At 45.4% G+C, this 288,358-nt stretch overlaps 1 pseudogene; it reads left to right on the plus strand.

Moving 5' to 3' along the window:
* Window positions 1-5,446: 5,446 nt before the first annotated feature.
* LOC140619021 (immunoglobulin lambda variable 1-47-like) lies at window positions 5,447-217,812 on the plus strand (annotated as a pseudogene).
* Window positions 217,813-288,358: the final 70,546 nt, after the last annotated feature.

Here is a 288,358-nt window from a genome sequence, read left to right on the forward strand (position 1 = left end):
TACTTCTCTCACTGCACAGGTACAGACAGGCGTCACATACCAGGTCCCAGTTCTTAGGCTCCATCAGCCCCTCTGGCTCAGCTACTGGGAAGTTTTCTCTGGTCTTTGCTCCATTACCCATCAGTGTCTGTGTTTGCAGGTCCCTGTCCCAACCTTTGCTGACCCAGCGCCCTCCCTCTCTGCATCTCCTGGAACAACAGTTAGACTCATCTGCACCCAGAGCAGTGGCCCCAGTGTTGGCAGCTACTACAAACACTGGTTCCAGCAGAAGCCACCGTGCCCTCCCCGGTACCTCCTGTACTACTACTCAGACTCAGATGAGCACCAGGGCTCTGGGGACCGCAGCCACTTCTCCTGATCCAAGGATGCCTCAGGAAAGGCAGGGCTCCCTCATCTCTGGGCTACAGCCTGAGGACTAGACTGACCTTCACTGTCTAATCAGAAACAATAATGCTTCTCACAGTGACAGTGGCAAATGAGGACATGGGACAAAATCCTTCATCTCTTCAGATTCTTCTTTCATGAAGATTTATACTTGTAAAATAAGTTGTATATATATATTGCGTACTTACAAGTGCCACCTGGTTCATAATGGGTTTATTCTCAATTATCTCATCAGTGTCTCTATGTCCTTAGAAAAAACATAAAACGAAAATAAAACAAAACACTTATATGTTGTAACATTCATGTTACCTGGGTTTCCAAATGTCATAAAACCGGATTCTCTGCTGGTAAATGTTTTTCTTCTGAAATGAGGACAAAGAGCCTTTCTTTGACTTTATCCCCCTCAGAGGTCTTAGACTATCTAAGCAGAGGGTGCCGTCCTCCCCAGCATGGATTCAGCACCTCCAGGGCTCAGAGCAGAGCCTTCCCTTCCCTCCCAGGCTCCAGTGCTCAGAAGTGGTCAAGGTTCACTGTGTCTTAGGCCTGAGCACTAGGATCTGGGATGTTGTGTGAGGACACAGGCCCTGGGAAATTCCATTCTCAGAGCTGGATGGGATCATTTGATCAGCACCTGAGGCTTCCATTGTGCAATTGAAGAGAAGGGTTCAGTCAAAGAGGGAATTTGGGACCATGAACCATTTTATGGAATATGAGATTTGGGGGATGTTGCACCATTACTGGGAAAATGCTCAGCGTGCATCAGTGAATTTGGGTGATGTGGGTGTGTGAATGAGCATCTGCTATAGCTGCCAACAGGTTAATGGAGACTCTTGTGAGTGGGTGTCCTTAGCCCAAAAGCACTGACTCTGTCTCCCTCTTTCCTTAGTCCCATTGTAGCTTTTCCATAATCCAGGGATGTGAGGGCTGTGGACGTCAAGAGTAAGAACTCTTCCATGTGTACATGTGTCCCTCCCCTAGGGAACCTCTTGATGAGCCCATATCCAAGGTCCCCTTCTCTTGCACGAGAACAGTAGAAACACAGAGGTTACCCTGGCATTGGTACCACAGCTCCCAGGCAGAGATCCGACATTGTGACCCAGAACAGCATTGAATGACCAGCCAGGGGTGCAAGTCTGATTTTCCAGGTATGGGTGTGTTGACAAAAACACCCTCGACCACCTTGGGCTGCCACCTGAGAAGAGATTGGTCATCATTGCTGTTGAGCAGCATACTACCATTATCACACAGAGAACTTCTGTTTCCTGGGGACGTGTGTTAACGTCTATCCTCCACGTCTTATTCCATCACTCCCCTGTCCCTGCCTGTGACCAACAGAGGCTCAGAATCGGGCTACAAATGCTTTGTATCTTGCAAGAAAGAGAATGATTGATAGTTCAGACTTTTTAAAGTGTAAAATGTTAATGAAAATACCTCCTTTTGAACATATTCATCTCCCAATGAAAAACTAGTTATGTGGATTTCAGAACCGATATGACCCCACTGTTGCTGGGCTGCAATGAGAAGAAGGCCAGTTGTGTGACGCAGAAGAATCATGTGGCCTCTGCCCAGGCCCTGCCTATCCCCTGGTGCATTCCTAAGAATTTAGTAGAATTCCCTGAGTCCTGGAATCTTGGTGATATTGATTTTCTCTCTTTCTTTTCATATTGGAGCTTTGCAAGCTCCAGAATTCATGGGTGCTGGGTCATGTTTTCCCAGTGAGCAGATGCGAAAAGACCCCTTACAAAAATGTACACAGAAAAAAAAATGTACACAGAGAACTACTGCACATGTGTAAAGATTTCCCACATGATGTTTCACTGGAGGATTACACACTGAAGCAGTGAGGTAGCACCAGACTCCCATAAACATGACGAAAATTCAATACAACATCAACATCAGATGGTGCCCAGGAAGTGGGGCAGCAGGAACACTCCTTCACTGCTGGGGGTGGATACCAAATGCCCCAGCCACTTTGGAACATGCCTGGGCAGTTTCTTGCAGAGCTAAACAAAATCTTAGAGATATAATACAAAATCCATGCTCTTAGGTAATTCTATAAATGAATTACTTGTGTTCACCCAAAATATGTCCCTAAATATTTATTCCTATTTTATTGATGATTGCCAAGCCAACAAATATGTCCTGCAAATGGTGAATGGGTAAAGATATTCTAGTATGTCCATACATGGAATGTTATTCAACAATTCAAAGACATAAATTTTCAGGGCAGAGGAAGACATTGGGGAGATTTCCATGTATATTTCTAAGTAAAAGAAGCCAATCTGAAGAGACTAGATCAGTGAGCATGGAGGAATGGGGGAAAGGACCCCTGGACACCAGATCAGCCCAAGGTCCACATGTCTCTTGCAACCACCAGAGAGCAGTGGTGCTCCCTTGTACATCCCCTGGGAGTGCCTGTCTCTGGGCATTTTGCAGGTGCTCCTGTGTCACTTCTGGGTGAAGCCCTACCCCCGACTCCTATATTCTCTTATGCTAAGCTGGAGCCCTAACTAAAGTCAAAGGAGGAGCTTGTATAACCTTAGGAAAGAGGAAAGTTTGCATGAGAAACCTCCCCCAAAATGTGAGTATCAGGAGAGCACAGAGAATGGGGTGGTAGGCCCAGGCTTGGACGTGAGGCTCAGGATCCAGGTCTGTGTGTCTCTGCCCTGTTCCTCACATCCCTCCCTCACTGCATAGGTAATTTCCAGATACCTTGGGCGACAATATAAAACCATCTGGAGATCCACTGGGTCAAATAACAAAGTCTCCATTTCTAGGATTTTGCTCTAAGTCCTTCTTATGGGATACAGTGGATCGAGACAGATGAGATAAATGGACAGATTTATGTCACCCAACAAAACCTGGACTTCGGATTGTTGCAAGGTCTCCTCTCAAATTATTCGTCACCACCAGAAACAAATTCCCCTCCAGGAAATGATCTTTCAGACACATGCCTTTTATTTCTAGGATCAGCTCCAGGGAGAACCATCCATCAGAAGTCACAAGTAGAAAAGGGGGCAAAGTGTCCTCCTCTCTCTCTTCTCTGTACAATATCCTTGGCTCTGCAGTTTCTCAATTTCTCTGTGCTTCCAGAGTTCAGAGTAACCCTGTGCTCACCCACCATCCTCAAGGTCACAATTTCTGGAATGCAGATTCCCAGTCACCAGGAATCACCAGCAACATCCTGTATAACTGGGTTCCTGTCAGCAGGGCAGCCAGGACATGCCCTGAACACCTGATCTCCTGGGACAAGGCTGATTCTCAGGAATCCCAAAGGCATCTCTGTCCCTATGGGCAGATCATCCCCTGACCATCCCTGGGCTCCAGTCAGCACCTGAGGCAATCAGTACATTGATTCTGGGAGCCCAGCATCAGTACTATTCCCACGGTTCTCAGAGTCCATGGTGACGTGGAACACACACTCCCAGTACTCACAGGACTGGACTCTCACACACTGAGTCACTCCCGTGACACCTCCAAAGAGGCTGGACTTCTATGGAGAAAACTTCTTTCCCAGCTCTGGACCACATGGTCTCATCTCCATGTGTCCACCACTCACATGTGGGACCTTTGACAGAAACTTTGGGTGCAGCTGCCCTTGGGTATTAGAAATCCCTTCTTGTAGTCACGGGTGGCTGAATGACCAAGAAATCTGTCCTGAACATGCTGGGTACCAGGCAGAGGGACTACAGCTGTGTCCACCCCAGAGTCAAGTCTGACCTCAGATTGCTCTGCCCTGGAAGCTCTGTGTGTCTTTGGTGATTCGGTGGCTGACATGGCTCTGAACTTTGTAGGCATAGGCTCTCCTTGAGCTTCCTTAGCCATCACTTTGGACTTTCCTGATATAGAATAAAACTCATAATACTAAACCTACGACCAAAAATAGAAAGTCGATTTCATAAAAAGTCTGTTGATTCCTTTCAACCAAGAACAGAAGGCCATCTTTTACAATTGTTTTTGCATCCAATTTCTTGGCCAGAGTTTCTATCCATATTCCCTCTCACTAAGCACAGATCTGGGACAGGTGTATTGTGTTTCCACCTGCAGCCTCACATTGACTTTGTCACTGAGTTTAAATAAATCTTACTGTGAGGAACATTGTGTAAAAAGGCCACATCCATTTTAAATGCACAGTTGACTAACTGGTGACTCACACATCACTCTGTCCCTTGGTCTCTGTCAGAGCAACTTCAGCAGTCACTCCTGTCTTACAAGAACTTCCAGCATCTTTATCCCTCTGCTCTGATGTCAGCGACACTCGCAACCTCATGAGGCTGGGCTCCTGCAGTCTTGTGACCATGTGCTGGGAAGAGAGTCCCTAGGAGGGAATCCCTGCCAACAGTGTGTGGGAAACTATTGTGACAACCAAGTGTAAGTAGGGACAGGTGACGAAGATTCTCAGTATATTATCTACTAGGAATGAATTCAAGAGCTTCTACCCAAAACGTGGCCAGATTTCTCCCTGTCTCTTCATTGATGTACAAACCTCCGAGGAAGGAATCCTCTAGAACTCAGGGAGGAGTCACATAACAGGAGAGAACACAGCATCTTGCACAGAAGGTTCCAAATGTGCATAGGGACCCGTCAATGCTCTGGACTTGATCCTGATCCAAGAAGAGTTTGTATAGAGATACCACCTCAGTTCTGAGGGAAAAACACCCAAGAAGCTATGGACACATATCCATGAGAAATCTAAGTGAAGCAGAAAGTTTTTCCTCTGGAAATGGGAGGTTACATAAGGGGACTCCTGTCCTGGCCCTAAAGCAGTGGACAGAGCAGTGGGGAGGCACCCATTGTTTTAGATGGGCTCTGATCATCAAGTCACACAATAGTGTATCTGGGATTGGACACCAGGGGGTGATGGGGTCCGTTTATGAAGACTCAGGGTGATTATAACTTGGACCTGCCACCAGGCACTGCTTGTGCCCTCTGCTGAGGGCTCACACCTGGGACCTCCCTACCTCAGGTTTCTACACAGCCCCTCTCCTCCCCTGCCCACACCCTTCACATCCCCAGGCAGAGGGACTTGACCCAGGGCCACTGAGGGACCAGACAACTGGGGTCTCATTTGCATGGAAGGGCCCCTCCCTCTCCCGGAGGATGAAGAGGGGAAGGGAGAGATGAGGGGAGGCTCTGCTCAGCTGTGGGACCACAGAAGGCAGGATCAGTGAAGACCTCCACCATGGCCTGGTCCCCTCTGCTCCTCACCCTCCTTGCTCACTTCACAGGTGAATGGATGTGGAGACCGTGAAGGGGGCCTGGGAGGATGTGTGCCGTCCTGCATCCTTCTCTTGTCTCCAGGACCCAGCATCACCCTCTCTGTGTCTCTCCCCCTTGCAGCGTCCTGGGCCCAGTCTGTGCTGACTCAACCGGCCTCTGTGTCTGGGTCCCTGGGCCAGAGAGTCACCATCTCTTGCACTGGAAGCAGCTCCAACGTTGGTTATAGCAGTTATGTGGGCTGGTACAAGCAGCTCCCAGGAATAGGCCCCAGAACCATCATCTATAATACCAATACTCGACCCTCTGGGGTTCCTGATTGATTCTCTGGCTCCAAATCAGGCAGCACAGCCACCCTGACCATCTCTGGACTCCAGGCTGAGGACGAGGCTGATTATTACTGCTCTTCCTATGACAGCAGTCTCAATGCTCACACGGTGCTCCAGGCCTGTGGAGAAGTGAGACAAAAACCTACTTACCCATAGGCAAAGTGTGTGAGCACCCCAGCAGCTGCCTGCTTAGGCTCCCCCTGGGTTTCTGCTTATTCTTCAGTTAATGCTTGTGTCCAGGTGCATCTTGGGGTGCCTCCTGGGAATGGAGTCTCCTTCATCGTCTCTGACCTCAGAGTCACTCAGATTAGCCCCATTTGTACACAACGAGTCTTAAACAATACTGAAAATTTTTTCCTCATGAGCTGGGACAGTTTCTTCTAGACTAGTGAACATTCACCTATTATCTACTGATGTTTCAGTAAATGAAACACTCATAAGTCACGAAGCTATCATGGTCCTTCAGCCCCTTTCCTGCTCTGCAGATGCACATGTAAGCGCTCTGTGCAGCTGGGACCATTATTCCCTTAGCTTCAACCAGATGACTAGTTCTCATTATTTGATGTTGTATTGAACACATAAATCAATGCCATACTGAAAATTATATAAAGTAAAAAAAATCTTTCTAGAGAAAAATCCTGATGTGCTTCTTTATGGAAATTTTTTTCATATTCACCTCAGGTGAAAGCAATAAATATCTGCACACTAATTCTTAGACCAGCTTTTTATTAAATGATCAGACTTGAGGTAAGAAAACCATCCTCCATCATTATGAATATTTATAAAGGGTGATATTAATCAGCATTTAAAGGAAATAAGTTTTGAAGTTCAAAAATATGCATGAGTATTAACTGCACATTTTTTTATTTTTTTATTTTTTATTCATGAGAGAGAGAGAGAGAGAGACGCAGAGACACAGGCAGAGGGAGAAGCAGGCTCTGTGCAGGGAGGTCAGCATGGGACTCAATCCCGGGACTCCAGGATCATGCCTTGGGCCGAAGGCAGGTGCTAAACTGCTGAGCCTCCTGGGGATCCTCTAAAGGAACATTTCATAGGGTAGAAGAACATACCACAGGCTACATTCCACATCACTGGAATTCATTGTGTTTTGGAAGAGACAGGAATCTAGAGGTGGTAAAGAGGCCAGGGATTGACAGCAGGTGGAGGAAGGAGGAGGGTGAGTGTGTGAGTGACTATTTTTATGGTGATGTCACTCTCCTCCACGGCACTGTGACCACGGCCATACCACACTGCTGTGCTGTCACAGCTCAGTGAACTGTACCCCAGAGCAACAGCACCTTTGTTCAGGCAGAGAATGTTATCTAGGTTTCTGGGGGCTGTGATGGGGCACAGGGTGACATCATCCCATCCACTGATCCAAGGAGGTGTGACACTGTGTGAGAGTGGGGAGCTGTGACCAGAATGCAGTGCTCCTCCCCAGGGGGATGAAGGGATGAGCGAGACCCCCAGCTCTGCCTCCCTGTGGCTGGGGACCTGGGGTGTGCAGGTGTGTGCGAAAGTTGGGGTTCATCTCCATCCCCACTTCTTCATGACACCTGATGTCCAGGCACTACAGCCTGACCTTGGACATTCAGCTTGTTCTCCTCCGTGACTCCTCCTCCCCCTGGGGTTTGAAGGTCTGCAAACATCTCTCCCAACACACACTCACTGTCCTCAATCCTCCCTGAAAATTCCCTTGCGGGACATGAAGAGGGGCAGGTCTCAACTCATTGGACACACGGCTCACCCCTGGGGACTCGCAGCAGATGGGAGGACTCACTACCCCACATGCTCCAGGGACGCTGCAGGGAAAGCCCCTGGAGCCAGCCTGGTTTGAGGGATCAGGCCTGCAGGACTCCTGTCCCCCATCTTGCACTAGGGGAGGGGATCCAGTGTCCCAACTCAGGTTCCTGCCCCCCTACACGACCACACCCACCCCGAGGTCTGCTCACCATGCCTGCACACCCTGTCTAGGTCCCTCCTCCTTGCAGGGTCGTGGGCCCAGTCTGTGCTGACTCAGCCACTGTTAGGGCCTGGGGCCCTGGCCAGAGGGTCACCCTCTCCTGCCCTGGCAGAGTCCCAGTATTGGTGATTATGGTGTGAAATGGTACAAGCAGCTTGCAAGGACAGACCCCAGACTCCTCATCTATGGCAATAGCAATTGATCCTCGGATCCCCAATCAATTTTCTGGCTCTGGTTTTGGCATCACTGGCTCCTTGACCACCTACGGGCTCCAGACTGAAAAATGGGCTGATTACTAGTGCTTCTCCAGTGATCCAGCCCTGTGGGGCTGTTAGAGAAAAACCTGCTATTCCCACAGCAGTGGGGCTCCCTATGCTGCCCAGACTTCCTGGCCAAGTCAGCTGTTTCCTTTCTCTTTGGCTGAAATCCAGATCTGAGGCTCACCGCAGAGAATTTTGCATACAGTTATGTCCCCATTGGCTTAAAATCTATCTACCAACCCTGTCCTTGGCACCAACATACAGGGAATTTTATCAAAATGAATTGACATTCCTGGTGCCAGGGACTATCTAGACAGTGGACAAAGTCCAGGATGTAAAGGAAGAACCAGGGGCACAGAATTCAACTGCATCTGAGTCAAGAACATCAGGAATGTCTAATATGTTAGACATCCTGAGACCGAAAGCTCCCATGAATAGGCCCCCAAATTCTCATCTACTATGGTGGTTAGACCCTTGGAGCACCTGGTCAACAGCAACTCTGGCTCTCTGGCCATCTGTGGGCTGAGAACAGAGGATGAAGGGCCCCCCACTATAGCTCCTGTGCCAGCATCTCAGGGCTCATGAAGATCCCCTGGCTTGTCATAACTGAGATCAGAACCCTTTTTTCATCTGCCAGAATGGGTCTCCAGGTGTTGGCGAGACTCATCCTCTGTCTTCTGCTTCTGATGCTCTTGGTACTGCCACCATCACATCTTTCTAAGGACACCATGTGGGAATGAGGTCTCCTCCTTCCCTCACTTCCCCCAGAACTCATAGCAGCCCCTACCTAGACAAGGGGTCTCAGAAGACACAGAAGGGCTATGTCTCCCATCTGGTTGGGACATAGAATCTCTTTGACTTCAATTCAGAGACAAGGGAGTGGTAAGCCCACTGTGTTCATCTCTCACCTGACATCTGAGGAATCTGGGGTTCCTATGCTTGGTCATTTACCTATTTGTTCAAGTTTCAATGCTATGCTATCCTCCCATTAGTCTTCAGGGGAATGCCTATTTTTTGTATTTCTGCTTCTTATGCTCCTGCTACTGATGCCATGTACCAACGTCCATCCAGGGGAACCACATGCAAAAGAAGCTCCTCCTGTCCCTTCTGTCCTCAAAGCTACTCATAGCAGCTCATTTGTAGACAAAGACGCTTCATGAAAACAAAAATTTCTTGTCTTTATCAGCTGGGGAATACTTACTTCTATGCTGATTTATATTCATTTTTTTCTTTTTGATTTGAATTAAATGAAAGAAATTATTTTGCACTTGAAAATATCATGGGACCTCAGCGGTACCCATGAAGTGCTTGAAGACTAAGTCAGCCCTTATTTTATCTGATATTATTATCTACATGAGTATAACTGGCATTGACCAGTTTCTAATCTAGGGGTGTTTTCAAAATAGATGTCAGTGTAAAATTAAATAAATACATCCAAAACATTTGCCATAGGGAAACCTCCATGTGAATAATTACAGCAGATTCATTCACAATCACTAAAAACTGCAAGTGCCTAGAAATCCACATGTGGATATTAATTCCAAGTTTGTATCTAATCACCCAAAGCTGGGACCCACTAAGATGTTACCCAGGAAGAGGCCCACGTATAAAACATGATATGTTCATTGTAGGATCACAGTTTAATCACATTTTAGAAGAGGCAAATCTTCCAAGAGAAGGCAGACAACTGCCATCCCTGGGGTCTACGGAGGAAAAGGGGTTGAACGTGTGGACAGTCATCTTCTTATGGCAGGCCCGTCAGACCACTACATTTATCCTTCTGCGATTTTTAAATTTTCAAGCATAAGTCCGGACAGCGAGTCTTCTTTAGTAAGAATGGTGTCACCCACAGTGACAATGATATTTTAGTGGAATTCATGTTTTCCCTTCCCTCTGAGTCCCGGGCCTGTTCACAACATCCCCTCACCTACCACAGCTGCCTTTCCTGCCTGGCATGTTTCCAAACCAAATCCACGGGACTTCCTGCATTGGAAACCGAGACTAGCAGCTCTGAAGAGGGCAGGAATGTCTGCAGAAAGCAGCCCTGGGCTCTGGCTTCAAGGCAGGAGCCCTTCCAGGTCGAGTGGACACATTTCCTGCCATCAGGGGGCAGTATGGGTTTGGGAGGTTCAAGATCCTGAGGGATGCTGGCAATGTCCCCACAGGCCTGTGAGGGTCAGGATCCTGCTCAGATCTGTCAGGTGTGTGATCTGATGACATCTGTGATCAGTTATATCTGCTGCCCTAGCTGGAGCACAGGGACAGTGAGAAAGAACCACTCTGCCTGCAGAGTGTCCACAGTCACACTTGCCACCTCTGGGGTTCCACATCAGGGCCTGTCTGGAGAGGCACAGAGAAGGGGGTCTCCTCTGTGACCAGAAATGTCTCCTCTCCTTGAGGAGGGCAACTCTCCGCATGAAGAGCTAGTTGTATGGAGTTAGTCCATGGAAGAACTGAGCCTTCATGGGGCAGAACTGGGTCTTCTGTTTCCCTTCTCACCCCAGAGCCAAGGATGGGGACTGGACCAAGGGAGGCACATCGTAAGTGTCTGTTGAGTCTGAGCTGAAGGACTCTTCCATGGAAGATGAGATCTGGGACAGGGCGTTGGGCAGACTCCAGGATAGTGGATTCAGGGGCTTCATTCCGTGGTGGGACACAGAGGGGCAGGAGTCCTGGGGGGACACCTGAGAAATCAGAAGTGGGACCTGAGGACTTTCAAGCACTTGCAGGTGAGCTCCATAAACAGGCTTTGGTGCAGGCACCTGGGGAGGCCATGTCTGCATGTGAGAGTTAAAGTCCGTGTGCAGCCATGAGGGAGAAGCACAGGCTGCGAATCTGAGAGAACTGAGTTCTCAGTCTGCACCTCCACTCTTGTTAAATACCAACCTTGGAGGAAGCAGATGGGTAGGAAGGTGCCAGCCCATCTCAACACTGTGCTGAGGGTATAAGACCTGGGGTCCAAGGCTTGGGTGGGGCCTGAAGGACCAAGAGCTGGTGTCTCCACCATGGACTGGATCCTGTCTCCCTTCTCATGTAGTCACAGGTCAAGTGAGGAGAGTGGTAACTGTCTCCCAAGAACCAGCATCTTCCAGGCCTTACCCCTGTACCATCCCTTCCAGCGGTTTATCACCTGCCTCTTAACTGGAGCCCTAATAAGAAATTATTTCCTTTTAAGATATTGTTTATTTATTTGTGAGAGAGATGAAGAGAAGGGAGGCTGCATAGCAGAATCCTTGCTCAGTGGGGAGCCAAACACAGGACTCCATCCCAGTACATCAGGATAATAACTTGAGCTGAAAGATAATTAACCAACTGAGCCACCCAGGAACCCCCTAATTATAAATTCCTAAGTACAGATTAAAAATGAGTAAATTGGGGATCTCTGGGTGGCTCAGCAGTTTAGCGCCTGCCTTCGGCCAAGGGAGAGATCCTGGAGTCCTGGGATCAAGTCCTGCATCAGGCTCCCTGCATGGAGCCTGCTTCTCCCTCTGCCTGTGTCTCTGCCTCTGTGTGTGTGTGTGTGTGTGTGTGTGTGTGTGTGTCATGAATAAATAAATAACATCTTTAATAAAGAAATTAAAAATAAATAAAATGAGAAGTTTGTAGACAGGACACAGGACGAACTCTGCATTGCCAGTTGCTGGGGAATATTGTAAAAATTTGTAATCACAGACTGATCCAGAAGCTGGACTCAGGCACTCTGAGGCTATTCAACTCTGTCCTTGTCTGAGAATGGTGGGTTCTGCCTAACTTAGCTGCTCCCAGAGTTCACTCCAAGAATGTATCCTTGACATAGTGATGTGGTGTTGATGTGGTGTACACAGGCCTCAACATAGTAAAGGCATCTTCATAAACATAAGACTTGGTGGATGTGTGTGAGGATCTATTTGTCTTGCTGCTGACCAACACAAGCCTTGTATGCAGTCCTCCTTTGCTTATTAGTCATCCGCTGACCTGGAGTAGCCTTTCTCATTCTCCTGTCTCTGTTCCCTGTGAGGACAGGAGCCCATTTCTGCTTATACCTGGGAAGCTAGAGCATTGGAAACACACACCAGGTGAGCAGGGCTGGACACCTGTACTCAGGCACCTGGAATGGAGCAGGAACATGTGAAGGCCGAGGGCAAGCTGCAGAGAGAGCATGGAGGAGGTCATTGTTGATGTTCTGTAGGAGGTGAGGGGTTCTAAGCAGTCAGTGGGCTCCAGATACCCAGGATGATCACTGGTCGGGTAATACCAACCACGTGGAGATGTTTCTCTGTGACTGTCTTTGCTGTGTGTCCCACATTTGAATTTTTTCCTTCTGTGTATATGTGTTATTATGGTATCCACAAAGCTCAAAACCTAGCCTGACACCAAGGACGAATTCAACACCAGTTTCTTGAATGAATGTGGGAATTCACTGGAATAGGATTCCCATGAAGAGGAATAGATCACTTGATGGGATGAGCACTGGGTGTTATACTATATGTTGGCAAATCGAACTTCAATTTTAAAAAAAGAGGAATAGATCTAAGGCAAAGACAGTGACGTCTGCTTGTGGAACATTTCATATTTGGAGGGCTGAATTGATCAAAGAGGAGTTGGGAACTAAGCACTTGATATTAGGACAGAACAAGAGAAAAACACAGACTTCATTCTTGGTGAAGGTGATAGTCCCATGGACTGGATTCAGTGGGTTCCTGCAGGGAAGAAGAAAGGACATGATTAGCCTCCAGTTACTGGTTGAAGAAACCAGAGGGAGCAGCTGGATCATAGAACATATTCTGAGCACAGAAGACAATATCCTTGGGCAAATGAACTACAACACACAGGTCAGGTGTATGACCATCTGCTAACAATTCACCAAACCAAGTACCAGGAAAATTGTCATTTGCCTACATAAGCATGGACTTGGTAAAAACACACCATAGGATCAAGAAATTGTAATATTTACCTCCTCATCCAAAATTCCTTGGCAAGCCCCCATGGTGGCAATTCTATCGAATAATGTTGGTGCAGGAGTTCAGTGTTCACAGAAAAGAAGTTTCTTCACATGGGGGAGGCAAAGATAGAGGCCCAGATATAAATGTCTGAGAATTGATTCCTCTACTTCTCTCTATTTTTTGACAGTGTGGAATGCTGTAGACGTAGAATCTGCAAAATGACATACATCATGCTTCTGTCATGGTAGCTATTAGATCAGTCTTTCCTTAAGATTTTATTTATTCATGAGAGACACAGTGAGCGAGACAGAGACATAGGGAGAGAGAGAAGCAGGCTCCCTGTGGGGAGGCCCATGTTGGACTCGATCCCAAGACCCCAGGATCACCCCCTGAGCCAAAGACAGACGCTCAACTGCTGAGGCATCCCAGGCAATCAATCTTTCTCTTATGACAACACAAAGTAGGGCAACGCAACGCAATTTATGGCACAGTAGGTAAAAACTCTTATCTGGAAGCAAAACTGATGGAAAACTAACAATGAACGTTTAACCAAAATCACAGACCAATGAAGTGGTTGAAAGTGTGTAGAGTCTTCTCTAGGGTGAAAATAGTTGCCGTTGATGTACATTCCTGAACCTCCTGAGATTGGAACACCTCTAGAGAGTGAGATACAAAAGAATCAGGTACAATATACTGGAATTGCCGTATCTAGAAATCAGATCAGAAACGTGAGAATAGACAGGGACCTGGCAAGTTGCAGAAACCAGCTGGACTCAGGTCTTTGGGCCAGGGTGAGTGTGTGCTCTGCAACCAGCAGGGGGTGCGGTGGGACTGCCCTGTGGTCCCTACTCCACTGCTTACTGAGGACCATTGACACTAAGGAGCCTGGACCTAGGGGCTGGGCCCTGTGCTCCCTGCTGGGGACTCAGGCCTGGCAGAGATTTCTGAGGGATGTCCAGTGTATAATCCTCTACAATGCACACGACAGCTTCTACCCACAGCCTGGAAAAAGTGCTCCCTCGTCCTCAATGCTGAAGGAACTTCTGGGAGAAGAGGACTCTCCAAACAGAGAGGAGTCAGGTAAGAGGAAAGAAATCAGCCTCCTGCACAGAACTGGCCATGTGTCAATGTGGACTCATCACTGCTCTGGACGTGATCCTCATCTATGTGGTTCTACAAGAGACATCACTTCAGTCCTGTCCCATGAACAGCCCAGGGATCTGTGGACAGACTCAGTATGTAGAGCATGAATAGAGTAAAAATGAGTCCTGTAGGGATGGGAGGCCACATAAGAGGACACCAGCCCTGGCCCTAAGGAAGATGACAGTGGACAGTGTAGTGAGGAGGCAGGAGTTCTCTCTAATGGACTTGTGTCACCATGTCGTACAATACTGCGCCTAGGCCTGGACCCAGGGAGCACCCTTCACATGTTTTGAGGGATAGTTGATCAGAGCAGAAAACTTGCTACCCGCTACTGCCTGTGTCAGGGCTCTTAGCTGGGACCTCTGCAACCCTGTCCCATGCAGCCCCTCCCAGCCCTACCACCTTAGGATCTTCAGACAGAGGGGTAGTGTCTTATTTGCATGGAAGGCCCCTCCCTCTCTCAGAGGATGAATAGGACAAGGGAGAGATTAGAGGAGGTCTGCTCAGCTGTGGGTCCCCAGAAGGCAGGATCAATTAGTGATGTCCTCTGACATGGCCTGGTACCCTCTCCTCCTCACCCTCCTCACTCACTGCACAGGTGACTGGATATGGGGAAAGGGGAAGGGATCCTGGGAGGGCACATGGGCTCTGATTTTTCCCCTTTTCTACAGAAAAGAGCATCACCCTCTCTGTCTCTCCCCCTTGCAGCGTCCTGGGCCCAATCTGTGCTGACTCAGCCGGCCTCAGTGTCGGTGTCCCTGGGCCAGAGAGTCACCATCTCCTGCTCTGGAAGGACAAACAACATCGGTAGGTTTGGTGCGAGCTGGTACCAACAGCTCCCAGGAAAGGCCCCTAAACTCCTCGTGGACAGTGATGGGGATCGACCGTCAGGGGTCCCTGACCGATTTTCTGGCTCCAAGTCTGGCAACTCAGCCACCCTGACCATCAGTGGGCTCCAGGCTGAGGACGAGGCTGATTATTACTGCCAGTCCTTTGATCCCACGCTTGGTGCTCACACAGTGCTCCGGGCCCGGGGGGAAGTGAGGCACAAACCTGTCATCCCCACTGTGACGGGGCTGCCGGTGCAGTTCTGAAAGTTTGGCCAAGTCAGTGCTTCTTTGTTTGTTTGATATAAACAGGCGTCTGAGACTCCCCTCAAGGAATTTATCTATAATTCTTTCCACATTCTCTTAAACTTCTCCTTGAAGCCTGTCCTTGAGATCAAGATATTGTGATTTTCTTACATTGAGCACAGATTCTTGGGTGCCAAGGTCAGCTGCCCTGAGGACAGAGTCCATGACATGTCAGGGCAGAATCAGAGACCCTGAATCCAGCTCTGTCTGAGTCAGGACACATCAGGAGTGTCCAATATGTGTCCTGCTACCAACAGATCCATGAATGGGCAGCCAAATCCTCATGTATTATGATGGCTAGACCCTCTGTGGACCCTGGTCCATTTTCTGGCTCCATTTCTGGCAGCTCTGGCTCTCTGGCTATTGCTGGGCTGAGCCAGGAGAATGAGGTCATGTTTCACTGCCCCTCCTGTGACAGCATTTCAAGGCTCACATAGAATCTCAGGTCTTTGAGAACGGAGACCACTACCCCTTTGTCATCTGCTGGGAGGGGGAGGCCCCAGCAGCTGCTCAGGCTCAGTGTGTGGCTCCTGTGTCTGCTATTCCTGTTGCCAACACGGGTCCAGCTCCATGCAGGGCCACCACCTGGGTCTCAGTGCTACTCCTTCCCTTGTGACCCCAAAGACATTCACTGTAGCATCTTCCTAGAAAAAGGGCCTCAAAGAAAAAAAAAGGCCTCAAAGGACACAGAAATGTCATCTCCCCCATCAGGTTGTGATACAGGGTCTCTTTCTACTGAAATACATGGACTGGGGGTGGCAGGACCAGGGTGCTCACCTCGCACCTGACCTCTGAGGAATCCAGGATCTCCATCCTTGGTCATTTAGCTATTTCTGGAAATTTCCAGAACCGTGGAATCCTCTGACTCATCTTCAATATGAATGCCTGTTCTTTTTGCTCATTGGGTGATTGTTTCTGTCACTGATGCACCAATTCCAGAGTATCTATATCTGAATCATACATTTGGATCTTCTGACATAACTCCCTTTCCATTCCCATCAATGCTGAAGCCTAACCAGGAATTTTTCCTTGTTCACTTGCATTGTCTGATAATTGAAGAAAGATGTTGAGTTTATTTATTTATTATTTAAAGATTTTACTGATTTATTCATGAGAGACACAGAAAGAGATAGAAGCAGAGATACAGGCAGAGGGAGAAGCAGGTTCCATGCATGGAGCCCAATGTGGGACTCTATCCCGGGATTTCAGGATCATGCCCTGGGCCCAAGGCAGGCGCTAAACTGCCGAGACACCCAGGGTTCCCCAATATGTTGAGTTTAATGGTATTTAGGTCACATTTGCACATTCCTGAAATGGTAGAAATGTCTTCCCACCACCCCCCCATTAGCTACTTTCCTCGGTGTGAGACTGAGTTCTATGTCTGTGTAAGAAAGCGAGTCGTCATTGTAAAATTTCTCTGTTTCTATTCATGTGGTTTTTATGAGGACTTTGCTTTCACATTAGTCAAAATTTCTTTCAAGGTCTAGTGAGATCACGTAATTTTACTATGTTAATTTATTATTATGACTGTTCTAAGAGCAATTATCTTTATGAAAACCCACTCCATATCTATAATAATCCACAATGGTTATAGGGTCTGAATATATTAGTCTGATAACACAATCTCACTGCTCATAATTTATTTAGAACATTTGAATCAGTATTTCTTTTTTTCAGTTCACAATATTCCGCAATCTTTCTTTTTCTGTATTTATGTGTCATTTGTATGTATCCCTATTGTCTTTATTTCCATAAGTTTAAAATTTCCATTGTTTTCAATGTTTTAAATATATATATATGTGTGTGTGTGTGTGTGTATGTATATATATGTGTGTGTATATGTGTGTGTATATATATATATACATATATATGACTTATTTATTTTTAAAGAGACAGGGAAAGGGAGAGAATGAATTGGGGAGCGGCAGGGGGAGAGGGAGTGAGGGAATCTCTAGCAGACTCCACCCCTGAGTGCTGAATCTAACGTGGTGGGACTCGATCCCATGACACTGAGGTCATGACCTGAGATAAAATCAAGAATCAGGGATCCCTGGGTGGCGCAGCGGTTTGGCGCCTGCCTTTGGCCCAGGGCACGATCCTGGAGACCCAGGATCGAATCCCACATCAGGCTCCCGGTGCATGGAGCCTGTTTCTCCCTCTGCCTATGTCTCTGACTCTCTCTCTCTCTCTCTGTGACTATCATAAATAAATAAAAATTTAAAAAAAAATTTAAAAAAAATCAAGAATCAGACACTCAAGCTCTTTCCTGGCTGGAATCACGGAGGGTGCAGAACAGAAGAAAAAGAGGGTTCCTCCTCTGCCAGAAACACTTAAGAAAAAGCAAAGGAATTTTGCAGAGTTGAAGATCAAGTGTCTGAGAAAAAAGTTTGCCCCAAAGATGCTTTGAAAGGCAAGGAGGAAGCTTATCTATGAAAAGGCTAAACATTACCGCAAGGACTCCAGGCAGATGTACAGAACTGAGATTCGAATGGCGAGGATGGTGAGAAAACCTGGCACCTGCTCTTCTTCTTAATAAAGTGTACCGTTATTTATTATTAACCCAAATTTTTCATTCTTTATTTTTGTCCACATTTCATTACTTATTTCCATATTTGAGTATCATACATTTTCATTTAAAAGTTTTCAAGAAGTTATCTTATTCTGTCACTGAAAAACCTGACTGTGAAGCACCTTTTTGAGAAATACAGGTCACGATTGTTGGGACACCAGGGGGCTCTGGGCAGCTGACAAGAAAGAAGGACTGATGCTAAACTTCTTCACACGTGAGAGGGGCCTGAGCCTGCTCCAGTGGGACTGGGACCAATGACTCCACCCATTTGAGGCTCTCCTGTGCTGTGACTCTATAACCCTCTGGTTATAGAAACTAGATGGTGGCTTTCCCTCAACCCATATGGAAACTTACATCATCTCTTTCTTCTTCCTGTGACAAAGCCATTACCAGTCCAGAATGATGTACAGAACAGTCATGGGGAATAAGACCCCATATGTCATGAGTGACTCCACTCCCAAGAGCAAAAGGAAAGAAGGAGCAAGACTGTCCCCAGGTGTCATGGTGGTGCCCAAGATGCTGTGCTGTCATATTTCTTTCATTGTTCATTGCCTAATTGCGACCTAAAATGCACATGAGAACACCACCTGCTACCTCATTGTAGCTCAGAGTGCAGATCCTGCCCTTACAGGAGTGGTGCCCACCATGCCTCCCGCCCCCCCCCATGTGGGATTCCAGAACTCCCACCTGTTTCTACTCTGCACACATGAGCACCAAGAGTACAAAATCAGCATGATTAAGGTCCCTGTACAAGTGACCAAATATCAGAGAGGGCAACTGAGAACAGGACCCTTGTGATGGGAAGAAGAACTGGGGCCTCCTGAGAGAAGTGAGGAGGAGCTCCCTCAAATTGGAAGACTACGGTGATTTGCAGATGACAAGTTGTTAAGTTCACAGTTGCTTCTCTGACCTGACAGTAGCCTGAGTTGTGAAAGGATCAATCTTCTCCCAGGTTCTCTGTATCCATCCAGCTTCCTCATGCCCTTAGCCATTCACTCCATCACATTCTGCAGGTTTCTCAGACAGCTCTCCTGTGGGGGGGGGCGGCGGCTCTGTGCCCGGGAACCTGCAATAATCCAGGCATAAGAGGTCCATTCCCTTTGCCTTCAACGGTCCTCCCTCACTCTGCACTTTTTGCTTAACCTCCTCTCTTGGGCATCTTCAAACTTATGAGCTCCTGTCCCTCTGTTATTGACTTGGTTCCTCAAACACTAATCACCTCCATTTTCAGAGGACAGGGTGGAAATCTCCCCTTCATCTAGGATTCCATGAATAACTCCTCTCTTACTCTTTAACAGGCCCAGAGAGATCCTTCCCCTGCACCACGTTTTTCTATGACAGAATTTCATAATTCTGTCTCCAACCTCTCCTTCTTATGCTTGCCTTTGTCTAAGACCAGAAGCAGAGATGGGCAAACATGTGGAGTCGATGTATGGGAATAGGCCACTACCTCATATGGATAAGATGCATCTTCTCAAGGGAACCTTAGTTTTGTTGAAGGTCCATATACATTCCCCAGAATCCTCATTCAAATCCTTCCTCACTTGGAGAGTTCAGAGGCGGGGCAGACCCACACATCTCAGGGGAGGACTGCTGGTCTTTGACAACCTCCTTCCCTAAGGACTCACTTAGATGGTCCCCATCCTCCTCAACATGAATTACCCTTATTTTCACAATCTGACCTTTTGTTATTCAAATATCATATCCCACCAATACCTATGTGGTTTAGATATTTACATACAGTACGGATACTACCACATATTTGAAAATTATGTACTTTATGAATATATGGCTCTTGCTCTAGAGACACAATACTGAATAATTTCTGTAACTTCTTGATTTGTAATGGAAAAAGTTTCAGCAGAGGAACATATGAATCAATAAAATAAGGTATAATTATCTGGGATATAATTTATAACCAGAAACTTGTTGGTTACTAACTGCACGATTCCAGCGTAAATAGAAAAAAAGATGCTTCACTGGAGTCAAATATGCTTTCTTCCCCTCCACCTTCAAATAATCCAACAGTCCTAGGTGTGTGTCAAATCCTGAGGGGTATTCCATAGATATCATTGTTCTCAGAGAAGGGGAATCATGGTCCATTGAGGAAATGGGGGAGATGTTAGAGGCTGGAGGAGGAAGTCGGAGCTGGGGAGCCAGCAGAGAAAGGCTGCTTGTAGCGAGGTTGATGTCCTCTCCGAGGGACCAGATCTTGAGGAACCAAAGTGCTAGAAGCATATCTCTCCTCTCCGTCCTGCCAAAATCACTAGGTGAGGAACAAAGAGTGAAGCTCCTTCCTCACCCGACCTATTTCTCCTTCATCTGCATCAGAGAACTATTGGTCCTTGTGAAATACATGTTTCACAAATGATTACATAGGTTCTGGAAAACATATATCTGGTGTTTCTCAACCTGGAAAAGAAGTGCTTTAGGGTTTTCTATTTTCCCTGTAAGAGGTGGAGACACCACCCATTCTATTTTGTCATCTACTTTCTCCTGTGCATACAATCAATCATGTGAGATTGCTTATTTTAAGGTCACAGATGCAAAGCTTCCTACGCATATTCTTTCCTGTTTCACTTCTTGTTCCCACTCTTCCAAAATAGGGAACAAATTCTATCATCAACCCTCAATGGGACCTATCTAGTATCTTCTACAGGAGTTCAAGTGGTAATGCCCAATAACAATCAGGTAGTTCTGTCTATATCAAAAATGAAGAAGCCCAAAAAACATACTAATAAACTATTCTATTTAGGATAGCATCAAAAAGAATAAAACATTTAGGAAGGAATATAACTAGTAGGAAAAATAAAACGTGTGAACTGAAAACTACAAAGATTGCCAAAAAATAAACAGTTTGAGGACACGGTGGGAATGGATTGGATGACTTAAATATAGTGAAGCTACAACCATCACCATCCAAATACATCTCCAAACTCGGTGCCATCCTGCCTTTTGGGCACTGCCCCCGGTTTAACTCCTCAATGTCTACTGTTCATCCCCTCTTGATAGGAATCATCATGCTGAGTAAGTAATAGAATGAGCCTTAAAAATACTAAGTGTATCAGACAAACAAACAAATTAGAATTTCTGGCTAACATTCAAGGGAAAATTTGAACTCACACAAGTCAGTAGGAGTGGAAGACACATTTCCCCTGATGTCATTATAATGTAATAGCAAATGTAGGCTGAAAAGCCTTATCACTGAGAGCTATGCCCTGACAGGAAAATATATAGGCAACAACAACAACAAAACAACAGCAACGTTCAAGTGAAAGAAGAATTCACATAGAATTATTACAAGGTGTGAACCACCTTGGTACCCTGAGTATCTCATGACCCTTACTTGTTTCAGGATGATGATAGACTGATAAGGACCTCAGGCACCTGGAAGAAGCAAACTCAACGTCAGATAATTTTGAAATATCTGGTAATATGAGCACAATGCAATACATCAGGTATTTAATATCTGGAGGCCATTAGTGATTTGAGGAAAAGTCTCAGGGCCAAAGGCGACAAGGGGCACCTCCTGATTCTCCTGTCCTGGGCAGTGACGTTAAAATGTCACTTGCATAAAATGTCAGTTGCATAGTCTGCACACCATCCCAGGAGTGTTGAGTGGTGTCAAAAGGATGGTGGGCTAAGCATGTTAGCGCAGCAGGGGGCGCTGTCACATGGGTCCTGGGAGAACAGACTTCTGGGCCAGACATCTAAGAAAATACATAAATTCTTGCAAAGGAGCAGGCAGTGTCCTCAGTGAAGTGTGATTGTGCTGCACAGATGTCCCTGGAGTCTCATGATTTCTCAGCTCTGACTCACTTTCTCCTGTCACATTTCATCCTCAATCCCCATGAAGTCCTTTTCAGAGATGATGTTCAGGCAGGGGGAGATATCCCATAACTGGGCAAACTTGCACATTAAAAAAAAATCACTAGTATTGCTACCTGGGTCTAGGGGGAGAAACCCTTGAGGAGGGGAGGATAGGAATGTCAACAGTGAGTCCTCAGGGAGCAGAGTGCTGGGGCTTCTCTGCCTTGTCCTGATTCTTCCCTTTACCCCCTCCCTCATCAACTGGAGTTCCTTTCAGTGATGAGGGAAAAGATGCAGAGGGGGGTCATTTGTATTTCCTTGCTCCCATTATTTGCACAGGATGGTCATCACACCAGTCTTCCTGTTGCATCATAGATTCAAGCTCTTCTTCAGGGGGCTAAATTGGAATATGCTATACTGTCATCCGTGGTAACTGATTTTCACTTAGAGAAAAATATATTCATACTTGCATCTAATTTGTAATCAATATATATACATATTATATATTTGAAATTATTTTTCAAAAAGTATATAAGCATTAAACACATATATTAAGGGATGGCTGGCTCAGCAGTTAACGGTCTGCCATCGGCTCCAGGTGAGATCCTGGAGTCCTGGGATCGAGTCCCACATTAGGCTGTATGGAGCTGCTTCTGTCTCTTTCTATGTCTCTGCATCCCTCTCTCTGTTTCTCTCATGAATAAATGAATAAAATCTTAAAAAATAAACACATATGTTAAATATATAATAAATTATTTTAAAGACTATTATTAGTGCAGAAGAGAGAGAATGTGTGGGGAAGGGCAGAGGCAGAGGAGAGTGAAATGTTAGCAGATTTCAAGCTGAACAGGTGGCTGTGAAAAGTTCAGGTGAGCTGAACAGGGCTAGATTTCAGGTCCCTGAGATCACGACCAGAGCCAAAACCAAGAGTGGGATGATTAACCAACTGAGCCACCAGGGCACCCAAAAGGAAATGCATTTTACTTGCCTCTTTATTATCTAATGCCTATGATGATTATCAAAAGAAAAATGTGAGTCAATGCTTGTTAGCAAAAAAAGACAATCAGATACAGGGGGACTCACACAACAGCAACAATGAAGAACCCAGTAACACACAAGGTAATGAGGGAAACCTATGCAGAAGTGTAATGACCTGTGGACTTATGGGATTCTCTGGGGATCTGTAACCTTTAACACTGAATTTAGATGGCCCTATATTGATAATCACCCCACCGCTGGTGGAGAACAACTCAGTGCCAGGTTATGCTGAAATCGCTGTACAGGTGACAAGTAGTTGTGGGAAATTGAGATCGAACCTTCTTAGTTCTGTCCTCAATCCATTGGGCCTGAACAAAACGGCTTGTTGTTTGGAAGCTAGTTTGCAACATGTATGGAATCAGGCTGTGTGGTCTCCAGGCCTCCAGATGGGATCGTCATAAGGACTTTTACTACCAACCCTGGTGTCACTCCAGAGCAGAGTTATTTCTTCTTCACCAAGCCATTAGAAACACTGGCATATTTGGCTAACTTCATAGGCAAAGATTATAGCAGCAGAACACAGACAGTTGGGATTTCAGAAACACCGGAACCAATGGAGAGCAGGTGGTGCCATGACTGGTATGGAACAACATCTAGTATGACCTGCCTGACTGGAAAATGTGATGTTAAATGTCTCTAAGAGATGTGTCCCATTTCCCCTTAATAGTGACAAATATAAAACCTAACAGGGAAGATCAATAAACCAGAAAGAGAATGCATTTCAGATAAATTGCCAAACTTCTGGAGAGTTGAGCAGTCATAAATACACAAATACAAATCTATATAAGAAGGAAAGAAATAAAGGAAAGAGAGAGAGAAAAAAAAGGAAGAAAAGGGAAGGAAGAAAGACGCTATACGATGAACTTCTCAAACAAAGCACTAGAAAAAAAAACTCAATAAAAAGTAAGTTAGAGACATTACCAGATATTTCACAGAAGGAGATAGGCAGATGGGATATAAACCTGTGATATTCTGTTCCAATAAATATATCTTTAGGGATAAGCAAATGCAAACATGAATGAGCTACCATTGCACACATATCAGAATGGCCAAAATCCAATAGACTGGCATCAGATAGATTATGTACAGAAAAAGAATCATTTAAAATAGCACCAAGGGGCACCGTCCCCCACCCGTATGCACAATGATATGTCATGTTAATATGACTCATCTTCCCAATGATGCACTAAGAATATCAATTCACTTCTGTGCTATTCTTCTTCCAAATTCATAACTTTAGTGTAATCATGAGAAAACATTAGATAGTGGCAGCCCCAGTGGCTCAGCGGTTTAGCACCTGCTTTCAGCCCAGAGCCTGATCTGGAGTCCCAGGATCGAGTTCTGGGATCGAGTCCCACATCGGGGTCCCTGCATGGAGCCTGCTTCACCCTCTGCTTGTGTCTCTGTGTCTCTCTCTCTCTTTGTGTCTCTCATGAATAAATAAGTAAAACCTTGAAAAAGAAAAGAAAACATCAGATAAACCCATATTATGGGACATTTTACAAAATACCACACCAGCTGTCTCCAAATAACCAAAATCAAGAACAGTGAAAGACTGAAAACTCATACATTGCAGGATTTTAGTATGTCCTGATGAATAGATGCAATGTTGTTAGTTGGATTGATTGCAGGGAAAACAGTGTTAAAATAAGTATGTAAGTAAATAAATAAATACAAAAACTTTGAAATCTAGATAAAGTCTGCAATTTTGCAAGATGATCAGAACACTGGCAAGTACTTGTTTTTATAAATGATTCATAACAACACAAAAGGTTACCATTTGGAAAAGCTGGGTGAAACGAAGAGATCTCTATCCCATATTTGCAATTTTCCTGTAAATATAAAATTATTACAGAACAAAATTTCTACACAAAATGCATAAGGCAAAGTAATAAAAATGTCTTCCCTCACTCTTCTACACTTAAGAACAGAAAGCCAGACATTTGTGCTATACTGGTTTCCAGCCAGCCTTTAAAACTTCTCACATTGAATTCTTGGTTATGCAATGTATTGACTATTTATTACCCTGTAAAGAGTAATATAAAAATAATAATCATGTTCTTTGTCTTTTATTTACACAGCTTGAGAGTCAAAATAAATCATCTGCATAGCAGCTCAGCAGGATCCCAACCATCCTAGCCCTGGAAGAAAGCATTCAGAGCAGGCAACATGAGGATCCTAGTTCTGGACAGTAAGAAGTGCTCCCACTCATGCAGGTCCTCTCTCTTACAACTGAAATGTCCTGACACACGACAACAAACAAGTATGGAAGTCTTTTGAAGGTAGAAAAAGGAAGAATGAAGACTTCAAACAAATTGAGGAAAACACAACAGTACGTACCCTGGTTCCTTTTCTTGTATTAGGTCCCCCACATGAGAGATAAGATCCTGAAGATTCCTCCAAGGAAGAAACATTCAAAGGCTGAGATCCAGAAAATCAAACCAGAAAACACTAAAAGTCCAAAAGCACCAACTCCTATGCAGAGGATATGGAGATAAGTTGGCCTGAGTGGAGGAAATATTTGGACAAACCTGCCCACCACTTGCACACACTAATGAATCCCCAAACTGTGCCCTCATGTAGGGTTCACATTATTGCTCAACAGAGACATGGTGTCTATATCCTCCTGGCAGAAGCAGGCAGTGTCCCAATACCCACCCGCCATGGTGTCAGCTAGTCAGGAGATAGCTGAGCCTCCATCACATGGGAACATCAACAATTCTGGGCAAGGCAGGCCTAGTGGACTAGTTTGCACTCCAGTTTTTCCCACCTATGATTTTGGCAGTCCTGGGTAGCTCATCTGAACCCCATTGCTCAGCAGAGAGAATGAATGCAGTGGTACAAGGCAAAGCTGGTTTGTTGTCATATACCCAATGTTGGTGACTGTCTGAACCCTGGGGAACTGAGACTGGGCTCTCCCTTGCATTAAAATACTGAATTTTGATGCAGGAGGCAAGGGAGCTGGCACTGCATTTGACCCTCCGCTCCCTGGTGTCAGTGAGGACAAGGAATGCAGTGGGGAGCAGAAGATCCACTCTCTGAAGGAAAGCAGCTCCATTCAGTCTTGTGCATCCCACCAGGTGTTGACTGGGCTCAGCAAAGAGCTTGTCCCACACCCCCACCTGATGGGAGCTGGGAGGTGGCAATCCCTGCCCCACCTTCTCCAGCAGTTAGTAAGTAGCAGAATGGTAAGCATTTTCACTTGAGCCACCTGGAAGCTGACATGAACACCCTTGCCCTGCTGCTGCACCTCAGCAGGAGGATCATTTGTTTGAAGAAAAATAACTGAGGACCAAGTATCTCATTATATAATGGCCATAATATCCAGGATCCAATAAAAAATTATGACATGTCAAGAACCGGGAAAATAAAATTCTGAATGAGAAAGGAAAATTGATTGCCACCAACACTGAGATCACTCAGATGCTGTAATTATTGGACAGGTAGTTTTAGGCAACTACATAAAATCCATGTAGTGTAAAATTACAAACACTCTTCAAACCAATGGAAAAAATACAAATGCAGAAATTAAAGAGAAATCATCAATACAAACCAAATGGAAGTTTTAGAACTGAAAAAGATAACAGAAGTCATCGAAAAAAAGGAAACTCTCAAGAGTAGGTAACACTTCTTATTTGTTTGTTTTCTGGCTTATTTGTTGAAATAAAAAATGGGCTCCATTCCCTCTGCACAGTTCCCACCATCTTGACTGATCTCCTGAGGCTATCAACAGGGGGCGCTGTGCACCTGCTCAGAGCTGGCCAGGCCTGAAACCCACTGAAATGGTTCCACCTGCCTGGGCCCTGCATTGGTGCTCACTGCCAGAGGGTGAGATGACAGCAGCTGTTTCCTCCCAGGGGACAAACCCATAGCTTTCACCCACCCCAGAAATCCTCCCTGGATGGAAGCTACTAGCTGGGCTGAGGATCCAGAATCAGACAGCACTGTGGGCTCCAATTTGCCCAATATAACAGCAAGCATGCCCTTCATCCCTGGAGCTGAGAAGGAGATAAAGGAATCATCCCAAATACAAATCAAAAGGAAACTGAGATATGACCTCACACCAGTCGTAACAGCTAACAGAAACAACAGGAAACAGGAGGTGTGGGCAAAGATGCAGAGAAAGGGGAACCCTCTTGCACTGTTGATGGGTGTGGAAACTTGTGTAGCTCCTTTGGAAAACAGTTTTGAGGCCACTCAAAACGTTAAAAATAGAAATACTCTGATTCAGCAATTACCCTTCTAGGTATTTACCCAAAGAATACAAAAATGCTAATTTAAAGGGATACATGCACCCTGAGGTTCATAGTAGCATTTCCAACAATACCCAAATTATAGCGTGAGCCCAAATGATAAATGAAAAGGAATATATAGAGATGATGGACTATAGAGATGATGGACTATAATATATATTATAGTCCATCATCTCTATACATGATGGACTATTACTCAGCCATAAAAAAGAATGAAATATTATCATTTACAAAGACGCGTTGGAGCTAAAGAGTATAATGTTAAGTGAAATAAGTCAATAGAGAAATACAAATATATAATTTCTCTCATGTAGAATTTAAGAAATGAAACAAAATATCATAGGGGAAAAAGTGAGGAAAACAAGAAACAAACCTTTAAATCTAGAGAACTGACTAATGCTTACTAAATGGAAGGTGGGTGGAGGGATGGGTTACAAAGGTGGTGGGGCTTCACGAGTGCACTTGTGATGAGCACGGGCTCATTTATTTAAGTCTTGAATTACGAAGTTGTACTCCTATTACACATTGTGTTCGATATTTGGAACATAAAGAAAAACTTAAACAAAAAAGAGACATCCAAGAAACCAGGGCCAGTTTTAAGGCCAGGGAATCTGTGGAAATTCCATACCATGATCTTGACTCCTTTCCTTCTCCTCCCCCTCCTCAGCCACTTCCCCAATTCATGGAGATTTGAGAGGGATCCTTAGGAGGGATCCATCTGCCTTTCTTCTCCATTCCTAAAGGGGTCTATTTTCATTTCAGGGACCAATTCTCAGGTCATGGTGACTCAGGAGCCTTTATGGCCATGTCCCCAGGAGGAACAGTCACTTTCAACAATGCCTCCAGCACAGGACACTATCCATACTGGATCCAGGAAAAGATTGGCCAAGTCTAGGCCATATATTTATAATAAAAACAACAAATACTGATTTCTCAGACTCCCTTCTTGGGAGCAAACCTGACGTGACCATCTCCTAGTGCCCAGCCTGAGGCCGAGACTGAGTACCCCTGGGGCTGCACTACAGTGGTGTTGGGTCCAGTGAGAGACCCAGATGAGGAAGGGACACATACACTTTGTTTCATCCAGTGTGGATACAAATATCATGTGATTACTGACATCTCATGGCCAAACACCTGAACCCAGAGCACTATAAATGTAGACTGGCCATGGGGAGATGGGCATTGGGAAGCGTCTGGATTGATTTCCATCCCTGTGTGAGTCCTAACATTGAATAAATGTATGAGTGACTCAGGAGGCATTAGTTCACAAAAAGACAAATTCAGGTATTTTGTATTACAAAATGTCTGTAGGATCAGGACTATAGATTGAGGCTAAATACATTTCCTCTAGAAAAAAAAGGAACATTAAAAGCCTTCCTTTACATATAAAAAATTAATAATGGAAAAACCCTCATTTTGTATTTTCTTAATGTTCACTTTATTGGGTTGTATTTCAGTGCAATGCAACTGCATTGCATATTTAAAAATAGTAATAATAATCTTAAAGAAAAAAAAGGGGGGGGAAGCATGCTTGGCTTAGCAGTTGAACTCCTGAGTTCGGCCCTGAGCTTGATCCTGGATTCCCTGAATGGAGTCCCATGTCAGGCTCTCTGCATGGAGCCTGTTTTTCCCAGAGCCTGTGCCCCTGCCTCTCTCTGTGTGTCTCCTTTGAATGAATAAATATAAACTTATAAACTTTAAATAAATAAATAAATAAATAAATAAATAAATAAATAAACCATAGTGATTATTATAAGCCTTTTTGGAAAGGATTCATCTTTCTTAATATCCTCATTTAAATTCTATCCTACTAAAGAATATATGTTGTAATTGTAGACCTCAGGATTTAAGAATGTGACCTTATATGGAAAAGGGTGCTGCAGATGTAATTAGTACAGATGTGGCGATGAAGGGGGTGGGGTGACCTCCTAATTCAATGGATTCCTGTGCTTGTAACATGACAGTCAGATGGAGACAAGGAGGGATCCGTGGGAGGGTGGAGACAGAGATTGTGGTTCTGCAGCTGCAGACAGGGAACCCCAAAAATTGTCCTCAAATTTCTTACAGTTATGGAGAGGCAAGAAGGACTCCTCTACAGGTTCCAATCAGATCATGGCCCCTCTCTACAGACTGTGGAGGTGTGTATGAATGGCAGAAATGCCTTTTTATTGTTTTAAGTCACTGATTTTGTGTTGCTTTATTATGGCAGCCCTAGAAATATAATATAATCTAAAAATCAATTTATAGATCTAGGAAATGTCACTAATAAGTGGATTACAACTAAACAATGAAGTTATTTCCCAATTATAAAATTGGAAGATATTAAGTTTGACTATCCACTGAAATTGTCTGCTGAAAAGGGAAATCTCATACTGTGATGATGAGAGTATGAATTAGTAAATCAATTTTGGAACATAAATTTTAAATACTTTTTTAATATTAAATATATATATATATATATGAACTGCATCAGTGTTACAAATTTTTGAAATCAATTCTAATGAAAATTAACTAGCTAATACACTCCAAGGTAAATATACAGGTACATCTAATTAAGACATGTTAAAATAACAAATAAATGAAACTAACTTGAATATTTCTCTGTGGAAAAGTCGTGAAATTATGGTAAATTTACCTATGAATAAATGATGAACTATGAATCAAAATGGGAGCATTCTAATGCTTGTCAAGAATCCGACTGCTTGTCAAAAATCAGTGATTAGGGGATCCCTAGGTGGCACAGCAGGTTAGTACCTGCCTTCAGCCCAGGACTTGATCCTGGAGTCCTGGGATCCAGTCCCACATCAGGCCCCCTGCTGGAGCCTGCTTCTCCTGCTGCCTGTGTGTCTACCTCTCTCTCTGTTTCTTTCTCATGAATAAATAAATGAAATCTTTAAAAAATATTTTTAAAAATTCGGTGATTATGTTTTTTGAGGAGCAATGGAACTACAGAAAAAAACAAGATTATGTTATGTAATATATATGTGTTGTGTATGTGAGTGTATGGGTGGGATTGTGTGTATATAAAATACTAGAGCAAATCTAAGACAGTATTATCAGTTATCCCTTCAGGAAGTAAGTGGCAGCAAAACTGAGGGTGCATTGGTATCATATTAATTCATGAAAAAGATTTTATTAATTTATTTGGGATAATGAGCGAGTGAGAGAGGAGGAGCAGGGATAGGATCAGAGGGAGAGGGAGAAGCAGACTCCCTACTGAGCAAGGAGCCCAAAGCAGGGCTCTATCCTGGATTTCTGGGATCATGATCTGAGCTGAAGGCAGACACTTAACCTACTGAGCCAACCAGGCTCTTCATATAAATTTTATAGACCATTTAGAGCAATGTTATTTAGTATCAACCTTTGTACTGAGCAAAATTACACAAGTAGACCAAAAACATCTTAAACGTATCAACAAGTCCTTACAAAATAATTGTTGTAAGGGTCATATCCAAGAATAAATGAGAAGCCACAGAAGTAACCAAGGACCAAGGACATGTCATCCCTGAATGCATGATACTCTCATTGCAAGGACCGAGATAAAAGCCAAGACATGCACATGAGGGCTGGTGAACCTAACAGGAGATCCTGCCAATACCAACAAAAACCAAGTAAGTCAGCTTATAAGGGTAACCCAAGTAGAAATATTACCCAGGTTGAACCAATGGGCTTCTCTAGAGACTTTAAATCTTGAGCTCACCTCAAGTGCCTTAAATCCTAATAATGACGCCACGGACAAGGCCTGTGCAAACTCCAGTGTCAGGAAATCATGAAACATACTGAGACATAAATATTCCAGTTAGCTGTCTAAATGACAGCATTGATCCCCGGAAAAATGAATGGCTCAATCCCACAGAGCTGACCTGCTCATTCTACTGTCCTGGGTGGTGACATCAGAGGTCCAACTGCAAAGGTCAGAGGCCCTTTCAGGGGGGCTGGGAAGGTTGATACAAGCTGGGGGACATGGTGTCTGAGGCCAGCAGGGGGCACGAGTGGGCTGCTCCTGGGAGTCAGGGTCTGGGTCAGGAAGACCAGGAACATCTATCATTAGCCCCTGCACCCTAGAACAAGCAGGGTCCTCCCTGTGGGTGACTTTCCTGCACCTATGGCCTTGGAGCCACAAGCGCTCTCAGCTCTGAGTCACACAGGCCTCGTAATTCGTCCTCTACTACATCATGGAGTAGCCTGTCCACATATGAATTTAATGGAATGATAGGTGGACAGGACAATCATACAATACAATCATCAGCAGAACACAAAGGGAATGGAGTTCAAGATGCTCCATGAGCACCACCTGTTCACACAATGTCATGCTCATTTCTGATAAAGAGACATCCCTGTTCAGCTCCCTGGGGACTAATGCAACAAGGTTCATGGTTAACTGAGAGGAGACCACTGCCCCTACCTCTGTCACAGGGGCTCTGAGATTCCCAGTGTCCTCACAGCTGGAAGAGGCACTGCTAAGACCCTCCAAGACAGAAGAGGGAATGTCACTGGGGAGGGAAGAAAATGTTCCAGGGAAGGGTTAGATTTGAGGTGAAGTAGATATGAGACCAGGGGGTGAGAACACGTCCATCTCCTCATTCAGCTCTCTGGCTTTCCAGAGAAGAAGCTTGGGACAGAGGTCACTAGAGGCAGTATGGCGGTCATTTGCTGAAAGATGTCCTCCTGACACTGGGGTGTCTCAGGCCACCCTGCAGTCACTTATGCGTTTGAGGTACCAGAGTCTGCTCATTTCAAAGTCTTCCAGAGGACATGCTGGTGACTCTAGGGCAGAGAGAGAGAGGAAGCTGATTTGCATGAAGTGCTTTCTTAACCTCATAGGACAGGAGACATGAAAAGGTCCAGGGACACCCCATTCTATCCCAGGAGCCTGAGGAAGCTGCAATCTGTGAGGGTCCTCACCATGGCTTGGACGGTGCTTCTTCTTGTGCTCCTTGCCTATGACTCAGGTCAGGGAAAAGACTTTGCATCTGTGGGGAGCACATAAAACAGGGACTCATGTGACCCTTGTCTCCCATATCATCACCTTTCTCTCCTTTTGATTTTAGGAGCAGATTCTCAGACTGTGGTAACCCAGGAGCCATCATTCTCAGTGTCTCCAGGAGGGACAGTCACACTCACATGTGGCCTCAGCTCTGGGTCAGTCTCTACAAGTAATTACCCTGACTGGTACCAGCAGACCCAAGGCCGGGCTCCTCGCATGATTATCTATAGCACAAGCAGCCGCCCCTCTGGGGTCCCTAATCGCTTCTCTGGATCCATCTCTGGGAACAAAGCCGCCCTCAGCATCACAGGAGCCCAGCCTGAGGACGAGGCTGACTATTACTGTTCCTTGTATATGGGTAGTTACACTGACACAGTGATTTAAATCTATGGGGAAGTGCAGCCAAAACCTCCTCATTGGCTCAGAAAGGCTCAGCTTTAAAGGCAGGAGAGAAAGTGAGATGTGAAAGAGTCAACACCACCATGGGAAGTGAAGCTCCCTGGTCCCATTCTCCTGTTCAGTGGTTCATGGCAATAACCCTATTTATCTCTCCCAGGGTGTGTCCATCTCTCCAATGTGACCTTCCAAGACTGTGCTTTCTTCCTCCCTCTCTGCCTAAAATGTTGAGGAGTGGGGCTTCCCTTCCATTTTACGTAAACCAGTACTGAGACCCAATCTACAGTTTCAATATGGTCTATTAAACATAGAGCCTTGGTAGATCGCATTTTATTCACTAATTAGATGATGAGGACCAAATTAATGTTTTCATCATGTGGAGCTTGATAAAGCTGTAATCCTCCATGTTATACCTCTAAATTTGAAACCACTGTCAGTGTTCATAGATGTATATTTAACAAGCATTCCAAGAGATTTTTATGGAAGTTAGTGTTACGAAGCATCCATTATTGTATTAATATGAAATTAGTTCTGAAAATATCCCCTTAAATGCAGAGAGTAACATCTTCTAACATAATCATTCCCACATCCCACTAACGATACAACCACTGAAAAACAGATGCAAAGTTGCAATTCGTTTGTGGTCACAACAGTCTGCATTGGAGCGGTGCATGCTGTGACATGAAGAAGTGAAGGACCATACGTGACCAATAGATGTGAATGTGTAATTAGGCCTGGAGACTGTACGATTTGAGCATCATGGTTCCTGATGACCGTGGGCTCTCAGGGAAATATCAAGAGACCTATGATAGTGTAATTATTACCTGTTTCATGGCTCCTTCTAAATAATTTTTGCAACACTTTCCATTATACTTGAATGGTTTCTATTTATTTTGCTTCATAATACATTATATATATTAAATATTAATAAAATCTCATTTGTAATAAAATTAATATTTTAGTTCTTTTTACATCAACAATGATATTAGAGGCACATGGGTGGCTCAGTTGGTTAAGCATCTGTCTTCATTTTTTTAAAAAGGTTTTATTTATTTATTCATGAGAGAGACAGAGAGAGAGAGAGAGAGAGATGCAGAGACGCAGGCAGAGGCAGAAGAAGGCTCCATGAAGGGAGCATGATGTGGGACTCGATCCCGAGACCCCTGGATCATGTCGTGGGCCAAAGGCAGGTGCTAAACTACTGAGCCACCCAGGGATCCCCAAGCATCTGTCTTTAGCTTAGATCATGATCTTGGTGTTCTGCGATTGAGCCCCCCATCGGGCTCCCTGCTCAGCTTTGAGCCTGCTTCTCCCTTGGCTTCAGCCTGCCTCTCCTCCTAATTGTGTGCACTCTCTGAGGTCAGAGATCACTCTGTCAAATACGTAATTAAAATATTTAAAATCAAAATAAAAAATAAACAATGATATTAAACGTCAAGGAAAACTACAGCCAGATAAAGCGGAGCCATGGAAATAATTTATGCACTGTAAATTATGTTTAAGGAATGAGGAGTTGCTTCGTTTAACTCATCTGGCCAGCACTTGCACCAAGTTATGTGTTCATATCTGCTGTTGACATCCTCGTCACAAAGATAACTCCAGGTACAAAGGCTTCTCTAGATAATTCCTTCAAACATTTAAGGAAGAAATAATGAGAATACTACAGACAAGCAGGGAGGAATGAACAACATTGAGTATACATATAAAGCTTATGTTCCTCATTTATTATACCCAGACTCAATTTTCAAAATAAAATGAAGTCGTTGTTCAGATTCTTCTTCCATGACAATTTAAAATGTGTCAAATAAGTTGTATATATAACGTGTACTAACAAGTGACACCGGATTCATCATGAGTCTATTCTCCATTATCTCTTCAGTGTTTCTATGTCCTAAGAAATAGCAAAACAAAATAAAAACAAAAAAAGGTTGTAAGGACTCATGTTCCCTGGCTTTCCAAATGTCATAAAACCAGAGTCTGTGCTGCTAAGTGTTTTTCTTCTGAAATGAGGACAATGAACCTTTCTTTGACTTTATCCCCCTCAGATCCTGACCATCTCAGCAGGGGGCCCTCCTCCCCAGCATGGATTCAGCACCTCCAGGGCACAGAGCAGGGCCCTCCCTTCCCTCCCAGGCTCCAGTGCTCAGGAGTGGCCAAGGTTCACTGCGTCTTAGGCCTGAGCACTAGGATTTGGGATGTTGTGTGAGGACACAGACCCTGGGAAATTTCATTCTCAGAGCTGGATGGGATCCTTTTCTCAGCACCTGAGACTTCAGTTGTGCAGTTGAAGAGAAGGATTCAGTCAAAGAGGGAATTTGAGGCCTTTGGCCATGAACCCTTTTATGTGATATGAGATTTGGGGGAAGTTGCACCGTTAATGAGAAGATGCTCAGCATGCATCAGGGAATTTGGGTGATGTGGGTGAACAGATGTGATCAGATATGAACAGATGTGAACAGACCTCTTACCACAAATGTACACAGAGAACTATTGCACCTGTGTAAAGATTTCCCACATAATATGTCACTGGGGGATTACACACTGAAACAGTGAGGTAGCACCAGACTCCCATCAGCATGGCTAAAATTCAATACCACGTCAACATCAGATGGTGCCCAGGATGTGGGGCAGCAGGAACTCTCCTTCACTGCTGGGGGGAATGCCAAATGCCCTAGCCACTTTGGAACATGCCTGGGCAGTTTCTTGCAGAGCTAAACAAAATCTTTTTTTTTTTTTATTTTTTATTTTTTTTTTTAGAGCTAAACAAAATCTTAATGATACAATACAAAATTCATGCTCCTAGGTAATTCTATAAATGAATTACTTATGTTCACCCAAAATATGTCCCTAAATGTTTATTCCTGTTTTGTTGATGATTGTCAACACTAGAAATCAACAAATATGTCCTGCAAATGGTGGATGGGTAAAGAAATTCCAGTATGTCCCTACATGGAATGTGATTCAACAATTCAAAGACATAAATTTTCAGGGCAGAGGAAGACATGGGTGAGACTTCCATGTATATTTCTCAGTAAACGAAAGCAATCTGAAGAGACTAAAACAGTGAGCATTGAGGAATGGTGGACAGGAGCCCTGGGCTCCAGCTCAGCCCAAGGTCCACATGTCTCTTGCAACCACCAGAGAGCAGTGGTGCTCCCTTGTACATCCCCTGGGAGTGTCTGTCTCTGGGCCTTTTGCAGGTGCTCCTGTGTCACTCCTGGGTGAAGCCCTACCCCAGACTCCTATATTCTCTTTTGCTCAGCTGGAGCCTGGCTTAAGTCAAGGAAAGAGCTTGCAAAACCTTAGGAAAAAAGAAAGTTTGCATGAGAAACCTCCCCCAAAAACGTGAGTATCAGAGGAGCACAAAAAATGGGTTGTAGGCTCAGGCTTGGATGTGGGGCTCAGGATCCAGAGTTGGGCGGTCTCTACCCTGTTCCTCACGATCCTCCCTCACTGCATAGGTAATTTCCACATACCCTGGGCAACAAAGCAATACCCCCTGGAGATCCACTGGGTCGAATAACAAAGTCTCCATTACTAGTATTTTGCTCTAAATCCTTCTCATGAAGTCAAACTCTCCCTCTTCACTGATGACATGATACTCTACATAGAACACCCAAAAGCCTCCACCCCAAGATTGCTAGAACTCATACAGCAAATTGGAAGCATTGCAGGACACAAAATCAATGCCCAGAAATCAGTGGCATTGCTATACACTAACAATGAGACTGAAGAAAGAGAAATTAAGGAGTCAATCCCATTTACAATTGCACCCAAAGGCATAAGATACCTAGGAATAAACCTAACCAAAGAGGTAAAGGATCTATACCCTCAAAACTATAGAACACTTCTGAAAGAAATTGAGGAAGACACAAAGAGATGGAAAAATATTCCATGCTCATGGATTGGCAGAATTAATAGTGTGAAAATGTCAATGCTACCCAGGGCAATTTACACGTTTAATGCAATCCCTATCAAAATACCATGGACTTTCTTCAGAGAGTTAGAACAAATTATTGTAAGATTTGTGTGGAATCAGAAAAGACCCCGAATAGCCAGGGGAATTTTAAAAAAGAAAACCATAGCTGGGGGCATCACAATGCCAGATTTGAGGTTGTACTACAAAGCTGTGGTCATCAAGACAGTGTGGTACTGGCACAAAACAGACACATAGATAAATGGAATAGAATAGAGAACCCAGAAGTGGACCCTGAACTTTATGGTGAACTAATATTCGATAAAGGAGGAAAGACTATCCATTGGAAGAAAGACAGTTTCTTCAATAAATGGTGCTGGGAAAATTGGACATCCACATGCAGAAGAATGAAACTAGACCACTCTCTTTCACCATACACAAAGATAAACTCAAAATGGATGAAAGATCTAACAAGATTCCATCAAAATCCTAGAGGAGAACACAGGCAGCACCGTTTTTGAACTTGGCCACAGTAGCTTCTTGCAAGATACATCCATGAAAGCAAAAGAAACAAAAGCAAAAATGAACTATTGGGACTTCATCAAGATAAGAAGCTTTTGCACAGCAAAATAAACAGTCAACAAAACTAAAAGACAACCTACAGAATGGGAGAAGATATTTGCAAATGACGTGTCTGATAAAGGGCTGATAAAAGTTTCCAAGATCTATTAAGAACTTATTAACCTCAACACCAAAGAAACGAACAATCCAATCATGAAATGGGCAAAAGACATGAAGAGAAATCTCACAGAGGAAGACATAGACATGGCCAACATGCACATGAGAAAATGCTCTGCATCACTTGCCATCAGGGAACTACAAATCAAAACCACAATGAGATACCACCTCACACCAATGAGAATGGGGAAAACTAACAAGGCAGGAAACCACAAATGTTGGAGAGGATGCGGAGAAAAGGGAACTCTCTTACACTGTTGGTGGGAATGTGAACTGGTGCAGCCACTCTGGAAAACTTTGTGGAGGTTCCTCAAAGAGTTAAAAGTAGACCTGCCCTACGACCTAGAAATTGCACTGTTGGGGATTTACCCCCAGAGATACAGATGCAATGAAACGCCGGGACACCTGCACCCCGATGTTTCTAGCAGCAATGTCCACAATAGCCAAACTGTGGAAGGAGCCTTGGTGTCTATCAAAAGATGAATGGATAAAGAAGCTGTGGTTTATGTATACAATGGAATATACCTTGGCCATTATAAACAACAAATACCCATCATTTGCTTCAACGTGGATGGAACTGGGTTTTTTAAAAATTTTTATTTATTTATGATAGTCACACACACACAGAGAGAGAGAGAGAGGGGCTGAGACACAGGCAGAGGGAGAAGCTGGCTCTGTGCACCGAGAGCCCGACGTGGGATTCGATCCCGGTTCTCCAGGATCACGCCCTGGGCCAAAGGCAGGCGCTAAACCGCTGCACCACCCGGGATCCCTTTTTTTTAATTTTTATTTATCCAGGAACTGGAGGGTTTTATGCGGAGTGAAGTAAGTCAATCAGAGGACAAACATATGTTCTCATTCATTTGGGGAATATAAATAATAGTGAAAGGGAATATAAGGGAAGGGAGAAGAAATGTGTGGGAAATATCAGAAAGGGAGACAGAACATAAAGACTCCGAACTCTGGAAATGATCTAGGTGTGGTGGAAGGGGTGGAGGGCGGGGGTTGGGGGTGAATGTGTGACGGGCACTGAGGGGAGCACTTCACGGGATGAGCACTGGGTTTTATTCTGTGTGTTTACAAATTGAACACCAATAAAAAATTTTATTATAAAAAATAAATCCTTCTCATGGCATTCACTGGATCAGGGACAGATGAGATAAACAGATAGATTTACATCACCCAACAAGACCTGGACTTCGGATTGTTGCAAGATCTCCTCTCATGTGAGTCCTCACTGCCAGAACAAAATCCCCCTCCAGGAAATGATCTTTCAGACATTTGCCTTTTATTTCTAGAACCAGCTCCATGGAGAACCAAACATCAGAAATCCCATGTAGAACAGGAGACAAAGTGGCCTCTTCTCTCTCTTCCCTGTACAGTATCCTTGGCCCTGCAGTTTCTGGATTTCTGTGTGCTTCCAGAATTCAGATGATATGAGCTTGTGCCCACCCACCATCCTCAAGGTCACAATCTCTGGGATGCAGAATCCCAGTACCAGGAAACACCAACATCCTGTATGATTCGGGTCCTGTCAGCGGGGCAGCCAGGAGGTGCCCTGAACACCTGCTCTCCTGGAAGAAGGCTGATTCTCAGGAATCCCAATGGCATCTCTCTCCCTATGAGCAGATCATCCCCTGACCATCCCTGGGCTCAGTCAGCACCTGTGGCTGATCAGTATATTGATTTTGGGAGTCCAGCATCAGTCCTATTCTCACGGTTCTCAGAGTCCATGGTGACGTGGAACACACCCTCCGAGTACTCTCAGGGAGGGTACTGTCACTCTGTGAGTCACCCCCCTGACACTTCTAAAGAGGCTGGACCTCTGTGGAACCCTTCTTTCCCAACTCAGGACCACATGGTCTCCCTTATCTCCACGTCTCCACCACACACATGTGGGACCTTTGACAAAAACTTTGGGGTGCAGCTGGCCTTGGTATTGGAAATCCCTTCTTTTAGTTATGGGTGGCTGGATGAGCAAGAAATCTGTCTTGAACATGCTGGATACCAGGCAGAGGGACTACAGCTGTGTCCACCCCAGAGTCAAGTCTGACCTCAGATTGCTCTGCCCTGGAAGCTCTATGTGTGTGTGGTGCCCCATGGCTGACATGGCTCTGAAATTTGTAGGCATAGGCTCTTTTTGAGTTTCCTTAGCCATCACTTTGGACTTCTCTGCTTGTAGAAAAAAACACACAATATTAAACTTATGACCAAAAATGAGAAAGATGATTTTATAAAAATGTTGTAGACTCCTTTTCAAGCAAGAACAGAAGGCCTTCCTTTACAGTTGTTGTTGCATCCAATTGCTTAACCAGACTTTTCGTCCATATTCTCTCTGCACTAAGCACAGATCTGGGAAAGGTGCATAGTGATTCCACCTGCAGCCTCACAATGACTTTGTCACTGAGTTTAAATCAATCTCCCTCGCAAGCATTTTGTGTGAAGGAGCCCACATCCTTTTTAAATGCCCAGTTGACTGAGGGGCGACTCACACATCACTCTGTCCCTTGGTCTCTGTCAGAGCAACTTCAGCAGTCACACCTGTCTGACAAGAACTTCCAGCATCTTTGCCCCCTGTGCTCTGATGTCAGCGACACTCGCAACCTCATGAGGCTGGGCTCCTGCAGTCTTGTGACCATGTGCTGGGAAGAGTCCCTAGGAGGGAGTCCCTGCCCACTGTATGTGAGAAACTATGGTGACAACCAATTGCAAGTAGAGACAGATGACAAAGATTCTCAGTATATTATCTACTAGGAATGAATTCATGGGCTTCTACCCAAAACGTGGACAGATTTCTCCCTGTCTCCTCATTGATGTACAAACCTCCGAGGAAGGAATCGTCTAGAACTCAGGGAGGAGTCACATAACAGGAGAGAACACAGCATCTCACACGGAAGGTTCCAAATGTCCATAGAGACCCGTCACTGCTCTGGACTTGATCCTATCCAAGAGGACTTTCTAAAGAGACACCACCTCAGTCCTGACTCAAGAATTCCCAAGGGGCTATGAACACATTTCCCCATGAGGAGTCTAGGTAAAGCAGAAAGTTTGTCCTCAAGTTATGGGAGGTTACATAAGGGGACTCCTGACCTGGCCCTAAAGCAGTGGACAGAGCAGGGGGGAGGCACCCTTTGTTTCAGATGGGCTCCGATCACCAAGTCACACAATAGTGTATCTGGGATTGGACACCAGGGAGTGATGGCATCCATTTCTGAAGAGTCAAGGATGATTATACCTGGGACCTGCCACCAGGAAATGCCTGTGCCCTCTGCTCAAGGCTCACAGCTGGGACCTCCCTACCTCAGGTTTCTACACAGCCCTTCCCCTCCCCTGCCCACAGCCTTCACATCCTTAGGCTGAGGGACCTGACCCAAGGCCAGGGAGGGGTCAGAGAGCTGGGGTCTCATTTGCATGGGAGGGCCCCTCCCTCTCTCAGAGGATGAAGAAGGGAAGGGAGAGATGAGGGGAGGCTCTGCTCAGTTGTGGGACCACAGTAGGCAGGATCAAGAATGATCTCCACCATGGGCTGGTCCCCTCTCCTCCTCACCCTCCTCGCTCACTGCACAGGTGACTGGATATGGCGACAGTGGAAGGGGCCCTGGGAGGACGTGTGCCGTCCTGCATCTTTCTCTTGTCTCCAGACCCCAGCATCACCCTCTCTGTGTCTCTCCCCCTTGCAGGGTCCTGGGCCCAGTCTGTGCTGACTCAGCCTCCCTCAGTGTCTGGGTCCCTGGTCCAGAGGGTCACCGTCTCCTGCACTGGAAGCTGCTCCAACATCGGTAGATATAGTGTGAGCTGGCTCCAGCAGCTCCCGGGAACAGGCCCCAGAACCATCATCTATTATGATCGTAGCCGACCCTCAGGGGTTCCCGATCGATTCTCTGGCTCCAAGTCAGGCAGCACAGCCACCCTGACCATCTCTGGGCTCCAGGCTGAGGACGAGGCTGATTATTACTGCTCATCCTTTGACAGCAGTCTCCAAGGTCACACGGTGCTCCAGGCCTGTGGGGGAAGTGAGACAAAAACCCACTTACCCATCTGCAAAGTGAGGGAACACCCCAGAAGCTGCCTGCTTAGGCTCCCGCTGGGTTTCTGCTTAAGCTTGGCCTGATGCTCTGATTCAAGGTCCATCCTCAGAACCAACCTGGGATTGGAGACTCCTTTATCGTCTCTGACCTCAAAGTCACTCAGAGTAGCCACATTTGTACAGAGTCTCAAAGGATACAGATAGTTTTGTCCTCATGAGCTGGGACAGTTTCCTCTAGACCCATAACCATTAACTTATCTTCTTCTGATTTTTCAGTAAATGAAACACTCATAAGTCATGAAGCTGTCATGGTCCATCAGCCCTGTCCTTGCTCTGCTGATGCACATGTCAGCACTCTGTGCAGCTGGGATCATTATCCCCTAACTTCAACCAGATGACTAGTTCTCATTATTTGATGTTTGCATGGGACACATAAATTAATGTCACACTCAAAATTATGAATGGTAAAAAATAGCTTTCTAGAGAAAAAGCCCAATGTGCTTGATTAAGGAAATTTTTTTTTCATATTCTCCAGAGAGGAAAGCAATAAAAAATCTGCAGATTGATTTTTTTATACCACCTATAAAATGACCTGAAAGAGGTAAGAAAAACATCTTCCAACATGATGGATATACATAGAGGGTGATATTAGTCAATATTTAAAGGAAATATCAGAAAGGGAGACAGAACGGGAAGACTCCTCAATCTGGGAAATGAACTAGGGATGGTGGAAGGGGAGGAGGGCAGGGGGTGGGGGTGAATGGGTGACGGGCACTGAGGGGGGCACTTGACGGGATGAGCACTGGGTGTTATGGTATATGTTGGCAAATCGAACTCCAGTAAGTCTGGGCCCCAAGACCCCCCATCTGCTATCAGCCCCAGACCCCCAGAGTTCAGGAGGGTCCCCCAGGCCTCTGCCCAAGAGGACACCAGGTAGAGGATGGGGTGTGGAGCAGTGACCAGAATTATGTCCTCCTCCTCCCATGGTCTGAACGAATGAGAGCGAGCCCCCAGCTCTGCCTCCCTGTGGCTGGAGTCCTGGGGATGTGCAGGTGGTGGGAGAGGTTGGGGTTTTTCTCCATCCCCACTTCTTCATGATGCCTAATATCCTGGGCACTGCAGTCTGACCTTGGACATTCAGCTCATGCTCCTCCATGACTCCTCTTCCCCACTGGGGTGTTAAGGTTTGCAAATACCCGCCCCCCAACATATGCTCACTGTCTTTAACCCTCCATGAACAATCCCATGGGGACACCGAGAGGGGCTGGTCTCACGTCATCGACATCCAGCTCACACCTGGAGATCTAGAACAGTGAGTAGGACTCACAGGCCCACAAGCTGCAGGCACCTTGCAGGGATGGCGCCCAGAGCCAGCCTGGACTGAGGGATGCTGCCTGCAGGTCTCCTGTCCCTGTCCGGTACCCAGAGAGGGGGCCCAGGGTTCTGTCCTAGGCCCCTGTCCCCCTGATATGGCCACACCCACCCCAGGGCCTTACTCTCCAGGCCTGCACACCAGCCTCCTGCTGTGGGCCCTGCTCCTGCCACTCAAGGTCAGGGTTCAATAATGCTGAGCCAGGAAATCAGTGTTTGTGCTCCTTTCCCAGATCTTCTACTTCATGCACAGAGAAGCCTCTCCTTACCTGAGGTTCTCCTGCAGTGACACCAGCACCCTCTCATGGGCTCGTCATAGCAGAGACCTCTGTACTCACCATCCTCTTCCCCCTTCTCACCTCACCTTCCTCCTGGGAGCACAGTCGCTGACATCCCTGCCTGCTGTGTTCTTGCCTCAGTTGCTCTGCCCCAATCACGTGGTTTCTTCAGTCCTTCCCTGTTCTGTGTCCCCACCCATCTCAGGGTGACATTGTCAGCAGATGATTTTCTCACCTGTGAAATCACCACGTCCCTTCATGGTTTGAGCATCTTCATGCCCTGTTCTCATTTTCTCTTCTGTGTGCAGAACACGGTCACTCCTCTCTCAAAACAGACATGAGTACCTTCCCTTGAGGAGTTCCTAAATGTCTCAGAGGGTGGGATGATTTCACCCTTTCATATGGTTTATGGTTTATATAAATTCTTATACCCACAGGAGTGCTTCTTTATGGATGACTCTTCCCTCCATGGGGGAGCTCTCAGATCACAGACACTGTTTCCATGTTCTTTACATCAGGCCTCACAGGCTGCTCCACACAGTCCTTCAGGTCACTGATGAGTGCTGGTGACAGAGCTCTGGATATAAACTTCAGGACATGAGAACCTTGAGAGGGACATGTAACCCACAGGGCATACGTGCATCCCCTATCCCCTGGGCCCTGCAGGGGTCCCTCCATGCTGGGAGAGCCCCTGTGGCCTCAGGGTTGGGCAAAGGCTGAGCTGCCCTCTGTGCCCCTGGTGATACCCAGCACCCTGGTGCCCTCAGGGCCTGGCAGAAGCTCCTGGGCAGGGTCTTCTGGGGGTTCCCAATGCTGCACACATCACCCCCTCCTGAGTCCTGGTGCCCTGAGCTTCTCTGTCCTGTCCTTTCCTTCCCTCCTCCCTCATAGACAAGGGGTTCCTTACAGGGATGCATAGCAAAGATGCAGCGGTGGGGGAAGCATTTACACTACTTGGTTCCCATGATCATTGTGTATTTGGTCATCACCCTGTTCCTTCTGTCACCTTAAGGCCTCCAGCTTTCTTTTCAGGACCCCTCGGACTAAGCCCTCAGGCTTGTGGTTAATGTAGCACTCACATCCTTCCATTGGGGGAGGGAAGGCTTCCCTCAGTCCTGGTTGTCTGCGAATGTCTCCACACCTTGTACAAATCATATATGGTCTTTAGGTGACATGGAAAAAACAGACCCACCACCAGTTTTCCACCTGTTTTTCCAATTGACCTCACCTGTGTCTCTCCAGGCATTCCAGACTCTGTGGCATCGCCCTCCATCCACCTGATACTCTGGACCATCCCTCCCTCTCCCACAGCCTGGAGTCCAGTCAGTCAGCTCCCACTGTCCCACCTGGGGACACAAGCCCCTGCACCCTTCCCCATTGCCTTGGCTGTCACGATTCTCCAGCCCCTCCCTCCTCCTAAGGACCCTTCTAGGTCTCCCTGTCCCACATTCTGTACTAGGATGTCCACTGAAGCTAATTCTCTGATGAGCACCCCTGAGGACAGGCACAGCTGGGATGAAAAAATATTACAGTAAATGGAGGTGAAGGAAGTCACAGAATGGCCCTGCACTGGTCCCTGCTTGAAGACCAGGCCCTGCTCTGTCCCCAAAACCCTGGCAGCTTCATCAGACTGTTCTGTGTCCTGTCAACCCTGCTCAGGAAGTGCCCAGCATTCCCACCCTCTGTGTCCTCCTCTGTGAAGATATGTGTCCCCCCCCCAACAGCTCCTCCTCACACTCAACACATGGAGCCAACCCACCTCTCCTGGACTCTGTCCGCAGGGACAGAGACCCTCTGCTCTGTGTTCCCTGTGTCTTGTCCTCATCTCCACAGCAGTTCCTGTTCTCCTGGAAGAGGACTGCACAGATCCCTCCCGCTAGAACCCAGGCCATGGAGGAATCCTGATTAGAGACAACACTCCAGGACCTCTACCAATCCCTGGAGGGTTACTCTCACATGATGGGAGCACAGGAGTCAGAGAAGCATAAGAGGAGGCTTGCCTGGGGTGGGAAAGAAGGGGAGTTGCCCAGAGACCAGCAGGGGGAAGTAGGATGGAGTCTGGGGGTTTCTGCAGGACAGGGGTCCCAGTTATGCAATCCCTCCTCTGACACAGTCCTGGGGCTGGGTACCTTGCTTTTAGTGGCAACTAAATAGTCATGTCCTCTCTGAACTGGGATGGGTACTTGGACTTGGGCCGGTGTGGGTCCCAGCAGCTACTTCCTCCAGGCCCACCAGGGGGAAGCTAGTGCATCATCAATCCTCCCTGTCACAGGACCACAGAACAGTAAGTGCACAGGAGGGAGAGGCAGGGGTGATCATATTTGCATGAGCAGCCCCTCCTCTGTGAGGCCCTGGGACAGGGGATAAGACAAGGCAGGGGCAGCCCAGCCCCAGCTCTGTGGCCTAAGAAGGGGCTGTGCCCCCATGGCCTGGATCCCTGTCCTTGTGCTCCTCTGTCACTGCACAGGAAGGGACAGGCACCAGTGGTAGAGGGGGGACCCCAGCCTGAGTCAGATCCCTGTGGCTCATCTCCTCAACCATATGCACCCTGTCTCTTGTCTTCATTGTGACGTGTGTGTGTCTTCAGGTTCCCTGTCCCAGCCTGTGATGACCCAGCTGTCCTCCCTCTCTGCATCCCTGGAAACAACAACCAGACTCACCTGCACCCTGAGCAATGGCTTCAGAAATGACAGCTGTGTAATAAGTTGGTTCCAGCAGAAGTCAGGGAGCCCTCCCTGGTGTCTCCTGTACTATTACTCGGACTCAAGTACACATTTGGGTTCTGAGGTTCCCAGCTGCTTCTCTGGATCCAAGACAAGGCCACACCCACACTGAGTAGACCCATCCCCGGGTGGGTCTAGAGCTCCAGCCCCACTGGAGGCTGATGCACAATTGCAGCCACAATGTCCTGAAAATAGAAAGAGCAAGAGAACCCAGGGCTTCAGGGAGGGATGTCTGTTCCCCCAACAATTTGAACAGCTGAGATCAGATGAACTGAGCTTTAAGAAGGGGACATTCTTGAATAGGTATTGCACACAGGAAGTTTGACGTCCCCCTGCCTCAGGACTAGCCAGAACAGGAGTGAATGTAAGGTCCCTGCATCCCATTCCATTGAGGCTGCTGAAGAGAGCAGAGTGGCATCAGCAGGAGGACAGTGCAGGAGTTTCTAGCAAGCTTATTCTTCCAGAAACATCAATTTAAAGTAGATCCACAAGGCAAATTCTTCCAAGAGAGCTGAGGATTCCAGTGAGCTGTTTCAGCCCCTGGGTGAAATGAGACAGAAGGCAAGGTGCTTTGAAGGGGGAAGGGAAGAGTTTCACATGGTGCCTGTGAGCTCTGCCCAGACCGGGGGCCCAGCTCAGAGGTAATCCCTTCCCCTGGAGGCAGGGTGAATTGTGCCCCTGACCTTACTGGAGACCAGAGCCTCTGCCAGCACCCAAGCCAGGCCACCTCCCATGGCTTCCAGGTCCTATATGTCCTAGGTCCTGGCCCACTACTGTTCCTTGCCAGCTTTGGGGGCCTCCAAAACCCTTGTGACCCCAGGGTGCCCAACTTTATCCAGAGCCCCAGGACACATCTGTTCCTTTGTGACCTCAGCCTTTCTGTTTCCCCAGATCAAACAACCTAAGAGAAGGGAGGCCCCTCAGACCTAGAATCTCGACTATGATTGTCATCAACCTCCATGCAAGGGTAGCTGCATGTACCCAGGGGCCAGAAGCTCCACATGAGATGCAGGATCCCACCACTCCAGGAACAGCCCAAGCCCTGTGGTTCCAGGTGCCAAGAGGCTCCTGTACGTCCAATCTCCTGGCCCACCTTCGTTTCAGGCTGACTCCAAGGACCTAGCCTGCAGACTGATTCCTCTTGACACAGACACCAACTGAACTCTTACCAGGCCAGAACTTACCAACCTAGACACAAGACCACTCCCCCACTGTGGTCCCCAAACCTGGTCACCCCTGTAGATGCTGAATCTCGGCCCACTCCCATGGTGCCAGTACCCAGGCCCATTCCTCCAGAAGGTGGAAATGGACATGATGGGCTTCCAGGTACCAAGTAAGGAAACCACAGGGAGAAGGTGGGAGAGGGCAAATTCTGAGCATGAGACAAGTTCTTTGAGCAAATAAAGCGCAGAGAATGAGTAATCTGGGTGATTATTCATGTTACCCTCAAGAATATATAGGTTCACCATTTGTAAGAAAATGTTACCTATTGAGGTACCTATTGATAGCCCAGAATATGAGCATTAATTTATAATCTCCACGTTTCAACACAATCCTACTAAAGTCTCCACTGTAAAATATGTGAAACCAAATGAGTTTTGTCCAAAAAATAAAAGAATCTGTACGGGGAAAAATTAATGATGGAATCAATGAATGAGGGTCTCAATATGTCCCTACAGTGTAGACTATATTCTAATACAATGTGGCCTGATGGGAGCCACTGTACTGTGCATCTGTGAACACATTGTGCTTCTCGGATTTGTCATTGATACAACAAATATGTTGGTACAAAATGAACAACGGGTAGTAGAAGGGAAGGTGGGCGGGGGAAATGGGGTGACTGAGTGACGGGCAATGAGGGAGGAACTTGATGGATGAGCACTGGGTGTCATACAATATGTTGGCAAATCAAATTCCAATAAAAATACACAAAAATAAACAAAAACGGGAGGTTAAAACACAAATACATTTCTGTGAAACATGTGGAACTCATGCTTTTAAGGCCCAAAAGATGGAACCCATTCTGAGAGTCAGACCTGGCCATGCCAATGGAGAGGGAACTGGTGAGCCCTGGAAACCAGCTGGGCTCTCAGGGCTTTGGGTGTTACTGAGGTATGTGCCCTGTGACCAGGAGGGGGCGCTGAGGGACTGCCCTGTGGTCCTACAGGGCTGCTCAGTGAGGACCCTTCACCCAGGGTGCCTGGGCCTGAGAACTGGGTTCTGAGCTCCCTGATGGGGACTCAGCATCTGTGGCCCCTCTGGCCTGGCAGTCTCCCCTGGGGACCTGTGTGTAGTCTCAGCAGGTGCTTCCCCCCAGGGCTGTCCCCAGGGCTGAAGCCACAGCCACAGCACCTTTGTACAGGCAGAGAAGGTCATCTAGGAGTCTGGGATCCATGACGGAGCTGACAGGGTGACATCATCCCAACCACTGCTCAAGGAGGTGTGACCCCCTGTCCTTGAAAGGGGGAGGACAGGAAGGAAGGGACCTGAGGGAGTTTGAACAGGCAGTTAGAAAAGGGAGCAAAGAAACTTCACATGAGCCCTTAGTCCAGATGTCAGAGTGTGTCCGCAGGGCGGGGGGGTGGTGGTCAGGCATTGTGATGTGTCAGAGCCGCGCCTGGAATTGAACCATGACCTCCGTGGTCATAGAGGGTGGGAGCCAGCGTTGTCCCTTCAGGAACAGAAGGTCTTGTGTAGTGAGGGTCTCAGCCTCTCTATAACCAATGTCAAGGTCGGATCTGCCCTTGTGGATCTGGTGATGACTGCAGGAGGTCCTTCAGCTGCAACACAGGAAACTTTGAAAAATAGAGCTTGGTCTTCTATAAACCTGTAATTATAGCACACACCTGGGGCCACAGACAGAGGAGATCGTAGAGACAGAGCGAACCTGTGGCCTCCCCACCAGGAGTGTGGATAGAGGCTCTGCTGACAGAGAAGGAGCTGGGGTGAGACACAGAGACAGAGAGAGACCAGGCTTCAGGGACCCATAGTGGAGTCCATGGGGGCAGCATCCCTGATGTCCTTGTCCATGTGCTCCCTGCCCTGGGGATCGTGCTGACCCTGAGCCTCACTCTTATCCTGGAGAAGCAGTGGAGCAGTGGAGACAGTTGGAGACAGTCCCCAGGGAGGAGCCACAGCAGGGGACTCTGAGCCATTTGGGTTCATGAGGTGCAGCCTCAGGAAGGCTGGGTGTGACTTGGTTATGGCCTGTCTTCCATGCAGAAGGGGTCAGGACCCAGAGCACTGGAGGCAGGGGACTCTGCTCTGGGTTCCTGTCCCCTCATCAGTCAGGGGGTACCCAGGCTGGGGCAGCAGGGGACTGGGGCTCTTCACCTGGGGTCCATGGGGTGCTGGCCCTAGAAGGCAGCTCCTGTGTGTGTCTAGGTCCAGGGCCCACCTACTGTCAGATCCAGGCCCCCACAGCTCAGGAGGATCCTCCAGGGTCCCTCCATGACCAAAATCAGGGAGAGGAATTTGGGGCGGAATTGTTGACCAGGATATATTCTCCTCCTCCCGGGTGCGGAAGGGCTGAGAGAGCCCCCAGCTCTGCTTCCCTGTGCCTGAGGTCCTGGGGATGTGCAGGTGGGTGCAGAGGTTGGGGTTCGTCTCCACCCCCACTTCATCGTGCCCACTGTCCCTGGTACTGCAGCCTGACCTTGGACATTCAGCTCATGCTCCTCCCTGAATTCTCCTCCCCCTGGGGTGTGAAGGTCTGCAAACATCCCCCTTACAAATGCTCACTCCCTACAGCTTTGCCTGCACATTCCCGTGGGGTTCCAGGGACACTGCCTCCAGGACTCCTGTCCCCCTGCTGCACCGGGGAGGAGGCTCTGGGTCTGTCCCAGGCTACTGTCCCCCCTTCCTGGTCACACCCACCCTGGGGCCTGCTCACCAGGCCTGCACACCAGCCTCGGGCCATGGGCCCTGCTCCTGCTGCTCAAGGTCTGGGGCCCCCATTTCTGAGCTAGGAATTCAGTGTTTGTGCTCCTTCCCCAGATCTTCTACTCTTTCATGCACAGAGAAGCCTCTCCCTACCTGAGTCTCCCCTGCACTGATAGCAGCACCCTCTCAGGGGCCTGTCATAGTAGAGACCCTGGTTCACACAATCTACTTCCCCCTTATCTCCCTGCCTTCCTCCTGCTGCACAGGCCTGAGAGGTCCCTGGGAGCACAGCTGCTTGCATCCCACCTGCTATGCCCTGCCTCAATTGCTCTGCCCTGACAACTTGGTATCTTCAGTCCTACCTTGTCCTCTCTGCCCTCCCATCCAGGGAGGAGATCCCCAAATGAGGGGATCTCATCGGGAGGTGACCCAAATGTCACCTGGTGCTGGTGCTTCTGTGAAATCACTGCCTTCCATCCTGGTTTGAGGATCCTTATGCCCTGCTTTGATTTTCTCTTCTATGACTCTTTGTGCAGGACACGGTTACTCCTCTCTTGAGATGAACTTGAAAGACCCTCCTCTGAGGACCTCCCGAAATGTCCCACAGGTGGGATAGGCTCAGTCTTTTGCATGACTTTTATTTTGTAGACATTCCCACAGTCACAGGGGTGATTATAGCTAGATGACTCTTCCCTCCATGTGGGAAGCTCTCAACCACAGACAGTGTATCCATGTTCCTTGCATCAGACCCCACAGGCTGCTTCACACAGTATTTCGGGTCACAGGTGTGGATGTTAACCTCAGGACCCTGAGGACCCTGAGTGGGACATGTAACCAGCAGGCGGCACTGTGCATCTCCTGGGCCCTGCAGGGGGACCCTCCCAGCTGGGGGAGGCCCCTGGACCTCAGGGCTGGGCAGAGGCTAAGACCCCAGCAGCCTGGAGCCCTCACTGCCTGGAAGAGGCTCCTGGGCAGTGTCCTGTGGGGGTTCCCACAGCTGATCTCTCCACCCATCCCAGTTTCCCACTCTGAGCAGAGCCTGTTCAGCCTTCTTGTCCTCAGGTCCTACCTCTGATCCTGAATCACTAATCAAGTAGAGTCTGAGAGTCGGGCAGAAGGTGCAAAGTTGCATAAAAAGCACTTTCATTTCTCTGGGTCAGCAGTGAGATATGACACTCCTGGGAAGGCCAGTCCCACTGTGGTGGCAGGGTCTTCAGCAACATGGGGTAGATACCTGTCCTCCTCCTGTTCCTGTCTCTTTGGTCAGGTAGAGACAAAATCTGACTTCTGGGGGAGATTCCAAGATGTTAACAGCCCCCACGACTGAGAACCTTCTGGCAAAAATGCTCTATCACTCATGCATGTCCGTGTTTGTAGGTACCCTGTCCCAGCCTCTGCTACCCAGCCACCCCCTTCTCTGTGTCTCCAGGTACTAAAGCCAGACTCACCTGTACCCTGAGAAACACGAAAAGAGAGGTAGGACACAGGAAGAGGGAGAAGCAGTGTCCCTGCAGGGAGCACGATGTGGGACTGGATCCAAGGGCCCAAGGATCATGCCCTGAGACAAAGGCAGATGCTCATCCACCGAGCCACTCAGGAATCCCAACAAAAACTTTAAAAACAAAAATCTTGGATTTCCTCATCTTGTCTCTCCTTTACTACACACACTATATGTTTCACATATCATACTATTGTCTTTTTTTAAAATAATAAAGTTATTTTTTATTGGTGTTAAATTTACCAACATACAAAATAACACCCAGTGCTCATCCCGTCAAGTGCCCCCCTCAGGGCCCGTCACCCATTTACCCCCACCCCTGCCCTCTTCCCCTTCCACCACCCCTAGTTCGTTTCCCATAGTTAGGAGTCTTTATGTTCTGTCTCCCTTTCTGATATTTCCCACACATTTCTTCTCCCTTTATGTATACAATGGAATATTACTCAGCCATTAGAAATGACAAATACCCACCATTTGCTTCATACTATTGTCTTAAATCCTACATTTTTTAGGTTTTGTTTTGTTTTCTCTTTTTTTCTTCTTTTCTCCAAAACCAGCAATTCTGTGGGATGTGGTACCTACTGGGTGTTCTACAATGTATGTCAATGCAACACTTAATTTCTCTGTCCAGAGATTGTGTCACATGCACAGGATCAGAGCTCAGTCCCTGGACACGGCTACGTTCTTTGATTCCAACAGGAAGGAATAGCTTACCTTCTGTCCAACTTGGGTAGTAATCAGGAGTTCTCATGATTCCCTCTTCAGATTTGATTAACTTCGTAGAGCAGCTCACAGAACTCTGGGAAACTCTTTCTTCTGTTTGCCAGTCCATTAAAGGACCTGATAAATGAGATAGGTGAACAGCCAGGTGGAGAGACACCTAGGGCTAAATCTGGGAGTGACTTATGTGTAGTAGCTTCTCTACCTGCGAAGTTGGGATGTATCACGCTCCTGGAATGGATGTGCCTACCCTCTTGGATCTCATTCCCTCTTTCTCAAGGATGAGGCTACACAGGTGTATGGTGTATTTTCCCAGCCTCAGACCAGGGCTTGATTTCTCTAGGGACCAGCCCCATCTCTCTAGGGAGCCACCCAGGAGCCCATACAGAGTCCCTTCATTCAAACAAAGATGCTCCCAGTGCTCTTGGCACTTAAGAATTGATGATGGTTTCAGGAGCCAGGAACCAGCGGTAGTCTTGACTGTAATTTCTAAGATCTCACAATAAGATGTCTCAATTGAAAATGACGCCAAGACAGTCAGGCTCATACCCACATCTCATGCCATAAAATCTGACTCTTGTGTGACTGAGGACACAACCATAGCCCGTATGTTAACAACCACCTTGATCACAGACAGCATTTCAAAGTCTAAAATAGCTGTCCATGCTCCTTATTGTTAACTGTTTGAAGAAATGAATAAATGGCGGGAGAAGGGACACATCCCAGTATAGAGCTTTCAAGTAACAGGTGCATGCAGTTAGCACTGTGGGATGTTAGGAATAATCTCCCCTCATAAAGTGTGGACAAAGTCCCCAAATCAAGAGGAGTCTGAAAAAGTGTCACAGTGAGAGATGCTTAAAGAGACTTCAGAACTAAACGTTGCAAAGAATCCTGAACTGGATCTGAGAAAATCAAAGAGAGATAAGGAAAGCATGTCTACGAGAAACATGTTTACTACTGCATTATCTTCTGAAGATATTGGATTCTTACTGAAGATCCTGGATTCCTTACGAAAGTTCCAACAAGGGATGCCTGGGTGGCTCAGCAGATGAGTGTCTGGCTTCGGCTCAGGGTGTGCTCTTGCAGTCCCAGGACCCAGTCCCACATCAGGATCCCTGCATGGAGCCTCCTTCTCCCTCTGCCTGTGTCTCTGACTCTCTCTCTCTCTCTCTCTCTCTCCCTCTGACTTTTATAAATAAATGAAATCTTAGGGGATCCCTGGGTGGCGCAGCGGTTTGGCGCCTGCCTTTGGCCCAGGGCGCGATCCTGGAGACCCGGGATCGAATCCCACGTCGGGCTCCCGGTGCATGGAGCCTGCTTCTCCCTCTGCCTATGTCTCTGCCTCTCTCTCTCTCTCTCTCTCTGTGACTATCATAAATAAATAAGAATTAAAAAATAAAATCTTTAAAAAAAATAAATGAAATCTTAGAAGAAAGAAAGTTCCAACATGAAATCTGGGGATACTCCCTGAGTTCATACAGGTATATTTGCATGTGACTTTGAGGAAATGCAAATTTCTGTTCAGGCATAACCAAATAGTCAAAATATCTGTGTAGGAATTTAAAATAAATACTGGTCTTGCCAGGATATAGAAAATACCTAATGAGAAATTAAGGTGGGGATATAACAAAAGGAGCAAATGATAAAACCTGGCACAAAATCCCAACAAAAAATATATGACACAGTTATGCACAAACACCCACTTTACTCAGAGAAACCTATGACTATAGAGAAAAAAGATATTATTCACTAGTAAATGTTGAGTCTATATGATTAAATCACTTTCTTATATCACAAAGTCTATCTGAATCTAAGGATGTGCTCTATTACATATCTTGCAAATTTTTACCAAACTGTGATCTTTGAATCATGGAGCATTTTCAATCCTAGAATATGTTCATTTTATTCCGATGTCCTGAAGAACCCTTACAGGACATTCAAACAGGGTAACTAACAAAAGCCAGTAAACTGTCCCCTGGAAAGTGGCATCCAGCATGGCCCTATGTGTCCTTCAGCTTTTTCTAGAATCTCATGTGGGAGTCACCAGCCTTTCAGTTGTTATGCTGAAGGTTAAACACAAATGTGTCATTTATTTTACCCAATGATAATAGGGTTTTTCTTAATAATAAATTTATTTTTTTATTGGTGATCAATATGCCACCATACAGAATAATACCCAGTGCTCATCCTGTCAAGTGCCCCCCTCAGTGCCCGTCACCCATTCACCCCACCCCCCGCCCTCCTCCCCTTCCACCACCCCTAGTTCGTTTCCCAGAGTTCGGAGTCTTTATGTTCGGTCTCCCTTTCTGATATTTCCCACACATTTCTTCTCCCTTCCCTTGTATTCCCTTTCACTATTATTTATATTCCCCAAATGAATGAGAACATGTAATGTTTGTCCTTCTCCGATTGTCTTACTTCACTCAGCATAATATCCTCCAGTTCCATCCATGTTGAAGCAAATGGTGAGTATTTGTCGTTTCTAATGGCTGAGTAATATTCCATTGTATACATAAACCACAGCTTCTTTATCCCTTCATCTTTCATTGGACACTGAGGCTCCATCAATTGAAGAGACTGTCTTTCTTCCAGTGGATAGTCCTTCCTCCTTTATCGCATATTAGTTGACCATAAAGTTCAGGGTCCACTTCTGGGTTCTCTATTCTGTTCCATTGATCTATGTGTCTGCTTTTGTGCCAGTACCACACTGTCTTGATGACCACAGCTTTGTAGTACAACCTGAAATCTGGCATTGTGATGCCCCCAGCTATGGTTTTCTTTTGTAAAATTCCCCTGGAGATTCGGGGTCTTTTCTGATTCCACACAAATCTTAAAATAATTTGTTCTAACTCTCTGAAGAAAGTCCATGTTATTTTGATAGGGATTGCATTAAACGTGTATATTGCCCTGGGTAACATAGACACTTTCACAATATTAATTCTGCCAATCCATGAGCATGGAATATTTTTCCATCTCTTTGTGTCTTCCTCAATTTCTTTCAGAAGTGTTCTATAGTTTTTAGGGTATAGATCCTTTACTTCTTTGGTTAGGTTTATTCCTAGATATCTTATGCTTTTGCATGCAAATGTAAATGGGATTGACTCCTTAATTTCTCTTTCTTCAGTCTCATTTAGTGTCTAGAAATGCCATTGATTTCTGGGCATTCATTTTGTATCCTGCCACGCTACCAAATTGCTGTATGAGTTCTAGCAATCTTGGGGTGGAGGCTTTTGGGTTTTCTATGTAGAGTATCATGTCATTGGCGAAGAGGGAGAGTTTGACTTCTTCTTTGCCAATTTGAATGCCTTTAATGTCCCTTTGTTGTCTGATTGCTGAGGCTAGGACTTCAAGTACTATGTTGAATAGCAGTGGTGAGAGTGGACATCCCTGTCTTGTTCCTGATCTTAGGGGAAAGGCTCTCAGTGCTTCCCCATTGAGAATTATATTTGCTGTGGGCTTTTCATCAATGGCTTTTAAGATGTTGTGGAATGTTCCCTTTATCCCTACACTCTGAAGAGTTTTGATCAGGAATGAATGCTGTATTTTGTCAAATGCTTTCTCTGCATCTAATGAGAGGATCATATGGTTCTTGGTTTTTCTCTTGCCTATATGATGAATCACAATTTGTTCCTTTTAAATTTGTTTGTTGCCGTTCAATTTGCCAACATATAGCATAACACCCAGTGCTCATCCCGCCAAGTGTCCCCCTCAATGCCCATCACCCAGTCACCCATACTCCCTCCCAAATCCCCTTCCACTACCCCTTGTTCATTTCCCAGAGTTAGGCATCTCTCATGTTTTGTCACCCTCGCTAATAATTTCACTCATTGTCTCGCCTTTCCCTTTATTCCCTTTCACTAAGTTTTATATTGCCCAAATGAATAAGACCATATAATATTTGTTCTTTTCCAATTGACTTATTGACATCAAATTGTAATAAAAATTCTGTAATTTGGATTACAATTCGATGTCAGAAAGCCAATTCAGAAGCACAATTATAAAACTATTGGTGGCTCTGGAAAAAAAAGCATAAAGGATTCAAGAGACTACATGACTGCAGAATTTTGATCTAATCAGGCCGAAATTAAAAATCAATTAAATAAGATGCAATCCAAACTAGAGGTCCTAATGACAAGGGTTAACGACGTAGAAGAATGAGTGAGTGACATAGAAGACAAGTTGATGGCAAGGAAGGAAGCTGAGAAAAAAAAAAGACAAAACAATTAAAAGATCGTGAGGAAAGGTTAAGTGAAATAAATGACAGCCTTAGAAAGAAAACTCTACGTTTAATTGGGGATCCAGGGGGCGATGAAAAGGATAGAGGAGCAGAAGGTGTCTTTGAACAAAACGTATCTGAGAACTTCCCTAACATTGTGAGGGAAACAGGCATTCAGATCCAGGAGATAGAAAGATTCCACCCTAATATCATAAAAATAAAATCAAAATTCAACACCTCAAAATTCAATAGGGAAACCTGCAAATTGCAAAGGTAACGGGAAAATCCTTAAAGCAGCAAGAGACAAGAAATCCCTAACCTTTATGGGGAGAAGTACTAGGTTAAGAGGAGATATCTCCAAAGACCTATCAGGCCAGAAAGGGCTGGTAGGATATATTCAGGGTCCTAAATGAGAAGAACATGCAGCCAAGAATACTCTATCAAGCAAGGCTCTCATTCAGATTAGAAGGAGAGATAAAGAGCCTCCAAAATAGGCAGAAATTTAAAGAATATGTGACCACCAAACCAGCTCTGTAAGAAATATTAAAGGGGACACTGAAAAAGAAAGAGGAAGTTCAAGGAAACGATCCACAAAAACAGGGACTGAAGAGGTATGATGACACTAAATTCATACCTTTCAATAGTAACTCTGAACGTGAATGGGCTTAATGACCCCATCAAAAGGCTCAGGGTTTCAGACTGGAAAAAAAAAGCAAGACCCATCTATTTTCTGTCTACAAGACACTCATTGTAGACATAAAGACACCTGCAGCCTAAAAATAAAAGGTTGGAGAACCATTTACCAATCAAATGATCCTCAAAAGAAAGCCATCTTTATAGCAGATAAATTAAAGTTTATCCCAAAGACTGTAGTTACAGATGAAGAGGGACACGATATCATACTTAAGGAATCTATCCAACAAGAGGACCTAACAATCATGAATATTTATGCCCGAATGTGGGAGCAGCCAAGGATATCAATCAATTCATAACCAAAGTTAAGACATACTTAGATAATAAATCACTTATACTTGGTGACTTGAACACAACGCTTTCTATTATCGACAGATCTACTAAGCACAACATCTCCAAAGAAACAAGAGCTTTAAATGATACACTGGACCAGATGGACTTCACAGATATTTACAGAACTTTACATCCAAACGCAACTGAATACACATTCTTCTCAAGTGCACATGGAACGTTCTCCAGAATAGACCACATAATAGGTCATAAATCAGATCTTAACCAATACCAAACATTGAGAACGTCCCCTGCATATTTTCAGACAATAATGCTTTGAAACTAGAACAAAATCACAAGACGTTTGAAAGGATTTCAAACATGTGGAGGTTAAGGGCCATCCTGCTACAAGAAGAAAGGGTCAACCAGGAAATTAGGGAAGAATTAAAAACATTCATGGAAACTGATGAGAATGAAGATACAACCATTCAATATCTTTGGGATACAGCAAAAGCAGTCCTGAGGGGGAAATACAACGGAATACAATCATCCATTCAAAAACTGGAAAGAACTCAAATGCAAAAGCTAACCCTGAACCTAAAGAAGCTGGAGAAAAAACAGCAGATAGATCCTACATCCAGAAGAAGGGGAGAATTAATAAAGATTATAGCAGAACTCAATGAAATACAGACCAGAACTGTGGAATGGATTAACATAACCAGGAGTTGGTTCCTTGAAAGAATTAATAAGATAGATAAACCATTAGTCAGGCTTATTACAAAGAAGAGAGAAAACACTCAAATTAATAAAATCATGAATGAGAAAGGAGAGATCACACCAATACCAAGGAAATACAAACAATTTTAAAAAGTTATTGTGAGCAGCTATATACCAATGAATTAGGCAATCTAGAAGAAATGGATGCATTTCTAGAAAACCACAGACTACCAATAATGGAACAGGAAGAAATAGAAAATGTGAACAGGCCGAGAACCTGGGAGGAAATTGAAGCAGTCATTAAAAACCTCCCAAGACACAAAAGTCCAGGGCCAGATGGCTTCCCAGGGGAATTCTATCAAACGTTTAAAGAAGAAAATATACCTATTCTACTAAAGCTGTTTGGAAAGACAGAAAGAGATGCAATACTTCCAAAGTCGTTCTATGAGGCCAGCATCACCTGAATTCCAAAACCAGACAAAGACCCACCAACAAGAAGAATTATAGACCAATATCCCTGATGAACATGGATGCAAAAATTCTCAACAAGATATTAGCCAATAGGATACAACAATACATTAAGAAAATTATTCACCATGAACTTGGTCACGGTAGCTTCTTGAAAGAAACATCCATGAAGGCAAGATAAACAGAAGCAAAATGAACTATTGGGGCTTCATCAAGATAAGAAGCTTCTGTACAGCAAAAGAAACAATCAACAAAACTAAAAGACAACCTACAGAATGGGAGAAGATATTTGCAAATGACGTATCAGATAAAGGGCTAGTATCCAAGATCTATAAAGAACTTAGTAAACTCAACAGCAAAGAGACAAACAATCCGACCATGAAATGGGAAAAAGACATGAACAGAAATCTCACAGAGGAAGACATAGACATGGCCAACAAGCACATGAGAAAATGCTCCGCATCACTGACCATCAGGGAAATACAAATCAAAACCACAATGAGATACCACCTCACACCAGTGAGAATGGGGAAAATTAACAAGGCAGGAAAACACAAATGTTGGAGAGGATGCAGAGAAAAGTGAACACTCTTACACTGTTGGTAGGAATGTGAACTGGTGCAGCCACTCTAGAAAACTGTGTGGAGAGAAAGAGAGAAAATCATTATCACCAAATACAAGAACTCAGGGAATTCTCACTAAATCCCTAGGATGGTACCAGTGGACAGGCAGGGCTGAGCAGTGTGCCAACTGGTTCTCTTGGGTCACACATGTTGCACAACTCCCCTTCTTCTCATTCCAACATGGCAATAGTGTGAGCCATATCGTTTCTGAAATCCATGTAACTATTTTTTCATTGGGAGATGAATATCTTTAAAAGGAGGTATTTTCATTGACCTTTTAAATTTAAAAAAGTCTGGAATTTAAATTTAAACAATTCTGTTTCTAGTGAGTAACAAAGCATTCAAAGCTAGATTCTGAGCCTGTGTTGCTTAAAGGCAGGAACAGGTGAGTGATGGAATAAGAGGTGAATAGTAGGGCAGCCCAGGTGGCTCAGTGGTTTAGCGCCACCTTTAGTCCAGGGCGAGACCCTGGAGACCCGGAATCCAGGCACATGTTTGTCTCTCTGCATGCAGCCTGCTTCTCCCCTCTGCCTGTGTCTCTCCTCTCTCGCTGCGTGTCTCTCATGAGTAAATATATAGAAGAAAATAAAAGATGTGAAGAGTAGATGTTATCACATGTCCCTGGGAAACAGGAAACAGAAATTATCTGGGTGATATTGATTGTATGCAGCTCTATAGCAATGATGATCAATCTCTCCCCAGGCTGCAGCCCAAGGTGGTCAAAGACGTTTTTGTCAACACACCTGGGCCTGGAAAATTAGGTTTGAATCCCTGGCTGGTCTCTCAATGCTGTTCTGGGTCACAATGTAGGATCTCTGCCTGAGAGGTGTGGTAACATTGCCATGGTAACCCCTGTGTTTCTACTGCTCTTGTGAAAGAGAAGATGACCTTGGATCTGGGGTCATCAAGAGATTCCTTAGGGCAGTGACACATGTACACATGGGAGAGTTCTTACTCTTGATATTCACATCCCCTACAGCCCTGGATTATGGAAAAGCTCCAATGGGGACTAAGGGAAGAGGGAGACAGAGTCAGTACCTGTGGGCTCAGGACACCCACTCACAGGAGTCTCCATCAACCTGGTGGCAGCTTAGCAAAGGCTCATTCATGCACCCACATCAAACAACTTCACTGAGCCAGGCTGAGCATTTTCCCAGTAATGGTGCAACATCCCCCAAATCTCATAGCCCATAAAATGGTTCATGGCCATAAGCCCCCAATTCCTGCTTTGACGGACCCCCTTCTCCTCAAGTGCACAACCCAAGCCTCAGGTGTTGAGCGAGGGATCCCATCCAGCTCTGAGAATGGAATTGCCTACGACCTGTGTCCTCACACAACATCCCACATCCCAGTGTTCAGGCCTAAGACACAGTGAGCCTTGGTCACTTCTGAGCACTGGAGCCTGTGAGGGAAGGGTAGGCTCTGTTCTGAGCCCTGGAGGTGCTGAATCCATGCTGGGAAGGACTGAACCCCCTATTTAGATGGTCCTGGACCTCTGAGGGGGATAAAGTCAAGAAAAGGCTCATTGTCCTCATTTCAGGAGAAAAAAGCTTCGCAGCACAGACTCTGGTTTTATAACATTTGGAAACCCAGGTAGCATGACTGTTACCACATTGAAGTGTTTTGTTTTATTATTGTTTTCTTATTTCTGAGGACATATAGAACTTGAAGAGATAATTGAGAATAGGTTCATTATGAACCAGGTGGTACTTTTAAGTACATGTTAGATATACCACTTATTTTACATGTTATAAATTTTCATGGAAGAAGCATCTGGGTATAATAAATGAGGAAAATAAGCTTTATAATGTATACTCAAAGTTCAGAAGCATCTGAACAGATGAAGAATTTTGTCCCATGTCCCAAATTGCCAGTGTCACTGTGAGAAGCATTATTGTTTCTGATTAGACAGTGAAGGTCAGTCTAGTCCTCAGGCTGCAGCCCAGAGATGAGGGAGCTCTGCCTTGGCTGAGGCATCCTTGGATCAGGAGAAGCAGCTAGGGATCCCAGAGCCCTGGTGCTCATCTGAGCCTGAGTAGTACAGGAGATACCGGGGATTGCTCCATGGCTTCTCCTGGAACCAGTATATGTAGTAGCTGCCAACACTGGAGCCACTGCTCAGGGTACAGGTGAGTCTGACTGTTGTTCCAAAGATGCAGAAAGGGAGGGTGACTGGGTCTATACAGGCTGGGACAAGGACCTGCAAACACAGACACTGATGGGTAATGGATCAGAGACCAAGGTAAAGCTTCCCAGCATCTGAGCCTGAGGGGCTGATGGAGCCTAGGAACTGTGACCTGGCATGTGAGGCCTGTTTGTCTGTACCTGTGCACTGAGAGAAGTATATCAGGAGACAGGAGTACAGGTGATGATGACCATCCCCACACCAGGTGGGCTGCCCCAGACCTTTTTTTTGTCCTCCACTCTTTTCTACAAGAGGGGTATCCATGCAAATTAAGTCCATTTAGTGATTTCCCAGCCCTTCTCTGAGTCCTGGTGCTGGAGCTCAGCTCACACCACACGGTGGAGGTTGGGATTTGCATCACCTCTGGGGAGAGCCCTGGAGGATGCACATGCTGAGACCACATACAAGTGTCTGCTTAGGGGACTCCTCCAGGCCTGAGAGGACACAGCTGCTGAGCACCAACAAGGAGCACAGGGCCCAATACACAGAGTGAAGGGTCCTCTCTGAGCAGCTATGTAGGGATCACAGGCCCATACCTCCCCTTACTGGTCACAGGCACCCAGCCCACCTTGGACTAAAGACCTGGAACCCCAGGGGCTTTCACCAGCTTACCAGGTCCATGTCTATTGACAGTCCCATGTCTGATCTCTAGATACCATGATTCGTACACAATGCACACAATTACTCTGCTTCCTCATTCTCTGAAGTGATGCTTCTGTATGGAAAAGACAAACATGTACACAAATGACCCATTCAGGTGTCACCAGAGAAGTTACCACAAGGTGAAAGTAAGGTATGTATCCTGTCAAGCATCACCAATCAGAGGACAGTGGAGCTGGTTTGAGGGGCTTGTAGCGGATCATGAGGGATTTCTGGAGTTGCATACTGTCCAGGAAGTAAGCTCCGTGGCTTATTGCCAAGACAGCAGGTCAGCAATGATTTTAAAGTTCAAATGATGCTGTTACAATCTGTTCGGGATCAGATATGACCGAATGATTTGTGAAAAGCAAACAGCTTTGTCTGGTGGAACATTTACTGGTGAATATTAGACATAGCTCTTTAGGTTTGGAAGTGAGACATATCTCGTAAATTCATGGTTTCTGTGCATTTGTGTTTTCCAATTCCTTTCAGGTTATTTGTTGCTTCACACTCTGTTCATATTGTACCCAATTGTTTTCTTTCTTCTTTTAAATTTCTTTTTATTGGAGTTCAATTTGCCAACATATAGCAATAACACCCATTGCTCATCTCATCAAGTGTACCCAATTATTTTCACTTGTAGTTTCATGCCCTTTGCTTTCCTTCAATTAGAATATGAATGTGAAGTTTTATCGTTGTTTCCACATGCCTGGGATAGGCGTGCAGAAATCATGTTCTCAATGGGCCCCAAACAACTTTGGTATATGTGCAAATAGTCACAAAATCTCTAGACTCATAAGGACCTGAGGCAAAAGATATATGACCATGATCACCCTCTTCCCTCAGACAACTTTAGGATGAATGTTTCAGATGAGTCATGATGCATTTATTTAGATGGCCATATCTTTTAATTTATTCTCTTATAAAATGTATTACATTTACTGTTTTCCTGTTTTTAAGATTTCATTTATTTATTCATGAGAGATACACTGAAAGAGAGAGAGGCAGAGACACAGGCAGAGGGAGAAGCAGGCTCCATGCAGGGAGCCCGACGTGGGACTCGATCCTGGGTCTCCAGGATCACTCCCTGGGCTGAAGGCGGTGGTAAACTGCTGAGCCACCCGGGTTGCCCTTATTTTCTTTTATATCTTTATAAAAGATTTATTTATTTATTTATTTGAGAGAGAGAATTGGGATAGTAAGAGAGAGACAGATCGGGAAGGGTGAAGCAGGCTCTCTCCTGAGCAGGATATCTGACAAGTTGATTGATTTTATTTTATTTTATTTTATTTTATTTTATTTTATTTTATTTTTAAATTTTTATTTATTTATGATAGTCACACACAGAGAGAGCGAGGCAGAGACACAGGCAGAGGGAGAAGCAGGCTCCATGCACCGGGAGCCAGACGTGGGATTCGATCCCGGGTCTCCAGATCGCGCCCTGGGCCAAGGGCAGGCGCCAAACTGCTGTGCCACCCAGGGATCCCAGTTGATTGGTTTTAAATGTTACACAAATTAAATGTCTAAAATGACCACCCTTAATAATCTGTCACTTTGCATTTGCAAATATTTCATTATATTTCTGTTCCTATCTTCATGAAACTTATGGATTTTTAATATCTTTTATTTTGAAATTTGAGTCTGGGTATAATAAATGAGGAAAATAAGCTTTATAATGTATACTCAAAGTTGTTCATTCCTCCCTGCTTCTCTGTAGTATTCTTATTATTTCCTCCTTAAATGTTTGAAGGGATTCTCTAGAGAAGCCTTTGAACCTGCAGTTATCTTTGTGGCAAGGATGTCAGCAGCAGACATGAACAAATAACTTGGTATAAGTACTGGTGAGTATGAGTTAAACAAAATGATTCCTCATTCCTTAAACATAATCTACAATGCATAAATTATGTCCGTGGCTCCACTTTATTTGATTGTAATTTTCATTTACCTTTAATATCATTGTTCCTTTTGTTTTTTATTTTAAAAATTTTATTTATGTATTTGACAGAGTGATCTCTGACTTTAGAGAGTGCACACAATCAAGAGGAGAGCCAGGCATAGGCCAAGGGAGAAGCAGGCTCACAGCTGAGCAGGGAGCCGGATGTGGGGCTCAATCCCAGGACACCAAGATCATGATCTGAGCTGAAGACAGATGCTTAACCAAATGACCCACCCAGGTCATTGTTGATGACCTATATAATTGTTGATGTAAAAAGAACTAAAATACTAATTTTATTACAATGAGATTATTTTAGTAATATTTAATAAATATAATGTATTTTAAAGCAAAATAAACAGAAGCCATCCAAGTATAATGTCAAGTGTTGCACAACATTATTTAGAAGGAGCCATCTGACATATAATAATTACACTATCCTATGTCTCTTGATATTTCCCTGAGAGCCCACAGTCATCAGGAACCATGATGCTCAAATCGTACAGTCTCCAGGCTGAGTAACACATTGACATCTACTGGTCACGTGTTGTCCCTCACCTCTTCATGTCACAGCATGCACTGCTCCAAAGCAGGCTGTTGTGACCACAAATGGATTGCAATTTTGAATCTGTTTCTCAGTGTTCTTGGATCGTTAGTGGGACGTGGGAATGATTAAGTTAGAAGGGGATATTTTCAGAACTAATTTAAGGGGATATTTTCAGAACTAATTTAAGGGGATATTTTCAGAACTAATTTCATATTAATACAATAACAGATGCTTCTTAACACTAACTTGCATACGAGTATCTTGGAATGCTTGTTAAATATACATCTATGAACAATGAGAATGGTTTCTGATTTAGAATTATAACATGGAGAATTATAGTTTTATCAAGCTCCACATGATGAAAATATTAATTTGATCCTCATCAAATTAGTGAATAAAATGAGATCTACCAAGCCTCTATGTTTAATAGACCATATTAAAAACTGTCGATTAAAAAAAAAGAAAACCGTCGATTGAGGCTCAGTATTTGTTTATGTATAATGAAAAGGAAGCCCCACTCCTCAACATTTTAGACAGAGAGGGAGCAAGGAAGCACAGTCTTGGAAGGTCACATTGGAGAGATGGACACACCCTGGGAGAGAGAAATGGGGTTCATTTAATGAACCACTGAACAGGAGAATGGGGTCAGGGAGCTTCACTTCCCATGGTGGTGTTGACTCTTTCCCCATCTCACTTTCTCTCCTGCCTTTAAAGCTGAGCTTTTCTGAGCCCATGAGGAGGTTTTGGTTGCACCTCCCCATAGATTTAAATCACTGTGTAAATGTACTACCCATACGCAGTGAACAATAATAGTCTCATCCTCAGGCTGGGCTCCTGTGATGGTGAGGGCGACTTTGTTCCCAGAGATGGATCCAGAGAAGCGATCAGGGACCCCAGAGGGGCGGCTGCTTGTGCTGTAGATAAGCATGCAAGGAGCCTGGCCTTGGGTCTGCTGGTACCAGCTGGGGTAGTTACTTGTAGAGACTGACCCAGAGCTGAGGCCACATGTGAATGTGACTGTCCCTCCTGGAGACACTGAGAGTGACGGATCCTGGGTGACCACAGTCTGAGAATCTGCTCCTAAAATCAAGAGGAGAGAAAGGTGTTGAAATGGGAGACAAGGGTCACATGAGTCCCTGTTTTAAGTGTTCCCCACAGATGTAAAGTCTTTTACCTGACCTGAGCCATAGGCAAGGAGCCCAAGAAGAAACACTGTCCAGGCCATGGTGGGACAGACTACAGCCTCCTTAGACTCCTGGGATGGAATGGGGTGTCCCTGGACCTTTTCATGTCTCCTGTCCTATGAGGTTAAGAAAGCACTTCATGCAAATCAGCTTTCTCTCTCTCCCTGCCTGAGAGTCACCAGCATGTCCCCTAGGAGACTTTGAAATGAGCAGAAACTGGGACTTCACACACACAAGTGACTGCAGGGTGTCCTGAGACACTGGGTGTCAGGAGGACATCTTTCAGCAAATGACCACCATACTGTCTCTAGAGACCTCTGTCCCAAGGTTCTTCTCTGAAAAGCCTGAGAGCTGAATGAGGAGATGGATGTGTTCTCACCTCCTGGCCCCACATCTACCTCACCTCAAACCTAACCCTTCCCTGGAACATTTTCTTCCCTCCCCAGTGACATTCCTTCTTCTGTCCTTGGAGGGTCATAGTAGTGCCCCTTCCAACAGTAAGGACACTGGAAATCTCAGAGCCCCTGTGACAGAGGTAGGGGCAGTGGTCTCCTCTCAGTTAATCATAAACCCGGTCTGCAGTAGTCCCCGGGGAGCTGAACAGGGATGTCTCTTTATCAGAAATGAGGATGACATTGTGTGAATAGGTGATGCTCATGGATCATTTTGAACGCCATTCCCCTTTGTGTTCTGCTGATGATTGATTGTATTGTATGATTGTCCTGTCCATCTATCATTCCATGAAATCATGTCTGGACAGGTTACTCCATGCTGTAGTAGAGGACAAATTATGAGGCCTGTGTGATTCAGAGCTGAGAGCTCTTGTGGCTCCAAGGCCATAAGTTCAGGAAAGTCACCCACAGTGAGGTGGCCACTTGCTTCCTCTAATGTGCAGGAGCCAGTCAGATTTTCCTGGTCTTCCTCACCCAGACCCTGACTCCCAGGAGCAGCCCAGTTGCGCCCCCTGCTTGCCTCAGACACCATGTCCCCCAGCCTGAATTAACCTTCCCAGACCTCCTAGAAGGGCCTCTGACCTTTGCAGGTGGACCTCTGATGTCACCACCCAGGACAGTACAATGAGCAGGTCAGCTCTGTGGGGTTGAGCCATTCATTTTTGCAGGGCATCGATTCCCTCAATTGGACAGCTTACTGGAATATTTATGTCTCAGTATGTTTCAGGTTTTCTGGACACTGGAGTTTGCATCTGCCTTGTCCCTGGTATCATTACTGGGAGTTAATGCACTTGAAGTAAGCTCAAGATTTAAAGTCTCTAGAGAAGCCCATTGGTTCAACCTTGGTAATAATTCTCTTTGGGTTACCCTTATAGGCTGACTTACTTGGTTATTGCTGTTGTTGTCAGGGTCTCCTGCTAGGTTCACCAGCCTCCATGATGCATGTCTTGGCTTTGATCTCTGTCTTTGCAACAAGAATATCATGCTTTGAGGGATGACATGTACTTTTTCCTTTGGTTACTTCTGTGGGTTCTCATTTATTCCTGGATATTACCTTTACATGATTTATTTTATAATGACTTGTTGATACGTTTAAGATATTTTTGGTCTACTTCTGTAATTTGCTCAGTACAAAGGTTGATATAAAATTACATTGTTCTTGGGCAGCCTGCGTGGCTCAGTGATTTAGTGCCGCCTTCAGCCCAGGGCATGATCCTGGAGTCCCGGGATCCAGTCCCATGTCGGTCTCCCTGCATGGATCCTGCTTCTCCCTCTTTCTGTCTGCCTCTCTCTCTCTCTCTCTCTCTGTGTGTGTGTCTCTCTTTTTTAGAGAGATAAAATCTTTAATAAATAAATAAGCAAAATTAAATAAATAAATAAATAAATAAATAAATAAATAAATAAATAAATAAATAACATTGCTGTAAATGGACTATAAAATTGAAATTAGGAGCTGGGTGGCTCAGTTGGTTAAGTGTCTGCTTTCTGTTCAGATTATGATCTCAGAAATCCAGGACAGAGCCTTTCACTGGGCTCTTTGCTCAGTAGGGAGTCTGCTTCTCCCTCTCCCTCTTATCATCTCACTGCTCATACTCTCTTACTGACTCATTATCATAAATAAATAAATAAATAAATAAATAAATAAATAAATAAATAAAAAATAAATATCCTTTACAAAAATTAATGTGATACCAGTGCACCCTTAGTTCCACTGCCACTTACTTCCTGAAGGGATGACTGATAAGAGTCTCGAAGATGTGCTCTCGTAATATATATAGACACACTCCCACACATACACACACAGTATATATTACATAACATAATTTTGTTTTTGCTGTAGTTCCATTGCTCCTTATACAACATAATCACTGAATTTTTTAAAATATATTTTATTTTACTTTTTATTTTTTTTACTTTAATGTTTATTGATGTTCAATTTGCCAACATATAGAATAACACCCAGTGCTCAACCCATCAAGTGCCCCCCTCATAAAATAAAAAATAAAAATAAAATAAACTATATTTTTAAAGATTTCATTTATTTATTCATGAGAGAGAAACAGAGAGAGAGGCAGGGACACAGGCAGAGGGAGAAGCAGGCTTGAGCAGGGATCCTGAAGTGGGAATCGATCCTGGGACCCCAGGATCATGTCCTGAGCCGAAGGCAGGCGCTAAACTGCTGAGCCACACAGGGGTCCCCTAATCACTGATTTTTGACAAGCATTAGGATGCTTAAAAAGAATTAGGATGCTCTCCTTTTGATTCATAGTTCCTCATTAATTCATAGGATAATTTACCATAATTTCACGACTTTTCCACAGAAGAATATTCATTTTGGTTTCAATTATTTGTTATTGTAACATGTCTTAATTAGATGTACCTGTACATTTATCTTGGAGTATATTAGCTAGATAATTTTCTTAAGAATTAATTTCAAAAATTTGTAACACTGATGCAGGTCATATATATATTTAATATTTGATAAGCATTTAAGATTTATGTTCCAAAATTGATTGACCAATTTATACTCTCATCATCAAAGTATGAGATTTCCTATTTCAGCAGACAATTTCAGTGGATAAACTCAGAAATAATTTCATTGTTCAGTTGTAATCCACTTATTAGTGACATTTCCTAGATCTATGTATTGGTTCTTAGATACACTTTTTTTTCCCTAGGGCTGCCATAATAAAGCACCACAGAATCGGTGACTTAAAAAAAATAAGAGTGCATTTCTGCTGTTCGTACACAACTCCACAGTCTGTAGGGAGTGGCCATGATCTGTTTGGAACCTGCAGAGGAGTCCTTCTTGCCTCTCCATAACTGTAAGAAATTTGAAGACAATTTTTGGGGTTCCCTGTCTGCAGCTGCAGAACCACAATCTCTGTCTCCACCCTCCCACGGATGCCTCCTTGACTCCATCTGACTGTCATGTTACAAGCACAAGAATCAATTGAATTAGGAGGTCACCCCACCCCCTTCATCACCGCATCTGGACCAGTTATAACTGCAGCTCCCCTTTTCCATAGAAGGTCATATCCTAAAGTCCCGAGATCTACAATTTCAACATATGTTCTTTGGTAGGATACAGTTTAAATGAGGATATTAGGAAAGAATAATTTTTTTCCAAAAAAGGCCTATAATTATCACTATTTATTTATTTATTTATTTATTTATTTATTTATTTATTTATTTTAAAGTTTTTATTTATTCATTCAAGAAAGTCACACAGAGAGAGGCAGGGACACAGGCAGAGGGAGAAACAGGCTCCATGTAGGGAGCCCGACATGGGAATTGATCCCATGAGTTGCTGCTTTTGGAGTTTTCGTGTTTTTTGGTTTGATTTTCTGGATCTCAGACTCTGGATTATTCTTGGTTGGAGGAACCTACAGCATCTTGTCTTACCTGTGGGGGACATCATACAAGAAAAAGAACCAGGGTATGCACTGTTGTGTTTCCCTCAATTTGTTTGAACTCTTCCTTCTTCCTTCTTCTACCTCCTGATGTCTTTCTATGCTTGTTTGTTGTCATGCGTTAGGACATTTCAGATGTAAGAGAGAGGACCTGGATGAATGGGAGCACTTCCTACTGTCCAGAACTGGGGATCCTCATGGTGTCTGCTCTGAATGCTTTCTTCCAGTGCTAGGTTGGTGGGATCCTGCTAAGCTGCTGCAATGGAGATGATTTATCTTGATTCTCAAGCTGTGTAATTAAAAGACAAAGAACGTGATTATTATTTTTACATTATTCTATACAGGGTAATAAAAAGTAAATACATTCCATAACCAAGAATCAATGTGAGACGTTTTACAGGCCGGCAGGAAACGAGCATAACACAAATGTCTGGCTTTCTGTTCTTAAATGCAGAAGAGTGGAAAGAAGAAATTTTGATTCCTTCTTTTCCTTATTGTTTGTGTGTAGAATTTTTTTCTGCAATAATTTCATACTTAGAGAAATAAATGCAAGTATAAGATAAATATCTCTATATTTCACCTAGCTTTTTCTAATGTAACATTTGTGTTCCTATGATATGTTTATAAAAACAAGTACTTGCCAGTGGTCTGACCATCTTGTGAAATTGCAGAATTTATCTAGATTTCAAAGTTATTTATTTATTTATTTATTTATTTACTTACTTATTTTAACACAGTTTTGCCTGAAATCAATCCAAGTAACAACATTGCATCTATTCATCAGGACATATTAAAATCCTCCAATGTAGAAGTTTTCAGTCTTTCTCTGCTCTTGATTTTGGGAATTTGGAAACAGTTGGTATGCTATTTTTTTAAATGTCCCAGGATATGGGTTTATCTCATGTTTTCTTATAATTATGTTAACATTATGGATTTGGGGGAAAATAACAAAAGATGAATTGATGTTCTTAATACCTCATAGGGAAGATGTGTCATACTAACATGACGTATCATTGAGCATATGGATGGGGATAGTCCAAATTTGCTGATTCCTTTCTGTTCATAATCTATCTGATGCCAGTCTACTGGATTTTGGCCATTCTGATAGGTGTGCAATGGTAGCTCATTCACGTTTGCATTTGTTTTTCCCTAATGATATGTAATATGTAACAGAATATCACACGTTTAAATTCCATCTGCCTATCTCCTTCTGTGAAATATCTGGTAACATCTTTATTCTAATAAATTTATTTTTTATTGGTGTTCAATTTGTCAACATACAGAATAACACCCAGTGCTCATCGAGTCAAGTACCCACCTCAGTGGTAATGTCTTTAACTTACTTTTTATTCAGGTTTTTTTTTCCTTGTACTTTGTTTGAGAAGTTCATTGTATAGCTTTTTACCTTCTTTCTTTCCTTTTTTCTTTCTTCCTTTTCTTTATGTACCTCTATTTGTATCCTTCCTTTTTTTCCTTCTTATATATATATATTTGTATTTTTCTATTTTTTTTAAATTACTGCTCAACTCTGACGAAGTTTGGCAATTTATCTGAAATACATTCTATTTCTGGTCTATTGATTTTCTCTTAGGTTTTATTTTTGTCATTACTAAGGGGAAATGGGACACATCTTCTCTTAGAGACATTTAACATCACATTTGCCAGTCAGCCAGATGATACTAAATGTGTTATCATACCAGTCATGGCACCAGCTGCTCTCCATTGGCTCCTGTGTTCCTAAAACCCCAAGTGTCTGAGTTCTGCTGCTATAATCTTTGCCTATGAAGTTAGCCAAATATACCAGTGTTTCTAATGACTTGGCGAAGAGGAAATAACTCTGCTCTGGAGTGACACCAGGGTTGGTAGTAAAAGTCCTTATGACGATCCCATCTGGAGGCCTAGAGAACAAACAGCCTGAATCCATACATGTTGCAAACTAGCTTCCAAACAACAAGCCGTTTTATTCAGGTCCAGTGGATTGAGGATAGAACTAAGGAAGTTTGGTCTCAATTCCCCACATCTACTTGTCACCTCTACAGGGATTTCAGCATAACCTGGCACTGAGTTGTTCTCTGCCAGTGCACAGGGTGATTACTAAACTAGGGCCATCTAAATCCATTGTTAAAGGTGGCATGTCCCCAGAGTATCCCATAATTCCACAACTCATTACAGTTCTGCATAGGTTTCCCTTATTACCTTGTGTGTTACTGTGTTCTTCGCTCTGCTGTTTTTATATGAGTCCCCCTGTATCTGTCATTTATTGCTCACAAGTATTGATTTAAATTTTATTGTGGGAATCATCATAGGCATTAGGATAATGAAGAGGCTAGTTAAAATGTATTTCCTATGGGGTGCCCGGGCAGTTCAGTTGTTTAGTTTTCCCACTCTTGGTTTTGGCTCTGGTCATGATCTCGGGGACCTGAAACCTAGCCCTGTTCTCAGCTATCTGTTCAGCTTGGAATCTGCTAAAATTTCTCGCTCCTTTCCCTCTGCCCTTCCCGACACATTCTCTCTCTCTTCTTTGAATTATTATCTTTAAAAATAATATATTATATATTTAACATATATATTTAATGTTTACATATTATATGAAATATAATTACAAATATATTATCTTTATATATATAGATTACAAATTAGATGCAAATATGAATACCTTATTTCTTGAAGTGAAAATCAGTTACCAAGGATGAAAGAATAGCATATTCTAGTTTAGCCCCCTGAAGAAAAGCTTGAATCTGTAAGGCAACAGGAAGACTGGGGTGATGACCATCCTGTGCAAATGATGGGAGCAAGGGAATACAAATGACCTCCCTCTGCATCTGCATCCTTTCCCTCATCACTGAAAGGAGCTCCTTTTGATGAGGGAGGAGGTAAAGGGAAGAATCAAGACAGGACAGTGAAGCCCCAGTACTCTGCTCCCTGAGGACTCACTGATAGCATTCCTATCCTCCACTCCTCAAGGGTCTCTCACCTTAGACCCAGGTAGCAGGTAGCAATACTGGTGATTTTTTTTAAAGTGCAAATTTGCCCAGATATGGGATTGTCTCCTCCTGCCTGAATATCAGTTCTGAAAATGACTCCATGGGGATTGAGGGTGAAATGTGACTGGAGAAAGTGAGTCAGAACTGAGAACTCATGAGACTCCAGGGACTCCTGTGAAGCACAACACATTTCACTGAGAACACTGCCTGCTCAGTTTTCAAGAATTTGTGTATTTTCTTAAATGTCTGTCCTCACAGGACCCATGCGACAGCGCTCCCTGTTGCTCTAACATGCTTAGCCCACCATCCCCTCTGACACCACCCAACACACCTGGCATGGTGTCCAGACTGTGCAACTGGATGATTTTAAGGTCACTGCCCAGGACAGGAGAAAGAAGAGGTGCCCCCTGTCGCCTTTGGCCCTGACACTTATTCTCAAATCACTAATGGCCTCCAGACATTAAATACATGATGTATTGCATGTGCTCATATTACCAGATATTTCAGAATTATCTGACATTGAGTTGCTTCTTCCAGGTGCCTGAGGTCATTACCAGTCTATCAACATCTTGAAACAAGTAAGGGCAAAAAAAAAGGTAAGGGCACTGAGTGGGGCACTTGATGGGATGAGCATGGGGTGTTATGCTATATGTTGGCAAATTGAACTCCAATTAAAAGAAATATATAAAAAATAAATAAAAAAATTGAAGTAAAAAAAAGAGAAAGAAACAAGTAAGGGTCATAAGGTTCTCAGGGTACCAAGGTGGTTCACTCAGGAGACAGGACCTGAGTCCTATGGCCAACTGATTCCCATGTCATGCAGGGTGAGGTGGTGTCAGGATGCCAGAAGGCAGTTGAGGCTTTTTTCTTAGAGCTCATGCTGGATCAGAGCTGGGAACACCACCTGGCCCTGACTGTGGCCTCTTCTCAGGTCTCACAGCTGGGACCTCCCTAACCACACCCCAGCCCCACATAGCCCCTCCCCTGTCCATCCCCCTGAAATCCTCAGGCAGAGGGACCTGAGACAGGGCCAGGGAAGTGTCAGAGAGCTGAGGTCTCATTTGCATAGGATGGCCCCTTCCTATCTCAGAGGAACAAGAGGAGAAGGGAGAGATGAGGGGAGGCTCTGCACAGCTGAGGGGCCACTGAAGATAGGATCAGTGATGACCTCCATCATGGGCTGGTCCCCTCTCCTCCTCATCCTCCTCGCTCACTGCACAGGTGACTGAATGTGGGACAAGGGGAGGGGCCCAGGGAGGACATGTGGGGTCCAGACTCCAGCATCACCCTATTTCTCTCCTTCTTGCAGGGTCCTGGGACCAGTCTGTGCTGACTCAGCCGGCCTCAGTGTCTGGGTCCCTGGGTCAGAGGGTCACCATCTCCTGCACTGGAAGCAGCTCCAACATCGGTGAATATTATGTGAGTTGGCTCCAGCAGCTCCCGGGAACACGCCCCAGAACCGTCATCTATAGTAGTAGTAACCGACCCTCAGGGGTCCCCGATCGATTCTCTGGCTCCAAGTCAGGTAGCACAGCCACCCTGACTATCTCTGGGCTCCAGGCTGAAGACGAGGCTGGTTATTACTGTACTACGTGGGACAGCAGTCTCAATGCTGGCACAGTGCGCCAGGCCTTTGGAGAGTGAGACAAAAACCTACTTACCACCTGCAAAGTGAGTGAGCGCCCCAGCAGCTGCCTGCTTAGGCTCCCCCTGGGTTTCTGCTGATTCTTCAGTTGATGCCCTGAGCCCAGGTGCATCTTGGGGACCTCCTGGCAATGGCACTTGCGTCATCACCTCTGACCTCAGAGTCACTTAGAGTAGCCCATTGTGCACAGAGGGTGTCAAAGGATAGAGAAAATTTTGTACTCGGGATCAGGGACAGGTTCTTTTTGGCTAGTGAACATTCACTTATCATCTTCTGGTTTTTCAGTAAAAGAAATAATCTTACGTCGTGAAGCTATCATGGTCCTTCAGCCCCATCCTTGTTCTGCTGATGCACATGTCAGCTCTTTTTGCAGCTGGGATTATAATTGCCTTAGCTTCAACCAGAGGACAAGTTATTATTATTTGATGATTGCATGGAACACATAAATCAATGCCACACTCAGAAATATAAAAGGTAAAAAAAAAAAACTTTCGAGAAAAATCCCCACGTGAATGTTTATGGAAACTTTATTCATAATCAATACAATTCAAAGGAATAAAAAATTTGCACACTTTTTTATACCATATTTTTATAAAATGACCAGACTTGGGATCCCTGGGTGGCACAGTGGTTTGGCACCTGCCTTTGGCCCAGGGCGCGATCCTGGAGACCCGGGATCGGATCCCATGTCAGGCTCCCGGTGCATGGAGCCTGCTTCTCCCTCTGCCTGTGTCTCTGCGCCTCTCTCTCTCTGTGACTATCATAAATAAATAAAAAAAATTAAAAAAATTTAAAAAAATAAAATAAAATGACCAGACTTGAATTAAGGAAGATTTACTCCAACCTGATGAATAGTCGTAGAGGGTGATATTAGTCAACATTTAATGAAATAAGTTCTTAAGTTCAAAAACATGCATGAATATTAACTGCACATCTATTCAGGATGAATAACATATAAAAGGCTAAATTCCACATCATGGGAATTTCATTGTGTTTTGGAAGAGGCAGGAATCTAGAGGTGGTAATGAGGCCAGGGATTGACAGAAGGTGGAGGAAGGAGGAAGGTGAATGTGTCAGGTGACTGTATTCGTGGTGATGTCACTCTCCTACACGGCACTGTGATGGTGGCCACACCACACTGCTGTGTTGTCGCAGCTCAGTAAACTGTACCCCAGAGCGACAGCACCCTCGTACAGGCAGTGAATGTCTTCTGGGAGTCTGGGGTCCATGACGGAGCTCACGGGGGAATATCATCCCATCCACTTCCCCAATGAGGTGTGACCCTAGGTCCTACAGCTACAACACGAGATAGTTTGAAAACTAAAGGTTGATTATTTATAAACCTGTAAATTATAGCACACACCTGGGGCCACAGACAGAGGTCATCGGAGAGACAGAGCGAGCCTGTGGCCCCCCACCAGGAGTGTGGACAGAGGCTCAACTGATAGAGAAGGAGCTCCGATGACAGACAGAGACAGAGACAGAGAGAGAACCAGGCCTCGAGGACCCACCTTGGAGTCCATGGGGGCAGCACCCCTGATGTCTTTGTCCACGTGCTCCCTGCCCTGGGGATGTTCCTGACCCTGAGCCTCACTCTGATCCTGGAGAAGCAGTGGAGCAGGGAGGACAGTTGGAGACAGTCCTAAGGGAGGAGCCAAAGCAGGGGATTCTGAGCCATTTGGGGTCATGAGGTGCAGCCTCCGGAAGGCTGGGTGTGACCTGGGTGTGGCCTGTCCTCCATGCACAAGGGGTGGGGACCCACAGCACTGGAGGCAGAGGGCTCTGCTCTGGAATCCTCTTCCCTCATCTCAGTCAGTGTGGACCAGGAATGGGGCGGCAGGGGACTGGGAGCCTGTCCCTGGGGTCCATGGGGTTCTGGCAGCTGGGAAGGCAGCCCCTGCCTGAGTCTGGGCCCACGTCCCACCTGCTGTCAGCCCCAGATCTCCTGAGCTCAGAGGGGTCCTCCCAGGCCCTTCCCATTACAGGCACCAGGAGAGGAACTGGGAGTGGGGAGCAGTGACCAAGATAATATTCTCCTCCCTCTGGGGACTGAAAGGTTGAGAAATAGCCCCCAGCGCTGCCTCCCTGTGGCTGGGATCCTGGGGATGTTCAGCTCAAGCAGAGGTTGGGGTTTTTCTCCATCCCCACTTCTCCATGATGCCCATGTCCTGGGCACTGCAGCCTGACCTTGGACATTCAGCTCATGCTCCTCCATGACTCCTCGTCCCCCTAGGTTGTGAAGGTCTGCAAACTCCCCAACACATGGTCACTGGCCTCAGCCCTCCTGGAACATTTTTATGGGGGAGACGAAGAGGGTCATGTGTCACATCATTGACAACTGGCTCACCCCTAGGGCCCTGGAGCAGAAGGGAGGACTAACATCGCCACACACTGCAGGGACGCTGCAAGGAAGGCCCCCGGAGCCAGCCTGGACTGAGGGTCGCTGCCTCCTGGATTCCTTTCCCCTGTCCTGCACCCAGGGAAGGGGTCCAAGGTACCATCCTAGACTCCTATCCCCCTACACGGATACATACACCCCAGGGCCTGCTCACCAGGCTTGCACACCTGGCTCAGGCTGTGGGCACTGATCCTGATGCTCAAGGTCAGGGTCTCCCGTTTCTGAGCTAGGAATTCAGTGTTTGTGCTCCTTCGCCAGATCTTCTACTCCTTCATGCACAGAGAAGCCTCTCCCTACTTGAGGATCCCCTGCAGCAATAGCAGCACCATCTCAGGGGCTCCTCATAGCAGAGACCCCAGTTCACACAGTCCTCTTCCCGCTTCTCTCCCGCCTTCTCCTGGGACCACAGCCACCAGCATCCCCTCCTGCTGTGCTCCTGCTTCAGGTGCTCTGCCCTGACAACTGGGTATCTTCAGTCCTGCCCTGTTCTGTCCCCCCTCCTATCCCCAGGCCACAGGTTCACCAGGTGGTGATGCTTCTGTAAAATCACCGCTTCACATCTTGATTTAAAAAATCTTTATGCATTGTTTTAATATTTTAATATTTTCTTCGATGACTCTTTGTGCAGAACACCGCCACTCCTCTCCTGACATGAATATGAAAGGCCCTCCTCTGAGGAGCTCCCTAAAAGTCCCTGGAGTTAGGATAGGCTCAGTCTTTTGCATGAGTTAGCTTTAGCTGCGGGCAGGCAGAGGAGGAGGGAAGGAGGCTCAAGCAGACTCTGGGCTCAGTGCAGAGCTCTGTGCAGGGCTTTAGCTCACTATCCTGGGATTATGACATCAGCAAAAACAAGAGTTGATGCTCTACAACCTGCACCTCATAGATGCACCCCTTACTCCATTCTATTTAATATGAAAGTAGAATTACATTTAGATCTTTCATCCATTTTGAATTTATCTTTGTGTATGGTGAAAGAGAGTGGTCTAGTTTCATTCTTCTGCATGTGGATGTCCAATTTTCCCAGCACCATTTATTGAAGAGACTGTCTTTCTTCCAATGGATAGTCTTTCCTCCTTTATCGAATATTAGTTGGCCATAAAGTTCAGGATCCACTTCTGGATTCTCTATTCTGTTCCATTGATCTATCTGTCTGTTTTTGTGCCATTACCACACTGTCTTGATGACCACAGCTTTGTAGTACTACCTGAAATCTGGCATTGTGATGCCCCCAGCTATGGTTTTCTTTTTAAAATTCCCTTGGCTATTCGGGGTCTTTTCTGATTCCACACAAATCTTAAAATAATTTGTTCTAACTCTCTGAAGAAAGTCCATGGTATTTTGGTAGGGATGGCATTAAACGTGTAAATTGCCCTGGGTAGCATTGACATTTTCACAATCTTAATTCTGCCAATCCATGTGCATGGAATATTTTTCCATCTCTTTGTGTCTTCCTCAATTTCTTTCAGAAGTGTTTTATACTTTTTAGCGTATAGATCCTTTACCTCTTTGGTGAGGTTTATTCCTAGGTATCTTATGCTTTTGGGTGCAATTGTAAATGGGATTGACTCCTTAATTTCTTTTTCTTCAGTCTCATTGTTAGTGCATAGAAATGCCATTTATTTATGGGTATTGATTTTGTATCCTGCCACGCTACCAAATTGCTGTATGAGTTCTAGCAATCTTGGGGTGGAGGCTTTTCGGTTTTCTATGTAGAGTATCATGTCATCGGCAAAGAGGGAGAGTTTGACTTCTTCTTTGCCAATTTGAATGCCTTTAATGCCTTTAACACCCTTTTTGAACTTGGCCACAGTAAGTTCTTGCAAGATACATCCACGAAGGCAAAAGAAACAAAAGCAAAAATGAACTATTGTGACTTCATCAAGATAAGAAGCTTTAGCACAGCAAAGGATACAATCAACAAAACTAAAAGACAACCTACAGAATGGGAGAAGATATTTGCAAATGACGTATCAGATATAGGGCTAGTTTCCAAGATCTATTAAGAACTTCTTATCTCAACAGCAAAAAAACAAACAATCCAATCATGAAATGGGCAAAAGACATGAAGAGAAATCTCACAGAGGAAGACATAGACATGGCCAACATGCACATGAGAAAATGCTCTGCATCACTTGCCATCAGGGAACTACAAATCAAAACCACAATGAGATACCACCTCACACCAGTGAGAATGGAGAAAATTAACAAGGCAGGAAACCACAAATGGAGAGGATGCGGAGAAAAGGGAACCCTCTTACACTGTTGGTGGGAATGTGAACTGGTGCAGCCCCTCTGGAAAACTGTGCGAAGGTTCCTCAAAGAGTTAAAAATAGACCTGCCCTACGACCTAGAAATTGCACTGTTGGGGATTTACCCCAAAGATTCAGATGCAATGAAATGCCGGGACACCTGCACCCCGATGTTTATAGCAGCAATGCCCACAATAGCCAAACTGTGGAAGGAGCCTCGGTGTCCATCGAAAGATGAATGGATAAAGAAGATGTGGTTTATGTATACAATGGAATATTCCTCAGCCATTAGAAACGACAAATACCCACCATTTGCTTCAATGTGGATGGAACTCAGGGTATTATGCTGAGTGAAGTAAGTCAATCGGAGAAGGACAAACAGTGTATGTTCTCATTCATTTGGGGAATATAAATAATAGTGAAAGGGAATATAGGGGAAGAGAGAAGAAATGTGTTGGAAATATCAGAAAGGGAGACAGAACGTAAAGACTCCTAACTCTGGGAATCAAACTGGGGATGGTGGAAGGGGAGGAGGACGGGGGGTGGGGGTGAGTGGGTGACGGGCACTGAGGGGGGACACTTGATGGGATGAGCACTGGGTGTTATTCTGTATGTTGGTAAATTGAACACCAATAAAAATTATTTTATTAAAAAAAGAAAGTAAAATTATTATATTTCCTGAAAAAGATGTGTTTATCTACTTTTAGGTATTTGCACATGAGATGTAATGATTTTTACCTACTTTAGAATTATCCGATGCCCTCACTCATGGGGAATCCTGGAGGAATCCATAGACAAATGTTTGCCTGCATATTTTAAGATAAGTCATTATTTTTCTTTTGCTCCAGATTTTCATTCTGAAAAATTCTGTGGACACTACATCCACCACAGAAACATTTTCTCCCATAGATACCATCCCAGGCTGTAGTGTTTTTTCACACACACAGACACAAAACTCTCAGCAGTATGTTTTCTTACTCCTGGTAGACACCAGGGGAACTCAGGGGACTTGGGGTGAGGCTGGGTTGTGGGGTAAGAAGGAGGAGGTTGGGTCTCACCCCTGCTCTGCGCTCCACAACACCTGGATACCCTGGAGATGTAGGTGTCGTGTCTGCAGAGATAAGGAATGGACAGATTTCTTGTCACTTGACAAGTCCTAGACTCCTGATTCAGTGGATTGTTAACATGTTTGCTCTCACAGCAATTCTCTTGGCTAACATAATCATTTCAGATAAAAAATCTTTGAGATGCTTACCTGTAAATGTAAGTTCAAGACCTTGGATATTTAGAAGACCATCTCCATGGAGAACCATCCCTCAGCATGTTTCAAAGTTTTTAGAGGGAGAAGGGTCACATACCCTCATTCTTCATCTCTCTCTCTCTCTCTCTCTCTCTCTCTCTCTCTCTCTTCTCTCTCTCTCTCCCTCATGGAAAGTCTTGTGTCCCAACAAAGGGCCACAGAACCTGTGAGCTCAGGTGCATCATTCCCCTCAGCACCAACTCTCCTCTAATCACATGTGGGATGTTTGACAGAATCTTCTGGGTCCAGGGGGATTTGGGCAGGAGAAATCCATGGGTGTAGTCATGGGGTTTAACGACTAATGTTCTATCCTGAACATGCTGGACACAAGTTTCAGAGACTCGAGCTGTGCCCAACCCAGAGAGTGGTCTGTCCCCAAATGTCCCTTTGTCCAAGAAGCTCTGTCTGTTTGGTAATTTCTTCCCCATGTCCTCAGTGCTGGGTGGAACTCATGGGTAGATAACTCTGGAAATCAGAGAAGCCTCATGAGAGGAAAGTCCCAGCATTCTGAATAGCAGGGACCATGTGTCCATGGGTATGTGTCATGCTCTGGACTGGACCCTGAACTCTAAGAAGAATTTGTATAAGAGATACCACCTTAGCCCTGACCAGGAGTGGTCAAGGGAGTTATGGACAAATTCTCTCTGAAGATTCTCAGTGGAGCAAATAGTGAGCCCTGAAGTAATGTGAGCTGGCATACGGGGACTGGACTAGCCCTAATGTGGCCCTAATGCATGGAACACTGGGCAAAGAGTTGGGGAAGCAGGAGATGTAGGCCCTGGTTACCTTGTCACACACTAGTGCCTCTGGGTCTGGACACCAGGGCGCATTCTGGTTCCATTTCTGAAGTGTCAGGGTGATCAGAGTTAGGACCTGCCAACTGGCACTGCTTGTGCCCTCTGCTCAGAGATCACAGCTGGGACCTCCCTACCCCCTGGCCTTACACAGCCCCTCCCTTGCCCATGCCCCTGTCATCTCAGGCAGAGGGACCTGACCCAAGGCCAGGTGGGTGTCAGAAAGCTGGAGTCTCATTTGCACGGATGGGCCTTCCCTCCCAGAGAAGATGAAGAAGGGAAGAGAGAGATGAGAGGAGGCTCTGCTCACCTGTGGGACCACTGAAGGCAGAGTCAGTGATGACCTCCACCATGGCCTGGTCCCCTCTCCTCTTCAGCCTCCTAGCTCACTGCACAGGTGACTGAATGTGGGGATGGGGGAAGGGACCCTGGGAGGACATGTGAGTTTCTGCTGCCTCTTCTTGATTCCAAACCCCAGCATCATCCTCTCTGTGTCTCTCCCTCTTGTAGGGTCCTGGGCCCAGGCTGTGCTGACTCAGCTGCCCTCAGTGTCTGCAGCCCTGGGACAGAGGGTCACCATCTGCACTGGAAGCAGCACCAACATCGGCAGTGGTTATTATACACTATGGTACCAGTAGCTGCAGGAAAGTCCCCTAAAACTATCATCTATGGTAATAGCAATCGACCCTTGAGGGTCCTGGATTGATTCTCTGGCTCCAAGTATGGCAATTCAGCCACGCTGACCATCACTGGGCTCCAGGCTGACGACGAGGATGATTATTACTGCCAGTCCTCTGATGACAACCTCGATGGTCACACAGTGCTCTGGGCCTGGGAGGAAGTGAGACACAAACATGCTCTCTCCCCGGAAATGAGTTTTGCTTTGCAGCACCCACTATTTGGCTAAGTCAGCTTCCCCCTTTGTTTGGTGTAAACTGCAGTCTGTGGTCAACCTGACGGAGCTTTGGCTCCAAAATGATCCTGATTCTCTTCAATTCAGCCTCTCCTCCCTGTCCAGGGCTCGAACACATTCTATGGTTTTCTTGTATTGAAGAAAAATTCCTTGGTGCCGAGAGCATGATGGCCTGTGTACAGAATCTATCAATGAAGAAAGAAAGGCAAGAAAAATAAAGATTAAATTAAATGTCCTTACAGCCTGCAACCCACTGTTAGAGACCTGACATATGAACAGATTGAGTTGCTCAAGGAACTCATGGCTGCCTTAGTGCCTTAATGTTTATCTTTGTTAAAGATTGAGAATAGGGGATCCCTGGGTGGTGCAGCGGTTTAGTGCCTGCCTTTGGCCCAGGGCGCAATCCTGGAGACCCGGGATCGAATCCCACGTCAGGCTCCCGGTGCATGGAGCCTGTTTCTCCCTCTGCCTATGTCTCTGCCTCTCTCTCTCTCTCTCTCTCTGTGTGTGTGACTATCATAAATAAATAAAAAAATTTAAAAAAAAAAGATTGAGAATAACCTCACCTTAACGGCAGCTAGATCATGAAGGTCCTGAAAGCCTTGCTTCCAAATTCCTTAGAGTTTTACACTATCCCTGACCTCCACTTATTAAAAAGCATATCATCAGTCCCTCTGCACAATCCCAGTGCAGCTTTCTGCCCACAGTTCCTGTTCCTGCTATAATAAAATCACCTCTCCAACATTATATATCTTGAGAATTTGTTCTTGACCATTGGGATCGGCAATCCTGTATCACTGTGACAAGTCAGGACAGAACAGGAGACACAGAGTCCACCTGCGTCTGACTGAGGATGGAGCACTGTCCTTATAGTGTGCATTCACACCACCTACTGAACACCTAGTATGTGCCCCATGTGAGCCTATGGATGTGGGACACTAGTGGACATGGAAGAGTCCACACGATCAAGGAGTTGACAGTTTCTGGGGAAAGAGAGAGGACACAGAATAAACATATAATAAAAATGGGAAAGCTTGTCCCTGGATACTGAGGAGGGATGAGCGTGGTGGGGTGGAGCTGGGACATTGGAGGTGTACCCAGGGAACCCCAGAATTTGATGTCCCACAATGACATCCCAGTCCTGCCCAGAGAGTGATGGAGCAGGGTATGAGCAGTAGGGGGGATGTGGCAGGGGTGTGGACTCTGTCCCAGTGAGACTAGGAGTTCTGAACAAGGGGATGATGATGAGGAAAGTCAGAGTCCTCATGACATAGAGGAATCCAGGACAGGGATGAGAGTTGGAAGGAGGGGAAGGAGGTGGGGTTCTTGGAACAGTGTGGGGAGGGGCCTCCACCAGCTAGGACAGTGTGAGAACCCATTTCTGATGCAGCATGATGTCTACCTCATGTTTCCAGGATATAGGATCAGCCCCTGATCCAGGGGACTGTTGATCCGGAGTCCTTGGGATGCACATCCCTGCTTACTCTTGACTGACCTCTGATGAAACGTCACCAGTGCCTGTTGCTGTGGAGTTAAGTATTTCCTGTGCTCTTCAGGTGCCTTCTTTTCATAAGAATCTAATTCTTATTAAAGAATTAATAAAGAATTAATAAGATGTAATTTGGCAGATTAGCAGGAGAAAATCAAGTTTCATATCCTACATAGTGGGTATCCACACAGACGTGTAGAATTCCAAAGACAGTCAGGCACCATGACACTTATGTGAGTGAAGGAGAAGGGCAAGGGTCTGATGACCAAAGAAGAGAAAGTGCATTAGGGAGAAGGTGAGAGGAGTTGTTTGGAAAAGAGAGGTTGTCCTGCTCTGTAGATACATATCTTAGGTAAAGAGGGAGCCTGGTAATAGCTCTCTTCCTGGTACAAGCTGGAAGTTTTGGGGGATTATAGAGCTTTTCCTAAATCTGCTGAGTTTCATTTGTTTAAAGTAAAAATAATATTCATGCCAATGGGATCCAAGCTCAGGCAGCCCATCTTTAGCCAGTTGCCTCCCTTCTCTGACATTTCCCAAAGATACATGTGTTAAAACTTGTGCTAGCAGATTGTTCAGTTTTTTGACTCTCTCTTGACCATAGGCCAGTTTATTTAAACCCATTTCAGGAGGGGTTGATGGGGGTACATTCTAAAAGTAAGGCTTGTGGTTTAAGAAATCAGGTATTAAACAGGAGACAGTTGTATGGGAAAAAAAGGATGGTAAATGATTGAATGAAATTGTAAGTAGTTGCTGAGTTCTGAGGTCAACCAGTGGAGAAGATTTCTTGATGTCAAGCTCATGTCATCTTCAGGTAGAGCGACAGAAGGCCGTGACAATCTGACAGACTTTCCTGGTTTGTAGTTCAAATATGTCTGGTGATCTCTGTCCCAGAGAGCCACTGGCATGAAGACCACCTCTACCTGAGCCGCTGTGGTGACTTCTCTGAAGGTCTATCATTGGATTCACAGTTACCTTTCAGGACTTCAGGATATAGGGCAGTTTGAATGCACTTCCAAAGGTGGGAGAAAAAACAACATGCTAGTTTTCAGACTTGTAGCCAGAGATTTTAGGAAGCTAGAGAAAATCAGGATCAAGTTCAGGTTATAATGAACAGGAATCGACTCAAGTATTTACTCAGATGTGTCATTGAAATATATGTTTTCTCAACAACCAGCCTCATTTCTACTAAATATAGTTGCAGCAAGCATGGCTCTTGTTAAAATGTGATTTGCTGCAACTTTTGTGAAAAACCTCTGGACGAAATACTTAACAGCTCCCCCAGTATAGAAGCTAAGCCAAAACTTGTGCCAAGCCTTATCATCAGACTTAGCCTGCAACATGCATACACTTGGGTGCACTGTCTGTTCTTGAGGTACCCAAATATCCCAAGGTTCCTGCCCTGCTAGGACATGACCTCCTGACTAGCCTGGTAAAGCTGTTGCAAACTCTGTAAGAAGGTGGTAGGATGATCTTTCCAAGAGGTTTTACTGGATCTGTAAAGCCAACCTTAGTTCCCTAAATCTGACTGGTCATATCTGATTATGTGTGTATAGATGTATACAGATGCATATATCTCATTCAAATATGATATTCTACCCCTTGTTCGTTTCCCGGAGTTAGGAGTCTCTCCTGTTTTGTCACCGTCTCTAATTTTTCCCACTCATTTTATCTCCTTTTCCGCTAAGGGATAGTGGAAGGAGAGATGGGGTGACTGGGTGATGGGCACTGAGGGGAGCACTTGACGGGATGAGCACTGGGTTGTTTAGTATATGTTGGCAATTTGAACTCCAATAAAATATATATATTTATAAATATATTATAAATAAAAGAAAATTTATATATATAAAACCAGTATGGCATTCTAGTCAACATCTGGGTAATATAATCGATGTTTCCAGTTATATCTTCTTATAAAAAAACAGAATCTTAAAACCTTGTGCTATTGTCATAAAAGTATAAGAGTGCTCAATGACAGATTGTGAGTTTTGCAAGGATCAGGTATGGAGAAAAGTTAAATAGTTTCTTTTCTTTTTTTTTAAGATTTTGTTTATTTATTCGAGAGAGAGAGAGAGAGAGAGAGGAGAGAGGCAGAGACACAGGGAGAGGGAGAAGCAGGCTCCATGCAGGGACCCGACTTGGGACTCCATCCTGAGTCTCCAGGATCATGCCCCAGGCTGCAGGAAGTGTTAAACAGATGAGCCACCTGGGGCTGCCCAATTAGTTTCTTTTGTTCAGGAGTGAAGCAGAGGTCACTGTCCCACAGGGGGAAGGTGCTGAGGACCTGCTCTCAGAGCCAGTGTAAACCAGAAAGGGTTTGGGTTCCTCATCTGGGGTAAGGAGTGCAGGGCCTGGCTTCCTTTGAGTCAGCACTGGGGGGTTCACCACTGATTTGTGTTCTCTGATGTGGTTAGGATCTCTCCTGGCCTGGTAGAGACTGTCAGGGCCCCATTCTCTTTGTCCTGTTAAAATCCTCAACTACTGATTGGTTTTTTGTTGTTTGTTTTTTTGTTTTGTATTTCTTTTTAAATCTTAGGTAGATCTCCAAGATGTGTGCTGGTAAAGGAGAGACTAGGACAGAGATCCCAGAATATATCTGGGGACTAAAATGACTTCTCTTGTGTCAGGAAAGCTATATCTCTCACTGTGTTTTTTCTTTCTTTCTTTCTTTCTTTCTTTCTTTCTTTCTTTCTTTCTTTCTTTCTTTCTTTCTTCTTTCTTTCTTCTTTCTTTCTTCTCTCTCTCTCTCTCTCTCTCTCTTTCTTTCTTTCTTTTTTTGACATATTGGACACCCTGTAGCTTTATCTGCTCAGACTTCGTCCCACTGATGGGTCACCTGGGTACCATAGACCCTCATGAACAGAGTGCATCAGCATGGTCCCTCCAAGATGAGCAGCACAGCCAAGACAGCTCTCCCCAAGGACGGCCTGCATCACCCTAGAGCCAGCGGGGGACAGGGTTTCTGTCTGCCTCTTCCAACTTTGGGAGGGGCTCCTGGGCCCTGGGATCTCCACACCCAGTTTCCAATCCTTGTGCTCACCAGCGGCTCCAGACCTTCCCAGGAGGAAAGGATTCCTCTGACCTGGGAAGCCTTAGGGATGCCTGAGACAGGTTCTAGGGGTGGCTCAGGGCTCCCTTCAAGGTGAGGGAGGCTGGCTGATTACTGTGACTCCCCAGTTAATTAAAGATGAACTATATTTCATACCCTGTGAGAGAGAACAGTGATGTGACAGGATGCACCACAGGGGACACAGTGACCTCTAGAGCACTCTGGTCAGCCTGCATCAGTATGTCCTCTCAGAGGTACAAGACAGCCCAGAGGAAGCTCCTGCCTGACTCATGTAGGATCACTCAGGACCCCAGGGGGCCCTGCTCTATCACCTTCATGCCTGTGAGGACTCTTGGGGACTTGGGTGATTCTGTCTCCAGTCAATTGATCCCTCCATTCTGCTCTGCCTGCAGATCCCACCCCCGGATCTGCCCCACAGGAAAGTCAATAAGACGCTGGTGTCTGGGAAAGGCCTGGGGCAATGTGTCCAGGTGGCTACCCTCAGGGACCCTTGTTCTAAGTATGACTTCCCATTGTGCTCTTGATGAAAAAGGCAGTAAGTGCCTGAGTCCTTTCTCTGCCATCATTTCAGTAGTTATTTCTTACTGGACTTTTGCGTTTATGTCACTACTTTATAGTTATCTATGGAAATAGATACTGTTTGTGTTTTTAGCTTTCCCCATTCCTTCGTTTTTCTTTGTATGAATATCATTCCTCATCTCAAAATTTGATAGATGTGAAATTACCTACTGTTTTCTAAAGTGTCAGGGATGCCTTAGTTTAATTGGAAGATCATGAGTATGATTGTTTTTCTCTGATATGAGTTTAGGCTCTCAAACATGAAGAGAAAGGAAAGAAGAACATGCATGGTTTATCAAACCAACAATTTACAAGTAGTTGCAAAATGAATGGCAGGCATTTTGGTATCTAACACTTGGGCAAACAGAGCTCTGAGTCTCATATTCCCCTGCTCCTGGAGACTCCTTATGCTCCTGCAAGTCCTCCTTCTCCAGGTTCCTTCCCCAGCCTTCCAGGACCCTCTGATCCTCAGCAGAGCACAATGGGAAATTGAGTTCAAAATGGTCCATGAGGCTCACTTGTTCACAGAGTGTTGGGTTCATTTCTGATAAAGAGACATCCTTGGTCAGCTCGCCCTGGACTACTGCAGACATGGCCCCTTATTAATGAAGAGCGGAGCACCATCGTTACATCTGTCACATGAACTCTGAGATTCCCAGTGTCCTTATGGCTGGAGGAGTGACTGCTAGGATCCTCCAAAGACACAAGGAGCAATGTCCCTGGGGAGGGAAGAAAATGTCCCAGAGAGGGATTAGAGTTGAGGTGATTTAGAGGCTGGGCCAGGAGTTGGAGAATGTATCCATCTCCTCATACAGCTGTCAGGATTCTCAGCGAGGAACTTTGGGATGGACGTCACCAGGGTCATAGGTACGTGATTTGGTGAAAGATGTCTTCCTGCCAGTCTGTGTCCCAGGTCACCCTGCAGACATTTGTGTGTGTGAGTTCTCAGCATGTCCCTTTCAAGATCTCCCAGGTGACTTGCAGGTTACTGTGGGACAGGGAGAGAGAGGAAGCTGATTTGCATAAAGCACTTGCTTATTCTCATAGGTGTGGAGTCATGAAAAGGTCCTGGGACACCCTTCTCCAGCTGAAGAGCCTGTGAAGCCCACCTCCAGTGAGAGTCCCCACAATGGCCTGGACGGTGCTTCTTCTTGGGCTCCTTGCTTATGGCTCAGATCAGGGAAATGGGCTCTGCATCTGTTCAGGGCACAGAGAAACAGGGATTCATGTGACCCTTGTCTCCCATAATAGCAGCTTTCTCTCTTTTTGGCTTTAGGTGTTGATTCTCATATTTTGGTGACTCAGGAGCCATCACTGTCAGTGTCTCCATGAGGGACAGTCACACTCACTTGTGGCCTCAGCTCTGGGTCAGTCACTACAAGTAACTACCCCAGGTATACCAGCAGAACCCAGGCAAGGCTCCTAGCACAGTTATCTACAACAAAAACAGCTGTCCCTCTGGGGTCCATGGTCGATTCTCTGGGTCCATCTCTGGAAGCAAAGCCGCCTTCACAATCACAGGAGCCCAGCCTGAGGACGAGGCTGACTACTACTCTGTTACAGAACATGTCAGTGGGAGCAGCTTCACTTACCCACAACATCTCAGATAAGGAGGAAGTGAGACAAAAACCCCTGGGTCCTTTTATCTGGTCCTCTTCATTGAGAAGCTTCTGTGGAGCTTACAGTCAGGATCAGATCTGGTGTTGACCAGCAGGCTCTTACCATGGAGAAGGTCCACAGGGAGTTACCAGTGATGGCAGGGTCACTTGTTGCCTATCCTGGGACCTGCAGCTGTCAAGTTCCGGAATAATTCTTTTTCCTTCCTTGTTCCTGCCCTGAGGCCCTCATGAGAGGATCTGAGTTGTGTGTTTCACACAGAATAAAAGGTGGCTTTGACGTCCAGTCCCCTAGATCTGTCAGCCATGAGGTTTGCACATGCACATTTACACGTGTCTGAGGACATTTGAAAGTGCTATGTACTGGAGGTTCCTTATGAGGCTCCAGGCCAGCTGTCACCTCACAGCCAAAAGAGGGCTGGACTGACATGTGGCCACAGCCTTGGCTCTCACCTTACAGGGGATTTATCCATGTGCATGAAGGGGGTTGAAACATTGCACTTACTTTCTGTCTCCTCCCTAGAATAAAACAGCAGCACCCATCCTGGTGTGCAATGGGTTTCTCTTCACTGAATTACTCCATTCAGTTCATTTCATAGTTGAAAGTCGACTGCACTTATCGTTGTAGAAATAATTATGATTAGAAGTTTTCTGTATGTTAGTAAATTGAACACCAATAAAAAATAAATTAAAAAAAAAGAAGTTTTCAAGTTTTGAGGATCCCTGGATGGCTCAGTGATTTAGCATTGCCTTCAGCCTGGGGCGTGATTCTGAGGTCCAAGATTGAGTCCTGCATTAGATTCCCTGAATGGAGCCTGCTTCTCTCTCTCAGTCTCTCTCTTTCTCTCTCTCTCTCTCTCATGAATAAATATTAAAATATTTTTTTAAAAAAGTTTTCAAGTATTATTCCATTCATGGCATAGTTCACATTTCCTATTTCGTAAAATGCCCATAGATAAAAATTCTAAATTCTACTACAATTGATTGATTGAGAACTGACAATACATATGGTCATAATTAGGAGCCACACAATGTGTACATCCATCTCTACTTGTCTTTTCAGATAGTCATTAATGGACACATTTCTAGTTTGCACTGGGAAGTGAGACTGGATGTCTGGGTCCTTTGTGATGAAACGGGGAGCTCACTGGTCACTGCTGTGACCCCTCCTGCCATGTTCTTGCTGACAGGAGGCTTCCCATGAGCTGGGTCGCCCTGGGTGTGAGCTCTACTTCAGGGACAACCAAAGGCCTTTGCAGCCTCTGAGCAGGGCTCTAATGGTTAGGTTTTAGTTCCAGATGTTCATGTGCTTCCTTCCCTGCATCCTCCTTCCTAGGCCACCCTGTGGAGAACAGGAGGAGAGAGACCCTTAGTCCATTTAAGAGACCCCTCCTCATGGACTGAAGCTGTTGGACTTCCCCAGGGGTGGAGTGTGGATGTGTCTGAGGAGCCCCTGCTCAGGGATGTTAGTGGCAGTGAGGGAGACTGGGCAGGGGGGTTCCAGCAGATCTGTAGATCTCAGGGTTTGCTGCATGATGTCCTGTACATGTCCCACCTCCATATCACTACTTTCTGTACTAGTCACAGGCAAAGGGCAGCTGGGGACCCTCTACCTCTCTCCTCATATGTTGAGTGTCTTGTCAAGGAAGGGTCTAATCCTAATACATACAGCAGGCCCTGATCCACCAGCACTCACACCTCCCTAGGCTGGTCCTTTCCACACCTCCTGATATGAATCTGGAGATTGCGAATGTAAGTACTTCTCTGGGTCAGTGGTGGCTGGGGCTCCATGGCCAGTTCCTATCATGACACAGCCCCTCTCTGTCCTCAGCGGTTCCCTGGACATATGTAGTAAATCCTTCATCTCTCAGGAAGAGTCCAGGGCCCCCTATGCATGACTGCAAAGGAGATGCAAGGAGAACAGTTAGGGTCTTTACCCTCACATCCTTTAGGGACACAGAAGGTCAAAGCTGAGGCAGCAAAGAGATAAAATACCTTTATGAGATTCAGCAGGTTCTCTACCCATCATTTCCAGTGCTCTGGTCCCTCACTCTGAAAGCCATTAGAAAAAATGGGTGAAATGTATGTTAGGGGCAGCCCAGGTGGCTCAGTGGTTTAGAGTTCCCTTCAGCCAAGGGACTGATCCTGGAGACCCGGGATCGAGTCTCACATCAGGTTTCGTGCATGGGGCCTGCTTCTTCCTCTGCCTGTGTCTCTGCCTCTCTCTCATTCTCTGCTTCTCTCATAAATAAATAAATAAATAAATAAATAAATAAATAAATAAATAAAATCTTAAAAAAAAGAAATGTATGTTAGACATCTCTAACACATTTTTGCCTTTTTTCTGTATATAAATAAAAAGTTCAACACACAAAAACATACGGAAAGTGGGAATAAAAATATATCCTCTTCCATCCCCTGCATTTAAGAACACAAAGCTGGACATTTGTACTATAATGGGTCCATCTGGCTTGTGAAACTTTTTGCATTGAAGTTTTGGTTATGTGCTGTCTATAGTTTTTATTATTCTCTAAAGAATAATGGAAAAGATACTCAAATTACTTGTCTTTTACTTTAACAGCTTGAGAGTCAAGATAAATCACCTCCATCGAATCATCTCAGCAGGGTCCTCACCATCCTAGCACTGCAGTGAAGCAATCAGAGAAGGCACCATGAGGATCCGTACTTCTGGACAATAGGACGTGCTCCCATTCAATCAGGTCTGATCTTACAACTGAAATGTCCTGACACACTACAACAGACAAGTATAGGAAGACTTCTGAAGGTTGATTGAAGAAGGAAGACTTCAAACCAATTGAGGAAAACACAGCACGGCAGGGAGAACCTGGGGTTCCTTCTCTTGTATTATGTCTCCCACATGTAAGATACGAGGCTGTAAGTTTCTCCAACCAAGAACTATCCAGAGGCTGAGAGCCATAAAATCAAGCCAAAAACCACCCAATCTCCAAAAGCACCAACTCTCATGGTCAGAGGATATTGAGATAAGTTGGCCTAAGGGGAGGAAATATTTGGAAAAACCTGCCCACTGCTTGCACACACTAATGAATCCCCCAACTGTGTCCTCATGCAGGGTTCACTTTATTGCTCAGCAGAGTCATGGTGTCCATAACCTCCTGGCAGAAGCAGGGAATTTCCTTTTGCCCACTTGCCATGGTGTCAGCTACTCAGTAGATGGCTTCGCCTCTATCCCATGAGAACATCAACAATTCTGGGCAAGGCAGGGCTAATTGGCTACTTTGTGCTCCAGTTCTTCCCAACCATAATTTTGGCATGTCCATGATCCCTGGGTGGCTCTGGGGTTTAGCGCTTGCCTTCAGCCCAGGGCGTGATCCTGAATTCCTGGGTTCGAGTCCCACATTGGGCTCCCTGCATGCAGCCTGCTTCTCCGTCTGTATTTGTGCCTCTCTTTCTCTCTCTCTGTCTCATGAATAAATAAGAAAAATCTTTTTTAAATTGGCCTTGATCCCCTGGTAGGATTAGAGCTGAGACTAGTTGTGTGCAGTCTCTCAGTGATGAGGCACATGGAATAAGGGAAGCAGATGTGAAGAGGCACTGAGCCATGCATCAGATGTCCCAGCCTGGGTAGAGCCCCCGAGGTCCCAGTGCTGTTTCCCTGACACCCTGTGGGAGAAAACAGTGATGTGACAGGACACACCACAGGGGACACAGTGATCTCTAGAGCTCCCTGGTCAGCCTGCATCAGTATGTTCTCTCAGAGGTATAAGACAGCCCAGAGGAAGCTTCTGCCTGACTCATGTAGGATCCCTCAGGACCCACGGGGGCGCTGCTCTATCACCTTCCTGCCTGAAAGGACTCCTGGGAACTTGTGTGATTCTGCCTCCAGTCTATCAATCCCTCCATTCTACTCTGGCTGCAGATCCCCACCCAGGTCTGCCCCACAGGGAACTCAATAGGAAGCTGGTGTCTGGAGAAGGCCTGGGGCAATGTGTCCAGGTGGACACCCTCAGGGTCCGTTGCTTGAACTATGAATTCCAATTGTGCTCTTGATGAAATAGGCAGTAAGTGCCTGAGTCCTTTGTCTGCCATCATTTCATTTCTTATTTCTTTCCTTGTTTATGTCACTATATAGTTATCTATGGAAAAAGATATTGTGTTTTCAGCTTTCCTCATTCTTCTATTCTCTTGAGTATAGATACTGCTCCTCATCTCAAAACCCAATCGTAATGAAATTACTTATTCTTTCTAAAATGTCAGGGATGTGTTCGTTTAATAGGCTAATCAGGATTATGACTATTTTTCTTAGATATGAGTTCTGAATCTTAAACATGAAGAGAAATGGGAAAGAACATTCAGGATTTATCAAACGAACCATTTACAAGTAAATCCAAAATGAATGCCAGTCAATATGGTATCTCACCCTGGGAAAAACATGAGGTCTATGCCTCATCTTCCCCTGTTCCTGGAGAATCCTTATGCTCCTGGCAGTCCTCCTTCTCCAGGTTCCTTCCCAGCTTTCCAGAGCCATCTGATCCTCAACAGAACACAAAGGAAAATGGTGTTCAAAATCCTCCATGAGGTTCACTTGTTCCCACAGTGTTGTGTTCATTTCTGATAAAGAGACATCCTTGGACGGCACCCCCTGGACTCCTTGTAAACACGGTCCATGATTAATGAAGAGGAGAGCACCATCGCTACAGCTGTCACATGGACTCTGAGATTCCCAGTGTCATCATGGATGGAGGAGTGACTCCTAGGATCCCTCAAGGAGACAAGAAATAATGTACCTGGGGAGAGAAGAATATGTCACCCTGAGGGTTTAGAGTTGAGGTGATTTAGAAACAGGGCCAGGAGTTGGAATACATATCCATCTCCTCATACAGATCTCAGGATTCTCTGAAAGGAACTTTGGGATGGAGGTCACCAGGGTCATAGGAATGTGATTTGGTGAAAGAGGTCTTCCTGACACTCAGTGTCCCAGTCATCATGCTATCATTGGTGTGTGTGAGGTCCCAGCATCTGCTCCTTTCAAGATCTCCCAGATTATATGCGAGTTACCCTGGGCCAGGGGAAAGAGGAAGCTGATTTGTGTGAAGCACTTGCTTATTCTCTTAGGTGTGGAGTCAAGAAATGGCCCAGGGACACCCTACTCCAGCCAAAGAGCCTGTGAGACCACATCCTGTGAGGGTCCCCACCATGGTCTGGATGGTGCTTCTTCTTGGGCTCCTTGCTTATGGCTCAGGGAAATGGACTCTGCATCCTTGAAGAGCACACAAAATCAAGGTCTCAGGGTGACCCTTATCTCTCATAACAACACCTTTCTCTCTTTTGTTTTAGGAGCAGATTCTCAGACTGTGGTGACCCAGGAGTCATCAGTCTCAGTGTCTCCAGGAGGAACAGTCACACTCACTTGTGGCCTCAGCTCTGGGTCACTGACTACAAGTAACTACACCAGCTGGTACCAGCAGACCCAAGGCCAGTCTCCTCGCATGCTTGTCTATGACACAAGCAGCTGTCCCTCTGAGGTTCCTGATCACTTCTCTGGATCCATTTCTGGGAACAAAGCCGCCCTCACCATCACAGGAGCCCAGCCTGAGGACGAGGCTGACTACTACTGTGGCATGCATGATGTCAGTGGGAGCAGCTAAAATTACCCACAGCATCTCAGATAAAGAGGTAGCCAGACAAAAGCCCCTGGGCCCTTGTCTCCAGCCCTCATCATCGAGAAGCTTCTGTTGAGCTTAAAGTCAGGTGTATGACAGTGATAAGATACAGCTAAGCACAGTGACAGAGGCAGATGAGGTGGGGGGCATAGTCCTGGGGCCATCATTCCCGAGCAGGGACACATGCCCTAAGGTAGTGTACCCTTTACTGGTGACCGCAGTAGAGCATAATCCCTGGGGATGCTGGCATGAAATGGTGCCTCCCTGTAACGCTTTCTTTTCTTAGTCTTGATACCAATGGATTCTCGAAAATGCTAGACAAAATGTTTATTAATACGAATTAATCTTAACATCACTAAAACTTTTTCCCTCATAAAACATTTAGAGCACAGATGAAATCCATACAGGTGAGAGCACACACCATGATACTATGTTTTAGGAAATATTACATTTATATATTCCATTTTTAAAAAGATTTTATTTATTTATTCACAAGAGACACACACAGAGAGAGAAGGGCAGAGACACAGGCAGAGGGAGAAGCAGGCTCCACACAGGGAACCCACTGGGGGACTCGATCCCGGGACTCCAGGATCACACCCTGGGTTGAAGGAAGGCACTAAACCCTGCCACCCAGAGATCCCCAATATTTTCCATTTTTAAGAATTTGGTTTTCACTAACCTCTACATACAACTGAGATCAATAATCCTACGCTCCACTGACTGAGCCAGCAAGGAGCCCCTATAGATGCATATTTTCTTCTTTTATTAAAGATTTTTTTATTTATTCATGAGAGACATAGAGCAAGTGGCAGAGACATAGGCAGAAGGAGAAGAGCCTCACTGCAGGGACCCCAATGTGAGACTCCATCCCAGGACTCCAGGATCATGCCCTCAGCCAATGGCAGATGTTCAAACTCTGAGCCACCTAGGCACTCTAATTTAAAAAATGTATTTTTTTAAATTCAATTTTTCAACATATAACCCCCGTGCTCATCCCATCAATACCTTCCTTACTACCTGTCACCCTTTCCCCCATCCCCCCACCCTCCTCCTCTTCCGCAACCCTTTGTTTGTTTCCCAGAAGTAGGAGTCTCTCATGGTTGTTGTTTCTAATTTTCCCCTACTCAGTTTTCTTCCTTTCTGTTATATTCTGTTTCACTATTTCTTATATTCCACATATGAGTGAAACCCTATGACTATTGTCTTTATCCGATTGACTTATTTCTCTCAGCATAATACCTTCCAGTTCCATTTCCTTTCTGATGGCTGAGTAATACTCCTTTGTGTGTGTGTGTGTGTATACAGTATATATATATATATATATATATAGATATAGATATAGATATAGATATACACACACACACACACACATATATCTCACATCTTGTTTATCCATTCATCTGTCAAAGGACATGGTGGCTCCTTCTGCAGTTGGCTATTGTAGACAGTGCTGCTGTGAACATTGAGGTGCAGGTGTCCCGTCAATTCACTACAACTGGAGAAGATGGCGAAGGAGTACCTTCCTCAACTCACATGGTGCCACCAACTTACCTGGATAACTTTCAAAACATCCTGAACACCTACGAATCCACCTGAGATTTAAAGAAAGAAGAGCTGGAACACAACAGAGAAGAGGGTTTCCACTTCTAACAAGGTAGGAAGGCAGAAAAATAAAATAAAAAAGAATCAAGTGGGGGAGGGGCACCACGAGGAGCTGGGCTAAAGTGGGGCAGCAAAAGACACGGGCAGGAAAGCCCAGCCCTGGATAGTGGGAACTTTAAAATCTGCACCAGATTCTTCCTGGACATTAAAGCGCTTAAGAGGAAATTGGGCAAGATCGCAGGAGGGGCAGTGGAACCTCCAGTCTCCCGGGGTCACTAACAGTGGAAGCGCACCCAGGGAAAGCGAACCCCAGACTGTGTGTCTGTCTTCGTAAAGGGCTGGGACATGCCCTGCAGGACCCTGGGGAGAATCTGGTCGGTCAGGTGGGGGGCTCTGGATGGAGGGGGCTGTGCCCTGGGGCCTTCAGGGGCCACACCCCAGGATCACGATTCCAGCAGTGCAGGACCCGGATCCCAGTGCACCAGGGGGGCACAGCCCAGGATCCCACGTCTCCCACTGGGCAGGCGGAGGCAGGGGAGTGGCCAGGACAGTGAGAATTTTCCTGTGGCTGGGCGCCCCCAAGCTGTGCAGATCAGGGCACTCACGCCTCCCTGGGAGCATCCAGGCCCCTGCAGACTGGGAGATGGTGGTAGTTACTGCAGGAGCTGACTCCAGGGATGGGGAGCTGGCCGCCACCAGTGCTGATGTCCTCCTGGTGTCACGCTGTGCCTGGGACAGAGCAGGGCCACCAGGGACCAGAGGTGTCACAGGGTAAACAGGGTGGGGGCAGCTCCCCCAGGTGCACACACCTGAGAATCAGCACAGCAGGCGCTTCCCCCAAAAAATACACTGGAAGTACAGAGGAAGAGCAAATTCTTGACCAAGCAGCACTGCAAAGCTCCAGGGGAAGACAAGGGATTTATAGTATATAGAACTAGAGGCCCCGTTTCCTTTTCCTTTTTAAATTTTTTCCCTTTTTCTATTACAACTCGTTTTAATATCAGACTAAAAATTTCCAATAAGTCTTCTCTATTCCCATCTTAATTACAATATTTTACCACCTCTTCATTTTTAAATTTATTCTTTTTTGAGTTTCATATTTCTACGATTACATGTGTTAGATATATTATTCACTTCCCAATTCCTTCCAACACACTCAATTTAATTTTGGGAGATATATCTCTCAAAACATGAGTTTTGCTTTGTGTTTTTTGTTTTGTCTGCCTTATTTTGTTCTACAATGGTGGAAGTTAATACCTTCTAAAACATCACCAGCATGCACCCAGAACCAAGTGGAATACTGTGCAGGTTCATTCTGTGAGATTATATTCTCTCTTCATTCCCATTCTGCCACCCTTTTATCTCGTTTATATTTTGGTGGTCAATATTTGGCTTTCTAAAAGTATTTCTGGTTTATATAAATTTGGGACCGAGCATCTTCTAACATCAGAACTTAACACTCAGAACCAAGGGGATCATACTCTAGGACCCCTCAGGTAGACTACATTCTCCCTCCACTACGACTCCTTCACCACCATCTCCCAGTCCCTCCCCTGTTTTATCTTTTTCTTCTCTTTTTTTTCTGTTTTTTTTCTCTCTCTTTCCTCTTTAGTTTTTTTTAATCTTTGTTTTTTTCCTTCTTATTTGGGATTTTTGGCCTTTAATTTTTCTACTACTTTGTTTTAAAATTTGTTTTGCACTTTAGTGGTCCTTTTGTTTTATTTTGTCCTGATCTTTGTTTTCCTTTTCTGGTCTCTGACCTTGTCAGAATCATCTAGGGTGAAATTTACTTAGGTCATGGTTGATAGTCTTGACTTAGCCCACTCATGCAGCCATTCTGCACTGTACAAAATGACTATAAGGAAGAGTCACAAGAAAAGAAAGAATCAAAAATAGTGCTCTCTGCCACAGTGTTCCAGAATTTTGATTACAATTTGATGTCAGAAAGCCAATTCAAAAGCACAAATATAAAGCTACTGGTGACTCTGGAAAAAAGCATAAAGGATTCCAGAGATTTCATGACTACAGCATTTAGATCTAATCAGGCCGAAATTAAAAATAAATTAAATGAGATACAATCCAAACTGGATGTACTAACAACTAGTGCTAATGAGGTGGAAGAAAGAGTGAGCAACATAGAAGACAAGTTTATGGTAAGGAAGGAAGCTGAGGAAAAAAGAGAAAAGCAATTAAAAGACCATGAGGAAAACTTAAGGGAAACAAATGATAGCCTTGGAAGGAAATATCCATGAATAATTGGAATTCAGAAAATGCCAAAAGGGATGAAGGGCCAGAAAGTATATTTGAACAAATCATGGCTGAGAACTTCCCTAATCTGGAGAGGGAAACAGGCATTCAGATCCAGTAGATCTAGGGATTCCTCCCCAAATCAATAAAAAGTGTTCAACACCTTGACATTTAATAGTGAAACTTGAAAATTCCAAAGATAAAGAGAAAATATTTAAAGCAATGAGAGACAAGAGATTCTTAACCTTTATGGGGAGAAATATCATATTAACAGCAGACCTCTCCACAGAGACCTAGCAGGCTAGAAAGAGCTGGTGTGATATATTCAGAGTACTAAATGAGAAAAACATGTAGTCTAGAATAATTTATCCAGCAAGGTTGTCATTCAGAATAGAAAGAGAGATAAAGAGCTTCCAAGATAGGCAGAAACTGGAAGAATATGTGACCATCAAATGGCTCTGCAGGAAATGCTAAGGGAGACCCTTGTTAAAGAAAGAGGGAGCCCAAAGAAATAATCCACAAAAACAGGACCTGAAAAGGTATTATAAAGACACTAAATTCACATCTTTTAATAGTAAATTCTGATCATGAATAGGCTAAACGATTCCATGAAAAGATGCAGGGTATCAGACTGGATAAAAAAGCAAGATACTTCTATTTGCTGTCTATAAGAGACGCATTTTACACCTAAGGACACCTCCAGCCTGAAAATAAAAGGTTGGAAAACCACTCACCATTCAAATGGTCTTCAAAAGTAAGCTGGGGGAGCAATCCTAATATCAGATAAATTAAAGTTTATCCCAAAGACTGTAGTAAGAAATGACTATCTCATACTTAAAGGGTCTATGAAACAAAGAGACCTTAGAATCATGAATATTTATGCCCCTAATGTGGAAGCTACCAGCTATATCAATCAATTAATAATCCAAGTAAAGAGTTACTTAGATAATAATATACTAATAGTAGGAGGCTTCAACAGGGCACTTTCTGCAAAAGACAGATTTTATAGGCATATCACCAAAGAAACAAGGGCCTTAAACTATACACTGGGCCAGATAGATTTCACAGATGTTCACTGAACTTTGCATCCGAAGGCAACTGAATACACACTCTTCTCAAGTGCACATGGAACTTCCTCCAGAATAGACCACATACTGGGTCATATCAGGTCTCAACAGAGACCAAATGATAGGGATTGTCTTTGGCATATTTTCAGACCACAACGCTTTGAATCCAGAACTCAGTCACAAGAAGAAATTTGGAAGAAACTCAAACTTGTGGAGATAAGGATAATCCTACTAAAAGAGGAAGGGGTCAACCAGGAAATTAGAGAAGAATGAAAAATATTCATTGAAACTAATGAAAATGAAGATACAACTGTTCAAAATCTTTTGGAAACAGCAAAAGCAGTCGTGAGAGAGAAATACATCGCAATACAAGCATCCATCAAAAAAATTGGAAAGAGGAGGAGCAAGATAGCAGAAGAGTAGGGTCTCCAAATCACCTGTCTCCACCAAATTACCTAGAAAACCTTCAAATTATCCTGAAAATCTATGAATTCGGCCTGAGAATTAAAGAGAGACCAGCTGGAATGCTACAGTGAGAAGAGCACGTGCTTCTCTTGAGGTAGGAAGACGGGGAAAAAGAAATAAAGAAACAAAGGCCTCCAAGGGGGAGGGGCCCTGCGAGGAGCCAGGCTGAGGCCGGGGCGAGTGTCCCCAGGACAGGAGAGCCCCGTCCCGGAGACGCAGGAGGAGCAGGACCCAGAAGGGCGAGGATGCCCTCGGGCTCCCCGGGACAGTAACACAGCAACTGCGCGCCGGGAGAGTGCGCCGAGCTCCCTAAGGGCTGCAGCGCGCACGGCCGGGACCCGGAGCAGCTTGGAGGGGCTCGGGCAGAGGAAGAGGCTCCGTGCGGAGGGTCTGCGCGGTTCCAGGAGCAGCTCGGGGGGGACTTGGGGGCGGCTCCGCGGAGGGGGCTGCGGGGCGGGAGCAGCTCGGAGAGGCTCGGGCGGCGGCTCCGCGGAGGGGGTTGTGCGGCCCGGGAGCGTGAATCCAACAGGGCAGGCTCCGGAGCACAGGGCGCCGGGACACAGCCCAGGATCCGGCCTCCCCCGGGACAGGCAGAGGCCGGGAGGGCCCAGGACAGCAAGGACGCTCCTGCCCCAGGTGAGCAGATCAGCGGCCCCGCCCCAGAGCCTCCAGGCCCTGCAGACGGAGACCTCCGGAGTTCCTGCAGGGGCTGAATCCAGGTTTCCAAAGCGGCCCCGCCACTAGGGCTATTGCTCCTGCGGCCTCACGGGGTAAACAACCCCCACCAGACAGCACCAGGCAGGGGCAGAGCAGCTCTCCCAACTGCTAACACCTGAAAATCAGCACAGCAGGCCCCTCCCCCAGAAGACCAGCTAGACTGACTGACAACTTCCAGGGGAAGCCAAGGGACTTAAAAGTACACAGAATCAGAAGATACTCCCCAGTGGTTCTTTATTTTATTTTATTTTATTTTTTTTGCTTTTTGATTTGTTTCCTTCCCCCACCCCCCTTTTTTCTCCTTTCTTTCTTTTTCTTTTTTTTTCGTTTTTTTCTTCTTCCTTTTTTTTCTCTTTCTCTTTTCTTTCCTTCTTTCTCTCCTCTCTTTTTCTCCTTTTCCCAATACAACTTGCTTTTGGCCACTCTGCACTGAGCAAAATGACTAGAAGGAAAACCTCACCTCAAAAGAAAGAATCAGAAACAGTCCTCTCTCCCACAGAGTTACAAAATCTGGATTACAATTCAATGTCAGAAAGCCAATTCAGAAGCACTATTATACAGCTACTGGTGGCTCTAGAAAAAAGCATAAAGGACTCAAGAGACTTCATGACTGCAGAATTTAGAGCTAATCAGGCAGAAATTAGAAATCAATTGAATGAGATGCAATCCAAACTAGAAGTCCTAATGACGAGGGTTAATGAGGTGGAAGAACGAGTGAGTGACATAGAAGACAAGTTGATAGCAAAGAGGGAAACTGAGGAAAAAAGAGACAAACAATTAAAAGACCATGAAGATAGATTAAGGGAAATAAATGACAGCCTGAGAAAGAAAAACCTACGTTTAATTGGGGTTCCCGAGGGTGCCGAAAGGGCCAGAGGGCCAGAATATGTATTTGAACAAATTCTACCTGAAAACTTTCCTAATCTGGGAAGGGAAACAGGCATTCAGATCCAGGAAATAGAGAGATCCCCCCCTAAAATCAATAAAAACCGTTCAACACCTCAACATTTAATAGTAAAGATTGCAAATTCCAAAGATAAAGAGAAGATCCTTAAAGCAGTAAGAGACAAGAAATCCCTGACTTTTATGGGAAGGAGTATTAGGGTAACAGCAGACCTCTCCACAGAGACCTGGCAGGCCAGAAAGGGCTGGCAGGATATATTCAGGGTCCTAAATGAGAAGAACATGCAACCAAGAATCCTTTATCCAGCAAGGCTCTCATTCAAAATGGAAGGAGAGATAAAGAGCTTCCAAGACAGGCAGCAACTAAAAGAATATGTGACCTCCAAACCAGCTCTGCAAGAAATTTTAAGGGAGACTCTTAAAATTCCCCTTTAAGAAGAAGTTCAGTGGAACATTCCACAAAAACAAGGACTGAATATTATCATGATGACACTAAATTCATATCTCTCAATAGTAACTCTGAATGTGAACGGGCTTAAGGACCCCATCAAAAGGCGCAGGGTTTCAGACTGGATAAAAAAGCAGGACCCATCTATTTGCTGTCTACAAGAGACTCATTTTAGACAGAAGGACACCTACAGCCTGAAAACAAAAGGTTGGAGAACCATTTACCATTTGAATGGTCCTCAAAAGAAAGCAGGGGTAGCCATCCTTATATCAGATAAACTAAAACTTACCCCAAAAACTGTAGTGAGAGATGAAGAGGGACACTATCTCATACTTAAAGGATCTATTCAACAAGAGGACTTAACAATCCTCAATATATATACCCCGAATGTGGGAGCTGCCAAATATATAAATCAATTATTAACCAAAGTGAAGAAATACTTAGATAATAATACACTTATACTTGGTGACTTCAATCTAGCTCTTTCTATACTCGATCGGTCTTCTAAGCACAACATCTCCAAAGAAATGAGAGCTTTAAATGATACACTGGACCAGATGGATTTCACAGATATCTACAGAACTTTACATCCAAACTCAACTGAATACACATTCTTCTCAAGCGCAAAGAAGTTTCTTTCTCCACCTTCTCCTTCTTATACTTGCCTTTGTCTAAGACCAGAAGTAGAGACGGGCAAACATGTGGAGTAGATGTATGGGAATAGGCCTCATATAGCAAAGATGTATCTTTGTAAGGGAACCTTAGTTTTGTTGAAGGTCCATCTATCTTCTCAAGAATCCTCATTCAGATCCTTCCTCACTTGGAGAGTTCAGAGGTGGGGCAGACCCACACATCTCAGGGGAGGACTTCTGGTCTTTGGCAACCTCCTTCCTTACAAAATCACTTAGATGGTCCCCATCCTCCGCAACCTGAATTACCCTTATTTTCACAATCTGACCTTTTTGTTATTCATTGTTATTCATATTCATGTCATATCCCATCTATAACTATGTATTTTAGATATTTATATACAGTTCAGATACTACCAAATACATGAAAATTATGTACCTTATGAATATCTGGCCCTCTCTATAGAGACTCAATACTGCATAATTTCTGCAACTTCTTGATTTGTAATGGAAAATGTTTCAGCGGAGGAACATATGAATAAAAAAAATAAGGTATAACTATCCAGGAAATAATTTATAAATAGAAACTTATAGGTTACTAACTGCATGATTCCAGCATAAATAGAAAAAAGATGCCTAACTGGAGTGAAATATGCTTTTTTTCTTTACCTTCAAATAATCCAACAGTCGGAGGTGTGTAGCAAAGCTTGAGGGGTATTCCCCAGATGTCACTGTTCTCAGAAAAGGGGAATCATAGTCCAGTGAGGAGATGGGGGAGATGTTAGAGGCTGAAGGAAGGAGTGGGAGCTGGGAAACCAGCCGAGAAAGGCTGCTTGTAGGGAGGTCGGTGTCCTCTCCCAGGGTCCTGATCCTGAGGAAGCAAAGAGCTGGAAGCATATTTCTCTTCTCGATCCAGTCACATTCACTGGATCAGGTACACAGAGGGCATCTCCTTCTTCACCCTACCTATTAATCCTTCATCTGTATCAATCAGAGGATTCTTGGTCCTTGTAAAATACATGTTTCACAATTGATTCCATAGGTTCTGGAAAACACAAATCAGGTGTATCTCAACCTGGAAAAGAAGAAAAGCTTTAGGGTTTTCTATTTTCCCCATAAGAGGTGGAGGGAGCACCCATTCTATTTAGTCATCTATTTTCTCCTATGCATACAGTCAATCATATGAAATTGCTTGTTTTAAGGTCATGGATGCAGAACGCCCTCTCATATTCTTCCCTGCTTCGTTACTTATTCCTACTCTTCTGAAATAGGGAACAAACTATATCATCAACCCTTAATGGGATTTATCTAGTATCTCCTACAAGAGTTCAAGTGGTAATAACCTATACAATCAGGTAGTTTTGTCTATATCAAAAATGAAGAAGTGCAAAAAAGATAGTAATAAACAATTCCATTTAGGGTAGCATCAAAAAGAGTAAAACATTTTGGAGCGAATATAACCAGCAGGAAAAAAAAGAAATCTTGTAAACTGAAACTATAAAGATTGCCAAAAATTAAACAGATTTAAATAAGTGAAAGGAATGGATGCTGTATTTTGTCAAGATCTATAAAGAATGTATTAAACTCAGCAGCAAAGAAAGAAACAATCTAATCATGGAATGGGCAAAACACATGAACAGAAATCTCACAGAAGAAGACAGACATGGCCAACACGCACAACAGAAAATGCTCCGCATCAATGGCCATCAGGGAAATACAAATCAAAACCACAATGAGATACCACCTCACACCAGTGAGAATGGGGAAAATTAACAAGGCAGGAAACAACAAATGTTGGAGAGTATGTGGAGAAATGGTAACACTCTTGCAATGTTGGTGGGAATGTGAACTGGTGCAGCCACTCTGGAAAGCTGTGTGGTGGTTCTTCAAAGTGTTAAAAATAGATCTGCCCTACGACCCAGTATTGCACTGCTGGAGATTTACCCCAAAGATACAGATGCAGTGAAATCCCAGGACACATGCACCCCGATGTTTCTAGCAGCAATGTCCACAGTAGCCAAACTGTGGAAGGAGCCTCGGTGTCCATCGAGAGATGAATGGATAAAGAAGATGTGGTCTATGTATGCAATGGAATATTCTTCAGCCATTAGAAACGACAAATACCCATCATTTGCTTCGACAGGGATGGAACTGGAGAGTATTATGCTGAGTGAAATAAGTCAATTGGGAAAGGACAAACATTATATGGTCTCACTCTTTTGGGGAATATAAAAAATAGTGGAAGGGAATAAAGGGGAAAGGAGAAAAAAATGAGTGGGTAATATCAGAGAGGGAGAGAGAACACGAAAGACTCCTAAGTCTGGGAAACGAACTAGGGGTGGTAGAAAGGGAGGTGGGCAGTGGGTGGGGGTGACTGGGTGATGGGCATTGAGGGGGGCACTTGATGGGATGAGCACTGGGTGTTATTATATATGTTGGTGAGTTGGACACCAATAAAAAATAATAAATAAATAAATAAATAAGTAAATAAATAAATAAATAATACGTGGGAGGACACAGTGACAATGGACTGGATGTCTTAATATAGTGCACCTACAAACACCACCATCCAAATACATCTCCACACTCGGTACCATCCTGTTATTGGGCACTGCCCCCGGTTTAACCCCTCAATGTGTACTGTTCATCCCCTCTTATTCCCTGTTAGGCAACTTGTTGGACAACAGCTGTTCATTGGACTCAGATCTTAGACCCACAATTCCAGTGAATTCCATGGACATCTGAACAAAACATCTAGGCTAGTTTCCAGTGTACATAGAGTGCAGGACCACGAGGGTTTGAGTGCAGGGGAGGTCAAAGAACCCCTCAGAAGTGAGGAGTGGTCCATTTAGAGTAATGTTCTCTTGATAGGAATCATCATGCTGAGTAAATTACAGAATGAGCCTAAAAAATACGAAGTATATGAGAAAGACAAACAAATTAGAATTTCTGGCTAACATTCATGGGAAAATTTGAACTCAGAAAAGTCAGTAGAAGTGGAAGACACATTTCACCTGGTGACATTATATGGTCATAAAATATAGGTTGAAAAGCCTTAGCACTGAGAGCTATGCCCTTCCAGAAAAATATATAGGCAACATCAACAACAAAAAAAACACAACAACAACAATATTCAGATGAAAGAACATGAGAGACATCTAACTCTGGGAAACAAACAAGGGGTAGTGGAAAGGGAGGTGGGCAGGGGGTTGCGGTGACTGGGTAACTGGCACTGAGGGGGAAACTTGATGGGATGAGCACTTGGCATTATTGTATATGCCGGCAAATTGAACTCCCTTAAAAAGTATATACAAAAAAAGATTATATTTTAAATTTTAAAAAAGAAGAATTCATATAGAATTATTACAAAGTGTGAACCAAGCAGCTCAGAGGGGCTCCGGCGGTGGCTCCGCGGAGGGGGCTGCACCACCAGGAACACAAATCCAACAGCGCAGGCCCCGGAGCAGAGGGCACTGGGACACAGCCCAGGATCTGGACACCCCCGGGAAAGGCAGATGCCGGGAGGGCCCAGGACAGCAAGGACGCTCCTGCCCCGAGCTGAGCAGATCAGCGGCCCCGCCCCTGGAGCCTCCAGGCCCTGCAGACGGAGTAGTTCCTGCAGAGCTGAATCCAGGTTTCCAGAGCTACAGCAGCCACTAGGGTTGTTCCTCCAGGGACCTCATGGGGTAAACAACCCACACTGAGCCCTGCACCAGGCAGGGGGCAGAGCAGCTTCCCCAAGTGCTTACACCTGAAAATCAGCACAACAGGCCCCTCCCCCAGAAGACCAGCTAGACGGACAAGTTCCAAGGGAATTCAAGGGACTTACAGTAAACAGAATCAGAAGATACTCCCCCATGTTTTTTTTTTATTGTTGTTGTTGTTGTTGTTTTGTTTTGTTTCGTTTTGTTTTGCTTTTTGATTTGTTTCCTTCGCCCACCTTTTTTTTCCTTTCTTTCTTTTTCTTTCTCTTTTTCTTCTTTTCTTTTTTCTTTTCTCTTCCTTTTTTCTTTTTTCTCTTTCTCTTTTCTTTCCTTCTTTCTCTCCTCTCTTTTTTTCCTTTTCCCAATACAACTCGCTTTTGGTCACTCTGCATTAAGCAAAATGACTAGAAGGAAAACCTCACCTCAAAAGAAAGAATCAGAAACAGTCCTCTCTCCCACAGAGTTACAAAATCTGGATTACAATTCAATGTCAGAAAGCCAATTCAGAAGCACTATTATACAGCTACTGGTGGCTCTAGGAAAGAGCATGAAGGCCTCAAGAGACTTCATGACTGCAGAATTTAGAGCTAATCAGGCAGAAATTAAAAGTCAATTGAATGAGATGCAATCCAAACTGCAAGTTCTAACGATGAGGGTTAACGAGGTGGAAGAACGAGTGAGTGACATAGAAGATAAGTTGATGGCAAAGGGGGAAACTAAGGAAAAAATAGACAAACAATTAAAAGACCATGAAGATAGATTAAGGGAAATAAACGACAGCCAGAGGAAGAAAAACCTACGTTTAATTGGGGTTCCCGAGGGCGCCGAAAGGGACAGAGGGCCAGAATATGTATTTGAACAAATTCTAGCTGAAAACTTTCCTAATCTGGGAAGGGAAACAGGCACTCATATCCAGGAAATTGAGAGATCCCCCCTAAAATCAATAAAAACCATTCAACACCTCAACATCTAATAGTTAAGCTTGCAAATTCCAAAGATAAAGAGAAGATCCTTAAAGCAGCAAGAGACAAGAAATCCCTGAACTTTATGGGGAGGAGTATGAGGGTAACAGCAAGACCTCTCCACAGAGACCTGGCAGGCCAGGAAGGGCTGGCAGGATATATTCAGGGTCCTAAATGAGAAGAACAAGCAACCAAGAATACTTTCTCCATCAAAGCTCTCATTCAAAATGGAAGGAGAGATAAAGAGCTTCCAAGAAAGGCAGGAACTGAAAGAATATGTGAACTCCAAACCAGCTCTGCAAGAACTTTTAAGGAGGACTCTTAAAATTCCCCTTTTAGAAGAAGTTCAGTGGAACAATCCACAAAAACAAGGACTGAATAGATTTCATGATGACACTAAACTCATTTCTCTCAATAGTAACTCTGAACGTGAACGGGCTTAATGACCCCATCAAAAGGCGCAGGGTTTCAGACTGAATTAAAAAGCAGGATCCATCTATTTGCTGTCTACAAGAGACTTACATTAGACAGAAGGACAGCTACAGCCTGAAAATAAAAGGTTGGAGAACAATTTACCATTCAAATGGTCCTCAAAAGAAAGCAGGGGTTGCCATCCTTATAATAGTTAAACTAAAATTTACCCCGAAGACTGTAGTGTAGTGAGAGATGAAGAGGGACACTATCTCATACTTAAAGGATCTAACCAACAAGAGGATTTAACAATCCTCAATATATATGTCCCGAATGTGGGAGCTGCCAAATATTTAAACCAATTAATAACCAAAGCGAAGAAATACTTAAATAATAATACGCTTATACTTGGTGACTTCAATCTAGCTCTTTCTACCCTCGATCGGTCTTCTAAGCACAACATCCCCAAAGAAACAAGAGATTTAAATGATACACTGGACTAGATGGATTTCACAGATATCTAGAGAACTTTACATCCAAACTCAACTGAATACACATTCTTCTCAATTGCACATGGAACTTTCTCCAGAATAGACCACATATTGGGTCACAAATCGGGTCTGAACCGATACCAAAAGATTGGGATCGTCCCTGCATATTCTCAGACCATAATGCCTTGAAATTAGAACTAAATCACAACAAGAAGTTTGGAAGGACTTCAAACACGTGGAGGTTAAGGACCATCCTGCTAAAAGATGAAAGGGTCAACCAGGAAGTTAAGGAAGTATTAAAAAGATTCAGGGAAACTAATGAGAATGAAGATACAACCGTTCAAAATCTTTGGGATGCAGCAAAAGCAGCCCTAAGGGGGAAATACATCGCAATACAAGCATCCATTCAAAAACTGGAAAGAACTCAAATACAAAAGCTAACTTTACACATAAAGGAGCTAGAGAAAAAACAGCAGATGGACCCTACGCACAGAAGAAGAAGAGAGTTAATTAAAATTTGAGCCGAACTCAATGAAATCAAGACCAGAAGAACTGTGGAACAGATCAACAGAACCAGGAGTTGGTTCTTTGAAAGAATTAATAAGATAGATAAAGCATTAGCCAGTCTTATTAAAAAGAAGAGAGAGAAGACTCAAATTAATAAAATCATGAATGAGAAAGGAGAGATCACTACCAACACCAAGGAAATAGAAATAATTTTAAAAAAATATTATGAACACATATACGCCAATAAATTAGGCAATCTAGAAGAAATGGACGCATTCCTGCAAAGCCACAAACTACCAAACCTGGAACAGGAAGAAATAGAAAACCTGAACAGGCCAATAACCAGGGAGGAAATTGAAGCAGTCATCAAAAACCTCCCAAGACACAAGAGTCCAGGGCCAGATTTCTTCCTAGGGGAATTCTATGAAACGTTTAAATAAGAAATCATACCTATACTGCTAAAGCTGTTTGGAAAGATAGAAAGAGATGGAGTACTTCCAAATTCGTTCTATGAGGCCAGCATCACGTTAACTCCAAACCAGACAAAGACCCCATCAAAAAGGAGAATTGCAGACCAATATTCCAGATGAACATGGATGCAAAAATTCTCAACAAGATACTAGCAAATAGGATCCAACAACACATTAAGAAAATTATTCACCACGACCAAGTAGAATTTATCCCCGGGACACAAGGCTGGTTCAACACTCATAAAACAATCAATGTGATTCATCATATCAGCAAGAGAAAAACCAAGAACCATATGATCCTCTCATTAGATTCAGAGAAAGTATTTGACAAATAAAGCATCCATTCCTGATCAAAACTCTTCAGAGTGTAGGGATAGACGGAACTTTCCTCGACATCTTAAAAGCCATCTACAAAAAGCCCACAGCAAGTATCATTCTCAATGGGGAAGCACTGGGAGCCTTTCACAGAAGATCAGGAACAAGACAGGGATGTCCACTCTCACCACTGCTGTTCAACATAATACTGGAAGTCCTAGCCTCAGCAATCAGACAACAAAAAGACAGTAAAGACATTCAAATTGGCAAAGAAGAAGTCAAACTCTCCCTCTTCACTGATGTCATCATACTCTACATAGAAAACCCAGAAGCCTCCACCCCAAGATTGCTAGAACTGATACAGCAATTTGGTAGTGTGGCAGGATACAAAATCAATGCCCAGAAATAAATGACATTTCTATGCACTAACAATGAGTCTGAAGAAAGAGAAATTAAGGAGTCAATCCCATTTACAATTGCACCCAAAAGCATAAGATACCTAGGAATAAACCTCACCAAAGAGGTAAAGGATCTATACCCTCAAAACTATAGAACACTTCTGAAAGAAATTGAGGAAGACACAAAGAGATGGAAAAATATTCCATGCTCATGGGTTGGCCGAATTAATATTGTGAAAATGTCAATGTTACCCAGGGCAATATACACGTTTAATGCCATCCCTATCAAAATGCCATGGACTTTCTTCAGAGAGTTAGAACAAATTCTTTTAAGATTTGTGTGGAATGAGAAAAGACCCCGAATAGCCAGGGGAATTTTAAAAAAGAAAACCATAGCTGGGGGCATCACAATGCCAAATTTCAGGTTGTACTACAAAGCTGTGGTCATCAAGACAGTGTGGTACTGGCACAAAAACAGACACATAGATCAATGGAACAGAATAGAGAACCCAGAAGTGGACCCTGAACTTTATGGTCAACTAATATTCGATAAAGGAGGAAAGACTATCCACTGGAAGGAAGACAGTCTCTTCAATAAATGGTGCTGGGAAAATTGGACATCCACATGCAGAAGAATGAAACTAGACCACTCTCTTTCACCATACACAAAGATAAACTCAAAATGGATGAAAGATCTAAATGTGAGACAAGATTCCATCAAAATCCTAGAGGAAAACACAGGCAACACCCTTTTTGTACTCAGCCACAGTAACTTATTGCAAGATACATCCACGAAGGCAAAAGAAACAAAAGCAAAAATGAACTATTGGGACTTCATCAAGATAAGAAGCTTTTGCACAGCAAAGGATACAGTCAACAAAACTAAAAGACAACCTACAGAATGGGAGAAGATATTTGCAAAAGATGTATCACATAAAGGGCTAGTTTCCAAGATCTATAGAGAACTTATTGTACTCAACAGCAAAGAAACAAACAATCCAATCATGAAGTGGGCATAAGACATGAAGAGGAATCTCACAGAGGAAGACATAGACATGCACAGGAGAAAATGCTCTGCATCACTTGCCATCAGGGAAATACAAATCAAAACCACAATGATATACCACCTCACACCAGTGCGAATGGGGCAAATTAACAAGACAGGAAACAACAAATGTTGGAGAGGAAGTGGAGAAAAGGGAACCCTCTTACACTGTTGGTGGGAATGTGAACTGGTGCAGCCACTCTGGAAAACTGTGTGGAGGTTCCTCAAACAGTTAAAAATAGACCTGCCCTATGACCCAGCAATTGCACTGTTGGGGATCTACCCCAAAGATTCAGATGCAATGAAATGTGGGGACACCTGCACCCCGATGTTTCTAGCAGCAATGTCCACAATAGCCAAACTGTGGAAGGAGCCTCGGTGTCCATTGAAAGATGATTGTATAAAGAAAATGTGGTTTATGTATACAATGGACTATTACTCAGCCATTAGAAACGACAAATACCCACCATTTGCTTCAATGTGGATGGAACTGGAGGGTATTTTTTTTAAGATTTTATTTATTTATTCATGGAGACACACACACACACACAGAGAGAGAGAGAGAGAGAGAGAGTAGAGGCAGAGACACAGCAGAGGGAGAAGCAGGTTCCATGCAGGGAGCCTGATGTGGGACTTGATCCTAGGTCTCCAGGATCACACCCCGGGCTGCAAGCAGCGCTAAACCACTGAGCCACCAGGGCTGCCTGAAACTGGAGGGTATTATGCTGACTGAAGTAAGTCAATCTGAGAAGGATAAACAGTGTATGTTCTCATTCGTTTGGGGAATATAAATAATAGTGAAAGGGAATATAATGAAGGGAGAAGAAATGTGTGGGAAATATCAGAAAAGGAGACAGAACAAAAAGACTCCTAACTCTGGGAAACGAACTAGGGGTGATGGTACGGGAGGAGGGTGGAGGGTGGGGGTAAATGGGTGATGGGCACTGAGGGGGGCACTTGACTGGATGAGCACTGGGTGTTTTTCTGTATGTTGGTAAATTGAACACCAATAAAAAATAAATTGATTATTAAAAAATAATAATCACGTTCTTTGTCTTTTAATTACACAGCTTGAGAGTCAAGATAAATCACCTCCATCGTAGCACCTCAGCAGGATCCCCGCCATCCTAGCCCTGGAAGAAAGCATTCAGTGCAGGCACCATGGGGTTCCCGAGTTCTGGACAGTAAGAAGTGCTCCCACTCACGCAGGTCCTCTCTTACAACTGAAATGTCCTGACACACGACAATAAACAAGCATAAGAAGACATCATAAGGTAGGAGAAGGAAGAAGGAAGAGTTCAAACAAATTGAGGGAAACACAGCAGTGCATACCCTGGTTCTTTTTCCTGTATGATGTCCCCCACAGGTAAGACAAGATACTGTAGGTTCCTCCAACCAAGAATCATCCAGAGCCTGAGATCCAGAAAATAAAACCAAAAAACACCAAAACGCCAAAAGCAGCAACTCCTCTTGTCAGAAGATATAGAGAGAAGTTGGCCTGAGATGAGGCAATATTTGAACAAACCTGCCCACCACTTGCACACACTAATGAATCCCCAAACTGTGCCCTCATGAAGTGTTCACATTATTGCTCAGTAGAGACCTGGTGTCCATATCCTCCTGGCAGAAGCAGGCAGTGCCCCAATACCCAGCAGCCATGTTGTCAGCTACTCAGTAGGTAACTGAGCCTCCATCGCATGGGAACATCAACAATTCTGGGCAAGGCAGGCCTAGTTGACTAGTTTGCATTCCAATTTTTCCCACTCATGATTTTAGCATCTTCTGGGGAGCTCATCTGAACCCCATTCCTCAGCAGGGAAAATGAATGCCGTGGTACATGGCAGAGCTGATATGCAGTCATGCACCCATTGCTGATGACCATCTGAACATTTCAGAAGTGAGCCTGGACTCTCCCTGGGCCTAAAAACACTGAATTATGATGCAGGATGCAAGGAAGCTGGACCTGCCTTTCACCTCTCCACTCCCTGGTGTCAGTGAGGAGAGGAAAGCAATGGGGAGCAGTGCATCCATTTCCTGAAGGAAAGCAGCTCAATTCAGTCCTGTGCATCCCACCTTGAGGTTGGCAGGGCCCAGTAAGGAGCATGTCCCACACCCCCACCTGATGGCAGCTGGGAAGTGGCAATCACTGCCCCACCTTCTCCAGCAGAGAGTAAGCAGCAGAGTGGTAAACATTTACACTTGAGCCACCTGGAAGCGACACGAACACCCATAACTTGCTACTGCACCTCAGCGGGAGGATCACTTGTTTGAGGAAAAATAACTACGGACCAAGCATCTCATTATATAATAGCCATAATATCCAGGATCCAATAAAAAAATATGACATGTCAAAAACCAGGAAAATAAAATCCTGAATGAGAAAGGATAATCGACTGACACCAACACTGAGATCAGTCATATGCTGTAATTATTGGAAAGGTAGTTTCAGGCAACTATCATAAAATCCATGTGATGTAAAATTACAAACATTCTTCAAACAAATGGAAAAAATAGAAATGCTGAAATTTAAGAGAAATCATCAAAACAAACCAAATGGAAGTTTTAGAACTGAAAAAGATAGAAGTCATCGAAAAAAAAGAAACTCTCCAGAGGGACTCAAGAGTAGGTAACACTCCTTATTTGTTTGTTTTCTGGCTTATTTGTTGAAACCAAAAATGGGCTCCATTCCTTCTGCACAGTTCCCACCACCTTGACTGATATGCTGAGGCTGCCAGCAGGGGGCGCTGTGCACCTGCTCAGAGCTGGCCAGGCCTGAAACCAACTGAAATGTTTCCACCTGATTTGGGGCCTGTAGCTGTCTCTTCCCAGGGGACAAACTCATAGCTCTCACCCATCTTTGAACTCCTTCTTGGATGGAAGGTTCTAACTGGGCTGAGGATCCAGTATCAGATGGCATTGTGCACTCCTATTTGCATAATATACCACCACGCATGCCCTTCATCCCTGGAGCCGAGGAAGAGATAAAAGAAACGTCCCAAATACAAATCAAAACGAAACTGAGATATGACTTCACATCAGTCATAACAGCTAATGGACACAACATAGGAAATAGCAGGTGTGGGCAAAGCTGCTGAGAAAGGGGAACCCTCTTGCACTGTTGGGTGTGCAAAGTTGTGTAGCTCCTTTGGAAAACAGTTTGGAGGATACTCAAAAAGTTAAAAATAGAAATACTCTAGGATTCAGCAATTACCCTCCTAGGTAATTACCCAAAGAATACAATATTACTAATTCAATGGGATACATGCTCCTCGAGGCTCATACTAGCATTGTCAACAATACTCAAATTATAGAATCAGCCCAACTGATAAATTGTTTTTTTGATAAATTGTTAAAGATGTTTTATATATTAATATATAATATAATATATATTAGATATATGATGGAATATTACTTAGTCATAAGAAAGAATGAAATATTATCATTTGCAATGATGTGGATGGAGCTAGAGTATAATGCTAAGTGAAATAAGTCCATAAGGCAATGACAAATATATGATTTCAGTCATGTAGAATTTAAGAAATGAAACAAAGTATCATAGGGAAAAAAGAGAGGAAAACCAAGAAACAGACCTTTAACTCTTAAGAACTAACTAATGCTTACCAAAAGGGAGATGGGTGGAGGGATGGGTTTAATGGGTGATGGAAATTAAGAAGTGCACTTGTGATGAGCATTGGCTCATTTATATAAGTCTTGAATTACTAAGTTGTACTCTTATTATACTGTGTGTTAGCTAATTGGAATATAAAGAAAAACTTAAATAAAAGAGACATCCTAGAGATCAGACCCAGATGTAAGGCCAGAGATCCTGTTAAAATTCCACACCATGACCTGGATTTCTCTTCTCCCTCTCCTCACCCACTCTCCCAGATCATGGAGATTTCTGAGGCATCCTTAGAAGAGATCCCTCTGCCTTTCTTCTTCATCCCTAACATGTGTCTATTTTCATTTCAGGGACCAGTTCTCAGACTGTGGTGGCATAGGAGCCTTCATGGCCATATCCCCAGGAGGGACAGTCACTCTCACCTATCCCTCCAGCACAGGACACTATCTATACTGGATCTAGTAGCATACTGGCCAAGTCTAGGTCATTTATTTATAATAAAAACAATAAATACTCATAGACCTCCACCCATTTCTCAGGCTCCCATCTTGGGGGCAAATCTGACTGGATTGTCCCCTAGTGCCCAGCCTGAGGATGAGGCTGAGTACCGCTGGGGCTACACTATGGTGGTGTGGGCATAGTGAGAGACCCAGAGGAGGAAGGGACATATAAACTTTGTTTCATCAAGTGTGGATACAAATATCATGTGATTACTGACATCTCATGGCCAAACACCTGAGCCCAAAGCACTGTAAATGCAGACCAGCCATGGAAAGATGGGCATGGGAAGGGTCTTGGTTGATTTCCATCCCTCTGTGAGTCCTAACACGGAGTAAGTGTATGAATAACTTAGGAGGCATTAGTTCACAAAAAGCCAAATTCAGGTATTTTGTATTACAAAATTTCTGTTGTATCAGAATTATAGATTGAGGCTAAATACATTTCCTACAGTATAAAAGGAGCATTACCAATACTACTTTACAGCTTAAAAAGAAAAATGGAATTTTCATTTTGTATTTTCTTGATGTTTATTAGGTTTCATTTCAGTGCAATGCAACCATGTTGCATATTAAAAAATAGTAACAATCATAAGCCTTTTTGGAAAGGATTCTTCTTTCCTAATATCCTAATTTAAATTGTATCTACCAGAGAACATATGTTGAAATTGTAGAGCTCAGGACTTATGAGAGTGACCTTATTTGGGAATGGGGTGCTGCAGATGTAATTAGTACAGATGAGGCGATGATGCTGTGGGGTGGCCTCCTAATTCAATTGACTGGTGTGCTTGTAGCAAGACAGTCAGATGGAGACAAGGAGGGCTCCATGGGAGGGTGGAGGCAGAGACTGAGGTTCTGCAGCTGCAAACAGTGAATCCTAAAAATTGTCCTCAAGTTTCTCACAGTTACAGAGAGGCAAGAAGGATTCCTCTGCAGGTTCCAGACAGAACACGTCCAGGCCCTACAAACTGTGGGGCTGTGTATGAACAGCAGAAATGCCTTTCTATTGCATTTAGCCACCTGGTTTGTGGCGCTTTGTTATGGATGCCCTAGAAAAATAATAAATCTAAAATCAATATATAGGTCTGGAAAATGTCACTAATAAATGGAGTGTGACTGAACAATGAAATTATTTCTCAATGATAAAATTGGAAGATATTAAGTTTGATTTTATCCACTGTAATATGTCTGCTGAAATAGGAACTCTCATACTTTTATGGTGAGAATATAAATTGATAAACCAATTTTGGAGCATAAATTTTAAATTCTTATCAAATATTAAATATATATATGGTTTGCATCAGCATTACATTTTTAGAAAACAAGTCTAATGAAATTTTTTTAAGTGTAATGAAAATTATCTAGCTAATACACTCCAAGATAAATATACAGGTACATCTAGTTAAGACGTGTTACATAACAAATAATTGAAACCAACATGAATATTTCTTTGTGGAAAAATGATGAAATTATGGTAAATTATCCTATGGAATAATGATGAATTATGAATCAAAATGAAAGACATAAGCTTGTCAAATATCACTGAATATGTTTTATATGGAAAAATGGAACTACACAAAAAAAACCCAAGACTATGTTATGTAAAATATATGTGTTGTGTATGTGCGTTTATGTGTGGGAGTGTGTGTATATAAATTACTAGAGCACATCCTTGAGAGTGTTATCAGTTATCCCTTCAGGAAGTAGGTGACAGTGGTACTGAGGAGTGGGTTGGTATAATATTAATTTCTGTACAGGATTTTATTTATTTGAGAGAATGAGTGAGTGAGAAAGCAGGAGCAGGGAGAGGATCAGAAGGAGAGGAGTCACAGACCACCTACTGAGCAGGGAACTGGATGCAGGGTTCCTTCCATCCCTGGACTCTGGCATCTTGACCTGAGCTGAAGGCAGACACTTAACCAACTGAGTCACCCAGGCTCCCCAAACCAATTTTATAGACCATTTATAGCAGTGTTATTTAATATCAACATTTGTACTGAGCAAAATTATAAAAGTAGACCAAAAATATCTTAAATGCATCAGACAGTTGTTACAAAATAATTGCTGTAAGGGTAATATCCAAGAATAATTGAGAACCCATACTAGTAATCAATGACAAAAGACTTGTTGTCCCCAAAGGTATGATATTCTCATAGCAAAGACAGAGATAAAAAGCCAAGACCTGCACCATGGAGGTTGGTGAACCTATCAGGAGACTCTGACAACAGCAAAAATAACCAAATAAGTCAGCTTATAAGGGTAACCCAAGTAGAATTATTATCAAGGTTGAATCAATGGGCTTCTCTAGAGAACTTTAAATCTTTCACTTTCACTTTCAGAACGCTTCTGAAAGAAATGGAGGAAGACACAAAGAGATGGAAAAATATTCCATGTTCATGGATTGGAAGAATTAATGTCGTGAAAATGTCAATGTTACCCAGGGCAATTTACACATTGCCACCTGGGCTGCCCATCGTTCACTATTTCTTATATTTCACTTGTTCACAGAGTGTTGGGTTCCTTTCTGATAAAGAGACATCCTCAGTTGGCACTCCCTGGACTACTTGTAGACACTATCCATGATTAACTAAGAGGAGACCACCATCCTTACATCTGTCACATGGACTCTGAGATTCCCAGTGTCCTCATGGATGGAGGAGTGGCTGCTAAGATCCTCCAAGGAAACAAGGGGCAATGTCCCTGGGGAGGGAAGGAAATGTTCCAGAGAGTGATTAGAGTTGAGGTGTTTTAGAGGCTGGGCCAGGAGTTGGAGAATGTATCCATCTCCGCATACATCTCTCAGGATTCTCAGCGAGGAACTTTGGGATGGAGGTCACAGGGTCATAGGTAGGTGATCTAATGAAAGATGTCTTCCTGATAATCAGTGCCCCAGGCCACCCTGCAGACGTTTGTGTGTGATGTCCCAGCATCTGCCCCTTTCAAGATCTCCCATGACTTGCTCGTGACCATGGGGGAGGGATAGAGAGGAAGCTGATTTCCATAAAGCACTTGCTTATTATCATAGGTCTGGAGTCAAGAAAAGGCCCAGGGACACCCTACTCAAGCCAAAGAGCTTGTGGAGTCCACCTCCAGTGAGGGTCCCCACCATGGCCTGGATGGTGCTTTTTCTTGGGCTACTTGCTCATGGCTCAGGTCAGGGAAATGGACTCTGCATCTGTTGGGGGAACATAAAAGCAGGGACTCATGTAACCCTTGTCTCCCATAACTATACCTTTCCTCTTCTTGGTTTTAGGAGCAGATTCTCAGATTGTGGTGACCCAGGAGGCATCGTTGTCAGTGTCTCCAGGAGGGATAGTCACACTCACTTGTGGCCTCAGCTCTGGGTCAGTCACTACAAGTAACTACCCCAACTGGTTCCAGCAGACCCCAGGGCGGGCTCCTTGCAGATTATCTATGACACAAAAAGCCACCTCTCTGGGGTCCCTGATCTCTTCTCTTGATCCATCTCTGGGAACAAAGCCGCCCTCACCATCACAGGAGCCCAGTCTGAGGACGAGGCTGACTATTACTGTTTTACACGACATGGCAGTGGGAGCAGCTACACTTACCCACAGCATCTCAGATAAGGAAGAAGTGACACAAAAACCCCTGGGACCTTGTATCTTGTCCTTGTCATTGAGAAGCTTCTGTGGAGCTTACAGTCAGGTGCATGACAGTGATGCTAAGCACAGTGATAGAGACAGATGAGTGGGTGGGCCACAGTGCTGGGACCATAGCTCCCAAGCAGGGACAATGCACTAAGGTTGTTAATCCCATTACTGGTGACAGCAGTAGAGCATATGCCCCCGGGATACTGGCTTGAAATTGTGCCTCCCTGTAACCCTTTCCTTTATTAAAGACAATATCCAGGGACCCTCTAAACTGTTAGACAAAATGTTTATTAATACTAATAAATCTTCACATCACTAATACTTTTTTGCTCATAAAACATGTAGAATAGTAGATGAAGTCCATACAGATGACAGCACACACCATCATGCTATGTTTTAGGAAACATTACATTTATATTTATATTTTCCTTTTTTTAAGATTTTATTTTTCTGGAATGACTACATCCAGCATGGGGCTCAAACCTACAACCAATATCAAGAATCCCACCCTCCAGTGAGTGAGCCAACAAGGAGCCCCTATAGATGCATATTTATTATTCTAAGGGATTTTATTTATTTATTCATGAGTGATACATAGAGAAAGGCAGAGACATAGGCAGAGGGAGAAGCAGGCTCACTGTGGGGAGCCTGATGTGGGGCTCGATCCCGGGACTGCAGGATCATGCCTTGAGCCAAAGGCAGACACTTAAACTATGGACCACCTATGCGTGTTTCAACACAAAAATGATTTTATGTATTTATCTGAAAGAGAGAGATGGGATGAGATAGGGGGAGCTGAGGGACAGGGACAAGCGGACTCCTTGCTGAATAGGCAGCCCAATGCAAGGCTGGATATCAGGACCCCAGCATCACAACTTAAGCCGAAGGCAGATCATTAACCACCTGAGCCACCCAGGCATCACAATTATTAAAAATAACTTTTTAAACTCAATTTGTCAACATACACCACCAACATATATCACCAACACTTCCTTCAATGCCGTCCTTAGTGCCCATCACCCCGTCAGCCCATCCCCCACCCTCCTTCCCTTCTGCAACCCTGTTCCCTTCTGCAACCCTGTTTGTTTCCCAGAGTCAGGAGTCTCTTATGTTTTGTCTTCCTCTCAAACTTTCCCCCACTCAGTTTTCCTCTTTTCCTTTATAGTCCTGTTTGCTATTTCCTTTTTTAAATAAAGATTTTATTTATTTATTCATGAGATACACAGAGAGAGAAGCAGAGACACAGGCAGAGGGAGAAGCAGGCTCCATGCAGGGAGCCCAACATGGGACTCGATCCTGGGACTCCAGGATCATGCCCTGGGCCAAAGGCGATGCTAAACCACTAAGCCACCCAGGGATCCCTGGGAACTTTAAATCTTGAGCTTGACTCAAGCTCATTATGTCCTAGTAATGAAACCTGGGACAAGGCAGATGCAACTCCACTGTCAGGGAATCCTGAAACACACTGTGACATATATATTTCAGTTAGCTGTCTAACTGAGAGCATTGATGCCCTGGAAAAATGAATGGCTCAACCCCACAGAGCTGACCTGCTCATTCTACTGCTCTGGGTGTGACCAGAAGGGTCCAAATGCAAATGACAGAGACCCTTCCAGGAGGGCTGGGGTGTGTGATATGGGCTGGGGGTGCACGGAGTCTGAGGCCAGCAGTGGGCGCTGCTGGGCTGCTCCTGAGAGCTCAGGGTCTGGGCAAGGAAGACCAGGAACATCTATCACTGGCCCCTGCACACTAGAGCAAGCAGGGTCCTCAATGTGGGTGACTTTCCTGCACCTGCAACCCTGGAGCCACAAGAGCTCTCAGCTCTGAATCACACAGGCCCCATATTTGCTCTTCCACCGCACCATGGAGTACCCTGTCCAGACATGATTTTCGTGGAAGGTAGATGGACAGGACAATCATACAATAAATATATATTTGTTTCATGAACTCGAACTGCAATGTTCCCTGGGGAAAGTATAGGACTCTTCAGGGAAGCGACTGTCCCAATGCCAACAATCAGATCACAGCAGGCAGAGCTCAGTGGCTTCTCTACCATGACCTGGATCCTCTCTTCACCTCCCCACTGATTGAACACGGAATTTCCCCTAGGGGAAAGAGAAAGGGTCGGGACAGGAGAGGAACTGGCTCTGCTTCTTGCTCCTGTCATCTGGGTACAGGTGGTGGTCATCAATTCTTTTGTCAACATCTGACCTATCTTCCAGGGTCCTGGGTCCTTCCTGGGTCCAGAACCAATTAGACTGGTTCTGTCACCCACAGTGTTTAAGTCTTTGTTGAAAAAAATGGTTTAAAATATATATTAAAACAAAATTCATGTATTCTAAACTTATTTTATCATTCTAGCAAATCACGGGAGGAAGCACAACCCAACAGAAGTGTATCAGATTTAAATTGCAGGGAGATATCATCACAGAATTGACTCAAAATCTGAGATACTAGAATTCATTTGATACAGGATAAAATTGGCCTTGATCACCAGGGAGGATTGGGGCTGAGACTAGTTGTGTGCAGTCTCTCAGTGATGAGGCACACGGAATGAGGGGAGCAGATATGAAGAGGCACTGGACCATGCATCAGATGCCCCATCCTGGGTAGAGCCCCCGAGCTCCCAGTGCTGGCTTCCTGACACCCTGTGGGAGAGAACAGTGATGTGACAGTATGCACCACAGGGGACACAGTGATCTCTAGAGCGTCCTGGTCAGCCTGCATCAGTATGTCCTCTCAGAGGTACAAGCACTGCCCAGAGGAAGCTCCCCCAACTCATGAAGGATCACTCAAGACCCACAAAGGGACCCTGCTCTATCACCTTCGAGCCTGAGAGGACTCCTGGGGACTTGGGTGATTCTGTCTCCAGTCTATCAATCCCTCCATTCTGTTCTGGCTGCAGATCCCACACAGGTAAGCCCCACGGAAAAGTGAATAGGACCCTGGTGTCTGGGGAAGCCCTGGGGCAATGTGTCCAGGTGGACACCTTCAGGGACCCTTGCTGATAACTATGTCTTCCAAATGTGCTCATGATGAAATATGCAGTAAGTACCTGAGTCCTTTATCTTCCATCATTTAGTTCTCTCTTAACTGTCTTTCTCATTTCTGCCAATACCTTAGAGTTACTTACTTACAGAAATAGATATTATTTGTGTTTTCAGCCTTCCAATTCTTTTTTTACTCTTGAGTATGAATATTGCTCCTCATCCCAAAATTTGATAGATATGAAATTACCTATCATTCTCTAAAGGTCAAGGATGCGTTCATTTAATAGGAAAATCATTTAGTATGAGTAATTTTTCTCTGATATGAGTTCGGGCTTTCAAACATGAAGAGAAAGAAAAATAATCCTGTAGTGTTTATCACAACAGCAATTGACAAGTAATTCCAAAATGAATGCCAGTCATTTTTGTATCTCACACTGGGACAAACATGAGTCCTTTGCCTCATCTTCCCCTATTCCTGGAGACTCTTTACCCTCCTGCCAGTCCTCCTTCCTTCCAATCCCTTCTCCAGCCTTCCAGGACCCTTTGATCCTCAGCAGAACACAAAAGGAAATGGAGTTCAAAATGCTCCCTGAGGTTCACTTGTTCACGGTGTTCTGTTCATTTCTGATAAAGAGACATCACCGGTCAGCTCTCCCTGCACTACTGCAGACAGGGTCCATGATTAACTAAGAGGAGGCCACCATCCCTACACCCTCTGAGATACCCAGTGTCCTCACTGCTGGAGGAGTGGCTGCTAAGATCCTCCAAGGAGACAAGAAGGAATGTCACTGGGGAGGGAAGAAAATTTTCCAGGGATATGTTAGATTTGAGGTGAACTAGATGTAGGGCCAGGAGGTGAAGAACACATGCCATCTCCTCATACAGCTTTCAGGTTTCTCCGAGAGCAACCCTGGGACAGACGTCCCTAGGATCATAGGGAGGTGATTTGGTGAAAGAAGTTTTCCTTATACTCAGTGTCCCAGGTCACCCTGCAGTCATTGTTGTCTGTGAGTCCTTAGCGTCTGCCTCTTTCAAGATTGCCCAGGGGAATATGTGGATGACTCTGGGGCAGGGAGAGAGAGGAAGTTGATTTGCATGAAGCGTCTTTTCCTTCTAATGGGTCTGAAGGCATAAAAAGGACCCAGGACACCCCTCTCCAGCCCAGGAGCCTGAGCAGGCTGCATTTTATGAAGGTCCCCACCATGGTCTGGAGGTTACTTCTTCTTGAGCTCCTTGCTTATGGATCAGGTCAGAGAAAAGGATTCTGCATCTGTGAGGGCACATAAGAACAGGGACTCATGTGACCCTTGTCTCCATAACAACACCTTTCTCTCCTCTTGATTTTAGGAGTTGATTCTCAGACTGTGGTAACCCAGGAGCCATCACTCTCAATGTCTCCAGGAGGGACAGTCACACTCACTTGTGGCCTCAGCTCTGGGTCAGTCTCTACAGGTAACAAACCTGGCTGGTACCAGCACACCCCAGGCCAGGCTCCTCGCAGGATTATCTATGACACAAGCAGCCGCCCTTCTGGGGTCCCTGATCGCTTCTCTGGATCCATCTCTGAGAACAAAGCTGCCCTCACCACCACAGAAGCCCAGCCTGAGGATGAGGCTGACTACCACTGTTCGCTGTATATGAGTGGTGGTGCTTACACAGTGATTTAAATCTATGGGGAAGTGCAACCAAAACCTCCTCATGGCCTCACCCTTAGAGGCAGGAGAGAAAGTGAGGTGGGGAAAGAGTCAACATCACCATAGGAAGTGAAGCTCCTGGGTGCCACTCTGTTCATTGCTTAGTGGCAATCAACTCCATTCCATCTCTGCAAGGTGTGTTCATTTCTCCAATGTACCTTCCAAGACTGTGCCTCCTTGCACCCTTTCTGCCTAAAATGTTCAGGAGTGCAGTTTCCCTTCCGTTATCCATAAACCAATACTGACACTCAATCTACTGTTATCTATGAGGACTATTAATAAACTATAAATAAAGCATTGGTAGATCTCACTTTATTCGCTAATTTGATTGTGAAGACTGAATTAAGATTTTCATAATGTGAAGCCTAATAAACCTGCAACCTCCCATCCTATACTTCTACATCTGAAACCAGTATTGGTGTTCATAGATGTATGTTTTAATAAGCATCCCAAGAGATATGCATGAAAGTGAGTGTTTAAGAAGCATCTATTATTTTATTAACATAAAATTATTCCTGAAAATATCCCTTTAAATGCAAAGAGAGTAACATCTTCGGACTCAATCATTCCCCAAATGGCACTAAAGATCCAAGAACACTGAGAAACTGACTCAAAATCGCAATCTACTGGTGTCACAACAGCCTGCAGTGGAGCAGTGCATGCCCAGGAGATATAGAATTGAGGGACAATACATGACCAATGGATTTGTAATTCAGCCTGCAGACTGTACAATCTCAGCATTATGGTTCCTGACTACCATTGGTTTCCAAGGAAATATCTAGAGACAAAGGATAGCATGATATTTTATATATGATTTGTTTGTACCTCTAAGGTTGTGCAAGACCTGACATTATACATGGGTAGTTTCTATTATTTTTTGCCTCAAAACGCATTATCTTTATTAAATATTGATATACTAACTTAACTTGGAAAATTGAATTAGCAGTTAATTTTACATCAACAGTCATATTAAATGTAAAGGAAAATTACAGGCAAATAAGACATATCTGCAGCCATAATTGATACATTGTAGATTTTGTACAAGGAATGAGGAAACACTTCATGTATTTCATGTTTGCTAGAACTTACACTGAAATTCTTCATCACTCTCCTTGACATCATTCCCACAAACAACTTCAGGCCAGTCGGCTTCACTAGAGAATTCTATCAAGCATTTAATAGGGAATCATGAGAATACTAAGAGAAGAAGGATGAATTAGAATGTATTATAAACCTAGTTTTCCTCTTTTATTCTAAATTTAAGATTTTTTTAAATAAGAAAATTAAAAATCCATGTGCTTCATAAGCATAGGAAACAAAATATAACAACATATTTACATTCAATCTAACAACGTACCAAAAGTGGTCATTTAAAACACTTAATATTTGCATAACATTTTATTTTTTTATTGGAGTTCAATTTGCCAACATACAACATAACACCCAGTGCACATCCCGTCAAATGCCCCCTCAGTGCCCATCACCCAGTCACCCCAAAACCCACCCACCTCCCTTTACACTACCCCTTGTTCATTTCCCAGAGTTAGGAGTCTCTCATGTTCTGTCTCCCTCTCTGATATTTCCCACTCATTTTCTCTCCTTTCCCTTTATTCCCTTTCACTATTTTTTATATTCCCAAAAAGAATGAGACCATATAATGTTTGCCTTCTCCGATGGACTTATTTCACTCAGCACAATACCCTCCAGGTCCCTCCACGTCGAAGCAAATAGTGGGTATTTGTCGTTTCTAATGGCTGAGTAATATTCCATTGTATACACACCACAGCTTCTTTATCCAATCATCTTTCGATAGACACTGAGGTTCCTTCCACAGATTGGTTATTGTGGACATTGCTGCTAGAACATCGGGGGTGCAGGTGTCCTGGCGTTTCCCTGCATCTGCATCTTTGGGGTAAATCCCCAGCAGTAAAATTGCTGGGTCGTAGGGCAGATCTATTTTTAACTCTTTGAGGAACCTCCGCAAAGTTTTCCAGAGTGGCTGCACCAGTTCACATTCCCACCAACAGTGCAGGAGGGTTCCCCTTTCTCCACATCCTCTCCAACATTTGTGGTTTCCTGCCTTGTTAATTTTCCCCATTCTCACTGTTGTGAGGTGGTATCTCATTGTGGTTTTGATTTGTAGTTCCCTGATTGCAAGTGATGCGGAGCATTTTCTCATGTGCTTGTTGGCCATGTCTATGTCTTCCTCTGTGAGATTTCTGTTCATGTCTTTTGCCCATTTCATGATTGGATTGTTTGTTTCTTTGGTGTTGAGTTTATTTATTTTTTTTAATTTATTTTTTATTGGTGTTCAATTTACTAACATACAGAATAACCCCCAGTGCCTGTCACCCATTCACTCCCACCCCCCGCCCTCCTCCCCTTCTACCACCCCTAGTTCGTTTCCCAGAGTTAGCAGTCTTTACGTTCTGTCTCCCTTTCTGATATTTCCCACATATTTCTTCTCCCTTCCCTTATATTCCCATTCACTATTATTTATATTCCCCAAATGAATGAGAACATATAATGTTTGTCCTTCTCCGACTGGCTTACTTCACTCAGCATAATACTCTCCAGTTCCATCCACGTTGAAGCAAATGGTGGGTATTTGTCATTTCTAATAGCTGAGTAATATTCCATTGTATACATAAACCACATCTTTATCCATTCATCTTTCGTTGGACACCGAGGCTCCTTCCACAGTTTGGCTATCGTGGCCATTGCTGCTATAAACATCGGGGTGCAGGTGTCCCGGCGTTTCATTGCATTTGTATCTTTGGGGTAAATCCCCAACAGTGCAATTGCTGGGTCGTAGGGCAGGTATATTTTTAACTGTTTGAGGAACCTCCACACAGTTGGTGTTGAGTTTAATAAGTTCTTTATAGATCTTGGAAACTAGCCCTTTATCTGATAGGTCATTTGCAAATATCTTCTCCCACTCTGTAGGTTGTCTTTTAGTTTTGTTGACTGTTTCTTTGCTGTGCAGAAGCTTCTTATCTTGATGAAGTCCCAATAGTTCATTTTTGCTTTTGTTTCTTTTCCCTTAATGGATGTATCTTGTAAGAAGTTATTGTGGCCGAGTTCAAAAAGGGTGTTGCCTGTGTTCTCCTCTAGGATTTTGATGGAATCTTGTCTCACATTTAGATCTTTCATCCATTTTGAGTTTATCTTTGTATGGTAAAAGAGAGTGGTCTAGTTTCATTCTTCTGCATGTGGATGTCCAAATTTCCCAGGACTATTTATTGAAGAGACTGTCTTTTATCCAATGAATAGTCTTTCCCTGTTTGTCGAATATTAGTTGACCATAAAGTTGAGGGTCCACTTCTGGATTCTCTCTTCTGTTCCACTGATCTATGTGCCTGTTTTTGTGCCAGTACCACACTGTCTTGATGACCACAGCTTTGTAGTACAACCTGAAATCTGGCAATGTGATGCCCCCAGCTCTGGTTTTCATTTTTAAAATTCCCCTGGCTATTCGGGGTCTTTTCTGATTCCACACAAATCTTAAGATGATTTGTTCCAACTCTCTGAAGAAAGTCCATGATATTTTGATAGGGATTGCATTAAATGTGTCAATTGCCCTGGGTAACATTGACATTTTCACAATATTAATTCTGCCAATCCATGAGCATGGAATATTCTTCCATCTCTTTGTGTCTTCCTCAATTTCTTTCAGAAGTGTTCTATAGTTTTTAGGGTATAGATCCTTTACCTCTTTGGTTGGGTTTATTCCTAGGTATCTTATGCTTTTGTGTGCAATTGTAAATGGGATTGACTCCTTAATTTCTCTTTCTTCAGTCTCACTGTTAGTGTATAGAAATGCCACTGACTTCTGGGCATGTATTTTGTATCCTGCCACACTGCCAAATTGCTGTATGCAGCTGGCTAATGGTTTATGTATCTTTTTAATTCTTTCAAAGGACCAACTCCTGGTTTTGTTAATCTGTTCCACAGTTCTTCTAGTCTCCATTTCATTGAGCTCTGCTCAAATCTTTTTTAACTCTTTTCTTCTTCTGGGTGTAGGATCTATTTGCTGTTTTTTCTCCAGCTCCTTTAGGTGCAAGGTAAGCTTTTGTGTTTGAGTTCTTTCCAGTGAATGGATGGATGCTTGTATTGCGATGTATTCCCCCCTCAGAACTGTTTTTCCTGTATCCCAAAGATTTTGAATGATTGTATCTTCATTCTCATTAGTTTATATGAATCTTTTTAATTCTTCCCTTATTTGCTGGTTGACCCTTTCATCTTTTAGCAGGATGGTCCTTAACCTCCACGTGTTTGAAATCCTTCCAAACTTCTTCTTGTGATTTAGTTCTAATTTGAAAGCATTATGGTCTGAAAATATACAAGGGATAATGCTAATCTTTTGGTGTTAAGACCTGATTTCTGACCCAGTCTGTGGTCTATTTTGGAGAAAGTTCCACATTTGGGATATAAATATTGATGATTGCTAGGTCCTCTTGTTGGATAGATCCTTTAAGTATGATATAGTGTCCCTCTTCATCTCTCACTACAGTCTTCAGGATAAACTTTAGTTCATCTGATATGAAGATGGCTACTCCTTCTTTCTTTTGAGGACCATTTGAATGGTAAATCGTTCTCCAACCTTTCATTGTCAGGGTGTAGGTATCCTTAGGTCTAAAATGAGTCTCTTGTAGACAGCAAATAGATGGGTCTTGCTTTTTTTATCTAGTCTGAAACCCTACGCCTTTTGATGGGGTCATTGAGCCCATTCACATTCAGAGCTACTATTGAAAAATATGAATTTAGTGTCATCATGATACCTATTCAGTCCTTGTTTTTGTGGATTGTTCCCTTGAACTTCTTCTATTACAGAATCCCCCTTAATATTTATTGCAGAGCTGGCTTGGTGGTCACATATTCTTTCAGTTCCTGCCTTTCTTGGAAGCTCTTTATCTCTCCTTCTATTCTGAATGAGAGTCTTTTTTTTTAATTTATTTTTTATTGGTGTTCAATTGACTAACATACAGAATAAACCCCAGTGCCCGTCACCCATTCACTCCCACCCCCCGCCCTTCTCCCCTTCTACCACCCCTAGTTCGTTTCCCAGAGTTAGCAGTCTTTACGTTCTGTCTCCCTTTCTGATATTTCCCACACATTTCTTCTCCCTTCCCTTATATTCCCATTCACTATTATTTATATTCCCCAAATGAATGAGAACATATAATGTTTGTCCTTCTCCGACTGACTGACTTCACTCAGCATAATACCCTCCAGTTCCATCCACGTTGAAGCAAATGGTGGGTATTTGTCATTTCTAATAGCTGAGTAATATTCCATTGTATACACAAACCATATCTTCTTTATCCATTCATCTTTCTTTGGACACCGAGGCTCCTTCCACAGTTTGGCTATCGTGGCCATTGCTGCTATAAACATCGGGGTGCAGGTGTCCCGGCGTTTCATTGCATTTGTATCTTTGGGGTAAATCCCCAACAGTGCAATTGCTGGGTCGTAGGGCAGGTCTATTGTTAACTCTTTGAGGAACCTCCACACAGTTTTCCAGAGTGGCTGCACCAGTTCACATTCCCACCAACAGTGTAAGAGGGTTCCCTTTTCTCTGCATCCTCTCCAACATTTGTTGTTTCCTGCCTTGTTAATTTGCCCCATTCTCGCTGGTGTGAGGTGGTATCTCATTGTGGTTTTGATTTGTATTTCCCTGATGGCAAGTGATGCAGAGCATTTTCTCATATACATGTTGGCCATGTCTATGTCTTCCTCTGTGAGATTTCTGTTCATGTCTTTTGCCCATTTCATGATTGGATTGTTTGTTTCTTTGGTGTTGAGTTTAATAAGTTCTTTTTTTTATTTTTAATTTTTTAATTTATTTTTTATTGGTGTTCAATTTACTAACATACAGAATAACCCCCAGTGCCTGTCACCCATTCACTCCCACCCCCCGCCCTCCTCCCCTTCTACCACCCCTAGTTCGTTTCCCAGAGTTAGCAGTCTTTACGTTCTGTCTCCCTTTCTGATATTTCCCACACATTTCTTCTCCCTTCCCTTATATTCCCATTCACTATTATTTATATTCCCCAAATGAATGGGAACATATAATGTTTGTCCTTCTCTGACTGACTTACTTCACTCAGCATAATACCCTCCAGTTCCATCCACGTTGAAGCAAATGGTGGGTATTTGTCATTTCTAATAGCTGAGTAATATTCCATTGTATACATAAACCACTTCTTTTCAACGAAAGATGAATGGATAAAGAAGATGTGGTTTATCTGAATGAGAGTCTTGCTGGATAAAGTATTCTTGGATGCATGTTCTTCTCATTTAGGACCCTGAATATATCCTGCCAGTCCTTTCTGGCCTGCCAGTCTCTGTGGAGAGGTCTGCTGTTAATCTAATATTTCTCCCCATAAAAGTTAGAGATTTCTTGCCTCTTGCTGCTTTAAGGATCTTTTCTTTATCTTTGGAATTTGCTAGCTTCACTATTAAATGTCGAGGTGTTGAGCGGTTTTTTTTTATTTTAGGGGGTGGAACCTCTCTATTTCCTGGATCTAAATGCCTGTTTCCCTTCTCAGATTAGGAAAATTTTCAGCTATGATTTGTTCAAATACATATTCTGGACCTCTGTCTCTTTCGGCGCCCTCGGGAACCCCAATTAAACGTAGATTCTTCTTTCTGAGGCTGTCATTTAATTCCTTTAATCTATCCTCATGGTTTTTAATTGTTTTTCTCTTTTCTCCTTATTTTCCCTATTTGCCATCAACTTGACTTCTATGTCACTCACTCGTTCTTCTACCTTGTTAACCCTCATCGTTAGGACCTCTAGTTTGGATTGCATCTCATTTAGTTGATTTTTAATTTCTGCCTGATTAGATCTAAATTCTGCAGTCATGAAGTCTCTTGAGTCCCTTATACTTTTTTTCTAGAGCCACCCGTAGCTTTAAAATAGTGCTTTTGCATTGACTTTCTGACATTAAATTGTAATCCAAATTTTGTAACTCTGTGGTAGAGAGGACTGTTTCTTTTTTTTTCTTTTTTTTTTTTTTGAGAGGACTGTTTCTGATTCTTTTGTGGTGAGTTTTTCCTTCTAGTAATTTTGCTCAGTGCACAGTGGCGAAAAACAAGTTCTACTGGAAAAAAGGAGAAAAGATAGAAGAGAGAATAGAAAATAAAAGATAAAGAAAAAAGAAGTAAAAGAAAAAAAGATAAAAAAGGGGAGGAGGCAAACAGAAAACAAAAAGAAGGGGGAGTATCCTCTGATTCTGTATACTGTAAACCCCTCGACTTCCCCTGGAACTTTCCAGTGCTGCTTGGTCAATAATTTGTTTTTCCCCTGTCCGCGTAGCTGGTCTTCTGGTGGAGGGGTCTGATGTGCTGATTCTCAGGTATGAGCACTTGGGGAAGCTGCTCAGCCCCCTGCCTGGTGCAGGGCTCAGTGAAAGATGTTTAAGCTGTTTATCCAGTGAGGCCACTGTGAGGCTCAGTGGGGGCTGTTTACCCTGTGAGGCCTCAAGAGGAACAGCAGCAGTGGCGGCGGCCAGCCCCCCAGCCCTGGAGTCTGCTCCCACAGTAACTACTGCAGCTCCCAGTCTGCAGGGGCTTGGATGCTCCCGGGCGGGGCCGCTGACCTACTCAGCTCGGGGCCCCCGGCGGCAGGTGTCCTCGCTGTCCTCGGCACTCCTGCCCCCACCTGTCCCGGGGGGAGTCCAGATCCTGGGCTGTGTCCCCGGTGCCCTGGACTCTCCAGCCTGTACTGCTGGAATCGTGCTCCCGGCCGCACAGCCCCCTCCACGGAACCTCTGCCTGAGCCCCCCCGAGCTGCTCCCAGGCTGCGGGGCACACTGCAGCCCTTTAAGGAGCTCGGCCATGGGGTGTGGGGCTCTCCCCAGGGGCAGGGGCTCTGTTAGTGCCCCCAGGAGCCTGAGGGCATCCCTACCTTCCTGGTGTCTTGCTCCGACTCCCTGCAAGCGCCTGTCCATCCCTGGAAGGTTGGAGCAGCACCTGCTCCTCCAGGCGGGGCTCTCCTGACCTGGGGGCGCTCGCCCCGGCCTCAGCCCAGCTCCTCAGGGCCCCTCCCCCTCAGATGCCTTTTGTTTCTTTATTTCTTTTTTCCCCGTCTTCTTACCTTGATAGAAGCAGGAACTCTTCTCACTGTTGCATTCCAGCTGTTCTCTCTTTAAATCTCAGGCAGAATTCATAGGTTCTCAGGATGATTTGAAAGTTATCTAGCTAAGTTGGTGGTGACTTGGGGACCCCACTCTTCCACTATCTTGCCCCCTCTCGAGTATCAGATTTAAATTTCAGGAAGATATCATTTATTAACATAGCTATGAATTGCAGAAATGACTCAAAATATGAACTACTAGAAGCCATGTGATCCCTTGGGTAAAAATTGACCTTCATAACCATGGACGATTGGGGCTGAGATTAGTTGTGTTCAGTCTCTCAGTCATGAGGCACATGGAATGAGGGGAGAAGATGTGAAGAGGCACTGAGCCATGCATCAGATGCCCCAACTCGGGTAGAGCCTTTGAGCTCCCAGTGCTGGTTCCCTGACACCCTGTGGGAGAGAACAGTGATGTGACAAGACACACCACAGAGGACACAGTGATCTCTAGAGTGCTCTGGTCAGCCTGCATCACTATGTCCTCTCAGAGGTACAAGCACTGCCCAGAGGAAGCTCCTGCCTGACTCATGTAGGATCACTCAGGACCCACGGGGGCGCTGCTCTATCACTTTCCTGCCTGAGAGGACTCCTGGGGACTTGGTTGATTCTGTCTCCAGTCTATCAATCCATCCATTCTGCTCTGGCTGTAGATTCCCACCCAGATCTGCCCCACTGGAAAGTCAATAGGACGCTGGTGTCTGGGGAAGGCTTGGGGCAATGTGTCCAGGTGGACACCCTTAGGGACCCTTGCTCTAAGTATGACTTCCAATTGTGCTCTTGATGAAATAGGCAGTAAGTGCCTGAGTCCTTTATCTGCATCATTTTAGTTGTTATTTCTTACTGGATTTTTTCATTTATATCAGTACTTTATAGTTATCTATGGAGAAAGATATTGTGTTTTCGCTTTCCCAATTCTTTTTTTTTCTTTTGTATGGATACCATTCCTCATCTCAAAATTTGATAGATGTGAAATTCCTTTTGTCTTCTAAAGTGTCAGAGATGCCTTTGTTTAATAGGAAATTCATGAATATTGTTCTCTGATATGAGTTCAGGCTCTCAAACATGAAGAGAAAGGGAAAAAACATGCATGATTTATCAAACCAACAATTTACAAGTAATTCCAAAATCAATGTCAGTCTTTTGGTATCTAACATTGGGGCAAACACGAGGCCTGAGCCTCATCTTCCCCTGTTCCTACAGAATCCTATTTTCTCCTGCCAGTCCTTCTTCTCCAGGTTCCTTCCCCAGCCTTCCAGGACCATCCAATCCTCAGCAGAGCACAAAGGGAAATGGAGTTCAAAATGTTCAGAGTACTGGGTTCATTTCTCATAAAGAGACATTTTCAGTTGGCACCCCTGGACTATTTGTAGACACTGTCCATGATTAACTAAGTTGAGACCACCATCCCTACATCTGTCACATGGACTCTGAGATTCCTGGTATCCTCATGGATGGAGGAGTGGCTGCTAGGATCCTCCAAGGAAATAAGCAATGTCTTTGGGGAGGGAAGGAAATGTTCAGAGAGTGATTAGAGTTGAGGTGATTTAGAGGCAGGGCCAGGAGTTGGAGAATGTATCCATCTCCTCATACAGCTGTCAGGATTCTCAGTGAGGAATTTTGGGGTGGAGGTCACCAGGGTCATAGGAAGGTGATTTATCAAAGATGTCTTCCTGACAATCAGTGTCCCAGGCCACCCTGCAGACGTTTGTGTGTGTGAGGTCCCAGCATCTGTCCCTTTCAAGATCTCCCAGGTGATTTGCAGGTGATCTTGGGGGAGGGATAGACAGGAAGCTGATCTGCATAAAGCACTTGTTTATTATAATAGATCTGGAGTCAAGAAAAGGCCAGGGACACCCTACTCCAGCCAAAGAGCTTGTGGAGTCCACCTCCAGTGAGGGTCCCCACTATGGCCTGGATGGTGCTTTTTCTCGGGCTACTTGCTCTTGGCTCAGGTCAGGGAAATGGACTCTGCATCTGTTGGGGGAACATAAAAGCAGGGACTCATGTGACCCTTGTCTACCATAACTATACCTTTCTCTCCTCTTGGTTTTAGGACCAAATTCTCAGATTGTGGTGGCCAGGAGGCATTGTTGTCAGTGTCTCCAGGAGGGAGAGTCACACTCACTTGTGGCCTCAGCTCTGGGTCAGTCACTACAAGTAACTACCCCAACTGGTTCCAGCAGACCCCAGGGCGGGCTCCTGGCACGATTATCTACAGCACAAAAGACTGCCCCTCTGGGGTCCCTGATCGCTTCTGTAGATCCATCTCTGGGAACAAAGCCGCCCTCACCATCACAGGAGCCCAGTCTGAGGACGAGGCTATTACTGTTTTACACGACATGGTAGTGGGAGCTGCTACACTTACCCACAGCATCTCAGATAAGGAGGAAGTGAGACAAAAACCCCTGGGTCTTTTATCTGGTCCTCATCATTGAGCACCTTCTGTGGAGCTTACAGTGCATGACAGTGATGCTAAGCACAGTGATAGAGACAGATGAGGGGGTGGGCCACAGTCCTGGGGCCATAGCTCCCAAGCAGGAACACATGCACTAAGGTAGTTAATCCCGTTACTGGTGACAACAGTAGAGCAAATGCCCCCCGGGATGCTGGCATGAAATGGTGTCTCCCTGTAACCCTTTCCTTTATTAAAGACAATATCCATGGACTCTCTAAACTGTTAGACAAAATGTTTATTAATACTAATAAATTTTAACATAACTAATACTTGTTTACTCATAAAATGTGTAGAATAGTAGATGAAGTCCATACAGACGACTGCAGACACCATCATACTATGTTTTAGGAAACATTACATGTATATTTACATTTTACTTTTTTAAGATCTTATTTTTCCGGAATGACTACATCCAGCATGGGGCTCAAACCTACCACCAAGATCAAGAATCCCACCCTCCAGTGAGTGAGCCAACAAGGAGACCCTATAGATGCATATTTATTATTCTAAAGGATTTTATTTATTTATTCATGAGCGATACACAGAGAAAGGCAGAGACATGGGCAGAAGGAGAAGAAGGCTCCCTGTAGGGAGCCTGATGTGGGGCTCGATCTCGGGACTGCAGGATCATGCCCTGAGCCAAAGGCAGACACTTAATCTATGGACCACCTATGCATCCCTAAATGTGTGTTTCAACACAAAAATGATTTTATGTATTTATCTGAAAGAGAGGGATGGGATGAGATATGAGGAGCTGGGGGACAGGGACAAGCAGACTGCTTGGTGAATAGGCAGCCCAATGCAAGGCTGGATATCAGGACCCCAGCATCACAACTTAAGCTGAAGACAGATTATTAACCACTTGAGCCACCCAGGCATCACAATTATTCAAAATAATTTATTTAAACTCAATTTGTCAACATATATCACCAGTACACATCCCTTCAATGCCCTCCTTAGTGCCCATCACCTAGTCAGCCCTTCCCCCACCTACCTCCCCTTCCCTACCTTGTTTGTTTCCCAGAGTCAGGAGTCTCTTGTGGTTTGTCTTCTCTCAAACTTTCCCCCACTCAGTTTTCCTCCTTTCCTTTATAGTCCTGTTCGCTATTTCTTTTTTTAATAAATATTTTATTTATTTATTCATGAGAGACACACATAGAGAGAGAAGCAGAGACCCATGCAGAGGGAGAAACAAGCTCCAGGCAGGGAGCACAACATGGGACTTGATCCTGACCCCAGGATCAGGCCCTGAGCGAAGGCGCTGCTAAACCGCTGAGCCACCTGGTCTGCCCATCGTTCACTATTTCTTATATTCCACATATGAGTGAATCCATCTGATGATTGTCCTTCTACGATTGACTCTTTTAACTCAGCCAATACCTTCCATTTCTATTCATGTCGACATAAATTGTAGGTAATTCATCCTTTCTGATGGCTGAGTAATATTGCATTGTATATATCCTCTTTATCCATTCATCTGTCAAAGGATATGGTGGTTCCTTCCACAGTCTTTTTTAAAAAAATATTTATTTATTTATTCATGAGAGACACAGAGAGAAAAAGAGGCAGAGACACAGGCAGAAGGAGAAGCGGGCTCTATGCAGGGAGACCAATGTGGGACTGGATCCTGGGTCTCCAGGATCATGCTCTGGGATGAAGGTGGCCCCAAACCACTGAGCCACCCAGGCTGTCCAGAGAGAGGGATATTAATCAAAATAAGGAAAGAAGCTCTCAAGTCGAAAAATATACATAAGTTTTAAATGCACATTTTTTATGGAAGAAGAAAATATCAAGGCTACATCCACATCATTGAAATTTCATTGTATTTTGGAAGAGGTGAGAATGTAGAGGTGGTAAGGAGGCCAGAGATTGACAGAGGGTGGTGGAATGAGGAGGGGGAGTGTATGAAGTGATTGTATTTGTGGTGATGTTACTCTCTTACACGGCACTGTGACGAAGGTCACACCACACCCATGTGTTGTCACAACTCAGTAAACTAACTCCAGAGTGACAGCACCTTTGTGTAGGCAGAAAATGTCTTCTAGGAGTCTGGGGTCCATGACAGAGTTAACAGGGGGACATCATCCCATCTAGTGCTCCAAGGAGGTGTGACCCCATGTTCCCGAAGGGAGGAGACAGGAAGGTGGGGACCTGAGGGATTGGACAGTTTGAAAAGGGAGCAAAGCAACTGCACCTGAGCCCCCTAGTCCAGATGATAGAGTGTGTCTCCTGGGCGGAGGGGTCAGTCATTGTGATGTTTCAGAGCCGTGCCTGGAATTGAACCACAACCTCTAATGTCACAGATGGTGGGAGCCAGTGTTGTCCCTTCAGAAACAGAAGGTCCTCTGTTGTGAGGGTCTCGGCCTCTCCGTAACCAATGTCATGGTCGGATCTGTCCTTGTGGTTCTGATGGCGACTGCAGGACATCCGTCAGCTGCAACACAGGGACTTTGAAAACTAAAGAGTGATTACTTATAAACCTGGAAATTGGGGCCAGAAACAGAAATCATTGTAGAGACAGGTCTAGCCTGTGTCCTCCCCACCAGGAGTGTGGACAGAGGCTCAGCTGACATAGGAAGGAAGTGGAGTCAGAGACAGACACAGAGACAGAGAGAGACTAGGTTTCAGGGACCCACACTGGAGTCCATGGGGGCAGCATCCCTGATGTCTTTGTCCATGTGCTCCCTGCCCTGGGTATTATGCTGACCTCGAGCTTCACTCTAATCCTGGAGAAGCAGTGGAGCAGTGGGGACAGTTGGAGACAGTTCCCACGGAGGAGCCACAGCTGGGGATTCTGAGCCATTTGGGGTCATTAGGTGAAGCTTCAAGAAGGTTGGGTGTGACCTGGGTGTTGTCTACTCCAAGCATAATGGGAAGGGGACTCAGCACTGGAGGCAGGGGGCTATGTTCTGGGCTCCTGTCCCCTCATTTTAGTTAAGGGTGACCGGGTCTCGGGCAGCCGGGGACTGGAAGCCTGTCCCTAGGGTCTATGGGGTGCTGCAGCTGGGAAGGAAGTCACTGCCTGAGCCTGGGCCCAGGCCCCACCTGCTATAAAGCCCAGACCCCACAGTTCAGGAGGGTCCTCCTGCCAAAGAGGACATCAGGGAGAAGATGGGGTGCGGAGCAGTGACTGACCAGATTGACACCCTCTCCCCAGGGGTTGAAAGGATGATAGAGAGCCCCTAGCTCTCCCTCCCTGTGGCTGGGGTCCTGGGGATGTACAGGTGGAGGGAGAAGTTGGGGTTCTTCTCCATCCTTACTTCTTCATGATGCCCACTGTCCCGGACACTGCAGCCTGACCTTGGACATTCAGCTCATGCTCCTCCATGAATCCTCTTCCCCGCTGGAGTGTGAAGGTCTGCGAACATACCCACCAACACATGCTCACTGTTCTAAGCCCTCCATGAACATTCCCATGGGGAAACCAAGAGGGGCAGGTGTCACCTCATCTGACAGCGAGCTCACCCTGGGAGACCTAGAACAGTGAGGAGGACTCACACACCCACAAGCTGCAGGCATCCTGCAGGGGAGGCCCCCGGAGCCAGCCTGGACTGAGGGATGCTGCCTGCAGGACCCCTGTCCCCCATCCTGTACCCAGGGATGGAGCCCAGGGTTCTTTCCTAGACTCCTGTCCCCCCCTACATGACCACACTCACCCCGGGGTCTGCTCACCTGGCCTGCACACCAGCCCCATGCCAAGGGCACTGCTCCTGCTGCTCAAGGTCAGGGCCTCCCAGTTTTGAAATAGGAAATCAGTGTTTGTGCTCCTTCCTCAGATCTTCCACTCCTTCATGCACAAAGAAGTCCCTCCTTACCTGAGGCTCCCCTGTAGTGACACCAGCAACCTCTAAGGGGCCCATGATAGCAGTGGCCTCTGTACTCACGATCCTCTTCCCCTTCTCACCCCACCTTCCTCCTGGGGAGCACAGCTGCCAATAACACAGCCTGCTGTGTTCCTGCCTCAGTTGCTCTCGCAAATCACCTGGTTTCTTCAGTCCTTCCCTGTTCTGTGTGCCCACCCATCTCAGGGTGACATCATCACCAGATGATATTCTCAATCTGTGAAATCACCATGTCCCTTCATGGTTTGAGCATCTTCATGCCCTGGTCTCGTTTTCTCTTCTGTGTGCAGAACACGGTCACTCCTCTGTCAAGACAGACATGAGTACCTTCCCTTGAGGAGTTCCTAAATGTCTCAGAGGGTGGGATGATTTCACCCTTTCATATGGTTTATGGATTATACAAATTCTTTTTTTAAAAAGATTTATTTATTTATTTATTTATTTATTTATTTATTTATTTATTCATGAAAGACACACACACACACACACAGAGGCAGAGATACAGGCAGAGGGAGAAGTAGGCTCCATGCCGGGCGCCCAACGTGGGACTCAATCCCGGGTCTCCAGGATCACATCCTGGGTGGAAGGTGGCACTAAAACGCTGAGCCACCTGGGCTGTCCAGAATTATATAAATTCTTATACCCACAGGAGTGCTTCTTTCTGTATGACTCTTCCCTCTATTTGGAAGCTTTTAAATCACAGACACTGTATCCATGTTCTTTACATTAGTCCCCACAGGGGGCTTCACACACTCCTACAGGTCACTGCTGAGTGCTGGTGACCGAGCCCAGGGTATAAACCTCAGGACGCTGAAGACCCTGAGAGGGACTTGTAACCAGGAGGGGTCACTCTGCATCCCCTGGGTCCTGCAGGGGGACCCTCCCAGGTGGGGGAACCCCCCTGGCCTCAGGGCTGGGCAGAGGCTTAGCTGCCCCCTGTGCCCCTGGTGAAACCCAGTAGCCTGGTGCCCTCAGGGCCTGGCAGAGGCTCCTGGGCAGGGTCCTGTGGGGTTCCCAATGCTGCACATACCACCCTCTCTTGAGTCCAAGTCAGAGCAGGTCCTGCCCTCAGCCTCCTCTGTCCTCTCTTCTCCTGAACACTATCAGATGGAGTCTGAGAGAGTCTGGAAGGGGATGCAATTTTGCATAAGCAGCCCCTTCATTTCCAGAAGACAGTAGGGAGGATAATATAAGCCTGGGTCACCTCACATCAACTGTGGAGTCCAGGTGTTGTGTCACTATGCTCTACTCTTTCTGCTTGGGAACAGTGCCAGTCTTATGGATGAGCTCCCAGGGTGATCTTCCCTCCAAACTGAGATACTCCTAGATTCAATGACCCATCCTCCATGAGGGTCTTTGTTTGCAGGTTCTCTGTCCCTGCCTGTGCTGACCCAGCCACCCTCAAGGTCTGGGGGTCTGGTTCAGAGGTTCACCATCTTCTGTTCTGGAAGCACAAACAACATGGGTGATAATTATTTTAACTGGTACAAACAGCTTCCAGGAACGGCCCCTAAAACCATCATCTAAGTGGATCATATCAGACCCTCAGGGGTCCTGGAGAGATTCTCTGTGTCCAATTCTGGCAGCTCAGCCAACCTGACCATCTCTGGGCTCCAGGCTGAGGACTAGGCTGATTATTATTGCTCATCCTGGTATGATAGTCTCAATGCTCCCACGGTGCTCCAAGCCTGGGGGGAAGTGAGACAAAAACACACTCATGTGTGAAGAGGGGACACACCAGCAGTTCCTCCTCAAAGTAGCCTGTGATTGTGCTTATTCTTTCCTGATGCCCTGGGCCCGGGTCCATCCCAGGGCCTGCCTGAGGTGAGGCTCCTCCTGCCCCTTCTGTCCTCAGTGTCACTCAGAGCAGCCCCTCCTGAATGAAGAGTCTTCCTGTAAACAGACATGTCTTGTCTTCTTCACCTGTGAGCAGTTACCTCTAGGCTGGTTGATATTCATTTTTACCTTCTGAGTCTAAAATAAATGAAACATTTTCTTTTGCCTCTGAATATACCATGGTTCTCAACAATACCCACTTTGTGCTTAAGTAAGTCAGCCTTATTTCCTTTTGATTTTATACACTATCCGGTTATAACTAGTGCTGGCTGTTTTGTCTTATTTTCTGATTTTTTGTTAAATAGATGCAAACATAAAACTATAAAATTATAAACATAAATCCAAAAACTTTTGCTCAGGGAAAACTTGCACAAGAATGTTTATACCAGCTTCATTCACAGCCTCTAAAAACTGAAGGCAACCAGATATCTGCCCCTGGAGGTTTATTGCAGGTTTATATATAATGAACACACAGCTGTTCCTGACTAACATGTCATCCAATTGGTGGCATATTTGTAAAACTGGATATTTTTCACAGTATTATGATTACTGTATTACATTTTTGAAGAGCCATTGTCTTGAGAGTGTAATGATACTTGCTGCTTCTCAGAGGCTAAAAGAAGAAAAAGTACACGTGCACAGAGAAAATTGTTTCTGAGCAATGAAGTTCTTCAATATGCTACTGTGATGGTACTGAAATGACACTACGGCACTGTCAGAATTCACTGAACGATGTAGAGCCACTTGACAGAGCCCTTAAATCTGCATATAAAAGTCAATTATGAGGTTTAGGGCTCATGAAGGAATGTAGTCTGTGACCAAACCCATGGACCCGCAGGACAAACCTGTGAGCCCACCTCAGTGCAGCCCTCGGGGGAAAGCTGCTCCACTGAGTGACTTTGAACCTGAGTGGAGCCTGTAAGTGTAAAGTCACGAGAGACTGCACGGAGCTCTGTATCTAGGAGACAGGGGTGTGTCCCGGGGAGAACAGGTGCATGGTTTGTTGGGGCTGTGCTGTGTTCTGGAACTGCACAATTCAGTAAATGGATGGACGCTGCTGCAAGCTGCTTGCTCACTTCAGGAATGGAGATTCACCAAAGTAGGAGGCCTGAGTGAAGACTGTGGTCATGGATTAGAGCTGGAGATGGCAGTTTTCAATCATGTGTAATTTGGTGGAGACTGATAATTGCCCTCGGAAATCGTCACCACTATCTTCATGTTTGGATTGCTTAGTCCCACATAGGATTCCTTTGAGTTTCCGCTGTGAGGCATTAGACATAGTGAAGCCCCGTAATGTCACTATGGTCCATTTCCCCAGATATTGCTCTCTAATCCCATTCTTTCAGGAGGACAGGCAGGCTTCTTGGGAGAAATGTTTGATCCCCAAGTCAGGGATTACACAGGATGAACAGGGAGTGCCTTGTAGTGTCAGAAAGTGAAGAATCTGTCAGAACAAAGACAAGGACATCAATGCACTCCCACCATGCATACACAGGTACACACACACACGCGCACAATGACAGGATGTGTCGAGGAGTTCATGAGCCAATTGAAAATGTTGCCACTGCGAAAAACTGGAAATATTTGAGGACCAAATGAATGTAATAGCATTGACTTTTAACTCCAAGTCTATAAGAGCTGTCCACGGACCATATTGTTAACTGCATGTATCAACGAATAAGCAGAAGAGATACTTTCCTGTGCAGAGGATTTCAGGTTACAGGTGTAAACTCTTGGCCCTGAATGATGTCAGGCATAATCCTCACTCAGTAAGTGTGGACATAGACACCAGCAAACAAGGAAAACCTGAGAGAATGTCACAATAAGGGAAGCTTAAGGAGATACCAGGAACGGAGCAGCCCCGGTGGTTCAACAGTTTAGTGCTGCCTTTAGCTCAGAGTTTCATCCGGGAGACCTGGAATCGAGTCCTGCATCAGGCTTCCTGCATGGAGCCTGTTTCTCCTTCTGCCTGTCTCTCTCTCTCTCTCTCTCTCTCTTCATGAATAAATAAATAAAATATTTTTTAAAAGAGGAGATACCAGGAATGTAATGAAGAATCCTGACCTGGATCTTAGAACAGAAAAAGGACATCGGGTAAAAACTAGAAAATGTGAACAAACTGGGGATATATATCATTATGGATTGATTCCAGTCTCCACTCATTCACGTGATAAAAAGTTCTCAAACATTTCATGTTTCAGGATGTGTCGAAATCAGGAAATGTAGATGTTTCAGATGTAATCAGATCAGGTGAACCGGTAAGGATTAATCTAATGTGGAGTCTTTCTCTCCCTTTGTTTTTCCTCTGACTCTTTGTTTGAAATGATGGTAAAAGTCTTCTCAGTGTGTTAGAGAACAGAGCTATGGACTGAGGTTTCATTGTCATAGAGAGCCTTGATATAACATAAAAAAAATCAGAATGTTCTGTGGCCTTTTTACTGTCAATCCCTGCTGCATTTACCAAATAATTACGAGGCTGAATTGTTGAGGTTGGAAACCAAGTCCTGGGGGTCCCCTGATTTAGGAGTAGAGAAAGAAATCCTAAGGTTTTTGTATCATATAAAATTTTAAATAAATCCTTATACTCTTAACAATTAGAATCTGGACTAAATAAAAGGAAAATGAATAGTAAGTATATCACAGAGACACAAGAAATAATGAATTCCCTGGCTCACTGCAAAGGGAAAATGAAAACCCAGACTGGGAAGCATGAATAGTGGACACTTTCATGCTGAGATCATTTTAGTGTGTACCAATGCAGACATCATTGCCAGGGCCTGTGCACTGGGGGTCACTTGATGTAACAGGAGACTCTCATAATACAGCACCAGCAACATTGGTCCCTCAGGTAGGATAAACAAAGTAGATCTTATCAGGTATGAATGAACAGTGAACCTTGGAAAAGAGTTGGCCTTGAATTTGGTTTTGACTGGAGACTGATCGGGACTCCAGGGCCATGCAGACAGCAAGCTCAAAGGTTAGGTAACACTAATATATTACCTCACATAAACACTGTTAAATAAATCCTATATGTAGCAGCCTGCATCTTATTAGTAACCTGGAGAAAATTAATGCTTTTGTCCCAAACTCCCTCAGTTCAACCCCGCGATGCCTACTGCTCACTCCATCTGCTTCCTTGGTTGGGAAGGTCTTGGACAAATGTCTGTTCATTGGGCCTAGATCTCAGACATCCATCCCCCATGAATTCTGAACAATAATTCTGGGGTGGGCCCAATACATGTATCATGAAGGTTCTCAGTGCAGGAGGTGGAAGACCACTCAGTATAAGAGGCCTCCATTTATAGTAATGTTCTGTTTACAGAACCAGTACATAACTGGTTTCAAAATATATTAAGTATATGAGAGAGTCCCATATATAAGCAGTTGTCAGGTTAAATTTCAAGGAAACTTTGAACCCAGAAAAGTCAGCAGGAGCAGAAGACACTTTTCCCTGACAGCATTCTATTCTTATGGCAAAGAGAAGCATCAAAGGTCCTAGCAGAGCAGTCTGAGGGAACTTCACAGGAGAATCTAAACCCACAACAACAAGGGTCAAAGTGGAAGTTGGTTCCATGTAGAATTATTTTAAGGTATGAATCACTTAGGTACGGTGGGCCTTTATGACGTTTAGTTGGTTCAGGATGATGGTAGACTGGATATTACCTCAGTCACCTGGAAGAGGTAAACTCTACTCTCAGCGATGCTGAAACACTTGGGAACAGAATCCCTGTGCAGTTCACCATGTATTTAACCATCCTGGGGTTGTTAGTGACTTAAAAAAAAAAAAAGCCCTGTTAGCCCGAAACTCCATGGTGGGCACCTCTCCATTCACTGACCTGGGCTATGACATTATCTCCAGTCAATGGCAAATCTAGACATCATTGCAGGAGTGCTGGGAGGGTGAGAGAGCCTGGAGGACTCAGTGTCTCAGCCCAGAAGGTGGCGCTGTGTGACAGGTCCCTTGAGGCCAGGCTTCTGGTCCAGCCCAACCAGGGAAATACTCTAGTAATTCTTGCACACTTGGCAGGTACTGTCCTCACTGCAGTGTGACTCTGCAGCATCCATGCCCCTGGAGGTGCATGGGTGCTCAGCTCTGACTCCCTTCCTTGTTCATGTTGCATCCTCCTCCCCGTGTAGTCATTGCCCAGGCTGGTGTTCAGGCAGGACAGACAATCCCTCATCTGGAGAGGTTCCCATGATGAAATGAATCACCTGCAATGCTACCTGGTCTAGGACAAGGGATCACTGTGGAGGGGAGGATGGGAATGGCAACCGTGTGGCCTCAGCCAGCAAAGCCCTGGGCTTCTCGGTCCTGTCCTCTCCTCCCCTCCTCCCTCATAGACCAGGGGTTCCCTTCAGGGATGCATAGCAAAGATGCAGGGGTAGGGGAAGCATTTGCACTATTTGGTTCCCATCATCGTTGTGTGTTTGGTCATCACCCTGTTCCTGCTGTCGCCTTATGGCCTTCAGCTTTCCTTTCAGGACCCCTCAGACTAAGCCCTCAGGCTTGTGGTTAATGTAGCACTCACATCCTTCCATTGGGGGAGGGAAGGCTTCCCTCAGCCCTGGTTGTCTGGGAATGTCTCCACACTTTGTACAAATCATATATGGTCTTTAGGTGACGTGTGATCAACAGATCCAGCATCAGCCCTCTACCTGCTACCCCAATTGACCTCACCTGTGTCTCTCCAGGCATTCATGACTTTGTTGGCATCGTCCTCCATCCACCTGGCACTATGGACCATCCCTCCCTCTCCCACAGCCTGGAGTCCAGTCAGTCAGCTCCCACTGTCCCACCCGGGGACACAGGCCCCTGCACCCTTCCCCATTGCCCTCGCTGTCATGATCCTCCAGCCCCTCCCTCCTCCTAATGACCCTCCCAGGTCTCCCTGTCCTACCTTCTGTACTAGGAGGTCCACTGAAGCTAATTCTCTGATGAAAACCACTGAGGACAGGATAGGCACAGCTGGGATGAAAAATCTCACAGCAAAGGGAGAGGAAGGAGGTCACAGGATGGCTCTGCACTGGTCCCTGTTTGATGCCCAGGGCATTCTCTGTCCCCAAAACCCTGGCAGCTTCATCAGACTTTTCTGTGTCCTCTCAACCCTGCTCAGGAATTGCCCAGCATTCCCAACTCTGTGTCCTCCTCTGTGAAGATGTGTGTCCCCCACACAAGCTCCTGCTGACGTCCAGCACCCAGAGCCAATCCATCTCCCCTGAGCCCCTCTGGCAGGAACAGAGACCCTCTGCTCTCTGTTCCCTATGTCTGGTCCTCAACTCCACAGCAGTTCCTGGTTCTCCTGGAAGAGGATTGCACAGATCCCTCCTTCTAGAACCCAGTCCATGTAGGAATCCTGATCAGAGATAGCAGCCCTGGACTTCTACCCATCCCTGGAGGGTTACTCTCACATGGTGGGAGTGCAGGAGTCAGAGAAGCAGGGGAAGAGGAGGCCTTCCTGAGGTGGGAAAGAAAGAGAGTTGCCCAGAGACCAGCAGGGGGAAGTAGGATGGAGTCTGCGGATCTGCAGGATAGGGCCTCACAGTTATGAAATCCCTTCTCTGACAGAGTCTTGGGGCTGGGTACTTTGCTTTCAGTGGGAACTAAATAATCATGTCCTCTCTGAGCTGAGATGGGTCCTTGGACATGGGCCTGTGGGGGTCGCAGCAGCTGCTTCCTCCAGGTCAACCAGAGAGAAGAGAATGCATCAGGAATCCTCGCTGTCAAAGGGCCACAGACCAAAAAATGCAGAGGACGGAGAGACAGGCGTGATCACATTCGTATGAGCAGCCCTTCCCCTGTGAGGCCCTGGAACAGGGGATAACACGACAGGGTCACCCCAGCCTCAGCTCTGTGGCCTAAGAAGGGACTGCGCCACCATGGCCTGGACTCCTGTCCTCCTTGGGCTCCTCCATCACTGCACAGGTAGGTACAGGCCCCAGTGAAAGGGCGGGGGGGGGGAACCCCAGCCTGAGTCCTATCTGCGTGGCTCAGCTGCTCAATCAGAAGCAACCTGTCTCTTGTCTTCATTGTGATGTGTGAGTGTCTTCAGGTTCTCTATTCCAGGCTGTGGAGACCCAGCTTCCTTCTCTGCATCCCTGGGAACAACAGCCAGATTCACATGCACCCTGAGCTATGGCTTCAGTATTGATAGATATGTTATAAGCTGGTTCCAGCAGAAGGCAGAGAGCCTTCCCTGGTACCTACTGTACTATTACTGATACTCAAGTACACAGTTGGGCTTCGGCATCCCCAGCTGAGTCTCTGGATCCAAGACAAGGCCACATTCACAAATGAGTAGACCCATCTCTGGTTGGGTCTAGAGCTCCAGCCCCACCTGAGACTGATGCACAATTGCAGCCACATTGTCTTGATATCGGAAAGAGCAAGAGAACCCAGGCCCTCAAGGAGGGATGTCTTGTCCCCCACCAAGATGAGCAGCTGGGATCAGATACACTGAGGTCTGAGGAGGGGACAATCCCAAATGGGTGGTGCACACAGGAAGTTTGACGTCCCCCTCCCTCAGGACCACCCAGAGCTGCAGTGAATGTAAGGTCCCTGCATCCCATTGCATTGAGCCTGCATGAAGGGAGCAGAGTGACATCAGCCTGATGACAGAGCAGGAGTTTCTTGAACTCCAATAAAAAAATACAAAAAAAAAAAACACAAAAAAACAAAAACAAAAACGGGAGGTTAAAACACAAATACATTTCTGTGAGAACATGTAGAACTCATGCTTTTAATGCCCAAGAGATGGAACCCATTCTGAGAGTCAGACCTGGACATGTCAATGGGGAGGGAACTGGTGAGCCCTGGAAACCAGCTGGCCTCTCAGGGCTTTGGGCCTTGCCGAGGTGTGTGCCCTGTGACCAGGAGGGGGCGCTGAGGGACTGCCCTGTGGTCCCTACAGGGCTGCTCAGTGAGGACCCTTCACTCAGGGTGCCTGGGCCTGAGAACTGGGTTCTGAGCTCCCTGATGGGGACTCAGCATCTGTGACCCCTCTGGCCTGGCAGTCTCCCCTGAGGGCCTGTGTGTGGTCTCAGCAGGTGCTTCCACCCAGGGCTCTCCCCAGGGCTGAACCACCTCCATCCTTTTTTTTTGCCAACATACAGAATAACACCTAGTGCTTATCCCGTCAAGTGCCCCCCTCAGTGCCCGTCATCCATTCACCCCCACCCCCCGCCCTCCTCCCCTTCCAACACCCCTAGTTTGTTTCCCAGAGTTAGGAGTCTTTACGTTCTGTCTCCCTTTCTGATATTTCCCACACACTTCTTCTCCCTTCCCTTATATTCCCTTTCACTATTATTTATATTCCCCAAATGAATGAGAATATATAATGTTTGTCCTTCTCCGATTTACTTCACTCAGCATAATACCCTCCAGTTCCATCCACATTGAAGTAAATGGTGGGTATTTTATTTTTTAAAAGATTTTATTTATTTATTTATTTATTTATTTATTTATTTATTTACAGAGAGACACACACACACAGAGAGAGAGAGGCAGAGACACAGGCAGAGAGAGAAGCAGGCTCCATGCAGGGAGCCCAACGCGGGTCTCAATGCTTGGTCTCCAGGATCACGCCCTGGCCTGAAGGCAGCGCTAAACCGCTACACCACCGGGGCTGCCCTGCACTGAGGTCTTAAATGCCGCTCCTATCATTATTCTCCATGCAGTCTGCACAGATCTGTGAACAATATACTCATAATTCCACCTGCGTCTTCACAGTGACATCACCATTGAGTCTTAGTCAATGCACATTGACTAGATCCTCTTTAAAAGAACATTCATCCAATTTATGTGCACAGTTGATCCAGGGGGCAATCTCTTCCTCTGGATTCTTGGCAGAAATTCTCTAGCTGTCATATTTTCCTGCTAAAACACCCTAGCACGTCTGTCCCTTGTGCTCTCAGGTCAGTGGCACACACACAACCAAACTTGACAAGGCTCCTGGAGACCTGTGTCGATGTGGGGGAGGACAGATCCTAGGAGAGAGTCACTGCCCACAGGGTGGGGAGAACTAAAGTTTAAAACAGGTGAAAACAGTGAGAGATGGCAACGATGTTCAGTGTGTAACCTTTCCAGGAAAGAACACGAGGGTTTCCACCCACAGCCTGGAGAATCCACTCCCTGGGTCCAATATTTCAGGAATCTCAGAGCTGAGCACCCATGCTGCAACCAGGGTCATCATATAGGAGGAAGGTCTCAGCATCCTGCGCAGAAGAGGCCACTTGTACATGGGACCCTTCACTCCTCTGGATGTGACAGTGATGTCAAACAAATTGGTGTAGCGACACCACCTCTGTCCTCAGTGGCCCATCTAAAGCTAAGGGATCCGTGGCAGAGACACACACACACACACACACACACAGAGAGAGAGAGAGACAGACAGACAGACAGAGAGAGAGAGACATAGGCAGAGGGAGAAGCAGGCTCCCTGCACAGAGCCAGAAGGGGGGCTTGAAACCAGGACTCCAGGATCATGCCCTGAGCCAAAGACAGACGCTTAACCACTGAGCCACCCAGAAGTCCCTTACACCAAGAAATGAGAGTGTAGCCTAAAATCTATGCCACAGTCATGGGAGACCACCTGCGGGGAGACTTGTCCAGATCATAGGAGGACAGTGGATAGAGCTCTGGAGACATGACCTGTGTCCTATGGCCAACTGATTCCCATGTCATGCAGGGTGAGGTGGTGTCAGGATGCCAGAAGACAGTTGAGGCTTATTTCTGAGGGCTCAGGCCATATCAGAGCTGGGAACACCACCTGGCACTGACTGTTGCCTCTGCTCAGGGCTCACAGCGGGGACCTCCCAAACCACACCCCAGCCCCAAACAGCCCCTCCCCTACACACACCCCTGACATCCTCAGGCAGAGGGACCTGACCCAGGGCCAGGGAGGGTTCAGAGACCCGGGGTCTCATTTGCATGGGAGGGCCCCTCCCTCTCTCAGAGGATGAAGAGGGGAAGGGAGAGATGAGGGGAGGCTCTGCTCAGCTGAGGGGCCACTGAAGACAGGATCCGTGATGACCTCCACCATGGGCTGGTCCCCTCTCCTCCTCACCCTCCTCGCTCACTGGACAGGTCACTGGATGTGGTACAGGGGGAGGGGCCCTGGGAGGAAATGTGGGGTCCAGACTCCAGCACCCTGTCTATTTCTCTCCTTCTTGCAGGTTCCTGGGCTCAGTCTGTGTTGACTCAGCCGGCCTCAGTGTCTGGGTCGCTGGGCCAGAGGGTCACCATCTCCTGCACTGGAAGCAGCTCCAACATTGGTAGATATTATGTGAGCTGGTACCAACAGCTCCCAGGAACACACCCCAGAACCATCATCTATGGTAATAGTAACCGACCCTCGGGGGTCCCCAATCGATTCTCTGGCTCTAAGTCAGGGAGCACAGCCACCCTGACCATCTCTGGGCTCCAGGCTGAGGACGAGGCTGATTATTACTGCTCAACATATGACAGCAGTCTCAATGCTGGCACAGTGCTCCAGGCCTGTGGGGAAGTGAGACAAAAACCTACTTATCTGACTGCAAAGTGAGTGAGTGCCCCAGCAGCTGCCTGCTTAGGCTCTCCCTGGTTTTCTGCTGATTCTTCAGTTGATGATGAGCCCAGGTGCATCTTGGGGACCTCTGGGAGTGGCGTTTGCTTCATCTCTAACCTCAGAGTCACTCAGAGTAGCCCATTGTGCACAGAGGGTGTCAAAGGAAAGAGAAAGTTTTGTCCTTGTGATCAGGGACAGGTTCTTTTAGGCTACTGTACATTCACTTGTCATCTTCTGATTTCTCAGTAAAAGAAATACTCTTCAGTCACGAAGCTATCATGGTCCTTCAGCCCCATCCCTGTTCTGCTGATGCACATGTCAGCTCTTTTTGCAGCTGGGAACATTAATCCCTTAGCTTCAACCAGAGGACGAGTTCTTCTTATTTGATGATTGCATGGAACACATAAATCAATGCATAAATCAATTCAGACATATAAAAGGTAAAAAATAAAGCTTTCTAGAGATAAATCCCCACGTGAATGTTTATGAAAACTTTATTCATAATCAACACACTTCAAAGCAATCACAAATCTGTGCACTTTTTTATACCAGCTTTTTATAAAATGATCAGACTTGAAGTAATGAAGATTTACTCAAACCTGATATATAGTCGTAGCGGGTGATATTAGTCAACATTTAAAGAATTAAGTTCTTAAGTTCAAAAACATGCATGAATATTAACTGCTCATTTCTTCAGGATGAATAACATATAAAAGGCTAAATTCCACATCATGGGAATTTCATTGTATTTTGGAAGAGGCAGGAATCTAGAGGTGGTAAGGAGGCCAGGGATTGACAGCAGATGGAGGAAGGAGGAGGGGGAGTGTGTGCGGTGACTGTATTTGTGGTGATATCACTCTCCTACAGGGCACTGTGACAGCAGCCACACCACAGTGCTGTGTGGTCACAGCTCAGTAAACTGTATCCCAGAGCCACACCACCTTCATGCAGCAGAGAGTGTCCTCTAGGAGTCTGGGGTCCGTGATGAAGCTCACAGGGGAATATCATCCCATCCACTTCCCCAAGGAGGTGTGACCCTTTTCCCCAAAAAGGGGAGGATAGGATGCTGGGGATCTGAGGAAGATTGAACAGGAAGTTTGAAAAGGGAACAAAGAAACTTCACGTGAGCCCCTTAGGATGACAGAGCGTGTCCCCCATGCTGAGGGCTCAGTCCTTATGTGTCGGGGCCGGGCCTGGAATTGAACTGTGATGTCCATGGTCACAGATGATGGGAGACATCATTGTCTCTTCAGGAACAGAAGGTCCTGTGTTGTGAGGGTCTCGACCTCTCCATAGCCAGTGTGGAGATCGGACCCACCCTTATGGTTCTGGAGATGATTGCCCTAGGTCCTTCAGCTACAACTCAGGACAGTTTGAAAACCAAGGGTATATTATGTATAAACCTGTAAATTATAGCACACACCTGGGGTCACAGACAGAGATCATCGTGGAGACCGAGCGAGGCTGTGGCCTCCCTACCAGGAGTGTGGACAGAGCCTCAGCTGACAGAGAAGGAGCCCAGGTGAGAGAGAGAGACAGAGAGAGACAAAGAGAGAGACCAGGCCTCAAGGACCCACCTTGGAGTCCATGGGGGAAGCATCCCTGATGTGTTTGTCCATGTGCTCCCTACCTTGGAGATGGTCCTGACCCTGAGACTCACTCTGATCCTGGAGAACCAGTGGAGCAGTGGGGACAGTTGGAAACAGTCCACAGGGAGTAACCACAGCAGGGGATTCTGAGCCATTTGGGGTCACGAGGTGCAGCCTCAGGAAGGCTGGGTGTGACCTGGGTGTGGCCTGTCCTCCATGCACAAGGGGTGGGGACCTACAGCACTGGAGGCAGAGGGCACTGTTCTGGAATCCTCTTCCCTCATCTCAGCCAGTGTGGAACAGGACTGGGGTAGCAGGAGTCTTGGAGCCGGTCCCTCGGGTCCATGGGATGCTGTGCATCCCCTGCCTGAGTCTGGGACCAGGTCCCACCTGCTTTCAGCCCCAGAAACCCTGATCTCAGACGGGTCCTCCCAGGCCCTTCCCATTACAGGCACCAGGAGAGGAAGTGGGAGTGGGGAACATTGACCAAGATGATATTCTCCTCCCTCTGGGGGCTGAAAGGTTGAGAAAGAGCCCCCAGCTCTGCCCCCCTGTGGCTGGGATCCTGGGGATGTGCAGGTCAAGGCAGAAGTTGGGGTTCTTCCCCACCCCACTTCTTCATGACATCCATGTCCCGGGCACTGCAACCTGACCTTGAACATTCAGCTCATGCTCTTCCATGACACCTCATCCCACTGGGTTGTAAAGGTCTGCAAAGCCCCCAACACATGGTCACTGGCCTCAGCCCTCCTGGAACATTTTTATTCAGGAGACGATGGGCATGTGTCGTGTCATTGACACACGGCTCACCTCTGGGGACTGGACTAACATCCCCACACACTGCAGGGATGTTGCAGGGAAGGCCCCCGGAGCCAGCCTGGACTGAGCGACACTGCCTCCTGGACTCCTGTCCCTGTCCTTCACCCAGGGAATGGGTCCTGGGTACCAACCCAGGCTCCTGTCTCCCTACACGGACACATACACCCCAGGGCCTGCTCACCAGGCCTGCACACCTGCCTCAGGCTGTGGGCACTGATCCTGACGCTCAAGGTCAGGGTCTCCCATTTCTGACCTAGGAATTCAGTGTTTGTGCTCCTTCCCCAGATCTTCTATTCCTTCATGCACAGAGAAGCCTCTCCCTACCTGACGCTCCCCTGCAGCGACAGCAGCACCCTCTCAGGGGCTCCTCATAGCAGAGACCCCAGTTCACACAGTCCTCTTCCCCTTTTTCTCCCCACCTTCTCCTGGGACCACAGCCACCAGCATCTCCTCCTGCTGTGCTCCTGCTTCAGGTGCTCTGCCCTGACACCTGATTATCTTCATTCCCGCCCTGTTCTGTCCCCCCTCCTATCCCCCGGGGCCACAGGTTCACCAGGTGGTGATGCTTGTGTTAAATCACCGCCTCCCATCTTGGTTTGAAGATCTTTATGCATTGTTTTATTTTTTTCTTCTATGACTCTTTGTGCAGAACACCACCACTCCTGTCTTGAGATGAATCTGAAAGACCCTCCTCTGAGGAGCTCACTAAATGTTCCATGAGTTAGGATAGGCTCAGTCTTCTGCATGATTTATGTTTTGTAGACATTCCCCCACTCACAGGAGTGCTTATTTTGTGAGGACTCTTCCCTCCATGTGGGAGGCTCTCAAATCACAGACTCTGTATCCATGTTCTTTACAGCAGACCATGCAGGGTGCTCCACCCAGTCTTTCAGGTCCCTGGTGAGTGCTGGGATCACAGCTCTGTATGTTACCTTCAGGACCTTAAGGACCCTGAAAGGGACATGTAATCAGCAGGGGGCACTGTGCATCCCCTGAGCCCTGCAGGGGGACTCTCACACCTGTGGAGCCCCCCTGACCTCACAGCTGGGCAGAGGTTGAGCTGCCCCCTGTACCCCTGGTGAGACCCAGCAGCCTGGTGCCCTCAGGGCCTGGCAGAGTCTTCTGGGCAGGGTCCTGAGGGGTTCCCACTGATGCTCCCTCCACCCTTCCTATGTCCACTCAACAGTCCCTGCCTTCAGCATCCTCTGTCACCTGTTTTTCGGAATCACTGACCAGATGGAGTCTGAGAGAGACTGGAAGGGGTGACAATTTGCATAAAGACCACTGTCATTTGCCTGGAGAAATAGACAAGCTTAACAGAGCACAGCTCCATTCTTGGGGCAGGGGATTTGTCAACATGGCCTGGACTCCTCTCTTCCTCCAGTTCTTGTCTTTCTCCACAAGGAGGAACATCATCTGTCTTCTGGGGAACCTTTCCTGATATTAACATCCCCTGGATACTCCCACCAAAAATGCCCCACCTCTTGGGATTTTGTGTATCTACAGTTTCCGTGTCCCAGCCAGGGCTGGCCCAGCTGCCCCCCCCCCCACCTCTCTGCATCTCCGAACAACAGCCAGACTCACATGAACCATGAGCAGTGGCTTCATTGTTGGTGACTGCTACATATATTGGTTCCAACAGAAGCCAGGGAGCCCCCCCTGCTAGTATCTCCTGAGGATCTACTCAGACTCAGATAAGCACTAGGGCTCAACGTCCCCAGCCCTGCTCTGGATCTGAAGACACCTCAGCCGAAGCAGGGCCTCTGCTCATCTCTGGATGTACAGTGTGAGGACAAGGTTGACTCTTACTGTACAATCTGGCACAGTAGTCCTGGTCAAAGGGACACACACAGAGGAGGACTTGGGGCACTACCTCAGCCTGCCTATGGTCTTGGACTCTGTCTGTCTCCCAATTTAAGAGAACTTGAATACACACTAATTTTCCTGGAAGTAGATTCTGGATCACAATATCCTTCCTCCTAGTTTTCTATTTACACCTTTCTGAAGACACAGAAGAAATAAAAACTAAGAAATAGATACAGAAATATTGTTAGTGATCCAAATTGAAAAATTAGCCTCGGTGTCCATCGAAAGTTGGATGGATAAAGAAGATGTGGTTTATGTATACAATGGAATATGACTCATCCATTAGAATTGACAAATACCCACCATTTGCTTCAACATGGATGGTACTGGAGGGTATTAGGCTGAGTGAAATTAGTCAATTGGAGAAGGACAAACATTATATGGTGTCATTCATTTGGGGAATATAAAAAACAGTGAAAGGGAATAAAGGGGAAAGGGGGAAATGAGTGGAAATATCAGAAAGGGAGACAGAACATGAGTGACTCCTAACTCTGGGAAACGATCTAGGGGTGGTGGAAGGGGAGGAGGGCGGGGGGTGGGTGTGACTAGGTGACAGGCACTGAGGAGGCACTTGACGGGATGAGCACTGGGCGTTAATTTGCCAACAAAATTGAACACCAATTAAAAATAAATTTATTTAAAAAAATAATTGTCAAAACTTGAAAGTAACCAAGATGTCTTTAGTAGATGAATGGATAAATGAACTGTGGTACATTCAGATAATGGAATATTATTTGGTACTAAAAAGAAATGAGCTATGAAGCCATGAAAAGATATGAAGGAAGCTTAAATGCATATTACTAAGTGAATTAAGCCAATCTGAGAAGGCTACATACTAGGTGATTCCAAGTATATGACATTTTTGTAAGGGCAAAACTGTGGAGAAAATAAAAAGATCAGTGGTGGCCAAGGTTAGAGGGGGGAGGGTATAGAGTATTTCTAGGGCAATGAAAATGCTTTGTAGGATAAAATAATGATGGGTACCTGTCATTCTACATTTGTACAAATTCATGGAATGTTCGCTCACGAAGAGTCAGCCCTAATGTAAACTATGGGCTTTGGGTGATAATAATGTGTTAGTGTAGGTCCATCAATTGTAACAAATGTACCATTTATATGGGGGATGTCAATGGCAAGGATGGGTTATGCATGTGTGAGACAGGGAGAATATGGGGAATCTTGGTGCCTTTTACTCAGTATTTCTGTGAAAATAAAACTGTTCTAAAAATAGTCTATTAAAAATTAAATTAAAAAACCATCTTGGTAATATAACCAATGTTTCCAGTTATATCTTCTTATAAAAAAAACAGAATCTTAAAACCTTGTTCTAATAAATATATTGTCATAAAAGTATAAAAGTGCTCAATGAGAGATTGTGAGTTTTGCAGGGATCAGGTATGGAGAAAAGTTAAATAGTTTCTTTTCTTTTTTTAAGATTTTGTTTATTTATTCATGAGAAACAGAGAGAGAGACAGAGAGAGAGACAGAGAGAGAGAGGCAGAGACACAGGGAGAGGGAGAAGCAGGCTCCATGCAGGGACCCGACTTGGGACTCCATCCTGGGTCTCCAGGATCATGCCCCAGGCTGCAGGCAGTGTTAAACACTGAGCCACCTGGGGCTGCCCAAATAGTTTCTTTTGTTAGGAGTGAAGCAGAGGTCACTGTCCCACAGGGGGAAGGCGCTGAGGACCTGCTCTCAGAGCCAGTGTAAACCAGAAAGGGTTTGGGCTCCTCATTTGGGGTAAGGAGTGCAGGGCCTGGCTTCCTTTGAATCAGCACTGGGGGTTTCTCCACTGATTTGTGTTCTCTGATGTGGTCAGGATCTCTCCTGGCCTGGTAGAGACTGTCAGGTCCCCAATCTCTTTGTCCTGTTAAAATCCTCAACTACTGATTGGTTTTCTGTTGTTTGTTTGTTTGTTTGTTTGTTTGTTTTGTATTTCTTTTTATTTTTTTATTTTTTTTTTCGTCTTATTGTATTTCTTTTTAAATCTTAGGTAGATCTGCAAGATGTGTGCTGGGAAAGCAGAGACACTAGGACAGCAATCCCAGAATATAGCTGGGGACTAAAAACACTTCTCTTGTGTCAGGAAAGCTATATCTCTCACTGTCTTTTTCTTTCTTTCTTTCTTTCTTTCTTTCTTTCTTTCTCTTTCTTTCTTTCTTTCTTTCTTTCTTTCTTTCTTTCTTTCTTTCTCTCTCTCTCTCTCTCTCTCTCTCTTTCTTTCTTTCTTTTTTTTTTAACATCCTGGACACCCTATAGCTTTATCTGCTCACACATCGTCCCACTGATGGGACTCCTGGGTACCATAGACCCTCATGAACAGAGTGCATCAGCATGGTCTTTCAGAGATGAGCAGCACAGCCAAGACAGCTCTCCCCAAGGGACAGTCTGCATCACCCTAGAGCCAATGGGGGATGGGGTTTCTGTCTGCATCTTCCAACTTTGGGAGGAGCTCCTGGGTCCTGGGTTCTCCACACCCAGTTTCCAATCCTGGTGCTCACCAGTGGCCCCAGACCTTCCCAGTCGGAAAGGATTCCTCTGACCTGGGAAGCCTTAGGGATGCGTGAGACAGGTTCTAGGGGTGGCTCAGGGCTCCCTTCAAGGTGAGGGAGGCTGGCTGATTACTGTGACTCCCCAGTTAATTCAAGATGAACTATATTTCATGCCCTGAGGGAGAGAAAAGTGATATGCCAGGATGCACCACAGGGGGACACAGTGATCTTTAGAGCGCCCTGGTCAACCTGCATCAGTATGTCCTCTCAGAGGTACAAGCACTGCCCAGAAGAAGCTCCTGCCTGACTCATGTAGGATCACTCAGGACCCACAGGGGGCGCTGCTCTATGAATTTCATGCCTGTGAGGACTCCTGGGGACTTGGGTGATTTTGTCTCCAGTCTATCAATCCCTCCAGTCGGCTCTGGCTGCAGATCTCGCCCCCCCCCCAGATCTGCCCAACAGGAAAGTCAAAAGTACCCTGCGGAAGGCCTGGGGTAATGTGTCCAGGTGGACACCCTCAGGGTCCCTTGCTCCCACTATGACTTCCAATTGTGCTCTTGATGAAATAGGCAGTCAGTTCCTGAGTCCTTTGTCTGCTATCATTTCAGTAGTTATCTCTTACTGGACTTTCGCATTTATGTCACTACTTTATAGTTATCTATGGAAATAGATAAAGTTTGTGTTTTTAGCTTTCCCCATTCTTTCTTTTTTTGTTGTATGAATATCATTCCTCATCTCAAAATTTGATAGATGTGAAATTACCTATTGTTTTCTAAAGTGTCAGGGATGCCTTAGTTTAATTGGAAGATCACGAGTATGATTGTTTTTCTCTGATATGAGTTCAGGCTCTCAAACATGAAGAGAAAGGAAAAAGGAACATGCATGATTTATCAAACCAACAATTTACAAGTAGTTGCAAAATAAATGGCAGGCATTTTGGTATCTAACACTTGGGCAAACATGAGCCCTGAGCCTCATCTTCCCCTGTTCCTGGAGACTCCTTATGTTCCTGCCAGTCCTCCTTCTCCAGGTTCCTTCCCCAGCCTTCCAGGACCATCTGATCCTCAGTAGTACACAATGGGAAATGGAGTTCAAAATGGTCCATGAGGCTTACTTGTTCACAGAGTGTTGGGTTCATTTCTGATAAAGAGACATCCTTGGTCAGCTCGCCCTGGACTACTGCAGACATGGTCCCTGATTAACGAAGAGGAGAGCACCATCGCTACATCTGTCACATGGACTCTGAGATTCCCAGTGTCCTCGTGGCTGGAGGAGTGACTGCTAAGATCCTCCAAAGAGACAAGGAGCAATGTCCCTGGGGAGGGAAGAAAATGTCCCAGAGAGGGGTTAGAGTTGAGGTGATTTAGAGGCTGAGCCAGGAGTTGGAGAATGTATTCATCTCCTCATACAGGTGTCAGGATTCTCAGAGAGGAACTTTGGAATGGAAGTCACCGGGACATAGGTTGTTGATTTGGAGAAAGATGTCTTCCTGCCAGTCTGTGTCCCAGGTCACCCTGCAGACATTTGTGTGTGTGAGGTCCCAGCATCTGCCCCTTTCAAGATCTCCCAGGTGACCTGCGGGTGACTGTGGAGCAGGGAAAGAGAGGAAGCTAATTTGCATAAAGCACTTGTTTATTCTCAGTGGTCTGGAGTCAAGAAAAGGTCCTGGGACACTCTTCTCCAGCCAAAGAGCCTGTGGAGCCCACCTCCATTGAGGGTCCCCACCATGGCATGGACGGTGCTTCCTCTCGGACTCCTTGCTTATGGCTCAGGCCAGGGAAATGGACTCTGCATCTGTTGGGGGCACAGAGAAGCAGGGATTCATGCGATCCTTGTCTCCCATAATAGCACCTTTCTCTCTTTTTGGTTTTAGGAGCTGATTCTCAGATTGTGGTGACCCAGGAACCATCACTGTCGGTGTCTCCAGGAGGGACAGTCACACTCACTTGTGGCCTCAGCTCTGGGTCAGTCACTGCAAGTAACTACTCCAGCTGGTACCAGCAGACCCCAGGCCGGGCTCCTAGCACAGTTATCTACAACGCAAGCAGCCGCCCCTCTGAGGTCCCTGATCGCTTTTCTGGATCCATCTCTGGGAACAAAGCTGCCCTCACCATCACAGGAGACCAGCCTGAGGACGAGGCTGATGACTACTCTGTTGCAGAACATGGCCGTGGGAGCAGCTTCACTTACCCACAATATCTCAGATAAGGAGGAAATGACACAAAAACCCCTGGGTCCTTTTATCTGGTCCTCTTCATTGAGAAGCTTCTGTGGAGCTTACAGTCAGGTGTATGACAGTGATGCTAAGCAGATGAGGGGATGGGCCACAGTCTTGGGGCCATAGCTCCCAAGCAGGGACACAGGCCCAAAGGTAGTGAATCCCTTTACTGCTGACCTCATGAAGCATATTCCTAGGGGATGCTGGTATGAAATGGTGCCTCCCTGTAACTCTTTCCTTTCTTAAAGACAATATCCATGGACCCTCTAAACTGTTAGATAAAATGTTTATTAATACTAAAATCTTAACATCACTAATACTTTCTTGCTCATAAAATGTATAGAATAGATTAAATCCATACAGATGACAGCACACACCAGCCTACTATATTTTAGGAAATATTACACTTATATTTATATTTTTTCTTTTTTCTAAGATTTTATTTTTCATGAACCTCTACATCCAGCATTGGGCTCAGTCCTACAACCGAGATCAAGAATCCCACCCTCCAGTGAGTGAGCTAGCAAGGAGTCCCTATAGATGCATATTTATTTTTTCAAAAATTTTATTTATTCATTCTGAGTGCTACACCGACAGAGGCAGAGGAATAGGCAGAGGGAGATGCAAGCCCACTGTAGGGAGCCTGATGTGGGACTCCTTCTCAGGACTCTAGGAACATGCCCTGACCCAAAGACAGACGCTCAAACTATGAACACCTAGGCATCCCTAAATGTGTACTTTCAACACAGAAAATATTGTATGTATTTATCTGAAAGTGAGAGATGGCATGAGATAAGGGGAGCTGAGGGAGAGGGACAAAAAATTCCTTGCTCAGCAGGGTAGCCCTACGCTGGGCTGGATATCAGGACCCCAGCATCATGTCTTGAGCTGAAAGCAGATGATTAACCACCTGAGCCACCCAGGCATAATAATTTTTAAAAAAAAAATTATTTCTTTGAACAAAATTTGTCAACAAATAACACCAGTGCCCATCCCATCAATGTCCTCCTTAGTGTCTGTCACCCAGTCACCCTGTCCCCTAATCTCCTCCCCTTCTGAAACCCTTTCTTTGTTTCCCAGAGTCAGGACTCTCTTATGGTTTGTCTTCCTCCCAAACTTCCCACCACCCAGTTTTGCTCCTTTCCCTTATAGTCCTTTTCGCTCTTTCTTATATTCCACATATGAGTGAAACCATTTGATGATTGTCTTTCTCCAATTGACTTATTTCACTCAACAAAATACCTTCCAGTTCCATCAGGTCAACATAAATTGTAGGTAATTCATCCTTTATGACGGCTGAGTAATATTGCATTGTATATATCCCCTTTATCCATTCATCTGTCAAAGGATATGGTGGCTCCTTCCACAGTTTGGCTATTGTGGACATTGCTGCTATGAACACTGGGGTGCAGACGTCCCATCATTCCACTACATCTGGATCTCTGGGGCAAATACCCAGTAGAGTAATTACTGGGACATAGGGTAGCTCTATTTTTACCTTCTTGAGAATCCTTGGACTGTTTCCCAGAGTGGCTGTAACAGCTTGAATTCCCACCAACAGTGCAAGAGAGTTCTCCTTTCTCCACATTCTTTCCAACATTTGTTGCTTCCTGTCTTGTTAATGTTAGCCATTCTCACTGGTGTAAAGTGGTATCTCATTGTGATTTGGATATGTGTTTCCATGATGACAAGTGATGTGGAATATTTTCTCATGTGCTTGTTGTGCCACATACAGGTCTTTGGAGAAAAGTCTGTTCATGGCTTCTGTCCATTTCATGATAGATTATTTTTTTCTTGGGTGTTAACTGTAAGTTCTTTATAGATCTTGGATATTAGCCCTTTATCTTATATGTCATTGGAAAATATCTTCCCACATTCTGTAGGCTGTCTTTTAGTTTGGTTGACTGTTAATGTTGCTGTGCTGAAGCTTTTTATCTTGATGAAGTCCCAATAATTCATTTTTGCTTTTGTTTCCCTTGCTTTCTTTTTTTTTATTTGTTTTTATTCATGATAGTCACACAGAGAGAGACAGAGAGGCAGAGACACAGGCAGAGGGAGAAGCAGGCTCCATGCAGGGAGCCCGATGTGGGATTTGATCCCAGGTCTCCAGGATCATGCCCCAGGCCAAAGGCAGGCGCCAAACCGCTGCACCACCCAGGGATCCCCTCCCTTGCTTTTTTTTTTTTGTTTTTGCTGGCACTCATTGACTGCTTCCTCTCCTTTTTTTTATTTATTTTTTATTGGTGTTCAATTTACTAACATACAGAATAACCCCCAGTGCCCGTCACCCATTCACTCCCACCCCCTGCCCTCCTCCCCTTCTATCACCCCTAGTTCGTTTCCCAGAGTTAGCAGTCTTTACGTTCTGTCTCCCTTTCTGATATTTCCCCCACATTTCTTCCCCCTTTCCTTATATTCCCTTTCACTATTATTTATATTCCCCAAATGAATGAGAACATATAATGTTTGTCCTTCTCCGACTGGCTTACTTCACTCAGCATAATACCCTCCAGTTCCATCCACATCAAAGCAAATGGTGGGTATTTGTCATTTCTAATAGCTGAGTAATATTCCATTGTATACATAAACCACATCTTCTTTATCCATTCATCTTTCGTTGGACACCGAGGCTCCTTCCACAGTTTGGCTATCGTGGCCATTGCTGCTATAAACATTGGGGTGCAGGTGTCCCGGCGTTTCATTGCACTTGTATCTTTGGGGTAAATCCCCAACAGTGCAATTGCTGGGTCGTAGGGCAGGTATATTTTTAACTGTTTGAGGAACCTCCACACAGTTTTCCAGAGTGGCTGCACCAGTTCACATTCCCACCAACAGTGTATGAGGGTTCCCTTTTCTCCACATCTTCTCCAACATTTGTTGTTTCCTGCCTTGTTAATTTTCCCCATTCTCACTGGTGTGAGGTGGTATCTCATTGTGGTTTTGATTTGTATTTCCCTGATGGCAAGTGATGCAGAACATTTTCTCATGTGCATGTTGGCCATGTCTATGTCTTCCTCTGTGAGATTTCTGTTCATTTCTTTTGCCCATTTCATGATTGGATTGTTTGTTTCTTTGGTGTTGAGTTTAATAAGTTCTTTATAGATCTTGGAAACTAGCCCTTTATCTGATATGTCATTTGCAAATATCTTCTCCCATTCTGTAGGTTGTCTTTGAGTTTTGTTGACTGTATCCTTTGCTGTGCAAAAGCTTCTTATCTTGATGAAGTCCCAATAGTTCATTTTTGCTTTTGTTTCTTTTGCCTTCGTGGATGTATCTTGCAAGAAGTTACTATGGCCGAGTTCAAAAAGGGTGTTGCCTGTGTTCTTCTCTAGGATTTTGATGGAATCTTGTCTCACATTTAGATCTTTCATCCATTTTGAGTTTATCTTTGTGTATGGTGAAAGAGAGTGGTCTAGTTTCATTCTTCTGCATGTGGATGTCCAATTTTCCCAGCACCATTTGTTGAAGAGACTGTCTTTCTTCCAATGGATAGTCTTTCCTCCTTTATCGAATATTAGTTGACCATAAAGTTCAGGGTCCACTTCTGGATTCTCTATTCTGTTCCACTGATCTATGTGTCTGTTTTTGTGCCAGTACCACACTGTCTTGATGACCACAGCTTTGTAGTACAACCTGAAATCTGGCATTGTGATGCCCCCAGCTATGATTTTCTTTTTTAAAATTCCCCTGGCTATTCGGGGTCTTTTCTGATTCCACACAAATCTTAAAATAATTTGTTCTAACTCTCTGAAGAAAGTCCATGGTATTTTGATAGGGATTGCATTAAACGTGTATATTGCCCTGGGTAACATTGACATTTTCACAATATTAATTCTGCCAATCCATGAGCATGGAATATTTTTCCATCTCTTTGTGTCTTCCTCAATTTCTTTCAGAAGTGTTCTATAGTTTTGAGGGTATAGATCCTTTACATCTTTGGTTAGGTTTATTCCTAGGTATCTTATGCTTTTGGGTGCAATTGTAAATGGGATTGACTCCTTAATTTCTCTTTCTTCAGTCTCATTGTTAGTGTATAGAAATGCCACTGACTTCTGGGCATTGATTTTGTATCCTGCCACGCTACCGAATTGCTGTATGAGTTCTAGCAATCTTGGGGTGGAGACTTTTGGGTTTTCTATGTAGAGTATCATGTCATCGGCGAAGAGGCCTCCCTTGCTTTCTTATATGTACCTTGCGAGAAGTTGCTGTGGCCAAGTCCAAAAAGCGTGTTGCCTGTGTTCTCCTCTAGGATTTTGATGGATCTTGTCTCACATTTAGAGCTTTCATCCATTTTGAGTTTATCTTTGTGTGTGGTGTTAAGAGAGTGATCCAGTTTCATTCTTCTGCATGTGAAGGTCCAATTTTCCCAGCATCATTTATTGAGGAGACTGTTTTTGTTCCAGTGGATAGTCTTTCCTGCATGTCAAATATTAGTTGACCATAGAGTTGAGGGGCCATTTCTGGATTCTCTATTCTTTTCCATTGATCTATATGTCCGTATTTGTGCCAGTAAAACACTGTCTTGATGAACACAGCCTTGAATTACAACCTGAATTTTGGCATTGTGATGCCCCCAGCTAAGGTTTCTTTTTTAAAATACCCCTGGCTATTTGGGGTCTTTTCTAATTCCACAAAAATATTAAGATGTTATTTTCCAACTCTCTGAAGAGAATGACTCCGGAGGATCAGCAAGATGGCGGAAGAGTAGGGCACTCAAATCACCTGTCCCCACCAAACTTCTTAGATAACCTTCAAATCACTCTGAAAATCTACGGATTCGGCCTGAGATTTAAAGAGAGAACGGCTGGAATGCTACAGTGAGAAGAGTTCAGCTTCTATCAAGGTAGGAAGATGGGGAAAAAAGTAATAAAGAAAAAAAAGGCATCCAAGGGGGAGGGGCCCCTTGAGGAGCCGAGCTAAGGCCAGGGTGAGTGCCCCCAGGACAGGAGAGCCCCATCCAGGAGAAGCAGGAGCTTCACCAAACTCCCCAGGCAAAAAGGCGCTCACAGGAAGTTAAAGCAGGACCCCAGGTGGGCGGGGATGCCCTCAGGCTCCCAGGGACACTAATAGAGCACCTGCAGCCCGGGGAGAGTGTGCCGAGCTCCCTAAAGGGCTTCGGCATGTGAACGGCTGTACCCGGGAGCAGCTCAGAGAGACTCGGGCGACGGCTCCTCAGAGGGGGCTGTGTAGCCCAGAGGGCGATTCCAGCAGCACAGGCCTGGGAGCCCAGGGGGCCAGGGACACAGCCCAGGATCCGGCATCCCCTCAGGACAGGCAGAGGTCAGGAGGGCCCAGGACACCAAGGACACTCCTGCCATGAGCTTAGCAGATCAGCGGCCCCGCCCTTGGAACCTCCAGGCCCCTGTAGATGGAGAGCTCTGTAGTTACTGCAGGAGGGGACTCCAGGGCTCCAGACTTGGTTGCTGCCACTGTGGTTGTTCCTCCTGAGAACTCACAGGGTAAAAAACCCCTACTGAGCCCTGCACCAGGCAGGGGGCAGAGCAGCTCCCCCAAGTGCTAACACCTGAAAATCAACACAACAGGCCCCTCCCCCAGAAGACCAGCTAGAAGGACAAGTTCCAGGGGAAGTCAGGGAACTTAAAGCATACAGAATCAGAAGGCACTCACCCGTGTTTATTGTTTTTTTTTTTTTTTTGCTTTTTGATTTCTGTTTGCTTCCCCCACCATTTTTTCCATTTCTTTCTTTTTTCTTTCTCTTTTTCTTCTCTTTTTTTCTTTTTCTCTTCTTTTTTTCGTTTTTCTTTTTCTCTTTTCTTTCCTACTTTCTCTCCTCTCTTTTCATCCTTTTACCAATACAACTTGTTTTTGGCCGCTCTGCACTGAGCAAAATGACTAGAAGGAAAACCTCACCTCAAAAGAAAGAATCAGAAACAGTCCTCTCTCCCACACAGTTACAAAATCTGGATTACAATTCAGTGTCAGAAAGCCAATTCAGAAGTACTATTATACAGCTACTGGTGGCTCTAGAAAAAAGCATAAAGGACTCAAGAGACTTCATGACTTCAGAATTTAGATCTAATCAGGCAGAAATTAAAAATCAATTGAATGAGATGCAATCCAAACTAGAAGTCCTAACGACGAGGGTTAATGAGGTGGAAGAATGAGTGAGTGACATAGAAGACAAGTTGATTGCAAAGGGGAACTGAGGAAAAAAGAGACAAACAATTAAAAGACCATGAAGATAGATTAAGGGAAATAAACGACAGCCTGAGGAAGAAAAACCTACGTTTACTTGAGGTTCCTGAGGGCGCCAAAAGGGACAGAAGGCCAGAATATGAATTTGAACAATAATACCTGAAAACTTTCCTTATCTGGGAAAGGATACAGGGATTCAGATCCAGGAAATAGAGAGATCTCCCCCGTAAAATCAATAAAAACCGTTCAACACCTCGACATTTAATAGTTAAGCTTGCAAATTTCAAAGAGAAAGAGAAGATCCTTAAAGCAGCAAGAGACAAGAAATCCCTGACTTTTATGGGGAGGAGTATTAGGTTAACAGCAGACCTCTCCACAGAGACCTGGCAGGCCAGAAAGGGCTGGTAGGATATATTCAGGGTCCTAAATGAGAAGAACATGCAACCAAGAATACTTTATCCAGCGAGGCTCTCATTCAAAATGGAAGGAGAGATAAAGAGCTTCCAAGACAGGCAGGAACTGAAAGAATATGTGACCTCTAAACCAACTCTGCAAGAAATTTTAAGGGGGTCTCTTAAAATTCCCCTTAAGGAAGTAGTCCAGTGGAATAATCCACAAAAACAAGGACTGAATAGATATCATGATGACAGTAAAGTCATATCTGTCAATAGTAACTCTGAACGTGAACGGGCTTAATGACCTCATCAAAAGGCGCAGGGATTCAGACTGGATAAAAAAGCAGGACCCATCTATTTGCTGTCTACAAGAGACTCATTTTAGGCAGAAGGACACCTACAGCCTGAAAGTAAAAGGTTGGAGAACAATTTACCATTCAAATGGTCCTCAAAAGAAAGCAGGGGTAGCCATCCTTATATCAGATAAACTAAAATTTACCCCGAACACTGTAGTGAGAGATGCAGAGGGACACTATATCATACTTAAAGGATCTATCCAACAAGAGGACTTAACAATCCTCAATATATATGGCCCGAATGTGGGAACTGCCAAATATTTAAACCAATTAATAACCAAAGTGAAGAAATATTTAAATAATAATTCACTTATACTTGGTGACTTCAATCTAGCGCTCTCTATACTCAATACGTCCTCTAAGCACAACATCTCCAAAGAAACAAGACCCTTAAATGATACACTGGACCAGATGGATTTCACAGATATCTACAGAACTTTACGTCCAAACTCACCTGAATACACATTCTTCTCAAGTGCACATGGAACTTTCTCCATAATAGACCACATACTGGGTCACAAATCGAGTCTGAACCGATACCAAAAGATTGGGATGGCCCCCTGCATATTCTCAGACCATAATGCATTGAAATTAGAACTAAATCACAACAAGAAGCTTGGAAGGACCTCAAACACGTGGAGGTTAAGGACCATCCTGCTAAAAGATGAAACGGTCAACCAGGAAATTGAGGAAGCATTAAAAAGATTCATGGAAACTAATGACAATGAAGATACAACTGTTCAAAATCTTTGGGATGCAGCCAAAGCAGTCCTCAGGGGGAAATACATCGCAATACAAGCATCCATTCAAAAACTGGAAAGAACTCAAATACAAAAGCTAACCTTACACCTAAAGGAGCTAAACAGCAAATAGATCCTTCACCCAGCAGAAGAGAGTTAATAAAGATTTTAGCAGAACTCAACGAAATCGAGGCCAGAAGAACTGTGTAGCAGATGAACAAAACCAGGAGTTGGTTCTTTGAAAGAACTAATAAAATAGGGCAGGCCGGGTGGCTAAGCAGTTTAGCGCCTCCCTTCAACCCAGGGCTTGACCCTGGAGACCTGGTGTTGAGTCCCACATCGGGCTCCCTGCATGGATCCTCCTTCTCCCTCTCCCTGCGTCTCTGCCTCTCTCTCTTTCTGTGCCGCTTATGAATAAATAAATTCAGTCTTAATAAAAAAAGAATTAATAAGTTAGATAAACCATTAGCCAGCCTTTTAGAAAGAAGAGAGAGAAGACTCAAATTAATAAAATCATGAATGAGAAAGGAGAGATCACGACCAACACCAAGGAAATACAAACGATTTTAAAAACATATTATGATCAGCTATACACCAATAAGTTAGGCAATCCAGAAGAAATGGACGCATTCCTGGAAAGCCACAAACTACCAAAACTGGAATAGGAAGAAATAGAAAACTTGAACAGGCCAATAACCAGGGAGGAAATTGAAGCAGTGATCAAAAACCTCCCAAGACACAAGAGTCCAGGGCCAGATGGCTTCCAGGTGAATTCTATCAAACGTTTAAAGAAGAAATCATACCTATTCTACTAAAGCTCTTTGGAAAGATAGAAAGAGATGGAGTACTTCCAAATTCGTTCTATGAGGCAGCATCACCTTAATTCAAAAACCAGACAAAAAAAAAAAAAAAAAAAAAAAAAAAAAAAAAACCAGACAAAGACACACCAAAAAGGAGAATTACAGACCAATATCCCTGATTAACATGGATGTAAAAATTCTCAACAAGATACTAGCCAATAGGATCCAACAGTACATTAAGAAAATTATTCACCATGACCAAGTAGGATATATCCTCAGGACTCAAGGCTGGTTCAACACTGGTAAAACAATCAATGTGATTCATCATATCATAACAAGACAGGGATGTCCACTCTCACCACTGCTATTCAACATAGTACTGGAAGTCCTAGCTCAGCAATCAGACAACAAAAAGACATTAAAGACATTCAAATTGGCAAAGAAGAAATCAAACTCTCCCTCTTCACTGATGACATGATACTCTACATAGAAAACCCAAAAGCCTCCACCCCAAGATTGCTAGAATGCATACACCAATTTGGTAGCGTGACAGGATACAAAGTCAATGCCCAGAAGTAAGTGGCATTTCTATACACTAACAATGAGACTGAAGAAAGAGAAATTAAGGAGTCAATCCCATTTACAATTGCACCCAAAAGCATAAGATACCTAGGAATAAACCTAACCAAAGACGTAAAGGGTCTATACCCTCAAAACTATAGAACACTTCTGAAAGAAATTGAGGAAGTAACAAAGAGATGGAAAAATATTACATGCTCATGGATTGGCCGAATTAATATTGTGAAAATGTCAATGTTACCCAGGGCAATTTACACGTTTAATGCCATCCCTATCAAAATACCATGGACTTTCTTCAGAGAGTTAGAACAAATTATTTTAAGATTTGTGTGGAATCAGAAAAGACCCCGAATATCCAGGGGAATTTTAAAACAGAAAACCATATCTGGGGGCATCACAATGCCAGATTTCAGGTTGTACTACATAGCTGTGGTCATCAAGACAGTGTGGTATGGCACAGAAAACAGCAGATAGATCAATGGAACAGAATAGAGAACCCAGAAATGGACCCTGAACTTTATGGTCAACTAATATTCGATGAGGGAGGAAAGACTATCCATTGGAAGAAAGACAGTCTCTTCAATAAATGGTGCTGGGAAAATTGGACATCCACATGCAGAAGAATGAAACTAGACCATTCTCTTTTACTATACACAAAGATAAACTCAAAATGGATGAAAGATCTAAATGTGAGACAAAATTCCATTAAAATCCTAGAGGAGAACACAGGCAACACCCTTTTTGAACTCAGTCACAGTAACTTCTTGCAAGATACATCCACGAAGGCATAAGAAACAAAAGTAAAAATGAACTATTGTGACTTCATCAAGATAAGAAGCTTTTGCACAGCAAAGGATGCAGTCCACAAAACTCAAAGACAACCTATAGAATGGGAGAAGATATTTGCAAAGGATGTATCAGATAAAGGGCTAGTTTCCAAGTTTTTCTTGCTTATTTGTTGAAATAAAAAATGGGCTCCATTCCTCCTGCACAGTTTCCACCACCTCCACTGATCTGCTGAGGCTGTCAGCACGGGGCCCAGTGCACCTGCTCAGAGCTGGTGATGCCCGAAACCCACTGAAATAGTTCCACCTGCCCGGGCCCTGCACTTGTGCTCACTGCCAGAGGGAGAGAAGACAGCAGCTGTCTCCTCCCAGGGGACAAACCCATAGTTCTCACCCACTCGAGAAATCCACCTTGGATGGAAGCTAGTAGCTGGGCTGAGGATCCAGAGTCAGATGGCACTGTGGGCTCCTATTTGCACAATATACCACCAAGCACACCCTTCATCCATGGAGCTGAGGAGGAGATAAAGGAAACATTCCAAATACACATCAAAGTTAAACTGAGATATGACGTCACACCAGTCATAACAGCTAACAGACACAACAGGAAATAGCAGGTGTGGGTAAAGATGCAGAGAAGGGGGAACCTTTTGCACTGTTGATGGGTGTGAAAACTTATGTAGATCCTTTGGAACACAGTTTGAAGGATACTCAAAGCGTTAAAAATAGAAATACTCTGTGATTCAGAAATTACCCTACTGGTATTTACCCAAAGAATACAAAAAATACTAACTCAAAGGGATACGTGCTCCCCCAAATTCATAGTGGCATTTTGAGCAATCCCAGAATGAGCCCAACTGATAAATGGTTAAAGAAGTTATATATATACATATATATATGTATATATGATATATATTATATATATATGATAGAATATTACTGAACCATAAAAAGAATCACATTTTATCATTTGCAAAATGTGGATGGAGCTAGGGAGTATAATGCTAAGTGAAGTAAGTCAATCAGAGAAAGACGAATACCATATAATTTCACTCATGGAGAATTTAAGAAATGATACAATGCATCATAGGGGAAAAAGAGAGGAAAACAAGAACAAACCCTTAACTCTAGAGAACTAACTAATGTTTACCAAATGGAAGATGGGTAGAAGGATGGGTTACAAAGGTGGTGGGGATGAAGGAGTGCACTTGTGATGAGCACAGTCTCATTTATTTAAGTCTTGAACTACTAAATTGTACTCCTATTACACTTTGTGTTAATAATTGAAATATAAAGAAAAACTTAAATAAAAAAGAGACATCCCAGAGACCAGAGCCAGTTGTAAGGCCAGGGAATCTGTGGAAATTCCACAGCATGATCTTGACCCCTCTCCTTCTTCTCCCCCTCCTCAGCCACTTCCCCTGTTCATGGGGATCTCAGAGGCATCCTTAGGAGTGATTCATCCGCCTTTCTTCTTCATCTGTAACTTGTGTCTATTTTCATTTCAGGGACCAATTCTTAGATCATGGTGACTCAGGAGACTTCATGACTGTGTCCCCATTAGGGACAGTCACTTTCAGGAATGCCTCCAGCACAGGACTCTATTCATACTGGATCTAGGAAAAGATTTTCCAAGGCTGGAGCATTTATTTATAATAAAAACAATAAATAGTGATTTCTCAGGCTCCCTTCTTGGGAACAAATCTGACTTGACCATCTCCTAGTGCCCAGCCTGAGGACGAGGATGAGTACCCCTGGGGGCTACACTATAGTGGTGCTGGGCCCAGGGAGAGACCCAGATGAGGAAGGGAGACATACACTTTGTTTCATCAAGTGTGGGTACAAATATAATGTGATTACTGACATCTCATGGCCAAACACCTGAACCCAGAGTACTATAAATGCAGACTGGCCATGAGGAGATGGACATTGGGAAGTGTCTGGACTGATTTCCATCCCTGAGTGAATGGTAACATTGAAAATTATATGAGTGACTCAGGAGGCATTAGTTCACAAAAACCCCAAATCAGATATTTTGTATTACAAAATGTCTGTTGGATCAGGACTATAGATTGAGGATAAATACATATCCTCTTGAAAAAAAAGGAACATTAAAAGTATTCCTTTACAGATAAAAAATGAAAAATCAAAGAAGTGTTCATTTAGTATTTTCTTGATGTTTACTTTATTAGGTTGCACTTCAGTGCAATAAAACTGTGTTGCATACTTAAAAATAGTAATAATAATTTTTTTAAAATGGAGGCCTGCTTTCTTCAGGGGTTGAAGTCCTGCCTTCAGCCCTGGCCTTGATCCAGGTGTACTGGGATCAAGTCCCATGTTGGGCTCCATGCATGGAGCCTGTTTCCCCCTCTTGTGTACCTGCCTCTCTCTGTGTGTGTCTTTCTTGAATGAATAAATAAAAACTTTAAAATCAATCAATCAATCAATCAATCAATCAATAAAATAGTGGTACTTATAAACCTTTTGGGAAAGGATTCTTCTTTCCTAACATCCTCAGTTAAACTCTATCCTACCCAAGAACAAGTGTTGAAATTGTAGAGCTCAGGACTTAAAATGTGACCTTATATGGAAAAGGGGTACTGCAGATGTAATTAGTACAGATGCAGTGATTAAGGGGGTGGGGTGGCCTCCTAATTCAATGGATTCCTGTGCTTGTACCATGACAGTCAGATGGAGACAAGGAGGGATCCGTGGGAAGGTGGAGACAAAGAATGTGGTTCTGCAGCTGCAGAGAGGGAACCCCGAAATTTGTTCTCGAATTTCTTACAGTTATGGAGAGGCAAGAAGGACTTCTCTGCAGGTTCCACACAGATCATGGCCACTCCCTACAAAGCGGGGAGCTGTGTAGGAACAGCTGAAATGCATAGACATGGCCAAAAAGCACATGAGGAAATGCTCTGCATCACTTGCTATCAGGGAAATGCAAATCAAAAATAATATTGTAAGGGAATAGAAGGGAAGGGAGAAGTAATGGGTAGGAAATATCAGAAAGGGAGACAGAACATAATGACTCCTAATTCTGGGAAATGAACTACGGGTGGTGGAAGGGGAGGAGGGCGGGGGGTGGGGGTGAATGGGTGACGGGCACTGAGGGGGGCACTTGCCAGGATGAGCACTGGGTGTTATTCTGTATGTTGGCAAATTGAACACCAATAAAAAATAAATTTATTATTAAAAAAACATAATGAGATACCACGTCACACCAGTGAGAATGGGGAAATTTACAAGACAGGAAACAACAAATGTTGGAGAGGATGTGGAGAAAGGGGAACCCTCTTGCACTGTTGGTGGGAATGGGAACTGCTGCAGCCACTCTGGAAAACTGTGTGGAGGTTCCTCAAAGAGTTAAAAATAGACCTGCCCTATGACCCAGCAATCGCACTGCTGGGGATTTACCTCAAAGATCCAGATGCAGTGAAACGCGGGGACACCTATACCCCGATGTTTATAGCAGCAATGTCCACAGTAGCCAAACTGTGGAAGGAGCCTTGGTGTCCATCGAAAGATGAATGGATAAAGTAGACGTGGTTTATGTATACAATGGAATATTCCTCAGCCATTAGAAACGACAGATACCCACCATTTGCTTTGATGTGGATGGAACTGGAGGGTATTATGCTGAGTGAAACAAGTCAGTCAGAGAAGGACAGAAATTATATGGTCTCATTCATTTGGGGAAGATAACTAATAGTGAACAGGAATAAAGGGAAAGGAGAGAAAATGAGTGAAAATATCGCTGAGGGTGACAAAACATGAGAGACACCTAACTCTGGGAAATGAACAAGGGGTAGTGGAAGGGAGGCGGGCAAGGTGTGTGGGTGAATGGGTGATGGTCACTGAGGGGGGCATTCGGCGGGATGAGCACTGGGTGTTATGCTATATATTGGCAATTTGAACTCCAATAAAATTTTTAAAAATTTTAAAAATATAGTAATAGATGCTTCTTAAACAATAACTTTCATAACTATCTCTCAGAATACTTGCTAAATTTTGATCTATGAATGTGTCCTGTGCACCTACCAGTCCTTCAAACCAGCTCCACTGTCTTCTGATCAGTTATGCTTGACATGATACATGCTTAACCTTCACCTTTTGTGGTAACTTCTCTGGTGACACATTAATTGGCTATTTGTGCACATGGTTGTCCCTTAGATAGGGAAGCATCACTTCACAGAATGAGACCAGAGTAATTATGTGCAGTGTATACAAATCATGGTATCTAGAGATCAGACATGGGGGTGTGGACAGGACTCTGGTGAGCTGGTGAAAGCCCCTGGGCTCCCAGGGCTTTGATCCCAGATGGGGTGTGTGCCTGTGACCAACAGGGGGAGGCGTAGGCCTGTGGGCCCTACATAACTGTTCAGTGAGGACCCTTCACTCAAGAAAGCCTGAGTCTGTGTGCTGGGCCCTCTGCTCACTGATGGGGACTCAACAGCTGTGTCCTCTCAGGCCTGGAGGATTCCCCTGAGCAGGGAATGTGTGTGGTCTCAGCAGATGTTTCCTCCAGGGCTCTCCCCAGGGGGGAAGCCAACTCCCAACCTCCACAATGGGGTGTGAGCTGAGCTCCAGCACCAGGGCTCAGAGAGGGGCTGGGAAATCACTAGATGGACTTCATTTGCATGGACACCCTCTGGTAGAAAATAATGGGGGTAAAAGGAAGCATCTATGGATGCCCACCTGGTGTGGGGACAGTCACCATGCCCTTGACTCCTGTCCCCTGATTTACTTATTTCAGTGCACAGGTCCAGACAGGCCTCACATACCAGGTCCCAGTTCCTAGGCTCCAACAGCCCCTCTGGCTCAGCTACTGGAAAGTTTTCTACGGTATTTGCTTCATTACCCATCAGTGTCTGTGTTTGCAGGTCCCTGTCCCAGCCTTTGCTGACCCAGCGCCCTCCCTCTCTGCATCTCCTGGAACAACGGTCAGACTCACCTGCACCCAGAGCAGGGGTCCCAGTGTTGGCAGCTACTACATACACTGGTTCCAGTGGAAGCCACGGAGCCCTCCCGGTATCTCCTGTACTATTACTCAGACTCAGATGAGCTCAAGGGCTCTGGGGTCCCCAGCCACTTCTCCTGATCCAAGGATCCCTCAGGCAGGGCAGGGCTCCCTCATCTCTGGGTTACAGCCTGAGGACTAGACTGACCTTCACTGTCTAATCGGAAGCAATAATGTTTCTCACAGTGACACTGGCAGATCAGGACATGGGACAAAATCCTTCATCTCTTCAGATTCTTCTTCCATGAAAATTTAAACTTGTAAAATAAGTTGTATATATATACCATGTACTTACAAGAGCCACCTGGTTCATAATGGGTTTATTCTCAATTATCTCTTCAGTGTCTCTATGTCCTCAGAAAACAAAACAAAACAAAAATCAAATAAAACACTTCAATGTTGTAACATTCATGTTACCTGGGTTTCCAAATGTCATAAAACTGGATTCTCTGCTGGTAAGTGTTTTTCTCCTGAAATGAGGACAAAGAGCCTTTCTTTGACTTTATCCCCCTCAGAGGTCTTGGACCATCTAAGCAGAGGGTGTAATCATCCCCAGCATGGATTCAGCACCTCCAGGGTTCAAAGAAGAGCCTTCCCTTCCCTCCCAGGGTCCAGTGCTCAGAAGTGGCCAAGGTTCACTGTGTCTTAGGCCTGAGAACTAGGATCTGGGATGTTGTGTGAGGACACAGGCCCTGGGAAATTCCATTCTCGGAGCTGGACAGGATCGTTTGCTCAGCACATGAGGCCTCCATTGTGCAGTTGAAGAGAAGGGTTCAGTCAAAGAAGGAATTTGAGACCATGAACCATTTTATGGGATATGAGATTTGGGGGATGTTGCACCATTATTGAGAAAATGCTCAGCGTGCATTAGTGAAGTTGGGTGATGTGGGTGCGTGAATGTGCCTCTGCTATAGCTGCCAACAGGTTAATGGAGACTTCTGTGAGTGGGTGTGCTAAGCCCAAAAGTACTGACTCTGTCTCCCTCTTTCCTTAGTCCCATTGTAGATTTTCCATAATACAGGGATGTGGGGGCTGTGGACGTCAAGAGTAAGAACTCTCCTTTGTGTACATGTGTCCCTCCCCTAGGGAACCTCTTGATGAGCCCAGATCCAAGGCCACCTTCTCTTGCACAAGAACAGTAGAAACACAGGCATTACCATGGCATTGGTATCACAGCTCCCAGGCAGAGATCCTACATTGTGACTCAGAACAGCATTGAGAGACCAGCCAGGGGTTCAAGCCTGATTTTCCAGATCCAGGTGTGTTAACAAAAACACCTTTGACCACCTTGCGGTGCCACTTGAGGAGAGATTGGTCATCCTTGCTGTAGAGCAGCATACTTCCATTATCACACAGAGAACTTCTGTTTTCTGTGACGTGTGTGAATGCCTATCCTCCACGTCTTATTCCATCACTCCCCTGTCCCTCCCTGTGACCAACACAGGCTCAGAATCGGGCTACAAATGCTTTGTATCTTAATAGAAAGAGAATGATTGATTTTCCAGACTTTTTTAAATATAAAAGGTCAATGAAAATACCTGTGTTTGAAGATATTCATCTCCCAATGAAAAAATACTTACATGGATTTCAGAACCGATATGACCCCCACTGTTGCTGGGCTGGAAGGAGAAGAAGGGCAGTTGTGTGACCCAGGAGAATCATGTGGCCCTCTGCCCAGGCCCTGCCTATCCTCTGGTGCCATTCTAAGAATTTAGTGGAAGTCCCTGAGTCCTGGAATTTTGGTGATATTGATTTTCTCTCTTTCTTTTCATTTTGGAGCTTTGCAAGCTGCATAATTCATGGGTGCTGGGTCATGTTTTCCCAGTGAGCAGATGTGAACAGACCCCTTACAAAAATGTACACAGAGAACTACTGCACATGTGTAAAGATTTCCCACATGATATTTCGCTGGGGGATTACACACTGAGGCAGTGAAGTAGCACCAGACTCCCATCAGCATGAAGAAAATTCAATGCAATATCAACATCAGATGGTGCCCAGGATGTGGGGCAGCAGGAACTCTCCTTCACTGCTGGGGGGAGGGGAAGCCAAATGCCCCAGCTACTTTGGAACATGCCTGAGCAGTTTCTTGCAGAGCTAAACAAAACCTTAGAGATATAATAAAAATCCATGCTCCTAGGTAATTTTATAAATGAATTACTTGTTTTCACCCAAAATATGTCCCTAAATATTTATTCTTATTTTATTGATGATTGCCAAGCCTAGAAAACAACAAATATGTCCTGCAAATGGTGAATGGGTAAAGAAATTCTAGTATGTCCATACATGGAATGTGATTCAACAATTCAAAGACATAAATTTTAGGGCGGAGGAAGACATGGGGGAGATTTCCATGTATATTTCTAAGTAAAAGAAGCCAATCTGAAGAGACTAGATCAGTGCGCATGGAGGAATGGGGGATAGGAGCCCTGGGCTCCAGCTCAGCCCAAGGTGCACATGTCTCTTGCAACCACGAGAGAGCAGTGGTGCTCCCTTTTACATCCCCTGGGAGTGTCTGTCTCTGGGCCTTTTGCAGGTGCTCCTGTGTCACTCCTGGGTGAAGCCCTACCCCCGACTCCTATACTCTCTTTTGCTCAGCTGGAGTCCTGGCTAAAGTCAAAGGAGGAGCTTGTATATCCTTAGGAAAGAGTAAAGTTTGTATGAGAAACCTCCCCCCAAAATGTATCAGGGGAGCACAGAAAATGGGTTGGTAGGCCAGGCTTGGATGAGGGGCTCAGGATCCAGAGTTGGGCTGTCTCTACCCTGTTCCTCACACTCCTCTCTCACTGCATAGGTAATTTCCACATACCCTGGGCAAAAAATAATACCCCAAGGAGATCCACTGGGTCGAATAACAAAGTCTCCATTACTAGGATTTTGCTCTAAGTCCATCTTATGGAATTCCCAGGATAGAGGACAGATGAGACAAATAGACAGATTTATGCCACCCAAAAAACCTGGGCTTCTGATTGTTGCAAGGTCTCCTCTCAGTGAGTCCTCACCACCAGAAACAAATCCCTCTCCAGGAAATGATCTTTCAGGCACCTGCCTTTTATTTCTAGGATCAGCTCCAGGGAGAACCATCCATCAGAAGTCACAAGTAGAAAAGGGGGCAAAGTGTCCTCTTCTCTCTCTTCTCTCTACAATATCCTTGGCTCTGCAGTTTCTGGATTTCTCTGTGCTTCCAGAATTCAGAGTAAGCCTATGCTCACCCAACATCCTCAAGGTCACAGTCTCCAGAATGCAGATTCCCAGTCACCAGGAAACACCAGCAACATCCTGTATAACTGGGGTCTGTCAGCGGGGCAGCCGGGACATGCCCTGAACACTTGCTTTCCTGGGACAAGGCTGATTATCAGGAATCCCAACGGCATCTCTGTCCCTATGGGCAGATCAACCCCTGACCATCCCTGGGCTCCAGGGAGCACCTGAGTCTGCTCAGTACATTGATTCTGGGATCCCAGTGTCAGTACTATTCTCACAGTTCTCAAAGTCTATGGTGATGTGGAACACACCCTCCCTGTACTCTCAGGACTGGACTGTCACACCCTGAGTCACCCCCTTGACACCTCCAAAGAGGCTGGACCTCTGTGGGGAAAACTTCTTTCCCAGCTCTGGACCACACGGTCTCATCTCCATGTGTCCACCACTCACATGTGAAACCTTTGACATAAACTTTGGGTGTAGCTGGGCTTGGGTATTAGAAATCTCTCATTGTAGTCATGGGTGGCTGAATGAGCAATAAATCTGTCCTGAACATAATGGGTACCAGGCAGAGGGTCTACAGGTGTGTCCACCCAGAGACAAGTCTGACCTCAGATTGCTCTGCCCTGGAAGCTCTGTGTGTGTTTGGTGATTCGATGGCTGACACTGCTCTGAACTTTGTAGGCATAGGCTCTCCTTGAGCTTCCTTAGCCATCACTTTGGACTTTCTTGCTTATAGAATGAAACCCACAATACTAAACTTATGACCAAAAATAGAAAGTCGATTTCATAAAGTTTGTAGACTCCGTTTCAACCAAGAACAGAAGGCCTTCTTTTACAGTTGTTTTTGCATCCAATTCCTTAGCCAGAGTTTCTATCCATATTCCCTCTCACTAAGCACAGATCTGAGACAGGTGTATAGTGTTTCCACCTGCAGCCTCACAATGATATTTTCACTGAGTTTAAATAAATCTTACTGTGAGGAATATTGTGTAAAAAGTCACATCCATTTTAAATGCACAGTTGACTAAGTGGTGACTCACATATCACTCTGTTCCTTGGTCTCTGTCAGAGCAACTTCAGCAGTCACTCCTGTCTTACAAGAACTTCCAGCATCTTTATCCCTCTGCTCTGATGTCAGCGACACTCGCAACCTTATGAGGCTGGGCTCCTGCAGTCTTGTGACCATGTGCTGGGAAGAGAGTCCCTAGGAGGGAGACCCTGCCCACAGTGTGTGGGAAACTATTGTGACAACCAAGTGTAAGTAGGGGCAGGTGACAAAGATTCTCAGTATATTATCTACTAGGAATGAATTCAAGGGCTTCCACCCAAAATGTGGACAGATTTCTTCCTGTCTCTTCATCGATGTACAAACCTCCAAGGAAGGAATCCTCTAGAACTCAGGGAGGAGTCACATAACAGGAGAGCACAGCATCTCACACTGAAGTTTCCAAATGTCCATAGAGAACTGTCACTGCTCTGGACTTGATCCTGATCCAAGGAGAGTTTGTATAGAGACACCACCTCAGTTCTGAGTGAAAAACACCCAAGAAGCTATGGACACATTTACCCATGAGAATTCTAATAAAGCAGAAAGTTTGTCCTCTGGAAATGGGAGATTACATAAGAGGACTCCTGACTCTGCCCTAAAGCAGTGGACAGAGCACTGAGGAGGCACCCTTTGTTTTAGGTGGGCTCTGATCACCAAGTCACGCAATCGTATATCTGGGATTGGACACCAGGGTGTGATGGGGTCCATTTCTGAAGAGTCAAGGATGATTATAGCTGGGACCTGCCACCAGGTACTGCCTGTGCCCTCTGCTCAGGGCTCACAGCTGGGACCTCCCTACCTCAGGTATCTACACAGCCCCTCCCCTCCCCTGCCCACACCCTTCACCCCTAGGCTGAGGGACTTGACCCAGGGCCACTGAGGGACCAAACAACTGGGGTCTCATTTGCATGGGAGGGATCCTCCCTCTCCCAGAGGATGAAGAGTGGAAGGGAGAGATGAGGGGAGACTCTGCTCCACTGTGGGACCACAGAAGACAGGATCAGTGAAGACCTTCACCATGGTCTGGTCTCCTCTCCTCCTCATCCTCCTCGCTCACTTCACAGGTGAATGGATGTGGAGACCGTGAAGGGGGCCTGGGAGGATGTGTGCCATCCTGCATCCTTCTCTTATCTCTAGACTCCAACATAGTCTCTCTGTGTCTCTCCCCTTTGCAGGGTCCTGGGCCCAGTCTGTGCTGACTCAAGCGGCCTCCATGTCTGGGTGCCTGGGTCAGAGGGTCACCATCTCCTGCACTGGAAGCAGCTCCAACGTTGGTTATGGCAATTATGTGGGCTGGTACTAGCAGCTCCTAGGAACAGGCCCCAGAACCATCATCTATAGGATGAATACTCGACCCTCTGGGGTTCCTGATCAATTCTTGGGCTCCAAATCAGGCAGCACAGCCACCCTGACCATTGCTGGACTCCAGGCTGAGGACGAGGCTGATTATTACTGCTCATCCTATGACAGCAGTCTCAGTGGTCACACGGTGCTCCAGGCCTATATGGAAATGAGACAAAAACCTAGTTACCCATCTGCAGTGTGAGTGAGCGCCCCAGCAGCTGCCTGCTTAGACTCCCCCTGGGTTTCTGCTGATTCTTCAGTTGATGCTCAGGTCCAGGTGCATCTTGGGGTGCCTCTTGGGAATGTAGACTCTTTCATCGTCTCTGACCTCAGAGTCACTCAGATTAGCCCCATTTGTACACAATGCATCTTAAACAATACCAAAAATTTTGCCCTCGTGATCTGGGACAGTTTCTTCTAGACTAGTGAACATTCACCTATCATCCTCTGATTTTTCAGTAAATGAAACGCTCATAAGTCATGAAGCTGTCATGGTCCTTCAGCCTGTCCCTGCTCTGCTGATGCACATGTCAGTGCTCTGTGCAGCTGGGACCATTATTCCCTTAGCTTCAACCAGATGACTAGTTTTCACTATTTGATGTTGTATTGAACACATAAATCAATGCCATACACAAAATTATATAAAGTAAAAAAAAAATCTTTCTAGAGAAAAATCCCAATGTGGTTGTTTATGGAAACTTTTTTCATATTCACCCAGGTGAAAGGAATAGAAATATGCACACTAATTTTGATACCAGCTTTTTAAAATGATCAGACTTGAGGTTAATAAAAAGTCCTCCATCATTATCAATATTCATAAAGAGTGATATTCAAATTTCAAATTTCAAATATATGCATGAGTATTAACTGCACATTTATTTATTTTATTTTTTTATTCATGAGAGAGAGAGAGACAGACAGAGAGAAATGCAGAGACACAGGCAGAGGGAGAAGCAGGCTCTGCACAGGGACTCGATCCTAGGACTCCAGGATCACACCCTGGGCTGAAAGCAGGTGCTAAACCACTGAGCCACCTGGGGATCCCCTAACAGCACATTTCATAGGGAAGAAGAACATACCACATGCTACATTCCACATCACTGGAATTCATTGAATTTTGGAAGAGACAGGAATATAGAGGTGGTAAGGAGGCCAGGGATTGACAGCAGGTGGAGGAAGGAGGAGGGTGAGTGTGTGAGGTGACTGTATTCGTGGTGATGTCACTCTCCTACACGGCCCTGTGACGGCGGCTGCACCACACTGCTGTGCTGTCAAAGCTCAGTAAACTGTACTCCAGAGCGACAGCTCCTTTGTGCAGGCAGAGAATGTCATCTAGGTTTCTGGGGGCTGTGATGGGGCACAGGGTGACATCATCCCATCCACTGATCCAAGGAGATGTGACCCTGTGTCCCTGAATGGGGAGGTCAGGAAGGAGGGGACCTGAGGAAGATTGAACAGGCAGTTTGAAAAGAGAGCAAATATACTGCACATGAGCCCCATAGTCCAGATGACAGTGTGTGTCCCCTGGGCTGAGGGTCAGTCATTGTGATGTGTCGGAGACGTTCCTGGAATGGAACCACAACCTCCATGGTCACAGAGGATGGGGGCCAGTGTTGTCCCTTCAGGAATATAGTGTCGTGTGTTGTGAGGGTCTCGGCCTCCCCGAAACCAATGTCAAGGTCACACCTGCCCTTGTGGTACTGATGACGACTGCAGGAAGTCCTTCAGGTACAACACAGGAAACTTTGAAAAGTGAGGGTCGACTAATTATAAACCTGTAAATTACAGAACACACTTGGGGTCACAAACAGAGGTCATCATAGAGATAGAGGGAGCCTGTGGCCTCCCCACCAGGAGTATGGACAGAGGCACAGCGGACAGAGGAAGGGGCTGGGGTCAGAGACAGAGATAGAGAGAGAGAGAGACATAGAGAGACAAGGCTTCGGTGACAGATGCCAGAGTCCATGGGGCCAGCATCTTTGATGTCTTGGTCCATCTGCTTCCAGCCCTGGAGACGGACAGGCTGACTGCATGCCTCACTCTAATCCTAGAGAAGAAGAGGGGCAGTAGGGACACATGGAGACACTCCCTAAGGAGGAGCCACAGTAGGGGTTTTTGAACCATTTGGGGCCTTGAGGAGCAGCCTTAGGAAGGCTGGATATGACCTGGGTGTGGCCTGACCTCCATGCCCAATGGGTAGGGGACCCACAGCACTGGAGTCCATGGAGCTCTGCTCTGGGGTCCTGTCAACTCATCTCATTTAGAGCAAACAGGGCTGGGGCAGCAGGAGACTGGGTGCCTGTCCCTGGGTCCCATGGCATGCTTGCAGCTGGGAAGGCAGCCCCTGCATGTGTCTGGGTCCAGGGCCCACCCGCTGTCAGCCCGAGGCTCCCAGACCTTAGGGGAGTCCACCCAGGCCCTTCGATGATATCAGGAGGAGGAAGTGGGAGTGGGGAGCAGGACCAGAATGCAGTGCTCCTCCTCCGGGGGATGAAGGGATGAGAGAGACCACCAGCTCTGCTTCCCTGTGGCTGGGGAACTGGTGGTGTGCAGGTGGGTGCAAAGGTTTGGGTTCATCTCCATCCCCACTTCTTCATGAATCCTGATGTCCAGGCACTGCAGCCTGACCTTGGACATTCAGCTTGTGCTCCTCTGTGACTCCTCCTCCCCCTGGGGTTTGAAGGTCTGCAAACATCCCTCCCAACACACACTCACTGTCCTCAATCCTCCCTGAACATTCCCTTGGGGGACATGAAGAGGGGCAGGTCTCACCTCATTGGACACACGGCTCATCCCTGAGGACTCGCAGCAAATGGGAGGACTCACTACCCCACATGCTCCAGGGACACTGCAGGGAAAGCCCCAGTAGTCAGCCTGGTTTGAGGGATCAGGCCTGCAGGACTCCTGTCCCCCATCTTGCACTGGGGGAGGGAATCCAGGGACCCGACTCAGTTTCCTGCCCCCCTACACGACCACACCCACCCCGAGGTCTGCTCACCAGGCCTGCACATGTCTCTCCTCCTTACAGGGTCGTGGTCCCAGTCTGTGCTGACTCAGCCACTGTTAGTTCATGGGGCCCTGGCCAGAGGGTCACTCTCTCCTGCCCTGGAAGAGTCAAAGTATTGGTGATTATGGTGTGAAATGGTACAAGCAGCTTGCAAGGACAGACCCCAGACTCCTCATCTATGGCAATAGCAATTGATCCCCGGGTCCCCAATCAATTTTCTGCCTCTTGTTTTGGCATCACTGACTCCTTGACCACCTCCGGGTTCCAGACTGAAAAATAGGCTGATTACTAGTGCTTCTCCAGTGATCCAGGCCTGTGGGGCTGTTAGAGAAAAACCTGCTATTCCCACAGCAGTGGGGCTCCCTATGCTGCCCAGACTTCCTGGCCAAGTCAGCTGTTTCCTTTCTCTTTGGCTGAACTCCAGATCTGAGGCTCACCGCAGAGAATTTTGCATACAGTTCTGTCCCCATTGGCTTAAAATCTATCTACCAACCCCGACCTTGGCAGCAACATACGGGGATTTTATCAAAATTAATTGAAATTCCTGGTGCCAGGGGCTGTCTAGACAGTGGACAGAGTCCAGGATGTAAAGGAAGAACCAGGGGCACAGAATTAAGCTGCATCTGAGTCAAGACATGTCAGGAATGTCCAATATGTGTCTTGAGACCGAAAGCTCCCATGAATAGGCCCCCAAATTCTCATCTACTATGATAGACCCTTGGAGCACCTGGTCAACAGCAACTCTGGTTCTCTTGCCATCTGTGGGCTGAAGACAGAGGATGAAGGGCCCCTCACTATAGCTCCTGTGCCAGCATCTCAGGGTTCATGCAGATCCCCTGGCTTGTCAGAACTGATATCAGAACCCTTTTCTCATCTGCCAGAATGGTTCTCCAGGTGTTGGTGAGGCTCAGCCTCTGTCTTCTGCTTCTGATGCTCTTGCTATTGCCACCATCGGCCCACGTCTCTCCAAGGACACCACGTGGGAATGAGGGCTCCTCCTTCCCTCCCTTCCCCCAGAACTCATAGCAGCCCCTTCCTAGACAAGGGGTCTCAGAAGACACAGAAGGGTTATGTCTCCCATCTTGTTGGGACACAGAATCTCTTTGACCTCAATTCAGAGACAAGGGAGTGGTAAGCCCACTGTGTTCATCTCTCACCTGACATCTGAGGAATCTGGGGTTCCTATCCTTGGTCATTTACCTATTTGTTCAAGTTTCAATGCTATGCTATCCTCCCATTTGTCTTCAGGGAAATGCCTATTTTTGTATTTCTGCTTCTTATGCTCCTGCTGCTGACGCCATGGACTGAGGTCCATCCCGGGGAACCACATGCAAATGAGGCTCCCCCTGTCCCTTTTGTCCTCAAACCTTCTCAGAGCAGCCCATGTGTAGACAAAGAGGTTTCATGAAAACAAAAATTTCTTGTCTTATCAGCTGGGGACCACTTACTTCTAAGCTGAATTATATTCACTTTTTTCTTTGTGGTTTGAATTAAATGAAATTATTTTGCACTTGAAAATATCATGGGTCCTCAGATATACCCATGAAGTGCTTGAAGACTAAGTCAGCCCTTATTTTAATCTATTATTATCTACATGAGTATAACTGGCATTGACCAGTTTCTAATCTTAGGGTGTTTTCTAAATACATGCCAGTGGAAAATTAAATAAATACATCCAAAACATTTGCCACAGGGAAACCTCCATGTGAATAATTAGAGCAGATTCATTCACAATCACTAAAAACTGCAAGTGCCTTGAAATCCACATGTGGATATTAATTCCAAGTTTGTATCTAATCACACAAAGCTGGGACTGACTAATATGTTACCCAGGAAGAGGCCCACGTATAAAACATGATATGTTCATAGTAGGATCACAGTGTAATCACATGTTAGAAGAGACAAATCTCCCAAGAGAAGGCAGACATCTGCTGTCCCTGGGGTCTACGGAGGAAAAGGGGTGGAACGTGTGGACAGTCATCTTCTTATGGCAGGCCCGTCAGACCACTACATTTATCCTTCTGCAATTTTTTTATTTTCAAGCATAAGCACGGACAGCGAGTCGTCTTTAGTAAGATCGGTGTCACCCACAGTGACAATGATATTTTAGCGGAATTCATATGTTTTCCCTTCCCTCTGAGTTCTGGGCCTGTTGACAACATCCCCTCACCTACCACAGCTGCCTTTCCTGACTGGCATGTTTTCAAACCAAATTCACGGGACTCCCCGCATTGGAAACTGAGACTGGCAGCTCTGAAGAGGGCAGGAATGTGTGCAGAAAGCAGCCCTGGGCTCTGGCTTCAAGGCAGGAGCCCTTCCAGGTCGAGCGGATACATTTCTTGCCATCAGGGGGCAGTATGGTTTTGGGAGGCTCAAGGTCCTGAGGGATGCTGGCAATGTCCCCACAGGCCTGTGAGGGTCAGGACCCTGCTCAGATCTGTCAGGTTTGTGATCTGATGACATCTGTGATCCGTTATGTCTGCTTCCCTGGCTGGAGCACAGGGACAGTGAGTAGGATCCACTGCCCTGACTGCAGGGTGTCCTGTGGACACCACAGTGACAGTCACATTGTGGGGTGTCACCACCACAGTGTCACCACCACACCCAACCACCACCAACACAGTGACAGTCACCCTGTGGGGTGTGACAGTCCACCCCACACCTGTGGGGTTCCACATCAGGGCCTGTCTTGAGAGGCACAGAGAAGGGAGTCTCCTCTGTGACCAGAAGTGTCTCCTCTCCCTGAGAAGGGCAGCTCTCCACATGAAGAGCTAGTTGTATGGAGTGAGTCTTAGGAAGAACTGAGCCTTTATGGGGCAGAACTGGGTCTTCTGTTTCCCTTCTCACCCCAGAGCCAAAGATGGGGACTGGACCAAGGGAGGAACATCGTAGGTGTCTGTTGAGTCTGAGCTGAAGGACCCTTCCATGGAAGATGAGACCTGAGACAGGGCGTTGGGCAGACTCCAGGGTCGTGGATTCAGGGGCTTCATTCCGTGGTGGGACACAGAGGGGCAGGAGTCCTGTGGGGACACCTGAGAAATCAGAAGTGGGGCCTGAGGACTTTCAAGCACTTGCAGGTTAGCTCCATAAACAGACTTTGGTGCAGGCACCTGAAGAGGCCACGTTTGCGTGTGAGAGATAAAGTCCGTGTGCAGCCATGAGGGAGAAGCACAGGCCGCGAATCTGCGAGAACTGACTTCTTAGTCTGCACCTCCACTCTTGTTAAATACCAACCTTGGAGGAAGCTGATGGGCACGAAGGTGTCAGCCCATCTCAACACTGTGCTGAGGCATGGGATCTAAGGCTCGGGTGGGGCCTGAAGGACCAAGAGCTGGTGTCTCCACCATGGACTGGATCCTGTCTCCCTCCTCCATGTAGTCACAGGTCAAGTGATGAGAGTGGTCACTGTCTCCCAAGAACCAGCATCTTCCAGGTTTTACCCCTGTACCATCCCTTCCAGGAGTTTATCACCTGCCTGTTAACTGGAGCCCTATTAAGAAATTAATTCCTTTTAAGATATTGTTTACTTATTTGTGAGAGAGATGAAGTGAAGGGAGGCGGCATAGCAGAATCCTTGCTCAGTGGGGAGCCAAGTCTGTCAACTCAGCCACCCTGATCATCACTGGGCTCCAGGCTGAGGACGAGGCTGATTATTACTGCCAGTCCTTTGATCCCACGCTTGGTGCTCACACAGTGCTCTGGGCCTGGGGGGAAGTGAGGCACAAACTTGACATCCCCACTGTGATGGGGCTTACGGTGCAATCCTGAAAGTTTGGCCAAGTCAGTGCTTCTTTGTTTGTTTGATATAAACAGGCATCTGAGACTCCCCTCAAGGAATTTATCTATAATTCTTTCCACATTCTCTTAAACTTCTCCTTGAAGCCTGTCCTTGAGATCAAGATATTGTGATTTTCTTACACTGAGCACAGATTCTTGGGTGCCAAGGTCAGCTGCCCTTGAGGACAGAGTCCATGACAGGTCAGGGCAGAATCAGAGACCCTGAATCCAGCTCTGTCTGAGTCAGGACACATCAGGAGTGTCCAATATGTGTCCTGCTACCAACAGCTCCATGTATGGGCAGCCAAATCCTCATGTGTTATGATGGCTGGACCTTCTGTGGACCCTGGTGCATTCTCTGGCTCCATGTTTGGCAGCTCTGGCTCTCTAACTATTGCTGGTCTGAGCCTGGAGGATGAGGTCACGCTTCACTGCCCATATGGTAACAGCATTTCAAGGCTCACATAGAATCTCAGGTCCTTGAGAATGGAGACCAGAAACCCTTTGTCATCTGCTGGGAGGGGGAGGCAGAATGAAGAAAAAGACCACTCATTTTGAAGAATTTGGAGATGCTGGGAACTGGGAAGACCAGATCAATTGGCTTATTAGAAGGATGAACTAAGGTATCAACTATGATTATTTTTGTAATCTGGCCAGTTAATAAATGGCTGCTTTCAAATGGAAAAAAAAAGAATCAAACAAACGACTGAGTCACACACACATCTGAAAAAGTATATATATAATAAAATCAAACTATGATTTCTGAAGGTTTGTTAGGTTCTTTTGTTTTCTTTCCTTTGTTAGTTTGGGTGGTTTTTTTTTGTATTTTTTATTGGGGTTCGTTTACCACTCTTATAGTATAACAGCCAGTGCTCATCCCGTCAAGTGCCCCTTCAGTGCCCATCACCCAGACACCCCATCCCCCCGCCAACTTCCCATTCAACTACAAGTTGTTCGTTTCCCAGAGTTAGGAGACTCTCATGATTTGTCACCCTCTCTGATATTTCCTACTCATTTTCTCTCCATTCCCTTATAAACCTTTCCACTAGAGTTTATATTACCCATACAGATGAAACTATAAAGTTTGTCCTTCTCCGATTGACATTTCACTCAGCATAATACCCTCCAGTTCCATCCTCATGGAAGCAAATGGTGGATATTTGTCATTTCTGATGGCTGAGTACTATTCTATTGTATACGTAGACCACATCTTCTTTATCCATTCATCTTTCGATGGACACCAAGGCTCCTTCCACAGTTTGGCTATTGTGGACATTGCTGCTATATATCTGGATGCAGGTGTCCGGGAATTTCACTGGATCTGTATCTTTGGGATAAATCCCCAGCAGTGCAATTGCTGGGTCATAGAGCAGATCTATTTCTAACTCTTTGAGGAACCTCCAAACAGTTTTACAGAGTGGCTATACCAGTTACGATTCTCACCAACAGTGTAAGAGTCTTCCCCTTTCTCCACATCCTCTCCAACATTTGTGGTTTCCTGCCATGTTACTTATCCCCATTTTCACTGGTCTGAGGTGGTATCTCATTGCTGGGAAAATTGGACATCCACATGCACAGAGATGAAACTAGACCATTCTCTTACACCAAACACAAAGATAAACTCAAAATGGATGAAAGATCTAAATGTGAGACAAGATTCCATCCAAATCCTAGAGGCGAGCACAGGCAACACCCTTTTTGAACGCGGCCACAGTAACTTCTTCCAAGATACATCCATGAAGGCAAGAGAAACAAAAGCAAAAATGAACTATTGGGACTTCATCAAGATAAGAAGCTTCTGCACAGCAAAAGAAACAGTCAACAAAACTAAAAGACAACCTACAGAATGGGAGAAGATATTTGCAAGTGACGTATCAGATAAAGGGCTAGTTTCCAAGATCTATAAAGAACTTATTAAGCTCAACAGCAATGAAACAATCCAATAATGAAATGGGCAAAAGACATGAAGAGAAATCTCATGGAGGAAGACACAGACACGGCCAACATGCACATGAGAACATGCTCCGCATCACTTGCCATCAGGGAAATACAAATCAAAACCACCATGAGATACCACCTCACACCAGTGAGAATGGGGAAAATGAACAAGACAGGAAATAACAAATGTTGTAGAGGATGTGGAGAAAGGGGAATCCTCCTGCACTTTTGGTGGGAATGGGAACTGGTGCAGCCACTCTGGAAAACTGTGTGGAGGTTCCTCAGAGTTACAAATAGACCTACCCTACAACCCCGTAATTGCACTGCTGGGGATTTACCCCTAAGATACAGATGCAATGAAACACTGGGACACCTGCACTCCGATGTTATAGCAGTAATGTCCACAATAGCCAAACTGTGGATGGAGCCTTGGTGTTCATTGAAAGATGAATGGATAAAGAAGATGTGGTCTACATATACAATGGAATTTTATTCAGCCATTAAAAACGACAAATACCCACCATTTGCTTCGACATGGATGGAACTGGGGGATATTATTCTGAGTGAAATAAGTCAATTGGAGAAGGACAAACATTATATGGTCTCATTCATTTGGTGAATATAAAAAATAGTGACAGGGAATAAAGGGGAAAGGAGAAAAACTGAGTGGGAAATATCACAAAGGGAGACAGAACATGAGAGACTCCTATCTCCTGGAAATGAACTAGGGGTGGTGGAAAGGGAGGTGGGTGCGGGATGGGGGTGAATAGGTGATGGGCACTGAGGGGGGCACTTGATGGGCTGAGCACTGAGTGTTATTCTATATTTTGGCAAATTGAACACCAATAAAATAAATTTGTAAAAAAAAAGAAAAAAGAAGCTCCTGCTGCTTCTAAGCAGGTGGCCCATAGAACTATAAAAAAAAATAAAAATTAAAAGAAAAATGAAATCCTGTTGTCATGGTTGTGTTTTTCTCTTTCCATTAAATGTCTACTTTTATAAATTTAATGTTCCGAACAAAGGGACCATCTCAGCAATTTGAAAGTCCTTCTCAGGGTGGACTCTGCCCTTCCAGCTGTCAGAGCAGAAACCTCCTCATCTCTCCCAGGCCTCTGCCCTCAGGACAGGCCAAGGATCAGTGCATCCCAGGTATGAGGCACTAGGCTGTGGGAATGCTGGTTGAGAACCAGGCCCACGAGGAATTCCTGGCCCATAGCTGTGGACTTGACCCTCAGTTGTCACATCAGGGTTGTGGTTAGGATTGGGGGATTTGGGGTCCTGAAATGTTGTAAAAACCCTGAACCTGCTCTAGGGACACTGGGTGAAGTAGTCCTGTGGATTTGACTTCCTACAACTGACACCACTCAGGACTATGGGCATCCTCGGAGGGCCTCTTCCTGATTCCCCAGTTCCTGCTGGCAGCATCCTCTCCTCTGGTACACAGTGGAGCTTTGCAACAGTCTTGGGTGGAGGAGGATGGCTTGTATGTCTAGGGGGGAGGAATCTGAGAATTTGCTGCAAATCCCTTTGCATATGAAGCTGTTTTGAAGCCTCAAATGTAGAATTCACCTTTAGTGGAGGGAAGAGCAGCAAAATAGGAGTTAATATAGGAGGAGCTCTCTGGGAGACGCGCTGAGTTGTGAGCTAGCACAGCCTTGACTGAGTTTCCAGGCTACAGCCTGACTTTCCTCCATGGACTTTGTCAGCCTGTTCTCCTTGACAAGATACTCACAAGGTCTCAAATAAGGAGGGAGTAAGACAAATCTCTGGACCCAAGGATCTTGTCTCTGAACCCCCATTAAGGAAGAAACTTATCTGGAGAGACTGAGCAGGGTGGTCTCTGCTGCACAATGATCTATGTTTCCACAGGAAACAGAAACATTCCAGTAAAGCGCATAGACTGAGAGAAAATGGAACATTCCAGGAGACACAGACAAATAACATAAAAGAACCCAAGGCACTTCGCCACTCAATGTGGAGAAGATGAACAGGAAGAAACACTGTGATCCAGCTGAACGTGCAGACTCCATTCTTCCACACTCAGTTCTATTATCTCATTCCATGGAGTGTGACCTTGTGTCACTACTGTTATATCCACAGGGGATACACTGACCATAACGTTGGTCTCAAACACAGTCTCATCTCTCTGAACCATCTCCACGGGAACTTGGACCAGATCCTGCAGGCTCTCTCCGACAACACCCTCTCTCTTCTCTTCTCCCCTCTGTTCCTCTGTCCTTTGGCTTTGGTCTCTCCCTCTGGCTCCTCAGGTCTGAGCTATGTCTCCAACTCAGGATTTAAGAGAAAACCAGAAATAATCTAGCTGTAGTTTATAGTCTCAGGGGTCCAACTTTGGGAGGAGAATGATAGGAAAATGGAGTTGCATGCAACCCCTCACATTCTCCTGCCTGCTCTAAGATCTATCTCTTTGTGGTATTTCCCTGATGGCAAGTGATGAGGAGCATTTTCTCATGTGCACGTTGGCCGTGTCTACATCTACCGCTGTGAGATTTCTGTTCATGTCTTTTGCCCATTTCATGATTCGATTGCTTGTTTCTTTGGTGTTGAGTTTAAGAAGTTCTTTATAGATCTTGGAAACTAGCCCTTTATGATTCGTCATTTGCAAATATCTTCTCCCGTTCTTTAAGTTGTCTTTTAGTTTTGTTGACTGTATCCTTTGCTGTGCAGAAGCTTCTTATCTTGATGAAGTCCCAATAGTTCATTTTTGCTTTTGTTTCCTTTGCCTTCATGGATGTATATTGCAAGAAGTTACTGTGGCCGAGTGCAAAAAGGGTGTTGCCTCTTTTCTCCCCTAGGATTTTGATGGAATCTTGTCTCACATTTAGATCTTTCATCCATTTTGAGTTTATCTTTGTGTATGGTGCAAGAGAGTGGTCTCGTTTCCTTCTTCTGCATGTGGATGTCCAATTTCCCAGCAAATTTATTGAAGAGGCTGTCTTTCTTCGACTGGATAGTCTTTCCTCCTTTGTCGAATATTTTTTTTATTTTTTTAAATTTTTATCTATGACAGTCACACACACACACACACACACACACACACACAGAGGCAGAGACACAGGCAGAGGTAGAAGCAGGCTCCATGTACCGGGAGCCCGACGTGGGACTCGATCCCGGATCTCCAGGATCGCACTCTGGGCCAAAGGCAGGCACCAAACCACTGCGCCATCCAGAGATCCCTCCTTTGTCGGATATAAGTTGACCATAAAGTTGAGGGTCCACTTCTGGGTTCTCTATTCTGTTCCATTGATCTATGTGTCTGTTTTTGTGCCAGTACCACACAGTCTTGATGACCACAGCTTTGTAGTACAACATGATATCTGGCATTGTGCTGCCCCCAGCTATGGTTTTCTGTTTTAAAATTCCCCTGGCTATTCGGGATCTTTTCTGATTCCACACAAATCTTAAAATAATTTGTTCTAACTCCCTGAAGAAAATCCATGTTATTTTGAGAGGGATTGCATTAAGCGTGTAAATTGCCCTGGGTAACATTGACATTTTCACAATATTAATTCTGCCAATCCATGAGCATGGAATATTTTTCCATCTCTTTGTGTCTTCCTCAATTTCTTTCAGAAGTGTTCCATTTTTTTTAGGGTTTAGATCCTTTACCTCTTTGGTTAGGTTTATTCCTAGCTATCTGATGCTTTTGGGTGCAATTGTAAATGGGACTGACTCCTTAATTTCTCTTTCTTCAGTCTCATTGTCAGTGTATAGAAATGCCACTGACTTCTGGGCATTTATTTTGTATCCTGCCACACTGCTGAAGTGCGTATGAGTTCTAGCAATCTTGGGGTGGAGGCTTTTGGGTTTTCTATGTAGATTATCATGTCTTCGGCGAAGAGGGAGAGTTTGACTTCTTCTTTGCCAATTTGAATGCCTTTAATGTATTTTTATTGTCTGATTGCTGAGGCTAGGACTTCCAGTACTATGTTGAATAGCAGTGGTGAGAGTGGACATCCCTGTCTTGTTCCTGATCTTAGTGGAAAGGCTCCCAGTGCTTCCCCATTGAGAATGATATTTGCTGTTTGCTTTTCGTAGATGGCTTTTAAGATGTTGAGGAATGTTCCCTCTATTCCTACACTCTGAAGAGTTTTGATCAGGAATGGATGCTGTATTTTGTCAAATGCTTTATCTGCATCTAATGAGAGGATCCTATGGTTCTTGGTTTTACTTTGCTGATATGATGATTCACATTGATTGTTTTATGAGTGTTGAACCAGCCTTGTGTCCCGGGGATAAATCCTACTTGGTCATGGTGAATAATTTTCTTAATGTGCTGTTGGATCCTATTGGCTAGTATCTTGTTGAGAATTTTTGCATCCATGTTCATCAGGGATATTGGTCTGTAATTCTCCTTTTTGGTAGGGTCTTTGGTTTTGGAATTAAGGTGATGCTGGCCTCATAGAACGAATTTGGAAGTACTCCATCTCTTTCTATCTTTCCAAACAGCTTTAGTAGAATAGGTATGGTTTCTTCTTTAAACGTTTGATAGAATTCCCCTGGGAAGCCACCTGGCCCTCTACTTTTGTGTCTTGAGAGGTTTTGTATGACTGCTTCAATTTCCTCCCTGGTTATTGGTCTGTTCAGGTTTTCTATTTCTTCCTGTTTCAGGTTTGTTAGTTTGTGGCTTTCCAGGAATGTGTCCATTTCTTCTAGATTGCCTAATTTATTGGCTTATAGCTGTTTAACATGTTTTTAAAATTGTTTGTATTTCCTTGGTGTAGGTAGTGATCTCTCATTCTCATTCATAATTTTATTAATTTGAGTCTTCTTTCTCTCCTTTTTAATAAGGATGGCTAATGGTTTATCTATCTTATTAATTCTTTCAAAGAACCAACTCCTGGTTTTGTTGATCTGTTCCACAGTTCTTCTGGTCTCGATTTGGTTGAGTTCTGCTCGAATCTTTATTAACTCTCTTCTTCTACTGAGTGTAGGATATATTTGCTCTTTATTCTCTAGCTCCTTTAGGTGTCAAGTTAGCTTTTATATTTCAGTTCTTTCCAGTTTTTGAATGGATGCTTGCATTGTGATGTATTTTCCCCTTATGACTGCTTTGACTGCATCCCAAAGATTTTGAACGAAGACCTATTTAGTATAGAAAGAACTAGATTCAAGTCACCAAGTATAAGTGTATTATTTTCTAAGTATTTCCTCACTTTTGATATTAATTGATAGATATATTTGGTAGCTCCCACATTCAGGGCTTATATATTGAGGATTGTTAAGACCTTTTGTTGGATAGATCCTTTAAGTATGATATAGTGTCCCTCTTCATCTCTCACTACAGTATTTGGGGTAAATTTTAGTTTATCTGATATAAGGATGGCTATCCCTGCTTTCTTTTGAGGACCATTTGAATGGTAAATGGTTTGCCAACTTTTACTTTCAGGCTGTAGGTGTCCTTCTGTCTAAAATGAGTCTCTTGTAGACAGCAAATAGATGGGTCCTGCTTTTTTATCCAGTCTGAAACCCTGCGCCTTTTGATGGGGTCATTAAGCTCATTCACGTTCAGAGTTAATATTGAAAGGCATGAGTTTAGTTTCATCATGATATCTATTCAGTCCTTGTTTTTGTGGATTGTTTCACTGAACTTCTTCTTAAAGGGAAATTTTAAGAGTCCCCCTTAAATTTTCTTGCTTAGTTGGTCTGGAGGTCACATATTCTTTCAGTTCCTGCCTGTCTTGGAAGCTCTTTATCTCTCCTTCCATTTTGAATGAGAGCCTTGCTGGATAAAGTATTCTTGGTTGCATGTTCTTCTTATTGAGGACCCTGAATATATCCTGCCAGCCCTTTCTGGCCTGCCAGGTCTCTGTGGAGAGGTCTGCTGTTAACCTAATACTCCTCCCCATAAAAGTCAGGGATTTCTTGTCTCTTGCTGCTTTAAGGATCTTCTCCTTATCTTTGGAATTTGCAAGCTTCACTATTAAATGTCGAGGTTTTGAACAGTTTTTATTGATTTTAGGGGGGGATCTCTCTATTTCCTGAATCTGAGTGCCTGTTTCCCTTGCCTGATTAGGAAAGTTTTCAGGCATGATTTGTTCAAATACATATTCTGGCCCTCTGGCCCTTTCGGCACCCTCGGGAACCACAATTAAACGTAGGCTTTTCTTCCTCTGGCTGTTGTTTATTTCCCTTAATCTATCTTCATGGTCTTTTAATTGTTTGTCTCTTTTCTCCTCAGTTCCCCTTTTTGCCATCAACTGGCTTCTATGTCACTCACTCTTCCTTCCACCTACTTTTTTTTTTTAAGATTTTATTTATTTATTCATGATAGTCACAGAGAGAGAGAGAGAGAGGCAGAGACACAGGCAGAGGGAGAAGCAGGCTCCATGCACCGGAGCCCGATGTGGGATTCGATCCCGGGTCTCCAGGATCGCGCCCTGGGCCAAAGGCAGGCGCCAAACCGCTGCGCCACCCAGGGATCCCCTTCCTTCCACCTACTTAACCTTCGTCATTAAGACTTCTAGTTTGGATTGTGTCTCATTCAATTGATTTTTAATTTCTGCCTGATTAGATCTAAATTCTGCAGTATGAAGTCTCTTGAGTCCTTTATGCTTTTTTCTAGAGCCACCAGTAGCTGTATAATAGTGCTTCTGAATTGGCTTTCTGACATTGAATTGTAATCTAGATTTTGTAACTTTGTGGGAGAGAGAAATGTTTCTGATTCTTTCTTTTGATGTGAGGTTTTCCTTCTAGTCATTTTGCTCAGTGCAGAATGGACAAAAACAAGTTGTATTGGGAAAAGGAGAAAAAGAGAGTGGAGAAAGAAGGAATAAACAGAGAAAAGGAAGAAAGGAAGAAAAAAAGAAAAAAAGAAGAAAAAGAATGAAAAAGAAAGAAGGAAAAAAGGTTGCGGGAAACAAACAGAAGTCAAATAGCAAAACAAACAAAGAAACATGGTGGAGTGTCTTCTGATTCTGTATACTTTAGTCCCTTGACTTCTCCTGGAACTTGTCCTTCTAGTTGGTCTTCTGGGGGAGGGACCTGTTGTGCTGATTTTCATGTGTTAGCAGTTGGGGCAGCTTCTCTGCCCCCTGCTTGGTGCTGGGTTCAGTGGGGGTTGTTTACCATGTGATGCCCCAGGAGGAACAACCACTGTGGCGGTGGCCAGCTCCCCAGCCCTGGAGTCAGCTCCCGCAGTAACTACGGAGCTCTCTGTCCGCAGGAGCCTGGACGCTCCGGGGGGCAGGGCCGGTGATCTGCTCAGCTCGGAGCAGGAGTGTCCTTGCTGTCCTGGGCCCTCTTGGACTCTGCCTGTTCCATGGGGAGGCCGGATCCTGTGCTGTGTCCGTGGCATTCTGTGCTCCCGGGCCTGCGCTGTTGGAATCATGCTCCTGGCTGTGCAGCCCCCTCTGCAGAGCCACCGCCAGAGCCCCTCCGAGATGCTCCCGGGTCCAGCCGTGCGCATTGCAGTCCTTTAGGGGGCTCGGTGCACTCTCCCTGGGGCGCAGTTGCTTTGTTAGTGTCCCAGGGAGCCTAAGGGCATCTCCGCTCTCCTGGGGTCCTGCTCTAACTCCCTGCGAGTACCTTTCCATGCGGGAAGGTTAGTGAAACTCCTCCTTCTCTGGGACGAGGCTCTCCTGTCCTGGGGGCCCTCACCTCAGCCTTAGCCTGGCTCCTCGAGGGGCCCCCTCCACTTGGATGCCTTTTGTTTCTTTATTTCTTTTTTCCCCATCTTCCTACCTTGATAGAAGCGTGAGCTCTTCTCACTGTAGCATTCCAGCTGTTCTCTCTTTAAATATCAGGCCGAATTCATAGATTTTCAGGATGATTTGAAGGTTATCTAGGTAATTTTGTGGGGACAGGTGATTTGGGGACCCTACTCTTCTGCCATCTTGCCCCTCCTCAATCGCTTTTGGGTTTTCTATATAGAGTATCGTGTCATCAGAAAAGAGGGAGAGTTTGACTTCTTCTTTGCCAGTTTGAATGCCTTTACTGTCTTTTTGTTGTGTGATTGCTGAGGCTAGGACTTCCAGTACTATGTTGAATAGCAGTGGTGAGAGGGGATATCCCTGTCTTGTTCCTGATCTTCAGGGAAAGATTCCCAGTGTTTCCCCATTTAGAATTATATTTGCTGTGGGCTTTTCGTAGATGGCTTTTAAGATGTTGAGGAATGTTTCCTCTATTGGCTTGGTCACCTTTTCTTATCCTGGGACCTGCAGCTGTCAAGTTCCAGAACAATTCTTTTTCCTTCCTGGTTCCTGCCCTGGGGCCCTCATGAGAGGCTCTGAGTTGTGTGCTTCACACAGAACAAGAGGTGGCTTTGACGCCCAGCCCCCTAGATCTGTCAGCCATGAGGTCTGCACATGCACATCTACACAGGTCTGATGACACTTGAAAGTCCTATGTACTGGAGGTTCCTTCTGAGGCTCCAGGCCAGCTGTCACCTCACAGCCAAAAGAGGATGGACTGACACGTGGCCACAGCCTTGGCTCTCACCTTACAGGGGATTTAAGTCCATGTGCATGAAGGTGGTTTAAACATTGCACTTACTTTCTGTCTCCTCCCTAGAATCAAACAGTAGCACCCATCTTGGTGTGCAATGGGTTTTCTCTTCACTGAGTTACTCCATTCAGTTCATTTCATTGTTGAAAGTCGACTGCATTTATTGTTGAAAAAATAATTATGATTAGACGTTTTCAAGTTTTGAGGATCCCTGGATGGCTCAGTGGTTTAGCACTGCCTTCAGCCTGGGGCGTGATTCTGAGGTCCCGGATTGAGTCCTGCATTTAGACTCCCTGAATGGAGCCTGTCTCCCTCTCTCTCTCTCTTTCTCTAATGAATAAATAAATAAAATCTTTTTTTAAAAAGAAGTTTTCATTCATGGCGTAATTCACATTTCTTATTTCGTAAAACACCCATAGATAAATATTATAAATTCTACTACAATTGATTGATTGATGACTGACAATACATATGGTCATAAATACGAGCCACACAATGTGTACATCCATCTCTACTTGTCGTTCCAGAGAGTCATTAATGGACACATTTCTAGTTTGCACTGGGAAGTCAGACAGGATGTCTGTGTCCTTCTGTGATGAGACAGGGAGCTCTAGGCTGCCTGGTCACTGCTGTGACCCCTCCTGCCCTGTTATCACTGTCAGGAGGCTTCCCATGAGCTGAGTCCCCCTGGATGTGAGCCCTACTTTAGGGAAAACTATGGGCCTTTGCAGCCTCAGAGCGGGGCTTTAATGATTAGGTTGTAGGTCAGGATGTTCATGTGCTTCCTTCCCTGCATCCTCCTGCCTAGCCCCCTCTGTGGAGAACAGGAGAGAGACCCCTAAACAGGTCGTTTGAGAGAGCCTTCCTCCTGGCTTGAAGCTGTTGGACTTCTCCAGGGGTGGAGTGTGGATTTGCCTGAGGAGACCCTGCTCAGGGATGTGGGTGGCAGTGAGGGAGACTGTGGGGGGTGCCAGCAGATCGGTAGATCTCAGGGTTTGCTGCATGATGTCCTACACATGTCCCACCTCCATATCACTACTTTCTGTACTAGTCACAGGCAAAGGGCAGCTGGGGACTCTCCTTCTCTCTCCTCATATGTTGAGTGTCTTATCAGGATGGGTCTAATCCTAATACACACTGCAGGCCCTGATCCACAAGAACTCACACCTCCCTAGGCTCCTCCACACCTCCTAATATGAATCTGGAGATTGTGAAGGTAAGTACCTCGCTGGTTCAGTGGTGGCTGGGGCTCCATGGCCAGTTCCTATCATGACACAGCTCCTCTGTCCTCAGCCATTCCCTGCACATATGTAGTAAATCCTCCATCTCTCAGGAAGAGGTCAGGGCCCCCTAAGCATGACTGCAAAGGGGATGCAAGGAGAACAGTTGGGGTCTTTACCCTCACGTCCTTTAGGGACACAGAATGTCAAAGCTGAGGCAGCTAAGAGATAAAATACCTTTATGAGATTCAGCAGGTTCTCTGCCCATTTCTGGTGCTCTGGGTCCCTCAGTCTGAAAGCCATTAGAAAAACTGGGTGAAATGTATGTTATGGGCAGCCCAGGTGGCTCAGTGGTTTAATGTTGCCTTCAGCCCAGGGCCTGATTTTGGAGACCCGGGATCGAGTCCCACATCAGGTTTCGTGCATGGAGCCTGCTTCTTCCTCTGCCTGTGTCTATGCCTCAATCTCTCATTCTGTTTCTCTCATGAATAAATAAATAAATAAATAAAATCCTTAAAAAAAGAAATGTATGTGAGATATCTCTAACACATTTTTGCCTTTTTGTGTATATACATAAAATTTCAACACACAGAAACATACAGAAAATGGGAATAAAAATATATCCTCTTCCATCCCCTGCTTTTAAGAACACAATGCTGGACATTTGTACTATAATAGGTCCTATCTGGCTTGTACAACTTCTTGCGTTGAAGTTTTGGTTATGTACTGTCTATAGTTTATATTATTCTATAAAGAATAATGTAAAATGATATACAAATTACTTGTCTTTTACTTTAACAGCTTGAGAGTCAAGATCGATCACCTCCATAGCATCACCTCAGCAGCATCCTCCCCATCCTAGCACTGCAGTGAAGCAATCAGAGAAGGCACCATGAGGATCCCTAGTTCTGGAAAATAGGAAATACTCCCATTAAATCAGGTCTGATCTTACACCTGAAATGTCCTGACACACTACAACAGAAAAGTATAGGAAGACTTCAGAAGGTAGAATGAAGAAGGAAGACTTCAAGCAAGTTGAGGAAAACACAGCACAACAGTGAGAACCTGGGGTTCCTTCTCTTGTATTATGTCCCCCATATGTAAGATACGAGGCTGTAAGTTCCTCCAACCAAGAACTATCCAGAGGCTGAGAGCCATAAAATCAAGCCAAAAAACACCCAATCTCCAAAAGCACCAACTCTCATGGTCAGAGGATATTGAGATAAGTTGGCCTAAGGGGAGGAAATATTTGGAAAAACCTGCCCACTGCTTGCATACACTAATGAATCCCCAAACTGTGCCCTCATGCAGGGTTCACTTTATTGCTCAGCAGAGACAAGGTGTCCATAACCTCCTGGCAGAAGCAGGCAATTTCCTTTTATCCACTTGCAATGGTGTCAATACTCAGTAGATGGCTTCGCCTCTATCCCATGGGAACATCAACAATTCTGGGCAAGGCAGGGCTAATTGGCTACTTTGTGCTCCAGTTCTTCCCAACCATAATTTCGGCATGTCCATGATCCCTGGGTGGCTCTGCGGTTTAGCTCCTTCCTTCAGCCCAGGACATGATCCTGGAGTCCCGGGTTCAAGTCCTGCATCGGGCACCCTGCATGGAGCCTGCTTCTCCCTCTGCCTGTATCTGTGCCTCTCTCTCTCTCTCTCTCTCTCTCTCTCTCTCTCTCTCTCTCTGTGTGTGTGTGTGATGAATAAATAAAATCTTTTAAAAAAAATTGGCCTTGATCCCCTGGGAGGATTAGACCTGAGAATAGTTGTGTGCAGTCTCTCAGTGATGAGGAACATGGAATGAAGGGATCAGATGTGAAGAGGTACTGAGCCATGCATCAGATGCCCCAACCCGGGTAGAGCCCCTGAGCTCCCAGTGCTGGTTCCCTGATGCCCTGTAGGAGAGAACAGTGATGTGACAGGATACACCACAGGGACAACAGTGATCTCTAGAGTGCCCTGGTCAGCCTGCATCAGTATGTCCTCTCAGAGGTACAAGACAGCCCAGAGGAAGCTCCTGCCTGACTCTTGTAGGATCATGCAGGACCCACAGGGGGCGCTGCTCTATCACCTTCCTGCCTGAGAGGACTCCTGGGGACTTGGGTGATTCTGTCTTCAGTCTATCCATCCCTCTGTTCTGCTCTGGCTGCAGATCCTCTCCCAGATTTGCCCCACAGGAAAGTCAATAGGACCCTGGTGTCTGGGGAAGGCCTGGACAATGTGTCCAGGTGGACACTCTCAGGGACCGTTGCTCTAACTATGTCTTCCAAATGTGCTCTGATGGAATATGCAGTAAGTAACTGAGTCTTTTATCTGCCATCATTTCTGTTCTTATTTCTTTCCTTGTTTATGCCACTATATAGTTATCTATGGAAAAAGATGCTGTTTGTGTTTTCAGCTTTCCCCATTCTTCTATTTTCTTGAGTATAAATACTGCTGCTCATCTCAAAATGATAGTAATGAAATTACCTATTCTTTTCTAAAGTGTCAGGGATGTGATAGTTTAATAGGCAAATCAAGAGTATGAGTATTTTTCTCAGATATGAGTTTTGAATCTTAAACATGAAGAGAAGGGGAAAGAACATGCATGATTTGTCAAAAGAGCAATTTGCAAGTAATTCCAAAATGAATGCCAGTCATTTTGGTATCTCACCCTGTGGAAAACATGAGTCCTGAGCCTCATCTTCCCCTGTTCCTGGAGACTCCTTATGGTCCTGCCAGTCCTCCTTCTCTAGGTTCATTCCCAGCCTTCCAGGACCATCTGATCCTCAGCAGAACACAAAGGGAAATGGAGTTCAAAATGCTCCATGAGGTTCACTTGTCCACACAGTGTTGTGTTCATTTCTGATAAAGAGACATCCTTGGTCGGCACCCCCTGGACTCCTTGTATACACTGTCCATGATTAACGAGGCGGAGAGCACCATCGCTACATCTGTCACATAGACTCTGAGATTCCCAGTGTCCTCATGGCTGGAGGAGTGACTGCTTGGATCCTCCAAGGAGACAAGGAATAATATCCCTGGGGGGAAGAAAATGTCCCAGAGAGGGGTTATAGTTGAGGTGATTTAGAGGCAGGGCCAGGAGTTGGAAAACATATCCGTCTCCTCATACAGCTCTCAGGATTCTCTGAAAGGAACTTTGAGATGGAGGTCACCAGGGTCATAAGAAGGTGATTTGGTGAAAGATGTCTTCCTGCCAGTCTGTGTCCCAGTCATCATGCTATCATTGGTGTGTGTGAGGTCCCAGCATTTGCTCCTTTCAAGATCTTCAGGATTACATGCGAGTGACCCTGGGCCAGGGGAGAGAGGAAGCTGATTTGCATGAAGCACTTGCTTATTCTCATAGGTGTGGAGTCATGAAAAGGCCCAGGGACACCATACTCTAGCCGAAGAGCCTGTGAGACCACATCCAGTGAGGGTCCCCACCATGGCCTGGGAGACAGAGCATGAAATACTTGTAACTCTGGGAAACGAACTAGCGGTACGGAAGGGGAGGAGGGTGGGGGGTGGGGGTGACTGGGTGGCGGGCACTGAGGTGGGCACTTGACGGGATGAGCACTGGGTGTTATTCTATATGTTGACAAAGTGAACACCAATAAAAAATAAATTTATAAAAAAATTGTACTATGTGTAGAGACACCAGCTCAGTCCTGACCCATGAAGAGCTGAGAGTGCCATGGTTGGAGTCACCTGAGAACTCTGAGTAGAGCATAAAGTCTACACTGAGGTGATGGGAAGACCCCTAAGGGGACAGCTGACAAGTCCTTAATGGAGAAAATATTGGACAGAGAAGAGGAAAGATAGAACTTTTCTCTTATGATTTTTAGTCACCAATCAGTTGAGGGTATGTCTGATACCATACACCAGAAGGCATTTGGGTCCATTTCCTAGGAATCAGAGTTGATCAGAGCTGGGACCTGCCACCTGGCACTGCCTATGTCCTCTGCTCACAGCTAGGAAATCCCCACACCCTTTGGCCACAAACAATCTCTCCCCTGTCCACCCCCCTCATATCCTCTGGCAGAGGCACCTGATCCAGGGCCAGGGAGGGGCTAGAGACCTGATGTCTCATTTGCATTGATGGTCCCTCCCATTCTCAGAGAATGAAGCGGGGAAGGGAGAGATGAGGGGAGGCTCTGTTCAGCTGTGGACCACAGAGGGCAGGATCACTTATGACCTCCACCATGGCCTGGTCCCCTCCCCTTCTCAGCCTCCTCACTCACTGCACAGGTGACTGGATGTGGGGATAGGGGACTGGGCCCTGGGAGGACACATGGGATCCTGCATTCGTCTTTTGTCTTCGGCCTCAGCATCACCCTCTCTGTATCTTTCCCCCTTGGAGGGTCTTGGGCCCAGTCCATCCTCACTCAGCCGCCCTCAGTCTCTGGGTCACTGGGCCAGAGGGTCACCATCTCCTGCAATGGAATCCCTGACAACAATGATTATGATGCATGAAAATTCATACTTACGTGAGCTGGTACCAACAGTTCCCAAGAAAGTCACCAGTCTCCTCATCTACGATGATACCAGAAACTCTGGGGTCCCTGATCGATTCTGTGGCTCCAGATCTGGTAGCTCAACCTCCCTGACCATCTCTGGACTCCAGGCTGAGGACGAGGCTGAGTATTACTGCTCAGCATGGGATGATCGTCTTGATGCTCACACAGTGCTCTGGGTCCATGAGGAAGTGAGACACACACCTGCTGTCCCCACAGCAAAGGGATTTCCTCTGCAGCCTCTATTCCTTGGCTGTCAGCTGGTTCCTTTATTTCCTTGGTGTAATCTGGAGCCTGAGATACACTCTAAGGAAGTTTATCTACAAAATATGTCTGCATTCTCTTAAACTGAGCTCCCAAAATCCATCTTTGGCATGAACACGTGATAGGATTTTCTCAGATTCAACAGACATTCCTGGCTGCCAGGGCAGGCCGCCCTGGGCAATGAGTTCGTGCAGGTCAAGGCTGAGACAGACCTGCAGAATCCAGGTTTGTCTGAGACACAGCTCATCAGAGGTGTGCAGTGTGTGTCCTGGTACCAATGGCTCCCATGAATGGGCCCTAAATCCTTATCTAGAAATAACATTTAGATCACTTTGTGGCCTGGATCCATTCTCTGGCTCCATGTCTGGCAACTCTGGCTTCATGAACATCACTGGGCTATGGTCTGAAGATGGAGCTGCTCCTCACAGTCCCTCCTGGGACAAAATTCTTGGGGCTCACACTGAGGCCCAGACCTGTGAAAATGGGGAGCACACCCTTTCTCATCTGCTGGGAGCGGGAACCCATGATCTGTTCAGGCTCAGCCTGTGGCTTCTGCTTCTCCTACTCCCGCTGCTGCCACCTTGGGGCCAGGTCCATCCAGGGCACTGCCCTGGAGGGAGGGCTTCCTCCTTCCCTTCTATTCTCAAGTGACTCACAACAACCCTTTCTAGACCAAGATTCCAAAAATACATAGAAAGGACATCCCCCATTAGGTTGGGACACAGAGTGTCTGCACTGAAGTTCGTGACTGGGACTGGCAGGTGCGGATCTGACTCCTGACATCTCAGGATTCCTGTGTTTTCATTTAATTATCCATAAAAGTTTCCAGAATTATGCCATCCCCTCATTAGTCATCAGTAGGAACACATACTGTTCATAAAATTGGGGAGATTTCTTCTGTTATGGCTGCACCAGGACTGGAGTATGTTTTGCTGAATTCTGTATTTGTATCTTTTAGAATGACTACTTGCCCATTTCCATTCATGCTAAGATGCAACCAGGGATTTTTCTTGTGTCCTTGCATTATAGAATACCTGCAGAATTGGGTTGTGTAATGATGGAGTTAAAGGTCACATCAGTCTGTTACTTAGGAAATATTCTCTTTCTGCACCCCGTTAACTAAGGTCCTGGCTGTGGCACTAAATACATGCACGTGGGAAAGAATGGGATACCATATTGCAAATGTATTCGACACTTTCTATTTTACATGTTTTTATGAGGAATTTGTTTTAGATTTTGTCAAAGGCTCTTTCAAGTTCTTTTGAGAAAATATGCTGCTATCCGTTGATGTATTACTATGAAGTCTTCTATTAAAAGGCCTGTCAATATGGAAATGAACTTGCGTCCCTGAAACAAGTCAGTACAGGTGTACAACATACTGATGTGATGTTGGAATCTCTTTTTTGATATTTAATTCAGAAGTTTTACAGCAGCATTTCATAATATTAGTCTGCAGTTTCCTTTTCTGTATTCTATTTTTCAGGTGTAAATATTACCATTATAACTGCTTTCTACAAGAATTTAACTTTCCAGAACTCTCAGTGTTTGGGAAAAAAATACATAAATAAGAACCTAGCAAATGGCTTCATTTGATCTCTGAAGACTTATTTGTGTGTGTGTGTGTGTGTGTGTGTGTGTGTGTGACAGTAATTGGAGCTTTTCACTTTTTGTGGAAGAGGTTCTCAGTAATATTCCATTAGAAATTGGTCTGTTTATTCATTTCTTTTTTTAATAATAAATTTATTTTTTAAATTTATTTTTTTTAATTTATTTTTTATTGGTGTTCAATTTACTAACATACAGAATAACCCCCACTGCCCGTCACCCATTCACTCCCACCCCCCGCCCTTCTCCCCTTCCACCACCCTAGTTCGTTTCCCAGAGTTAGCAGTCTTTCCGTTCTGTCTCCCTTTCTGATATTTCCCACACATTTCTTCTCCCTTCCCTTATATTCCCTTTCACGATTATTTATATTCCCCAAATGAATGAGAACATATAATGTTTGTCCTTCACCGACTGACTTACTTCACTTAGCATAATACCCTCCAATTCCATCCACGTTGAAGCAAATGATGGGTATTTGTCATTTCTAATAGCTGAGTAATATTCCATTGTATACATAAACCACATCTTCTTTATCCATTCATCTTTCGTTGGACACCGAGGCTCCTTCCACAGTTTGGCTATCATGGCCATTGCTGCTATAAACATCGGGGTGCAGGTGTCCCGGCATTTCATTGCATTTGTATCTTTGGGATAAATCCCCAACAGTGCAATTGCTGGGTCGTAGGGCAGGTATATTTTTAACTGTTTGAGGAACCTCCAAACAGTTTTCCAGAGTGGCTGCACCAGTTCACATTCCCACCAACAGTGTAAGAGGGTTCCCGTTTCTCCGCATCCTCTCCAACATTTGCTGTTTCCTGCCTTGCTAATTTTCCCCATTCTCACTGGTGTGAGGTGGTATCTCATTGTGGTTTTGATTTGTATTTCCCTGATGGCAAGTGATGCAGAGCATTTTCTCATATGCATGTTGGCCATGTCTATGTCTTCCTCTGTGAGATTTCTGTTCATGTCTTTTGCCCATTTCATGATTGGATTGTTTGTTTCTTTGGTGTTGAGTTTAAGAAGTTCTTTATAGATCTTGGAAACTAGCCCTTTATCCGATAGGTCATTTGCAAATATCTTCTCCCATTATGTAGGTTGTCTTTGAGTTTTGTTGACTGTATCCTTTGCTGTGCAAAGCTTCTTATCTTGATGAAGTCTCAATAGTTCATTTTTGCTTTTGTTTCTTTTGCCTTCGTGGATGTATCTTGCAAGAAGTTACTATGGCCGAGTTCAAAAAGGGTGTTGCCTGTGTTCTTCTCTAGGATTTTGATGGAATCTTGTCTCACATTTAGATCTTTCATCCATTTTGAGTTTATCTTTGTGTATGGTGAAAGAGAGTGGTCTAGTTTCATTCTTCTGCATGTGGATGTCCAATTTTCCCAGCACCATTTATTGAAGAGACTGTCTTTCTTCCAATGGATAGTCTTTCCTCCTTTATCGAATATTAGTTGACCATAAAGTTCAGGGTTCACTTCTGGATTCTCTATTCTGTTCCACTGATCTATGTGTCTGTTTTTGTGCCAGGACCACACTGTCTTGATGACCACAGCTTTGTAGTACAACCTGAAATCTGGCATTGTGATGCCCCCAGATATGGTTTTCTTTTTTAAAATTCCCCTGGCTATTCGGGGTCTTTTCTGATTCCACACAAATCTTAAAATAATTTGTTCTAACTCTCTGAAGAAAGTCGATGGTATTTTGATAGGGATTGCATTAATCATGTATATTGCCCTGGGTAACATTGACATTTTCACAATATTAATTTTGCCAATCCATGAGCATGGAATATTTTTCCATCTCTTTGTGTCTTCCTCAATTTCTTTCAGAAGTGTTCTATAGCTTTGAGGGTATATATATTTTACATCTTTGGTTAGGTTTATTCCTAGGTATCTTATGCTTTTGGGTGCAATTGTAAATGGGATTGACTCCTTAATTTCTCTTTCTTCAGTCTCATTGTTAGTGTATAGAAATGCCACTGACTTCTGGGCATTGATTTTGTATCCTGCCACGCTACCGAATTGCTGTATGAGTTCTAGCAATCTTGGGGTAGATACTTATTAAATTTATTTTTTATTGGTGTTCAATTTGCTAACATACAGAATAACACCCAGTGCTCATCATGTCAGGTGCCTCCCCTCAGTGTTTATTCATTCCTTTCTTGTCGAGTAGTCTTTATCTAACTGGGACATGTGCTTTTTTATCTATTATTAATAGCAGTGAACAGTAAGATTTTTTTTCATTTTTCATTCGTCCACACATTATTTTTTATTTTCTCTATATGTGCATCATCCTCTTTTCGTCAAAAGTTAGTAACTGGCGGGAATCCCTGGGTGGCGTAGTGGTTTGGTGCCTGCCTTTGGCCCAGGGCGTGATCCTGGAGACCCGGAATCGAATCCCACGTCGGGGTCCCGGTGCATGGAGCCTGCTTCTCCCTCTGCCTGTGTCTTTGCCTCTCTCTCTCTCTCTCTCTCTCTCTCTGACTATCATAAATAAATTTTAAAAAGTTAGTAACTGGCTGACCTGTTCTATCATCTGTCATTCTATCCAGAAGTTGATGTCCATTTTGGAGCACACACTGTGACATCATCTCACTCACTGCTGTACAAAGATATGAACCCATCCCACTGAAGGTCTGGGGAAGAAAGCTTCTGACATAAGAGCCTTTTAATAAAGGGGGAGCCTCTATGTCCAGAGACAACAGAAACCATGCATGAGCCCCTCATACCAGTGAATTGCTCTGTGTCCCATGGGGTGGACGGTCAGCTGGTAATTGTGATGTTTCTGGACCAAGCCTGGAATTGAACCTAGAAGTCCATGGTGACAGAAGATGGGACCCAGCATTCTTCATTCAGGAACAGAAGGTCATGTTTTGTGAGGTTCTCAGCCTACCCATAACCAATGTCCTAGTCAGATTTCCCTCATTAGTGCAAGATGCCTTCAGGAACAACAGAGGAATCTTTTAAAAATAAAGGTTTATTACTCACAAGACTTGGAAGTTACACAGCACCCCTTGGGCAACAGACAGAGGTCATGGATAGAGAAAGAGGGAGCTTGTGCCTTCCCCCACCAGGAGTGTAAAAAGAGGCTCAGCTGACAGAGGAAGGAGCTGCAGATGAGCGATACAAACACAGACACAGAGAAGCAGAGAAAGACATACTTTCTTGAGTTCCAGACTGAATCCATGGGGGCAGGTGCACTGGGTCCTTTGTCCTTTTGCTCCCTGCTGTGGGGATCCTACTGACACCTTGCTTCACGGGAATAGTGAAAGACCCCCAAAAATCAGCTAAGAGGCTGGAACTGGCATAACCACAGGCAGAGGGGCCAGGGGCCTGTGGTCACCACAGGGTGTCAGCAGGGCAGTGAGGACGCAGGAGGGGGAGACAGGAAGAGGAGCGGTCTAGGAGGGTCAAACCCGGGGATCCCTGGGTGGCGCAGCGATTTGGCCCCTGCCTTTGGCCCAGGGCACGATCCTGGAGACCCGGGATCGAATCCCACATCGGGCTCCCGGTGCATGGAGCCTGCTTCTCCCTCTGCCTGTGTCTCTGCGCCTCTCTCTCTCTCTCTGTGACTATCATAAAAAAAAATTTAGGAGGGTCAAACCCAGAGAGTTAGGAGCACCATGTGGCCAGGCCCCCACCCCACCCCCACCCCCAGCCAGCCCCCATTCCTGGGCCCATGTGTGATCTGGTCCTCCGTGTAGAGTGCCCCCTCCTCCAGGGTCAGAGCGGCCAGACCCCAGGATGCCTTGTCCTCACTGAGGCTCTCCACAGTGTCTGCAGTTGATGGACTGTTGAGCTCCAAACATCCCTGCACAGTGACACGTGGTGTCAGCATCGGACCTGATGTCCGCCCGGCCCCTGACCTCCCGGCCACTCGGGGCACCAAGTGTCGGGCACCACGACAAGCAGCAGCCTCTGAGCTGACGCAGGGCCCCAGCAGCTGTCTGTCTGCCTCACCCCATCACCTCAGTTGGCTGGCCGCTGACTCCTTCCATTCCACACCACCACCTGCTTTGGGGTGACAGCTCAGCCACCCCCCCGGAGCCCCCCCCTTCCTCAGCCAACACTGGCCCAGCTGCGGGAGGCACCAGCGAACAGCCCCCTCCCCACAGACACTGCCGCAGTGGGAGGAGACCCAGGTAAACTATCTCCTTGTGAACTAAGGAAACGACACCCCACGTATCAGGATAACAGGTCGCACTTTGAAGGGGGCCCCCAGCACCCCCAGGTTATTGTCAGCCCAGGCAGGAGCAGCCCCCCAGCCTTCCCGCCAATGAAGCTGAGTAGGGCCTGTGGCCCCCTGCCACCTCCCGGCCCTGGCCTCCCTGCCCTGGCCATACTCTGACCCTACCCCCACCCCCTCGTCTTCCCAACCAACCACAAGGTTGCTCCCAGTCAGCCTCCTTCCCTCGAAGAAGGTCAGGTCCTGCTGCGTCTGCCTGCCCGGCCTGGTCTGCACTCTGCCCTGACCCCAACAGAGCCCCTCACCTCCAAATCCAGACTCAGGGTGCCCTCTTGACCCAGCGGCAGTCAGGCCGCTCCACAGGGCCTCACCCAGTGTTAGAAGGAATCCCCCCTCCTCGATATCTGCCCCTAGTGACTTCCCAGCCACGGACCCCACTCTGCTTCCTGGCAGCGGCCTGGTTGACTCTGCTGGATTCTCTCTCCCCTGTTTCAATAGTCGTGAATAAAGTCTTTCACTTTCATTTAGAAAAAAAAAAGAACAGGGATCCCTGGGTGGCACAGCGGTTTAGTGCCTGCCTTTGGCCCATGGTGCGATCCTGGAGACCCAGAATCGAATCCCACGTCGGGCTCCCAGTGCATGAAGCCTGCTTCTCCCTCTGCCTATGTTTCTGCCTCTCTCTCTCTCTGTGTGTGTGACTATCATAAATAAATTAAAAAATTTTTAAAAAGAACATTCTGAGACTTTTGAAGCCAAGACACTCTAGCCAGATTAAAGCCTGGGTGTGGTCAGTCCTCCATGGCTAGGGGACAGCAGACCCACAGCACTCTGTCAGGGGGTTTTGCTCTGGGCTTGCGTCCCCACATCTCAGTCAGGAGTGACAAGGGCTGGGGCAGCGGAGGACTGGGATCCTGTCCCTGGGGTCCATGGGGGTACTGGCAGCTGGGAAGACAGCCCCTGCCTGAGTCTGGGTCCAGGGCACACCTGCTGTCAGCCTCAGGCCCCCAGACCTCAGGGGGGTCCGCCCAGCCTACTTCCCATGACAGACACCATAAGAAGTTTGGGGTGGACAGCAGTGACCAGAATGAAGTGCTCCTCCCCTGGGGGCTGAAGGGATGAGATAGAGCCCCCAGCTCTGCCTTTCTGTGGCTGGGGTCCTGAGGTGTGAAGGTGGTGACAGAGGTTGGGGCTCGTCTCCATCTCCATTTCTTCATGAAATCTACTGTCCAGGGCACGGCAGCCTGACCTTGGACATTGAGCTCATGCTCCTCCCTGACTTCACCTCCCCCTGGGGTGTGAAGGTCTGCAAACATCTCCCCCAACACGTGCTTACTGTCCTCAGCACCTTCTGTAATATTTCAAAGGGACACATGAAGAGGCACAGGTCTCACTTCATCCAATACCCATCTCACCTCTGAGGACCTTCAGCAGAGGGGAGGACTCATTTCCTCACATGCTGCCAGGACACTGCAGGGACGGCCCCAGGGAGCCAGCCTGGACTGAGGGACACTGCCTCCAGGACTCTTCTTTCCCCTCCTATACCCAGGGAGGTGGCTCAAAGTTCTCCCCCAGGCTCCTGTCCCCCTAGACAGCCATACCCACCCCAGGGTGTGCTCACCAGGCCTGGACACCAACCTCGGGCCATGGGCATTGGTCCTGCCACTCAGGGTCAGGGTCCACCAACGCTGAGCTAGGAAATCAGTGTTTGTGCTCCTTCCCCAGATCCTCTACTCCTTCATGTACAGAGAAACCTCTCCCTACCTGAGGTTCTCCTGCAGTGACAGCAGCACCCTCTGATGGGGCCCATCAAACCAGGGACTCCAGTTGCCACATTCCTCTTCCCCTTTCTCTCCTAACCTTCCTCCTCTTGCACTGCCTTGATCAGCTCCTGGGAACACAGCCACCTTCATCCCTGCCTGCTCTGTCCCTGCTGCAATTGCTCTGCCCGACCACATGGATTACTCAGAGCTGCCCTGTCCTGTCCCCCTCCTATTATCGGGCCACATCATCACCAGGTGGTGTTGCTTCTGTGAAATCACTGCCTGCCAGCTTGGTTGAAGCATCTTCATGCCGTGTTTTGTTTTTTTCTTCTATGACTCGATGTGCAGGACATGGTCACTCCTCTCTTGAGATACACTGAAAGGCCCTCCTTGGAGGAGCCGCATAAATGTCCCATGTGGTGGGATAGGCTGTCTATTCCATGATTTATGTTTTGTAGACATTCCCCCTCTCACAGGAGTGCTTATTTCTGGATGACTCTTCCCTCCATGTGGGATGCTCTCAAATCACAGACACTGTATCCATGTTCTTTACATCAGACCCCACAGGATGCTTCACACAGTCCTTCAGGTCACTGCTGAGTGCTGGTGTCACAGCTCTGGTTTATAAACCTAGGACACTGAGGACCCTGAGAGGGACATGTAACCAGCAGGGGGCACTGTGCATCCTCCTGGGCATGCAAGGGGACCCTCCCAGCGGGGGGGAGCCCCCCTTGCCTGAGGGCTGGGCAGAGGCTGAGCTGTCCCTTGTGCCCCCTGGTGAGACCCAGGAGCCTGGTGCCTTCAGGGCCTGCAGAGGCTCATGCACAGTGTCTTTTTTTTTTTTAAGAAAGAATTGTTTTATTGGAGGTTTTTTTTTTAAATTTTTTATTGGTGTTCAATTTACTAACATACAGAATAACCCCCAGTGCCCGTCACCCATTCACTCCCACCCCCTGCCCTCCTCCCCTTCTACCACCGCTAGTTCGTTTCCCAGAGTTAACAGTCTTTACGTTCTGTCTCCCTTTCTGATATTTCCCACACATTTCTTCTCTCTTCCCTTATATTCCCTTTCATTATTATTTATATTCCCCAAATGAATGAGAACATATAATGTTTGTCCTTCTCCAACTGACTTACTTCACTCAGCATAATACCCTCCAGTTCCATCCACGTTGAAGCAAATGGTGGGCATTTGTCATTTCTAATAGCTGAGTAATATTCCATTGTATACATAAACCACATCTTCTTTATCCATTCATCTTTCGTTGGACACCGAGGCTCCTTCCACAGTTGCTAGAACTCATACAGCAATTCGGTAGCGTGGCAGGATACAAAATCAATGCCCAGAAATCAGTGGCATTTCTATACACTAACAATGAGACTGAAGAAAGAGAAATTAAGGAGTCAGTCCCATTTACAATTGCACCCAAAAGCATAAGATACCTAGGAATAAACCTAACCAAAGATGTAAAGGATCTATACCCTGAAAACTATAGAACACTTCTGAAAGAAATTGAGGAAGACACAAAGAGATGGAAAAATATTCCATGCTCATGGATTGGCAGAATTAATATAGTGAAAATGTCATGCACAGTGTCTTATGCGAGTTTTCACTTCTGCTCCCTCCACTCCCTCCTGAGTCCCACTCAGAGCAGGTCATGTCAAAAGACTCCTCTGTGCCCTAGTCTCCTGAATCACTGATCAGATGGAGTCTGAGAGAGTCTGTAAGGGGTGATAATTTTTGTAATGAGTACACTTATTTGCTTGGAGACAGTGGAGAGTATACGACAAGCTTGGGAGAGAAGGGCTCAACTCTGGTGACCAGGGGCTTGTGTCACCATGGTGGACTGGACTCCTCTCCTCCTGTTCCTCTCTCTCTGCTCAGATGGGGGCATCATGTGACTTCTGTGGGAGCTTCCCATATGTTTTCAGCCTCTAAGAAACTCCCACCATCGATGCCCATCACTGTCCATGTCTGTGTTGGTAGATTTCCTGTTCCAGTCTGTCCTGACCCAGCCCCCCGCCTCTGCATTCCTGGGAACAACATCCAGATTTTCCTGCACCCTGAGTTGTGATCTCAGTGTTGGAGTCTTCAGATTTAAGAGAACTTGAATTCACCCTGATTTATTTGTAGCTTCTGGATCACAGTGTCCTTCCTCCTAGTTTCGTATTCACCTTTTTGAACACTCTGAAGAAGTAAAAACTGACAAGAAAAAGATACTGAAATATTCCCAGTGATCCAAATTGAAAAATTAGCTCCTCTTGACATGGTGGTACTTTTCTCTTCCCAATATTATCTACATCAAGGTCAGAGAGTGGGCCCATTCCAGCAGGTGGAAAGTTCTCCTCAGCTTGGCTCTGCCCTTCTAGGTGACAAAGCAGAAACCTTTACTTCCCTTCCAGGCCCCTGTTCTCAGGATTGGCCAAGGTTCACTGATTCCCAGGGATGAGGCATTAGGATGTGAGATGCTGCACGAGAACCAGGCCCAAGGGGAATTCCTGGCCCATAGCTGGGTATTTGAGCCATCATTTGTGGGGGTATCGGGGTCCTGAAATGCTACAAAATCCCTGAAACTGCCCCAGGGATATTGGGTGAAGCAGTCCTGTGGCTGTGACTTCCTACAGCTGACACCACTCAGGACCATAGGCAACCTTGTGAAGGCCTGTTCCTTATCCTCAGCAACCTGCCAGCAGCCTCCTCACCTCTGGTACAAACTGATGCTTTGCAACTGTTGGGTGGAGGGAGATGTATTGGATGTCCAGGAAGGAGAAATCATAATATTTGCTGGAAATCCCTTTGCCAATGAAGCTGTCATGAATACTCAAAACTAGGATTTCGCTTCTTCAGAGGGAAGAACAGTGAAATGGATATTACCATACTATGAGCTCTCTGGGAGAAGCCCTGGGTTGAGAGCTAGCACAGCCTTGACTGAATTTCCTGTCTACAACATTATTTTCTGCCATGGGGTTGGTCAACCTGCTCTCCTTGACCATCATTGGGTTCCAGGACGAGGACAATTTATCAGTGTTGCTCAGTTGGCTTGAACCTCCATGTCCCCAAGAGCTACTGCTACATGGGTAAAAGAGATAAATGTCTCCCTTCCACTCTTGTCTGACTCCATCCTCCCCTGTTCCCACCCAAGTCCCATGCCATCTCAAATTCTACTTTCCTCCAACACTGCTACTGAAAGTCAGATAGAGGCTTTATGACAATCACCCCCTTTCTTGCTTATCTCGATACAAGCCTGATTGGTCTGATTTCAGGAGCAAATAGCTGCTCAATCATGGTGGTGTCGGTGAGGAGGGGATGCCAAGAAGAACAGAAGTCTTCTTCTGTTCTGTGTCACCTGCAATCCAGTTAGATTCCTGCCACCCCCCCCTTGGATCAACCCTCCTGTGACCCAGGATTTGCCGGTCATTCCCTGAGCTCCGGAACATTTGATGAGATGGGTTGATCCCTTTCTTCTCAACTTATATTCTCCCTTTAGCCCATTATTTGGGATGACATTGGATAAGCCTTATTTTTGGTAGTACCTATGGTCTCTGGTCCTATATTCACAAATCATCTCAATATTCTAGGACAATTTCCACAGAGTCCCACTTTTCTTCAGGGACAGTGCATGAAGCACTTACAAACGCAATGAGTCAGGGCCCAGGATGTTGGAGATAACAGATCACTAATGTTCTTTTCATATCAGTCCTCATATGCAGGACAATTTTAAAGTTGACTAAACAGTTATACATATGATGTTGAATAAGAAGAAAATAACGAGTTGCCAAGAATACAACAAATCTAAAATTAAAACATAGAGAGAGATCCAAGATAAACCCTTTCCCTACCCACGTTATATTCTCAAGGCAGAGACAGACAGGAGAGCCTAGGGCCTGTCCCCTGTGGCTGAAAGAACTTATCAGGAGGCCCTCACACAACTAGAGCAGCAACAAAGAACACAGCAACATACATATAAGAGGATCTCTGTGATGACTTGGGACCTTAGAGCCCTCAGGACAATTATGTACTTAATGTTGGTTTAGATAATCCTAGATGGATAATCACCCAAGGAGGTTGGCAGAGGCCAGCTCAGGGCCAGGTTGTGCTGAGATATCTGCAGAGGTAACAAGTAAATGTGAGGAATTGGGACCAAAATACCTTGGTTGTGTCCTCACTCCCTTGGGTATGAATAAATGTCTTCTTTGGAAGATGGGTTTGCAATTGAGGAGTGTTGGGCATGAAAGCCCCCCATTGGTCTGTGGACTCCATTCCAAAGAGATTTTCCGTTTAATTAATTTCAAAGATATTGGCATAGATCAGGATCCCTTCGAGAGTGAGACTCAGCAGTATTATGGGCAGTACTAAACGATCCTGGTACCTAGAAATGAGATGTAGTGAGGTGGAGACATCAGCTCACCCTCGGGGCTTTGGGTCATGGTGAGGTGTGTGCCCTGGACCAGCACAGGGCGCTGTGGGACTGCCATGTGGTCCCTAAGCAGCTCATTAGTGAGAAGCATTCAAACAGCCTGGGCCTTCAGGCCTGACATAGTGCTCCCTGATGGGACTCAGCAGTTGTGTCCCCTCTGTTCTGGCAGAGACTCCCCAGGGGACTTGTGTGTTGTCTCAGCATGTGCTTCCTCCCAGAGCTCTCCCCAGAGCTAAAGCCACCTCCATCCTCCTCAGTGTGTGGTGTGAGCCAAGCTCCAGCACCAGGGCCCAGGGAGGGGCTGGGCAGTCAGTGGGTGGAGCGTATTTACATGGGCAGCCCCTCCTGTGGCAGAGGGTGGAGGAGAAAAGGAAGCATGTGGCAGCCCAGTCCACTGTGGGGACCTTGGGGCTCTGGCACCATGGCCTGAAAGCCTGTTCTCTTTGTGTTCCTCTCTTACTGCACAGGTAGGGTCAGACCTCGGGGATTATCCTGAATCACCTCTCTGTTTCAGAACCTAGAGAAAATTTACTCTATCTCTATGTAAAGGGGATCCCTGGGTGGCTCAGCAGTTGAGCACCTGCCTTCAGCCCAGGGAGTGATCCTGGAGTCCCAGGATCAAGTCCCACAACAGGCTCCTTCATGGAGCCTCCTTCTTCTCCTTCTGCTGTGTCTCTGCCTCTCTCTTTGTGTCTCTCATGAATACATAAATAAAATCTTAAAAAAATAAACCTATGTAAAATCCCATGTGTGTCTGTATCTGCAGGTTCCCGGTCCCAGCCAGTACAGACCCAGCTGCCCTCCTTCTCTCTACCTCTGGGAACAACTGCCAGACTCACCTGCACCCTGAGCAGTGTTGGCAGCCAGTAAACATCCTTTTCAAGGAGAAACCAAGGAGCCCCCCAGTCTCTCCTGTACTATTACCCAGACTCAGATAAACCCCAGGTCTCTGGGGTCCCCAGCCACTTCTCTGCATCCAAAGACTCCTAGGCCAATTCAGGGCTCCTGCTCGCCTCTGGGCTGCAGCCTGAGGACGAGGCTGACTATCACTGTGCTGTAAATCATGACAGTGGGAGCAGCTCCAGATACTCACAGTGTCTCAGATAGGTTTAGAAGTGAGACAAATCTCTGGGCCCAAGTATCTTGTCTCTGAGCCTCTGTTCAGTAAAAAATAGTAATATAATTATCTGGAAAAACAGAGCAGGGTGTTCTCTTCGCCATGATGATCTATCCTTCCACAGGAAAGAGAAACAGTCCTGTAATACATATAGAGTGAGTGAAAATGGGATATCGCAGGAGACAGAGAGATGAGGTAATAGCCCAGGGGCACATCGCCACTCACTGTGGAGAAGATGAACGGGAATAACTACCATGTCTCCAGGTGAACCTGAGGCCCAGTAAATGTTCATCTGCACATCAGTTTTATCATCTCATTCCATTAAACGGGACCTTTGTAGTGACCCAGTTGTGTCACTACTGATGTATCCACAGCTGCTACATTGACCATAGCGCTGGTCACAGACACAGTCTCCTCTCTGAACCATCTCCACGTGACCTTGAACCAGGTGCTGCAGACTTCCTGACAACACCCCCACCCCATCCCGCATCTTCTCCCCTCTGCTCCCCTGTCCCTCAGGCTTTGGTCTCTCTCTGGTTTTTCAGGTCTGAACCCTGTCTCCTCCTGAGGATTTCAGAAAAAAAAAAGAATGATTTTTCTGTAGTTGCCAGTCCCCAGGATCCACCTGTGGAGAGCTGAATGACCAAAAATTCGGGCTGCAGGAGAAACCCTTAGTGTCTCCCTCCTGTTTCTGTCACCTGACAAGACCAGCATATCTGATTCCAGGGTGTGTTAACAGATCTACTTTCATATGAGTCCTCACCGCCTGAATCAATCCTGCCCCAGGGAGAAAGTCTTTGAAATACTGACCTTGAAATCTGAGGTTCAGGTCCTGAGATAAAGGGCAATCCCCCAGTGTGTCGAGAGGGCGTAGAAGGGACTGAGGGTCACCGGATCTCATTTTGAGACACACACACACACACACACACACACACACACACACACACACCTCTCTCCTCTCTGAAGGTAAAGTGCTTCACTCTGTATTTTCTATGTTTCCTGTCCCTCCCGAGGCGAGGCTCAATCTCAGCTCACCCAGCTGTCCTCTGGGTCAAAGTTTCAGAGACAGAATGCCCATTAGAAGAGACCCCCAGGATGTCGAATGTGACTGCGGTCCTGTCAGCAGAGTGGCCAGGATGTGCCCTGAGCACCTGCTCCCCTGGAAGGAGGCTGATGCTCAGGATTCCCAGGGGAAGGCTCTGTCCCCATGGGCAGCTCAGCTCCTACCATCTCTGGGCTCCAGTCACTGCCTGAGGCTGATCATCACATTTACTCTGGGACCCCAGCCTCAGCGCTTCTCAAACAGAGCTCAAGGCCCCTGGGGATGTGGGACACACCCTCCCTGTGCTCTCAGGGCTGGGCTGTCACTCCTTCAGTTCACCAGGGAAGCCCCCAGCCAGGCTGGACCTCTGCAAAATATTCTGTCCCAAGTTAGAACAAGGGTCTGTGGCCTCAGGGACTGGGTCCCCTCATCTCCACCTCTCCACAACTCAGAGGTAACCTTTGACAGAAAAATCTTGGTTCCGGTGTCTTTTGCCAATAGAACTTCATTCTCCTACTCATGGTTGTCTAAATGAGCAATTGCTCTGTCCTCAACATACTGGGCACATGTGCCTGGACCTCAGCTGTGCCCACCCTAGGTATGAGTGGGACCTTGAATTGCTCATCCTGGAACCTCGTCTGTCCTTGGGAATTCCAGCACTCAGATGGCTCTGAAATTCATACAACAGGGTCCTCATGGGGCCTCATGGGCACCACTTCAGGCTTTCCTACCTGCATGATCAGACCCATGATACAATCTTAAGGAAAAAAATAAGACAAGGAATTTTAGAAAATGTTTTTAAATATCTATTCAAATGAGACCCAAAGTCATTCCATTTTCTTTGTTCTGTGCTGATGTTTTAGCCAAAACTCCCATGCACAATCTCCCTCCAATAGACACAGATCAATATACTAGTGATTCCACCTGCATCTTTACAGTGACATCATCATTGAGTGTTAATTAGTGTGATTGAGAAGCATTTCTAGAAAAGAACATTCATTCAAGTGCACAGTTGACCAAGGGGGTGACCTATACGGAAAGTCCTCTACTGGATTCTTGTCAGAACTTCTGCAGCTGTGACACTGTCCTTCCTAGAACTGCCAGCAGGTCTGCCCCTTGTGCTCTGAGGTCAGTGGCACACACAGACTCACATGGCAGGCTTCCTGCAGACTTGTGTCCATGTGCTGGGAGGACAGATCCTAGGAAGGAGTCACTGCCCACAGGATGGGGAGAATTATTATTTTAAATATGTTAAAACAATGAGAGATGACAACGATGTTCAGTGTGTAATCTTTCCAGGAATGCACACAAGGGCTTCTCCCCACAACCTGGAGAATCTCACACTCTGGTTCTTCAGGATTTCAGGAAACTCAGAGAAGGGTAAGGGCTGGAAGCAGGGGGATCATATAGGAGGAAGGTCTCAGCATCTTGTGCAGAAGAGACCACGTGTACATGGGGACCAGTCACTCCTCTGGATGTGACAGTGATGTCAGAGGAGTTGGTTTATAGACATCACCTCTTTCCTGAATGGCCCATGAACAGCCAAGGGAGCCGTGGATAGTTTCACACTGAGCAATTAGAGTGAAGCCTAAAACCAACACTGTGTGATAGGAAGCCACATGATGGGTCACAATCACAAAGGAGGAGGAGAGTGGATAGAGGTCTGCAGGCAGTACCTGTGTCCTCTGGCCATTTATCCCCCTGTCATGCATGCTGAAGTGGTTTCGAGATGCCACATGCAGCTTGAGGCTTATTTCTGAGGGATAAGGTTTTCTTAGAGTTGGGAACACCACATGGCATTGCCTGTGCCCTCTGATCAGGGTTCACAGCTGAGACCTCTCCAACCCCTGGTCCCACACAGCCTCTCCCCTGCCCATGCCAGGTCAGCCTCAGGCACATGGACCTGACCCAGAGCCAGGGAGGGTCAAAGAGTTGGGGGGGTCTCATTTGCGTTGACCACCCCTTCCTCTCCCAGAAGATGAAGAGGGGAAGGGAGAGATGAGGGGAGGCTCTGCTCAGCTGTGGGGCCACAGAGGCAGGATCAGTGATGACCTCCACCATGGCCTGGTGCCCTCTTCTCCTCACCCTCCTTACTCACTGCACAGGTGACTGGATGTGGAGACAGGGGAAGGGGCCCTGGGCTGCCACATGGGATCCTGCATTCTCCTCTGGTCTCCAGATCCCAGCATGACTCTCTCTGTGTCTCTCCCCCTTGCAGGGTCCTGGGCCCAGTCTGTCCTGACTCAGCCGGCCTCAGTGTCTGGGGTCCTGGGCCAGAGAGTCACCATCTCCTGCAGTGGAAGCAGCTCCAACATCGGTGGACATTACGTGAGCTGGCACCAGCAGCTCCCAGAAACAGGCCCCAGAAACATCATCTATGCTGATAACTACCGAGCCTCGGGGGTCCCTGATCGATTTTCTGCTCCAAATCTGGCATCTCAGCCACCCTGACCATCTCTGTGCTCCAGGCTGAGGATGAGGCTGATTATTACTGTTCAGTGGGGGATGATAGTCTCAAAGCACCCACGGCGCCCCAGGCCTGTGGGGGAAGTGAGTCAAAAACCTATTTAGCCATCTGCAAAGTGAGTGAGCACCTCAGCAGCTGCTTGTTTAGGCTACCCGTGAGATTCATTTTTAGAAAGTTTTTATTAATTTATTCATGAGAGAGAGAGAGGGAGAGAGAGAGAGAGACATAGGCAGAGGGAGAAGCAGGCTCCATGCAGGGAGTCCGATGTGGTACTCGATCCCAGGACCCCAGGATCACGCACGAGCTGAAGGCAGACGCCCAACTGTTGAGCCACCCAGGTCTCTCAACCCTGTGAGATTCCATTTTTTCCTTGGCTGATCCTTAGGCCCAGGTCCAGGTCGATCTTGGGACCCTTCTGGAAATGACAGCTCCTTCATTGTCTGTGAACTCAGGGTCACTCGTTGAAGCCCATTTGTATAGAGAGGGTCTCCAAGGAAAGAGAAATGTTTGTCCTTGTGGCCTCTGGTAGTTTGTTCTAGGCCAGTGTACATTCACTTACCATCTTCTGATTTCTCAGTAAATGAACCCCTCGTACATCATGAAGCTACCATGTTCCTTCAGCCTCATTCCCGCTCTGCTGATGCACATGTCAGGTCTCCATGCAGCCACGGTCATTACTGGCTTAGCTTCATCCATATGACTAGTTCTCCTTACTATTTGATGATTGCATGGAACACATAAACCAATGCCACAACAAAAAGTATGAAAATTAACAAAAATAAATCTCTAGAGAAAACCCCCTGTGCTTCTTTATGAAAATGTTATTTATAATCACCACACCTGAATGCAATAAAAAATATGAACATGGTTATTTTTTAAAAGATTTTATTTATTTCAATGTAGGTTCTGCTGCTATTTCAGAGGGTCTATAAATCTGTGCTCAAGGAACGCTGGTTACTCACAGCTACCTACAGAGCATTTCCATGGTTGCTTCACTACTGTGTGGATGGTTTCTAATTCTCTTATCTGAGAGGCTAGTTGAAAGCTGCAGGGGAGAAATGTTGGCTTAGATTTCGGACAGCGCGTTTCCCTGGCACCTCTTCACCTAGAGTGGAGTTAGGTTCGAACTCCATTGTTGAGAACCTTGCCAAAACCTGTATTCAGGGAATGCTGCTTTCTGAGAGTTGAGCTCAGGGCCTTTCATAAGGCCTCACACCAACTGTGGACTAGGATCTAAGTTCCATATGAGAGAGGATTTTCTGAAGCTGCCTACAGATAACACTTGTTTCTCAGAGCTCAGTAGATTGCATTTACCTCGAGCCTCCTCAGCTTCTTTTTATATAGGTTCTAATGCAGACAGGTGAGAGGGTAGGGGACAGCTGCACTGAAGGGACTCTGCTCACAGATTGTCCCTCCTGATATGAGAGGCTTGTCAAAAGTTGCATTCGTGGAATGCTTCTTTCTGAGCGCTGAACATAGGGCCTTTCCATGGTTTGCCACATGTACTTGGATAGCTTTCCAGGTCCCTTATGTCAGATGCTTTTTAGAACCTTCCACCAAGAAACGATGGTATCCCAGAATTCAGGGTATTCCATTTCCATGGAGGCTCCACGTGTACTTTTGATATATATTCCGGGCTCATGGATTAGAAGAATTAACACTGTGAAGATGTCAAAACTACCCAAGGGCGATTTACACGTTTAATGCAAACCTTATCAAAATACAAAGGACTTTATTCAGGGAGTTTCAACAAATCATCGTAAGATTTGTGTGGATTCAAAAAATACCCCGAATATCAGGGGAATATTGAAAAAGAAAACCAGAGCCAGGGGCATCACAATGCCGGATTTCAGGTTGTACTACAAAGTTGTGATCATCAAGAAAGTGTGGTACTGGCAAAAAAACAGGCACATAGATCAATGGAACAGAATAGAGAGCCCAGAAATGGGCCCTCAACTCTATGGTCAACGAATATTCCACAAAGCAGGAAAGACAATCCACTGGAAAAAGGACAGTCTCTTCAAGAAATGGTGCTGGGGAAATCTGGACAGCTACGTGCAGGAGAATGAAACTAGACCACTCTCTTACACCATACACAAAGATAAACTCAAAATGGATAGAAGATCTAAATGTGAGATAAGAATACATCAAAATCCTAGAGGAGAACACAGGCAACACCCTTTTTAAACTTAGCTGCAGCAACTTCTTCCAAGATACATCTCTGAAGGCAAGGGAAACAAAAGCAAAAATGAACTATTGGGACTTCATCAAGGTATTTATTTCATTGTATTTTGGAAGAGGCAGGAATCTAGAGGTGGTAAGGAGGCCAGTGATTGACAGCAGGTGGAGGAAGGAGGAGGGTGAGTGTGTGAGGTGACTGTATTCGTGGTGATGTCAGTCTCCTACACGGCATTGTGACAGTGGCCATTCCACACTGCTGTGTTGTCACAGCTCAGTAAACTGTACCCCAGGGCGACAACATCATGCAGGCAGGTTGTCATTTAGGAGTCTGGGGTCCGTGACGTGGCACACAGATCATCCTATCCACTTCTCCAAGGATGTGTGACCTTGTACCTTAAATGGGGAGGACAGGAAGGTGGAGACCTGAGGGAATCTGAACAGGCAGTTTGGAAAGGGAGCAAAGAAATTGCATATGAGCCCCTTCATCCATTGTGATGTGTCGGAGCCTTGCCTGGAATTGTACCACAACCTCCATGGTCACAGATGATGGGAGCCAGCATTGTCCCTTCAGAAACAGAAGGTCCTGTGTTGTAAGAGTCTCAGCCTCTCCATAACCAATGTCAAGGTCGGACCTGCCCTTGTGGTTCTTGTGAAGACTGCAGGATGTCCAGCTACAACACAGGAAAATGAAAACAATAAGTTGATTATTTACCAATCTGGAAATTATAGAACACATCTGAGGTCACAAACAGGTCATCATAGTGACAGAGGTAGCCTATGGCCTCCCCACAAGTGGTGTGGACCGAGGCACATCTGACAGAGGAAGGAGCTGGGGTCAGAAGCAGACACAGAGAGAGACAGAGAGACCAAACTTTGGGGATCGACACTACAGTCTATGGGGGCATCACTGATTTCTTTGTCTATGTGCTCCATGCCCTGGGGATCATGCTGACCCTGAGCCTCATTTTAATCCTGGAGAAGTATTAGAGCAGTGGGGACATTTGGAGACAGTCCCCAGGGAGAAGCCATTGAAGGGGATTCTGAACCATTTGGGCCCATGAGGTGCAGCCTCAGGAAGGCTGGGTGTGACCTGGGTATGGCCTGTCTTCCATGCACAATGGGTATGGGACTCACAGCACTGGAGCAGGTGGCTCTGCTCTGGGCTCCTGTCCTTTCATCTCAGTCAGGGGGGACCATGGCTGGGGCCACAGGGTGTTGGGAGCCTGTCCCTGGGGTCTATGGGGTGCTAGCAGCTGGGAAGGCAGCCCCTGCCTGAGTCTGGACCCATGGCCCACTTGCTGTCAGCCCCAGGCCCCTTCCCATGAGAGACACTAGGAAGAGAAAGTGGGGGCGGGGAGCAGTAACCAGGTATGGTTTTCTCCCCCTGTGGGCTGAAGGGATGAGAGAGACCCCCAGCTCTGCCTACCTGTGGCTGGGGTCCTCGGGATGTGCAGGTGGCTAAAGAGGTTGGGGTTCATCTCCATCCCCACTTCTTCATGACACCTGATGTCCAGGGCACTGCAGCCTGACCTTGAATATTCACCTCATGCTCCTCCATGAATCCCCCTCCCCCTGGGGTGTGAAGGTCTGCAATATCCCCCCTAAAAAATGCTCACTGTCCTCAGCCCTTCTGGAATATTTCCTTGGGGAAACAAGGAGGGGCAAATGTCATGTTATCAATAACCCGCTCACACCTGGGGACCCGCAGCAGAGGGGAGGACTCACTACCACACACACTGCCAGGACGCTGCAGGGACGCCCCCAGGGAGCCAGCCTGGACTGAGGGATGCTGCCTCTAGGACCGTGTCCCCTGTCCTGCACCCAGGGAGTGGGCCCAGAGTTCAGTCCTAGGCTCCTGTCCCCCCCCCTACATGGCCACACCCACCCTGGAGACTGCTCACCAGTCTTGCACACGAGCCCCTGGCCCTGGGCACTGCTCCTGCTGCTCAAGGTCAGTGTCCCCATTTCTGAGCTTGGAATTCAGTGTTTGTGCTCATTTTCCAGCTCTTCTACTCCTTCAAGAACAGAGAATCCTCTCCCTACCTGAGGTTCCCCTGAAGTGACACCAACAGCCTCTAATGGTGGAGGTCAGAGGACAAGGGGCTGGCCATGCTGGTGGCAGGGAGGACCATGGTGGACATTTAGGGGTGCGGAGTTTGAATTTATGCCAACAACACTGAGGAACAGTTTTTATCTCATTGAGGAAGATCCCACTCACTGCCTTGAGGACACCGTGTCTGAGGAAAGACTGTTCTGACTCAGATATTTAAGTAAAAAGACTTTTGAGTCTAGAAGTTTGGGGATCATTTGCACAGTGAAAGCTGAGGCGGATCTGTGGTGAGCACTGAGGAAGGGAAGGTTTGTGGAAGCAAATGCTAAGACATTGAACACGTCTGGAAAATACTAAAATCTCACATTTAACTGCTACTAAACTAAGACAACATGTAAAAAATCAGGGAGGGAATCTTTTTTATAAATTTATTTTTTATTGGTGTTCAATTTGCCAACATATAGAATAACACCCAGTGCTCATCCAGTCAAGTGCCCATCTCAGTGCCCATCACCCAGTCACCGCCACCCCCCGCACACCTCCCTTTCTACCACCCCTTGTTCATTTCCCAGAGTAAGGAGTCTCTCATGTTCTGTCTCCCTTTCTGATATTTCTCACTCCTTTTTTCTCCTTTCCCCTTTGTTCTCTTTCACTATTTTTTATATTCCCCAAATGAATGAGACCATATAATGTTTGTCCTTCTCTGATTGACTTATTTCACTCAACATAGTACCCTCTATGTATCACTGGGGTTCCCGAGGGCACCGAAAGGGACAGAAGTCCAGAATATGTATTTGAACAAATCATAGCTGAAAACTTTCCTAATCTGGGAAAGAAAACAGGCATTCAGATGCAGGAAATAGAGAGATCGCCCCCTAAAATCAATAAAAGTCACTAAACACCTCAACATTTAATAGTGAAGCTTGCAAATTCCAAAGATAAAGAGAAGATCCTCAAAGCAGCAAGAAACAAGAAATCTCTAACTTCTATGAGGAGAAATGTTACATTAACAGCAGACCTCTCCACAGAGACCTGGCAGGCCAGAAATGGATGGAAGGATATATTCAGGGTCCTAAATGAGAAGAACATGCAACCAAGAATACTTGATCCAGCAAGGCTCTCATTCAGAATAGGAGGAGCTTCCACAATAGGCAGAAACTGAAAGAATATGTGACCACGAAGCCAGCTCTGCAAGAAATTTTAAGGGGCACTCCTAAAATTCCTCTTTAAGAGGAAGTCCAATGGAACAATCCACAAAAACAGGGACTGAATAGGTATCATGACGACACTAAACTCATATCTTTCAATAGTAATGGGAGGGAAAACAAAAACAAATATTTTTCACTTCAATTTTTATTTTTATTTTTTTACATATTTTTTATTGGAGTTCAATTTGCCAACACATAGCATAACACCTAAAGCAATCAATGTGGTTGACCATATCAGCAAGAGAAAAAACAAGAAACATAGTATCCTCTCAATAGATGCAGAGAAAGCATTTGACAAAATACAGCATCCATTCCTGATCAAAACTCTTCAGAGTGTAGGGATAGAGGGAACCTTCATCACCATCTTAAAAGTCATCTACGGAAAGCCCACAGCAAATATCATTCTCAATGAGGAAACACTGGGAGCATTTCCCCTATGATCAGGAACACGACAGGAATGTCCACTCTCACCACTGCTATTCAACATAGTACTAGAAGTCCTAGCCTCAGCAATCAGGCAGCAAAAAGAAATAAAAGGCATTCAAATGGGCAAAGAAGAAGTCAAACAAAAACAAATTAAAACCATGACTTAGGTTAGCTTCGCATTTACCAGTGGAGAGTGTAACATACTTATATCAACTCTGGGAATGGGCTTTATATTTCCACATTTGTCAGTTCTGCATCTCTGTTTCATGCACTTCTTATCAGGAGTTTGTCTTAAGTGTCATAACATTTTTTATATTAAAAAATAAATTTATTAATAAAAATTTTAAAAAAGAAGAATGCTTTTATTTTTTTATAAATTTATTTTTATTGGTGTTCAATTTGCCAACAATATAGAATAACACCCAGTGCTAATCCTGTCAAGTGCCCCCCTCATTGCTTGTCACCCAGTCACCCCCACCCCCCGCCCACCTGCCCTTCCACCACCCCTAGTTTATTTCCCAGAGTTAGGAGTCTTTCAGGTTCTGTATCCCTATCTGATATTTCCATCAAAACTTTCACTGTAGTGTTTTGAAATGTTTACTGTAATTTCCTCCTTGGAATATGCCAGTGAGTGAGTGTGTTCCTACACACTTCTCTGTCTCTGCACTTCCTAGAAACAGCCCCTATAGCTTCTTCAAAGCAGCTCCACTGTGCCCTCCTCTGTGATACCTGACCTGAAGCACACCTGGGCCCTTAAGCTTGTCTAGAACACCTTCTAATTAGAAATGCACATATTGCACATCCCATGGGGCAGGACTCCTCCTGGATAAATCACCTCCACAACAGCAGTTAAGCAGGATCTCCACAATCCTAGCACTGGAGGGAACCCTTTAGAGCAGCTGCATGAGGATCTCCAGTTCTGGACAATAGGAAATGTTCCTGTTCATCCCCCCCTCTCTCTTACTCCTAAAATGTCCTGTATCACTACAAATGTAGGAATACTCCAGAAGGTGGGCCAAAGAAGGAAGACTTCCTACAAAACTCAACAGTTGAAGAAATCCCATCAGGGAGTTCCCTGGGTTCTTTCTCATCTATTATGTCCCCTAATGTAAGTCAAGATGCTGCAGCATCCTCCAAGAAAGAATCATCGAGAAGCACAGAGCCAGAAGAATGAAACAAAAACCATCAAAACTCCCAAATGTCAATTGCCATAGTCAGAAATCTGGAGTTAATTTGGCATAGGCAAGAAAATATTCTTGACAAACCTGACTACCACCCATGCATATTAATGAATCCCAGAACTGTGCCTCCATGTCAGGCTCTCAGCAGTGTTGAGCAGACACATGGTGTCTGTCTCCTTCTGGAAGAAGTAGGATTTGTCCTATTGCCCATCTGGGGAGGTCTCAGTGGTCCAGTGGAGAGCTGAGGCTCCATCCCATAGGAGCATCAACAAGCCTGAGACAGCCACTTCCAGTGGGAGAGTTAGACTCCAGTTCTTGCTGCCCCTTATTTCATCAGTCCCTGGAGGAGCTCACTTTAACCTCATTCCTCAACAGGGAGACTGAGTGGGTGGTACATGGCCGAGCTGGTCTGCACTCCTTTGCCACTGCAGGTGGCCACGGGGCCAGGGAACAGCTGAACCAAGACTCCCACCAGGCATTAACACACTGAAGGAAGGATTGAGAGGCAGAGGACCTGGTCCTGCAGTTGACCTCTCGACTTGCTGACCTCAGTGAAAACTTGGAGCCCAGTAGGGAGCAGAGTTTCCACCCATGCAGGGAGGCATCTCTATTCTGGGTTGTGTGTCCTCCCTGGAGTCAGCAGGAAGCTTATCCCACACTTGCACCTGTTGGGACCTAGGAGGTCCCACTTTCTCCAGCAAAGAATCAGCAGCTGAGCCCTAGGAGTGAGTGCTCCACTTCCCTGGGGCAACTGGAAAGCGGACACACACACACACACACACTTGACCTTCTGTTGCACTTCCTAAGAGGATTCTGATTGAAGAAAAATAGCTGGGGACCCAGAATCTCATTATATAATATCCAAAATATCCATGAACCCTTAAAAAGATCACTTATCAGGTCAGGAACCAGGAAAATCAAACCTTGAATGAGAAAGGAGACTGTACAATCAGAGAAGGACAAACATTATATGCTCTCATTCATTTGGGGAATATAAATAATAGTGAAAGGGAATAGAAGGGAAGGGAGAAGAAATCGGTAGGAAATATCAGAAAGGGAGACAGAACATAAAGACTCCTAACTCTGGGACACAAACAAGGGGGGTAGGAAGGGGAGGAGGGCGGGTGTGGGGGTGAATGGGTGATGGGCACTGAGGGGGGCACTTGATGGGATGAGCACTGGGTGTTATTCTGTATGTTGGCAAATTGAACACCAATAAAAAATAAATTTATTCTTAAAAATAAAATAAAATTCTGACTGCACAAAAAAAAGGAGAAAGGAGACTCTATTGCCACCAACACTGAGATGACTCACATGTTGAAATTATGGGACAGATATTTTCAGGCAACAATCATAGAATCCATTTGATGGGCAGCTACTCACATACTTGGCAGAGATGGAAAAGATAGAAAGGCTTAGTTGAAATAGAGGTCATCAAACCAAATGGAAATTATAGAAATTAAAAATACAAGAAATGAAATTAAGAAGGAATACTCTCTGGAGGGATACAAGAGTAGGTGACACTTACTTAGGTTTTTTTTCACTTGCCTGTTGAAAGTAAAAATGGTCTACATTTCCTCTGCCTAATTCCCATCACCATGAATAGTCTCCTGAGCTGGTCACCCGGGGGGTGAGGGTGGGGTGGGTGGGCTGTATAACTGCTCAGAGCTGGCAAAGCCTGAAACCAACTGAAATGATTCCACCTGATGGGCCCTTGCACCCCTGCTCACTGCTTGAGGGAGAGATGACAGCAGCTGCTTGCTCTGGAGGGACCAACTCATTGCTCTTAACCAACCCAGAATTTCTCCTGGGCAGGAAGCTACTAGCTGGGGCAATAACCCAGAACCAAATGGAAGTAGAGTCTTATATTTGCATAGTGTACCACCAAACACACCCTTTACCTGACCCCCACTTCTCCCACCCTCAGTCCCAGAAGCTCAGGAGGAGATGAGGACACATCCCAGAGACCTGTCTCAGATGTAAGGCCAGGGGACCTTTGGAAAGTCTACACCATGACCTGGGCTCCTTTCCTCCTCCTCCCTCTCCTCACTCACTGCTCAGGTTCATGGAGATTTTAGAGGCAGCCTTAAGAGGGTCTGGTAGATTGAGGCTGATAGACCAAGAACAGTCAGAATGCATGTCTGAGGAGGCAGAGGACCCTCAGTAGAGTCTGCACAGAGTGTCAGACAGCCTGTGTGCAGAATCTCTTCCATGGAACCTCAGAATGAGGAGCTCTGAGGGGGTTCCTACGATGTCCTGCCGTGTCTCCTTCAGGCTCTAAAATTTTAGGCTCCCTGATTTTAGGGAAAGGAGTCCCCAAGGTCTCTAGGACACGCTCTCTCCTCAGTGCAAGGAGCTGGTGTGGTGACACTGAACTTACAGGTGTACTGGTCACTTGGAAAAGGTCCCCAATTTGTGCACTGGAAACATTAGCAATGTGTTCTGTGAGGGTCTGGGACAGAAGCCCCATAAATGCGATGATAACATCACTTAGGATGCAGCCTGAGTGGGAAAAAGTGGTCATTTCCAATCTGAGGTCACTGCCTCAACCTTCTACGGTGCTCTTCACCCCAGACAAGTTTGCCAACGCCTCTGCTCTGCTGTGCTGCTTCCATCCATCGTGTCTTTGTCACTAAGTGTCACCAGTACTAGTCACACATTGGGGAGATCTCTACGGTACTCCTGCATCAGCCCTGGCCCATCTGAGGCCATACTTTGGATCTTTGAAAATGACTATTTGTCCTTTCCCATCATTGCTAAGTACTAACCATTTATTTCACTTCCTTAATTCAATTTTTTAACACTGGCAGGTTAATGTTGAAAGATCCTGGAAGTGAAGATCGCATTTGCATGTTCCTGATCTTTGTTGAGACGTTAGTCTTCCCTACTCCAAGAACTAAGATGTTGGCCTCAGGACATCATCATCAACAGAGGGGACGGCACGTGTAGTGCTGTATTGTGAATATTTCTGTTGGTATGTTTATGTGGCTTTTCTTGGGATGTGGTGTTAAATTTCGTCAAAGGCTCTTTAAGACCAATTGGGGTAATATGATCCTATCTCTTGATGGGATAATATCGTTTATAATATAAAACTATTACTTATTATATTACTTTATCCACCATGTAGCAGTGGGATAAATCACATTTAATGATGATGTACTAATTTATTAATATGGCATTGAGGTCTCTCTTGATATTTCACATGCCATATTTGCCATACTTCTATGAACATTTAACGACACAGGTCTATAATTCCTCTTTTTGTGAAATGTATTTGGAAGGTTTGTTTATCAGTTTTATAGCCCTTTAAAATGAACTAAGAAGCTTTCCATATTTTTCGATGTTATGAAAAATATGATATCAATAATTTGGAACCACCTACAGCCAGAAGTTTGTTAGATGTCTCCTGTGAACTTGTCTCTATTTTATGCATTCCTGTGGAGTTCTTCTACAATAACATTTTCTATTATCCTATGGAACTGAGTCTATTCACTCAATGTATTTCTAGTACATCTAATTTTGTAACTTCTGTTTTAAGATTTATTTAGTTAAAGAGAGAGTTCATGGGGGGCAGGACACAGGGAGAGAAGTAGACTCCCCACTGAACATAGGGCCTAATTGGGGGCTAGATTCCAAAGCTCCAAGATCATGACCTGAGCTCTAATCAAGAGTCTGACATTCCACAGACTGAGCAACCCAGGGACCCCCAATTTTGTAACCTCTGAAGTAGAATGTATTCATTTTTTTCTTAATAGGAGCTATCATTCACAGTTTTTTGTATTCATTTTTCAATTTTCCACTGGGATTAATAGGATGATCTATGGATCTTACAAGGCTGCTCAGTGAGGACCACTCACTCAAAGGAGACCATGCTTGGGGGCACTGAGCTGTCTCAGCAAGTACTTCCTCCCAGGACTGTCCCAGGGGTGAAGACAGCCTCCATCATGCTCAGGGTGTGGTTTGAGCTGAGCTCCAGCACCACAGGGCTGGGCAGTCAATTGGTAGAGCCCATTGGCATGGGCAGCCCCCCCCCCGTGGCAGAGGGTGGAGGAGAAAAGGAGGCCTGCGTAGCCCAGCCCTCTGTGAAGGCCAGGATCTGCATCACCATGGCCTGGCCTCTGTTCCTTCTCCTGCTCTTGTCTCATGGCACAGGTAGAGTCAGGCCTCTGAACATAGGATGGTCCATAAATCACCCTTCCTGTTCTCCGCATCATGAGAAATTGTTGTTCTTGTTCTTGGTTGTTTTGTTTCCCATCTAATGCCATCACCCATGAGTGTGTGTGTTTGCAGGTTCCCTGTTTCAACCTGTGCTGAGCCAGCCACCCTGCCTCTCTGCATCCCTGGGAAGAACAGCCACTCTCACCTGCACTCTGAGCAGTGGCAACAGTGTTGGCAGCTATGGTATAAACTGGTTCCAGTAGAAGCCGGGGAGCTCTCCACGGTATCCTTTGAGCTTCAACTCAAACTCCGAGAAACACCAGGGCTCTGTGGTCCCCCGCCACTTCTCTGCATCCAAAGATACTTTGATAAATGCAGGTCTCCTGCTCGTCTCTGAGCTGCAGCCTGAGGACGAGGCTGACTATCACTGTGCTACAGATCATGGCAGTGGGAGAAGCTACCTTTACCCACAGTGTCTCAGATAACGCAGAAGTGAGACAAAACCCCCTGGACCCTGAGTCCTTGTCTCTGAGACTCTTGAGTTGAGAAGCTTCTGCCGAGGCTCTAGTAGGGGAGAATCCTATGTAGGGACACCTGTCTTTGAGGAGGGAGGAGTGACACAGAGATTCTACTACTGCCTGACACAGCACAGGTGTCCCAGGAGCACATTTGTGTGGGGGAATACAGCCCAGCTCCTCAAGTCCCTGGGTCTGGGGTAAATTAAAAGAAATACATACTTTTAAAGCCAAAACCTCAGTCTTTCTTTCCTGTTGTGTCTCCTTGACTACTGTCAGGAAGGAGGAACATCCTGTTAATTACAAGATCCTTCTAGCTGGACTAATAGTCAAATGACATGGGACAGATTAAGAGGAGAAAACTAATTTTAGTAGGGCACAAATGCTTATCCACATGGACATGGAATTTACAAGGACACCCTCACAAAATGACGGATATATGTTTTTCTGAACTAAGGAAAAAGTTTGGTTGAGTATTCAATGCAGAAAAATACCATTCACAGACACAAGAGGAGTCAACGTTTGCTGGACAAACAAGTTGGGACCCCTGAGAAACAGTGGGACACTGAGGACTTTGTCTAAACAGGCCTTGGTGGGTTCTGTCCTCACCACTGAGTTCATGTCCTGTCCTCACCACTGAGTTCATGTTCTAGTTCATTTCTGTAGTGCAAGCTCTCCTCCCAGAGCAGGTGCCTGGCCTACATTCCTTTACTCAGCTTAGGGGGAGGTGAGAAGGTTTTCCTGAGTCTCCTGGGTTTCAACTACTTTTTCACTCATGATTATCTTCATGCCAAAGTGGATCTTCTAGGAGCATCCCTCTCTTGTTTCCTCCAGCTCCCTCCTCCAGTTGTTCCCCTGGAGTCTCAGTCACAGGTGAGCAGGGAGTGTGTTTCATCTTGTTGAACAAGATCCTTAGTCTGTCAATAGGTCAGTTCACTTAAACTCATTTCAGGAGGTGAACATGCAGGTGGGCTCTCAAAGTTGAGCCCATATTTGGCAAGCAATCAGGTCATTGAGAAGGGATATTTTTTAGTGGAAAAAAGTAAAACACAGGATAATGTTCAGAGCTAATTATAAACCCAGGTCTGAGTTTTTGGTGCTGCCAGTGAGAAGACTTCTAGATGTGGGGCTGGAAGCATCCGCAGATGGAGTCAGGACAGGCAGTGACTTCTGCTGGGTGCTCTTGGTTTGCAGTTTCGACATCTCTGGTGATATTTAGAAGTGGCCCACAGAGTAACAGACAGGACAATTGTCTATGTATGATCCGTAATCATGAGGCTTATCTGACCTTCTGAGCTAAGGAAAAGGATAGGGGCCTGGAGATATTAAGGGAGAAAGACCGTCAGCAGGAAGGTGAGAGGGAATGTTTAGAAAATCAATGTTACCCTGTTATACACATAATTTTCTTAGATAAAGAGGCTTCTCTGTTCTTCTCATGTCCTTGAGACAGGCTTGCTGTTGAAGGGGAGGTAAAGAGCTTTTCCTGGATTGGTTGAGTTGTGATTGCTTTGAACTCAGAACAATCGTTCATGCCAAAGATGCCCATATTCTTGCAACTTGACCTTGGCCCTGCATCATCAACCTGATTGTGGCGATTGGTTTTTGTGTTTATATACCTCTTGAAATGCATCGAGGTGAAAACTTTAAATATATGCATTAATGGCAAGTCACTAATACCCAATGAGTCTTTCATAAATGCCTTCCAATCTCTTCAATATAGAAATATCATTCTGCGCTGTGTCCAGTATTCCTCTCACTCTCCAACCATTTCCATGTAGAAGTCACTGTGCAGCAATTGCTTTCCTGTCATCAATGTCTTTTCTGTGTCACTGAGTATCTTCTAGGGACCCTCCCCTTCTTCCGCGCATGGTGTCTGCTATCCTTTTTCTCCTGCAAGACTTGCTTCCTGCATCAGACCAGGTCACTAGTCACCCCTCAGGGCCCTGCTAAAGGAAGGATAAGGCCATTGAGCCAGTCCTCTGCATTCCCACCTGGCTGCATTCCCACACATCCTGTACAGGATCATATTTCAAGATGTCCTCTTGGTGTTCCAGGAATTCCTGCAATGGAAAGGGCTGTTGGTGGGATGCCCAGGTGGCTCAGTGGTTGAGCATCTGCCTTCAGCTCAGGGTATGATCCCGGGGTTCAGGATTGAGTCCCACACAGGGCCCCTTTCAGGGATCCTGCTTCCCCCTTTGCCTATGTCTCTGCCTCTCTCTTTCTCTCTCTCTGTCTCTCATAAATAAATAAATAAAATCTTAATAAAAGAAAAGGGTAGATTGCTCATCTCAGTTACCTGGAGGCAGAAAAGGGGCTTTGGCCCATGAGTGTTGGAGGACTGGCAGTGACCAGGCTATCAGGACTGTGGCCCTAACATTGTATCCCCCGAGAGAGTGAAGTTTGGCCAGTGGGCAGCACAAGTCATTTGTGAGCTGACCCTAGTATTTGCAAGGGGTGACTTCTGTGTAATCTCCCTCAAATCACCTAAAATCCACAAGACTGGGTTATAGGTACTTGTGGATGTTGGTGGGTCCTCATAAGGTATGTCCTCTCTGAGCTGGGCAGAATTTCCTGCTCACATGTCTGTGGAAGATGCCAGCAGATGCTTCTCCCATAGTCTCTCCAGGAGACATACTGAGATTCATCGAGCAGCCCCCTCTGTCTAAACGCTAGTGCATATCTGAGCTGATTCTCAGAGTGGAGCAGAAATCAAAAGTATGGAAAACAAATGTCCAGGAACACCCCCTTTTCCCAGAGGCCACTAAAGAGGATAAGAGGCCTGGATCAACCAAGATCTGGCTGTAGGGTTTTAGCAAGTCTGTGTCTACCACAGTGTGGATGCTTCTCTTTCCTGTGTTTCCCTCCTTTTGCAAAGGTAAGGACCATCCTCAATGATCTAGGGCAGCCCACACACCTATGTCAACCTCTTTGAAGCAGATCCCCAGGTAGCTTCACCTCCACCCCTGCCCCATCACCCATGGCGTCTGTGTCTGTGGATTCCCATTTCTAACCTGCGCTGACTCAGCCACCCTCCTTCCCACATTCCTGGAAGACCTGTCAAACTCATCTGTACCTGTGAAGTGATATTATTTTCATTTTTAAAATTATGCAAATTTTTTTATAATTAGGCATACTGACATTGGAAAAACCATGGTGCCTTCATTGTTATATCCTGAGATACAACTCAGTGTCAGTTAATATACCAGGGATACCAGCCACCCATCATTTCCTGGATCCAAAGATGATTCAAAGAATTATTGTGCAGACATGGAGTGATTCGCACACAGTGTTCCAGGTCTGTGAAGAATCAAGATCCAGTCTCCCTGCTTTCTCTGTGGGCTCTTCACTCTCAGGACACTTACTCCACCTAACTGCACTTCATCTACAAACTGTCCTTATCCTCTCAAATCCTATTCTAATATCCAGTCCTTGGCAACCATATATTGTGATATTGTCTCACAATGAGGAGCAATTGCTTGTCGCCAGAGTCTGCTTACCCTCGGAAACAAATGCATGATGGATCAGGGTAGAAACAGTGACACAGAGTCCAGTTGAGTCTGGCTCAAGACAGTTGACACACCGAGAGGTCATCCATTTGTAATATTTGCTTAATATGTATTTGTTACCACACTGGGTCTAGGGGCTCAGAAAACAGAATGAACAAGATAGGGGTGGGCCCTGTTCTCAGGGCGTCTTCAAAGATTTCACTTCCTGGGGAAGAGAGAACAATCCAGTAAAAGCATCAATACAAATAAAATGTTACCTTGGAGTAAGTAGAGGTGAGCATGGCCAGGTGGAGATAGGAGTCACTAGAGGATTTGTCAAGAAGACACAATATATGATTCAAGCTTATAAAGAAATGTCCAAATGCTTCAGTGAGCATTAATGAGGAAGAGGGAAGAGGGAGGCTAGTGGGATTGGCTGTGGCTTTTGGATGAGAATGAGCAGTCTCAGCAAGCTTGGAAAAGAAGGAGATAGTGAAGAACGAGGTGTGGTTTCAAGGCTGCCTTTTGGAATTGAAAGGGGCATGATTGAGCTCCTGGGAAGAAACTTCATGGGCAAGGGTATGGAGATGGGGAGTGAACCTCATACCAATGATGGAAGTACAACAGCCTCCATGACTTGTTCTGTGGTTACACAGGCATATATTCTCTCAAGGTGACAACTGGAGAACCTTGCATGGATCATTCTCTCTTCTCTGATAGTTATCCAAATTGTCCTTTTTATGACCCCCTACCCCTGGGTTGATTTCCACATAAGGGTAAAATGCTTCAGCATTTCCACATATTGCATCCACATGACAAGACCTCTAAAATGAGAGAATCTCATGCTCCTAAACCCATTGATTAGGAATCCCAGCTTTCTAGAGGACTGGACCAGACCACCTACATCATCTTCTTTGACATTAACTTGGTTATCAGAAAGGGAATAGTCTGATTTCTTTAGGAAAAGTAATGCTCATCCCTGAAGTTGGCATTGGGGTCAATCACATGATGACTATATGGCTGGGATATGTGAGTCCAGATAGGAGAGGGAAGGGTCAGAAGGTTTGCCCATGTGTCCCCACTGTGGACATCATTCAGCCCTCCACCAACTCTGCTCTCCACCCTTATGGCTAGTTCATGTTAGGTCTTGTACTGTGGACACTGAGAGCTAAGCAGGGGACAGAGACAGGAGGATGGCTGTGTCCCAATGTTTCAGTTTTTACTCTCAGACCATTCTAATTCTTACAAACTTAAGACATCCCATGATCATGTGTAATCCTCTCCTCCATCTCTCTCTCCTTCAGGTCAGGACCAGACCCAGAGACTCACCACAGATGTTTTGGACACATCTCATGATAGAGCCCCTTCTGTTCTCATCCCCAGCCTGTGCTCCCCCAGGTCACCAGAGTCAAAGGTGAGAGCCTCTTCTCAGGTTCCTGATCACAGGAGGTGCATTCACACTCACCTACTTTTGTGTCCTGGGACTGGGATGAGAGTTAGCCTGAAAATAAATAAATAAAATAAATCCAAATACCTGACATGCATACAAGTACAGAATGAACAAGTGAGAAAGATTTTTTCAACTCTTTTATTCGTGGGGGAATGAGTAAAATGGTGAATTCTGATTAAAGAGCAATCAAAAAGCAAAGTTCCTACCTAAAGTTTTCACAGAAAGTGAAATCTGAACAAATATTTTCAACTGTGGGAGGTACACTGCTGCATTTTTAACAAGCAAGGAATGATATACAAGGAGAAATCCTGTGTCCTATACAGAAAAGGAACTGTATTCATGGGGTAGGTCACTGCTCTGGACTTGGTCCGGATTTATGAGGTATCTGTGTAGACACACCACTTCAGTCCTGAACCATGAACAGCCATGGGACACATGGACAGATTCACCTTAAAGAGTCTGGATAGAGCAAAGTCCTTCCTGACATAATGAGAGATGGCAAAAGTGGACACCTACCTTGGCCCTAAAAGACAGTAGACAGAGCAGGTGTCTCTGATAAACTCTGGTCAGCATGTCATACAATGTCGTGTTGAGTCTGGACACAAGAGGGCACCCAGGGCACATTTCTGAGGATTAAGGGCTGATAAGAGCTGGGACCTGTCACCTGGCACTGCTCTGCCAACTGTACAGGATTCACAGATGTGACCTCCCCACTCCTGGCCCCACAAAACCCCTCCCCTGCCCACCCCCTAACATACTCAGGCAGCGGGACCTGACCCAGGGCCAGGGAACGTCAATTTGCATGGATGGGCCCTCCCTCTCTCAGAGGATGAAGAGGGGATGGGAGAGATGAGGGGAGGCTCTGCTCAGCTGCGAGACCACAGAGGCAGGATCAGTGATGACTTCCACCATGGCTTGGTCCTCTCTTCTCCTCACCCTCCTCACTCACTGCACAGGTGACTGGATGTGAGGACATGGGAAGGGGCCCTGGGATGACACATGGGGACCTGCTTCCTCTTCTTCTGTCCAGATCCCAGCATTACCCTCTCTGTGTCTCTCCCCCTTGTAGGGTCCTGGGCCCAATCTGTGCTGACTCAGCCTCCCTCAGTGTCTGGGAGCCTGGGCCAGAGGGTCACCATCTCCTGCACTGGAAGTAGCTCCAACATTGGTGCTAATTCTGTGAGCTGGCACCAACAGTTGCCGGGAACAGCCCCTAAAACCGTCATCTGTTGGAATAATGACAGACCCTCTGGGGTCCCTGATCGATTCTCTGGCTCCAAGTCTGGCAACTCAGTCACCTTGACCATCTCTGGGCTCCAGGCTGAGGACCAGGCTGATTATTACTGTTCATCCTGGGATGACAGTCTCAGCACTCACACAGGGCTCCAGGCCTGGGTGGAAATGAAACAAAAACCTGATCTCCCCATAGTGATGGGGTTTCCTTCTGCAGAAAGCATCCTCTGCCAAAGAATCTGCTTCTCTTTTTGTTTGGCCTAAAAATGAGGTCTGAAATACACCCCAGTGAACATTCTCTAGACTATATATCCTTGTTCTCTCAATTCTGTCCCTGAAATGTGTCCTTTTATCACAAGTTTTCTTTTTCATGTAAACTGTACAGAAATTCCTGGATTCTGGGACAAGTTGCTGTGAGGACAGGTTCCCTGAGGATTGTGCTCATCAGCTAGGGCTGCCATAATGTAGTCCCACAGTCTGGGTAGATAAAATAACATATACTTATTTTCTCACAGTTCTGGAGGTTGAAAAGCAAGGTTGAGAGTATTTCCAGGTTTGATTTTCCCTGAGGTCTCTCTCATCTCTAGATGGCTCCATTCTCTCTGGATCCTCACAGGGCCTTTCTCCATTTGCTTACATCTGGTGTCTCAGCCTCTTCTAAAAATGACCCCAGCCATATTAGGGCAGCACTCCTATGGTCTCATTTATCCATAACTACATCCTTCAATGCCTTATTTCTCATCATCAGAATGGTGGTTTTCCACATAGGATTTTGAGGGTACTCAATTCAGTCCATATCAAAGGGAAGGGTTAGGACAGAAAGCCGGAACATGGAGTCCAGCTATGTCTGGTTTAGGATAGTCAACACTTCCAATGGTATGAATCCATATCCTTTACTGAACACTTTCTATGTATTGGGCTTGTGTCTAATTGGTCAGGAAACAGTTCAGGAAAGATAGGATGCCCCCATGCTCAGGGAGCTGACAGTGTCTAGAGGAAGAAGGAGGACACACAAACAAAACATATTATGTCTCAGGATGATTTACCACATGAGGACAAAGTGTCTCTGAAGTCCCAGGAACGAGATCCACACAACACCCCCTCTAGAATGAGAAAGACTAGCCCTCCTGGACCCAAAATCAGCATCTTCAGCTTTCAGGATGGCTTGACTGGCCCACTCCATCATCTCCCCTGACACCACCATGGTGACCTGTGAGCAGATGGTCTGATTGGTGTGGGGAATTCAGGAAGGGACTGTCCAGTTGAAACTGGGCTCAGTCACTGACAAACCACATGGCCGGGGATTTGGGGTCCAAAAAGGAGAAGAAAGTGATGAAAGCTTCACCAAACAGGTCCCCATAATCTGCATCATTGTCTTCTACCCTGTTTATTATTCAGCTTGGAACATGAACTGTGGACTCTGGTATCTGGGAATGCAGACACAAGACAAGTTGTTTCCATCTCATAAAACTACAGCTCAACACCCTGACCATTCTGATGTCCCTGGACCTGATCAATTCCAAGTCAAACACATGGAGTCCCAGGCACAAGGTGCTCATTTGAAAGGCAGGCAGCCCCATAAGAGGCAGAAAATGACAAAAATATTCCTCACACAATCGCTTCCTCTTCTCAGAGGTAGGAAGAAATGAAAGGAGCTTCCAGAAACCTCAAAGGTGGCCAATTCCCCACAACCCTACATCTGAGTGCCTCTCTCTCACTCTGTCAGGTATGACCAGACTCAGGGCCAGCACAGGAACCATTCCTTTGGTCCACACACTCCATATGGGTTTCCTCCTACTCCAAGGCTCCCAAGGTCACCTCTATGTCATTGCCGAGAGCCCCCACCTCACATGGGCCTGGTAATAGGGAGTGAGGTCACAGTCTGCCTGACTTAGTCCACCTTGACTCTGCCCCTCTAGGACACAAAGTCAAGTCCGTTGTGACTCTTCTGGTTATCTCCGAGTTTGGACTCCCCTTGATGGATTCCTTCTGGAATGTTCTTTCTCTATCCATTCATGCCATATTATGTCTTTAGGCTTAGAGTCTTTTTAAAATTCTACTCACTGCCTCATGTTCTCCTTACCTTTCCATCAATCAGTTCATAATCCCATATAATCAACTCCTGTCCATTGCCACAATAATGTGTGGGGGTGGGGTGGGTGGGAGGGATGGCAGGAAAAACACAGAGTCAGCAAAGAATTTACTTCTTAGGACTCACTCACTCTAGGGCCTAAAAAAAGTTATTCTGAGCTTAAAGATTTCAGACTCAGTCACAAAAAAGCAGCTGGACTGGATTAGAAGACTCCCTTGGGCCATTTCAGTGAATAACTTCCAAAAGTGTAAGATTCTAATTTTTTTAATGTTGCACACATGTCTCTCATATAAATAGAATATGAACACATTTCAAAAAAGTTATTCAGCTCCTGTATTAATGAGGGAAACAGTAAAATGTTATAAGATTTTAAATAAAACCTTAAAAACATAATACTTATAATCAACCAAAACATGGCCAAGGAAGAACATTTCCTGTGTTTCAGATGAGCTGGTTCCTATTTTAGAGGACAATAAAAGTAGGAGCTTTGAATTTATCTTACCCTGAGACAAAAAAATCATTTACATGGATTTATTAATGGGAAAGGAACAAAGAAAGCCATCTAGATATTAGATTGGCCATTTTACACTTCTTATCTGATCTCCCCTGATTGGGATCTATTCTCCTTCCATTCATATGCGCCACAGTGTACCGCACTCCCCCTCTGACATATAGCTCCATTTTGAATTCCATTCCCGGAGCCTCCATAGATCATAGTGAAACAGCAAGCAAGGCCATCGACCTGACCAACCAAAGCCATCTTCCTGAGCTCCTTTGGCTTTTCTCTACTTGAATCTCCTTTTGCAGGATGCTCATGACCTTGTTCCTGGGGATCCTCGTCCCCAGGGTCATGCTATTCTTCTCTGTCTCCCTCTCTTCATACCACTCTCATGGCCTTTCTACATCATCACCTAAACCCAGGAAATCTTTGAGTCATGCCATCAGTTCTCCTGTTGTCTGTGATTCGTTTTTTCCCTGTGACACAGCAGTCTCCATATCTCCGACCCAAGGGGAGCCCAAGAAATGGGCTCTAATCTCCCTGCCTCCAAGAGTGAAGATGAGGAAGGTAGACCAACTTTGGGCTCCCTATTCATGTTTTCTCTCTAGGGACAACCCCATGAGGCAGGGTTGAGGCTGTCTGGCCCATCCTGGACTTCCACTGCCAACCACCATATCCAGCACCAAGCCAGGGGCCCAATAAATACTTACCATTACAGACATGCCCCTCACCACCCAGGCCACATGGTGTTTGACCAGGATGGGGACTGAATAGAATGAGGGTTGGGTGTGCCACATACTCCTCTCTCTGCCCTAAGCCAGAAAGCTGGTGGCCACCCACAAGGGAGACAACCCCCATCAGAAGAAGAACATGGGCACCCTTACCCTGTGTGTGACACTCAATGAGGCAAAGCAAATCTTTTTTTTTTTTTACTACGGTGGAAGGAGAAGGGAAAATAAAAATTTTAATTGAGTCCTCTGCATCTTCAAAGAGGAAGCACAGGAAGAAAATTCAGGATGCAAATGTTTGTAAGAACCAAATTTACCTAATAATGAACAAAAATGTCTCTTGTGTGATTTTTCCAAAAATTATCTTAAACAATGAGGCTCCTAAACAAAGTATTTCAAAAGATAAAACCCTCATAAGTGTCAAATTCAAACAAAGTATTGTTTTTTTTTTTCAGTTAAATTCATGGAATAATTTTGTTTAAATAATGACCTTAGATTTTCACTAATCAATTTAAACATGTTGGTGCATTTAAAATCCCAAGGTAACACAACTACACTGCACCACACTCACAGACAGAGCTGAGCATATAGGTAATCAGGCTGCTGTTTTTCACCTAAACAACTCACTAAATTAAGCGAATTCATTAAAAGTCTATTGAATGTAATTCCAGAATTTTTCTAATTATAAAAACATCTGATTATTTTATTTTGGTAAACAAGACCCATGTTGTTTCGTTTTGTTTTAATTTTCTTCCTTTTTCCCCCTTTGGCAATGAAGTTAATATTTCTGGAAAAATATGATAGATAGTGGTTACAGTTTCAAATGCAAGCATATGTTGTTCTCATTTTTAATCAGCCCTGCAGCTCTCTTTCCTCAGTATGAACTGTATTTTCCTCAAACAACTATGGAATATGGAAACAATTATATTTTCCTCAAACAACTATGGAATATGGCTCTCTGGTCCCATAACTCAGTCTCCTGTGAAAAGACCCTGCTCAGGGATTCAAATTTTAAATAAAATGCTACAAAGACATCATTTGCTCTGGCTGCTGTTGACCAGTGTTCTGTGCTTGCAGAAGCCATTCCTAGGAGTGAGTCACTGTGTTCAATGCTATGCAGATGATGGAGGTACCCAAGTGTGAAGGGACATTGATACACAGAGAAGTTTCCCCAGCATAACCCATTAGGGATCCCTACCTGAAACTTTCCTATAACCCCCATCCCCAGAGGGAGGCTCCCTCACACCTCAGTGCTGTGGAGGGTTCACAGGGAAGAGGAACCATGGTCAACTGGAGATCACATGAGAGGAATGAATATAGCATCCTGCACTAGGGGCAATGTGTTCAGGAGGACAGTGTCACTGCTCTGGACTTGACAGTGATCTAGGAGGAGTTTATGTAGACTTAGCTCCTCAGTCTTGACTCATGAACAGCCAAGAGAGCTATGGACAAACTCAACTGAAGACTCTGAGTAGAGAATAAGGTCTCTCCTGAGGTTAAGGGAAGCTACATAAAGGGATACCTGACCTGGCCCTAATGCAAGGGATAGTGGACAGAACAATGAAGGGGCAAGAGGTGTCTCTGATGGTCTCTGGTCACCAAGTCACAGGATAGAATGTCTGGTTCTGGACATGAGGGTGTGCTCATGGTCCATTTCTGAGGGTTAAAGGTTGATATGAGCAGGGACCAGCCACATGGCACTGCTTTGCTAATTGCTAAGGACCCACAGCTGGGCCTTCTCCACACCCTGGTCCCACACAGATGCTCCTGTGCCCACTTCCTGACATCCTCAGGCAGAGGGACCTGACCCAGGGCCAGTGAGTGGTCAGAGAGCTGGCGTTTCATTTGCATAGATGGGCCCCACCCTCTCTCAGAGGATGAAGAAGGCAAGGGAAAGATGAGGGGAGGCTCTGTTCAGGTGTGGGGCCACTGAAGGCAGGATCAGTGATGACCTCCACCATGGCCTGGTGCCCTCTCCTCTTCACGCTCCTTGCTCATTGCACAAGTGACTGAATGTAAGGACAGGGGAAGGGGCCCTGGGAGGACACACGGGGTCCTGCTTCTTTCACTTATCTCCAGATCCCAGCATTACCTTCTATATGTCTTTCCAACTTGCCGGGTCCTGAGCCCAGTCTGTGCTGAGTCAGCCGCTCTCAGTGTTTGGAACCCTGGGCCAGAGGGTTCCAATGCACCAATGCACTGAAAGACCCTCCAATACTGTGATGGCTATGGTGCAAATTGGTCCAAAAGCTCCCAGGAATGACCCACAAACTCCTTGTCTATTATGATGGTAGCAGACCCTTTGTGTTCCCAGATCAATTCTCTGACACCAAGTCTGGCAGTTCAGCCTTGCTGACCATCACTGGAGTCCAACAAGAGGATGAAGCTGATCATTACTGCCAGTCCTTTGACAGTAACGTATGAATGGTGCAGTGTTCAAAACCTTTGGGGAATTGAGACAAAAATCTACTGTCCCCACAGCAATTGAGCTCCCATGACAGCCTCACCTCTAGGCCAACTCAGCAGCTTCCTTGTTTGTTAGTATAACTTGAGATGTGAGATCCACCTCAAAGAGGTTTGTTTGCAGTCTTCCCAGATTGTCATAACTTTTGCTTTCAAATATATCCCAGGCAGCAAGAGATTATGTGATGTTTCTCAAACTGAGCAGAAATTCCTGGATTCCAGTAACAGGGTGCCCTTGGGACAGAGTCCATGAGAAGTCAGAGAAGAGACAAAGACACAGAATCAAGACACTACATCTGAGTCAGGCCTCATGAGGAGTGTCTAACATGTGTCCTAGTACCAACAGCTCCCAAGCATGGGCCAGCAATCCTCACCATTCGAGTCCCAGGCTTGTAGAAATTGGGACCAGAACCCCTCTCTTATTTGCTGAGATGATGACCTCAGCACCTCTGAGGCTCAGGCTGTGGCTTCTGCTTCTTCTGCTCCTGCTACTGCCACCATGGGTCCAGATCCATCCAGGTACACCACCAAGGAGTGAGGAATCCTCCTGAATTTCTGTCCTCAGGTCACTTGCAACCATCTCTTCCTAGACAAAGGTTGTCAATGGGCATAGAACGGTTGCCTTCCTGCATGAAGTTGAGACACAGGGTCTCATTGCACTGGAGTTCATGGATAGCATGTGACAGGTCCCGAGTGCTCGTCTCATACCTAAAGCCTGAGGAATCAGGTGTCCTCATCTCTGTCATTAAACTATTTCTAGACGTCTTCAATGTTGTGCAATCTTTTATTATCTTTTATTTAGACATCTTTTAACAGTCCTATTCTTTTTGCTCATTGGGGAAATTTCTCCTGTCACTTCTGAACGAACACTGGTGTATCTATGGCCAAACCATACATTTGGATCTTTTGCAATAAATACCTGCTTATTCCTATTAATGATAAGCTCTAATCAGTGATTTTTCTTGTTAACTTACATTGCCTAATACTGGCAGAATGATTTGGAGTCATAATGGATTTAAGGTCACAATGACCTACTCCTCAGCTTGTGAATTTTCCTCCCTCCTGCCACATTAGCTACTTTCCTGCCTCTATGTGTAGGACACCCAGTGTATTACCAGGTTATAAGTAGATTTGTTGTTTCTATTTATTGCGGTTTTTATTAGAATTTACTTTCAATTTGGTCAATAGATTTTGAGGATCTGTTGAGATTATATATTTTTACCTAGTGTTCTGTTATTATGATGTCTTACATTAAAGGGTCTATTAATTTGGAAGCAACTTGTATTAGAAAAATACCACATATAATCACCTGTCTCTGGGAATTCTTTTCTCTTGAGTCTCAGAGGAAGCCCTTCTCTGTGACATCTGTGATTTTGAAAAAAAAATCCTTCTCCAAAGTCAGATGTGACAATGTGTGACCCATCTGTGTGCACTGGCCATCCAAGCATCAGTATCCTTTAGAAGAAAGGCAGGTTCTGTGAGACCCATGTCTCCTCTTCATCCCAAAGTGATCTGAGGCTCATGTCACAATGTTCACAAAGCTGTGGACTCTCAAGTCTTAGGAACATATATGGGGGCAGCCCTGGTGGCTCAGCAGTTTAGCACCGCCTTCAGCCCAGGGCCTGATCCTGGAGACCTAGGATCGAGTCCCATGTCAGGCTCCCTGCATGGAGCCTGCTTCTCCCTCTGTCTCTGCCTTTCTCTCTCTCTCTCTCTTGCATAAATAAATAAAACCTTAAAAAAAGGAACATATATGGGAGAAGAAAAGAAGTTCCACTTTCACAATTTTTTAAATTTTAATAATAAATTTATTGTTTTAATGGTGTTCAATTTGCCAACATACAGAATAACACCCAGTGCTCATCCCATTAGGTGCCCACCTCAGTGCCTGCCACCCAGTCACCCCCACCCCCCAACCTCCTGCCCTTCCACCACTCCTATTTGTTTCCCAGAGTTAGGAGTCTCTCATGTTCTGTCTCCCTTTCTGATATTTCCCACTCATTTTTTTCTCCTTTCCCCTTTATTCCCTTTCACTATTTGTTATATTCCCCAAATGAACGAGACCATATAATGTTTGTCCTTCTCTCATTGACTTATTTCACTAAACATAATACCCTCCAGTTCCATCCACATCAAAGCAAATGGTGGGTATTTGTCATTTTTAATGGCTGAGGAATATTCCATTGTATAAATAGACCACATCTTTGTCCATTCATCTATCGATGGACACCAAGTCTCCTTCCACAGTTTGGCTAATGTGGACATTGCTGCTATAAACATCGGGGTACAGGTGTCCCGGCATTTCTTTGCATCTGTATCTTTGGGGTAAATCCCCAGCAGTGCAATTGTTGGGTCATAGGGCACATCTATTCTTAACTCTTTGAGGAAACTCCACACAGTTTTCCTGAGTGGCTGCACCAGTTCACATTCCCACCAACAGTGCAAGAGGGTTCCCCCTTCTCCACATCCTCTCCAACATTTGTGGTTTCTGGCTTGTTAATTTTCCCCATTCTCACTGGTGTGAGGTGGTATCTCATGGTGGTTTTGATTTGTATTTCCCTGATGGCAAGTGATGCGGAGCATTTCCTCATGTGCTTGTTGGCCTTGTCTATGTCTTCCTCTGTGAGATTTCTGTTCACGTCTTTTGCCCATTTCATGATTGGATTGTTTGTTTCTTTGGTATTGAGTTTAATAAGTTCTTTATAGATCTTGGAAACTAACCCTTTATCTGATATGTCATTTGCAAATATCTTCTCCCATTCTACAAGTTGTCTTTTAGTTTTGTTGACTGTATTCTTTGCTGTGCAAAAACTTCTTATCTTGATGAAATCCCAATAGTTCATTTTTGCTTTTGTTTCTTTTGCCTTCGTGGATGTATCTTGCAAGAAGTTACTGTGGCTGAATTCAAAAAGGGTGTTGCCTGTTCTCCTCTAGGATTTTAATGGAATCTTGTCTCACATTTAGATCTTTCATCCATTTTGAGTTTATCTTTGTGTATGGTGAAAGAGAGTGGTCTAGTTTCATTCTTCTGCACGTGGATGTCCAATTTTCCCACTTCCACAATTTATGGAGAAAGGATCACAGAGATACAGGGGAGCTGTTTCCCTACTACACTGTTGTCGGTACATGCTTGTCACACACGCAAGTATTTAAAATTAAACCACCTCCAGAATGTTACTTCTGGAGCACAGCCCCACAACCATTCCACTTTCCCTGTCCTACATCCTCTGCTTCTTTTAAAGTTCTTGGAGAGGGAAGAGCTGAAAGAATTCCGGGCCCATCCTTCTAATCTTCCCAATAAAGGCTTTCTGTTTGAGATGACAAAGGACCATGTGGTGTTTGCATTTGCACCTTGTGGGCAGTGAAGATCATTGCTCATCCTGAGACTGGATTTTGGGTAGAATGGATATGTTGACCACTCCAGGGTGGGGAATCACCCTCCCTCATGTTCGTGGATAGCTTGCGTGGTTGGAACTGCCTCAAAGCACGTAGTGATAGAACCATATCACATATCACAGAGGGCCTGCAGCCTCAGGAATGCTGCAGGACTTTGCTCAAAGTTCTTTGTGTTTTAAGACTTCATTTATTTATTCATGAGAGACATAGAGAGAGACAGAGAGGCAGAGACACAGGTAAAGGGAGAAGCAAGTTTCATGCAGAAGCCGGATGTTGGACTCGATCCCATGACTTCGGGATCATGCCCTGAGCATGAAGGCAGACTCTCAACAGCTAAGCCACCCAGGCGTCCCTTTTGAAAGTTCTTTTTGATAATCCTCATCATATCATGGAAGCCCTGTGAGTCTACAGTCCAAGATGATCATGAGTGGAGCCACATGTCATCAAAAAAATGTGCAGCTCAGGGGATTTTTGAGGGTGTGAAGGTCTAATGCACCATCATGGAAGAACTTCTCTGGGGCCTCACTGCAAACTGGAGCTCGCCATGGGGGCTGCTACAATGTTGAGATCCTGCCCTGTGCAGCCTGGTGGTGGTAGCATCCTCATCAGGAGGGGACTTCTCTCCATCACAGTCATTGCCCCTGGAAGGTAGGACACAGGCAGGGTTGACACAGGAGTATTTTCTAATGGGCATAGCCCTAATCTAGCTCCTATGAGGGTTCAGGAGGAATAGTACTTGAGAGTCTCCATACTTCTTGCTCCAGAGACAAGGGGCTAGAGAAATGGGGCAGATTTTCCCCGATCTGAAGGTAGGTCCTCCAAAATGATGCTCCAGAAATCACCTTCTCGGTGGTAGAATAAACTATCTGCCGAGAACCATAATGCAGGTGGGACTTCACAAATTAAAACTAGAAAATGACAGTTACAAAGGATACAGCAAAGTCTTTTACACTGTCAGGCAACTTCTGGGATGATGTGACAGCTGGGGTAGTTCTCTAGAGGGAGAGTTTGGGGTTATGGTGCTAATCGTCAAGTGTTTATTGTCCATGGGAATGTCCTGAATCGCATTGTGTACCAGCAGACAGCCACTGTCAAGAAAGGGAGATAGTAGAGATATAGCAGATTCCATGTATGAGGTTAGGGCTTCAATTAGGAACCTGTTTTTTTCCTCCAGGATTGTGTTGGAGCTATGTCAGATTCTGGGGTGAATCCAGACGGGAGACACATAATCCATGGAAGCAACACTGACAGCAAAATATGTGCAGGCTAGTGGCCATGATGGAGGAGATGTGCCAGGGGTCCTGTCAACACAGCTGAAAGAGATTGGACACTGCGTAAACATAAGCATTTAGATGCTAGATATCAAATAGAAGCAGAGATTATTATTTATTATGTGTTACTATTTCCTGTGATTCTGAGCCTCCTCCTACCATGTGGAATGGGCCAAAATCAGTTAAGTTCAATCTGACCCATTTTTTGCCCTACAGGCTTGTCCATCCTACTTGGAGAATGACAGTGAGAAGAACAAAGTCCATGGAGCTTCCCTGGTGCCTGCAGATGGATGTGTCACCAGCAAGGGTGACATGGCTCTTCTGGTGTCCCTTGGGGGAGTCTCTCAGACAGTCTCACAGCCAGGCTGCCCCTGCTGACACCTGTCATGCCAGGGGGGGAGGATCTGGTCCCTGGCTCCGTAGTCAGGTCTCAGCCCCTGTTCCCCAGTGGTACAACAGAGTCCCCTGTACACACACCTGTGGTTTTCCCCAGCAACTATTTCTTCCCTGACTCCCCAGGAAGTAAATTCACCACATCTTTGCCCCTCCACTTTCTCTGTTAATGACCCTGTTCAGGTTCTTTGTCACAGCTCAGAGGGGAAAAAGCCACATAACGATAGGGGCAAATTTACATGACAGTCTCCTCCCCTGAGGCAGGAGTGGAGATAAGAAAGGCCTGGCCCAGCCCAGCCTTAGCCCTTGGACTACTGGGACTGTGGCCACCATGGACTGGACCCTTTTGTTCCTTGTGATCCTCTCTCAATGCACAGGTAAGGACAGGCTTTGGAGTAGCAGGGAAGCCATGCTGTCTCATGCCTTAGGCTGCTGCCAAATGGCCCAGCCCAAATGTGTTACTTTGTTGCAGGTTCCCTATCCCAGCCTGTGCTGACCCAGCCACCCTCCCTCTCTGCATCTCTGGGAAAACAGCCAGACTCACTTGCACTCTGAGCAGTGGCTTCAGTGTTGGTGGCTACTACATATACTGGTACCAACAGAAGCCACAGAGCCCTCCCCGGTGTCTCCTATACTACTACTTAGACTCAGATAAGCACCAGGGCTCCAGGGTCCCGAGCCACTTCTCTGGATCCAAAGACACCTCGGCCAATGCAGGGCTCCTGCTCATCTCTGGGCTGCAGCCTGAGGATGAGGCTGACTACTACTGTAATATTTGGTACAGCAGCTCTAGTGCTCACATAGTGCTGCAGACCCATAAGGAAGTGATACAAAAACCTCCCTATGCTCTCAGGCCTGGTGCAGTCCCCCCTGCTTGGCCTGGATAGATTCTATCTCAGGGGGTGACTCCTGTTTTCCAATATAGTCAAGCACCTGGTTTTGCTTGAACCAGTAGATTTGACAATGTGCCATCTCTTTCTTCAGTTCCACTTTCAGATCACCACTATATTCTAATCAGGTCAGTTTCCTAAGATCAACATTGCTTTAAAAGAGATTGAAATCTCTCAGAGAGGGATGCCTTGGTGGCTCAGCGGTTGAGCATCTGCCTTAGGTTTGGGGCATGTCCTGGGATCCTGGGATGGAGTCCCATATCCGTCTCCCTGCAGGGAGCCTGCTTTTCCTTCTGCCTATGTCTCTGCCTCTCTCTCTGTCCCTCATGAACAAAAAAATAAAATCTCAAAAAAAAGAGAGAAATCCCTCAGGGGGACACTGGAGGAGGCTATTCGAGGGGGCTGCGCTGTGTCCCTGGAGCAGGGGAGAGGAGTGACCACAAAGAGCTCCTGGGCTGAGGGCTTCATTTTGGATTTAGTGAAACAGAAGCCACCACGAATAAATTAATTGTATTCTACAGACTAGGAATGAATATTCCATTAAAAAATTAAACAATAACATTTATAATATCATCAATATGAAGCATATAACAAATCTGAGAAAAATGAATATTATTCATACTGAAATTACATAATACTGCAAGAAAAGTTTTCTTTAATTATGAAGTGAATAGTCATTCCTAGTTTGTTCTTCAAAACAGAGAATGTCACTAAGATAATGACTCCTCCCAAAGTGACTGAAAGATTCCCCACAAGGGAAAATCCACCTGCAGTGAGTCTTGAGTTAGGAAGTGTAAGCAAAGGAACAGAAAACATGGGAAGAGACAGAGGTAACCATGGACCTCGGATGACCCTTCTCTAGTGGCACATGGGCTGACCTATCTAAGGAAGAGGAGGTGAGTGAAGTACCTATGAACTCCAGGAACACATATTTTGTTTGAGGGACCAAGGCCAGGCAGGGAGGGCGCTGTCAGTTAGGGCAGCGGCTCAGAACAGGGGCAGGAAAAACAGCTCTGTTGGATGGGCACCTCTGTTGGAGGCTGAAGCAGGCCTGGGCCAGTGTCACAGGGCAATGAGCCTTTGATGCTCTCTGGGGCTTGCAGCTGGGGGATGGGCTTCTGATGAGCCCTGGGCCCCAAGGAACAGCTACTTGATGGGCAACCTGCTTAGTGAGAACTGGTCCTCAGAAGGTGTAAACAGAATTGGACACTGGGATTCCTGGTTCCTGACTTCATTGAGAAGGCTCAGATTCAGACCCTACATCTGAACATCCTGGATGGAAAATCCCAAGACCTTTCTCACAAAGTCAAGGATAATCCTAGAGAAGAACACAGGCAACGCCCTTTTTGAACTTGGCCACAGTAAGTTCTTGCAAGATACATCCATGAAGGCAAAAGAAACAAAAGCAAAAATGAACTATTGGGACTTCATCAAGATAAGAAGATTTTGCACAGCAAAGAATACAGTCAACAAAACTAAAAGACAACCTACAGAATGGGAGAAGATATTTGCAAATGACGTATCAGATAAAGGGCTAGTTTCCAAGATCTATCAAGAACTTCTTAAACTTGGGATCCCTGGGTGGCACAGCGGGTTAGTGCCTGCCTTTCGCCCAGGGCGTGATCCTGGAGACCAGGGATCGAATCCCACGTCGGGCTCCTGGTGCATGGAGCCTGCTTCTCCCTCTGCCTATGTCTCTGCCTCTCTCTCTCTCTGTGACTATCATAAATAAATAAAAAATTTATTTAAAAAAAGAACTTATTAAACTCAACACCAAAGAAACAAACAATCGAGTCATGAAATGAGCAAAAGACATGAAGAGAAATCTCACAGAGGAAGACATTGACATGGCCAACATGCACATGAAAAAATGCTCTGCATCACTTGCCATCAGGGAAAAACAAATCAAAACCACAATGAGGGGGCACCTGGGTGGCTCAGTTGGTTGGGCAACTGCCTTTGGCTCTGGTCATGGTCCCAGGGTCCTGGGATCAAGCCCCGCATCAGGCTCCCTGCTCAGCAAGGAGTCTGCTTGAAAGAAAAAGAAAAAAAAACAACACAATGAATACCACCTCACACCAGTGAGAATGGGGAAAATTAACAAGGCAGGAAACCACAAATGTTGGAGAGGATGCGGAGAAAAGGGAACCCTCTTGCACTGTTGGTGGGAATGTGAACTGGTGCAGCCACTCTGGAAAACTGTGTGGAGCTTCCTCAAAGAGTTAAAAATAGACCTGCCTTACGACCCAGCAATTGCACTGCTGGGGATTTACCCCAAAGATTCAGATGCAATGAAATGCCGGGACACCTGCACCCTGATGTTTCTAGCAGCAATGTCCACAACAGCCAAACTGTGGAAGGAGCCTCGGTGTCCATCGAAAGATGAATGAATAAAGATGTGTTTTATGTATACAACGGAATATTACTCAGCTATTAGAAATGACAAATACCCACCATTTTCTTTGACGTGGATGGACCTGGAGGATATTATGCTGAGTGAAGTAAGTCAATTGGAGAAGGACAAACAGTGTATGTTCTCTTTCATTTTGGGAATATAAATAATAGTGAAAGGGAATATATGGGAAGGGAGAAGAAATGTGTGGGAAATATCAGAAAGGGAGACATAACATAAAGACTCTTAACTCTGGGAAATGAACTAGGGGTGGTGGAAGGGGAGGAGGGTGGGGGTTGGGGGTGAGTGGGTGATGGGCCCTGAGGGGGACACTTGACGGGAGGAGCACTGGGAGTTATTCTGTATTTTGGTAAATTGAATACCAATAAAAAATTAATTTATTAAAAAAAAGGATAACTTCCATAGTTGCCTTAGTCTGTCCTAGAAAGAGTGGGAATATGCGCTGCAACACATAGGGGGCTGGTAGCTTGGACTTGTGGGGTTATGTTTCGCAGGCACTTGAGACTGCTGCAAACTCTTTTGTTCTTAGACATTGCTTCCACATGGAGGTGACTGCAGCAGGTCCTTGTTTGTCCAGGTTTGTCTACAAAACCTGACCCCATTCTCTTAAATTCATATCCCAAAGCCTGTTCTTGGCATGAACACACGATACAATTTCACCAAATTGAGCAGACATGCCTCAGTGCCAGGGGCAAGCTGTCCCGGGGAGTGACTTCATGTAGGTCAAGCCAGAAACAAGCATGCAGGTTTTCAGAAACATGGAAACCATTACTGTACACTGTGCCCTGGTTCCAATGCTCTCACAAATGGGTCCTGAAATTCTCCTCTATAATAATGGTTAGTCTGTTTATGGACCCCAATCAATTCTCTGGCCCCATGTCTGGCAACTCCAGCTCTCTGACCATCACTGGGCTAAGACCAGAGGGTGAGGCTGCCCTTCACAGCTCCTCCTGTGACTGTATCTAAGGGCTCACACAGAGCTCAAGGGATCTGAGACCAGAACCCCTTTCTCATCTGGTGGGAGAGAGGCCCCAGAATCTGCTCAGGCACAACCTGTAGCTTGTTTCTGCTTCTCTGCTGCTGCCACCATGGACACAGTTCCATCCAGGGGCACCACCTGGGAGCAAGGGATCCTCCCTCCATTCCATCCCCCAGTTACTCACAGTTGCCTCTTCCTTGACAAAGGGATGCAGAGGACAGAAAGGACATCTTGCATTGGGTTGGTACACAGAGTATCTTTGCACTGATATCCATGGACTGGGACTGGCAGGTCCAGTGTGCTGTCTCCCACCTGACATCTGAGGCATCCGGGGTCTCCACCCTTGTTCATTTACTGGCCTGTAGAATTTTCCACAGCAGTGCCATCTTCTCATTAGTCTTAATAAGAATTTTCTGTTTTTGTGCAAACCCCCACCCCCCGCCCTCCTCCCCTTCCACCACCCCTAGTTCGTTTCCCAGAGTTAGGAGTCTATGTTCTGATTTCCTTTCTTTTTTTTTTAATAATAAATTTATTTTTTGTTGGTGTTCAATTTGCCAACATACAGAATAACACCCAGTGCTCATCCTGTCAAGTGCCCCCCTCAGTGCCCGTCATCCACTCACCCCCACCATCCGCCCTCCTCCCCTTCCATCACACCTAGTTTCTTTCCCAGAGTTAGGAGTCTTTATGTTCTGTCTCCATTTCTGATGTTTCCCACACATTTCTTCTCCCTTCCCCAGTATTCCCTTTCACTATTATTTATATTCCCCAAATGAATGAGAACATACAATGTTTCTCCCTCTCTGATTGACTGACGTGACTCAGCATAATACCCTCCAGTTCCATCCATGTTGAAGAAAATGGTGGGTATTTGTCGTTTCTAATGGCTGAGTAATATTCCATTGTATACATAATCCACATCTTCTTTATAAACCACATCTTCTTTATCCATTCATCTTTCGATGGACACCGAGGCTCCTTCCACACTTTGGCTATTGTGGACATTGCTGCTAGAAACATCGGGGTACAGGTGTCCCGGCGTTTCATTGCATCTGAATCTTTGGGGTGAATCCCCAACAGTGCAATTGCTGGGTGGTAGGGCAGGTCTATTTTTAACTCTTTGAGGAAGCTCCACACAGTTTTCCAGAGTGGCTGCAACACTGCACATTCCCACCAACAGTGTAAGAGGGTTTCCTTTTCTCCTCATCCTCTCCCACATTTGTGGTTTCCTGCCTTGTTAATTTTCCCCATTCTCACTGGTGTGAGGTGGTATCTCATGGTGGTTTTGATTTGTATTTCCCTGATGTCAAATGATGCAGAACATTTTCTCATGTGCATGTTGGCCATGTCTATGTATTCCTCTATGAGATTTCTCTTCATGACTTTGCCCATTTCATGATTGGATTGTTTGTTTCTTTGGTGTTGAGTTTAATAAGTTCTTTATAGATCTTGGAAACTAGCCCCTTATCTGATACATCATTTGCCAATATCTTCTTCCATTCTGTAGGTTGTCTTTTAGTTTTGTTGACTGTATCCTTTGCTGTGTAAAAACTTCTTATCTTCATGAAGTCCCAATAGTTTATATTTGCTTTTGTTTCTTTTGCCTTCGTGGATGTATCTTGCAAGAACTTACTGTGGGCGAGTTCAAAAAAGGTGTTGCCTGTGTTCTCCTCTAGGGTTTTGATGGAATCTTGTCTCACATTTAGATCTTTTATCCATTTTGAGTTTATCTTTGTGTATGGTGAAAGAGATGGTCTAGTTTCATTCTTCTGCATGTGGATGTCCAATTTTAGCAGCACCATTTATTGAAGAGACAGTCTTTTTTTTCCAATGGATAGTCTTTCCTCCTTTATCGAATATTAGTTGACCATAAAGTTCAGGGTCCACTTCTGGGTTCTCTATTCTGTTCCGTTGATCTATGTGTCTGTTTTTGTGTCAGTACACTGTTTGGATGCCCACAGCTTTGTAGTACAACCTGAAATCTGGCATTGCGATGCCCCCAGATATGGTTTTCATTTTTAAAATTCCCTTGACTATTCTGGGTCTTTTCTGATTCCACACAAATCTTAAAAGAATTTGTTCTAACTCTCTGAAGAAAGTCCATGGTATTTTGATAGGGATTGCATTAAACGTGTAAATTGCCCTGGGTAACATTGACATTTTCACAATATTAATTCTGCCAATCCATGAGCATAGAATATTTTTCCATCTCTTTGTGTCTTCCTCAATTTCTTTCAGAAGTGTTCTGTAGTTTTAAGCGTATAGATCCTTTCCCTCTTTGGTTAGGTTTATTCCTAGGTATCTTATGCTTTTGGGTGCAATTGTAAATGGGATTGACTCCTTAATTTCTCTTTCTTCAGTCTCATTTTTAGTGTATAGAAATGCCATTGATTTCTGGGCATTGATTTTGTATCCTGCCATGCTTCCAAATTGCTGTATGAGTTCTAGCAATCTTGGGGTGGAGGCTTTTGGGTTTTCTATGTAGAGTATCATGTCATCGGTGAAGAGGGAGAGTTTTACTTCTTCTTTGCCAATTTGAATGCCTTTAATGTCTTTTTGTTGTCTGATATCTGAGGCTAGGACTTCCAGTACTATGATGAATAGCAGTGGTGAGAGTGGACATCCCTGTCTTGTTTCTGATCTTAGGGGAAAGGCTCCCTGTGCTGCCCCATTGAGAATGATATTTGCTGTGGGCTTTTTGTAGATGGCTTTTAAGATGTCAAGGAATGTTCCCTCTATCCCTACACTCTGAAGAGTGTTGATCAGGAATGGATGCTGTATTTTGTCAAATGCTTTCTCTGCATCTAATGAGAGGATCATATGGTTCTTGGTTTTTCTTTTGCTGATATGATGAATCTCATTGATTGTTTTAGAAGAGTTGAACCAGCCTTGTGTCCCGGGGATAAATCCTACTTGATCATGGTGAATAATTTTCTTTTTTTTTTTTGAATAATTTTCTTAATGTATTGTTGGATCCTATTGGCTAGTATCTTGTTGAGAATTTTTGCATCCATGTTCATCAGGGATATTGGTCAGTAATTCTCCATTTTGGTGGGGTCTTTGTCTGGTGATGCTGGCCTCATAGAACGAATGTGGAAGTACTCCATCTCTTTCTATCTTTCCAAACAGCTTTAGTAGAATAGGTATGATTTCTTCTTTAAACGTTTGATAGAATTCCCCTGGGAAGCCATCTGGCCCGGGACTCTTGTGTCTTGGGAAGTTTTGGTGACTGCTTCAATTTCCTCCCTGGTTATTGGCCTGTTCAGGTTTTCTATTTCTTCCTGTTCCAGGTTTGGTAGTTTGTGGCTTTCCAGGAATGTGTCCATTTCTTCTAGATTGCCTAATTTATTGGCGTATAGCTGTTCATAATATGTTTTTAAAATCGTTTGTATTTCCTTGGAGTTGGTAGTGATCTCTCTTTTCTCGTTCATGATTTTATTAATTTGAGTCTCCTCTCTCTTCTTTTTAATAAGGTTGGCTAATGGTTTATCTATCTTATTAATTCTTTCAAAGAACCAACTCCTGGTTCTGTTGATCTGTTCCACAGTTTTTCTGGTCTCGATTTCATTGAGTTCTGCTTGAATCTTAATTAACTCTCCTCTTCTGCTGGGTGTAGGATCTATCTGCTCTTTTTTCTCTAGCTCCTTTAGGTGTAAGGTAAGCTATTGTATTAGAGTTCTTTCCAGGTTTTGAACGGATGCTTGTATTGCTATATTTTTCCCCCTTAGGACACCTTTTGCTGCATCCCAAAGATTTTGAACGGTTGTATCTTCATTCTCATTAGTTTCCATGAATCTTTTTAATTCTTCCTTAATTTCCTGGTTAACCCTTTCATCTTTTAGCAGGATGGTCCTTAACCTCCACGTGTTTGAGGTCCTTCCAAACTTCTTTTTGTGATTTAGTTCTGATTTCTAGGCATTGTGGTCTGAGAATATGCAGGGGATGATCCCAATCTTTTGGTATTGGTTCAGACCCGATTTGTGACCCAGTGTGTGGTCTATTTTGGGGAAAGTTCCACGTGCCCTTGAGAAGAAAGTGTATTCAGTTGAGTTTGGACGTAAAGTTCTCTAGATATCTGTGAAATCCATCTGGTCCAGTGTATCACTTAAAGCTCTCATTTCTTTGGAGATGTTGTATTTAGAAGAGCTATTGACGGTAGAAATAGCTAGATTGAAGTCACCAAGTATAAGTGTATTATTATGTAAGTATTTCTTCACTTTGGTTATTAATTGATTTAAATATTTTGCAGCTCCCACATTTGGGGCATATATATTGAGGATTGTTAAGTCCTCTTGTTGGATAGATCCTTTAAGTATGATATACTGTCCCTCTTCATCTCTCACTACAGTCTTCGAGGTAAATTTCTGTTTATCTGATATAAGGATGGCTACCCCTGCTTTCTTTTGGGGGCCATTTGGATGGTAAATGGTTCTCCAACCTTTTATTTTCAGGTTGTAGGTGTCCTTCTGTCTAAAATGAGTCTCTTGTAGACAGCAAATAGTTGGGTCCTGCTTTTTTATCCAGTCTGAAACCCTGCGCCTTTTGATGGGGTCATTGAGCCTGTTCATGTTCAGAGTTACTTTCGAAAGATATGAGTTTAGTGTCATCATGATATCTATTAGGTCCTTGCTTTTGTGGATTGTTCCACTGAATTTCTTCCTAAAGGGGAATTTTAAAAGTCCCCCTTAAAATTTCTTGCAGAGCTGGTTTGGAGGACACATATTCTTTCAGTTCCTGCCTGTCTTGGAAGCTCTTTATCTCTCCTATTTTGAATGAGAGCCTTGCTGGATAAAGTATTCTTGGTTGCATGTTCTTCTCATTGAGGACCCTGAATATATCCAGCCAGCCCTTTCTGGCCTGCCAGGTCTCTGTGGAGATGTCTGCTGTTACCCTAATATTCCTCCCCATAAAAGTCAGGGATTCCTTGTCTCTTGCTGCTTTAAGGATCTTCTCTTTATCTTTGGAATTTGCAAGCTTCACTATTAAATGTCGAGGTGTTAAATGGTTTTTATTGATTTTAGGGGGGGATCTCTCTATATCCTGGATCTGAATGCCTGTTTTATTTCCCAGATTAGGAAAGTTTTCAGCTATGATTTGTTCAAATACATATTCTGGCCCTTTTGGTGCCCTCGGGAACCCCAATTCAACATAGGCTTTTCTTCCTCACGCTGTCGTTTATTTCCCTTCATCTGTCTTCATGGTCTTTAAATTGTTTGTCTCTTTTTTCCTCCATTTCCCTCTTTGCCATCAACTTGTCTTCTATGTCACTCACTCGTTCTTCCACCTCGTTAACCCTCATTGTTAGGACTTCTAGTTTGGATTGCCTCTCATTGAATTGATTTTTAATTTCTGCCTGATTGGATCTAAATTATGCAGTCATGAAGTCTCTTGAGTCCTTTATGCTTTTTTCTAGAGCTACCAGTAGCTGTATAATAGTGCTTCTGAATTGGCTCTGACATTGAATTGTAATCCAGATTTTGTAACTCTGTGGGAGAGGGGACTGTTTCTGATTCTTTCTTTTGATGTGAGGTTTTCCTTCTAGGCATTTTGCTCAGTGCTGGGGGACCAGAAACAAGGTGTATTGGGAAAAGGGGAAAAAGAGCGGCGAGAAAGAAGGAAAGAAAAGAGAAAAAGAAAAAAGAAAAAAGGAAGAAAATAAGGAAAAAAGAGAATAAAAAGAGAAAGAAAAAGAAAGAAAGGGAAAAAAAGGGTGGGGGAAGCAATCAGAAATGAAAAAGAAGAAAAAAAAACAAAAAACACGGGGGAGTATCTTCTGTTTCTGTATACTTTAAGTCCCTTGACTTCCCATGGAACTTGACCTTCTAGTTGGTCTTCTGGGGGAGGGGCCTGTTGTGCTGACTTTCAGGTGTTAGCTCTTGGGGGAGCTGCTCTGTCCCCTGCCTGGTACTGGGCTCAGCTGGGGTTGCTTACCCCGTGAGGCCCCAGGAGGAACAACCACAATGGCGGGGCCAGCTCTGGAAACCTGGATTCAGCTCCCACAATAACTATGGAGCTCTCAGTCTGCAGAGGCCTGGATGTTCTGGGGGCAGGGCCGCTGATCTGTTCATTTCGGGGCAGGAGCATCCTTGCTGTCCTGGGCCCTCTGGGCTTCTGTCTGTCCGTGGGGGAGGCCGGATTCTGGGCTGTGGCCGGGTGCCCTGTGCTCCTGGGCCTGCACTGTTGGATTCGCGCTCCAGGAGCCACGCAGCCCCCTCCACGGATCCACCGCCAGAGCCCCTGCAAGCTGCTCTGGGTCCAACCGTGTGCACTGCAGCCCTTCAGGGAGCTCGGTGCACTCTCCTGGGTGCGCAGGTATCTGTTAGTTTCCCAGGTAGCCTGAGGGCATCCCTGCCCTCCTGGGGTCCTGCTCTAACTCCCTGTGGGCGCCTTTCACCCAGGAAGGTTGGTGCAGCTCCTGCTTCTCCGGAACAGGGCTCTCCTGTCCTGGGGACACTCGCCCCAGCCTTAGCCAGGCTCCTCACAGGGCCCCTCCCCCTTGGATGCCTCTTGTTTCTTTATTTCTTTTTTCCCCATCTTCCTACCTTGATAGAAGTGTGAACTCTTCTCACTGTAGCATTCCAGCTGTTCTCTCTTTAAATCTCAGGCCGAATTTGTAGATTTTCAGGATGATTTGAAGGTTATCTAGGTAATTTGGTGGGGACAGGTGATTTGGGGACCCTACTCTTCCGCCATTTTGCCTCTCCTCCCTGTTTGTTCATATCTGATAAGGAATCTACATGGGTTATCTTACCTGAGGGATTGGATATGCCAATTTTGATGGTGCTGTTTTATGAGAGTCTCCTGTTGTATCATGTGACACCACAGGCAATGATGTCTGCATTTGTACACACTAAAATGATCTCAGCATGAAAGTGTCCACTATTCATGCTTCCCAGTCTGGGTTTTTATTTTCCCTTTGCAGTGTGCCTGGTAATTCATTTTTTCTTGCATCTCTCTGATATACTTACAATTCATTTTCCTTTTTTATTAGTCCAGATTCTAATTGTTTAGAGTATAAGGATTGAAAAAAAATTATATGATATGGAAACCTTAGAATTTCTTTCTCTACTCCTAAATCGAGGGACCCCATGGACCTGGTATCCACCTCCATTCAGCTTTGCACTTATTTGTTAAGTGCAGCAGTGATTGACAGTAAAAAGACCACAGAACCTTCTGATATTTTTTCTGTTATATCAAGGCTCTCTATGACAATGATAGTTCTGTTCTCTAAAACACTGAGAAGCCTTTCGCCATCATTCAACCAAAGTGTTGGAGGAAAACCAAAGGGAGAGAAAGATTGCACATGAGATTAAACCTTTCTGACCTCACCTGAGCTGATTACATCTGCAACATCCCCATTTCCTGATTCTGACACATCCTGAAACATGAGATGTTTGAGAACTTTTTATCACATGAATGAGTGGAGACTGGAATCAATCCACAACAATTTATATCCTCAGTTTATTCACATTTTCTAGTTTTTACCTAATGTCCCTTTTCTATTTTGAGATTCCAATCAGGATTATTCATTACATTCCTCGTATCTCCTTAAGCTTCTCTTACTGTGACATTTTCTCAGGCTCTCCTTGTTTCCTGGTGTCTATGTCCACACTTACTGAGTGAGGATTATTCCTAACATCCTTCAGGACCAAGAGTTTACACCTGTTACTCAAAATTCTCTGCACAGGAAAGCATCTCTTCTGTTTATGCATTTGTACAAGCAGTTAACAGTATGGTCCGTGGACATCTCCTATAGACTTGGAGTTAAAACTCAATACCATTATATTTATTTGGTCCTCAAATCTTTCCAGTTTTACTCAGTGGAAGCATTGTCAGTTGGCTCTTGAACTCCTTGACACACCTTGTCACTGTGTGTGTCCTGTGTATGCATGGTGGGAGTGCATTGATTTGCTTGTTTGTTCAGGAGGATTCTTCACTTTCTGACACTACAAGCTGATCCCTGTTCATCCTGCCTCTTCTCCTGAGAGAATGGGATTAGAGAGCATTATCTGGGGAAATGCACCATAGTGACATTATGGGACTTCACTGCATCTAATCTCTCACAGCAGAAACACGAAGGAATTCTATGTGGGAGTAAGTAACCTGAACATGCACATACTGGTGACCTTTTCCACGTTCAATTGTCTGTCTCCACCAAACTACACACGATTGCAAACTACCATCTCCAGCTAAAATCCATGACCACAGTCTTCACTCGGGCCTCCTTCCTTGATGAATCTCCATTCCTGAAGTGAGCAAGCAGCTTGCAGGAGCGCCCATCCATTTACTCAATTGTGCAATTTCAAGACACAGAGCAGCCCCAACAAAACCATGCACCTTTTCCCCCCAGGACACACCCTTGTCTACTAGACACAGAGCTCTGTGCAGTCTCTCATGACTTTACACTTACAAGCTCCACTCACATTCAATGTCTCGGTGGAGCAGCTTTCCCCCAAGCCCTGCACTGAGGTGGGCTCATAGGTTTGTCCTGCGGGTCCATGGGTTTGGTTATACACTACATTCCTTCATGGGCCTCAAGCCTTATAATTGACCTTTATATGCAGACTTTAGGGCTCTGTCAAGTGTCTCTACACAGTTCAGTGAATTCGGACAGAGCCATAGTGTCATTTAAGTACCATCACAGTAGCATATTGAATTGCTTTGCTCAAAAACAATTTTCTCTGTTCAGGTGTACTTTTTCTTCTTTTAGCCTCTAAGAAACAGGAGATATTATTACACTCTCAAGATAATTGCTCTTCAAAAATGTAATAAAATAATCATAATACTATGAAAAATATCCACTTTTACAAAAGTGCCACATATTGAAAGACATCTTAGTCAGGACCAGCTGTGTGTTCATTAAATATAAACCTGTAATAAACCTCCAGGGGAAGATATCTGGTTACTATCAGTTTTTATTTATTTTTATCTTTTTAAAGATTATATTTATTTATTCATGAGAGACAGAGAGAGAGAGAGAGAGAGAGAGAGAAGCAGAAACACAGGAAGAGGGAGAAACAGGCTCCATGTAGGAAGCCTGATGCAGGACTTAATTCAGGTATCCAAGATCATGCCCTGGGATGAGGGCGGCGCAAACCGCTGAACCACCAGGGCTGCCCCCAGACCCTGAGGGCAGATGGATCAGCACAGGCTGAGACAGGGAACCTGCAAACAGAGACCCTCATTGGGGATGGGTCATTGAAGCTGGGAGTATCTCAGTTCTGGGGAATGATCAAGCCTGGGAGCTCATTCAGAAGACTGGCACTGTTCCTGAGCAGAAAGAGCAGAGCGACACAACACCTGGACTCCACAGTTGGTTTGAGGTGACTCAGGCTTGTCTTATCCTCCCTACTGTCTCCTGGAAATGAAGGGCTGTTTATGAAAACTTTCACCCCCTTCCTGACTCTCTCAGACTCCATCTGACAGTGTTCAGGAGAAGAGAGGACAGAGGAGGCTGAGGGCAGGACCTGCTCTGAGCAGACCCAAGAAGGGTGGAGGGAGGATCTGTGGGAGCCCCCACAGGACTCTGCCCAGGAGCCTTTGCCAGGCCCTGAGGGCACCAGGCTGCTGGGTCTCACCAGGGGCACAGGGGGCAGCTCAGCCTCTGACCTCCCTGAGGCCAGGGGTCTCCCCCAGCTGGGAGGGTCCCCTGCAGGGCCCAGGGGGGAGGTGCACAGTACCCCCTGCTGGTCACATGTCCCTCTCAAGATCCTCAGAGTCCTGAAGTTAACATCCAGAGCTCTGTCACCAGCACTCAGCAGTGACCTGAAGGACTGTGTGAAGTACCCTGTGGGGTCGGATGTAAAGAACATGGATACGGTATCTGTGATTTGGAAGCTTCCCACATGGAGAGAAGAGTCATCCAGAAAGAAGCACTCCTGTGGGTATAAGAATTTTTTTAATAATAAATTTATTTTTATTGGTGTTCAATTTGCCAATTTGCTTCTTCTTTCTAGTCATTTCGCTCAGTGCAGAGTTGCTAAAAAGTTGTACTTGAAAAAGGAAGGAAAAAATGAGGGAAATAAAGGAAATCAAACAAGGAACAAAAAACAAAAACAAAAACAAAAGCAAAGCAAAACAAAAACAAGGACGGGTATCCTCTGATTCTATATACTCTAAGTCCCTAGACTTCCCCGGGAGTTTTCAGTGCTGCTCAGTCAAGAACTTACTCTTCCCCTATCCTTCCAACTGGTCTTCTGGGGGAGGGGCTTCTGTACATTTTCTCAGGTTGTGCACCTTGGGAGTTGACCCGCCCCCTGCCAGGTACATGGCTCAGTGGGAGCTGGTTATTCTATGAGGCTCCCGTTCCCTGGTGGCCCCATTCTGTCTTAGGCACAAGGTGACACAGGAAGGAACAAAAGACCGGCAGCGGCCAGCTCCCCAGCCCTGGAGTCAGCTCCAGCAGTAACTACCACAGCTCCCAGTCCACACTGGGCTGGATGCTCCCAGTGCGGGGGGCACTGATCTGCACAGCTCAGGGACGCCCAGTGGCAGGAGCATCCTTGCTGTCCTGAGCTCTCCCAGGACAAGGGGAGGGCTGGACTCTGGGCTGTGTCCCCTGGATCCTTGGACTCTGGGGCCTGAGCTGCTGGAATCGTGCTCCTGGGGCCACACAGCCCCCTCCACGTGGAGCCGCAGCCTTAGCCACTGCCTGACCTCCCTGATGGGGACTCCCCTGGGGCTCCGCCAGTCCGCCTTCCATCCCATTAGGGAGCTTGGCCAGCGGAGTGTGATGTACTCTCCCCCAGGGCGCACTTCCTCTGTTAGTGCCCCTGGGAACCTGGGGTCTCCTCTGCACCTCCTGGGATCCTGCCTGAGTTCCCTAACTGTACACACTATATAGCAGGGGAAGAACAAAATGGGAGACTGACACTTGTTAATTTGAGACCCATTAGAAAGCTACAGTAAACAGGACAGAAGACATATAGAGAAATACATACCACAATGTGTTACACTTTGTGTCCTCCCTGCTTTCAACAGTAGCTCAAAGTTGTCAACATGTGGGCTTCCACCATCATCTTAAGGCGAAGCCCATCTCCTTCCAACAGACAGACAGGAGCTGGTGTGGTTAATGGGGGAGGGAATGAGCTCAGAGAGACCAAGGACAGAGAGGGATGAGGCTGGGGTAGGGGACAAGGGGAAGGCAGGGCTACAAAGTGGGAGTGGGAGTGGGTGGGACCAAATCCTAGAGGATCCTCAGGGGTGAGAGGGGCTTGGGTGTGGAGCAAATAGCAGGGAGGAGTCACTGAAGGGTTTGAAGCAAGGGGGTGACCTGCCTGAGCTGAAGGAGAATCACTCTGAATATGTTGTGGAAAGGGTGTCTGGGGAATGGGGTGATAATGGTCATAGACCTTCTAAACTCTGGTCATCGTGAGTCTAGAGATTTCGTGACTATGTGCACATATATCAAGTTGGTTTGGGGACCAGTGAGAACATGATTTCTGCAACCCCATTCCAGGCATGTAGAAACAACAATGAAACATCCCACTCATCTTCCAACTGAAGGAAAGCAATGGGTACAAAATTACAAGTGAAAATAATTGGGTACAATATAAACAATGTGTGAAGCAAGAAAGTAACCTGAGAAGAATTGGCAAACACAAATGCACAGAAACCATGAATTTAGGAGATACGTCTTACTTCCAAACCTAAAGAGCTATGTCTAATATTCACCAGTAAATGTTCCATCAGGCAAAGCTGTTCGTTTTTCACAAATCACTTGGTTGTCTCTGATCCCAATCAAGTTCTCACAGTATCACTTGACTTTTGAAATGGTTGCCGATCTGATGTCTTGGGAATAAGCCAAGGAGCTTACTTCCTGGACAATGTCTCAAGCATTCCCTCAAGATCCCCTACAAGCCCCTCTAACCAGCTCCACTGTCCTCTGATCAGTGATGTTTGACAGGATACACGCTTAGCTTTCACCTTTTATGGTAACTTCTTTGGTGACACATTAATAGGTTATTTGTGCACATGTTTGTCCTTAAGATAGAGAAGCATCACTTCAGAGAATGAGACCAGAGTAATCGTGTGCAGTGTATACGAATCATGGTATCTAGAGAACAGACATGGGGGTGTGGACAGGGGTCTGGTGCTCCCAGAGCTTTGGTCCCAGATGGGGTGGGTGCCTGTGACCAGCAGGGGGAGATGTGGGCCCGTGAGCCCTACATATCTGGTCCGTGAGGACCCTTCACTCGTGGGATTCTAAGCCTGTGTGCTGGGCCCTGTGCTCCCTGATGGGGACTCAGCAGCTGTGTCCTCTCAGGCCTGGGGGAGTCCCCTGAGGAGGGACCTGTGTGTGGTCTCAGCAGATGCTTCCTCCAGGGCTCTCCCCATGGGGGAAGCCAACTCCCAACCTCCACAGTGTGGTGTGAGCTGAAGTCCAGCACCAGGGCTCAGGGAGGGGCTGGGAAATCACTAGATGGACTTCATTTCCATGGACATCTCTCTTGTAGAAAAAAGTGGAGGACAAAAAGAGGTCTGGGGCAGCCCATCTGATGTGGGGATGGTCATCATCGCCTGTACTCCTGTCTCCTGATGTACTTCTCTCAGTGCACAGGTACAGACAGTCCTCACATACCACATCCCAGTTCCTAGGCTCCATCAGCCCCTCAGGCTCAGCTACTGGGAATCTGTACTCTGGTCGCTGCTCCATTACCCATCAATGTCTGTGTTTGCAGGTCCCTGTCCCAGCCTTTGCTGACCCAGCGCCCTCCCTCTCTGCATCTCCTGGAACAACAGTCAGACTCACCTGCATCCAGAGCAGTGGATCCAGCGTTGGCAGCTACTACATACACTGGTTCCAGTAGAAGCCATGGAGCCCTCCCCAGTATCTCCTGTACTACTACTTAGACTCATATAAGCACTAAGCCTATGGGGAACCCAGATCCTTCCCCTGATCCAAAGATGCCTCAGTCAATGCAGGGTTGAGGAGAGGGGATTATTTAGAGTGGACAATTGGGGCCTTTGGCCAGGAGCCTTTTTATGGGCCATGAAATTTGGGTGGATGTTACACAGTTATTGGGAAAATGCTGAGCCTGTATCAGTGAAGTTGGCTAATGTGGGTGCATTAATGATCCTCTGCTACAGCTGCCACCAGGTGAGTGGGTGCCCTGAACTCACAGGTACTGAGTCTGTCTCCCTCTTCCTTTAGTCCGTATTGGAGCTTTTCCATAATCCAGGGATGTGGGAGCTGTAGACATCAAGACTAAGAACTCTCCCATGTGTACATGTGAACCCTAGAGAACCTAGGGAACCTCTTGATGAGCCCAGATCCAAGGTCACCTTCTCCTACACAAGAGTAGTAGAAACACAGGGGTTACTATGGCAATGGTATCACAACAGAGATCCTACATTGTGACCCAGGACAGCATTGAGAGACCAACCAGGGGTTCAAGCCTGAGTGTTCGGATCCTAGTGTGCTGACAGATCTTTTTCAACCACATTAGGCTGTAGCCTGAGGAGAGATTGTTCATTTACATAGAGGTGCATACAACCAGGTGTCATGCAGAGAACTTCTTTCCCAGGTACATGTGATAACGTTCACCCTCCACGTCTTGTTCACCATTTCCCTGTCCCTGCCTGTGACCAACACAGGCTCAGAATCTGGCTTCTAATGTTATGTATCTTACTAGAAAAATAATGCTTCTATTTCAGGACTTGCTTAAAATTAGATGGTCAATGAAAATACCTCCTTTTGAAGATACTCATCTCCCAATAAGAAAATAATTACATAAATTTCAGAAGATATGACTCCCACCATTGCTGGCTTGGAATTACAAGAAGGGCAGTTGTGCTAGATATATGATCCAGGAGAACCAGGTGACCTTCTTCCCAGCTTCTTCCTGTCCCCTGGTGCAATCCTAGGGGTTCAGTGATAGGTACCTGAGTTCTGGCATCTTGGTGATACTCATTTCCTCTCCTTCTTTTGAGATTGGAGCTTTGCTGAGGTCCTGAATTCCTGGGTGCTGGGTTGTATTTTCCCTGTGACCACGTTTGAACAGACCCCTTACCATAAATGTACACAGAGAACTGTTGCAATGTGAAAAGATTTCCCACATAATATGCTACAGGGAGTTTACACACTGAAACAGTGAGGTGACAACAGACTCCCATCAGCATGGTTAAAATTCAATACCACCTCAACATCAGATGGTGCCCAGGATGTGGGGCAGCAGGAACTCTCCTTCACTGCAGCTGGGAATGCCAAATGCTCCAGCTGCTTGAGAATATACCTGAGAAGTTTCTTACAGAGCTAAACAAACTCTTACTGATATTATTCAGAAATCATCCTCCTGGGTATTTCCTAAGAGAGTTATTTGTGTCCACCCAAAAATATGTACATAAATGTTTATTGTTGTTTTATTGATGATTACCAAGCCTTGAAAGCAACAAATATGTCCTACAAATGGTGAATGGGTAAACAAACTGTAGTAGGTCCATACATGGAATAAGATTCAATGATCCAGAGATGTATTTTTTAGGGCACAGAAAGAAATGGAGGATATTTCCATGTATATTTCTAAGTAAAAGTAGCCAACCTGAAGCAACTGGAATGGTGAGGAGTGGGGGACGGGGGACAGGAAGCCTTGGGTATCAGCTCTGCCCAAGGTCCACATGTCTCTTGCATCCAACAGAGAGCAGTTGTGTCCCCCTATTGCTCTGCTGGGAGCTCCTGTCTCCTGGCCCTTTGTAGGTGGTCCTGTGTCACTCCTGTGTGAAGTCCCACAACCCAAGTACTGTATTCTCTTTTGCTCAGCTGGAACCCAGACATAGGTCAAAGGAGGAATTGCATGGCCTTAGGAAAGGAGAAGGTTTGCAGAAAACACTCCCCCATCTTGAGGATCCAGAGAGCACATGAAAAGGGTTGATAGGCTCAGGCCTGGATATAGGCTCAGGTTGCAGAGTCTGGGGTGTCTCCCCCATGGCCCCGGCTCCAGGACTACTCACACTTCTTACTCACTTCACAGGTCATTTCCAAAAACCACTAGGAGACAAAACAATACCACTGTGGATCCACTGTGTCAAATAACACTCTCCATTACAAGGCTGTTGCTCTGAGTCCTTCTTATGGCATTCACGGGATCAAAGACAATGAGGTAAACGGACAGATTTATGTCACCCACCAAGACCTGGACTTCTGAATGTTGCCAGATCCTCTCTCATATGAATCCTCACTGCCTAAACTAAATCCCCCTCCAGGAAATGATCTTTCAGACATGTGCCTTTCATTTCTAGAATCAGCTCCATGGAGAACCATCCATCAGAACGCATAAGATGGACAGGGGCCAAATCGTCCTTTTGTCACACACACAGCTCTCTTCTCTATGTACAGTACCCTAAACTCTGAGGTTCCTGGATTTCTCTGTATTTCCAGAAATCAGAGTAAGATTATGCTCACCCACCATCCTCAGGGTCATAATCTCTGGGAGGCAGAAACCCATCACCAGGAAACACCAGCAACGTGCAGTGTGACTAAGGTCTTTTCAGCAGGGCAGCCAGGACATGTAGTGAGCACATGCTCCCCTGGGATGAGTCTGAGGGTCAGGAATCCCAGGGAATTCTCTGCCTCTGTGGGTAGGTCACTCCCTGGTCATCCCCAGGCTCCGGTGTGAGCCTGAGGCTGGTGAGTACATTGATTCTGGGACCCCAGCCTCAACGCTATTCTCATGGTTCTCAAGGCCCACGTGGACATGTAACACACCCTCCGTGTGTCCTCAGGGCTGGACTGCACTCCAACAGTCACCCCAATGATACCACCAAGGGGGCTGGACCTCTGTGGAGAAGGCTTCTTTCCCAACTCAGGACCACAGCGACTCAATTGTCTCCAAGTCTCCACCACTCACTTGTGGGACCTTTGACAGATACTTTGGGGTGCAGGTGGTCTTGGGTAATAGAATCTCCTTCTTTTAGTCATGAGTAGCTGAATGAGAAATAACTCTGTCCACAACATGCTGGACATAAGGCACAGAGACTATGCTGTGTCCACCCTAGAGACAAATCTGAAAAATATTGCTCTGTCCTGGAAGCTCTGTGAGTGTTTGGGGATTCCATTACTGACATAGTTCTGAAGTTTGTTAGGCACAGGCTCTCCTTGAGTTTCACTGGGCATTACTTTGGATTCTCCTGCTTGTAGAAAAAAAAATCCACAATACAAAACCCATGACCAAAAAACAGAAAGATAATTTCAGAACAAATTTATAGACTCCTATCCAACCAAGAACAGAAGGCATTCCTTTTGAATTGTTGCATCCAAGTTCTTAACTACAAATTCCATCCATATTCTGTCTGCACTAAGCACTGATCTAGGACAGGTGTATAGTGATTCCACCTGCAGCCCTACAATGATGTTATCACTGAGTTTAAATCATTCTCACTGAGAGGAATATTGTGTAAAAGAGCCCATATCCATTTTAAATGCACAGTTGACTAACTGGTGACTCATACATAAACTCTGTCACTTGGTCCTGTTCAGAGCATCTTTGACATGCACTCCTTCCTTTCTAGAGCTTCCAACAGGTTTGCCGCTACTGCTCTAAGATCAGTGGCACACACAACTTCGCATGGCAAGGCTCCTACTGACTTGTGTCCATGTGCTGGAAGGACAGATACGAGGAGGGAATCCCTGTCCACTGTGTGTAGGGAACTATTGTGACAACCAAACATAAGTAGGGACAGGTGACAAAGATTCTCAGTGTATGATCTACTAGGAATGAGTGCAAAGTGTTCTACCCACAACCTGGACATAATTGCTCCCTGTCTGCTCATTGATATAAAAACTTGAGAGAAAAGAACCCTCTAGAAATCAAGGATGGGGCAGCCCTGGTGGCTCAGTGGTTTAGCGCCACCTTCGGCCCAGGGTGGGATCCTGAAGAACCAGGATCCAGTCCCACATCGAGCTCCCTGCATGGAGCCTGCTTCTCCCTCTGCCTGTGTCTCTGCCTCTCTATGTCTCTCATGAATAAATAAATAAAATATTTTTTTAAAAAAGAAATCAAGGAGGAATCACATAACCTGAGAATATACAGCATCCTGCACAGATGGTTCCAAATGTCCATAGAGACCTGTCACTGCTCTGGACTTGATCCCGATCCAAGAGGAGTTGGCATAGAGACACCACTTCAGTCCTGACTCAAGAACACCCAAGGGAGCTGTGAACATTGTCACCACTGAGGAGTCTGAGTAAAGCATAAAGTTTGTCGCAGGTTATGGGTGGTTACATAAGGGCCATCTGTCCTGGCCCTAATGCAGAAGAGAGTGGACAGAGCACTGGGGAAGCAGGAGCTGTCCTTGATGGGCTCTGGTCACCATGTCACACAATAATGTGTCTGAGACTGGACACCAGGGGGCACAGAGTGCCCATTTCTCAGGATTCAACAGTGCTCAGCCCTGGGACCTGCCACCTGGCACTGCCTGGCTCTCTGTTCAGGACTCACAGTAGGGGCCTTCCCATCCCTCTGGCACCCAGAGACCCTACCTGCCCACCGCTTGACATCCTCAGTTAGAGGGACCTTACCCATGACCAGGGAGGGGTCAGAGAGCTGGAGTCTCATTTACATGGACGGCCCCTTCCTTTCTCAGAGGATGAAGAGGGGAAGGGAAAGATGAGGGGAGGTACGTTCAGCTGGGAGACTGAAGAAGACAGGATCAGTGATGACCTCCACCATGGCTTGGTCCCCTCTCCTCCTCACCCTGCTCACTCACTGCACAGGTAACTGGATGTGGGGACAGAGGAAGAGGCCCTGGGAGGAGACATGTGACCCTGCTTCCTCCTCTTGTCTCCAGACCCCAGAATCACCCTCTCTGTGTCTCTCCCCCATTGCAGGGTCCTGGGCCCAGTCTGTGCTGACTCAGCCAGCCTCAGTGTTTGGGTCCCTGGGCCAGAGGGTCACCATCTCCTGCACTGGAATCCCCAGCAACACAGATTTTGATGGAATAGAATTTGATACTTCTGTGAGCTGGTACCAACAGCTCCCAGAAAAGGCCCCTAAAACCATCATCTATGGTAGTACTCTTCAACCCTCGGGGGTCCCCGATCGATTCTCTGGCCCCAGGTCTGGCAGCACTGCCACCCTGACCATCTCTGGGCTCCAGGCTGAGGACGAGGCTGATTATTACTGCTCATCCTGGGATGATAGTCTCAAATCATACACGATGCTCCAGGCCTGTGGGGAAGTGAGACAAAAGCTACTTACTCATCTGCAAAGAGGGGGACACACCAGCAGTTCCTCCTCAGCATAGCCTGTGATTGTGCTTATTCTTTGGCTGATGCCTTGGGTCCAGGTCCATCCTGGGGCCCTGCCTGAGATGAGGCTCCTCCTGCCCCTTCTGTCCTCAGTGTCACTCAGAGCGGTGCATTCCTGGATGAAGAGTCTTCCTGTAAACAAACATGTCTTCTCTTTAGCTGCGAACTTCACCTCTAGCCTGCTGGATATTCCTTTTTACCTTCTGAGTTTAAAATAAATGAAACATTTTCTTTTGCCTCTGAATGTACCAAAGGACTCAACAATACCCATTTTGTACATAAGTCATTCAGCCTATTTGCATCTTATATTTTTCACTATCTGGGTATAACTGGTGCTGCCTGCTTTGTCTTATTTTCTGCTTTTTCATTAAATAGATGCAAACATAAAATTATTAAATTATAAAACTAAGTAAAAAAACTTTTGTTCTTGGAGAAAGCTAGACAAGGATATTTATAATAACTTCATTCACAGCCTTTAAAAACTGAAAGCAAAGAGCTATCTGCCTATGGAACTTTTCTTTTTTTACATTTTATTTATTCATTCATGAGAGACACACAGAGAGAGATAGAGACACAGGCAGAGGGAGAAGCAGGATCCATGCAAGGAGCCTGATGAGGAACTCAATCCAGGATCCTGGGATCACACCCTGAGCCAGAGACAGACGCCCAAGGGCTAAGTCACCCAGGCGTCACTATTCCAGGTTTATATCTAATCACACTCACACCTGGACATGAATAATATGTCACCCAATAGGTGGCACTTTTCTAAAACAGAATATGTTTCATAATCTTATGATCATTGTATTACACTTTTGAAGAGGCAAATGTTTTGAGAAAGGACAAATATCTGCTGTTTCATAGAGGATAAAGGCAGAAAAAGTACAGTGAACCGAAAATGTTTTTGATCAATGCAATTATTCTATATGCTATTGTAATGGTACTTACATGACACTATGGCATTGTCCAAATTCACTGAACTCTTTACAACCACAATATAGCACTAATGTGTGCATATAAAAGTCACTTAGCATATCTGGGGCCCATGATGGGATGCAGACTGTGACCAAACCCATGGACATATAGGACAGACGTGTGATCCCACCTCAATGCAGGGCATAGGAGACTGCTCCACTGAGTGACTTTGAATGTGAGCAGAGTCTGTAAATGTAAGTCATGAGAGACTGAATTTGTGCTCTGTATCTAGTAGACAAGGGTGTGTTAGGGGGAACAGGTGGAGGTTTTTGATGGGGCTGCACTGTGTCCTGGAATTGAACAATTGAGTAAAAGAATGGGTGCTGATGCAGCTCGATTCCTCACTTGAGGAATGGAAGTTAATGAAAGAAGGAGGTCTGAGTGAAGCCTGTGGGCGTGGATTAGAGCTGGAGATGGAAAGCTGGAATCATGTGTAATTTGGTGGAGGCAGATAATTGCACATGGAAATGGTCATCACTATGTGCATGTTCCTGGATTAGTTACTCCCACGTAGAAATCCTTGGTCTGTCAGTGACACCCCATAGCCATGAGGTGCATTTTTCCAGATATTGCTCTGTAATCCCATTCTCCCAGGAGGAGAGGCAGGCTTCTTGGGAGAAATGTTTGATCCCAAGGTCAGGGATTACACAAGATGAGCAGGGAGCAGCTTATAGTGTCAGAAAATGAAGAATCCTTCAAATAAAGACAAGCACATCAGGGTAATCCCACCATGAATACACAGGTGCACACACACACACACACACACACACACACAATGACAGGGTGTGGCAGGAGGCTCATGAACCAACTTGAAGTGCTTTCTGAGTAAAACTGAAAGAATTGAGCAACAAATAAATGTAACAGTATTAGGTTATAACTCAAAGTCTAATAGCTGTCCATGCTCCGTATTGTTAACCTTTGAACAAATTAATGAAAGAGGGAGAAGAGACACATCCCAGTACAGAGATTTCAAGTAAGAGATGAAAGTAGTTAGCCCTGAAGGATGTCAGGCAAAATCCACACTCAGAAAGTGTGGACAAAGTCACCAAACCAAGGAGAGCCTGAGAAAGTGTCACAGTGAGAGATGCTTCAGGAGACTTCAGAACTAAAAGCCGCAAAGATTCCTAAACTGGATCATAGAACAGCAAAGGGACATTAGGTAAAAACTAAGAAAATTAGAATAAACTGTGGATGTTAATTGTTATAAGTTGAACTGTTTATTGATCAATTCATGTGACAGAAGTTCTAAAAAAATTGTATTTAAAGATGTGACCTTTTTTGGAAATGGGTTCGTCGCAGATGTAATCAGCTAGGGTGAGGCCAGTAAGGTTTAATCTAAAGTTTCATAATTTTTTCTCTGATTGGTTTTCCTATGACTCTTCCGTTGGAGTTATGCAGAGATGTATCTCAGTATTTTAGAGAATAGACCCTAAGAATTTAACCTTTATTGTCACAGAGAAACCTCATGTAATAGAAAAAGTTTTGAATATTCTGTTATTTCAATTCAATTTCATGTCAATCCATGAGGCACTTACCAAATAAACAAATGGAGCCTAAATATGGGAAGACACCTTGGGTCCCCTGAGGTAGGAGTGGAGAGATTAATTCTGAGAAGAGGGATAATGTATATGTATAATGTAAATGTTTATATCAATCCTAATAATGTGAATAGTATAATGTAAATGTTTATATCAATCCTAATAATGTGAATAGTTATAAAATTGGACTAATAAAAAGCACAATAAATCATAAGTTTATCAGAGAGACACAGGAAATAATGAATTTGGGAACTGACTGTAAAGGGGGGAAAAACAGCTAGACTGGGATGCATGAACAGTGGACACTCTTTGTTAAAATTATTTGAGTTTAGTGTCAAATGCAGACATCACACGCCAGGGCCTGTGCACTGGGGGTAACTGGATATTACAGGAGGTGCTAATACAGTAAGGACGTTAGTCCCACTATATGGATGCGGGGTTTTATCAGGTGTGAACCAAGAGTGAACTCTGGGAAACATTGGGCCTTGAACTTGAAGGCAGCCAATGTCATTGTTTAATTTATTTTCTGCCAATCATTAATAAAATGCAATATCTATCAGTACTTATGATAGAAATAGAAATCTTTTGAAATGTTCTCTGAATTGTCCTCTTTGGAATATGCCACTCAGTGAGTGTATCCCTACAACATCCTCCTTTTATGCCATTCCCGGAAATAGTCCTTACAATTTCTTCAAAACAGGTCCACTGTCCCCTCTTCAGTGACAGCTGACCTGATGCTCACCTGGGACGTTCAGCTTTGTCTAGAATGGCTTGTAATTTTTATGTACATATTTGCATTTTCCATGGATCACAGCACCTCCTGGAGTGAGACATTACAGTAAGCAGGCACCAGGATCAGAATCATAGTACAGGCGGCTCCACTTTTTGAAAGTTCTCTTAAGGCACTTAGCTTTTATAAAACATTTCCATTAGTACCTGTTTTTACCATTGAAAGAAATCTGAAGAGGATTTTTGGGTTCTCAAAAGAAGAAACGCCAAAACAGCATTCAGCATCTGTTTTTCAGGGAACCTCTCTGGAGACAGCGTACAACTCCAGCAGCATGAGGGGCCCCATCCAGCTCTTTCTCTGAGAACTACCCACAGCATCTCAGCATCAGGCCATCGGGCTTGGAACTGTGTATGTTATCATATATGCTTTAAATACAATTATTTTCTACACCTGATGGTAAAATGTGCCCTTTGGTATTAGAGAAGATGAGATAGCTTACTTTTTGATATGGAATCATGCAAAAAATATTGTGCACATAAATTAATGTGAACTGCTTCTTTGCCTTATGCCATTGTGACTTACTACGGTTTCTTAGGGATGATGGGCTTTCAGATAGCAGGGGACACATATACTAAGAATTGGACAATGCATGTGTGTATAGACGGGTATGGTGAGCTGAAGAAACTCTCTGGGCTCTCAGGGCTCTGGGACACATTTAGGACTATGCCTTGTGATCAACAGGGGGTGCTGTGGGATGGCCTGTGGCCCCTACACAGCTGCTAAGTGAGGATCATTTACCCAAGGGACTCTGGACCTGTGGGCAAGGATGTGTGAGCTCTAAGGGGACTCAGCAGCCGTGTCCCCTCTAGCCGGGCAGAGTCCCTTGAGCAGGGACTGTTCTCAGCAGATGCTTCCTCCCAGGGCTCTCCCCAGGGTTGAAGCCACCTCCACCCTCCCCAGTGTGGTGTGAACTGAGCTCCAGCACCAGGACTCAGGGAGGGGCCAATCAGTCAATGGGTGGAGCGTATTTGCATGGACAGCCCCTCCTGTGGCAGAGGGTGGAGAAGAAAATGAGGCCTGGGGCAGCCCAGCCCACAGAGGGGACCAGGGACTGTGTCACCATGGCCTGGATTCCTGTCATCGTCATGTTCCTCTCGCATTTTACAGGTAGGGACAGAACGCCTCAGGGAAACTGGACACCCCTCAAAGTCACTCTTCCTGAAGTCAGAATCTTGATAAATTAGTCCTTGTTTCTTTCCCATTAACCATACTGTCTGTGTCTGCAGGTTCCCTGTCCCAGCCTGTGCTGACCCAGCCACCCTCCCTCTCTGCATCCCTGGGATCAACAGCCAGACTCACCTGCACCCTGAGCAGTGGCTTCAGTGTTGGAAGCTACCATATACTCTGATTCCAGCAGAAGTCAGGGAGCCCTCCCCGGTATCTCCTGAGGTTCTACTCAGATTCTAATGAACACCAGGGCCCCGGGGTACCCAGCCGCTTCTTTGGCTCCAAGGACGCCTCAGCCTATGCAGGGCTCTTGCTCATCTCTGGGCTGCAGCCTGAGGATGAGGCTGACTACTACTGTGCTACAGACCATGGCAGTGGGAGCAGCTACACTTACCCACAGTGTGTCAGATAATGAGAAAGTGAGACAAAAACCCTTCTAGCAACAATCCTTGTCCCTGAGGCCTGTTTTACTGAGAAGCTTCTTTTTTTTAAGAGTTTATTTATTAAAAAAAAAAGAGTTTATTTATTTATTCATGAGAGACACACAGAGAGAGGCAGAGACAAAGGCAGAAGGAGAAGCAGGTTCCCTGCATGGAGTCTGATGTGGGACTCAAATCAGGACCCCAGGATCACATCCTGAGCTGAAGGCAGACACCCAAATGCTGAGCCACCCAGAAGTCCTTATTGAGAAGTATCTAAGGAATCTCCGGTAGGGACAAATCCTGTGTGGGGAGATCTGTCCTTGAGGAGGGAAGAGTGTCACACAGAATCTACTGTTGCCTGAGACAGCAGGTGTCCCAGGAGCACACCTGAGGAAAGGATAGAGCCATCTGCTTACACCCCAGGGTCTGGGATAAATATAAGAAAAAAAAGCAATGTTTTTCACTGTATGTAGGGGATGTGGCCACCACCAATATGATCAAATTGTCAACATTTCCATCACCTGCTGAGGAACCCTTGACATACCAGCAATCTGGCCAGCGTCCCCCCTGCACCCAGCCCTCTGTGGCCCCCAAATCCCTCCTGTCTGTTGGAAGCTCCCTCCTGTGCACAGGTTACAGGTCCTGAACCACAGAACACGTGCCCTTGTCCGTGCTCCGTTCACTGGCAAGAGAGCATGGGCAACGCTGTGGGGACATCAGCACTGCCATCTGTAAGTAGGCAGAGCTCTTCATGTTTGTGCATGTCATCCTGGTGTGGAGGCCATGATAATCTATCTGCAAGGTTCCAATTATAGTGCATAGGATGTTGAAATGAGCAAAATTTAAATGTTGCTATTGGTCTATAAATATTTAAGGATTTCAATTTTTTTTAATTTTTATTTTCCAATGTCTATTTTCCTCTTGTCATTTTTTTTTTCTATAGATTTGTGTATGCTCCCTTTGTTCAATAATCCAACCGGTAGCTGTTTATTCTGTTATGAAAAATAATACTATGTGTTAATTAGAACATTTTTCAAGTTTTTTGTCTCCTACACTTTGCTTTAACAGTGGTGGAGGGTGGGCTGTATCTTCTTTCCATTTATCTTACTCCCCTCTGCCTGGCAGATGCTAAATGTCACCCTTACCCTCTTTTCCCATCACTGAGGTGTTTCCAGGGCCCCCCTCCTGCCTCTCTCACCCCATCTTCCCACAGCACAGCCTCTGAGCCCTCCTGTCTCCTCCTTCCTACCCAGGATGCCTGTCCTGTGGTCATGATTTAGCTCTCTCTTCACATCCTCTGAAGCTCATGACTTGTGGTGTGAGCATGGGAGTCAGGCCCCCAGGATTAAGGCTAGTGTTTTATTTATTTATTTATTTATTTATTTATTTATTTATTTATTTATTTTCACTTCCAGGTGGTGTGAAGTCAATACATGATCTGTGTTATCTATTAATAGGTGAGAGTCTTGTGCAGTTTCCTGTGTTCTTAATTGTGCAGCTGTTCTTAAGAGACACAATGGATATTGCAATTTTCTTGGTTGGTATCACCTCAGCTACTCAGTATTTTCATGAATTAGTTGTTTAAAGGTAAAATATAGAAAAAGGTAAAATCTAAATAATAATAAAGGGATACTACTTTTAAAATAGATCTTTATAAATTAATTATTATTTTTTAAATAAATTTATTTTTTATCGGTGTTCAATTTACCAACATACAGAATAACACCCAGTGTTCATCCCGTCAAGTGCCCCCCTCAATGCCTGTCACCCATTCACCCACACCCCCCGCCCGCCTCCCCTTCCACCACCCCTAGTACATTTCCCAGAGTTAGGAGTCTTTATGTTCTGTCTCCCTTTCTGATATTTCCCACACATTTCTTTTCCCTTCCCTTATATTCCCTTTCACTATTATTTATATTCCCCAAATGAATGAGAACATATACTGTTTGTCCTTCTCCGATTGACTTACTTCACTCAGCATAATACTCTCCAGTTCCATCCACATTGAAGCAAATGGTGGGTATTTGTCGTTTCTAATGGCTGAGTAATATTCCATTGTATACATAACCACATCTTCTTTATCCATTCATCTTTCGATGGACACCGAGGCTCCTTCCACAGTTTGGCTATTGTGGACATTGCTGCTAGAAACATCGGGGTGCAGGTGTCCTGGCGTTTCATTGTTTTTGTTTTTATTTACTTATATCTAATATTGATATGAAGGGAAATATGGTTAAATAAAAGTAATTGTTGTGAAAAATATTACTTAATATTTCTCTGTAATTTCTTATAAATATATTCAATAAATATGCCTAAAGCCACATGTCAAGTGTAGGATGAAGAAGTCAGGTCTTCTAGTCAAGGGATGAAATATAACAGGTACAAGTGTCACAGAGCTACCCAGAGTTGTTTGCTTGATGAGGCATAGGGAGAGGCCACACCAGGTGCTGTCTCACAAAGGAGACATTATCTGTAGCAAATAAGGAGATCAGGGCAAGAATTTCCAAAGATGAGGCTCCCTGAGGGGGGGGTGAGCGATTTCCTTTTACTCAGGATGAGGATGGATATTCAGGGAGAGGCATTTGTCAATCCAGGACAGGGCACGTAGGGTTGTGCAGGGGTGAGGAGCACACAAGCTGTGTGTGTAGTTGTGGAGTGTGAGTGAAGTGTGATCCTCAGAGGGCAGAGATGTGACATTGTGAGGACATAGAGGACACTGGGAGATACTCCTTGGTCCTTCTGCAGCAGGTGGAGCTATTGGAGGAGCTCAGAGTGACCTTGGCTGCTGGCTCTTCCTGCTGCTTGCCTCTTAAATATGTGGTTTACATTTCTGTGAGGAAGAAGGAGTGCCTCTGGGTCTTGCTGGTGCTGAGGTTTAACCTCATTAACCCTGTGGGGCAGGGTTTCAATCCAGCAAATTAACTCAAGGATGTGCATTAGCTCAGCTTTACTTTTGAATCACTGCAGACAGTTCTCCTGGATCAGCAGAACTGTCTCCTCCTTTTCACTTTTTCTCTGTTTTATTTCTTTTTGGACTGAGGACACATAACTCTCTCTCCTTATGGAAGGCTCAAGTTATTTAGTCCAAAAATATCCCACTGATAAGAAAATTCAGTGTGGTATATAACAAATTTTTTTGATAGTTTCAATATTATTTTTTTATTTTATTTTATTTTATTTTATTTTATTTTATTTTTTATTTTATTATCTTTTCATTCTATGAGGCCAGCATCATCTTAATTCCAAAACCAGACAAAGACCCCACGAAAAAGGAGAATTATAGACCAATATCCCTGATGAACATGGATACAGAAACTCTCAACAAGATACTAGTCAATAGGATACAACAATACATTAAGAAGATTATTCACCATGACCAAGTGGGATTTATCCCTGTGATGCAAGGCTGGTTCGGCACTCGTAAAAAAATCAATGTGATTGACCATATCACCTAGAGAGAAAACAAGAACTGTACAATCCTCTCAATAGATTCCGAGCAAGCATTTGACAAAATACAGCATCCATTCCTGATCAAAACTCTTCAGAGTGTAGGCAGAGGGGGAACATTCCTCAACATCCTAAAAGCCATCTACGAAAAGCCCACAGTAAATATAATTCTCAATGGGGAAGTACTGGGAGACTTTCCCCTAAGATTAGGAACAAGACAGGGATGTCCACTCTCACCACTGCTATTCATCATAGTACTGGAAGTCCTAGCCTCAGCTATCAGACAACAAAAAAGACATTAAAGGCATTCAACTTGGCAAAGAAGAAGTCAAACTCTCCCTCTTCACATATGACATGATACTCTACATAGAAAGCCCAAAAGCCTCCACCCCAAGGTTGCTAGAACTCATACAGCAATTTGGTAGCGTGGCAAGATACAAAATCAATGCCCAGAAATCAGTGGCATTTCTCTACACTAACAAGGAGACTGAAGAAAGAGAAATTAAGTAGTCAATCCCATTTACAATTGCACCCAAAACCATAAGATAAAAGGAATAAACCTAACCAAAGAGATAAAGGATATATACCCAAAAAAACTATAGAACACTTCTGAAAGAAATTGAGGAAGACACACAGAGATGGAAAAATATTCCATGCTCATGGATTGGCAGAATTAATATTGTGAAAATGTCAATGTTACCCAGGGCAATTTACACGTTTAATGCCATCCCTATCAAAATACCATGGACTTTCTTATATTAAGATTTGTGTGGAATCAGAAAAGACCCAAAGAGCCAGTGGAATTTTAAAAAAGAAAACCATAGCTGGGGGGATCACAATGCCAGATTTCAGGTTGTACTACAAAGCTGTGGTCATCAAGACAGTGTGGTACTGCCACAAAAACAGACAAACAGATCAATGGAACAGAATAGAGAACCCAGAAGTGGACCCTCAACTTTATGGTCAACTAATATTCGATAAAGGAGGAAAGACTATCCATTGGAAGAAAGACAGTCTCTTCAATAAATGGTGCTGGGAAAATTGGACATCCACATGCAGAGGAATGAAACTAGAGCACTCTCTTTCACCATACACAAAGATAAACTCAAAATGGATGAAAGATCTAAATGTGAGACAAGATTCCATCAAAACCCTAGAGGAGAACACAGGCAACACCTTTTTTGTACTCAGCCACAGTAACTTATTGCAAGATACATCCACGAATGTAAAAGAAACAAAAGCAAAAATGAACTATTGGGACTTCATCAAAATAAGAAGCTTTTGCACAGCAAAGGATACAGTCAACAAAACTAAAAGACAACCTGCAGAATGGGAGAAGATATTTGCAAATGACGTATCAGATAAAGGGCTAGTTTCCAAGATCTATAAAGAATTTATTAAACTCAACAGCAAGGAAACAAACAATCCAATCATGAAATGGGCAAAAACATGAACAGAAATCTCACAGAGGAAGACAAAGACATGGCCAACACGCACATGAGAAAATGCTCTGCATCACTTGCCATCAGGGAAATACAAATCAAAACCACCATGAGATACCACCTCACACCAGTGAGAATAGGGAAAGTTAAGAAGGCAGGAAACCACAAATGTTGGAGGGATGCGGAGAAAAGGGAACCCTCTTACACTTTTGGTGGGAATGTGAACTGGTGCTGCCACTTTGGAAAACTGTGTGGAGGTTCCTCAAAGAGTTAAAAATAGATCTCCCTACGACCCAGCAATTGCACTGTTGGGGATTTACCTCAATGATACAGATGCAATGAAATGCCGGGAAACCTGCACCCCAATGTTTCTAGCAGCAATGTCCACAATAGCCAAACTGTGGAAGGAGCCTCGGTGTCCATCAAAAGATGAATGGATAAAGAAGATGTGGTTTATGTGTACAGTGGAATATTACTCAGCCATTAGAAATGACAAATACCCACCATTTGCTTCAACATGGATGGACCTGGAGGGTATTATGCTGAGCGAAATAAGTCAATCGGAGAAGGACAAACATTATATGTTCTCATCCATTTGGGGAATATAAATAATAGTGAAAGGGATTATAAGGGAAGGGAGAAGAGATGTGTGGAAAATATCAGAAAGGGAGACAGAACATCAGAACTCTTAACTCTGGGAGACGAACTAGGGGTGGTGGAAGGGGAGGAGGGCGGGGGGTGGGGGTGAATGGGTGATGGGCACTGAGGGGGGCACTCGACGGGATAAGCACTGGGTGTTATTTTGTATGTTGGCAAGTTGAACACCAATAAAATAAATTTATTATTAAAAATAGAACTGGAGGAACCAATTTTCAGACATTTATTTCTGGGCTTCTATCTTTGCCTCCCCCAGGTGAAGAAACTTCTTTTCTCTCAACACTGAACTCCTGCACCAAAATTGTTTGATAGATTTGCCACCATGGGGGCTTTCCAAGGAATTTTGGATGAGGAAGTAAATATTACAATTTCTTGATAATATGGTGTATTTTTACCAAGTCCATGCATGTAGGCAAATGACAATTTTCCTGGTACTTGGTTTGGTGAATTGTTAGCAGATGTTCATACACCTGACCTGTATGTTTTAGTTCATTTGCTCAAGGACATTGTCTTCTGTGCTCAGAATATCCTCTATGATCCAGCTGCTCCCTCTGGTTTCTTCAACCAGCAGCTGGAAGCTAATCATGTCCTTTTTTCTTCTCTGCAGGAACCCATTGAATCCAGTCCATGGGACTGTCACCTTCACCAAGATTGAAATCTGTGTTTTTCTCTTGTTCTGTCCTAATATCAACTTAGTTCTCAACTCATATCTGATCATTTCAGCCCTCCAAATATAAAATGTTCCAGAAGCTGCAATTATTGTTTTTGCCTTAGATATATTCCTCTTTTTTATTGAATTTAAATTTGCCAACATATAGTACAACATCCTGCTCTCATCCCTTCAAGTGATCTATTCCTGTTCATGGGAATCCTATTCAGGTGAATTCACACATTCATTCAAGAAACTGGTGTTGAATTTGTCCTTCGTGTTGGGCTAGGTTTTGAGATTTGTGAACACAGTAATAACACATATACACAAAAGGAAAAAAATTCGAGTATGGGACTCACAGCAAGGACTGTCAGAAATGTTTCTATGTGGCTGGTACTACCTGACCACTAATGATTCTGGGTATCTGGAGCTCATTGACTCCTGAGAACCCCTCACCTCCTATAGAACGTCAAAAATGACTTCCTCCATGCTCTTTCTGGCACCTGCCCTTGGCCATCACACCTCCCTGCTCCATCCAGGTGCCTCAGGGTAGGTGTCCAGCCCTGCTCACCTGGTGTTGGTTTCCAACACTCTAGGGAGCTTCCCAGGTGTGAGTGGAAATGGGCTCCTGTCCTCACTGGGAATGGAAACAGGACACAGAGGAAGGCTACTCCAGGTCAGTAGATGACTAATAAGCAAAGGAGATCTTCATACAAGGCTTGTGTTGGTCAGCAGCAAGAAAAATAGATCCTCACACACATCCACTAAGTCTTATGTTTATGAAGAGGCCTTCACAGGGTTGAGGCTTATACACACCACATCAACACCACATTGCTATCTCAAGGTTACATTCTTGGAGCACACTCTGGGAGAAGCTAAGTCAAGGAGAACCCATCATCCACAAGGTACAGAGGTTAAGAGGTTAATAGCCTCAGAGTGCCTCGGTCCAGCTTCTGGATCAGTCTGTGATTACAAATTTTTATGATATTTCCCAGCAACTGGCAATGCAGAATTCCTCCTGTGTCCTGTCCACCAATTTTCTTTCTGTTTCTACCTTTCTTTCTCTTTCTTTCTTTCTTTCTTTCTTCCTTCCTTCCTTCCTTCCTTCCTTCCTTCCTTCCTTCCTTCCTTCTTTCTTTCTTCTTTCTTTCTTTCTTTCTTTCTTTCTTTCTTTCTTTCTTTCTTTCTTTCTTTCTTTTGATTCTATTTATTTATTCATGAGAGACACACACACACAGAGGCAGGACACAGGCAGAGGGAAAAGCAGGCTCCACGCAGGGATCCTGATGTGGGACTCAATCCCAGGACTCCAGCATTGCACTCTGGGCCAAAGGCAGGCACTAAACCACTGAGCCACCCAGGGATCCCCAATTTTCTCATTTTAAATCTGTATTTAGGAATTTATCATTAGGGGGGTGTGCTTGGGTGGCTCAGTTGGTTAATCATCTGCCTTAAGCTCAATGTACTGGGATGGAGTAGACTCAAATATGAACGATAATCAATTCAGACCCATTGCATCCCCATCTCTGCATGGATGCACAACATTTAGTGTATTCTTGAAGTCAGGAATCTGGTCATGGCCTGCCAACGAGACAGGATCATATTTGTATACATGCTTGGTGTAAAATGTTTAAGTCTTGCTTCGTGATCTGGGTCTCTTACTGCACCCAGCATCACAATAAAAGCAGCCACCAGTGCCACTCAGCTATGTTCTCACCAAGGCACTGTAGAGGGTCAGGAGAATATTGCTCCACAAAGGGAACCTGAGCACTTGGTGGGGGTCCAGGTGTGTTCATTGCTTGTATCCTAAATCAATGCCCTGGGGACTTGGCCAGGCTTCTGCTAAAACCAGTAAGGATACTGAGCATTGTTACTATGCCAGTAGCTGGAGGCGCAGGTGAGAGTGAATGTCCCTCCTGGGGACACTGTTAGTGAGGAATCTTGAGTCATCACAGCCTGACAACTGGTCCCTGAAATGATAATAGACATGTTAAGAATGAAGAGTAAAGGCAGAAGGATCACACCAAAGTCTGGCCTCTGAAATCTCCATGAACCTGGGCAGTAGCAGAGGAAGTGAGTGAGAGGAGAGGAGTGTATGTCATGCTGGGACTTTCTAAAGGTCCCCTGGCTTTACAGCTGATTTTGGTCTCTGGAATTTGTCCTTTATCTCCTCCTAAGCTCAGGGGGTTAGGGGCCTGTTTGGTGATGCATTATGCAAACTTGAGCCCACAATGCCACCTGATTTTGGGTCCTCAACGCAGCTTGTAGCTTCCTTCCCAGAAGGTCTGGGGTGGTCAAAAGCTCTGGGTTTGTTCCTTGGGAGGAAGCAGCAGCTGTCATCCCTCACTTGTTCAGTGAGTACAGAGATAGGTTCCAGGCCCAGTCAGGTGGAATTATTTCAGCTGGTTTTTGTTAACTTCAGTGCAAAGGGAATCTGTGCCCGAACCTGATGGGGAAGATGACATTTTTGTGTCCTTTCAGACCCTTTGTCTAAGAGGGGACTGTGGTCAGTGTCTTTGAGGACAATGAGGTGGAGGATCCTTCACTCCACCTAGCTCCCCTACATGGATCTTGGACTCATATCAGTGAAGGCATTAACAGCAGAAGCAGGAGCCACCGTCTGACCCTGAGCAGCTCCTGGGGTTCCCCATCCAGCAGATGAGAAACGGGTTCTGGTCTCAGTTCTTGAGCACTTGGATGAAACCTGATACGCTGACAGAAGAGGAGCTGTGAGGAGATGCCAACGCCTCAGACCTCAGCCCAGCGATGGTCAGAGAGCCAGAGTTCCAGACATGGAGCCATAGAATGGATCAGGGTCCACAGAAGGTCTAACTGTTATAATAGATGAGGATTTGGCTGCCCATTCATGGAGCTCTTGGTAGCAGGACACATATTGGACACTCCTGATTTGTCCTGACTCAGACAGAACTGGATTCAGTGTCCATTTTCTGCCATGACATGACATAGTCTCTGTGACCAAAGAAGCTGACTCTGGCACCCAGGAATCTGTGCTCAGTTTGAGAAAATCACACAATAAATTGCTCCCAGTTACAGGTTGCATGGGGACATTTAAGAGAATGTGGAGAGAATTGCAGATAAATTCTATGAAATGGGTCTCAGAATCCAGTTTATATCAAACAAAAAATCAGTTGACTTGGCCAAACTGTCAGGCCTGCACAGGAAGCCCCATCATTGTGGGTTTGGCAGGTTTGCTTCTCACTTACCCCCAGGCCCGGAACTCTATGTGACCACCGAGGCTGAAATCCATGGACTGGCAATAATAATCAGCCTCGTCCTCAGCCTGAAGCCCATTGATGGTCAGGGTGCTTAAGTCGCCAGACTTGGAGCCAGAGAATCGATTGGGGACACCTGAGGGTCTCTTCTCATTATCATATATGAGGAGCTTATCGGCCTTTCCTGGGATCTGCTGGTACCACATCACACCAATAATACCGATGTTGTTTGTGCTGCTAGAGCAGGAGACGGTGACCCTCTGGCCCAAGGAACGCAGACACTGAGGCTGGCTGAGTCAGCACAGACTGGGCCCAGGACCCTGCAAGGGGAGAGACATGGAGAGGGTGATTCTGGGGTCTGGAGACAAGAGGAGGAAGCAGGGACCTATGTCTCCTCCCAAGGCCCCTTCCCCCATCCTCACATCCAGTCACCTGAGCAATGAGCGAGGAAGGTGAAGAGGAGAGAGGACCAGGCCACGGTGGAGGTCATCACTGATCCGGCCTTCAGTGGCTCCACAGCTGAGCAGAGCCTCCCCTCATCTCTCCTTCCCCTCTTTAAACTCTGAGAAAGGAAGGGGCCATCCATGCAAATGAGACTCCAGCTCTCTGACCCTGCCATAGCCCTGGGTCAGGTCCCTCTGCCTGAGGATGTCAAGGCACAGGCAGTGCCAGGTGGCAGGTCCCAGCATTGATTAACCTTGACTCCTTGGAAACAGATGAAAATCACCTCCTTGTGTCCAGACCCAGACACTGCATTGTGTTTCATGATGAGTGGTGCTCATCAAAGATTGTTCCATCCTCCTCACTTCTCCGTGTGCTTTGCCCTTCATTCAGACCAGGCCAGGTGTCCCATTATGTAGCCTCCCATAACCTCAGGACACATTTTTTTTTATTGGTGTTCAATTTACTCACATACAGAATAACACCCAGTGCCCGTCACCCATTCACTCCCACCCCTCTCCCTCCTCCCCTTCTACCACCCCTAGTTCGTTTCCCAGAGTTAGCAGTCTTTACGTTCTGTCTCCCTTTCTGATATTTCCCACACATTTCTTCTCCCTTCCCTTATATTCCCTTTCACTATTATTTATATTCCCCAAATGAATGAGAACATATAATGTTTGTCAGGACACATTTTTTAAAAGACTTTATTTATTAATGAGAGACACAGAGATATAGAGGCAGAGGCACAGGCAGAAGGAGAAGCAGGCTCCACGCAGAGAGTCTAGTGTGGGACTTGATCCCGGGTCTCCAGGATGATGTCCAAGGCCAAAGGCAGGATCCAAACTGCTGAGCCACCCAGGATTCCCATCAAGACATATTTTCACTCTATTCAGGCTCCACACATGGAGTCAGTCCACAGCCCCCTTGGCTGTTCATGGGATAGGACTGAGGGGGTGTTTCCTGTAGAATCATTTAGAAGAAGATCAAGTCCAGAGTAGTGATGAGTCCACGTTGACACATGGCCAGGTAGTGCGAGAGGCTGCTTTCTTTCCTCTTATCTGTTTCCTCTGGTTTCCTGAGGTCTTCTTTTCAAGAAGTTCTGTCAGCACTGAGGAGATAGGGGGCAGCTCTCTCCAGGGTCCATATAGAATACCTCGTGTGCATTCATAGAAGGGTCACACACTGAAAATTTCAGTAATCTGTTACTATGTCTATCTCTGTGAAACAACAGCTCTCCACACATTGTGAGCAGTGACCTCATCCCAGGATCTATCCTCCCAGCACCCCAGGCTCTAGCCTGCAGAAGCCCTGCTACAGCCCTGTCTCTGAGCATGACACTGACCTCAGAGTGCAAAGTGTGAACCTGCAGGGTGTTTAAGGAAGGAAGGAGCGACAGCTGCAGATGCTCTGACACCTGTATACCCTTCACAGATCCACGCTCATCACAGAGAGAATGTGGGTTGAAGATGTAGTTGTAAAACTGGAAGAAAAAAATAATGGGAAAAAATGTCTTCTAGTTCTTGGTTGAAGAAGCTCTACAAACTTCTTTCTAAATCATATTATTATTATTATTATTATTATTATTATTATTATTACTATTATATTTTTGAATACATTCATGACTTTTGTATAATAGGTGTAGTCCTGAGAGTACAAGTAGGAAAGCCCAACATGGTACCCAGGGAAACCCTGGGAGAAGCCCATTTCTATGAAGCTCAGGGCCTCCTCACTCATGGAATAACCTAACCCAGAGCTTCCAGGAGGGACTGATTAGGATGCAGATTGTCTTAGGGAGGACACAGCACTAGACCCTGTCTGGTGCCCAGCATATTCAGGATAGAGGAATTGTCCCTTCAGCCACTCAGGAGCAGAACAGTGAATTTCTATTACCCAAGGCCAATGTCACCCAGAAATTTCTTAGAAAGACCCCACAGGTGATTGTTGCGGAGGTGGAGATAAGGGGGACTGTGTCCCTGAGATCCCATATCTTGTGGTCTCAATTGGGACAGACTTTTCATTAGTGTTCTGACCTGGCCTTTACAGGACTGACAGGATGTTCCTTGGATGCAGAAATCTCCCTTACTCTACATTCGAACCTGAGTGTTTCCCTTGTTCAGGACAGACCTTCCTGCAGGTGAATCCCCCCACGCAGATTTCTCCAGATAATTTTCTCAATGTAAAAATGTTCACAGCCATTATCTGTCTGCATAGGGATTGATATCTCATTCTCCCTTTGTCTGAGATAGTGTAACACTAGCTGCTCCCACTGCCATGATCTTAGCACAGTGATAGTCAGCCTCATCCTCAGGCTGCAACCCAGAGATGAGTAAAGCCGTGCACTGGAGGAGGCATCTTCAAATCCAGAGAAGCAGCTGCCGACGCCAGAGACATGGTGCTTGCGTGAGAGTGTTTAGCAGTTCGGGAGATACCGGGGAGGGCTCCCTGGCTTCTGCTAGAATCAGCTTATAGCAAAGCTGCCAACACTGAGGTCACTCAGGGTGAAAGTGAGTCTGGCCGCTGTTCCCAGGGATGCAGAGAGGGAGGGCGGCTGGGTCAGCACAGGTTGGGACAGGGAACCTGCACACACATGGGTGATGTGGGACTGGGACCAAGATCAATTTCCTCATGACCCTAAGACTGTGTGGCTGACACAGGCTGGAGAGCTGTCCTGTGTCCCTGAATTGTGTTCCTACCTATACAATGAGACTGGAGCATAACATGGACAGGAGTCCAGGCCATGATGACCCAGCCCCAGGTCCTCACAGTGAGCTGGGCTGCCCCACGCCTCTTTTTCTCCCTTACCCTCTGCCAAAAGAGAGGCTGTATAGGTCCCACACAGTGACAGCCCAGCTCCTCTCTCTGTCCCTCTGCTGGAGCTCAGCTCACACCACACATGTGGATGATGGAGGTGGCTTCAGCCCTGGAGAATGTTCTGGGAGGAAACGCCCCCTGAGAGCACACAGGTCCCTGCTCAGGGAACTAGGCGAGGCCAGAGAGGACATAGCTCCTGAGTCCCCACCCTAGCCACAGACCCCAGGCCCCCTTGAATAGTTCCTATTGATGAGTTGCTTTGGAAAACAAGGCAGTCCTACTGAGTCCTGTGCTGGTCACAGGACAAACACCTCACCTTGACCAGAAGCCCTGACAGCCCAGCTGATGTCTGGGGCTCACCAAGTCTGGTTTCTAGATGCTGTGTTCCCTTAGGCCTGATGATGACCCTGTACTTTGATTCATGCTCAGAAGGGACCATAGTCTACGGGAATGTAAACACCTACATATAGGATGTGAACACTAATAAAAGGAAAAACTTCTTGAATGCAGTTCAGAGAGCAGTGGGGGGAGCTCTCATGGTCACCCCCCCTCAGTTGCAGACCCAGAAGAAGACAGATCTTGCAAATCTACACTATTGTAGCCACTTCTAACCACATCCCAATGGAAAGAAATGTTTCCACCTCCCCTGGAAACAGCCCAGCCTGTGAGAGACCCTCATAGCTCAGTGATGGAAAGTGACTTTACTGGAATACCCAGTTTATTCCCATGAACTTGTTTATAACATCCCTCCTACCCTCAGTCTTTGCTCCATAAATGAGATTTCCTGTCCTTTGTTCTTAGAGTTGCCAAAGGTTTTCCCATACTTTGGCTGTCCTGGATTATAATTTCCCACTATTCCTGAATAAACACTTTGTCACAGGAAAAAAATAACTGGCAGTTTCATTATCTTTTTATTTAAATTCCATTAGCCAACATGTATTACACCATTAGTTTCAGATGTAGAGGTCACTGATTCCTCACTTGCATATAAGACCCAGTGCTCATCACATCACATGCCCTCTTTAATGCCCATCACCCAGTTACCCCAGCCCCCCCACCTCCTCTCCAGCACCCCTGTTTGTTTCATGTAGTTAAGTGTCTCTCATGATTTGTCCCCTCTCTGATTTCTCCCTTTCAGTTTTTCCTCTCTTCCTCTATGAGCCTCTGCACCGTTTCTTATGTTCTATGTATTAGTAAAACCATGTGATATTTATCTATGGGCAGCTTTATCTTTAAGTTTCACAATCTTAAGGTACTTGGCCAGTGAATCCTAGTATATTTTAGCAAAAGTTGAAGGAGTCACGTGCTACACCTGATGTCACAGAGCAGGGGAGAGCGGATTGGGTTGTTTGTTTGTTTGAACGTCCTGTAAGGTTTCTTCCAGCCATCAGTATAAAATGAACATATTCCAGGTAATAAAAATACATAGCGATATGTTCAAATAATGGCAACCTAATAAAAATTTCACAAGATATTTAACAGTATTATAACATTTGTAGATTCAGTTAGATTTGGTGATATGGAAAAAGTAATGCATTTGATATACTTAATCTTTAGTCGTGAATAATGTAAGATTTTCTGTACTTTATAAATTTAGGTTTATCTAAGTAAAGTGTGCTTTTTTATTAATAATTGTGCCATATATATCTTGTTGGGATTTGTGCTTAAATTGTCATTTTCCCACATTATTTTTTTGTCATTTTCTTTTTTTTAATTTATTTTTTATTGTTGTTCAATTTACTAACATACAAAATAACCCCCAGTGCCCATCACCCATTCACTCCCACCCCCCGCCGTCCTCCCCTTCTACCACCCCTAGTTCATTTCCCAGAGTTAGCAGTCTTTACATTCTGTCATTTTCAATTCCCTATGATATGTTTTACAATGTCCTACTGGAGATACTTTGAATGTCTGTGTAGACCAAGGCAGAAACTCATACTCCTCAAAATCACCTACAGGTACACTTCCACCAACTAGGCAAATATCCCCAGATTTGTAAGAGAAGAGAATCAAATTTCCTTGAGAAGGTGAAGGAGCCCTACTCTCATCTGTCAGTTTAATTGTTTAACTATTACTATAATGGATTTATTTCTGCTTCTGCTTTGGTGTCAAGGTGACAAGTTGGGAGGCAGGGTGGGAGAGATAACACTCCCTCCTGTCCAGGGTGAGGGTGGATGGGAACATATT

Source organism: Canis lupus, chromosome 27, assembly GCF_048164855.1.
Source record: "Canis lupus baileyi chromosome 27, mCanLup2.hap1, whole genome shotgun sequence".
Classification (NCBI taxonomy): domain Eukaryota; kingdom Metazoa; phylum Chordata; class Mammalia; order Carnivora; family Canidae; genus Canis; species Canis lupus.